At 34.4% G+C, this 282,673-nt stretch overlaps 22 protein-coding genes, 3 long non-coding RNA genes and 2 other non-coding genes across 71 annotated transcripts; 11 read left to right on the top strand and 16 right to left on the bottom strand.

Moving 5' to 3' along the window:
• Positions 1-14,953: 14,953 nt before the first annotated feature.
• LOC661749 (synaptoporin) lies at positions 14,954-40,906 on the top strand. 3 transcript variants are annotated; one of them, XM_008202540.3, is made up of 5 exons: positions 38,969-39,100; positions 39,156-39,224; positions 39,660-39,944; positions 39,991-40,164; positions 40,214-40,906. In XM_008202540.3, the coding sequence occupies exons 2-5, from the start codon at positions 39,165-39,167 to the stop codon at positions 40,319-40,321; spliced, it is 627 nt and encodes a 208-aa protein (XP_008200762.1). In that variant the 5' UTR covers positions 38,969-39,100; positions 39,156-39,164; the 3' UTR covers positions 40,322-40,906. The 3 variants fall into 3 exon arrangements, with proteins under 3 accessions (XP_064215338.1, XP_008200762.1, XP_972985.1); XM_064359268.1 differs by lacking the exons at positions 38,969-39,100; positions 39,156-39,224 and adding an exon at positions 14,954-14,974; XM_967892.5 differs by having other exon boundaries at positions 39,083-39,224.
• EndoA (Endophilin A) lies at positions 15,059-23,521 on the bottom strand. 6 transcript variants are annotated; one of them, XM_008202541.3, is made up of 10 exons: positions 23,383-23,521; positions 18,829-18,959; positions 18,425-18,775; positions 18,308-18,374; positions 17,917-18,020; positions 17,766-17,869; positions 17,496-17,719; positions 16,980-17,054; positions 16,758-16,873; positions 15,059-16,652 (listed from the first exon to the last, which is right to left on the bottom strand). In XM_008202541.3, exons 2-10 carry the CDS (start codon positions 18,940-18,942, stop codon positions 16,533-16,535), a joined length of 1,275 nt encoding a protein of 424 aa, XP_008200763.1. In that variant the 5' UTR covers positions 18,943-18,959; positions 23,383-23,521; the 3' UTR covers positions 15,059-16,532. The 6 variants fall into 6 exon arrangements, with proteins under 6 accessions (XP_008200763.1, XP_064215335.1, XP_008200765.1 ...); XM_064359265.1 differs by having other exon boundaries at positions 17,628-17,719; XM_008202543.3 differs by having other exon boundaries at positions 17,917-18,002.
• Positions 23,532-24,266, top strand: LOC661868 (uncharacterized protein). The gene is made up of 4 exons (XM_968000.4): positions 23,532-23,666; positions 23,712-23,930; positions 23,984-24,050; positions 24,097-24,266. Exons 1-4 carry the CDS (start codon positions 23,663-23,665, stop codon positions 24,212-24,214), a joined length of 408 nt encoding a protein of 135 aa, XP_973093.1. The 5' UTR covers positions 23,532-23,662; the 3' UTR covers positions 24,215-24,266.
• Klp31E (Kinesin-like protein at 31E) lies at positions 24,256-30,135 on the bottom strand. Its single transcript, XM_967960.5, has 8 exons — positions 29,997-30,135; positions 29,892-29,945; positions 27,633-27,824; positions 27,324-27,585; positions 25,034-27,271; positions 24,844-24,989; positions 24,621-24,791; positions 24,256-24,518 (listed from the first exon to the last, which is right to left on the bottom strand). Exons 2-8 carry the CDS (start codon positions 29,927-29,929, stop codon positions 24,506-24,508), a joined length of 3,060 nt encoding a protein of 1,019 aa, XP_973053.2. The 5' UTR covers positions 29,930-29,945; positions 29,997-30,135; the 3' UTR covers positions 24,256-24,505.
• Positions 30,624-36,459, top strand: cd (cardinal). 5 transcript variants are annotated; one of them, XM_008202547.3, is made up of 6 exons: positions 30,624-30,766; positions 31,579-31,724; positions 31,773-33,052; positions 33,098-33,402; positions 33,448-33,662; positions 36,047-36,459. In XM_008202547.3, exons 2-6 carry the CDS (start codon positions 31,591-31,593, stop codon positions 36,429-36,431), a joined length of 2,319 nt encoding a protein of 772 aa, XP_008200769.1. In that variant the 5' UTR covers positions 30,624-30,766; positions 31,579-31,590; the 3' UTR covers positions 36,432-36,459. The 5 variants fall into 5 exon arrangements, with proteins under 5 accessions (XP_008200769.1, XP_015840811.1, XP_015840810.1 ...); XM_015985324.2 differs by lacking the exon at positions 30,624-30,766 and adding an exon at positions 30,783-30,906; XM_015985317.2 differs by lacking the exon at positions 30,624-30,766 and adding an exon at positions 30,974-31,526.
• On the bottom strand, positions 36,985-38,810 carry LOC661242 (uncharacterized protein). 2 transcript variants are annotated; one of them, XM_015985373.2, is made up of 3 exons: positions 38,656-38,810; positions 37,627-38,598; positions 36,985-37,572 (listed from the first exon to the last, which is right to left on the bottom strand). In XM_015985373.2, exons 2-3 carry the CDS (start codon positions 38,437-38,439, stop codon positions 37,339-37,341), a joined length of 1,047 nt encoding a protein of 348 aa, XP_015840859.1. In that variant the 5' UTR covers positions 38,440-38,598; positions 38,656-38,810; the 3' UTR covers positions 36,985-37,338. The 2 variants fall into 2 exon arrangements, with proteins under 2 accessions (XP_015840859.1, XP_008200761.1); XM_008202539.3 differs by having other exon boundaries at positions 37,627-38,786.
• Positions 40,907-40,934: 28 nt separating the features above from the next.
• LOC661706 (KICSTOR complex protein SZT2) lies at positions 40,935-79,712 on the bottom strand. Of its 5 annotated transcripts, none has more exons than XM_008202532.3 (31): positions 79,596-79,712; positions 79,003-79,083; positions 78,482-78,663; positions 78,190-78,432; positions 77,913-78,143; positions 73,840-73,993; positions 73,571-73,791; positions 73,407-73,525; positions 73,236-73,359; positions 72,795-73,189; positions 72,582-72,747; positions 65,529-66,413; positions 65,283-65,479; positions 61,314-62,253; positions 60,836-61,268; positions 60,579-60,789; positions 57,443-57,509; positions 56,956-57,397; positions 56,517-56,897; positions 51,789-52,213; positions 51,471-51,740; positions 51,298-51,420; positions 48,209-48,440; positions 47,261-48,162; positions 47,046-47,210; positions 46,446-46,993; positions 46,224-46,398; positions 44,085-44,304; positions 43,745-44,039; positions 43,015-43,699; positions 40,935-41,386 (listed from the first exon to the last, which is right to left on the bottom strand). In XM_008202532.3, exons 2-31 carry the CDS (start codon positions 79,058-79,060, stop codon positions 41,258-41,260), a joined length of 9,618 nt encoding a protein of 3,205 aa, XP_008200754.1. In that variant the 5' UTR covers positions 79,061-79,083; positions 79,596-79,712; the 3' UTR covers positions 40,935-41,257. The 5 variants fall into 5 exon arrangements, with proteins under 5 accessions (XP_008200754.1, XP_008200753.1, XP_008200752.1 ...); XM_008202531.3 differs by having other exon boundaries at positions 79,003-79,100; positions 79,596-79,685; XM_008202530.3 differs by lacking the exon at positions 79,596-79,712 and having other exon boundaries at positions 79,003-79,498.
• On the top strand, positions 78,652-79,178 carry LOC135267216 (uncharacterized). The gene is made up of 2 exons (XR_010335579.1): positions 78,652-78,760; positions 78,817-79,178. It is a non-coding gene; the product is annotated as an uncharacterized LOC135267216 (long non-coding RNA).
• A 2,824-nt stretch (positions 79,713-82,536) lies between the features above and the next one.
• Art4 (Arginine methyltransferase 4) lies at positions 82,537-88,905 on the top strand. Of its 5 annotated transcripts, XR_511794.3 has the most exons (12): positions 82,537-82,718; positions 82,897-83,025; positions 83,075-83,277; positions 83,323-83,439; positions 83,488-83,756; positions 83,805-83,977; positions 84,028-84,250; positions 84,298-84,485; positions 87,104-87,214; positions 87,268-87,434; positions 87,647-87,721; positions 87,776-88,905. XR_511794.3 is itself a non-coding variant. In XM_008202536.3 (11 exons), exons 1-11 carry the CDS (start codon positions 82,586-82,588, stop codon positions 87,878-87,880), a joined length of 1,797 nt encoding a protein of 598 aa, XP_008200758.1. In that variant the 5' UTR covers positions 82,537-82,585; the 3' UTR covers positions 87,881-88,905. The 5 variants fall into 5 exon arrangements, 4 of the variants coding, with proteins under 4 accessions (XP_008200758.1, XP_008200759.1, XP_008200760.1 ...); XM_008202536.3 differs by lacking the exon at positions 87,647-87,721 and having other exon boundaries at positions 87,289-87,434; XM_008202537.3 differs by lacking the exons at positions 87,647-87,721; positions 87,776-88,905 and adding an exon at positions 87,508-87,640.
• Positions 88,906-89,586: 681 nt separating this feature from the next.
• Positions 89,587-90,199, bottom strand: LOC103315000 (uncharacterized). Its single transcript, XR_010335577.1, has 3 exons — positions 90,058-90,199; positions 89,899-90,007; positions 89,587-89,634 (listed from the first exon to the last, which is right to left on the bottom strand). It is a non-coding gene; the product is annotated as an uncharacterized LOC103315000 (transcript).
• Positions 90,200-93,036: 2,837 nt separating this feature from the next.
• On the bottom strand, positions 93,037-116,859 carry LOC661531 (uncharacterized protein). Its single transcript, XM_008202525.3, has 25 exons — positions 116,394-116,859; positions 106,084-106,304; positions 105,724-105,803; positions 105,549-105,671; positions 105,331-105,494; positions 104,699-104,847; positions 104,569-104,651; positions 104,404-104,516; positions 104,199-104,355; positions 103,228-103,864; positions 102,845-103,057; positions 102,593-102,793; positions 102,373-102,542; positions 101,894-102,320; positions 101,077-101,591; positions 100,511-101,029; positions 100,293-100,463; positions 100,050-100,235; positions 99,803-100,001; positions 99,527-99,754; positions 99,270-99,472; positions 99,112-99,216; positions 97,604-99,060; positions 93,864-97,557; positions 93,037-93,529 (listed from the first exon to the last, which is right to left on the bottom strand). The coding sequence occupies exons 2-23, from the start codon at positions 106,187-106,189 to the stop codon at positions 98,971-98,973; spliced, it is 4,839 nt and encodes a 1,612-aa protein (XP_008200747.1). The 5' UTR covers positions 106,190-106,304; positions 116,394-116,859; the 3' UTR covers positions 93,037-93,529; positions 93,864-97,557; positions 97,604-98,970.
• LOC100141965 (keratin, type I cytoskeletal 10) lies at positions 93,072-93,924 on the bottom strand. The gene is made up of 2 exons (XM_001815033.4): positions 93,864-93,924; positions 93,072-93,529 (listed from the first exon to the last, which is right to left on the bottom strand). The coding sequence occupies exons 1-2, from the start codon at positions 93,922-93,924 to the stop codon at positions 93,072-93,074; spliced, it is 519 nt and encodes a 172-aa protein (XP_001815085.1).
• Positions 116,860-121,812: 4,953 nt separating the features above from the next.
• On the top strand, positions 121,813-121,894 carry Mir3887 (microRNA mir-3887). Its single transcript, NR_038744.1, has one exon. It is a non-coding gene; the product is annotated as a microRNA mir-3887 (primary transcript).
• Positions 121,895-124,713: 2,819 nt separating this feature from the next.
• Positions 124,714-128,045, top strand: LOC661489 (uncharacterized protein). Its single transcript, XM_967644.5, has 7 exons — positions 124,714-124,934; positions 124,986-125,163; positions 125,210-125,319; positions 125,367-125,603; positions 125,653-125,718; positions 127,414-127,775; positions 127,818-128,045. The coding sequence occupies exons 1-7, from the start codon at positions 124,885-124,887 to the stop codon at positions 127,967-127,969; spliced, it is 1,155 nt and encodes a 384-aa protein (XP_972737.1). The 5' UTR covers positions 124,714-124,884; the 3' UTR covers positions 127,970-128,045.
• Positions 128,046-128,072: 27 nt separating this feature from the next.
• PRL-1 (PRL-1 phosphatase) lies at positions 128,073-135,665 on the bottom strand. Of its 4 annotated transcripts, none has more exons than XM_008202522.3 (5): positions 135,505-135,665; positions 129,469-129,646; positions 129,001-129,411; positions 128,655-128,953; positions 128,073-128,602 (listed from the first exon to the last, which is right to left on the bottom strand). In XM_008202522.3, the coding sequence occupies exons 3-5, from the start codon at positions 129,121-129,123 to the stop codon at positions 128,491-128,493; spliced, it is 534 nt and encodes a 177-aa protein (XP_008200744.1). In that variant the 5' UTR covers positions 129,124-129,411; positions 129,469-129,646; positions 135,505-135,665; the 3' UTR covers positions 128,073-128,490. The 4 variants fall into 4 exon arrangements, with proteins under 4 accessions (XP_008200744.1, XP_008200745.1, XP_008200746.1 ...); XM_008202523.2 differs by having other exon boundaries at positions 129,465-129,646; positions 135,505-135,664; XM_008202524.3 differs by lacking the exon at positions 135,505-135,665 and adding an exon at positions 130,911-131,041.
• Positions 135,666-139,935: 4,270 nt separating this feature from the next.
• On the bottom strand, positions 139,936-161,718 carry Oatp30B (Organic anion transporting polypeptide 30B). 2 transcript variants are annotated; one of them, XM_967605.4, is made up of 11 exons: positions 161,508-161,718; positions 153,138-153,399; positions 152,969-153,089; positions 152,347-152,920; positions 147,445-147,549; positions 147,155-147,394; positions 146,940-147,104; positions 146,523-146,891; positions 142,405-142,621; positions 142,014-142,351; positions 139,936-140,970 (listed from the first exon to the last, which is right to left on the bottom strand). In XM_967605.4, the coding sequence occupies exons 2-11, from the start codon at positions 153,359-153,361 to the stop codon at positions 140,777-140,779; spliced, it is 2,547 nt and encodes an 848-aa protein (XP_972698.1). In that variant the 5' UTR covers positions 153,362-153,399; positions 161,508-161,718; the 3' UTR covers positions 139,936-140,776. The 2 variants fall into 2 exon arrangements, with proteins under 2 accessions (XP_972698.1, XP_064215535.1); XM_064359465.1 differs by lacking the exon at positions 161,508-161,718 and adding an exon at positions 156,853-156,979.
• Positions 161,719-161,818: 100 nt separating this feature from the next.
• dop (drop out) lies at positions 161,819-172,602 on the bottom strand. 4 transcript variants are annotated; one of them, XM_008202519.3, is made up of 12 exons: positions 172,410-172,602; positions 171,711-171,852; positions 171,120-171,199; positions 170,898-171,073; positions 170,747-170,855; positions 170,516-170,700; positions 170,176-170,464; positions 169,082-170,117; positions 168,809-169,036; positions 168,472-168,761; positions 167,569-168,420; positions 161,819-163,806 (listed from the first exon to the last, which is right to left on the bottom strand). In XM_008202519.3, the coding sequence occupies exons 1-12, from the start codon at positions 172,440-172,442 to the stop codon at positions 162,775-162,777; spliced, it is 4,452 nt and encodes a 1,483-aa protein (XP_008200741.2). In that variant the 5' UTR covers positions 172,443-172,602; the 3' UTR covers positions 161,819-162,774. The 4 variants fall into 4 exon arrangements, with proteins under 4 accessions (XP_008200741.2, XP_008200740.2, XP_972656.3 ...); XM_008202518.3 differs by having other exon boundaries at positions 170,176-170,467; positions 172,410-172,601; XM_967563.5 differs by having other exon boundaries at positions 170,176-170,467; positions 170,747-170,843; positions 172,410-172,601.
• A 3,630-nt stretch (positions 172,603-176,232) lies between these two features.
• On the bottom strand, positions 176,233-194,021 carry Treh (Trehalase). Of its 6 annotated transcripts, XM_008202514.3 has the most exons (7): positions 193,517-194,021; positions 193,371-193,459; positions 180,347-180,537; positions 179,282-180,198; positions 178,685-179,235; positions 177,643-177,896; positions 176,233-176,949 (listed from the first exon to the last, which is right to left on the bottom strand). In XM_008202514.3, exons 3-7 carry the CDS (start codon positions 180,430-180,432, stop codon positions 176,829-176,831), a joined length of 1,929 nt encoding a protein of 642 aa, XP_008200736.1. In that variant the 5' UTR covers positions 180,433-180,537; positions 193,371-193,459; positions 193,517-194,021; the 3' UTR covers positions 176,233-176,828. The 6 variants fall into 6 exon arrangements, with proteins under 6 accessions (XP_008200736.1, XP_064215537.1, XP_008200738.1 ...); XM_064359467.1 differs by having other exon boundaries at positions 193,371-194,021; XM_008202516.3 differs by lacking the exons at positions 193,371-193,459; positions 193,517-194,021 and adding an exon at positions 192,583-192,721.
• On the top strand, positions 192,876-194,386 carry LOC135267267 (uncharacterized). Its single transcript, XR_010335667.1, has 2 exons — positions 192,876-193,143; positions 193,195-194,386. It is a non-coding gene; the product is annotated as an uncharacterized LOC135267267 (long non-coding RNA).
• A 2,243-nt stretch (positions 194,387-196,629) lies between these two features.
• Positions 196,630-200,020, bottom strand: LOC660692 (uncharacterized protein). Of its 2 annotated transcripts, none has more exons than XM_962126.5 (4): positions 199,734-200,020; positions 198,574-198,909; positions 197,467-198,502; positions 196,630-197,096 (listed from the first exon to the last, which is right to left on the bottom strand). In XM_962126.5, exons 1-4 carry the CDS (start codon positions 199,856-199,858, stop codon positions 196,692-196,694), a joined length of 1,902 nt encoding a protein of 633 aa, XP_967219.2. In that variant the 5' UTR covers positions 199,859-200,020; the 3' UTR covers positions 196,630-196,691. The 2 variants fall into 2 exon arrangements, with proteins under 2 accessions (XP_967219.2, XP_008200734.1); XM_008202512.3 differs by lacking the exon at positions 199,734-200,020 and adding an exon at positions 199,390-199,604.
• A 3,243-nt stretch (positions 200,021-203,263) lies between these two features.
• RhoGAPp190 (Rho GTPase activating protein p190) lies at positions 203,264-215,777 on the top strand. 10 transcript variants are annotated; one of them, XM_015977864.2, is made up of 27 exons: positions 203,264-203,392; positions 203,572-203,781; positions 204,031-204,262; positions 204,369-204,516; positions 204,566-205,328; positions 205,381-205,593; positions 205,703-205,714; positions 205,770-205,956; positions 206,002-206,270; positions 206,318-206,432; positions 206,478-206,803; positions 207,045-207,200; positions 207,248-207,499; positions 207,549-207,727; positions 207,776-207,968; positions 208,016-208,152; positions 208,263-208,391; positions 208,445-208,489; positions 208,559-208,692; positions 208,742-209,012; positions 209,056-209,283; positions 213,140-213,411; positions 213,464-213,697; positions 213,749-213,887; positions 213,933-214,064; positions 214,113-214,269; positions 214,324-215,777. In XM_015977864.2, exons 3-27 carry the CDS (start codon positions 204,092-204,094, stop codon positions 214,520-214,522), a joined length of 5,061 nt encoding a protein of 1,686 aa, XP_015833350.1. In that variant the 5' UTR covers positions 203,264-203,392; positions 203,572-203,781; positions 204,031-204,091; the 3' UTR covers positions 214,523-215,777. The 10 variants fall into 10 exon arrangements, with proteins under 10 accessions (XP_015833350.1, XP_015833352.1, XP_064215534.1 ...); XM_015977866.2 differs by lacking the exon at positions 203,264-203,392 and having other exon boundaries at positions 203,524-203,693; XM_064359464.1 differs by lacking the exons at positions 203,264-203,392; positions 203,572-203,781 and having other exon boundaries at positions 204,092-204,262; positions 208,742-208,804; positions 208,895-209,012; positions 209,077-209,283.
• A 2,664-nt stretch (positions 215,778-218,441) lies between these two features.
• On the top strand, positions 218,442-226,544 carry LOC661244 (major facilitator superfamily domain-containing protein 12). 3 transcript variants are annotated; one of them, XM_064359469.1, is made up of 7 exons: positions 218,442-218,588; positions 218,715-218,932; positions 218,974-219,284; positions 222,289-222,857; positions 222,904-223,054; positions 226,189-226,304; positions 226,365-226,544. In XM_064359469.1, exons 2-7 carry the CDS (start codon positions 218,726-218,728, stop codon positions 226,451-226,453), a joined length of 1,443 nt encoding a protein of 480 aa, XP_064215539.1. In that variant the 5' UTR covers positions 218,442-218,588; positions 218,715-218,725; the 3' UTR covers positions 226,454-226,544. The 3 variants fall into 3 exon arrangements, with proteins under 3 accessions (XP_064215539.1, XP_064215538.1, XP_064215540.1); XM_064359468.1 differs by having other exon boundaries at positions 226,356-226,544; XM_064359470.1 differs by having other exon boundaries at positions 226,346-226,544.
• A 127-nt stretch (positions 226,545-226,671) lies between these two features.
• On the top strand, positions 226,672-248,689 carry LOC661190 (KN motif and ankyrin repeat domain-containing protein 2). The gene is made up of 10 exons (XM_967366.5): positions 226,672-226,865; positions 227,574-227,644; positions 231,690-231,901; positions 231,958-232,117; positions 234,393-234,613; positions 239,606-240,780; positions 244,180-244,389; positions 244,437-244,884; positions 248,027-248,227; positions 248,275-248,689. The coding sequence occupies exons 2-10, from the start codon at positions 227,602-227,604 to the stop codon at positions 248,470-248,472; spliced, it is 2,868 nt and encodes a 955-aa protein (XP_972459.1). The 5' UTR covers positions 226,672-226,865; positions 227,574-227,601; the 3' UTR covers positions 248,473-248,689.
• Positions 248,690-248,711: 22 nt separating this feature from the next.
• Plekhm1 (Pleckstrin homology and RUN domain containing M1) lies at positions 248,712-257,898 on the bottom strand. Its single transcript, XM_967315.5, has 5 exons — positions 257,581-257,898; positions 252,135-253,286; positions 249,129-249,311; positions 248,907-249,077; positions 248,712-248,860 (listed from the first exon to the last, which is right to left on the bottom strand). The coding sequence occupies exons 1-5, from the start codon at positions 257,896-257,898 to the stop codon at positions 248,741-248,743; spliced, it is 1,944 nt and encodes a 647-aa protein (XP_972408.1). The 3' UTR covers positions 248,712-248,740.
• Tcs1 (Threonyl-carbamoyl synthesis 1) lies at positions 257,891-258,592 on the bottom strand. Its single transcript, XM_001811684.4, has one exon. It carries the CDS (start codon positions 258,590-258,592, stop codon positions 257,891-257,893), a length of 702 nt encoding a protein of 233 aa, XP_001811736.3.
• Positions 258,447-259,058, bottom strand: Polr3K (RNA polymerase III subunit K). The gene is made up of 2 exons (XM_967218.4): positions 258,833-259,058; positions 258,447-258,781 (listed from the first exon to the last, which is right to left on the bottom strand). Exons 1-2 carry the CDS (start codon positions 258,971-258,973, stop codon positions 258,596-258,598), a joined length of 327 nt encoding a protein of 108 aa, XP_972311.1. The 5' UTR covers positions 258,974-259,058; the 3' UTR covers positions 258,447-258,595.
• Positions 259,059-260,726: 1,668 nt separating this feature from the next.
• Positions 260,727-262,641, bottom strand: LOC103314999 (uncharacterized). Its single transcript, XR_511793.3, has 3 exons — positions 262,025-262,641; positions 261,711-261,949; positions 260,727-261,353 (listed from the first exon to the last, which is right to left on the bottom strand). It is a non-coding gene; the product is annotated as an uncharacterized LOC103314999 (long non-coding RNA).
• Positions 262,642-282,673: the final 20,032 nt, after the last annotated feature.

Here is a 282,673-nt window from a genome sequence, read left to right as displayed (position 1 = left end):
AGACGCTTCGATGCCAAATAAAAATATCTTTTCATATTTTATTTAAAAAAATCTATATTATATTCTGACAAATGTGCTTCAGATCATTTACCACGCCTTAGCCCTACTTAATTTTTTTAAAAGAAGTTGTTTACTTTATTTTTTGTGAAATGTTTATTTGCAGACTCAAAATTGCACAAACATAGTATTAACTGCATCGCTCTCGTGTTATTAGATATTCTAGTAAACTTTTAATTGCAATTAAGTCGTTTGTGGTGTAGCAAAATGTTGATGCACATGTTAACAAAAATGGTGGAGGCGCCGGTTCTACAAATTTCAACATTTTTCTGTTCCAAGCAAAAACATTTAAAACTCGCTTCAATTTTTACTGAAAAAGTTGTTTCTATTTGACTGTGTTTCAGTATTTAATTAGCCCTCAATGATTCAGAAAAAAACGAAGTAAGTGGTTTCCACCGACTGTTTTTTGACCCAGAATTAGCCCGCTTATTACTATCATTTTTACGTCTTCAAATAATCATTTATTTGTTGTTGTACAAGATGAAAGTGCTAAAACTTTTTTCCCTCTATCTCAGAAACTAATAACACAGAAATCAGCGTTTAAAAAATTCTGGAGTAGGTTAATTTTAGTTTTATAAATGCTACATTTTGACGCCGTAACAACGTTTATTACGTAATTGTTTTATTGTTTTGTACACGATTATTTTTAATATTTCACGCCTTACTTTTCTGATAATAATAAAAAAATAATATAAAAGAACAAACATAAAATAAAATAAAAATGTAAAGACACAAAAGTCTCTATCTTTTTGTTTCTGTCTTGTTTTATAAAAAGCGATTGTTTTCTATATTTTTTTTTTTTAAATAATTGGCATGAAAACACGTTCTTAAAATAAAACTTAACACACAAAATTAATAAAACAAACAATTATCTCCTATAAAATAAAATCATAAGCAAAGAATAAAGCTTTTTGTGTACGTTTTAATTTTCTTATTTATTTCATTTTATAAAGGTTTTATTTATAATAAAAAGAAATACTGTTAAAAACAGTAGACTATATTCTTAGATTACTTGTTTTGTTTGATTAGATCACCGATATATAAACTGAATCTAGCATACGCTACATTGCATCACTTAGTAACCGTCACATAACCTTTACTATATACGCTAGACATAACCATGGTTAGATAACTGATATATACACTGAATATAACATGGGACACATTGCATAAGAAACATAACGGTGGTTATATACGCTAAACATATTCATGGTTAGATAACCGTTATATAAGCTGAATCAAAGATAACCAATAGTTAGATTTGTGTATTGCGGTTATAACAAGTGTTTATTAAAAAAAAACTCTAGAGTGCTTTGAAATTAAAAAACAATTGGTTTGTATGTCTATGATTAATTTGTTCTCTCATAACCTTTCTTTTTGGCAATTAAAACGATAACAGATTTTCATAAAAATATTTATTTATTATTTATAAGAACTGGTAAAAATGTCTTCCTTGTTGTTCAACACACAAAACACATCGCCTTTAAACATTATTTATCAATCTTAGGTTATGAATTATAATGAGCTGGTTTAGTAAGCAACCAACAATACAATGATAAAAATTGTGCTACGACATCCGTAAAAATGTCAGGGCATGCTGCGAGTTTGTTTAATAATGAACACCTGATATAACCGAAAGATAACTCAGTAAAATTGTGCTACTGTCATTTTCAAAAAAATTAAACCAAACACCAAAATTTTGAAATAAGAACGTAGTATTTATTAATAAATGTGCTATTACCAGTTTTAGAAAATTTCTCAGTTGACCCATTTAAACCTAATACAGTTCTTTAAAAAATGGTTCTAACAACACCTGTTTCATCATTTCTTGTACAAAGATCAAAAAAATACCAGTACGTTGGAATTTGGCATGAAATATTATATTTTTTGTAATGGGGCTCTGAGTATTAGAGTCTTTTTACAAAGTCACCTTTTATCTCAAAAATAAAAAATGGAAAGTAACTTTAATCAATTTTTTAATTCTATAGCTTCCTTGTCACTAAACAATCTATTAATTCTATATTTGAACAGAATAAAAAAAAATAAAAAAAAACTATGGGTTCATAAAATCTGACTTTTTCTGGTTGTATCTACAGTTAAATTTTAATAAACTCATTTATTATTTAGTTATTGTCGGGTAATTTTTTAAGCGGTTTGGGTATCAAATAGTTAAATAACTGGGTCAGGTCGTGTGCGGGTGGGCAAATCTATTTGTGTTAAAAATGGTTTTGTTGGGGCACAAATCGTCCACAGAGTAAAAAAGAGGCGATAAAATGAGCCCGTATCCATCTCGGAAGCCAGAAATAAATCCCAGTAAATGACGTATGTAACAATAACGATGACAAACGACTAACATAAACATTTGTGCGATAATTCATTCGTGAGCTAAGTCTCGGTTAAGGAGATTTGGTGTTAATAATGAAAGCGATTGTTTTTGGGACGTATTGTATCGTATTTTGTAAAAAATTGGCTTTACTGGTGGTATAGATGGCATTAAGTGTATTTGCAGCGAAATCGCTTCGGAACACGGTCGATGAACATGTTTTCAATCACTGTAAATACTATTAGGTAAGCCAGTGTGTATTCATGTGGGATAATACAGGAGCGGTTCAATAATTGCTATTATTGTGTTACCCCGAGTCGTGAAGAAGATTATCCTGGATTTTAACATGTAGTAGAAGAAATTCCCAAATGTATGTAACGTCTATAGAGTGAAGCATTCAACTCTTTGAGTCCGTACATAATCAAAGGGAGGAGCGAGCGAAAAACGATGAATGATGAAAAATAAAACTTAGACTAAGGTGAAATCCTGTTAAACCGCACCTTGTGCGAATGGCGAAACACCGAAATTGCACTCCCGAGGCCCAAATAATACGTGTTCAGAAAACGAGTTAACGCCGTTGCGATTTTATAACCCCATTAAAAACGATCATTCCTCAAAAGCGATATTTATCAAAGGCGATTTTTAACTAATTTCATCAAGAGGGGAAGAAATCATCCCGGGGCGAGTCGGCGAGACGATTTTATGGCGTGTATTGCCTGACTTGGTGCAGATTTGAGATATAATTGAATGTTGAATGAATAATGCATGTGTCCTCGACGACCGCAGCCACAGCTTCGTCTCCAGGGACGGAGTTAGCACTCTCCTGTATCCCCTATACTCGAATTGACCATGGACCGGAATGGACCGTCAAACTCTGCACGCCCAGCTGAGCGTGTTTGTTAAATGAACACCGAATGCCAACCGAGCTTTATTTCCAATTACCAACAACGTTTCTTTAACAATTTCATGCATAATAACACCAATTGACAACCATACTCTCGCAAGCTCACTTGCACCACTCAAAATCGATCGAAAAAGGAAGCTTTCTTGGTCCTAGCACCAACAGAAAAAAAAGAAAAAAGAAAAACTTCTGCTCTGATTAAAGATTTTGACCAAGATCGCCATCCACCCTAAACTCACTAGAACTGAATTATTCCCTATTGTATAATGACTTTTTTACCCCAATATCTCAAGCGGAAATTATTAAGTCAATTTTTTTTACAAAGATGTTAATACGTTTTCATTTAAAAATAATAACCCGCCTTTATTTGAATTGTAAATACAACTCGGGAGGCAAAGTCTAGCAATTTCTATTCGAACTTAACTCCCTTAACAACTAAAAAGATAATACACAGAACAAATAACAGACAATAAAGCAAGAAGAAATTAACAAAAGAAGGAATTCTAAATATACAGACAAAAACTTGATGACCACGCTTTCATAAACAAAATATTAATAATAATAATAATAATAAGCCTTTATCAAAAAAGCAGTAACAAACATTCTTTAGATAAACACTGACAAAAATAATTATACTGGCTGACCCAGGGGTGCATAATCGGTCTATAACTTTTTTATTATTTAAAATATTGAAATTCTATTTTCATTATCCCATAGAGCGACTTAAAGTCCACAAACTGAAAATGTTTTTATTATACACAGGGTGTTGTATACAGGATGGTGAACCAAAGTTACATTTTTCTAAATGGAACACTCTATATATTTTTGCATGATTAGATTCTACGCAAAAAAGTAATGTAACTTTATATAAACTAATATGGGTCTATCTTTTTTTGTTTCGGAATTATTCAACTTTTCGTTATCAAAAAGACCAATTTTTGAAAAATCGCTGCAAAGTCGCCTATGATTATTTTTCGGTAAATTTGCAACAGAAAAATTTAGAATATCCTGTAGTTTTAGGAAATAGTCGACTTTTACTTAAAACACGGAAATAATGTACAGGGTGTGCCAAAACGCAAAAAGTTGAATAACTCATTTTTTTTTGTGGAACACCATGTATTTCTTTATATGTGTCGATTGCATTTTTCATAAGCTTTCTATTAATATGCGGTTTTTATAGCAAATTTACAATATTTCTTAAAGTGTTCAAAAAAATAAAAAATATATTTTTTATTTATTTTATTAACAATTCTTGATGAGTGAAATTCATTTATGTATCAGGTAATAATTAGATTACTTGTGTAATTAGTCACATTAGTACATATCAAAAAAGTAATTACCAGTTGACTATCAGATTCTAGGCTAACATATTGTCTTGTATTAAAATATATTTTTTTGAAAAATCTCAAAAAATATTTTAAATTTGCTATGCAAGCCCTATACCGTTAGAAAGCTTATCAAAAATGCTATCAATACATTTAATAAAATACAGGGTGTTACATTTGAAAAAAATGAGTTATTAAACTTTTTGCGTTTTGGCACAGCCTGTATATTATCTGCGTGCTCTAACTAAAAGTCGTCCATTTCCTAAAACTAAAAGGTATTCTAAATTTTTCTGTTGCAAATTTATGGGAAAATATTCATAAGCGACTTTGCAGTGATTTTTCAAAAATTGGTCTTTTTTATAACGAAAAGTTGAATAATTCCGAAACGAAAAAAGATAGATCCATAATAGTTTATATCTAGTTACATTATTTTTTACGTAGAAATAAATTATGCAAAAATATATAGGTGTTCCATTTATAAAAATATAACTTTGGTTCACCAGCCTGTATACAAAAACCTGCGTATAATACAAATGTTTTTAGTTTGTGAACTTTCAGTGGATCTATCGGATAATAAAAACAGAATAGTAATATTTCAAATAGTAAAAAAGTTATAGACTGATTACACACTGCTGGGTCAGCCTGTATATTTGGTTTACGGGCAACCAACCAAGTTCTTTTTTTTGCGGTACATTGATAAATTTTCTTAACTTATAACTTTTATAAATAAGACGAGAACACAGATTTTGTATGAATAATAGATAATGAGACCATAGTTAAGGTTGAAAAGCACCAATGATTCGCAGAGTTTTTTTCGAAGTATAAAGTTCAAAAAAATTTAATTATATAATCACAAACATAATTTAAGGTAATAACGATATACTAACGTGTTTCATTTATTATAACTGATTTTTAATTTAGTCTCACGTTCAAAAGATAAACTCTAGGTGTACATTGTTACCTTTGAGTATAGAGGTTAAATTGAAAAAATGCGAATAGTTTCGGGTAGGTATTTGTAGGTAATTTAACAACTTGAAAAAGTTTTTATGTCAGTTTTTATTTTGCAAAATTATGCCAATGCTTTATTTGATTTGTCTCTCTATTAAGCTCGTTTTTTAGCAAAAATGAACTAAAAAACTATAAATTTTGGTTGAAAATTGCGCTGATTTAATATTTTTCAAGCAAGTAAACATGTGTTTAAAGTTATCTTCTCAGTTTCTTGTGAAAAGCAGAGCGAAAAATTACTAAACTTAGTCAAATACTAGTTATTTATTATAAAAGACAATAACATTTTATTTTATCCCTGAGTACGTTTTCTCAAACGCTTGAGAAAATAATGGTAAATTTTGTCGTCGTGTAACAAACCAAATTTTACTCCACTCTTCATTATTTCGATTAAATTACTGAGTTATTTTGATTGAATCATAAACTTCAAAAAACTTCAAAAAAATTCAACAAGAAAAAACGTCAAAAACAGAAAACCAACAATGGTTGTGAAGAATATTTCTCTAAAAAACAGAAATTGGCGAACCCCTAGTATAGCTATAAGAAAATAACATTTGATAAGATATTTATTTTCATTGTTGCACATTTTGAACTTAATGAATACGAATTTTAAAAAACTGGTGATTTAATATTCTTTATTTTTTTAATATATTTTTTTTATTTTTAAATTACTAACAGTGCCGTAGATATTATGTGAGAAATGTTTTTAAACATGTTAAATAATTTAGCACCATAGTCAATTCATTCGTAGGAATTTTAGAGTAAAGGAAGTGAGGTCAAGTGTTTGATTTATTTCGAAAAAATGTCATTATAAGCAAAAAAATGCTATATAAAAATCTAGATACGAAAACACAGAAATAGATACAAACTCCATATCGATAACAGCTTTTGATGTAAATGTGGAAACGAAAAGTGCTTTCATAACACTACAATTTCCAATTTTTAACAAAAATGCAAAATAATGATGTGAGACAGAAAAGTTATTAAATGAAGGTGGTTGATTACATTGCATTTTACGAAGGAATAGAAAAAATGTCAATTTTATTTTTAAACTAAAGCTGAAGAAGAGTTTAGAACTTGCTTTAACTTTAAGTCCATTTCAGATCAAATAAATCACAAAATCCATAAAAACCTAAATTTCGATGAATCTTCAGAATAAACACATAACTAAGATATCCTTAGAGACAAAACAATAAACAAACACAATCTGTCGCCCACGAAGACGATGAGCTGCTGCAGTTTTTTTCTGTTTATTTAAATTTATTGGATTGTATTTTTTTACGTTAGCGATTTAAAGTTCCTCCATTAGAATACTTTTTAGGCGAACTTCCTTAATACACAACGCAAAAAATAAGTTTATCCTTGAAATAAAACCACATGTAAAAATTTTGAAAAAAGAAACCAAAATTAGAACGAAAATTGTGTGGATTCAGTGAATTCAAATGCGTTTTTTTAATTGTTATACAAGTTCTTAAGAGTTCTAGATGAATTTCGTTATAATTTGTTGAAAGATACTTTATTTCAACCAATTTTCAGAAATTTTTACAAAAATCAATTTTGGTTAAAAGTAATGTAATTTCAGCCTTTCTTGAGCAACTGAGCAGGTTTTGAAGCCAAAATATTAGTTTTACCCGAGATCTCGCTAAAAGGGACCGAATAATCAGCAATTTAAATTAAAAATTATCTTCTTCTTGCCCTTTGAGCACGTTTTTTAGTCAGAAGCGAAATTATTATACCAGACTAAGACAACATGTATATTATTTTTGCTATTTTTTGAATGTTTAGAACGTTCTTCAGACAGTAAAATAACAAAAAAGACCAAAAGAAATAGATGTTTTTTTGCTTTTTTCGAATCCCCAAAACCTAAGTTTTGTTTTTCAAATAATTTATATAAAATTGGTCAAAAAATCACGAAATTTTACCAGAATTAATACTGATTTTATTACTCAGTTTAATTCGGCTTTAATCCTAAAACTTCTTTATTTTGTAAAGTTTTGTAAAAATACGTCTCAAATTCATAAAATAAAATAAAACATACTTATGTTACTTTTGCTGTTTCACTCGATTTCGTTTGTTTTTGAGCTTCTCTTTATCAGTGATTCCTGCTTTTTTCAAGCTTTTAAACACGTTTTTAAATTCCTGACCTAAATAAACATAGCCGAAAAATCAGGTAATTTGAGCCAAAGCTCAAAAATAACATTTTTCAGTTTTTATGTTTTATTAGCACGAGAAACGTAATTATTTCTCGAAAAGCATTTCGAATTTACTTGTCTCAAAATTAGTTTACAATCTCTGACGCTGGTTGCGATATCGAGTAACTTATCTATTTTCAGCTTTTTAAGTTTAAGCCAGATTTTTATAATGTTCTTAATTTTTGCGCCTCTTTTTGGGATAGTTTGCAGCCATAAATAATCTGAGCAACTCTGGAGCATGCGACATATTTGGCATTAATGCTAAAGTTATAAAATTAAGCAAAGACACTTTAACACCTATACTTACTTCACTGATTAATAACTGTTTCTCAACTGGCATTTTTCCTGAAATTTTTAAACGTACTAAAGTTACACCTATTTTTAAAAAAGGCAATACTGATAACCCACATAACTATCGACCAATCTCCATTGTTTCCATTTTTGGTAAGAAAATTGAAATTGTCTTTAAGAACAAATTAGTGAATTACTTTGACTCGTTAATTGGATTCAGAAAAGGCTGCTCCACCATCCAAGCAGTCAGCAACGTTGTTAATGAGATAATTCAGGGTATTGACGAAGGTAAACTCATGGCTGCAACATTGTTAGACCTTAGTAAGGCTTTTGATAGTGTGAATCACGACCTGCTTATCCAAAAACTAGAGATTTACGGAATTAGAGGCAAACCAAACGATTTTATTAAATCATATCTAAGTAACAGAAAACAGATGGTTACAATAGGTGGCAATAAATCAGACGTCTATAAACCCTCACGGCGTACCTCAGGGTTCCGTACTTGGGCCTGTTTTATTTATAATATATTTAAATGACTTTTGTAATTATTTATTTCTTTTTAAAAGTGTTCTTTATGCTGATGACACAACCTTTATAGTATCAGGTAAAGATAAAACTTCTCTTCAACTAAGCAGGCAAACTTTGACAGACAAAGCAACGTTGTGGTTCGCATCAAACTTCTTGGTGGTAAATTCAGATAAGACACAGCATATTGACTTTTCTTCTAACAATAATAATATAACTGGCCACCATGTTAAACTTCTGGGTGTAGTTGTGGATGAAGCTCTAAAGTGGATTTCTCACATTGAAAGCCTATGCCAAAAACTATCTGGTCAAGTTTATCTTATCAGACAATTAAAGAAAGTTTTGAGTTTAGAATGCTTATTAACTGCATAACATTCAATTTTTCACTCACATTTAACCTATGGAGTGACTTTTTGGGATAATGCCTCTCATGGTAATAAAATCTTTAAAATCCAGAAAAGAGCATTTAGGGTCATAGCTAACATTAGCCGCAATGATTCTTGTAGACCGTGGTTCTTAAAATTTAACATAATGACACTTGCTTCAACATATATTTATTTCTCTTTGCTTGAAATCCACCAATCATCTCATAATTTCAATAAACATGCTGACTTTCATAATCATTACACACGATCAGAACAACTACTTCTGCCACCCCGTTTCAAGAGTAGCAGTGCCGTTAGAAATACATTAAACCTCAATCTTTATAATAAGCTTAGTCCAATCACAAAGTCTCTTAAATTAAATGCTTTTAAAACCGTTATTAAAAGGTACCTTAAAAATGAATGTTATTATAGTATAAATGAATTTTTATCTAGTTCCCTCGCGATCTAGCTGTCTCTCTATTCGTAATTTATACCATTTTTTATGTAATTTTTCTTCTTTTTGTTACCTGTTTAACTTGCTATGTTTATATTTATATTTATTATTTTTAATTATATTATAATATCATAATTAGTATCCATACGTGACGTGTTTAAGATCTGTGTATTCAGATAAGACGAACGAATAAATTATTATTATTATAAACATTGTAATAAACAGTCAATTTGTTAATTGTGTGGATGGGGAATGATTTTGTGGACTTTGTTTATGGTTGGCCATATGTGCGCAAAATATCGATTTGATTCGGGTCGGGTTGTCGGTAATTATTTTAAAGTGACGACAATGAGCCTAACGAGGGCGTCATAACAGAAGGGGCTTAATCTCCTGTTTAGCACATGTTTTCTATCAGGTCCTGTTGTTTGTCCTCCCTCGCCATCATCCCGATTTTAAAACGCTTATAGCAATTATTAATCTGAAACCGATCTCTGTAATTTGTTTCGAGACTCAAGATTACATCTGTTTTTTCCAGGTATGGCCGGCACATTTAAAGAAAAATAAGGGCCTATCAAATCGGTAAGTAGAGCAATAAATCGAGCGTAATGCTCGCACGTGGTAGTTAGACAAAGTGGTTATTATCCGTTGTGGCGCGTGGCGGACCTTGTTACGGCATTCAATTGGGCATTGTAGCCGTTGTCCACAACGCAGCTGTTCCTGCCTCTTTAGTAACCCGGCGATGAGCCCTGGCTTTGTTTTATCACCGACGTACAAATAACCATTCTGTTTGCAGCCGAGAAAAGTGAGCGCGAATTTTGAAAAACACCGATCCGGGAAACGCCGGCTCGGGGATGAGTGAGGGCGGCTGCGGGTGGTTTTTTCAATTATAAACTCTATTTGGCTTAGCACAGATTGTTGTGTAATCAGTTTAGCTCGTTACGGGCCGCGAGCACTCGACAGTGAACCACAGCGAGGAACAATCTAACTAAAGCAAACCTAAACCTTAACTGGAGTAGAATGATTGCATTTTCGAACCGCTCCGCTTTATTCTTACATCGTTATTCACAAATATTACTTCCGATGCGAATTATCTCTTACTTAAAATTCCATCTTTATTTAAATTCGCTCATTACGCCGAGGGTTTTAATTACGTGACGTCTCGAAATCGGTTTCAGCCAACTAAAGTAGTTTTTCAGCCGTGGACCTCCATTATGCTCGCTTTAAATTAAATGGAAATGTAATCTTTTAGGTACAGCTGTTTATTTTCCCCCGACGCATATTTAATACTTAATCTTTTTTAAAAAGAGCTCCTACAAAAATGAATAAAGGCATTTAGAATCGAACTCCTCATTAAATTTTATAATTTTTATTTACAAGCAAAAGCTTCTCGACAAACTGCACTTTTGTGTTTTTATTCATTCGTCATAAGTACCTCTCAAGAATTATTTCTCTCTAGATTATTCAAAAACGACAACCACATCGAAATTATATTTAATACCAATTTATTTCTACTCAACGTAAAATAATATACGTTTAATCTTTTACAAAAAGGACTCTTGCAAAAATAAGTAAAGCTATTCAGACGAACTCATTAAATTTTACCATTTTTATTACCCTCCTGCGTAAACTAGAAATATTTATTTTGATCACAAGTAAAGCCTAATGACGGTATTGATCACAATTTAGATAAGGCGCCCAAAACACAGAGCTCTCTGAACACGAGAGACCAAACTCATGGCATATTTTTACAGGTTTCTGTTACTGAAAGCTCTGAAAAGCTCTGGAAAAAAGATTTTTAGAGAATATTCCAAATATTTTAATAAATTTATAAATTTTTTGTTTCATACATAATTTAGAATTATTCTAAAAAATAGAAAATAATTCCTAAAAAAAATTTGAGAAGAATCTTTAAAAAAAATCGCACATCATTCTTTACCAAAGCCCCGTTTTTTCAAGGTACCTTTGCTAAAAATTAAAATTCCCCTTTTTGCCCTGTGTTTCTATTGGGCCACTTCAGCATAGAACCAAAACGATCTTAAAAAAATCGATAGATTTTTCTCTGTAAAATTGATGTTAAACTGTATTCTCTTTTGAAGTTTGTACGACTGTTTAGCACAACAATTTAAATTTAAGCATTTTACCTATTTTTGAAAGATAAATTTATTCAAAAGATATATATGTCGATGGCTAATTGTAAAATCTGGTGTATTATAAATTATAAAACCTAACGAGTTTTTGTCCTATCCTTATACATTGTCTACTACCATTGAAATTGATACTTTGAACACTAAATTTATATTGTAGAGTATCATTTAAATGCTAAAAGAACAGAAAGCATTGCCTCATCAATGTAAAGGATTGTATTATCACAAACTATTTTTTACGGAGATAGATAGAAAGAGTAGAAAGAAAAACTTAATCTCGTAATAGTAGAACTTAAAAGAAGTGAAATTAACTCAATTTGCTTTATTAGAATATTCAAAGTCATTGAGATATGAAGGTTTTGTCGACAAAAAATTTAAATTTAGGGTGCAAGTTTTACTTACATTTTTTTAACAGAACTACTGCAACAGTAAGTGTTATTTTATAAAATGTCTGTTTGCATTTTTCAGTCTTTTACAAAACGACTGAACATAACTTGCCATTTTCTAAATGGACAATAGGTATTAGAAACCATTTTACAATAATACGAAAACTTGTAAGGCGTTTTATAATAATACGCCTGATTTTACGTACCTACAGGGTGACCCAGCAGTGTGTAATCGAGTCTATATTTTTTTACTATTTGAAATATTACCATTCTGTTTTTATTATCCGATAGATCGACTGAAAGTCCACAAACTAAAAACATTTTTATTATACACAAGGTGTTGTATACAGGGTGGTGAACCAAAGTTATATTTTTATAAATGGAACACCCTATATATTTTTGCATAATTCAATTCTACGCAAAAAATAAGGTAACTTTATATAAACTATTATGGGTCTATCTCTTTTATTTAACTTTTCGTTATAAAAAAGACCAATTTTTGAAAAATCATTGCAAAGTCGCTTATGAATATTTTCCGATAAATTTGCAACAAAAAACTTAGAATACCTTGTAGTTTTAGGAAATAGACGACTTTTAGTTAAAGCACGCAGATAATATACAGGGTGTGCCAAAACGCAAAAAGTTCAATAACTCATTTTTTTCAGATGGAATGTATTTTATTAAATGTATCGATAGCATTTTTGATAAGCTTTCTAACGGTATAGGGCTTGCATAGCAAATTTAAAATATTTTTTGAGATTTTTCAAAAAAATATATTTTATTACAAGACAATATGTTAGCCTAGAATCTGATAGTCAACTGGTAATTAATTTTTTGATATGTACTAATGTGACTAATTACACAAGTAATCTAATTATTACCTGATACATAAATAAATTTCACTCATCAAGAATTATTAATAAAATAAATAAAAAATTTATTTTTTATTTTTTGAACACATTAAGAAATATTATAAATTTGCTACAAAAACCGCATATCAATAGAAAGCTTATGAAAAATGCAATCGACACATGTAGAGAAATACATGGTGTTCTATTAAAAAAAAATGAGTTATTCAACTTTTTGCGTTTTGGCAAACCCTGTACATTAATTATTTCCGTGTTTCAAGTAAAAGTCGACCATTCCCTAAAACTACAGGATATTCTAAATTTTTCTGTTGCAAATTTACCGGAAAATATTCATAGGCGACTTTGCAGCGATTTTTCAAAAATTGGTCTTTTTGATAACGAAAAGTTGAATAATTCCGAAACAAAAAAAGATAGACCCATATTAGTTTATATAAAGTTACATTACTTTTTTGCGTAGAATCTAATCATGCAAAAATATATAGGGTGTTCCATTTAGAAAAATGTAACTTTGGTTCACCACCCTGTATACAACACCCTGTGTATAATAAAAACATTTTCAGTTTGTGGACTTTAAGTCGCTCTATCGGATAATAAAAACAGAATCGCAATATTTTAAATAATAAAAATGTTATAGACCGATTATGCACCCCTGGGTTATGCACCAGGATATAAAATTAAAAATCAAATATTTCAAGCGTTGTCAAAATCTACTGAAGCTGTAATGAGAATGAATATCTAAAAAGTAATAATGCAAATAACTAAATCTTTAATATAATTATATCTTTATTTAATAATGTGAGGAGATTTTTTTTAAAGCCAGAATTTCCTTGCTCAAAAGTTAAAACAGTTTTAAAACCCTGACGGTATTGTACTCGCCAAGACATTTTCTTCTTCCTGTGCCTCTAATAGCTATAACTACATAGCTTATATTTGGTGTGCTTCGCTGTGTCTGGTCGGCTCTTCGTTTGCTCATCAATATTAGTGTTTTTTCTTGCGAACATTAGTGTGGTTTGCGCTGTATGGTGGCATTTTTTGTGTGCTTTAGTTTGATATATTTGGTTGTATTAATAATTTGGTTTCAACGTGGGTAAGTTAATTTATTCTGGTACTCGGGGACATTAAATAGTCCAGATTGATATTGCATTTCTAGTGTTTTAGTTGGCTTGTCATTGGGCCGCCTGTTAGCCAACTTAATTCAATAATAATAATAATAATAACTTTTGCCACATATGCACTGAAGGACATAATCTTATTCATTAATAAATACAGTTTTTACATCAGTTTCATAGACAGGGTATTTTACCTCGTCTTTTAAAATCGATATTTACATAACATTGTATAGCATGTCTTTCACTACTGATCAATTATATTAACTTATTTAAAGCTTCTACCTTCAAAAACAGGACAAATTAAAGTCTTTAAAAAAGTTAATTTCTAAAATATACAAAAAACAGGGTAAAAAGGCGAATTTTAAGTGTTTCCAAAAGTGAATTTTTTGGATGAAATCGTATTCATATATGTGATGAAGTGACCTAATAAGAAAACTTATTAAAAATGGAGTAGATCTGATAAAAAGATGATGTGTGCTCAAAGAGCCTTCTTAGTAGTAAATCTATACCGCAGAAGAATTTTAAAAGACGCATAGTGAAATCTAAAAGCGTATTTGGAGAATAGAGAAAAAGTGTGTAAATATAATAGAATTTTGAATAAATTTAAAGAAAAACCTAGTGAAGAATTTGTCCCGCTTTGATAATGAAATATATAAAGTGCTTCTAAATTATGTTTCAGTACCCAAAACATTCAAAATAAAGTTTTAATATTTTGAAGAACAGACAAAATTGAGACGGTTCGAAAATTTTAAGCGACTTTTAAAAAGTGTCGGTAAATTAATCGTTGTTTGAGTGACGGAAACCACAAAAATTTAGATACGACACGCAAAAAATGTAATGTGAAATAAAAAGGCGATAACTCGATTAGGTAAGCACATGGATCGCACAGTCGTGTCGCAAAACGCACCGACCGCGGCCGGTGTGAGAGAACGTTTCCACGTCGGGTTTTCGTGTGTTATTTGTGGTAAATAATACTTTGAAAATCTCGGTAAATGATTGTGATGTACTGATGTCTGATTTTTATGAAGGTAGGAACCTGTTCTTGATTATTTTGCGGTTGTTTTTTTATTATGCGGATTCGTCTGGACCGGGGAGGGGTGTAATGAAAGTCGTTGTTTAATATGACACCTTTTTTTATTAATGCACAAATACGGTAACATTTAAATTGTATACATGTGTATTAACAATATCTCATTATTTGGTAACATGCTATACTTTAAAAAATATATGGCCAATAATGAATTCAAGTTTGAGTAACAGTGCAGTCAAAAAAACTTCAAAAATATGACATTTATTTTTAGAAAATAGATAACAATTCGTTTTGTTTTAAAGAACAAAGCGAATAATGACGTAAAATTTAGTAAAACCGTTTACCTGTGTTATGTAAGTAAAGAAGAGATCAATTGGAGTGATGACTGAGGACAATTAGACTAACAAGATTGAAAGGGTAAAAAATAACGGTTTGATCTAATAACAATATTCTTAATTGGTTATACTTATATTAACTTTTATATCTAATGTATTGTCATGAACCAGATAAGTAAGTACTTTTAAAACTATCCGTTATGCTCCATATTGACCATCTGAGTATTCCAAAGCGGACAACGTTCCAAGTTTGAGTAGAGGCGTTTTCGATAATTAATAGAAAAGTGACAGCGAAGACAGAGCACAACACACAGCCGAACAATATCTGGTATTAATTTTCACACAAATATAAGGAATACATCTATAGCATGTCAAATGACAACGTTAAACAATTGTAGTGATTCGGCCAAAACTTTATCAGTACTCTGCGGAAAACAAAACGATAATTAGTGCATTTTCTAAAAAGCGGCACCCAAATACTCGGTGGTTGCATATAAATCCTTGTTGGTATTATAATTAATAAAGTTTCAGCAGAAATCTATCAATCTACATCAAAAATGTTCTTATTTTAAGACATTGAGTTTCAATTTCATGCAATTAACATTTGGCAAGTTGTGATAGGTAGAGGCGATAAATCAACGCATTTTAGGTTTCAACTCAAAGCATATAGTTTTCTCTCAAAAATCTCAACTGTACCATAATTACATCTCTTATTTTATAAAATTTTTAGCCTCTTGTAACTGCATAACATTATAAGCTTTCACGATATAAACAATTATATAAACTAACTAGATTATTATTAAAATAACTAAGCTAAAAGCACTAAATATGTACAACTAAACTTAACCTTGTACGCAACTTCTCGTGAACTAATTACAATTAAACGACTTCAACTGCACGCTCCAATCACACGCTACCTAAATCGTTAAAATATCATAAATAAAAATTTACAGTACGTTATATACAATGGAAATAAATCATTTGAGTAAAGGAAGATTTAATAAGTTGTCAGCTTCGCTCTAAGGTAAATGCCGCACGTTTGACTACTTAATATGGCATCTCACTTTTACCAGAGTGCAGTTGAATACACGTCAACAAATAAATACTTCAATTTATACAAAACAAAGGCAAGTAACGCAGTAATGGCATGCAATATTTATTACTAAACAAAGATACCAGGGGTTGTTGTTCAATTGAAGTATAATTTAATTAACCCGTAACTCATGGTAATGGCACATCAACTTTCACATAATTTACTGGGAAGTAACCCGTGCGCCCGTGGAGACTCCCCTCGAACCAGTTCTCGTCGATTTTATTTAACAGAGTGATCACATCGTTTTCCTGCACAAAATTCAAATTAGTCCAAAAACCGGCGTGGTAAAGAAAACAGGTGATATAAAAAATGAGATTTAACAGTGTTAGCTTCGGCGTGGAACTAGTCGTTACCTTAAAGCCCAATTCGCCGGGATTTTCGGGATCGAAATCGTACAGCGCTGTACAACAAGGCTGTCGGTTCATTGGCGTTCTTGCTGGTGATTTCATTGGGGACGGCAGTGGAGACGCTATCAAAAAACACACTCGGGTTAGAAAGAGTTTGACGTATTGTTTACCGAAACATGTGTGACCCAACAAACACTCTAGACAGAAAGCAATAGATAGAGAAGTTACCATTAGCAGACTGTTGTCCTGGATGCAACTCAAGTTGATGTGGCTTGTGTTGTGGAGAAGACACTTGCGAAGAGCCTAACAACACATCTTTGTCAGAACAACAGCTCAAGCATTTCCGAAACATCGGTATTCGAGCAAAAAGGGACATATCCGTTCGAGCACATCAAGTTTGACTCAATCAAAGTAACCACAAAAAATAAACGCATTTATGTGTCAGATCGGTATTTTCGGAGACGCCTATGCAGTCACTGGCACTGGGCCAATCATTACGTTTCTACGCTTCAATTTTGCGAGAGAACACACCAAAGCACAACAAACAAGACAAACGGGCCGAAACACAACTTGCATTAATGAATTCATGACTATCCCAACGAGCTCGAGTTCGGATAACCGGCATGAGCGTGTAGTGTGGGGAGAGGACGGGAGAAACCAAATCAGAAAACCAAAATTCGAAACAAAACGCAATTGGGTCACAACCAAATCTTAAATTAAGGCAACTCAACAAACAAAAAATACCTGGGGGAAAGCTCCAGGGGTCGAACGGGTCGGATTGTTTGATGGGAATGGTTTTGGGGGCGGGGCGTTTAAACTGGTGGCCACTATTTGTAAAATTGTGATGGTTTGTGTTGATATTGTTGTGATGAATACCATTAACTCCGTCTGAAACACCCTCTATGTGTAAGTCCGCGAGGGTTTTCGGCACGAATTCGACTTTCGGACGATTTGCGGCCTCTTCTTTCCTAAAATTTGCACAATTAATCGAAGTTCGCCAACTGCCTTACGCACTTTTCCAGTAGGATTTCGTTCAAGTGCTTGAGGATCTCCGTGCACTGCACGTGGTACTCCAGCAGTCCTTCAGCGAATGTGGCTAATTGTGAAATTTGTTCTACCTGAAATCGCACGTCTCAGAGCGCGTCTCGCACAGAGTGCCACTTACGTCATTTTCTAATAAATTGAACATTCCCATTTGAGCAAGATGCAGAGACTCTGCAAACTTATCTTCCGCAGTCTTAATCTCGTCATCTGAAATATTTTTTGCACCTGTCATTGGTAATACAGGCAAGGTGCGACAATTAATACCATGCGGATACTGTCAAAAATAATGATAAAAATTAAAACGAAGCGCTACAAATACCCAAAACCACGACTGTTCTAAATAAATCAAAAACCTAGCAAGCGGTGGCAATTTCGGGGGAACATACCGCAGTGTCCCTGCGTTTTCACAGGGCTGGAGTACGGGCTAAGGCCCAGCCCCCCCTTAGTTGCTATAAACCATGCTTCTGATTATTACATGCCCCCTTATCACGTAAAAACAGCGGTGTGTTTACCTTTAGCTTGCCGTCTTCGCTTACAGTCGAAGTCCAACCGGCGCCCTTGCAGTTTTTTCCTGTGGTGCTGCAAACGGAATTAATTCGGCACAACACGCCAATTAATTAATTAGTTACCATAACTTCCTTAAGGTCCTTAGTTTGTAAATGGTGGAGTGGTTCAAGGAAGTTTTGCTTAATATTATCGTCGAGCGAGTATTTAACATCGGCCATTTGTTTAAGTGATTCCCCCATTTCGACTAGAGCGTTCCCGAACATGCTGTCATCCCCCAGTTTGCGTCCGTAGGTCAGCATGCAGTCTCCTAAGACACCCTCCGGCTGGGGGTAGGTGTTTGATTTCGCCTGGCCGCTTAGTTTGCTGATCCCCTTAACAGCGGCCATCTTCGCGCGCGCTGTCGGATTCGGTTGCAGAAATTCTTTCGTTTTTATTTGTAATTCTTCGACTAATTCATACGTGACGTCCGTTTTCTATTCAATCAAAAGCAATCAGTGATCGAACACGTCGCTCCTCTGCCACTTACCCTCTCCATGTCCATGAAGTCCAAATCCAGTTTAGTGCCTTCGGCACCTCCCATCTTCTCCGTAACATACTGGTTACACTTATTTATCTGTTTCTTTAATCCAGCAAACGCCATTTTCACTTAGTCGTTACCTGCGTCAAAATTCAATTACAACTTAAGCGGTTGCGACTGTGTAGGTGGTTGACCGTCGCTACTCCTAATTTATTTAATTACTTAACGCAATAATAAACCCCTTTACTCGGAATAAACGCGCCTGGTTATCACAATTTAACACACAATATTAAATAACACTATTCCGACTGATAACAGAATTTGTTGTGCATCACAACGATTTTTACTCTCGTTATACATCACTATCGAATTTGCTTATTTTCGCACACAAGGTGAACATTATACTCGGGATAAATCCTTCGTACAAACAGTCAAAACAATTAAAGTTATGAAATCAGAACGCCAATTTTTTTAACCGGCAATTGCCACCTAGTGCAAGTGGCAACAGTAGGCTGTAACTGCAAACGCCAGATATTAAGTGGCAATTTATTAACTTAAAACTGACAGTGAATACCTACCTGGCAATTGCGACGTAGTATTTGGCTATTTTGCAATTGCCAGTTAGTATCTGACACTTAGAAAGTAGGAATTTACTACAGTGGAACTCGGTTATAACGAACACCCAATTGGTTTCAGCATTTGTTCGTTATAACCGATTGTCGTCTCACGAAGTAATTTTCAAGCTAAATGAGTTTTAAATTTTGAAATATATACCTTAAAGAAAGTATTAATCTATTTTATTAAGAAAGATAAGATAGTTACATATTATCATACATACGGAGTCGGGTCGTAACGAACCCGCTTATAACGAACTTATGGATATAACGAATAAGATTTGACATAAAATGTGATGCAATTTTCCGTTTATAACAAACTTTTCACCGAATTTTGAAAAATATGCGAACTTTTACTACTTTTATTACTCCACTTTAGCGTTTAAAAATTCGTCAAAAATCGCAAAATCAACAAGGTTTGCGCCTTTTGAGCACTTTTTTCCGAAGTTTACATGACCAACAGACGGTGATTTGAGGAAATGAAATTTGGTGGTATCTTTCCCAAAAAATCCATACACAATTTTTACACTTTTTGATTTTTTTATGGACTTGTTCTCCTGTGGCTGTTTTTGCTAATTTTAACTCAATGTGATAGAACTTAAAGAACTAAGCTTAGAGATCACATTTGTTTAAAATTTCTTGGTGCCAAATTTATTCGCCGACCAAAACTCTCTATATATCCGAAGCTGTAAATATTCGGATAAAGCAAGTTCAGTTATTTTTCACTATTTTTACTTATGAGTTCTTCTGTTACCTCTTAGGAATATTTGCACAACTGTATAATTCACACAGTATAGTATTTTTTACAATAGATACTTTTTTATTTCATACGTAAAGTAAAAATAACTGCTAAAGTCAAACAAAACTCGGATATAACGAACTTTATTTAACATCTTAGCTGTTTTCGAGTATATGTATGTATAATTTTTGGAATCTTTCTGCGATATTTGAAATATTTATTGTTTCTTACGCAATAAAAAAAGCACGTGCGTATGTAAAAACGAAACCGTAGAACACTTTTTTGTCTAAAAATTGGCATGTGAATTTATCATGATCAGACGAGTTAAAAACGACGAGTGTGTAGTTTCTTCAGAAATTTCTATTAACCCACCTGTTGAGAGCCACTGTGTAGCTTATGGTAGTTTATTAGCAGTTAATTTTTTCATTAAAAAGTGCAGATGGTGGCGCATGGGCGTTTTGAGAATTTTTCAAAATTGTGGCTAACACGTTTATTTGTGTGGAAGGTTCGAACTCCAGTCATGTCAAATTTTTTTTTGTATTTCCTTAAAATTCAATGACGAAACACAAATTGAAATAGAAGAATAACGTAATGGACCAAGAAGTTAATTTACCTCTGCTGTTTTGTCAATATTATTAAAATTTATGAGAATTTTTATAATTCCAGTTCAGCGGTTCTCAAAATTTGGGACGATTTTTTGGTAAAACTATGCATTTTTGATTTACAAAAATCGTTGTAACCGGTTTCCACTGTATCTGGGAATTGCTAGTTAGCGAAACTCGCTATTTATTATCAGCTAATCAGCTACTAATAATTGAGAACTACCACTCAGGCAATTCGGTTGAAACAAACCGTGGGTTTCGTATTAAATTTGCGCAATAGTTCGCCTGTTGTTGGTCTTGTTGTCGTTATTTCCGAATTTGTTTATTTTCGCACACGGTAAACATTATAAAATCGGTAGTTGGCGCAAAACCTGTTCAAATAGCCCGGTTTTTCATAATCCTTTGAAGCTTTATTTAAAATCGCCATGGCAACTCGATCGCCGACAAATAGCATTATTATTATTCACACGTGGGGAAAAATTGAAATTAGCGGATTTGATCGGGATCGGAACGAAAAAGAAAAGAGGGGTTTCAAATTAACATCGACTTGCTCGAACTAGGTCGCTGATACGTTTTCAATGATTTAGTAAGGAATGGCACATTAAATTTGAGCTGAACGCACGAAGAAAGACGCTATAAATATATAAATTGCCCCATTATTCCCGTCCTTTACTTCTTCATGAAAAAAGGGGATATTATTACCGAGGCGAAATTAAACAACTTAATCAATGTACAAATTTGACTTGTTACATAATTTTTGTGATGGGGTAACCACGTGATGCGAAAATTTCCACACAGAGGGTGAAAAACTGAATCAAGGGGCGACATTTTTTGCATTCCCTTCGTTCGTTTGACCCAATTTTCGCCACCTTGACACATATTCAAAGAAGCTTGTGTAAGTAAACCCCGGACTAATATAATAAATTGTAAAAAAAGTAAATATGTATGTATTGTTGGAAAAATATTGGCATTTGTATGAAATTGTGAGATTTTGGGGTAATTCAAATAAATGAGTCTTTGTGTGTAATTGTATTTTATTGAGTCGTGAGGGAAAAAGAAAACAATGCAGTAATGACAGGTCGTTGGTGTAAGGGTTGTTTGGGGTGCAATGACGGCTTATACATACCGGCGAAATAATAAAATATTGTCAGTCCGGTACAAAGCACAATCGGCCGAAATCACGGAATAATTTCACTGATTTGAAATGAAATTCATCCGCCAAGTCCGGACTAATACAAAGTATCGACTTCGGGCATTGAATAGATGGCGCGCACCTATTCTGCGCACATATCGATAATACATACGGTATAAGACAACACCGACGCATTGGGGTAAAAGAAAAGGTTGGAAAAGCGCGAAAAACGAACTTTTGTCACTTGAGCGTAAAAAGTCGGCTTGATGGTGACGATGCGTGGGCTGCCGGTGTGATACTCCCACAAAAGATCGGTTTGGTGCAACGATCGACAAAACGGCAAAGGCCACAGCACTGATATGGAAACACTGGAAATCGCCTACGGACGCCCACGCTCTCGTGCGAATGAATTTCCCGGATTTGAGGAGAAAAAGCCGAGTTTTGATCAATTGTTTACGCCGTTCGAGAAGCAATCAGCCGAGGCTATAGTTAGACGAAACGAATTTATTCAACCAAATTTGGCTTCGCAGCTCTTGTGTACTAAGGCTTCCGCAATTTATTAAATTATTTGACGTGTCAACCCAACTGAAAGCTTTTTCGAGGCAATAATGCAACAAGTAGATATTAATTAATAGACAATTGGCTGGAGACGCAGAGCAGGGACGGAAGAAGCGGAATTTTTAATTAAATCGGAGAGCAGGTCGGGAAGTTAATTTAAAAACGGAAGTACATTAAACACATTTACGGCAAAAATACGAAACCTTCAGATACCAGTGTTGGCCCAATTCCACCTCACAAACATTGAACTTGAGAAGCATTATAAATGTCAGAGAAAATAGAAGCACGGGTAAACATTAGCGAATTTTATCAAATTACAAATAAAACAACCCGCTGAAGGGAAAACGAAATGACGCATTTGACTGAAGTAACCCCCAACTCAATTTGTCAACGGGGGTTGATGCGGTAATTCACCCACTTCCTGACAATCGCCGCCAAGGGCGGAAACGTATCAATTGTCAATCGGCAATTTCAAATCGCGCATTTTTGGAGGGAAATTACCTGGAGAATCGCGTACTCCACCGGCGATAACGCCTTAATGACCAATGAAAGTGACAGCAAGGAAGAAAATGAACCACTTTCTAGCCATAATTAATAATTCAAAACAATTGCATAAGTGAGGCAATCTTTGTTGTCTGTGTAATTGGACTTAAAGTTGTGTTAAGCAAACAAACATTTCCCTGGCATTTATTTATTGTAATTATGCCATACATCAAGGTGAAATAAATAAATCAAGACCGTACTAGTTGGTGCAGCTTAAAGACCAAAACTGTCACCATACAATCACGGTTTGATTCAATAATGACATATCATTTTTGAAATTAATCCTGCTGACTGTTTAAACAAAAGGACGTTAAAAACATGTGCCCCGACCCACACGAAGGCGGTCAAAAAACCATAACACGGAAGCGCACTTACCCCAATTAATTTTTTCGTGCCGATTTTCACGTTTTCGCTGTTGGTAAATAAACGGATATTTGGCAACGACCAAAAAACACCTGCAAACTGACTAACGATTGCAATTTTACTGAATGAATGAATGAACCGAACTCAGCTGTCACATCATCGCCAAATTAGCGGAATCTACCGCTACTTCTCCTCATTGCGCAGAGATGGCACACCACAATTGTCCACCACGTTGACAGTTTTATAACCAAAAAGTTCCGAGGTGTTGTTTGTTAATCAACCGGTCGCAGCAATGAGTAAGTTTTCCGATAGAATTGTTTTTTGGTGACGTGAACTTTCAGCTGTCACGACCGGGATTTCCTTCGTCTTAGCTTCAATTAGTTCGGTGCTAGTCTTTTCCGGAATGCAGATGTATAAGCCTTGGCTTAGCTCGTCTCAGGTTCACACGCTTCTAGGGGGCTATCTGGGCTCGATTTTCTTCGTCTTGTCGCTCACAGCTGTGGGGAATTTAGAGACTTGCGTTTTCGGGCGCTCTTTCCAGGTTAAGGTGTTCCCCGAAGGTAAACACTTGTTTGGTAGACGAAAACTAGGCGTTTATTGGCGTTATTTTTAGTCCTGTTTTGTCTATTTCTGGCCTTGTTTACTTCCGCTACAGTACACAGAGTGTCTGCGACCTCATGGTACCTGACTTCTGGTTGATTCCAACGATTAATTCGTTTTTTTTAGTTTATTAATCTCGCTCTGTGCCCTGTTTTACATGAACAAGCACTCACAGAAAGTGCACGCCATGCCGGCCCCCTCGATCCCTGTCCAGACAGGCAAAAAGAAGAAGAACGCGTCGTAAAATCAATCGTTTTGTATTATTATTTTTCAATAAAACGCTAATTAAAAAACAAGGTTGTAATTCAATTAGTGGACACAACCATATAAAAACTCCATGTAAATCGCTTAAAATAAATAATTAATCATAAAAATAGTAACAACATCAGGAGGATTATTAAAAACATTATAAGTACAGTCAGTAATGTTGCAATGTTATTTGTAAAAAAACGATGATTTATACAACGCCAGGTGATGACTTCGGTCCCGATCGGGCTGCTCCCCTCGCTTCGTGTGATACGCACTCGGTGTTTTATCATAAATTCAACCTGTAATTAAAACATCTTATCAAATTACATCAAACCGGAAAACTTTACAGTTATGTTTCCTGACGCACGACTCAATAAAACGAACGGAACATTTATACTAACTTAGGACTCCCGGGGTCACTCGGGACGCGCTCCATTGAAACGGAAACTTGCAAGTTGTAGGGCCCCATTGACGAGCTGCTTGCGCCGTAGAGCAATTCGCTGGGCAAAGCCGTCCGTCGTCTGATTTTCGCGACGCAACTTTGCGAGGAAGATTCAGGCACCAGTAGCGACCTAAATAATCCAACTTGAGTTAAAACGTTTTATTTTGATGAATTGTACGTACGGTGAGGCCGACCTTGAAGACGCATTCGAGCTCGTGTCATTCGCATTGCTTGAGACGCTTGTTGTCAGCTCCTTCGAAAATATGGGGAATTCGCTGTGCACCATGTGGTCCAGCAACTGGCCTCTGAGCTGGTTCTCTTGCTTCAACTGTAATCCAATTAGATTGTGTCAATTAAATAAGTGTTAATTACCTCGGTGAGAGTCGTCTCGTTTTCTTTCAATTTAGCGTCGCGTTGGACGACGGCGTGGCTTTGACTCAGCGTCATGTTGAACAACTTCTGGATCAAATATTTGGCTTCTTCAATATCACAAACGGAATCGATGATAGTTTGGAAGTGGGCACATTCGTTGGTGTCTTGCGACTCCTCGATTTCCATCACATTGTGTTGGGTCTCACTGATCGTTTCCTGGACGTAGTTGATGTTTTCCTTGATGTCTTCAATGTAGCTGTCCAAGTGCGTCAGGTCTTGGTTTTTCTGCACGGCCTGCTCGCGCCGTTCCTCCAAAGCCTCGAGTTCCTTCCCCAACGCTTCCCTCTTTTCGAGAAAATGCTCCATTCGGACTTCCTGTTCCACGAGACCTCGCCGACTCAGCGCGATGTTATTAATAGACTTCTCCATCCTCAGCCATTTCTGCTTGGCTGCTCGTTCCGAGAAAGCCTCCCGCAGCCGTCCCGCCGCCTTTGTGCTCAAATAAACCTTCTGATTCTTCCGCAAAACGGAGACTTCCTCTTGTTTGCGCTTCAAAACCTTGTCTTTGAGCTGTCGCTCGGCTTCCATGGTTTTAATCATATTGGCTTTTTTGCGCGACTCTTTCCTCAATTGTGCGATCTCCCGCATTCGGCGCAGCTCGGACTCCTTGTGCTTTTGCGACTCCTCCTTCATCTTGTTGATGAGTTTCACTTTGGCGCGCTTCATTTCAAGGAGTTCGTTTTTGTACGATTTGAGCTGGTTCTCGTGCTGGCTTTGGCTGCGCAGGAGGCGGGCGTGCTCCTTCTGGGCGGCTTGGAGCTTCTTCAGCTCCTTCTGCATGTCGGAGAGTTTCTTGGTGTACTCATCTTTGATTTTCTTGATTTTGTCGGACGGTTCCCGCGCGCTGTACGAATGCAAGATCTTGTCGCGTTCCTCTTGCGTGTTCTTGATCCTGGTTTGGAGCTGCATGAGCTTGTCTTCGTAGTGCTGGCGCATGGTTTGCATGCGTCGGTGGGACAGCTCCAGCTCGTCGATGAGTTTCTGCTTCATGTCGATGTCGTTTGTGAGAGTGATCAGCTCGTCGTTGAGCTGCGTATGGTCGTCCTTTTCGCTCCCGCTGTCGTATTCGTTGTCGCTGTCGGGCTCGCTGTCGAGCTGCTTCTCCAGGAGGTACTTTTCGCGTTGGAGCTCCTTCTTGGCTTCCTCGATCAGCGCCATGTTCTCGTCGAGTTGGGCGAGGGTGGCGTTGTGCTGGGGGGAGGTTTGCAAGCGGTTGATTTGCTTGCGGAGTTGTTCGCAGGTGTTGGTGGATTCCATTAGTTTCGCCCTGAGTTCTTCGATTTCTTTGAGGTAGGCTTGGACCATGCATGCGACGTCGTTGTCGCTGCTGCCGCCGATCCAGGCCCCGGTGGCCTTCTCGGCCAGGAGGTTTGTGTTTTTGAGGGTGAGGGAGTCGATGGTGTCTTGCATGGCTTTGACGCGCGTGCGGAGATTGTTGACTTCGCCTTGGAGCATGTTGTTCTCGTAGAACATGTCGTTGACCATTTCGGTGCCGTCTTGGCCCACCAGGCGCTTGCCCTGTTTGTACTCGACTAGTTCCAACTGGAGCTGGGCGATTTGTTGCTTGAGTTGCGATATTGTTTTCGAAGTCTTGTCTTGATTCACGAAGACTTTGTTTTTGATGTTGCGGGCTCTGTTGGCGTATTTTAGCGTATTTAAGGTTTCCATGAAGTCCCGATCACTGGGGCTTACACAGGCTATCATCACAGTCTGACTATTGCCTCCAAGACTATCTTGTAAGAGGCGAGTTAGTTTTGAGTCTCGGTAAGGGATATGTGTTGCCTTTTTCGACTTATCCCCTAATGCCGATATGACATTACCTAAAGCTAATAGACCACAGTTTATTGATATCCCTTCTTTCGCCCTTTCACCCGTAGCACCGGTTCTTTTCAAACGCTCGGAACCGGCGAGATCTACAAAGTGAAACTTGGACGTAAGCGTTTCAAATTCGTTTGTATCACTATTAGTTAAAGGCACGATTCGTTGTTGCTTCACATGTAACGTAAAAATTGCATGCGATCGAGACGACTGGGTATTCATTTGGGTGCTAGCTGTAGTCCGCGAAAGGGCACCTAATCGCAAGCATTGCAACGTTTCCTCGGCTGACGTTACCGTCTTTTGCGTAATTCCCTTGATTTGAATACCACCACCGCCTTCGTGAATTTTATAAACCGTATCCTGTAAATAATTTTTAAATACTCAAGTACCGTCCGTCAACCCAATGACTTACTTTCCCACTCGAAGGGTTAAACAGATCAATCACTTCCTCGTTGTACAACTCCATAAATTGAGTCGTTACTTTAAATTCGGGGGGAATTTCGCCGCTTTCGTGTGCCCGGTTGATACGATTTTGGATGCCATCGAAAAGATGATGTATAGCTCGAGGTATAATCCCGACTTGTTCTGGCAATAACTCAACATCAAACCCTGATCCCATGGTGTAAGTTTTGCCAGAACCCGTCTGACCATAAGCCAGCACCGTTGCATTGTACCTGGGATTAACAATTAGTAAAACCAAAAAGCTGATTTATCAACCAACCCTTCTAAGGAGGAATCAACCAAAGCGGCAACGCACGTCTCGTAAACGCTCTCTTGACTAGTATCGGTATCAAAGACATAATTATACGAAAAAGTTTTGTCATTCCCTAAAGTAACTTGTGGCTCTCCTGGCTGGACAAACGTGCAAATCTGGCACATATCTATGATCTCTCTCGGCGTTTGCGGACGAATCCTACAAATATTGTGGCAATGAGATGACCTCACCCGAACAAACAGGTAAAGGTCGCGAGTGTTGATTTAAAAATTGAAGGTGTTACAAGCGCAAATATTACAACATTTGCTGTATCCTCCTTGTTTTGGAGGATCGATAATCCCACATTATAACAAAAATATTGATTCAACTAGTTCAAGGTCCCCAATGCAGAAAATACGGTGGCCTTCGTGGTGTTCAATGCATAAATATCGCCGAAGGTCCAGCTCTTTGTGTAAGGTAATTAATAATTAGGTAACGTAACAAGACATCGTCTAAACATAGCGCATTTATTTTTAAATGTTATTAGACGGTGGGCAGCGGCGACTCGTGGCGAAGACCAAAAAGCGTTCAAATAAAAATTAAGCCGATCAATAAATGCAAATTAATATGCGGGATTATTGCTCGGTTCTCGGCGTAATTCAAACTGCGTGCCACCTGGCCTTGTAAGCTGCTGTTACGACATTTTCCGACTTGAATGAAGAGAAATTTGATCGTTCAAGTGTGCTTTTTGTGTGGATAATCAAATTAGGGTTTAATTGGATTAGGCGGTGCGAGCAAACATCAATATTATTTGAAAAAACATTACGTAATCGACTGGTTTTAAATATTTGCCGAATTATTGAGGTGCGATAAACATTGGTCTTTGGTCGCGGATTTTTGAATCCACCGGTGGAGGGTTCAACGACTGCGACTAGACAATTATAGCCAGTTCAATATTTCCGTATTTATGAGGAATGATTTTTTAATGAAGCGTCAGGTCTATCTTTACCTATGACGAGAAGGCATCAGTTTAATATGACAAATAATGGTAAATACCACGTGACGTATTTGGAATCCGGTCCGAAGTATAATTGTCACATTGTCATAAACTGCGTTGGTTGGATTTTACGTGACTTTGTGCCACTCCGAGTGGAAAGAATAAGATACCGTCAAGGGTCGCTCCACTGGCTCGTTATGCACATGTGCATTTATTTTTTAATATCATTAAAACTCAATCAGAGGCGTTCCATTTTACAAAACCCACACTTTTACGTAAAAACGAGTTACGCCTTCACGAATTTTGTCAATTTTGAGCCGAGACAGTGTCGTCGTCGTCGTCGTCGCCTGATGCAATTATCGATCAGACAGTGCATGTGCACCCTCCGGCTCTCGCCTTTTAAGCCGAAGCAATTATTGGCTGCCCCCCGTAATTATTTTCAAGGTGGAAAGAATTAACACCATCTGTTATTAGCAATAATATGAGATAACTCCGATCGATGTGTTTGCTTTAATTTAACGCAACGGAAGGGCGAATAAAGGGGAATATCCGTTTCCGTTTTCCGAATTGTTTGCGGCCAATATTTGACAATTATGGAGATCAAACGCGCGCACGACCGCAAGTGACTTAAGTAAACTCAAATTAATATAGGTTTAAGTAGTCTGTTTATGCTAATTTCTGACATTTCGTAAACCGTTCCGGTGTGTTATTTTGGGCCGTTGCCCTTTCATGACGACTGAAGTGAGTTTTTATATCGCTGAACGCAAGTTATAAAATAATTCATTGATCAGTTTTCCCCAAGACCGATTGAGTAAATCAAACCCAGCCCCCTTTCCTATCGTCTATTATGTAAAAAGGTTGGTCAAGGTTAGTGGGGTTGTTTAAAATAAACAATTGAACCGGAATTACACGTGTTTCGTGAAGTCATCTTCGGTCACTTGTTATATAATAAGAAAAGTCTCGGTAAATTTATCCGTCTGTCGGCATTAAAAATCAGCCAGGTGGTCTTTAAAGCTTTCTAAATAGGTGCACATTGAATGATTGTGTTGACTTATTGCAATAGCCCACGGTGTGTAATTTATGTTTTATGCAAAATAGCTATTTATTGTTAAAGTCACGCAAAGCCCAAACACCCCCGAAGCTAATTAGTGACTTTTGCCTCAGTGAGAGATAAATAGCAGGAAATAAGGTACTAATTTCACAGACGTAAAGCTAAATTTGTCGATCTAAAGATAGTGTAGGCGAAAAAAAATGAAGAGGATAAAAACAAAGAACTGAAACTCTTTTACCTGATAGCGACTCGTACTGTGATATCGTCATCATCCATGGTCGGTAAAAATTAACTAAAAATCGCAATTTCTATTCAAGTGTCCCACACCTGCCTCAACACCTACCTCCGTTTAAAACTTAACACTCATTTGCATTTCACAAGTAATAAAATGTAAGGATTTGGCAAAACTGTCACATAAACCCAACATCGATTTAAATCATTTGCGAGGACACATTTAAATCGGGTTGTTATTCACAAAAATCACATGTGGATCGGAAAGTGAAAGTTACTTCCGAGCCCACAACAACGTTCTACGGGACACAAGAGTGGTATGGATTAGAATAGAAGAGAAGAATAATATCGTGTCGCTCCTTTCCATCTCCACCAAGGTAAATCGCATGCTGCCGACGCAGGACAACTGCTGGACGAGTATCACCTGAGGCGGTCGGAAAACACCACTTTACAGCACTGCCTCGGCACCCAATTTTTGAGTCGGACCTGTCCCTAATTCTGCCACTGCCACGCAAGTGACTTTCGGGCAGCGACAGTCAGGTGTATATTCACCTAAAATGTTAAAACTTTGTCGTTTTTAGTTTTTTTTCAATACTTAGGGACAGGTAGGTACCAAAAAATCCTAGTTAAATCATTATCTGACTTGATAAATTTTGAAATTTTAAGCTATTATCTCAAATATGGCACGACACTTATCCGCTTATCGCGATATCGCATCATCCAGTTTATTTAAACTAAAACAACTAAAATCCAATCGATATACCCAGTGGTTTAGCCGTAGTGGAAACAACTGGAACTTCCAGTTCGTTCAGTATCGTCGATTTTCGGCGGCAAAAACAGGTGCTCAAAGAGACTATTCTATATGGACAGAGCGGAAAGCAGGTATACAATTGGATCTCAATCAGAAACATACCTCTATTGTTTTCTGTGATGTAATTGATAAGAAACAGCGAGTCAAGGTTCACTGTACAAGTGGAAAAACAGTAATAATAAGTCCACAAATTACCGTGTTTTTTATTTAAGTGAGTAGAAATTTCCCAAACTCGTAATTGAGTCATAAAAAAGCGCTAATTAACTAAATAAATATCAGCGAGTATGCGCCTTCCACACCGGCGTGTATATTGTGTTGCATACGTCGCGCGCTGGAAATTTTTTGATTTTTTTCAAAAGTCGGATTAATTGTGTTGCGTTTGTTTTATTATTGGAGTAATGTTATTTATTTTTAAATGCACGTTTTCTTTAAATTTATACGGCGCGCTGAGGTCACGTGCACAACTGAATGAAAACTGGGTTAAGGACTTTTCAATAAAAATATAAAGTTTTCTTGAAAATAACAATTCGTTGAATTATCTATGTCAGGGAAATGTAACATCGGGAGATTTCGAGAGGAGCAACTTAATTTCACCCAAGCTAGGAAATAATTGGATGTTTGCGGCGTCTGCTAAATTTCGTAACTGGGTGTTTAATCGGATTACTACAATAAATAGTTTTTTCGTGAAAACTAGTTTATGTAGAGTCACGCATTATTCAAGATAAGAAAGATCGTAATGTTGGCATAAATGAGATACAATTCCTGAGCCTATAGGGTTTCATCCACGTTTCATTGGCTTCGGTATCAAGTATCTGATTTTCTATTCCAATAGTTAGTGTGTTTACAACTGCGTCAGTGTTGGTCGGTCAAAAATTCTTTTCAGGATTTTGGGAACATGTCTCTCGCGACTGAAACGACAAGATTACTTTCGGACCAAACGCAACCGCAATATGCGTTTGATACCAGCCTCGTACGGGAGCGTAAAAAACGAATTAAACAATTCCAATGTTGCTTATGCGTGATTTTTGTGTAAGTTTTGGCCGTAGTTTAGGTCTCACTTCTGGTGGACTCTTTCAGTTGTTGTCTCGTGGTGGCATTTTTGATTGCCGCTGTTTGGGGCATAAACAGGGCGGAAAACAGCTTCACAAACGTGACTAATACTAGTTCCCCCTCGGACACACTCACGACTCTACTTGCAATTTCGTGGCCCCGTCCCGACAAACCCATGAATACGTCCTATTGTAACAACCAGAGTGAATGGTCACAGGCCCTTGCCGCGGGCCTAAAGGCCCTAAACACCAAACACCAAATCGAGAAAAATGTCACAGAAATGACCACCGACAGCCCCAGCTACAAACACCAGAAGGTGTTCCTAGACTCGAATAAAACTCAAGCTTTGGCCAACTTGGGCTACTTGCGAGAATCAGCAAGGCGGTTTTTCCCCAACAACGGGAGCACAATTTGCAATAAGGCTGAACCGTGTCCTGTGCCCCAAAAATGCACCGAATTTGCGAAATTTCGCACGTTTGATGGCACTTGTAACAATCTGGAGCGCCCCAATTTGGGGGCTGCGTTCCAGCCTTTTCGCCGCGCGCTCCCGCCGGACTACGCCGACGGGGTTAGCAGCCCCCGGGGGGCCAAAACCGGGGCGCTTCCATCGGCTCGCACCGTCAGCTTGGAGGTCCATCGGCCGTTTTACAAAAACGACGATAAGTTTAGCGTAATGTTGGCCGTTTGGGGGCAGTTTCTGGATCACGATATGACGGCGACAGCCCCCAGTCGGGGCCCCAACGGCTCCACGATCGCCTGTTGTGGCCAAAAAGTCACACATCCGGAGTGCTTTCCCGTCAAGTTGGACCGCTTTGACCCTTTATCCGAATTTAATGTCACTTGTATGGAATTTGTGCGGTCGGCAAATGCCGCCACTTGTTGTCTGGGGCCCAGGGAACAGATGAACCAAGTGACGGCGTTTATAGACGGGTCGGTTATTTACGGGGTGGAGGAAAAGACAGTTGGGGCGCTCCGGACGATGTCAGGGGGTGAACTCGAAATGTTTGTAACTTCGGATAATCGGACGTTGTTACCGGTTTCGAAAGACTTAACCGATGGTTGTAACCGGTTGGAGGAGAGTCGGAAAGGGAGGTATTGTTTCCTAACAGGTGATGGAAGGGCCAACGAAAATTTGCACTTGACTAGTATGCACTTAATTTGGGCAAGACAACACAACTCAATCGCCAAACAATTGGCAAAATTGAACCCTGATTGGGCTGACGAGCGCTTGTTTCAAGAAAGTCGCAAGATAATCGGGGCGCAGATGCAGCACATTTGCTACAGAGAGTTCCTCCCGATTCTTTTAGGTAGTGTCGGCTGTGGGGTTGTTTTTTAGTTGGGTGTTATTTCAGGCCGGGGTTTGATGGAAAAATCGGGCTTGTACCCACGAACTTCCGGTTATTTCACTGAATACAACTCAGCCGTCGACCCATCTATAGCCAACAATTTTGCAACAGCAGCATTCCGCTTCGCCCACTCCATAATCCCGGGTTTAATGAAATTTTTGGCAAAGGACTCGTCTAGTCCCGAGTTCGTTCAATTGCATAAAATGCTGTTCGATCCGTTCAGGTTGTACCAGGCCGGGGGGCTCGACCGGGCCTTGAGGGGCGCCATGGACACCCCCATCCAAGCCAACGACCCCTACTTCAGCAGCGAAGTAAACGACCTTTTGCGAAATTCTCAAACTCAACTAGGGTTTTAGCTGAAAGACAAGCTCTTTGAGGACGCTGCGAACGAGACAATTCGCGCGTATGGTTTAGATTTGGTCTCTTTGAATATACAACGAGGCCGCGACCATGGATTAGTTGGCTATAACAGCTGGCGAGAGCATTGCGGATTAAGGAGAGTCTCTACGTTTCAGCAACTTCAGGGGGACTTTGACGATGATTCACTCAGAAACATTCAGGCTATCTATAGGTAATAATATATCAATTAAAACAACAGCCGACCGATTTGGATGCCGTAGGCGTGACCCGCCTTATAGAATTTTTAAATAGAAACACTTATCGCCGCTCAATGCAGCTCTTATCAGTAGCAAAGTACGAAAATATCGCATTTTTTGTACCGTGATTCGGGTCAAACCTGGCAGATTTTTGGCGATAGTTCAGTGAAAATTGTCTCGCACTTTCTCATAACGCGCAGATTTTTAGGACACCCGAACCGAAAAAATAGATTTCTTTCGATACTTTAATAAAAACTTTGGAATAGGGGACGTAGGAGAGTCCCAGCTGACACTGGTTTACTCTTTTTGATATAATTCGCTTATTTACTCTTTTTTTTGGAACAGCTAATAAAAACCGATAGACTAAATATTTTTCTATTGACATATCATTCAACTGCTTTCAGTTCAGTTGTTTATTGAGAGTTTTTTATTTGAACAAGTCCATGACGAAATACCGTCACAAGTCATATTGTTATATTTTTTAGAGTGTGTGGAACCACATCTATAGTTTAATAGTTTAAATATTAATTAATTGCCTGGACAGGAATATGTGAATAAAACAGTGACGAATTTAGAATCTCCTATAGATATATAAAATATAAAAATAAAAGCAGATTACTGGAAACACTTTGAAACCCAAAAAATTAGTTTGTGTTACGAGCTTTTTGTTTCATTATTCGCTAAATAAATGAGCTATGTGACATGTGCATAATAAATAAATAACAGGCCAACATATGATAAATTATTGGTCGTTGTTTTTAATTTGACAGAGATAAAGTCAGTTATTCGTTAAAAGTTTAATAAAATAATTTGTTAATAAAAGCAATTAATATTAATTGATACTGTTTATTAAAGCACGAACGAGCGATTAATGCCAATTCAACTTTGAGAGCTGGCACTAAAATTTACTGTGAAATTAATGTAAAAAAAAGATGGATATTCGGTTAAGCGGTTTTTAAGTCAGAAGCCCCTCAAAGCAGGAATTAACTTTTTTATTTAAACATTTTTAAGGAAAATATCAATTAAAATGATTGTTTGCCGATTGCTGTGAGTGATATCGTTTACGTTTTTCCATAAAATTACGCCTGGAAGTGGTGTCTGCAATATCACGTAACATATGCCGACAAAATTGTTATTGTTTAGAATGTTGTTGACATTCTTCGCTAATTTGAATTCTAATTAATTGTGTGGACAGGAAAATATGTGATTAAAACGGTGGCGAAATTAGAATATCTTATTGATATTAAAAATATAAAAATAAAAACAGATTACTGGAAACACTTTGAGGGCCAAAACGGGTGAGTGAATAATCAAAAAATAATTAAAACACTCAAAATTAGTGTTGTTTACGAACTAAGTCGTGTGAATTATGTAAATAATCTTAATTATGCAATTTAGACTAATTCGGCGACCTTTTGACTTCTTTCAGTGAAATTTCCTGAAACCAGAAAGTTTTTGTTTCAGTTGAATAAATTAGGTATGTGCATAATAAATAAATAAATAAGACAAACCGACGAATGAAAATTTCCTGGTTGTTGTTTTGCATTCTGTCAGAGATAAAGTCAATAATTCGTTAATAGTTTAATAAACTAATTTGTTAATGAAGGCTATTAATAATAATAATCGATACGAACTAGCGATTGAAATTCGGTAATATGAGTGTTGAAATGAATATATAAACCGTTTTTTAAGACTCAGAAGCCCCACAAAGCAGGAATTAAATGTTTAAGCATATTTATTCAAACATTTACAAGAAAAATATCAATTATAACTATTGCTTTACAATTACTGTGAGTAATATGTTTTACGTTTTTTCATAAAATTACGCCTGGTAGTGATGTTTTAAGAATTATTGCGTCTACAATATCACGTAACATCCGACAAAATTGTTATTGTTTAAATGTTGTTGACATTCTTTACTAATTTGCTGTACTGATTAGTGGTTACGAACCTACCATTCATTTTATCGCATCGCATCAAATTTTCAAGAATGGTGGTAATCTAGCTTTAAAAATAAATCAAACGATTATGTTTTGGCGCTTTTATATTTCTTGCGAGAGGGATCAGGTCTTTAGTTATAAGATGTAAAACCTGTGATACAATAAAATGCTTGGTAGATTCCTCGTTATCAGCGCTATATCGTTACGAATAATGCTAACATAAGAATATGTTGATATTAATTTTCTTTTTTTTTCTGCTTTTTAAAAACTTTTCGTCTTATTTTCACGGTCGCTCGATTTAAATGAAGGCAGGATTTGCTGACATAATTAATTCAGACCTAGTTGGCGATTTCTGAGGCCATAGAAAAAATTCGATTTTTGTGCAGCTGGCCAGTGTATTGACTTGTATGTTTGGGCAGAGACGTGGACGACGTGGACTTGTACACGGGGGCTCTGAGCGAGAAGCCCCTCAACGGGAGCATTCTGGGCCCGACTCTGACGTGTTTGATCCACGACCAGTTCGTGCGAGTGAAATATGGGGACCGTTTTTGGTACGAGAACCCCCATTGGTTCACTCTTGACCAACTTGCCGAAATTCGAAAAACGAGTCTTGCCCGGATTATTTGTGACAATTCGGATGAAGTTGACGAAGTGCAGCCTCTAGTGATGGAGAAAATCCGAAGCGATAATAAAGTCGTCCCTTGTAGCGCCCTTCCCGCTCCTCAGTGGGGCCCCTGGAAGGAAGCCCTCCACCGCGTCCGCACGTCCGCTGATACACTTTCAGTGGAATCAATCACGAATTAGTTTGCACAATAAATGCACCAACTTTTGGCGATTGTGTTTTTTGTTTGGGTGTAAGTGTGAGGTCAGGGTGACGCTATAGCGTCTATTTAAGGAATGTTGTGTGCGGCAAACGTCACCACTCGCATGTAATAATATTATTTCCCATAAGTAAACAAGTACGTAAAAGAGAAAGTAAGATTGGTGGGCTTCGATCCACAACGGGTGTCAACTTCGAACGTCCTCTGCTAGTTGTTCACCAGGCCTCGGAATCTCTCCTAAAATAGAGCGCCAAGAAAGATATCTGACGTCATACGCAGGTGTACGCCAACGCGTTTCGCTACTTGCCACCAATGACACCAAATGCAATTTAATATATATTTGAGGAAAAAACTCGGCATGTCTTTGACCCATTTCGCAGTTTTCGTGTGCAAGATTCTAAATCGGTTGCAATGGGTATTTTTACTTCTCTAGTTGTTTACAAGGTTCGGATGGAACGGCCTTGCGGCTTTTTCGCTAAATATGGTACTAGTCGCGCGATCCTTGACGCAAAAAAGGAAGCAAGCAAAGAGGCGCGTTTAAATAAACTTCTTTATTACTCTCAAGTTACAAAATTAATTAGTCATCATTTTAGCGCGTCGTTACTAGGAACAACAATAACAACAAATTAAAATCTTTAAAAAAATAAATAATTTCTGCAGGCGAGTTCATGCACTTCCATCGGCTTTCATTATATATACAATACTTTTTCGACGATTATGTACAATTAGATCTTGAGCGGTGCAAGTCAGACTTAAAAATACATATCCGACCCGCGGTTGCGTTATAATACATTTTAATAAGCATTATTTACATTCAATTACAAAAATACCTCATTCACTCGCTTGTACTAAAACGTACAATACACTTATGCTCCTTTCACAGAATTCACTTAGTTCGGAAGAGTATCGTATAGTATATCTTTAGCCGACTGCGTGAGAGCCTCGGGAAACCTGATATCGAAGTTAACTATCAAGTCGCCCCTGCGGGAGGGTTCCTTCGGTAGGGGCAGCCCATAGCCCTGGATGCGCCTCACCGTATTTGGTTTAATAATCTCCGAGGTGTAATGCAGAGGTATCTTCGTGGAAGACATCGTAGGAACCTCAATAGTGCAACCACACAAAGCCTGTAACCATGACACGTGCAGTCCGCAATCAAAATTCGATAACAATTCAAATACCTGTTTGAGTGAGATTTTCGCCGTGTATCTGATATCGCTCCCTTCGCGCTTGAACAAAGGATGCGGCTTGTCCCTGATAATAAAAACAATATCAGCCGGGATCTTATTCCTCCCCTGATCCCCCTCCCGCTGGAATGTAATTTTCGTCCCCGCCTTCCACCCCGGCTTCACATTTATCGTCAAGACCTTGTCCTCCTTCTTGGCCGTCCCGTCCGCCTGCAGCACCCTCCGACTGATCTTCATCTTCTTGGTGCAGCCCTTCGTGATGTCCTCCAACGAGACGTAGAGGTCGTGCTCGATGGGCGGGTCCTGCACCTTATCCTTGCTCCGATTGGGGGTGCCGTGGAAATTGAACGAGTGGCTCCGGAAGGCGCCGCCAGGCCCCGCCCGCGTCGGGCCCACGTTGAGCGACGCGAAGGGGTCGTCCACGTCCATGTCGTCGTCCGGGAACCCGAACATGCTGTGATTTCCGCTGAAGAACGCCGCGAAGGGACTCGCGTTCCCGAAGAACTGCGCGAAGGTGGCGCGCGGGTCCCCATGGTAGGTGTAGCTGAAGCTGGAGTTGCCGAAGCCGGAGTTGCCCGGAACTCCGCCCTTCAGGCCCTCCTCGCCGTAGCTGTCGTAGATGTCGCGCTTCTTCTTGTCCGAGAGCACCTCGTACGCCTCGGCCACCTCCTTGAAGCGCTCCTCCGCCCCCGGGGCCTTGTTCTTGTCGGGGTGGTACTTCAGGGCCAGCTTTCGGTAGGCCTTTTTGATGTCGTCGTCACTGGCACCTTTGCTAAGTCCGAGGATTTTGTAGTAATCTTTGCCCATTTTCAAGCACTGAGGGTTGGGAAACACGCACGTACCACCCGATTATTGTCAAACGAACGGACGAGTGACACGCACAACGACCGACAGCCAAATGAACTGCGATTTCGTGCTCGAGCTGCTTATATTTAAAGGTTATAAATTTCTAAATTCGCGACTCCTCTGGAATATTCCGGAAGCATTTATTACATTGCCGTCACCGACAACTCCAACACTTACCGACCTATTTTTGTACCCTTATCCACCACATTATTCAACAAACTTAGCTATAATAATAATCCACACACTTTGGCGCCCCCAATTAAAACAAACACTCGCACTGACAGTGCCTTTTTACCCGTTTAAAAAAAACGGGCAAAATAACCTGACTACGCCACTGGCTAGTACCGTCACACCGCGCCAATTTAAAAAACTTACCAGACTCCAATTTAATCATTTCAAAACCATACTGTCTGAAGAAAAACTCTCTAAATGTGTTGCAATTTAATTAAGTGAATTGTTTTGGGCGATTTTTGCCCCACAACAATTAATTTTATCAAAGGCAAAACCCCGCTAGGGTTTTTGTGGGCGCGGTTGGTAGTAAAAAATCAACAAGCGGTTGTATGTCAGCGCAGTTGACAGGGAGCGGCATCGACTGATTTATTTATAAAAAATTCTGATTTTTGTAAGTAAATTATAAGTGCGGTTAATTAAGTTTAATTAATTGGTGAAATTTAAAGTATTACACCATGGATATCAATTTGTCGGCCTTTCGCGAACCCAGGGGGGTGATGCGAGTTATACATTTTGTAAGTATAATAACTGAGTCATAAGTATTGTTTTCCTACGATTTCAAATTGTCTAATACGTAGTTTCGCCCAATTTGTGTCTTATTTTGCGCAAATACGGCATAATGAGTTAACGACTCGTCCCTGTTTAATATATTCCATCTCGCACTGTTTGTTAGACAAAATTTAAATTTTCCAATTTTGAAAAAAGTAGCGATACAGAGTGTTATAGTGCTGGAAACAAAGCCTATTGAAGTCTCATTTTCCAAATTGACTGTCTGTGAAAAAAAAAATCATACTATAGTGTAAACGAGTATCTAAACAATGATGCTTAGTGATATTGCAGAAATGTGTTTAGACCTATTTATACATTCAGTATATTTCAATTGGCAAGTCTGTAACTTGTGTGCATTCCTATTATTATAGGAAATCAATAAGTGGAGACATTTTTTTCAGATATTCTCGATCTGCGCCTTCGCCACCATAACAGGATACACAGGTTACACACAGATCGCCTGCAAAGACGACTCGGTGAAGAAGGAGTTCGAGTACCCGTTCGATGTGTACTACCCCAGCATAAACGTCTCCAACTGTGTGACGTCCCTGACGTTCGGGTACTCCTCGGACGCCAGGTACTTTGTGGCGACTGGCGTCCTGGCAATGCTGTACTCGCTGGCAATATCAATTGTGTATATAAAATTCGACGAAATGTACAAGAGCAATAACCAACTTCCTATGATTGTAAGTAGCTGTCAGAGCCCAGTCGCGAGCTAAGTGGCCGTTTTAGGACTTTGTCGTGACCGTTATTTTTGGCGTTTTGTGGATATCAAGCAGCGCCGCGTGGGCCACGGGTCTCTCAGGTCTCAAAAGTATGGCGGAACCGACTCTCGTAAGTTCCGCTTGCTCAGCAGCGAATTGCAAAGTTTCTACGAGTAATTTCTCAACGTTGAACATATCTGTGGTAAGTGGACGGCGGGGGCCCAAAGCTTGGCTCAATTGACTGGTTCCAGATTTTCGGATTTTTGAATTTCTTCCTGTGGGCGGCGGACTTGTGGTTTTTGTATAAGGAAACAGCCTGGTTTCCGGGAAACCAGCCTCAGACTACTAGCGGGGTTTAAGGCGATTCTTGAACTGGTTTTTTTCAACTAGTCACTTATTTATGCACAATTGTTTGAGTTTTAGGAGGTTAGATAGGGATGTTAGCACAAGGAGTTGTCGAACCGTGCTTGGAGTTTCCAAGCGTGGGTGCATGTTCCCCATTGGATTTGTCCCTCCGTTATTTGATATTACTTAAGTTTGTTTCCATCCATTTTTTAGACTGATTGGTGTAGTTTCGGATTTTTGTTTCGTAGCGTAAAGTAGCTCGTTCAAATCGCCATAAGTGTGAATTCCCTTAGCCAACTCAATACAATGTGGTAGGGATTAGTTTTGTTCCAGTAACGCTAGTATTCAAAGCATATTATTACTTCTCCCTTGTTTAACTAACCGTTATAAATGTTTAATATGTTAATAAATATGTGCACAGTGTGCATGACATTTTTAATTATTTTTTTCTTAAACATACCTTGCGACTGCAATTTATTGTTCATATCCACTGCCATATCTGTCAATGTATTATTAAACGCAATCAGAGGTGTACATAATTAAGTTGAATTATGTCATGTTTTTGTTTGATAAGTTCGTAAATATATTTTTTTACCTTAGAGGAGAGTTTGATTGAAACGCCCCGACTTACGAATATACTTTATTTTTTACCAAATATTACAAACATGGCACATGTGTATGAATACATTTTACTTGAAATTGACAGTATACGTGAACGCGAAACAAAACAATGGCAAGACTTAAGAGACACCAATTCGTCGAAATTGAGGCACTGCTTAAATGAACTTGTACAATTATTATCACAGTATACTGAGCGGTTAAAACTAATTTAAAGTAACAGTACAAAATTAAACAATGAAAACATTAACAAAAACTTAGCCAACATATAAAAATAATTTCATTAAAATATCACAAATAAAAGTATGGAAATTGTACAAAATACCCGTCAACTATATCATTCCATTCCACAAATAGAAGCAAATGTAATTAACGAACCCGTCGAGCAGGTTCTTCCTGTAGGCCAAGCAAAGCTCGGCGTCCTCCTGCTTGTGGGGCTCCCGGTACACGGCGTACAAATCCTGAAAACACCACCGACAAGACAAGGTGTTAAAAAAACAATCATGAAAGTACTAAATAAACTAAAATAAACAAAAAAGTCTAAACAAATAATAAATGTCCGTGAAGTATGTAATAACTATTAAGGTAAAAAATTATAATAAAAACATTTTATGGCCCGTTATTTGGCTTAAATAAACTTACTTAAAATAAAGTATCGCTTAGCTTAGCTTCAGATGCGTTGCACCAGCGAAAGTTTAGTTAAGCCGCAAGTAAGCTGTGCTTTTGATATGAAAATACATAATTTAAAATCTTTGAATAGAATTTAAAATCATACAAAGACTTTTATTTATCACCTATTTGAATTGTGCAGTTGCCCGGAGTCACTCAAATAACTTTTTACAATGGAAAAAGGACATAAAACAGTACAGACTGCGAATTTTGCGCCAGAAAAGAAAATTTTGTGAGCTTGGCAAGTGTTGCCAAAATGTTTGGTTTGCCGAAATAAAGGAAATCTTTTTCGAAAATTTTACTCATCCAGTGTACAATAATATATTATTATACGAGTTTTATAAGACGGTTTTGGAGCACGACGAAGGAGTACCATAATACTAAATTACAGTGATGACTGATGAAGTGATGACACTCAGCCCAGCACTGCCAATACAACTCCTTCAAATTTACTAAAATTTAAAAAATTATTGAATAAACTCCATTATCATAATGTCTATCAGCATTTTGGTTAAACAGCTCTTCAAAGTTTTCCATTTGTTATTAGTATGCATCTTAAAGCTTTTTTACCATCAATACTACAACCAATAATATGATTTGTAAACCTCCCAAGAACGATGTAATGAATGTAAGTTTGAAAAGTATACAAAGCGCATGCCCAAAGCATTTAAGTGTAGCACCAGTTGAAGTACCGCTTAAATTTTGTTGCTTTAAACTAAGATTAAATTTGCTAAACCAGCTCGTGCAATCGGCTAACTGCTTAAACCCAATTTAAAATTTAAAGAAGAACTGAAGCTGAACATTCACAGCTGACTAAAAATACACACACTGTACCAGTATTTTCTCACCACAAGCATAAATAAACTATTTTTTTTTCTAAAAAATTATTTAAGATAACCATTCCTACGGCAATGCTGCCAACACCTAAACATATTCCTGGATCGTTGCGACATTTTTACGGATGCTATTTTTACGTTGAATTATTTAAATTATTCTACATTGAACCGTTTTAGTTTGGATTAGAATAGTTTGGATGTTTTTTTTTGTATGCATCCTGAAGGTCTTTTGTTTATCATTTGAATTCAACTTTAGATAAATCAAGTCATTCAAAATCTTTTTTTATTAATAAAAGTTTTATAAATGTTTCAAACTTTCCAATCATTGTCAGTAAATAAGAACAAATAACGGCGTCATTATAAACGGTGTAAATTATTGTTTTTATTTGATTATGTGAGAGAATTGAATTTTCATTCAACTAATTTTTTATTCATTTACAATTTTAACTTTTTAAGAACAATTACAAATTTTTGTTTATTTTTTTTAATTGCAAAACTTTTTATGCGACGTCCAACTGTGGGCTGTTTTGTCACTAAATTTTTTCTTGCGGGCTAAGTTGTACCACCCTCACGCCCCCACTTACCCCTCGTGAGGTCTGCAAGTCGATGGAAAGCAGCATAAACGCCCCGAAATACCTCGGATGCAGAATCACGTAATGTTGTATATTGCCATCCAGCGAGGCAAACGTCCGATTCTGCTCGTTGTACTTCGCCAAAAGCAGCTTCGCCAAGCCCTGATACCAGCTCAGAGGCTGGTTGAGCAGCGGCCCCAAGTTGGGGTGCACGTCACACAAGTGCTCCAATTTGGCCAAACTCTTCAACTCCATGAATTCGTCGTAGGTTAGGGAATTGGCGTCTTGCGGGGCCACCAGCTTGTTCCAGAGGAGGTGCGTTCGACAGTGGACCATGCCTTTGGCCACCATCTCCTTGATGTGTTTCTGCGTGGTGTTGGCTTTGTCCAGGATCATCTGCTGCATGAGCTGCTCATGCGAGGAGTAGTAGCCGAGATAATTGACCGACTCGGGGGATATTTCCACTTGCGGGGTGCTGGGCTGGTGGATGGGCTGGTCGTCGGATTTGTCGCTCTCTGAGTTGAAAATAATGTGCTCGTCGGAGCTCGACAACTCGTAATTGTCGTCCTCGTGCTTCGAAGTGCTCGTTTCCAAATCACTCAGGTTTTTCTCAAGCGCGGAAAGGCTCCGTGCCGTGGAGGAGACGGTCCGGAACTTGCCGAGCTTTGGCTCCACTTCCGACTTCGGGTAAATTTCTCTGCACGAATTAGTTAATTACAGAAAACACTAAAAGAGGGTTTACCGTTTGGAGGTCAGAATGAGGTAGTATTTGAGGTGGAGGACGTTGTCGGTGGGGCTGTAAGGCGCGCATAAATTATAAACAACCAAAGTAATCTCAAACTCGTCGGTGTGTTCCCGATCGTGGGAATCTTTGTAAGACACTTGCGGATTGCTAGTTACTTGGACCAAAATGTATTCGATTTCTCCGTCCCCTTTATCCATGTCCAGGACCTTAAAGTTGTATTGATTGACGTTCGTTAGGAGATAATCGTAGAGTTGTTTGCCTTCGGTCACTAAATTTGTTATTGTGATTGTGTCTATAACCAAGAATTAGTAAGAAGTTATTGAATCATGTAACTTACCAGCGTGTATTAAATTACGAGCAAAATTAGGTGCTTTGGTGTAGTATTTCATAAAATCATCGAAAAATTTCGTAGCATTGTATCTATCGCAGACTTTGTTAACACCTGAATTGTTTGATATGTAATTATAAATACACCTGAGGTGGTAGTCGTAAGTGAAGGAATGTAAATGCATCAATATTTTAACCCGGTCACACTCGTCCAAAAAACACAACGTAAACTGTAATCAAGTCGTTACAAAACTAGATAAATTACTGTGTGTCCCAGCGAGGTGGTAAAGTACATTATGGACCTTTAACTATAAAACCATAGCAAAAATGTACAAAATTTAAATTATGGTATTTTAGAAGTACATAAACTACAAGAGAAATTGATTTTAATATTAAATAATTTTGGCGCTCAAAGCCCTAACTTTTTATTCGGGGTGACTGCTTAAATTATACTTTACTCAAAAACTAACAGTTGCACCGAATTCAGCGTTCGCTATTAAATACATAATAAGTTTCTCTGAATATGTGAATTTTTTCAGAATTTTTCTGCCCTTCCTTCTAATTAAAATTAATGTATTAAGAATTTTAATATTAAAATTAAAAACATGAAAATATTAATTATCCAAAATTGTATGATTTTTATCCTTTAAGTACCGATTTGGTGGTCTGGTCGGTACTTTTTTTTTGACTTTTTTTTGCCTTTTTTTGACTTTTTTTTTGCCTTTGACGTAATGCTTTTTTTATTTTTTCTTCATAATGAGTTAAACAAGTTGTTCTAACACTACAAGGGAAACGTTACGTGATACTTAAACTAAATAACAAGAAAAAATATATAAAAAACAAAGCCTGCAGGTAGTTAGTAAGAAGAAATTTTGAGAGAATTGTTAGAAGAAGAGATTGATTGTAATGGCTTCTAATCCTTACATTCTTGAAAGAGACTACAACAAAAATTCTGACTAATTCTGAGCTATCTCAAATAAAGCAGTCATTAGAAAAGCAAAAAAAAACAGCACCATTACTCGATAGAAAAACTATTTATTTTGTTATTGTATATTTATTTACTTGCTTTTATTTATTTTTTATTTACTATGTTTGTTTTGTGCCCTGAAAGTTACTCAACTATTAATTTGTTTTTTTTTAATTTTTGGGAGATCGCACACAAGCCTACATTTTTTGGTTAGTAAGTGCATGTACTGTAATTATTGTCATTATAATTAACAACAGTATCATATATTTTATTTTGTCAGTAACAAATTAACAAACATTAACCTGTTATAAAATAACGGTAACTACAAGGAAAAAAAACGCACTCATTTGCTATCGCTCGTTCGTGCTTTAAACAGATTCGTTTATTAATCACCTTTATTAAATAACTGTTATTATAAACAATTGTAAAAAAAATCAGAAAAAAAATTCAGGCATAAAGGAAAATAGAGCACCTATTTAATAGAAAACGCTAAATTTTGTGCAATTGTTAATTTTAGAGATATCGTAAAAAATACCTTTAGTAGATTCATCCTGCATATTTCACTAAAACTTTTTTAGATTTTATATATCATTCGCTGTTTTTCTCTTTTTATTAATTGTGGTAATGCTAATGTTGGGCATCACAATGATTGTAAAATTGTCCATAATAAACGCCTATTGTTTATTTATAGTAATGAGTAATAATCACATATTAATATATACATAATTTAAAAACACTGACTGTTGACCACTGAGGTCATAAAGCACTCCATTTTTGATGCTCATTATTGCTATAGCGCGTTTAATTTAAGACTAGATAGTATAGGTCTACGGTAGTCTTTTAATCTTTTAAATGCTCAAAACGACGATTTTCAACAAAAGATTCGAAAACATATTTGTCTGCATCAATATTTTTCAGCAATTGATTTGAAGTAATTCGCCTTCCAAGTTGTGATCACGATCTTTTTTTAATTTCCCCCGTGGCCAAAACTGGCAAGGAACTCACAAATCCGAATTCTTCATTAATCTCTAAATAAAATAATGACCGTGAATTTATTTTGCCCCAACCAATACATTGTTTCATTGAAATTTTTGCGCCCCAAGTTTAGACTTCTGCTATAATACGCCACTGAACATGGTCCATAATGGACTTAGCCAAGTCCTTCCAACACCAAAAAATTACCCGATTAATTGAAGCTCGTGACGTAATCGTCTGCAGCCTATTACACTCAATCGCATGCAGTCTTGTCGTAAAAAACGGCTCATTAAACTCGACCGTGAAGATCAAAATCCCGCCCATTATAGTTTTCTGAATGTAAAAAACAAAATTATAGGACGAATTATCCCTTGCCCAAATCCTGTAACAACTGCATTAAAACCTATTCGTTACATTCACCCAACTAACCCTTGTTTCTTATCAGAATTATCAATTTGCAAGGGCATGAAACCCAGAGTTTGTAAATAGCGTCGATACTCGCAGAAAAACCCGTAACACAGTTCGGTGTGCCACGAATCCCTCTCCAGCGCATTTTTCTGCGTCCTGTGAGTGGGCGAACACAAGGAATGGTCTCGGGTCGCCGCCGACTTGAGCCTCCACTCGGGCAGAAACAACAAGGGGGTGTGACAGTAATGGATAATCCGCGAGTTTTGCATCAGGAGGAAAATCTGCGGGACTGTGGTCGTGCTGGTCCTTGACTGGTACATCGAGTGGAGGATTTTCATCTCGTCGCGGGATTTCTTCTCCGCGTGTTTCATCTCTTGCATTTCCATTGAGAACACACCGACTGGGTCATTGGCGTTGTATTTTAGCGTGTGGAAGGAGTCCCTGAACGCGTCCAAAACGTGCGACAAGTTCGGAGTGTTGGTCAGGCTCTTGCGGTTGTCGTCACGCGGGAACTCGACCATTGACGGCGTCGAGCCGATCATGCAAGTGTACGGGTTGTTAGAAGTCGACTGGAAGAAACAACCAATCAAAGGGGCCCTTTTCTCGGGTTATTTCACCTACAAAACCCTTCTGGACCAGGGCTTGGTTGTGGAAGAGGCCCAGCTTTTGGGCCGAAACCGAGTTCAGGAAGCAGGAACGCATGCTCAACCACTGGCCCAGTTTCGAGCAATTTGAGACCAACTTTTCGATATTGTCCCGCGCCCAATTGTAGGTATATATCAGAATCTGGAACCCAACAATCAATCAATTATCAACGGTTTTTGAGACGAAATTACCGAATCGCACTGGATCAGGATCCATAAAATTTTCTGCCTCGGCACGAATTTATTGTTGATGACTGCTGGCACGAACTTTTGTGTGTGCTTGAGGGCGTGGGGCCCCATGAAGTCGGGGTAGTCCAGCGTGCCTCTGAAGGCAGTCGACGCCTTCCAGTTGTCGAAATTCCGCGAGATAATCACGCACTTATCGAGGAAGGTTTTAGGGTCGTGGGGGACAAAAACCTCGTCGTGTCCCTCACACAGAGGGTGCGAGGGAATCACCCGGAAGGCTTTCGGCACGTCTTGGACGAAATTAAGCAACTCTTTGATCGTGGTCCCGGGGAGGTGCGCATTCGTGAGGTTAATTTTCTGTTTGCGGACGGACGGGGCCATGAGACTGGCCCCGAACTCGAGCCAGCCGGGCAGGAACTTCGAGTAGTTCTTGCACAAGGCGCCCTCGTCGCCCGTTTCGAACGCGTTGAGCTTGGTTAGGGGTTTAACGGGCATTTTCGCGAGGTACATTTCCTTGTCGCGCTCGTAGTCGTCGAAAGTTATGGAACGGGTGGCTTTGCTGGTCGGGGGGTTCACGCGGCGGACGCGCTTCCGGTGCGAGAACACCGTTTCGAGTTTTCGCCGACTGGCGACTTTGATGTTTTGGCGGTTGCCGACGTCGAGTAGGCAGTTGAATTCGATTTCTTTGCTTAGGTTTAGATTGCTTGAGTTGATATGGATTGGGGGTAAGTGGGGGGTTATTTGCGTTTTGGCGTCTTCGCAAAGGGGGGCTGTGAGGATGAGGTACTCCATCACCAGGTCCCACGTTGCTTGACTGATTGCTTCGCGGAGTTTTATTGCCAAGTTGTCGATGTTTACGCGGCCCTGCTTCCAGAGGCGGAACTCTAGGTGCACTGGGGGCAGCTCAGCTGAAAAATTCAGTTTGAATTTGGTGGAAATCAGTCGGTTTAGTACCGTCATCGCCGATTATTTTTGATGAAACCATGGTCTGGAATGATTTACTGTCGAAGATTTCCTCAAATTTTTCCTGGGTTATGTCAGACGGTTTGATTTCAGAATTGTAGACAACACCTAACGCTATGCAAGCTATACCTCTGTTGCCACACGAGGGGTTTTGGCTTTGGTTGTATATGAAAATACTATCGTCGTTATTACGGTTAACGGCTTGATCGGCCTCCGAGTAATCCTAAAAAATCGATTTATAGAAAAAAAAAGCAATTAAGCTGCCCCTCGAAGAACAAGAGCAAGTAATTCAATGTTAAGAATTTCACAAAAAAATTACATACAGTTATTTACTTGAATCATTAATAAATATCATTATATTTGATAGATCATTATTATTTACATTATATCATATTATTTAAAAAATGGAATGAATTGAAAAAATGTAGATATACAGGATGACCCATGGGTGTGTAATCGGTCTATAACTTTTTTGCTACTTGAAATATTACCATTATGCTTTTATTATCCGATAGATCGACTTAAGTCCACAAACTAAAAATATTTTTATTATGCACAGGGTGTTGTATACAGAGTGGTGAAGCAAAGTTAAATTTTTTAAATTTTTTGCATAATTGGAATCTACGCCAAAAAATACTGTAAGTTTATATAAACTATTATGGGTCTATCTCTTTTCGTTACGGAATTATTCAACTTTTCGTTATAAAAAAAACCGATTTTTTAAAAATTACTGTAAAGTCGCTTATGACTATTATCCAATAAATTTGCAACAGAAAAATTCAGAATATCTTGTAGTTTTAGTAAATAGACAACTTTTAGTTAAAGCACGCAGATAATATACAGGTGTGCCAAAACGCAAAAAGTTGAATTCATTTTTTTCAAATGGAACAGTCTGTATTTTATTAAATGTGTCGATAGCATTTTTGATAAGCTTTCTAACGGTATAGGGCTTGCATAAGAAATTTAAAATATTTTTTGAGATTTTTCAAAAAAATATATTTTATTACAAGACAATATGTAAGCCTAGAATCTGATAGTCAATAATTTTTTGATATGTATTAATGTGACTAATTACACATGTAATCTAATTATTACCTGATACATAAATGAATTTCACTCATCAAGAATTATTAATAAAATAAATAAAAAATATATTTTTTATTTTTTTGAACACTTTTAGAAATATTGTAAATTTGCTATAAAAACTGTGTATCAATACAAAGCTTATGAAAAATGCTATCGATACGTGTAAAGAAATACATGGTGTTCTATTTAAAAAAATGAGTTATTCAACATTTTGCGTTTTGGTACACCCTGTACATTATTTCCGTGTTTCAAGTAAAAGTCGAATATTTCCAAAAACGACAAGGTATTCTGAATTTTTCTGTTGCAAATTTGCCGAAAAATATTTATAGGCGACTTTGCAGTGATTTTTCAAAAGTTGGACTTTTTTATAACGAAAAGTTGAATAATTCCGAAACGAAAAGAGACAGACCCTTAATAGTTTATATAAAGTTACATTATTTTTTTGCGTAGAATCTAATCATGCAAAGATATATAGAGTGTTCCATTTAAAAAAATATAACTTTAATTCACCACCCTGTATACAACACCCAGTGTACAATATAAACATTTTGAGTTTGTGGACTTTAAATCGCTCTATCGGATAATGAAAACAAAATCGCCACATTTTAAATAATAAAAAAGTTATAGACCGATTATGCACCCCTGGGTCACCCTGTACAACTTCTAAAAATTAGATTTACAATTTGCAAATGGGTTACCGGATATAATTTTACTAAAAAAATCTTGTCTGTAACACTGTGACCGAAGAAGCTTCACTTCCCCTACCAATTTAAATTACTATTTTTTTTATTTCATTTTTAATTTCATCATAATGTAAAAATTTTATACTAAGCATGAAAATAGCTGTTCTCGAAACATGTGCAAGAAGACATAATTTATTCCCCCTCTCTTTTCAAAAAAGAACTTGCACTTCAAACTAATAATAAATTTCTTATATATGAAAAAAAAGCTGATATGGAAGGGTGGCTTACTTTTCTATACTGTTGCTGTTTGTCATATTTCTTATAATAGTACTACCAATGTTTTTTTATTTTGTAATATTTCATTTAAAAATAAATTTATTTTTATTAAACTAAGTAAAACTATAGAATATATAAAAATACAAACAAGAAGTCAGGTAATAAGATGTCTTTACTATGATATATACGAGTACTATATCATTTATAATATTATATCAGAAATTATACTATAATAAGAATGTAAGTTATTGTTGTTATTATTCCAATTATTTTGGTGTACGCGGCTAAAAAAAAAAAAGGCCCAAGTACAGAGCCTTGAGAAGCCCCGTACTCGATCATTTTGAAACCAGATTTTTTCTTAATATTATCAGTGAAAATAAGACAGTTGGACAAAAATTATTGTATTAATGACCTAACTTTTGCTAACTTTTGAATTAGAATACTGTGCGTTACACAAATTTTCAAATGCATTTAAAATGATTTCTGACAATTTATTCAATGCCATAATTGTGTTTTTATTGCTCCTGTAACCATACTGAGCTTCTGAACACAAATAATTTATCTCATAATAATGGTTAATTCGCTTTTTAGTATTTTTTCAAATAGATTAATTTTCAAAAGATTAATTAGCGTTCTAAAAATGTTTAATTAATAACATAAGGATCTCTACTCTGACTAGTTCCCAATGTCGCTATAGTTTTTCTCACTTCTATAAACATAATTAATTTTAAATTTTCACGGATATTTCTGAGCTTTACAGTAAACAAGTTTATTTTATTGTTTGTATATATTTTGTATTTATTTTTTAACATCGTTCTGGAAACATTTATAAATCTTTGAAACAAACACATTTGTCAGCACTTGAAATTTTTCTTCACAATCTAATTCATTACTGTTTAAAAAATTGCAACTTATGTTTTCAAATTCAAAGTCGTTACTGGTCTGTAAATAATGAGTAATGACATACTTTGATGACTCTAAATCTTGTAGTAAGAATGTAAAAGTTATTCAAAACTTGTGTATTTTGTTACTTACTTTAAAGTGATAGTGTGACCTGTTGTCAGTATATTTGGGCATGTTTAAAAACTGCAACAGATTCTGCTTCAAATAGTGTATGAACGAGTCCATCCACTGCAACACAAAGTCTTGCATACTTAGCTAAAATTGATCAATTAAATTAAATTCGGTTAATAGACCCGGTTTGTTACTTTTATCACAACTTCGGGTAATCTGAACGGTTTCTGAATAAATTGCACGTCTTCTGGCGTGAGCGGACACATGGAATTTCGTGCCAGCATAACGGACAGAAATTCCAAAACCGCATCATCTAACCGATTTTGTAAAACCTGAACCAGCTCACACTGTACGTCATTCCCGGCCTCTGTAATTCCGTGTACTTTCAAAATAAGCGTATCTTCATTCGGCCCGTCCTTGCTCTCCTTCTCGCCAAAAGAGCGAACTCTGGGCCTTATATCATCCTGAAATTTTTTTTAACAAATTGGAGTAACACAAAACGGGTAAAATACCGATAAAACCGAGGTCAGACTTTGCTCGTACTGTAGCTGGCTTTTGGTTTGTCCTAAAGGCAGCGATGCGATCGAGGGACTCCTTGAAACAATCGCGTTTTCGTATTCTAGTGGCCTGAGAGGTGCGTTTTTCGCGCTGGAATTTTGCACATTCTCGTGGAGACGCAAGTAGAAAACGTTGTTTCGATCGTCACGATAGACGAACATGTTGGTGCGGTTCGATACTGAAAATTTTTCAAGGATGTTCTTCAAGGCTAGGATACCACGCGAAAGGCCCGATTTTCCAGGACCGGTCTTCAGGCGTGGGTGGAGGACGAAATGCGTCTTCCACACCACCGGACACTTGAAATAGCCCGGCTTGAAGTTCAGAGAGGCCTCAGAGAGCGTTACTGAGGACGTCATGATCTCGGACTCGTCGCTAGTCTCTGAAAAGGATCATTTAACATTTTTTCCGCCATAGAATTATAAAATAAACTATAAAACTATAAAAAAACTCGAAAACTTATGTAGTGTAATGTAGGCAATAAACTTCAAAAGCTAGTAACTCGCTTACAACAATGAGGCTAGAACTTTTTTCTAAAAAGTTTTATCAACTTTAATTTTGGTAAAAAATGTTTGAGACAAAGACGATAATGCAGCATCTAAAGACAACTCTGAAGACTTCAGCGACTTCCATGTCTCCTCCTTTCTCCTCTAATAAAGTGTTGAACCCAATTAATTTAGTTTAATTTCAGTTTTTCAAACATTTGATTTTAAAGCAATTTTTTTTAAAGATTATTTATATCCAACCCTATAACTCGCTTATGGTTAGTCGTACAAGAAAAATGCAAATAACTATTTTGTAGAAAATTTTATCAGCTTTAATTTTGGTAAAAAGATAAAAAAAAGTTTTCGAGATATAAGCAAAAAACCAAAAAAAAACTGTAACCTTAATTTAATCTTCAAATATAATTTTATCAATAACCTTTATTTTTATTTACCAACCTCTCTCAATCGGTTTAATTTTATTAATTTAAACATTATTAATTAGATTAATTAATTAAACATAATTAATTAAATAATTTTGATTTTTATATATTCTACCCAAATTATTGTTGAGATTTTTAGGCAATTTCTTGCTTTAAAACTAAAAAATAACTACCGACAATATCTGTTCAAAGATGAACCTTTGCTTATAATTAAAAAAACACTCATAAAATACATAAAAAGCTATTGTAGCTTAAAAAAATCATGCGCTTGCTTATAAGCAAAATTAATACTATCAGTGTTATTACTATTATTGTTATTGTTATTAATATGATTATTACCCCAGTCAAATTAGACAAATCGGTCGAAAAATTTTATAGAGTTGGAGTTTTTTTTTTAAACATTCCTTTACACTTGGGAAGACGTATATCAAAAGTTTCCGAGGTTGGAGGGCGAACTCGAGGAGGGGGAAGAGATTAAATCAGTTTTTTATGGTTTTTTGCTTGTATCTCGAAAACTGTTACTCCTATCAATTTTTGTCTTTTCACCAAAATTAAAGCTCATAAAATTTTCTACAAAATAGTTATTCGCATTTTTTAAAAAACTGACAATACACTAAATTTATTGGGTCCAACACTTTATTAGAGGAGAAAGGAGGAGACATAGAAGTCACTGAAGTCTTCAGAGTCGTCTTTAGATGCTGCAAGTCCTACGCCAAACGGTTTGTTCCAGAATACAAGAACATTAACACACTGCGGTAAATATCCGGAAATGTACGAATTTTAGATTAAGATTTACATTTTAACACTCACAAGGTGTCTGTGCCAAAATTTTTCTTTTTTCTGTATTAAATATTTATTTTGGGCCGGCCAAAAACTTGGGACACCCCGTATGTTTATTTCTTTTAATTCATTTCCACCTATTACATATGTTTAGTTTTTGTGAAGATGCGTTACTGAATATTATCAAATCAGCAATCAAATATTCTAAAACATTGTTTATCTGGAATCGGAGCACAAAAATACTTAAACCCAAGGAATATAAAGGCTGTATAATTCCAAAAACCATAAATGCAACTTATTACACATAAACAAATAATTGAAAAAAATTGATGCTTATAAGTATTAAAAAGTTGTTTTGTTTTAATTGTGACCTTTTAGAACTTTGTCTGAATTTATTTGCTCAAGAAATAAGTTTCAGGGATTAAACCTTAAAAATGTATCTCCCTATATAGGTAGTTGTGAAAGAAGTTCGACATTTCGTTTTTCATCCTTTGAAATGATTGAGGATTTTTTAGAAATAAAACAATTATTTTTAAATTCGGTGCTACGTGTCAACACTTTGAGATTAGGTCAAAAAAATAAATAAATATATTGTTAGTTTTAATTAATTATCAATTTGTCGTACAATAAACAAACACAGCACAAGGCAAATTCTTATCTCATTTTTTTTTTCTCAATTTTTACGTAATTGGGTGATTTTTCAGCTCGGTTTATTTAAGTACCGACCATTATTCCCAACAAAATTTATTCGCTCAAAAACTAACAAGATCAAGTGAAACAAGCAAAGTAACATAAGTTTAATTTTATTCTTGTGTTTTGACAAGATGTTACAAAAACGAATTTCAAGTTGAAAAACGAACAAAATTGGCTTCTTATCTCAAATGCGTGTTTATAAAAGAAAAACCAAATCACTTGTTTCTTCCATTTAGACAAAAAATTAATACAAATTACACCAAAATACTTTTATTGCATGAAATATTGACAGTCTAGTTCCTCGAAACCGTCTTGAAATCAGCCTAAATGATCGACCAATACAATCGCTTTAAATTTTTTTGTCTTAGCATTATCTTTGCGTTTTTATTGGTTGAGCGCATTGAAAGGGCATGACTCAGATTGGCTTTCAGGCTGGCTCCACCCAATTAAATTCAAGTAATTTAAGTAAAACAAAAATATTTGGTAATTTTATTTTTGAGTCGTAGTCTTAAAAGCCTCCATCAGACGATAGTTTTATTTCACTGATTATGATCGTTTCTATTATAATAAGAATACCTAGTAATCAAAACAAAAAAGAAAGAAATTTAATGAAATTCATTCTGAAAATAATTAACTTTCTGTCTTATCAATCATCATCAACGTGCTAAAAAGTTAGGAAAAAATATTATTTTTGGTCTAATGTTTCTTATCGGTTTAACAAAAAGGTTAAATAAATATTTTTTTAAGTTTTTTTGCAAATTTTATTAAGTAATAATAATAATGTATAGTTTAATCAATTGAGGCAAAATATTATGAGACTAAACCTTGCCGTATAAACACAGCAAAACATTTGATTTTATTCAGGATTCCATTCGGAATTAATGAACAAAATTAAATTCTTCTACCACTGTTTAACCTTGTTCTTGACAATTTTTACGAAATAATGTTTTTGCATCAAAAAAAATCAAGAATTGATTGAAAAATGATTTTTTCCTGAATTTCAGTTTGTTTTTTCGGTTCGTTTTTTTGGTAATAAATTAAAAAATGTGTTCAAAAACTTTAAAAAAGTAAGAATAACTCTTTTCTACCGAATTTTTTTAATTTTTCAGCCTATTCTTGACCAGAAACAAACGACTGCTTAGAGTGAAAGTAAGGTCAGTATCACTTTATTTTTGTGATTTTGAGGTTCTGAGGCCACCAATTTTGACTTATTTTGTCGATTTTAGACTTAAAAATGTACTGTACCTCAAAAAAACGTAAGTGACGAAGTCATAACAAAAATCAACAAATTAGACAAACCTTTTGCAAATTAGTTATATCACAGATCATGATTTTTGCTGATGTTCTTTCTTACACAATTATTGTTGTGCCGTTTAATTTTATTCAGTCTGTTACTTGCGTTTATAAAATAAACTCGGGATTATGCGGTTTAAAAGCTTAACATTCATTGGCTAGTGTTTGTTGATTGCGGTTATTTTATTAGTGTGTGCAAGTGGAAGGGATCTCCAGGGAAAAAAGAAGAAAAATCCGGATGAAAAGGTTAGTTTGCAATATATTTTTTTTAATCTGTAGTATTTTCAACTAAGATGTTGAATATGTGATGTTTTTGTTTGTCTATTCTATTTTCTATGCCTTCCTACAAACTGTATCAAAAGAAGATGCCATAAAGCTATGTGCATTTTTTTTTCATCTCCAATGGTATGTTGAATATGTCGTATTATTATTTTAATGTAATTTCTTCTCACCGTGACATTCGTATTTCTAGTTTCTCCAATATAAATACACTCTTCATATATAAATAACTCAAATTAAATTGATTTGTTTTTTTTTTCGAATTTTTTGAGTACTTACTTTCTTATATACTTTATTAGGTTAGATCTGCTAATACATGTTGATAGTGTTATTATCATTTATTATTATTATTATTAAATAAGAAAAATAAACAAATTCTAACGGAAGTACTCGTAGGTGCCATAAAAATAAGTACAGTTTATTTTATTGTTCATCTCCAAGTAACAATATATTATTATTATACCATATTTTTTCAAATGTATTTTTAATGTCTTGTTACAAGTTGTAACCAAAGTAGATGCAATTAAAATAAATGCTTTCAATGTATTCATGTTTCTGGATTTGTTTTTGGTTATTTAAAGACTCCAAAATGAGGAACATTCTATGGATATTTCACAATTCTCCTGCGGTAAAAGAAAAGTAGAACGTTTTGAAGCAAAAACTTAATATTTTGGTAATTTGTTTTTGACTTAAGTACGAGTAAAATTTTGTATACCATCCATGCTCCTTAGCCGGTGATAGGACGAATTGCGCGAAATCGGCGACGAACAAATGCTTGCAGGCCAGTCCTTGGGGTTGTCGTCAGGTTCGAGCAACGAATCGCAAATCCGGGTCTCGTACAAAGACTGTAAAAGCAACGATTGGTTGACTTTTTTGCACAACTCGCGAATCTCATCGCTGAGCATTCGCTGGACTTCCAAATAATTCAGAACTTGAGTCGCGGCTAACTCGAGAAATCTGCAATGGAAGTAAATCGTGACTGTCTCTTGTTCGACTTTTGTGACAAGCCAAAAATTGGGCAAGTTGGTTCGCTTCATGTTCAAATGGTGGAGCCACTCGTAATCGTCATCGTCGTTGCTCACGTCTTCGTCATACCCTAGATTAATTAATTAATTAATTCAATTAATTCAGTTGTGAATAGTTACGGGTTTTACCTGTGCCATCGGTCCCTAAGACACTGCCACTAACACTGGACATGTCACTGGGTTGGGACGCAATCTCGTCGAAGTCTTTCGAGTAAATTACATCACCTACGTCAATTATGGTCTCAGTGTACCTCATCTGAGGGCGGGTTAAGTCAAACCCATCGCCATTCTGTTTCACGGGTTCAAAATTCGTATCTTTGGCCAGATAATAAAGCTCGCCTTCCTGCACTAATTTATAATTCGGGATTTTCATCCTGGCAAACTCTTCCACAAACTTGCTATGGCTTTGGTTTGAACCAAAGACGAAATTTAGACTTATGACATCCATAATGCACGAAGACCGCGATTTACTATCAGCTACATGTCTCATGACATATTCCAAAGTCCCGAGGGACACTGAATCGACATCGAGAAGTGCAGTCGCAATTTCGTCCTTTAAAAGCCACTTAATCTGTAACATTATAATCAAATAACGAAAAGAGGGACTAAACCGTACTTCATCTCGGAGGACCACAATCGAGTTTCTTTGGTTTTCCGGAAGGCTCATCAACGGTTCAGGAATTCTGGAAAATTTTGGTTTAAAACAAATAACGTCTCGACTACGAAATGCGTCCAGAGGTTCTTTGATTACTTAATTTTTATTATGTAAAAATTATTAATAATTATATATTATTATTATTATTATTAAAGACTGTTCATCTGTTTTGCTTGAACGACTTCTTCTTATATTTATAAAAGTAGTCTTAATTCTGAAATTAGAAATTACGGACCTATTTCAGTCTTTAGCCGTTTTACCCAACAATTTCCAAACAAATTTCAGAACATCAGCATGAGTTTATAACTAATTTCATCAATGTAACTCATTTTATATCAGCAGAATTGAATCAAAATAAACAAGTCGATGTATGTATACGGACTTTGCTAAAGAATTTAATAAAATAATTCATAAGATATTGCTAGATGAATTATAAACTCTTGGTTTCTCAGATTCTATGATCAAATTTTTTAAGTCTTACTTAAATAATAGGCACCAGTTATCTGTTTTCACCTTTTGTGCAGTACACAGGTGTGCCCCAAGGATCCATTTTGGGTTCCTTACTTTTTTTAGTATACATCAATGATATCACCAGTGTAATCAAAAATTCATTCAATATACTGTCTGCTGTGGTGATATATCTTACACAAAAAAGGGAAAAATTAATTTTATGAAAACTACATTAATAATGAAATTGATGAAAAAACATTATAATAGATTTGGGAATATTATTTAATACAAAACTTGCATTCAATTACCACATAAATGCTAATTAATTTATTCGAATTACAAAACTTAGGCTTTTTATTAAGAAATATTAAATCTTTTAATAACATCAATGCCATTAAATGTTTATACTTTTCACTTGTACGTGTTAAACTCGAATACTGCTCGTTAATTTGATCAGTTGATCACCGATTTACATTGTTGGTTTGATGGCGCTAGAAAAAGTACAAAAGCTTTTTTAAAAATTACTTCTTATGAAATAAAATAAAGTCATTATCCACCACGCAAGTTCGACTATAATTAGCATAATTATAACATTTCGACCATAATTAGCGTAAATTCCTTACATCTGAGAAGATCTATTGCGTCTGTAATATTTATGTATGTTTAATAATTAATGCATTGATTGAGAACTTATCGTTCTAACACTACTTTTATTTCACTCACTTCTGTGATGTCGAAAAACTACAATTGTTTTGGGGATGAAGACAAATGACTTAAGTTAGTTAATAGTGCTAAAATACAATTTGGCAATCGTATTTAGTTTTAGTATAAATTTATTCTTTATACTTCTGTAAATCGATATGTTTTTATGATTTTCTAAAAATAACTTTCTTTTTTCTAAATATTATTTTTATTTCTTATTTGAGTTTTTATTATTGTTTTCTAAAATGTTTTAGTTTAGGCTTTACAACTGTATTATTTGGTTTATTTTCTTTTATATCTGTATAGTTAATTACATATAACAATTATGTAAATACTGTCCAGTAATTGAAGAAATCTGTTGGGCAATAAACGGTATTATTATTAATTTATTGCAATTATAACTCCCAAAAAATTATTATTCGCATGCCTATTAATATTTCTTTGACGTTTATGTTTACTTTAAAAACACTTAAAGTAATCCAAAGTTATGACAGACTGCATTTTACATTGTTTTAAAACCAATGGTACATAGCTTGCTCACTTGACCTGGCTTGGCGTGTACTGACCTAACAAGGCTCTATCTTGCGGACGCTAAAACTTTAATTAATTGTTGTATCAAACGCAATTTTGAAAATAAAAAATAAGCAATATTTGCACTAACTTTTTTGGCAAGTTTGCAGTTTGTGGTATTCAGTAATAAAAAAATCTGTAAGGAAGTCAGATTGGACGAAACAAGTCAAAACTTATTTTCCATAAATTGAGCAATTTTTTTTATTAAAGGTAGTAGTTCTCCTAAAAAATCAGATAAAGCGAAGGAACAATCGAAAAATACAAACTTGGAACTTATTTAATGATTTCTATATCGACAAAGAGTCTGAAACAAGATAATTTTTTCCAAGAAATCTGGCAATAATTCAATAGAAAAAAACAATTCTTAAAAACGGCAATCCACAGTGGAACAAAATATGGCAAAAAATTAAAATTAAAAACATTAATTAAACGAAAATGTTGAGTTTTTTAATAAAAATTAACCAATTAACCAAACCAATTAAGAAAAATTTAACAACCCGAAAGAACCAATCATATTTGTTCAATTTGGTCACGTGATCAGTTAATCATCCATTTAATAGCGAATTAAACTAATGGCGCTTCTATAAACCGGACCTAAGTTTTCTATTAGTTTTGTAATTGTCATTAAAATTGAACCAAATTATTTAATTAATTTAACCAGAAAAAAAGCAAAATTATTTGAATTTTTTTAAATTCTGTTACAGAATAATTTTTTGATAATTGTAATACTTCTAAAGTAAATGAAAATGTTTAGTTTTTTAAATAGTAAACAATTTAACAAAAACCTTTTCTTAAAGAAAATTATGCATGATGAAATTGTCAAAGAATATAATAAAAAAAAAACTAATTTTTTTGCTAAACTGTTTTCCAAAATTAAATTAAGTGACATAATTTTTTTACGAAATAGATTTTCTTTATTTCAAACTTGATTTAATGTAAGACAATGATATTTTAAATGATTTGTAAAATAAATAACTAACTCATTTTTATTTCCTGTAATTTTTTAAAAGCAATTATTCAAAACTAATTGTTATTAAATAGTTCCAACTGTAGCAACAACTCAAACGTTTTTTTTTAGGTTTGACGTCGAAACAAATTAGATTTGAATTAGTTTATGTTAGATTTTTTAAATTACTATGTGGAAATTATAATTTTTAAACACTGATGAATGAAAATAAACAAAAAAAGCTTTTATCCACTTTCAACAGTTGTTTAATTTTTCGTTATTAAAAACGGCAATCCACAGTGGAACAAATATGGCAAAAAATAAAACTTAGGAAATTATTCTGCATCGAATAATGTGATAGCGAAACAATTCTTTTAAAAAGCGACACCTCTGGCAACATTTCGTAGTCAAACCAACCCGGCAACTCACTCCCCGACTACACTAGTCTCGGAAGTCGAGCTTGCAATGCTCGGCTGGAAACCATCAGACGAGAAAGACGTAGTGCGAAGCCCTTGGGCCGAATACTCAGTTATGACATTTTGGACTTCGGTTGGTAAAGTCAGACAGAAGATGTCTAACGTGACTTGGACTTTCTTCTTATCAATGACATTGGCCGCGTCAATATTTTCAGTCAACTCACCTTTAACAGAAACTTGCAGAATAGACCAAACTCAAATAATACTTACCGAGACACGTTGGTAAAACCCTCAGTGGGGTATTGGACACGTGTCCATTGTACCTCAACGTACACACGATATGTAAGAACAGGGGACATATATCACTGGTGATCACGTCCCCAATCCCGTTCTCGAGCCTCACGATGTTGAAACCGTCAGAATAGACACTGAAATCGCGCTCCGACGGCGGGTTTGAAATTTCCTCATCACTGATGTTGTTATTGTTGATGATTTTGTTATCGGGCTTGGTCGACGTGTAATAGCGGCAGAAGTAGTACTCGGGGTTCGTTGGTATGGGAATGAACGCCACATTGACCATTTTGAAAAACTTCTCTTTGATCAGACTATGGAGCGATTTGAGTTCGTTACAAGCCGTGGCTTGGCGCAGCTCCTGCACTTGGATGTTGTCATCGCTTGTTTGCTTAATGTGGCCACAAATTGTCTAAATTTTTGGATTAAAAAAACAACAAGACACGGGAACACTTACTAGAATATAATCCGTGATGTCAATCTCAGTTATACATTCCTCACACTGGTCCACGGCCGATTGTACGTCGGTACAGTGGACGTAAATATCGCGATGTAAGGCCATAAAAAGCGAGTTGGTGAAACATTTTGTGTGGACCAAAACAAGCGTCTTGCAATGATGCCGCAAACTACTCCGGTCTTTATCATCCGGAATGTCGTAATTGTCATCCGATTTATTCTCACATTCGTCCGTTTTCAACTTCAAATACTCGTCCTGGATAAAGTCGGTGCTTTTGAAACGGTGGTCTTCATACACGTCCCTCGGACCTTTGGTCTCTTCCGGGTTTTGCACGTACGCGTTGACCAGCAACGCAAGGGGACAATCGTAAACGTAGATAGGCAGAGTCAATGAGTTTGTAACGTTGATTGGAACATCGCTAAAATTACTACCGCGTGAGGACGTCCTGTCCACACTCTCCCTGCTCTCGCTCAAGCTTGGAATGTTCGTTGAATCACTGTGTACTAAAGCCTTAAGATCCGACAAGTTCGAGGGGATAAAAGTGAGGATAACGTGCGTTATGGAAATTCCCTTAATAAAGCAGCGCCACTGCGAGGCGGGGAACTCGTCCAGGTTGCCGACACCCCGGTACTCAGATATGGGGCAATGGTACGGGTAGAGGTTTTTATGGCGTGTTACTATTTGTCGCGTGAATTTGTCCGAATCCTCGCGAGTTAGGAAAATTTCCTGGTCGTGGAGCGAAGTCAAATGTTCCTGGATGTTGTCCAGGAGGAGCTTGTTCGACTTGTCGGACTCGTATCCTCGCAAACTCTTGTCCTTACGTTCGATAAACATCGAAAACAGTAACTCGGTTTGGTGGCAAAGGGGCAAAATGTTAATCGGGTCGAATTTAAACGGAATGTGTTCGATGCGCGGGCTTGTAATCGGGTACCAAGTCGACCTAAAACGCGCGGTCAAGCACGGAAATTGTATCACAGCCAGGGGATAAATAAATAATTGGTTTAATTGGTTTTTAGCCACGAAAAATACTCCAGTTTGCTAATGGCCTCACTATTTGTTGTTTACTAACTACGCAAACAATATCCATTATTATAAGTATAAATTGAATTTCTATATAATTTTAATCAAATTTTATTATTATTAAATTAACGCGGGTAAAAAATTATTGATCAACAACAAGTGGTAACGTCATTAAAACGTTCATAGTTTACATTTTTGCATGACTTAATGCTTCTGAATAGAGATCCTCTAATAAAAATGATGCACCTATCACGTAACTTTTTGATGGTAATGCATTTTTTATATCAATCTTTTATTTTTTAAATTTTAATGAAAAATGTAATGATGCGAATTTATTTACAACACAAGTTATAATTCATTACAAAACACTAAGAATCATTAAAACAATCAACTTACGTGTACTTAATACTATTTTGAATTATGTTTATGTTTCTTTTCATATTTTCCATTGAAGTTTCGGTGCGAATCTATCAACAAAAATCTGGCAGATTGCTTTTGATTTATTCCGTTGTACCGTCTCTCTTCATAAATGCTAATTAATTTATTCGGATTAATATAAATATATCTTGCTAAAACTTTTCTTTGTCTTTATTAGATGTGTTAAGTTTTTTGGGAAAGAAAAATCAAAGTGAGAGTTCAAAAAATATCCCATATTTTAGAGCTTTATAAGAAGAAAGAAGTTCTCGTATAATTTTCTGGTAGTTTTAAGCATTTTTAACATTAATTAAATGAAAATGTTGAGTTTTTTAATAAAAATTAACCAATTAGCCAAACCAATTAAGAAACAAATTAAGAAAAATTTAACAACGCGAAAGAACCAATCATATTTGTTCAATTTGGTCACGTGATCAGTTAATCATCCATTTAATAGCGAATTAAACTAGTGGCGCTTCTATAAACCGGACTTAAGTTTTCTATTAGTTTTGCAATTGTCATTATAATTGAATCAAATTATTTAATTAATTTAATCAGAAAAAAAACAATGATTTCTTAAAGAAAATTATGCAGGATTAAATTGTAGTATTTTTTTGCTAAACTGTTTTTCAAAATTAAATTAAGTAACATAATTTTTTTACGAAATAGATTTTCTTTATTTCAAACTTGATTTTATGTAAAACAATGATATTTTAAATGATTTGTAAAATAAATAACTAACCTATTTTTATTTCCTGTAATTTTTAAAAAGCAATTATTCAGAACTTATTGTTATTAAATAGTTCCGACTTATTTACGCTTATGTAGCAACAACCCAAACGTTTTTTTTTAGGTTTGACGTCGAAACAAATTAGATTTTAATCAGTTTATGGTAGATTTGAAAAATTACTATGTAGAAATTATAATTTTCAAACACTGATGAATGAAAATAAACATAAAAAAGCTTTTACCCACTTCCAACAGTTGTTTAATTTTTCGTTAAAAAAATACATTTTATTTAACTTGGCGTCAAAAAAAAATAAATGGCAACTTAATTGGAATTAGATTAATTCTGAATTGAATTTTAATTCCTCTTTCTGTAAACTGGCTCCTAAAGAACCACATCTAGTTTGCAATCAGATAATTTACGACAAAGCGTCATTTTTACTTTGTTCGACTGTACGTCACAGCAAAAAACTGAAAACAGATCTACACATTAACACGTTTAAATTGTTTGTACCCTGAGATCAAGGATTACACGCAAAAGATCATTCGGTGGAAAAAGGTCCCTGCTTTACTGAAATTCTAGATTATTTTTAATTTACTGCAAGATTATAAAGTAAACCAAAAATAAAAAGAAAAAGTAAAATTAAGCGCTTCTTTTTTTAAAGGAAAAATTTACTTCTAGGATTTATGAAGTACCGATAAACTGAAAGTTCTGATCTTAGATTATAGGAATAAACGACTAAAAATTTCAAACCCTTAAATTTAATATTCTTGATGATTAACTTAACATGTTATGAGACAATAGAGTTTTATTATATTGTATATAAATGTGCATAATGTATGTTTTTCTCTGTTTTTATTAAACTAAAACAAAAAAAATCACCAAATTTAGTTGAAAATGCCAAAAAAAATTATTGAGCAATTTTTTTAAAAAGCAACCTAATAAATCACAGAATTATGTCAAAGATGACATTATTTTTGTAAAGTTCTGAAGATTTAAACACGTTTTTAAACCAAAAATCAAGTTTTTCTTCCTGTTTTTATTAAACTCGAACAAAGAAATCACCAAATTTGGTCGAAAATGTGCAAAAATTTACCCTTTCTAAGTGTTTATTCAGCAAAAACTCAATTATTGCGCAAAATTTCTTAAAAAGTAAGCCAATAAATCACAGAATTATGTCAAAGCTCACATTATTTTTGCAAGTTTTGAAAATTTGAACATGTTTTAGACCTAAAATCAAGTTTTTTATTTTAATTATTATAATATAATATTTTTTTATTATATGTTATATATATATAATATTATAATATACAACATTTATTATTATAAAGAACATTATTTATGTTCTATATGACAACACTAACTTGAATGTTAAGTTATTTTTTGTTGCCATCGATAAAAAACAAAGACGGTACGGTGCAAATAAAAGAAACTTCACTTTACTTTACTTTACTTTGGACAAAAATTAAGTTGCTGAACAAAAACATTATTATTTGTTATGGTATTTTAAAACAAACAATACTTAAATGCTGTTTTGTAAAAAAACTATGTAAAATAAATAAATAAATACATAAATGGTAACTAAATTCAATTGGACACCAATAATTAATTACCAATTAGACTGTGAGAGATAAGTAGTTTTTTGCCCGCGTGAGAATTTTATAAATCCGCTTAAAAAATCAATTATTTTTATATAAACAACAATTAGTAAAGTCATTTGCAAAAAATCAAAAGACCACAGTCTGGAAGCGAATAAAAAACTGTTACGATCGATTTATTTAACCCCTAGCTGTCCGTTCAAGTCTTACTCGTCCGCAAAATTGGGCGACTCGATGAGATTACATTTACTATTCTTCCGCAGGATATTTTTAATCGTTGTACTATTTTGCCGACTGAAGGTAATATTCGTGTCAACACTAAACGATCGGTTTTTCTCTTGACACATCAGACTTAAATGTTCCATAGTCAGCAATGAATTGATACATTGCAAATCAATTTGACTTATCTACAACCGCTTTTTAACCCCAGTCTCTCCTTCCCCACCCTCGACTTACCACATCAGCTAACTCGTAATAATATTTATTATTCATATAACTAATTCTCGAATTATTGCTTGTTTGTACTCGTCCATGTTGCGGCTCGATCCAAACCTCAGTAACCATCTGAAGCTCGGATTCGTATTCAGTCTCAAAATCCTCTTCTTCGGACCCACTATACACCTCCTCCCCCCACCAGGCGCGATGTGGCGGGAAGAGCACATATTGCACCACGCAACTCGCGCTCGGTTCCATCCACAGCTCCAACACCATCGTGATAATCCCAGATGAGGAGTGCGCGAAACTGAACCCCTCTTTGATCCTCATTCGGGTCAAAGTGGTCAAAATCCGCGAAATAGCGTTGTCTAAAAGCCTCGGATTCGAACTATGGGACGCACTCCAAATCCACCTTTTGTGGTAGAGATACCGCGACAGTGTCGTGAAGAGAGACCCCGTGAGGGGGCCGGGCACCGCCATGGTGGTGTTGGGCGGCTGCGTCCCGTCAGGGAATATCACGGTGCTGAAATCATTGGGAAGACGCTCGTATCGGATCAAGATTTTTTCCAAAGGTTTTTGCAACAGAACGCAGCAAACGTTCTCTTTTGATTTTGCGGGGCTTGGCATGTAGGAGAGAGCCGCGAGTTCTTTCTTTAAGGCCTCGCACGTGTTGTGGCGGATGTGTCCGGGAGTGCTTGTCACGAATCCGATGTTGAGAACGGCGCAAGGAAGTTTTGAACTGATCCGGACTATGCAGAACCACGATGGAGGCTTGTTGGCTTCCGGGGGTTTCGTCTCGTCTTTGTACAAGTGTTTTAAATACGTGTGATTGTCGATTAAGACGAAGGAAGCCCACTCGGAGAGCTTGCCGTAGAGCGCTGTGGCCGCCTGACGACATTGGACCACCTGACGAATAATTAAAATTTCGGTCGGAAAGTTTCAATTCATAGTCCAGGCAAATGCGCCTTCAAATATATGAATTTTTGAATAAAAAGTACTGTAAAGTATTCAAAAATGTTGAATCAAAGATATTTATTCCAGCCCATAAGAAGAGATTTACGAAATAATTTTTTTTTTCAAGATTATTCAAAGTAGAAAAATAACACAAAATTTTCTGCTGTATTTAGGGTTGCTATAATTCGTGTCTAGTCAAGTGATACGGGATATACCGGGAATAGAGGTGAAGGTGTACAAAATGTTTTTTTTAACCATATTAAGCTCATAAATATTTTAATACCCAAAAAATATAATGCAGGAAAAAATTAATATTTCAAGCCCCTCTTCCTGCAAATTTAGGATAGAATTCCATATTTCAGTCCATTTAGAAGATTGATTTAAACTGATTCTGTCAAAATCATCTAATTTTTTGAGCAATTGTGACAATTTTTTTTAAATATTCTACAGTGGTTGTAAGAAAATTTGCAACTTCTTTCTCAAAAATTTCTCCTTTGTTTCCAGTTTTTGGAGAATCTTTTTGGAGACTATTTTTGATTTGTCTTATTAAAATGCCTATAAATTTTGATTATCTTCTTTCTGTAATATTTTTTCTACATCTGCTAACAAATTACTAATTACTTCGTGGTGTTCGATTTCTAAACCTTTTTAATAACCGGTAAATTTATATTAATGTTTAATTTGTTTTGATTCTGTGAGCATTTTTTGTATTAATAATTTCTTTTAAAAATACTATCCCTTGATAGCACTGAAATTCGGGACCAAAATTGGGCGCAACAGAATTAGCTCATGAATATTTTAATACTCAAAAAATACATATAAAACAAAATGTAATGCAAGAAAAAATTAATATTTCAAGCCCCTCTTCCTGCAAATTTAGGATAGAATTCCATATTTCAGTCCATTTAGGGGACTGATTTAAACTGATTCTGTCAAAATCATCTAATTTTTTGAGCAATTGTGACCATTTTGTTTAAATATTCTACAGTGGTTGTAAGAAAATTTGCAACTTCTTTCTCAAAAATTTCTCCTTTGTTTCCAGTTTTTGGAGAATCTTTTTGGAGACTATTTTTGATTTGTCTTATTAAAATGCCTATAAATGTTGATTATCTTCTATCTGCAATATTTTTTCTACATCTGCTAACAAATTACTAATTACTTCGTGGTGTTCGATTTCTAAACCATTTTAATAACCGGTAAATTTACGTTGATGCTTAATTTGTTTTGATTCTGTGAGCATTTTTTGTATTAATAATTTCTTTTAAAAATACTATCCCTTGATAGCACTGAAATTCGGGAGCAAAATTAGGCGCAACAGAATTAGCTCATGAATATTTTAATACCCAAAAAATACAAATAAAACAAAATGTAATGCAGGAAAAAAATAATATTTCAAGCCCCTCTTTCTGCAAATTTAGGATAGAATTCCATATTTCAGTCCATTTAGGGGACTGATTTAAACTGATTCTGTCAAAATCATCTAATTTTTTGAGCAATTGTGACCATTTTGTTTAAATATTCTACAGTGGTTGTAAGAAAATTTGCAACTTCTTTCTCAAAAATTTCTCCTTTGTTTCCAGTTTTTGGAGAATCTTTTTAGAGACTATTTTTGATTTGTCTTTTTAAAATGCCTATAAATTTTGATTATCTTCTTTCTGTAATATTTTTTCTACATCTGCTAACAAATTACTAATTACTTCGTGGTGTTCGATTTCTAAACCTTTTTAATAACCGGTAAATTTATATTGATGTTTAATTTGTTTTGATTCTGTGAGCATTTTTTGTATTAATAATTTCTTTTAAAAATACTATCCCTTGATAGCACTGAAATTCGGGACCAAAATTGGGCGCAACAGAATTAGCTCATGAATATTTTAATACCCAAAAAATACAAATAAAACAAAATGTAATGCAGGAAAAAATTAATATTTCAAGCCCCTCTTCCTGCAAATTTAGGATAGAATTCCATATTTCAGTCCATTTAGGAGACTGATTTAAACTGATTCTGTCAAAATCATCTAATTTTTTGAGCAATTGTGACCATTTTTTTTTAAATATTTTACAGTGGTTGTAAGAAAATTTGCAACTTCTTTCTCAAAAATTTCTCCTTTGTTTCCAGTTTTTGGAGAATCTTTTTGGAGACTATTTTTGATTTGTCTTATTAAAATGCCTATAAATTTTGATTATCTTTTTTCTGCAATATTTTTTCTACATCTGCTAACAAATTACTAATTACTTCGTGGTGTTCGATTTCTAAACCTTTTTAATAACCGGTAAATTTATATTAATGTTTAATTTGTTTTGATTCTGTGAGCATTTTTTGTATTAATAATTTCTTTTAAAAATACTATCCCTTGATAGCACTGAAATTCGGGACCAAAATTGGGCGCAACAGAATTAGCTCATGAATATTTTAATACCCAAAAAATACATATAAAACAAAAGGTAATGTAGGAAAAAATTAATATTTCAAGCCCCTCTTCCTGCAAATTTAGAATAGAATTCCATATTTCAGTCCATTTAGGGGACTGATTTAAACTGATTCTGTTAAAATCATCTAATTTTCTGAGCAATTGTGACCATTTTGTTTAAATATTCTACAGTGGTTGTAAGAAAATTTGCAACTTATTTCTCAAAAATTTCTCCTTTGTTTCCAGTTTTTGGAGAATTTTTTTGGAGACTATTTTTGATTTGTCTTATTAAAATGCCTATAAATGTTGATTATCTTCTATCTGCAATATTTTTTCTACATCTGCTAACAAATTACTAATTACTTCGTGGTGTTCGATTTCTAAACCATTTTAATAACCGGTAAATTTACGTTGATGCTTAATTTGTTTTGATTCTGTGAGCATTTTTTGTATTAATAATTTCTTTTAAAAATACTATCCCTTGATAGCACTGAAATTCGAGACCAAAATTGGACGCAACAGAATTAGCTCATGAATATTTTAATACCCAAAAAATACAAATAAAACAAAATGTAATGCAGGAAAAAATTAATATTTCAAGCCCTTCTTCCTGCAAATTTAGGATAGAATTCCATATTTCAGTCCATTTAGGAGACTGATTTAAACTGATTCTGTCAAAATCATCTAATTTTTTGAGCAATTGTGACCATTTTTTTAAATATTCTACAGTGGTTGTAAGAAAATTTGCAACTTCTTTCTCAAAAATTTCTCCTTTGTTTCCAGTTTTTGGAGAATCTTTTTGGAGACTATTTTTAATACCTCTTATTAAAATGCCTATAAATTTTGATTATCTTCTTTCTGCAATATTTTTTCTACATCTGCTAACAAATTACTAATTACTTCGTGGTGTTCGATTTCTAAAACTTTTTAATAACCGGTAAATTTACATTGATGTTTAATTTGTTTTGATTCTGTGAGCATTTTTTGTATTAATAATTTCTTTTAAAAATACTATCCCTTGATAGCACTGAAATTCAGGACCAAAACTGAACGCAACAAAATTAGGCATGGAATCTTTAATTAAGGTGACAGTGCCGTATATACGGGACTTATGGCAACCCTAGCTGTACTAGAAAAGAAAGGTCGTTTTCTGATTTAAAACTGCCTTAAAAAGACGTTTAGAAAAATAAAATTCGCCAAAATTTGCGTGTACATCCTCATAGCAAACTGAAAAATTGCAATTTTCTAGTGTCATATTTGTGTTAAGAGAGTTTCGAGATGTGATTTTTTTATTTTAAAATGTAGATCCTTACATAATCGGAATATAAGTTCAATAGTTCAAACAAGTTTTTGGTGCATGAATTATTTCGATATCTCGTCGTCCGACTTATCTGAGTTTGTAGTTCATTTTTTCTATTACAAACATTTAGAGGTCCTAAAATGGTAATAATCAATAAATCCATTTAAGTCACGTCAAATAATAGCTTCCCTACGATCTATATCGTTTGAAATTTGTTAAAAAAGCAAAATTTATTCCTAATTCGTTACTTTCTAGCTTTTTAATTACTGCAACTAACCATTTTAAAGACGTCATGCACGTCTTTCTTTCTCTGACTGCATCCATCCCCAATAAATCAAATGATGATAATTGTAAAAATTATTTAAAAATATTTAGTTTCGTATACACAAATATTTTAACAATTTCATGGTTAGACACACAATGTTTTTAAACATAGATAAACAATTTTGGTAAACTACTGTTGTTTAAATGTTGTTAATTTTTTAGCTGTCGTTACATATTTGCTTATCAGAAGAATAAAATTAATAATATTTTTTATTATAATTAATTAATTTTCTCGATGTTTACTGAGTTCTTTGAATTAGCTGCTCAATTATGTTGAATAGAAATAAACAATCAATATCTTTACTATTTAAACCCATGAAAATATTATTCATCGTACTTGAAAAAGAAATCTTTATTGCTCATTAATCGAAAAACACTTTTCAAGTATTTTTGAATAATTTATTACTTTTATTAGCCTTAGCCTAATTAAAAAATAATAATGAAATTAATACAACCACGGAAAATCAAAACAGGCGTTTATATTACCTGTCTCTCAACTAAACAAATCATAATTTACTAATAATAATAGCTTATTTCCCATGATAATTTACATTATGTAGGAATTTTCACTATAAATAAATACACACACATATAAACATGTCAAAATTATAATACGAAAAGTTGTTCCAACGAATAGAAGCACTGGGCAAGTATCTTTTAATACAGTTTAACATGTTAGGCAATTTTTTAAAAACTCTTAAACCTAGATAATTTGGTGAACTATGTACAACATTAATTCTACCACATGGTACACAAGAATTATTCTTTTGTTTTAATCACTTATTTAAATAAATTACACACGTCACAGGAAGTATTTTTAATTCTTTAAAATATCTACAACTATGACGCATAGAAATTTTTGTTTTATTTTTAATTTTTGTGCTATCAATACACTATAATCCAAAGTGGAAACTCCCCGAAAGTCCAAAAAACAAAGTCAACTTTTGCATAATATATTTTGGTTAGTTGAGAATGATTTAAAACATAGAAAGGTACTTGAACGAACGTAATTTAGAAATCACGTTCAAGCAATCGCTTTTCCAATTAATATTAAGATGTTCGTCCATATGTAACCCAAGACAATAAACTATACCTTCTTGAGTAGTGGTCACACTTGCATTATTGTTCTAGTTTTTTTTGATAACTAGTATTACTTAGTATTTTATTTAGTTTTTTGATTATTAAAATGAAAGTCTCTTTCATTAAAAAAAAACTGATACTTTACTCAATATGTCAGACGACTTTTTTAACCAAGGATGGAGTACTTTGTCTTTAAAAACCAAAGATAAAACGTTAGCGTACAAAAAATAATGACAGTCTAATTTACATTGATCTATTTTTTTATATATGAAATAAATAACATGGGTCCCAAAATTGACCCTTGAGGTACTCCCGTTCTTACATCGAGATTTATAGATGTAACTTCGTGGATAACATTTCTATGTTTAGATTTTAACAATACAAACTGTTTACGTCCCTCTAAAAATGATTTTATCCAACTTATTTGCTTCCAACGCTACAATAATATTTTCGTATAAAAAAGGCTGTTGTAGTGGATTTACTTTCAGGAAATCCATGCTGCTCTTTTGATAATATATTATGCTTCTTTAAAAGTGTTTGAAGTCTGTATAGAAAGGCATACCCAAAAACTTTCGAGTATGAGAAGGAAACAGCCACAGATCGATATTTTTTTAATAAATTTTTTTAATACTATACCTCTTTTCCATTTGATTTACAAGTTTGAGAAATAAAAATGTCTAGAAATAAGTTCTCCAATTAGCGGAAAGTAAATAAATTTAAAATAATTTCGTTATAAATAGGAGGCTGAAAATTTTCGAGAACCGATAACTGCGATTAGTTAGAAAATGACTTATTTAAAAAAATTTGGATAAAAAAAAGCGTTTAGTGCTAGTGGCGGTGGCAACACCACAAACAAACACCACTGTATTTTCTTTTTTTCAGAAAATCTCGAGCAATGAAAAAAATTTTCTTTGATTCAACGTTATTGAATACTTCACGGTAACTTAAATCATCAAATATATCATCCAAAATGTTGATTTGAAGGCGTATTTAATGGCTAATTACTTGGTATCGCTGGGAAGAGTTGGGCAAGTGCAGGTGTTTGGGCAGCGGATTGTCATGTTTCAAAATAAGCGAGACTTTATGCGTATGGAACCACTTCCTCCAATTGCTCGCCTCCATTTGGCAAATACCTTGCCACGAGTTCACGAACTTCGGACACGTGGTACTGCTAAAAAAGGCTTCGCATTTAAATAAACACAATTGGAGTCGTCATACCTCGGCGACAAAAGTAGACTATTGGAATCAGGGCAAGGTGAATTTAAATTAAAAACAGGAATTCCACTCCGCACGCTTTCGGGTAACGTGTACCACACATTCGAATTTTGAAAATTGGTTAACTGTTGAGCAAAATTTAAATCGGCCGACGACAATTGCGACAAACGCATCCAGAAGCGCTCAATTATCGCTTGGCGGTACAGCGACTTCGAGTCTTTTTTTATGAGGCAAGTGATATCGTGCAGGAATTCGTAAGGCGCTAAAATGAATATTTCCAAATGGGTGTTGTTTTTAACCACCGGCCATTGCGACGACAGTTTGTATATTATGTAAATCAGCGATTTCCATTGCAAACCTAACTGGACTTCAATCATGCCATTAAGGTAGTTAATATTCTGGAAAAAAATAGTAGATTAAATTCTTACGCCACGTTTTTTTTACTTCAACAGCGAAACCTTCGCGCATTCGGCGCGACAGTAACAGTAAAATGGAAGCACTAGTAGTATCATCAGTCTGTCGCTTTGAAAGCAAATTTGGAGTTTTGTGACTATAAAAATTATCATTTCTGCAACAAAATTAACAGTAGGAGCACCACCAACTCGGGCAACATACGGAGACCTCCACTTTGCCAAATCGTGACCTTTGCGGTAGTCACATCTGACGGCGCTGTGGAACGACCACAGTAGAAACAGCTCGTGGTAAATGTTCATAGGCATGGACGGCTCGTGCTTCTAACAAAACAATTAAACTCAGCCCCCGGTTGACTGCACACTTACAATATCGGGGGACGTCTCCAAACAGGTACCCATAGTACTGTGCGAAAAAAAATTAAGCAAGTCGGTGTAAGAGATATACCCGGCGCTAGAATGCGGGTGAAATGACGACCCGACTTTAATGAACGAGACAGCGATGCTGTCGTAATGCAACTGAAAGAGAAGAGTTTCCATTATGTTGGAGTCGGGCATTGCGACAACTCCATCAGTTATGACTAGAATATCTGCAAAATCACAATTACGAGGCGAAAAATCACCACGAAAGCACCTACGACTTATGCTATTTTCAGGAAGGAGAGATACAGCCAACATCGAATATCGTAGCATGTTTACAAAATTGGCATCGGGGGAGACCATCGGTACTTTAGTGTTTTTTTCGTTTTCCGGGAGATCAAATAAGCTACCGACGATTCGTTCGTTCTGGGTCTGAAAGCAAAACTTGACCACTTGGCACTCGCAAGGCCAAAGGGGCAAAAGTTGAACCAACTGAATTGAATTAAATTTAGTTTCAGAACAAGCGCCAACGGAAAAATCGTAAAAAAATTTCATTCAAATTTTAACCAGGGTTCAGGTATTAGTAAAAGTGGACTTTTGATATTTTGTAGACTTTATTTATACTCTACGACGCAGTTCACCTTTTTAATGGCATGCTATTATATTTTTGTGCTCATTAGGTTATTCTTTAAGCTTCTTACCGTCCCAAAAATTCTTTTCAAATCCGTTCAGGAAAAAATAAGAACGAAAAAAAGCGGTTTTATCGGTTTATTTTTAAAAATTAATTAAAAATGCAAACAGTGCTTCTTTCATAACATTATGACTAGCTACGTGTTGAACAAGATCTAGCAAATTTATTAATTAAATTTAATTTATCTGAATTACCACAAGTTCTTTGCAATTTACTTCCAAACTTTTTAAATTTAGGAGCTTTTCATAAAAATTGGTTATTTTAAATGAGAACCCCTGTTTATTTTTACATCATCCGATGCACAATTAAAAAAAAATTATAACCATTTCATTGCAAATCTAAACACAGCCGGAGTTATTTAATAGTTATAAAATAATAATATATAATAATATTAATAATATAATAAATAATCTTTGTTAGTCTTTATTATAAGCGAAGTTTAGCCGAAGCTTTTCCAACTTAACCCAATACAAAGGAATATATAAAAAGAATAAAATAATTATAATCATGCATAAATAGGAAAATGAAAAAAGAAAAAACAAAAAAAAAGAAAATGTGAATGAAAAGAAAAAAGTACATAATAGCAAAAAAGAAAAATAATACATTTTTTATTGATGTGTATTTATGATTTCACAGTGTACCAATAAAGAAAAATACGTAAAGTTATTTGGATAACTGGTCTTCAAAACACTTGCTCTATTTCGAGCACTTATACTTTAATATACTATTTTACTTCTTTGCGAAAACTGTTTAAATGAAGCGATTTGAAGTATGTATTGTAAACAGAAACTGCACTACAAGTAAATAAATGTTTAAACATAGCTGATGAATAAACATACCTAATATAAGAAAAAAACAGGATTGAAACTATTTTCGACTTTTGTCGTTTTCTAATTCCACATTGAATGATGTAAAAATAAACAAAAAACAGAAGCTCCCATTTGACATAAACATAATAAAAAGATAAAGCAAGTAAATAGTGAACACCCTTTAGTAATTCACATCAATCAAACTTAACATGCACCTAGGAATAATATTATCAAGAAAGCATTGTTTGTATTTTTTATTAATTTTTAAAACTAAAGGTGTAAAACAAATTATTTTGGTTTTTATTTTTTAATAGTAATCCCAGAACCGATTTAAAAAATTAGGGATATGTAAGACGCTAAAAAGATATCCAAATGAGCACAAAAAATAATAGCATGCTATTAAAAAATTATTATTCAGCCATTCTATTTTAACGGATGGGACACTTTGCACAAATTTTTTGATCTTATTTTCAGCTTTTATAAACAGCATCAGCAGAAGTAATTTTTTTTTCTCTGTAGAAACTTAGTACCAGTCAAACAGTTTGCAACCTTCAACTGGAGCCACATTTGAAAATTTTGAAATATGAGCAGGAAAAACGAAATACAAATTGGTGACGGACGAAACACAAAAATACCTCACACTGCTAATCTGCTAATTTAAAAGGCACTATTCCACAAATATTTTTGAAGTAAAAGATGAATCTTGAAACTTTTAAACCATGAAACCGAAAAACAAAGCAATGTGTAACGACTTCTGATTAATTTACTTTTTATTTATGGACGGGACATAACGGATGGAACAAAAAATCTTGTGTATGAACATAACTGTAAAAAATTTATTCAGGCACGTTTTAATTATTAAGGACTTTAAAAATATATCAAAATTATAGACAGTGGAAATTAAAAATTCTTGGTCTTGTTTAGCAACGTGAGAAATAAGGGCAACATTTAAACGGACAGGACAGCAAAATTTACGAAAATAAAAAACTAACATTTTCTAAACTACCAGAAACTAGAAAAACACCCTTCAAAAATTATTCAACAGTTGTAGAAACAGTTGTAGGACTTCAGCAGTCAACAGTATTTTAATAATAATAATAATAATAATTTCTATCAATTTATACAGATGTAGTAACAAAACTGATACGAAAAACGTCAGTATTATACACAGAAATAACAATAACATAAAAATAATTTTAAGACATAAGTCAAAAAACCTGTCTATTATAGAATTCATTCAAAGTATATGGTTCGAGATCCAAAATGTAGTCAAATATTTTCTTTTTAAATAAATTTAAATTACAAGGTGTGCGTAGATGCACAGGTAAACTATTGTATAGTTTTATTCCTGCATAATGAGAATTTTTTCCGTCAGCGTGAGTTTGTGTCTTGGATACTCTAAGTCTACTTTGCGAGTGTTGTACCTATAGTCGTTAGTGACATTAAATAGTAGATTCTGTTTAAAGAAAAATAAAAGTAATCTATATATGTATAAACCAGTTACTGTCAAAAAGTTATTGATTTTAAAGATGTCCATACAAGTTTCATTATATTTTAAGTTAAACATAGTTCTCATGACTTGTTTTTGAGCAACAAATACTTTTGATATCTTTCCACTTTGCCCCCAAAATATTATACCGTAGCTTAGTAATGATTGAAAATTTGCGAAGTATATTATTCTTAGTTGTTCAATGTTAATGTATTTTTTTAAAACACGTATTATTAGTCCAGCTTAACTTATGGTCAATGCATATTCCCAGAAAATTAGTTTTCTCTATTAATTCAATTTCTTTAGATGATATTACAATTTTATTCGGTTTCTCTGTATTCTTGTGAACACATATTGCAAAATGAATGCCGTAGGTTTTTTCAAAATTTAACACTAATTTATTTTCTTTAGTCCAGTTTATTACCTTATTCATGCATATCTTTGCTTCTTTCATTGTATGTCATATTTTCACCCCAAATTAATATGTTTGTGTCATCAGCAAAGTTAACTGCACTATTGTCTGAAAATGTTAAAATGTTTAATAGGTCGTTTATATAAATTATGAAAAATAAAGGCCCTAGTATACTACCTTGAGGTACACCTTGTTAAATTAGAAGTTTATTTGATGTATATAAAGTACTGTTTTTGTTATTGTGACCTGCTGATACCTATTATTAAGATAAGATGTGATCAACTTTAACATAATTCCTCTTATGCCGTATTTCTTTAATTTACTTATTAGGATGTTATGATCTAGGCAATCGAAGGCTTTAGAGAAATCTAAGAAAATTCCAAGAACCACCTTTTTTCTTCTAATTTATCTAACAGAGCATTAGTGAAGCTAAATATAGCTGAGTCAACAGATTTCCCTTTAATGTACCCGTGTTGGGATGAATTCAGTAGCTGAAATTTCATTAAAAAGTTAGTAATTCTGGAAGATATAACAGTTTCAAAAATTTTAGAAAACGATGACAGCAGACTAATTGGCCTATAATTTGATATTAATGTCACCTTTTTTGTATATAGGAAGAACTTTATTTTATGTTCTCGCCTACCTCTCCCATTTTAAATCCACAACAAAAAACTCTTTTCTTACAAAACACTTAAATATAAACCGAACCGTGTATTTTAAAAGAAACATAACATACAAAAATTATTTTGAAAATTTCGGTGTCAGGTCGCATTATTTCTGAAATTCCTATATAATGGAATCATACTATTTTGGGACACTCTGTATAATAAAAAATAATTTCCTGAAATGCGTCCTAGAGTATAAATAACATCTACAAAATTTCAAAAGTCCAAACTTAATAACTGATCAAGGTATGGTAACTTGTCCCCTTTGGCCAAACATGTCCATACTTTTTGTCGTTCGTTCTGGTCGTGAACCATTGCCGTAACATCGGCGATTTTCCCTTCAAGCACGTGAAACTGGCTTTGAACGAACGCGACAATTTCGTGCAGATTAGTTGAAGTTATTTGGACGCCTTTGACTAGAACTTGTTGCGCTGGACTCATAAAAAACGGGGTGTTCACCATAACGGTGAGATAGAGACTTGGCTGGAAAACAAGGGAATTGCCAGGAATTGTGAACTGAAAGGCATCAGTCAGCGAGAATATTATTTCCACCTTCCACAACCTGTCTAGTTAAACCTTCCACACTAGTTTTGAACGAATTAAGTATCTCGTCGAAGAGAATCTCGCCCTTCTGGATATCGACAATGCACTGCGAGGGACTCATGTCCAGGCAATACACAAATCGGTAGCTGTGGGCGAGAAAAATCACCTCCGTTCGACAAGTTACTAAATAGCGATTGCATTTTGATATTTGCTGTTCTCGGGCTATTGCTGATACGATTTCAATATCATTCGATGAGACGTTCTGAAAGATTTGTTCACCTCAACTAAATTAAGATCACGGTTTGGTTTACCCATTTTTGGAGCACGGGCACGGTTATAACCGTGTTTAAGTGATCTAAAAGCCACTGCAATCTCGAGGCTCTCGAAACGGGAACATCTTTTGGCAACAATAAATACACAGCTTTGGCCTCTAGTACCGTCGATTCCGTTTCTTCCGAGTAAAGAAAATCACCAGGGTAAAGGTCTTCATGCTCTAATGAGAAAAACAATCGCAAAGAATTTCAAAAATGTTAATAAAACCGCTCGAACAAGTTTCAATAATTAGAACGCAGTTTGGTTTTTTCATGCGGGTATGGCACTGACCGGTAATCAGTTCTCAAATGAAAAACACGACTATTTTTTATAGCCTAGGTGACACAGATTTCGATCGAGAGATATTAAATGGGACATGTAATGACCCTGTTAAAACGAGTTGGACGTGTCTTAAATAATAAAAAGTTGGCAAAAATTACAAATGCCAAGCGTTAATTGGACAATTATTATTGTGATAAGTGACTGATAAAAGAAGCAGTGACCCTTCAAGCTGACTTACCCTTGACTGATAGTTCAACTCCTTCATCAGAATCCAGACTTTGGGAATCAAGTTCCATACTTTTTCGAAAAACTCACATCACTGGAACACAACGACTACTGAAGGACAACAAACAAACACACGTGTTATGCAGAATCCACCAGAGGAAAACAATAAATGATTACAGTATTAATTTATCCAGTCATTGAAAACATAAACAGATGCAATTAGATACATGCCAGGGGACGTCGTTACATAAATTACATTTGTTTATTATTAACAACAACTACTCCGCGACTTTAATATCAATAAACAAATATTTGCGTAAAAAACACTCAAAAAGATTACATCACGAGACAATCAACATAACCTCCAATAATAGTGTTTGTTTTGAAAACCACTTTCAGGTGATTGATCTCATTTTTATTATAACTAAAGCTGGAGTTTTATTGCGGAAATAAAGCACTACCACAAGTTATAAATAGCGAAACAGTTAAATTTCAACTATATATTAATACGCGTAAAAGTGACGTCTCATTTAAAAACTACTGCAAATGTACAGCACTCGACGCGCAATTCAAAAATTATTTTAAAACACTATTTGAACTACTTACTCAAAATCAAAACAATTAATGTTTCCTTTAAACAAAACAATTTTTGAAGTTAACCAACATATTGCAAGAAAACTGTTAGGGCGCGCCACTGACTTTTATTGTTTTATCGAAATCCGGATGTCGTGGAAGACAGCACCAAAAATGGTGCAGGCGTCATGAACATTACAGTCGACCAGACAATCGAAGCTACACCATTTCCCCACCATTCTCGTTTTCTGCAGCCAAGTTCACACCAGGAAACTTATCAAAAATAATCGTAAATCATTATAAAAACATCAATAATGTGTTTCTATTACAAATTAAAACTTAACTGTATTTAATTTCTGCATTTTTTATTCTGATATTCAAGCAATGCAACGTGATTTTTTTTCACCCTGCAATTTTCTTTATTTTTGCAGGAGATTAAGTTCTTCGATAGGGTTTTCGACTGTAAAAAAATCATGTTCGGACAAACACCCCTTGGGACCTTAACGAGTTTTTTTAATTTTTATAAAGTTTCTCTATTTTGCAAACTTTATTTTTTTGCGCCCACTTTATATCCCGCAATTTTCTTTATTTTTGCAGCAGATCAAGCCCTCCGATAGGGCTATCGACTGTAAAAAAAATCATGTTCGGACAAACACCCCTTGGTACCTTAATGAATTTTTAAAAATTCTTTAAAATTTCCCGAATTCGCAAACTTTATGTTTAAAAATTTATTACAGTATTCAGAATGGCTCCCGAAGGGCAAATCAGTTATTACAGGAAAGGAGGAAAATAGTAAAAATAATGAATACCAAAAAAATTCATAACTCAAAAACTAAAAGTCGTAGAGCAATGCGGTTTATTCCATTGAATTCAGCGGCTCATTTTGCGTATAAAACCATATTTTAAAGAGATGTAAACTTTTAAAGTTTTTTACTAAAAATTAAGATAGTAATATCTATAGTGAAAAATTTTATTTACCAAAAAAATTCATAACTCAAAAACTAAAAGTCGTAGAGCAATGCGGTTTGTTCCATTGAATTCAGCGGCTTATTTTGCGTATAAAACCATCTTTTAACAAGATGTAAACTTTTAAATTTTTTTGCTAAAAATTAAGATAGCAATATCTATAGTGAAAAATTTTATTTACTAAAAAAAAATTCATAACTCGAAAACTAAAAGTCGTAGAGCAATGCGGTTTGTTCCATTGAATTTAGCGGCTCATTTTGCGTATAAAACCATGTTTTAACGAAATGTAAACTTTTAAAGTTTTTTGCTAAAAATTAAGATAAGCAATATCTATAGTAGAAAATTTTATTCAAAAAAAATTCATAACTCGAAAAATAAAAGTCGTAGAGCAATGCGGTTTATTCTAGTGAATTCAGCGGCTTATTTTGCATATAAAACCATCTTTTAACAAGATGTCAACTTTTAAAGTTTCTTGCTAAAAATTAAGATAAGCAATATCTATAGTAGAAAATTTTATTCACCAAAAAAAATTTATAACTCAAAAACTAAAAGTCGTAGAGCAATGCGGTTTGTTCCGTTAAACTCAGCGGCTCATTTTGCGTATAAAACCATCTTTTAACAAGATGTAAACTTTTAAAGTTTTTTGCTAAAAATTAAGATAGTGGAAAATCTACAGAAGAAAATTTTATTTACCAAACAAAATTCATAACTCAAAAACTAAAACTCGTAGAGCAATGCGGTTTGTTCAGTTGAATTCAGCGGCTCATTTTGCGTATAAAACCATCTTTTAACAAGATGTAAACTTTTAAAGTTTTTTGCTAAAAATTAAGATAGGCAATATCTAGTGAAAAATTTTATTTACCAAAAAAAATTCATAACTCAAAAACTAAAAGTCATAGAGCAATGAGGTTTGTTCCATTGAATGACCGATTGTTTAACAAACCACGTAAAAATTTATAATTCTGTTACCAGGGTTCGATGGGCTAGCAGGTGAGGATTCACTTAGTCTAAGAACTTTGTAGTTAAATTACCAGTTAGTGCCCAAAAACTCACAAAACTGCAACGACTTTATTTATTAACAAAAAAATTTAATAAAAATCGAGAATGGTCCTTACCAATGTACAGGTGGTGTGTAAAATTTCAGGATTTTCATTACATTAGAAGTCGCGATTTTCTTGGGTGCGCGATAAGGTTGCGACACCTGGTATGTAAGCATTACATTACTCACACATCAGTGAGTTGGTGCGCCGGCTTTTGAGCACCCGGTATAGGTAATTATGTATACAGCGTCTCCCAGATCTCGCTCCCCACCGGAAAGATGCATATAGTTTAGACAATTCTGAAGCTAAAATTCTTTTAGAAAAAATTTCTAACTCTGCGTTTGTGAGATAGTTACCATTTAAAAGTAGCCAATCACAAAAGGTTTATTTGCGGAAGAGTGCAAAAACAAAACACGTTACCATACCAAAAGAGAGTGACAATAAGTAGAAAGTTAATTGACCTAACTTTTCGAAAATATTTTGTCAGGCAATTTTCAAGAGAACCGTAAAATTTGAATGAAAATTGATACTGACAACACAATTGAGAAAGTTCTGAATAATAATTTTCCAATTTATTCTAACTCTTGTGTGATATTCGTAAAACTAATTTTTGATGTTTCGTTCGAAATTTTTTTAAATTTATCGTGCCTAGAATGTCCGTTTTTTTTCGATCTTGGTGGTTTTGTTCCACAGACATCAAATTAAAATAAAACTTTTACTCAAAAAAAACCATCATACTTAACGGCAAAAAATACTGGTATATGTTAAGTAAAAAATTACCAGTATAATATTGATTTAATTGGTAAGTATATACTATATGAAGAGACAGATATTTAGTTGGTTGTTTATTCACAATATGTAATGTTCACAAATGTGTGGACGACTAATCACGGCCTTTATTTTTTGGCATGAAGTGCGGTTTAAATTCGAATTAGTCGGTATTGCAGTTTGTCGCCATACCGGCGGAAGCTACCGTTGTTGTTACAAATGCGAGTGCGGTAGTGTGACTGGCGAAAAATGGCGCTTAGGACCTGGGAAGTTGAAGTTTTTAATGTGACAGAAGACATTGTTTGCACTCCAAAATATAACAAAAAAGTGAAACTTAGAGCCGATTATGATCCACAAGGAATTAGCATTAAATTACTCGACGGTATGTATAAAAAAAGTGATATTTTTATGTAGCATCATGCAGGTATCACTACTGTCTTTTTTTATTTATCATTGTCAATATTATGATATTTTTCGTAAATTGGTGGCACCACTCCCAATTCCCGTGATTTTGTTTCACCCAGAGAATCTCGTTGCGAGCCAGTTTTGTAAAATTTCAGGTGACGACTCTCACGTTTTATCAGAATTTCCCATTAGTTCGTCTTCGGAGTGCTGCCGCGTGGGGCCTAAATCCTACATATTTTCCTTTGATAACGAAGCCCTGTTGTTCAAGTTCGGCTCCATTGAAGGTAATTAGAGGGAAACCCGAGAAATCGCCTAACTGTGTTTAATTTCAAGACGCGAGGAGCTTTACTATTGCTATAACAAAGGTCAAGTCTGGGAAAGGTGCTTCGGTTTTTTCGGTTAGGACCGAAGACTCGTCCGCTACTCAGTATTTCCAGTTTTATGGCTACTTGTCACAGCAACAAAACATGTTACAAGACTTTGTTAGGACGTATACGTATCAAAGAGCAATATTATGTAACTTAGACGATTTTAAGGTAATTAGTCCATTGGTAATTGCCGGGTTTACATCTCAGTTTTAGGATAAAGTCATTTTGGATGTTGGTGCCGGTTCTGGCATTCTATCATTTTTTGCTGCACAAGCTGGCGCTAAGAGGATTTACGCCGTCGAAGCGTCCACAATGGCACACTTTGCGCAGGTAATTTTATAGATTTTTGCCCCAAAACGTACTAACAAGTGACTCTAGAAATTGGTGGATGCTAACAATTTGTCAGACTCAATTAAAGTAATTCCGGGTAAAATAGAAGAAATTGAACTTCCAGAAAAAGTAGATGTAATTATTTCCGAACCAATGGGTTACATGCTTTACAACGAGAGAATGTTGGAGACTTACTTGCACGCGAAAAAGTGGCTGTTGCCAGGCGGGAAAATGTACCCCTCCCGGGGGGACCTGCACATAGCGCCGTTCACCGACGATTCCCTCTACATGGAACAGTACAGCAAAGCGAATTTTTGGTAATTATCGTTAACATAGCAAAACGGAGTTAGCACTTTTGTTTGCAGGTTTCAAACGTGTTTCCATGGGGTTAACTTGTCCGCGATTCAAAACTGCGCCGTGAAGGAGTACTTTAGACAACCAATTGTTGATACTTTCGATATTAGAATTTGCATGAGCAAGTCGATTAGACACGTTGTAGATTTTTCGGAAGCTCATGAAACCGATCTTCACACTATAGGTTTGTCTCGTCTCTTGGTTGTTTCTCTACGTGCTTACTTTCTTTTCCAGATATTCCCTTGGAGTTCCATATTTTAGAATCGGGGACTTGTCACGGCTTGGCATTTTGGTTTGATGTAGCTTTTGCCGGTTCGCAACAAACCATATGGCTTAGTACCGGTCCAACCGAGCCTTTAACGCACTGGTACCAGGTTAGGTGCTTACTAGAACAGCCGCTTTTACTTAAACAAGGCCAGGTTTTAACCGGTCGAGTACTACTCGTAGCTAATAAAAGGTAAAATAGGTGGAATTTTTTCAATTTAATTTCGGATTTTTTTCCAGACAAAGTTACGACGTTACTATAGACTTAGCAGTTGAAGGAACAAACCAAAGTTCGAAAAATACCCTAGATTTGAAAAATCCATACTTTAGATATACCGGAGCGCCAGTACAACCCCCTCCCGGAATTTCAAACGTGTCACCAAGTGAGAACTACTGGAGTCAATTGGATGCTCAAGGTGTTAGGAATGGTGGGTTTTCGGCGAAGAATGCTTTTTTAACACTGAAAATAGCTCAACACGTATTTTCGTGTGGAAATTTCGTAAATAGAAAAAATAATAAAAATTGAACGAGTGACTCAAACGCAATACATAATAAATGAATGAATTAAGTAAGAATATTGAAAAATTGTCATTGAAAGAAATACTAATTTAGTTGACTAACTGCTGCAAAGGTGCAAAATAAAAAACATTGAATTGGACAGTAGCATTGTCTCGGAAAAAAACCGTCAGAAATATGCTTATATAACTTAAAATTATCTAAGGATTCCAAATTTCTCTCCGTTTTTGTTGTACGATTTTTAGTTTTAGTGATACTAGACGAAATATAATGTGACATAATTTTTGTTACGAAATATTACTAAACTAACCCAAATTTTGAATAACTTACAAACTGTGTAGGTTCAACACAAAACACAATATGTTAAAGAATTCAAGATCACGTTATTAGATTTCAGTACTTTCAAACTGCCATTATTTTGTTAAAACAAATTTCGCTAATTAATAATTAAATTGCAAGGACTCTTACCCTATAACCTTAGACTAGACTTCCAAAAAATGAACGGGTTGTTATTTTACAAATGGTAAAATGATTGAAAAGTTTGTTGTATTACCTTGTTGTCTTTAATTTTTAAATTTAGCTCACAGAATAATAAAAAAGAACTAAAAACAACTCAAGCATTGGAAGTAGTGCTGTTTAGAGAAAAAATTAAAATCTTTAATTAATATATTTTACTTTTATTTATAAATGTAATTGAATAGTATCCAGAATTGAATAGAAATTTTATCAATTGTAAATTTTAAATTATGATTTCAAAGAGATTGCCACAAACTAGCACTTTTATGTGAGTTATTATTGTTTATTTTACTTTTCAAATAATTTATTTAAAAATCGTCGAAAAGTTAGTAAACACCCATTCCATTTTAACGGAAGGGACATTACACAAATTTTTAGATTTTATTTTCAGTTTTTATGAACAGTATCAATAAAAGTGTTTTTTTTATAGGAACGTTCTTTTGTAGGTACCAGTCAAACTGATTGTAACCTACAATTTATTAGAGCCACATTTGTAAAATTTGCAATACGAGCAGGCAAAAGAAATACCAATTGATGACAGATGGGACACAGAAAAGACTTTTTTTCTGTTAATTTAAAAGGCATTAACTCCAACAATTATTTTTGAAATAAAAAGGTGGAACATGTTAAAACTTTCGAAACTACGGAACCGAAGAATAAGGCAATGTGTAACGACTTCTGATTAATTTACTTTTTTGCTTACACATGACGGATGGGACAAAAAAATTTGTGTATGAAAATAACTCTAAAAAATTTATTCAGACAGGTTTTAATTATTAAATATCAAAATCTTGGTCTTGTTTAACGTCATAAGGAATAAGAGCAACATTTATGTGTTTGCAATAACAATCAATTTACTTACCGATTTCCATTCTTTAAACTAGCAGAAATTCGAAAAACACTTCAAAAATTATTCAACAGTTGTAGTACGTCAGCTTTCAACATTATTTTATGTTATCGCCTACAAGGCAATGTATGTACAAAACCCAATGAATTACTTTAATTTAAATTGTATATTCTCTACCATTTTAAATCCGCAACAAAAAAAACTCTTGACGCAAATTACATTTAACATAAATCGAACGTGTATTTTGAAAAAACTACATACTAAAATTATTTTGGGAAAATTTTGGTGTCAGGTTGTATTTACAATTCGGCTGTTAACTGAGTTAAAAAAAAAACTTTTTTTTTTGACTGTTGTGTAAGCAGAAACGCGATTATTTTGAAGAATTTCGTCCAAAATAAATTGAAAAGTTTAAATGCAAACTTGTTCAAAATTGGAGCAGTTCTTGCATCTTTCCAGCGTTTAAGCACATTATTGACACAAAAAATGCAGGTTTTGAGAGATTTTGCTAAACTCGTCTGAAAATCAATAAACTGGGTTAAAATGAAACGATTTTCACCATTTTTGCGTTATATTAGCACGTTTTTCGTCCCAAAATGCAATTATTCATCAAAATATTGTCGTAATTATAATTAGAATTAAGTCGTCGTAAACTGTTATTTTACCTTTTTCCAAAAATTCAGCTTTCTATAGAATATTTCGGCATCATATTGGCTGTGTTGAAAATTGTGTTAGTTTTGCTTTTTACGAGCGATCACACACATCATAAAATCGTTAAATTGGATTGAAAATCCCGTAATTTTTGCCTTCGTCGAGCGTTTAAACAATTTGGAACAAAAATTAAGTTTTTTGTTAAACTACACAGAGATAATCATTAATCAGTAAAGTCGGTCACAAATATAATTGAAATAACATTTTCTCAGTTTTTGTAGCTCTTTTTCGAATCAGTAAGGCACTAAAACTCAAATCGAGGTTTAAGGGCTGTTATTTACTTTAGGATTCTTCACAACCTTACTAAACATCTTAAAAACATACAAAAGTAAACTTTCACCCAACTGGAATAAACTAATAAAAGAATGATTATTTGAAAAATTCAAAAAAATTCCGCAAGAAAATAGTTGAGCGCGTGATTTTCCGTTATTTGATTGCAATAATGATTTCTTTTCAAAGCTGTGAATATGGTGAACGGGATGTCGGTGAACGGCTTGGGCGAAGTGTCAATGGATACCACGCAGACCATCATTAACAGCAACATGATGGCCAACAATCTCATAGCTTTAGGTTTGTCTTTTTCGCTTGTATTTTCCTGATTCGTTGATTTTTTGTGTATTTAGTGGATCCTTCTCATTTATCAGAACCGACTCAGCCCAATATCCATCCAGGTTGTATTTCCAGTACCGGCAGAGGGCGCGTTGCTGCTAGTCCAACGTCAACTCACACAGCTCAGTTAATTGGTGGAGCGATTTCGCCGTCGTTATTCACCTCACCTAATCCACAACAGGTATTTTAATTCGTGAGAATTATTTTTTGTTTTTATTAACATTAGTTGGTAATTTGAGTGAAAAATTTTTTAGGGAAAAATAAGGTGCAGGGTATTTCGGAAATTACGAAATACGAACTGAAATACTATTTTGGATTTTTTACTTTTAAGTTTATCATTTATAACGTAGATGCGATTTAATTTATTTTCATGGTGTAACACAATTATTTTAGTTGTCAAATAAAGATGAGTGAATAAGCGGAAAGGGGATGGTTTTAGTTAATGGTGTCGGGTGGGGTTTGATGCATGTAGGTTTGCCTCGTCTCGCTGGTATTTAATTAGCTGAAATGAATTGTTTTCAGCAACAACCTCTAGTGATGACAAATTACCCGGTTAGTGCTAATTTAATGATCGGAGACTATGTTACCCCCGGAAATGGAGTAGCAATGCCTGCATATCGCCAGTAGTGTGTAAATCGGCACTGTCATGCTCAAAAACTGTTAAAAAATTCGATAATGGTCGCAGACAATTAATTTACATGTATATGTTTGATTTAACTACTTTATTGTTTCGAATCGTGTTTGATTTTTGTGTATTTTTATTATTGCTTTATCATGTGATTTGTATAAACAAGTGCGGAGATGTTTTTCGAGATACGCATTTTTTGTTTGCGAAAAAACATCTTTCTGGGATTTAGTCCCATGCCTTAGCTTATCATGAATGCGGCAGGGAGCAACTTTGTATTAAACAATCGCGATTTTTAGTATTTATTATGTCATTTAGTTGAAATTGTGCATCACTTAAGCAATAAATTTTATGCCTTTTTAAAATGTTTTCTGATTCGTTTCGTGTTCTTGCATCACTCTTGTATTACAATGTGACAATAGTAATTTAATTGTATACACTTATCTCTATATAGCAACATTGCATATCTTTCTTTGACGTCCTCTGTCGTTCGACTTAGTTTATTTATGTTTAGTAGTGTAGTGCGTTTGTATGATCTGTAAATTTTTCAAATTTAGTTTAAGAAACAGGTATTTTTGGATATATTTTAATGTCATATCAACAAGGCATGATGTATGACATAATTGGCAACTGTTTTACGAAGTGAAACTTATTTTATTGTGGATGTTGCTATTTTGTCTGTGATATTTTGGTTAAACACGTTTCCTGAATTAATTTTATTGTAGATGTAGGAAATACAGGATAGTTTGTTCGCCTACCGTGTTTGTATATTTATTCTTTAATGTAATCTCTTCATTTTAAAACGAATCCCTTGTGTTGCGTTTATCAAGTGCATCTGATATTATATGCAATGAAGCAGTCATTGTTTACGTTAATAGGCAATGGAGCATATTCTGCCTTACAATACCACGTGCAATGGCAGTGTAATGAAAGCCTAGTTACATATAATAATGCTTCATGTATACCATAGGATAAATTGATCTGTACATTGGATTCATTAAGAACAATATATTGTACCACTTTTGAATTCCATTACTTTTTTCTATCCCCAAAAACACCACATGCGGTTTAAATTTGCCGCCATAGCAGTGCATCAACCAATCACACCACTTTTGAATTTTATCATTTTCTCCAATTACCCGTTAAAAAATTAAACAGCAAACAGTTCTGATTAATTTATTTATAAAAAACGACACGTTGGGTCCTTAACATCGCAATGGTTTGAATTTCCCGCCCGTGATTATTCCCATCATCCAGAGCGCACGACACGCCACTTACTCCACACTATTGAATTTGAACACTTTTATCCCCGATTACCCATCAAAAGACAAAAACCAAAGATCGGTTCTAATCAATTTATTTGTACTATAAAACTATACGGTGCGTCCACACCGGAAATAAGCGTGCAAACCTAAAATATGCTACTGCGCAGGTTTGTATTGCCGCCATGACAGTCGCACCACTTTTGAATTTTATCACTTTTTCCCCAATTATCTTTCAAAAACTACAATAAAGGATTGTTCTAATTGATTTATTTATACTAAAACTTCACGTTTAGTCCGCAACTGAAATTCACACCGCCCAGGTTTGAATTTCCCGCCATGACCAGTTCCTTCTTCCAGCGCGCACCGCACGCCACTTACTCCTCACTATTGACTTTGAGCACTTTTTTAACCCCGAATACCCAATAAAAAATAAAACAAAAAGCTAGTTTTAATTAATTTATTTATACTAAAACTATACGGTGCGTCCACACCTGAAACAAGCAATTCAAATCAAAACGTGTCACTGCGCAGGTTTGAATTTGCCGCCATGACAGTGCATCAACCAATGCCATCTTCCGCGCGCACTACGATTGGTAAGCTTGGCTGTCTCACATAGTGGAAAGACGCCACTTTGCAGATGAAAATTTCAAGAGAAAACCGAAAATATAGCAGAAAAGTGATCAAGAAAACCGTTAAGCAACTCAGGTAACGTATTTTCGCGCGTGGTTGATGCAGAACAACGCCAAAAGACATACCTGCTACACTCGTACTCGTAAATTGGCTCTGTACTCGTAGTTCCTTGGTTCATAGTTGCTGTAATAGTAAGCACCCCCATAGGACCTGGCCGCAGCTCCCGTCAAGGCTCTAGACGTGATATTTAGATTTTTGACTGTTTCAGTTGTTTTGCTACAAACCCTGCTGCAAATCCGGCTTTAGCTCCGAGTCCTGCCCCCACAAGTCCTGCTCCTGCAAGCCCGACCACTCCTGCACCGACAAGTCCTGCTCCTACGAGTCCTGCGGCCCCCAGAGCTGTGAGTATAAACGGTGATCTTCTCTGTCTTATCACAATTCGGGTGTTTAACTCGTCTTCACTGAGCGGTACGGTGGCCGCATTGATAACAAACACCAAGTAACACAAAGCTATAAGTACAAGGAGTTTCATGTTGGCGAGCACTGAGCTTGCTGGGGACTGCTGGCTGTCTTCAGCGAGGTGCTTATATAACTGGTCCTGAAAATGTCTAGTATTGTCCGCCAAATCCAGTTTATTCACTGAATTTTTACAATCGAGATGTTTACTTAAATACAACACTTCAGACACGTGAAGTGTGTTAAGGGCAAGTCTTGTTGGTTTACAATTTTAATTTTTTTTGGGTAATCCCACATTTTTCGTTTTTCATTTTTTCAAAACTCGTTTCTTTGGGAAATTTTGCCGTAACACGTTTTGGCTGTGGCATTGACCACCAGGAGTTTCAATTTAAATAATCTAAGGTCACATAACTAATTGTGTGGTCTAGCTATTTTCTTTGTCTTCATTTTTTTAATTCGAGCAAAAATGAACCGAATGTTTTAAACAAAAGTAGCGTAATTATTTTTAACTGCTTTTGTATTGTAATTACTTTTTTATACTCTGATACAGTAGCAGGAAATATTAGAGTTACGGAAATCTAAGACGGAAGAGCAAGCGCAAGGTTGATGTATGCGTATTTTTACACCAATTTATGTCTTTAAAATTTACCAGTATTGTCAAGAAATTTGAATTTTTCCACCTCGACTTGAATTTGAATAGGTTTTTTTTAACTTTGCTCGTTTGCTAATTGACTGATGTATCATCCAGACCGTGAAACACCCTGTGACAATAATGGCGTGGTCTGTAATTTATGACAAAGGACAAGGGTTCTCGATTTATGCGCTACGTAAGCAAGTATTAAAATTAACAATTTTTATGTCTTGCTAAGAGTTTCAACTTGTTGTCACACCGACATTATTCAATTATAATTCCATTGTTTGCGATTATTGATCATCTGTTATAATTAATTTTTTCGACACGAATATACCTACAACTTAAACCAAACAGACAGGTACAAAATTTACAATGAACTTCACCAACAGTGATTACGTATTGTTAAATTGTTTGTATTTATGAATGCAATTTACACACAGTTTCATAGATGTTTAATTGTTTTATTTTGACACCTACCCATTATCCTTTCCGATAATTTATTACGCAAATATCTAAGACAAGATTTTTATTATTCAACAGATATTAATAATAACAAGTAAGGTACGAACAAGAACATCTGCTACCAAGTAGAATATTCAGCAAACTTTAATGAACATTGAAATATAGTTATGTAAATGGAGCATGTGTAATTACAACACTGGGGTTCAACTGTTAACTCGCACAGTTAATTAGTGTTTTTATTCTCCGGCAATATAAATTTTAATCCGAAAAATTAACGTCGTAACAAAGCTCACAGAATGTAATTAAATCTGTTTTCCAATTTACTCTCTGGGAAGCTATAAATTTACAATTCCTCTACATATTTATCATAATTTGCACACATTACCCGAATCATTACCCTCCCTCATCGCTCATTTTCTCATTAAAATTGGAAGGGTAGGTACACCGCTATTAACGCATGTGTATAATTGGTTGCATAACACGCACCCTAATCACCAGTGGCGTACCTGCGTAACCGAGTTCAAAATTAGGCAAAGTGCAAGTTTTACTCTACTAATTATTAATTATCCAGTATTACCGAACATTTTAAAAACAGTAATGAGTAATGACTAATGAAAGTCAACGAAAAGAAACGGTTTGCAACGGAAAATAAAACAAAAAGCAGCAGAAAATTATTATTTACTATCAAATAAATAGGAAAATGATGTGGATGGGAAGAATATTTACGATAAAGACGAATTGAGCAACATAGATCTGGTGACCACCACGAATTTTGATTCATGAAGGAGAAAGCGGTTTAATTTGTAGAAAATTTGTCAAAAATGAAATTTCCACAAGTTGCTTGTGGAAGATGTTATATAAAATAAATTGAATTGTTCACTCAATGGTAGATTAACTTCTTAGGCTTTGCTTCTTATCTACGTCAAATCTCAGAACTCTAATGTCAGAGTAATTATTTTTTTCCTTATGTGTTTGCAATTATCCTTCGTTTCCCTACTACCTTCCATTCATAAGGAATGAATTAAATTTTAGTTTGACTTACATAGGTTTTTACAAATATTTTGTTGAAAATAAAAGCAATAAACCTTTCATAATTGTAATGTTACTATAAACTGTAAACTAAGAAAGAATAAAATAATGTTTAAAATTTAAAATTAATTTATCTACAGACGTAGGAAAAGTATAGTCTGTAACACGTTTGGAATAACATATATTCGTCCTCGGCTCGGGTATCACCTTTCTACTTGTGGAGAATATGCCTCATTTTAAAATTCACATGTAAAAAGAAAAAATTTATTTAATAGAAATATTAATTTATGTATGTTTATTAGTTTTTGTGATCTGTAAAAATAATACCTTTGGGAGACCCATCGTGAATGTAAGCAAAAAAAGCCAAATTTGTTTAAAATAAGTCAAAAAAATCGAATATTATGTTATTATAAGTTGAATCCTTAAATATTATATTTTTGTGGAATTATGTCAAAAATAACCAAAATAGTTCAAAATTAACCTTCTTTTGGCTTGTTTAGAATGATTTTTAGCTCGCTTTAATGACGAGAAATACAGAAATATGAAATAAAAAATTAGCTATTTTTAAAAAATTTATTCGAATTTATTTACTTTAGGCGAAGTGGCACTTAATGACACTGTCTTTAATGACAATGATTACATTCGTGACGCAGATTTTTTTTGCTCAATTAAAACACGTCCAAATTTTCCACAGTTTATTACAAGACAAAAAGTACATTACGAGTGCGATTTACTGTCGCTTTGAGCGGCTGCTTGGGCCTTGGAGGCTGAGGCGCCCCCCAGACCCCCCAGGCCCCCTAGGTGGCTGTGTCCTAAACCTCCATAGCCTGAGGAGCTATGACTGGAGGCACTGGCCGAAGAGGCCGACCCTGAGAACCCATTTCCTGTGAAAGTCTGCGATTGTGCATTGGCAGTCGAGTCGGAATTTCCGGAACCGAAAGCTCCGGCTTTGGCTCCGGCGTCTGAATTCGAGCCGCCTCCGAAGCCTTTGCCGCCGAAGAACGGCCCGAATGGCCCAAACGAGCCGCTTTGGGTCTGGCTGGTGGCGGAGGCGTCGGACTGCGCCCCGGAGCCTCCGGGGGAGCCGTAGCCCCCGTAACGGCGCGGGTCGGCCGAGCGGACGCTGCGAGATTGTGCAATGGGGACTTCCCCCCAGAGTTCAATCACTGGAATTACTGGAAAGAAAGGATTCAATATTGATTTTGTAAATTAGTGATTTTTTAGTAGACGTTGTAATGATTTTTAATGGGTTCGGCCTTGGACGCTTTCAGTGTGTTTGTTTTTTAAGAAGTCGAGGTCTTGTGATTCACTCGCTCTAAACTAAATAAAAGATTCGGTGATTTTGCGGAATTAACTTTAATAAATACAAGTTTCGGAATGAATCTCCCAGTTAAGTCGGAATTTTTCATGTTTATTAAGGAAGCGAGAGTTCTTTTGTTTGGTCTCTTTTGATATGAATGAGGCTAGTTCAAAAAAGCTCGTCTGGCTTGTATATTCAGGAGTACTTACACTGATAACTAGCGGCTTGAATAGCGACTATAATTGATAAAACAACTATTAAGCACTTCATCTTGCTGATGATGTATTTGTAATAACTCCAAGTAATGGCTACGAAGAGGATATTTATATGTGAGTTAGGATAAATGACTGTCCCCACCAAAAATCTGCCTTATTGACTTTAGGCAAACTACGGGAACCACCATTAAATTTTTAAGAAAAACAAATTTCATACTTGTTCAAACACGTTTTTTTTAAATATTGTTGCCTTATTTATTTAAATTTCACGGATAAAGAGCCATTTGTTTGCCGACTTCGTTAAAAGCGACACTTACGTAATAAATTCAACGTAAAAACCAAATTTCATTCGGGATTTACATATTTATTCAGTTAATTAAAACCATCGTTACAAGACATTCTCTAGGGCCCATAAACATGGCGAGTTTAGTTATTAAATTAATCCAATGTGCAAAATTTAGAAAAAGGGTGATTATTGTGGGTGTTCCGGAACTTGCAGTGTTTTGAAATTGACGCAATCCATCACTGGATTGACGGGAGTGAATCGTTGAAATAATTTGTTGTGAAATTAGTCTGTGAACTTAGTTTAATATTCATTAAAGACAACTGATAAAAGTTAACAATGGCTGAAGGGGGAGTTTAGCCCTGTTTTTGGGCGGCTGTAATAAACCTTTAAGCCGATTTCGCTTTAATACCAACTCGTTTTCTCGAGCTTTTGCTTTGTACCGAAGATATTATGAGGTATGGTAGGAAAATTTAAGAGCCACTTGCTGAAACACGTTGTATTAAATACAAAGAGTGATAAATATTGGGATTCTGGATTTATCCGTCGCATAGAGATCGAACTGAATGATGCGATTTATTACATCGACTTTGGAATGTATTTTTGTTGAACGATTTTCATGCACAAGCGAACATGTTAAGGTTAATTGATAGATTGCCGTTGGAAGACTTGGAAGTAAACTTCAAAGTTACAGATTGTCGCATGAAGCGAACAGACACCGAAAATAAGCGAACGCTGAATCAACAAAGGCCCTAATTAATTTTGACATAATCCTGACTTAGTTATGGGCGATTCTAATCCTCCAGATTTCTTATTTAGACGATTTTATTAGAGCACAGTGAGTCACTCGGGGAAAATGCGTTTATTTTGAGTATACATAAATATGCAAATTGCGTTCGAAGTTTTTTGGCTTTTTTAGAGTTTCATTTGTAGCTCATATATTATTTTTTCTAACCAGATTTACGACTTGGTTTTCGTTAAAAGAACAGAGAGAAAATTTAATCGCAGATTAAAACTTTCATTGTATCATTTCGGATTAACTGCCTGTAGTTTCTTTTAATCGGTTTTCGAAAGCGTAAACTTTAAATCTGCAGTATTTTTTAAAATAAATCGTTTGTCGCTTAGGATAACAAGCTGACCTTTCGTTTCTCTCATTGGAAGTATGTATAAATGACGTTTACAAAAAATAATTAAAACTGTTCGACAAAGCTTTGATGCTGAAACACTCCTTTATTAAGTTATTTTATCAAAATTTCATTTCGTTAAAAACATGAAAATTTATAATGCGATTTCACAACGTTCGGCTTTGTACAGTATAACGTACTAGAAGCAAAATATTTTATGTGGATCGATACCGGGAAGCATATTGTTTTTTGTAGGCTTGTATGTGTGTTTAGAAAATGTTTTGCGAAAATATGAAATATTAAGGATAAATCAAAAACGACTTTAGGGGACTAAAGCGATAATGTTGTGTTCGCCCACGGCAAACAGTTCAATGAAGAATTAAAACTGTGGACACAGAGAGGGTGTGGCGGAAGTGGTTTTACTCCCTCAAATAAATATTTTGCTCCCCTAAATGTTCACAAAGGAGCGAAAAGTTTCGTTCAGTGATCACATGTTCGTCAATGTTTAGATTTAACTTCGAACAGTTGTCGAAACGTGTGAAAACAATGTTATGATTTTCGAGGAAGAAAAGCTGCTTTTCCAGCTGTTACTCCTGTGTATTTACAAAGTTACCTATTCGAGTGTTTTACAAGACATGACGTGATCGAATAATCAAGTAAGAACACCCTGAATGTCGCGCATAATTAGATTGGCGTACAACCTGGATCGCGACTTAAAATCTGACAGAGATCGGAGAGGAGATGTGATTGTGCAAATATTATTTACGTTCAAGTTATTGTATTGTCAAAGTTGACGGAAAGTCAATAAACGGAAACGATGTGATGTTTGAGGAATTTGCCTAATCGTCGAATTTTTCAACATTGGGCAAACATAGTTGGAGATAATACGAGGATTTGCATATATTCCACTCATCTGACACTTGACAGATTATTGCATTTGTTCCTAATTTTACCTCGAAAGCCCTTAAAACGATACAGTGATAAATTATTCTGAGATAATTGCATCAAGTGAGTTCCATCAAAGGGTCGACCATAAATAGAAACACTCATTAACTAACACCACAACCCCAAAGAATAGTTCTTTAATTTTAACAAACTCAAAGTAAATAACCTTATTACCGTTTTGTATGTAATTAATTAACGCAGAGTGCGTGGATTCATTTCGAACAGAGCTCGATCGTATAAAACAAGATGTGGAAGCAATTAGGGCCGACTTGCTCATTTACGTTATTTTACCAGTTGTTAACTTTAAATCTCTGACAGGATAATGATAATAACGTTGTTAACACTTTCCCTGTTTGTATCCTGTGGCCATTAATTTCAGTAAAAATAGAACTAGCGGCCTTAGCAATAAATCATTTCAAAATAGAAATTCTTTCGATGAAATTGATTTATTAAAAAGAAAAACACCAAGTTGACAATAAACTCTCCTGGAGCGTATATTGTATTACCACTTTTTGGATCATCTCAACTTTTCGAGTTTATTGCTTCCAGCAGTTTCCTCTCTGTTTGGGTTACAGTTTTCATTAACATCAGCAGAAATTGATGGAAAACCAGATCGCTATTATTTTGATTAGTGCTTCAGTTCTACGTGCGCAAAAAGCATTATTGATCGCCTTTTAACCGCTGATTATCATCATTCTAATTACATTTTCTCCGGATCTGATTATTCCTAACGTCATTATACCACATACAAGCTGTTTAGGAATGCTCCATATCACGTCCCTGTTGTGGAAATCGATTTTATTACCCTCCTATGCTCCAAATCATAAAATTCGAATTTCTCAGATCAAAGATAAAACACTCGAATCATATCCTTTATTTAAAATTTATGAGTCGGAAAAATTGATCGACGTATCACTTTGTTCATATTTCATAAGCTATTTTATGTGTATTAATACCAATCCGAATCCCACAAAAGAAATTGCTAGTCTTTGATTTTTAAATCTGAAGTTAATATTGATTGGTCTTGATGCCGTCCAGCCCTCTCAAATAATTAATAAAGCCCGGAACAGTGGAAACCCATCAGCAAACGCGATATTATCATCGGGATTGAGTCTCTTTCCATCTTAATTTGAAACGAAACAAAAAATTCCTTCAGGTATCTGATTGATGCCGACGTGGATCAAATAATTAAAAGCAAATTATTTTATCAAATTACTCAAAGAAGTACCTGTTGCTTTTGGCTCGTGTTTCCCGTTCGACTAATTCACATTCTTTTGTTGATCGATTTTAACGCACCCATTAAGCCTAGCCCAGCAAAAAGAGACAATTTAACGAACTAAATTGATAGATTAGCTCGGGAATGATCACATTGGGATACTTACCTCGTCTTGAAATTTTTTTGGTGGCTCTCAGACGCTTGCAATCTAATTTTATTCAGAGGACGCATTTGTTTGTAATGCGGTATAAAACAAGTGGTAATCGCCTTGAAACGTATGGTGCATGTGCTCGTAACAGGTGACTGGGGGAAATTGTTTTGACTTACCGTCAAGTCTTCGTGATGTGGAAAGTTTGGAGTTCCCAACGATTCGTATTATATTTGATGGATTAGGGTTTCAGGGTGAATTTACGCACTAATAACGTTTCTCAAAGTTTTATTTTCGACTCATTTTTCTAATTCATTACACATATTAACATAGCATTTTATATATTTGTGATTTGTATTTTTCTAAACGGTGGTTTTTTAATAAGTTACATTATTGCTTAGGTAGCGAGATTTAGAATTGCTTTAGGTAACAATGACTAACATTGAAATAAGTACGACAAACAAACGTAACAATTTATCGTTTATACGTAAGGTCACATAATGCAGTAAACAGCAATAGAGAGTAATCGGAATATAGACGAATACATTTAAAATATGAACACTGAAGAGTGAAGCGTGTCGGAAGAAACATCAAAGTCAAGCGCGATAGAAACGACATTTTTGACGTTTTTATGGCGTCTGACTTTCAAATTATACACCTGTACGCTAAAATGTGAACTATTTTATTTATTGAGCGTCGTTACGTGTTAAGCCAGAGTTTTTACTTTAATCGGGTTATGATAACTGAGTTATTTTATAAAAATACAAATTTATAATAAAAAATCTATATATTATTTAAATAAAATTTTTGGTCCTGAGAATTCTTTTCCGCTATAACAGATGGACTAAAATAATCGCCAAAAGGAGAGTTGGAATTTCCATTGTCGAAATAGAGTATTGGTTAATTTGAGAACTTTAGTTAAAATAATGGTGCGTCATTTGCGAATATGGATTAATTTCGTATACCTACCGATCAATTCTATTACAATTTTCGTTGTTTCTTCGAGTAAAGTTCTCAAATTTAAAATAACAAACGTTAACATGTCAACAAACATTTTTGCAATGTGTGGAATGATTGCTTTCAATAGTCAGTAACAAGAAACAATAATAAGGTACAGTTGATAATATGAAATTTTTTCTTATTACTAGAGTAAATAGCAATTATATAAAATAATATTTTAGAAAGTCTAAAAATTTGAAACAGTCATAAGGAAAGCACTTATGTCATATAGATTATCATTTGCATTTTACTTTTATTCTATATAGTATAATATAGGTTTAACATTTCGTGGAAGTACTACATTTACAACATCCATTTGCGGGAAGGTTTGACCAAATACGACATCGATTTTTTTTGAGTTTTTCAAGTGATTTTCTAAAAACAAATTACGTGGCATATTTACCGTCTTCGAGATGTCCATCTTCGTCCGACGAATCGAGATGCGATTCGGCCAAAGATGATTGTTTGGATAGGGACTAGAAAAAGAGAATTATACCGAGCGTTATCTAAATCCGGGTAGTAATCACCTGATGAAGTCTCCGTCGCGGTGGCGAACGTTTATTCCACAAAGCTTCCAATTGATCAAAATGCTGAGATTGCGCTAGAGAAGCTTGTTTCGCTCCCAAGCCACCCTTCAACACAATTTCAATCAGATTTGAACCGAAACTAAGAAGAAATATCGAACCTGCGAGTCTTTAATTTGTGGGATTTTCGAGATTTCTTCCATACTCGCGGATACCGAAAATCGGCGCTTGAACCGCTCATCGACAGCCGGAATTACCAAATTCGAAGTGAGATGAGCGTATTTCTTTTGCCAAGTGTACGTATCTAAAGAAACTTCCTTCTTTAATAATCTCTTCATTTGCCGTTTCGGGGCCGGTTTGGGATCTAAGCGGGTCGATTTTTGTTATTTTGTATAAATCCCTATAATAAGAAGCTTACTTTCTATTATATCCTTGTCGGGTGCGCAATAAGTTGGGAGTTTGACGTACTTTGCCGGAGTGTTGTGCAAGCAAATAATTGGCATGAAGTTAGTGTCTTTCAATAAGACCGAAATTCGGGAAAAGTCTGATGTGGGTTCGATGCTTATGATCGGGTAATGTAATTGGAGCGAAGTTAGTTGTAAGCCTCTTTTTGTGTCCCAAATGATTATGCTTTTGTCGTCGGATCCTAAAATCGACAGTTCGGGGAAAAATCGAACAGTGAGTTAGGTGTGACCTGATATCGCTATTGTTCCATCCCCTGATAATTTAACGCAAGTAACGTAACTTAAATGCGCGGAAAGTGTGTATAAATCGGCACCGGTGTTTATATCCCAGACTATAAGGTTATTATCGCACGCTCCCGAAATCACTTGACTTTTATCCGAAACTGAAACTGCCACGCAAGTTACCGAGTCCGTGTGGCCGATCAAGACCTAGAAAAGTGTGAAAAAATGCGAACAATATGGAATTTCGGCTCGCACTTGAGAGAGTTTCCCTCCGACGACTTGCCAAACTTTCAATGACATATCCCTTGACCCTGTGATAATGTGTTGAGAGTCTATTGTTAGAACAAAGCAAGTTATTTTTTCGGAATGGTTGACATTATACTTCTCGTCGTCTTTAACTAAAGACCAAATTTTCAACGAGACGTCTCCATTTGTTGCTATCTGTGAAACGTTAAGTGACACTTTTCACCGTTGAATACCGTAACCGACGTCACTTACTGCGTACTTCATATTATTTGTAACTCTAACACATTTGCTAGGACCGGGATATGTTTGTAAAAGGTTTCCGTTATCTGCCAGCCAAATGCATAGAGTGTCATTTCGGTCGCTCGAGATTATCCGAGTCGAATCCATCATAACAAATACTGTCGAAACGGCAGCTTGGTGACCCTTTATGAAAAATGATTCGGGTTTCTTTCGAATGACAACTAACTTACCGTAAACGTCGAGACTAATGTACCAAGAGTTAGACCCCAAACTTTGACTGTTTTATCTTCGGAACCAGACGCCACAAATAATCCATTTGCAGCGAAACTAACCGCCGTAATGGGACCCGAATGTCCCTTCAGAGTCAATACTAACTCTTGACTATTAAGCTGCCAGACATTCACAATATGGTCCAGTGCACCTGTCACTGATAATTGCCCGTCTCGTGAAATGTCCAGACACGTTAAGAAGCCGCCATGGGCTTGTAAATGATGCTGCGACTTCTTCTTCATCTTTGAAAAACTCTTAATGTGATCGTCGCTTCGAAACGGATAAAATATAACACGATTTCCACCGGCGGTTAAAAGAAAATCGTCTTTTTCAGTCACCCGAACGGCGCTAACTTCACCGTTCTGTCCCGTCAAGCATTTAATTAATTTGGCACTATGAATATCGTAAATGTAAACTTTTCCGTCTGCACCCCCAATGACAGCTCTACAGCTGTCTTGAGTAAGACAAATTGACCTGACCTAAAAAGAGCTGTGACTTTGGATTTAAACTCCCGAAATATAGTAACCTTTGTCTTATGCTCGACTAAACTGTGTAGTTCGGTTCCCGTCGCCAATGTGCGTAAATAGAGATTGTTGTCCCTACAACAAGCTAATAGAAAGACCGAATCGGCCGAAACTTCGATCATTTGTATCGGCGATTGTAGCGTAATCGTATTAAGCAAACTGTAAGTTTCCAAAGACCACAAACAGACTCTTCCATCATGACTTCCCGAAACTAAGATGTCACCCGTCGAAGTGACTTTGACGGAAGTTACGGGGCCTCGATGGTGGTCTATTTTCATAACGACGTGTCCATCTGCCAGAGAAGTTATAATGATGCTACTGTCCTCTCCTCCACTGATAATGACCGAGTTATTGAGAGCGCCGGTAATGCACAAAACCGGTGCGATGTGTTCATGAATTCGTAATTTAATACCGAATGATTTCAAGTCCCAAACGATTATACTTAAATCATCCGAACCGGTAAACAAGAACTGGGAATGTTTGGTCACAGCCATACAAATTATTTTCCCCGTATGACCTGTAATCACAAATGAAAAACCGATCGATGTGAGGAAGACTCTGTGCCGAAACTAGGTTTTAGAAGGCTACGTTTTGTTTCAGTTATGTACTATTGCTTTCCCGATGGCAAATTCAGTTCAATACTTGAACCTGGCAAATGCTTTTGTGCCCTTAAGATTTAATTTAGAAAATATCTTTCGGAAGATGCACTGGTTACTACTGGTAAAGTACGTTTTCTTACACAACAGGTTCTAAAGAATATATGTTCTGCAATCAATAATACCTAGCTTCGGCAGTGGTGAAAGTTAGGGGTTATTGTACCTTTAAAGGTGTGCACTAATTGGTTGCTCATTATGTGCCAAAGCTGCGGCTCGGAATCGACAACACAAACAACATGTTGTCCGGAAGGAGTGGGTTCGATAAGTCGCACATTCGGTGTGTTAATGACGCGGGATTGTTGTGGAAGAGGTGGTTGAAGCCAGTCTGTTAATGGAACCACAAGAGGTAAAGTGAAACCATCGCACCAAGCCATGGCAGAAGTGACCATAGAGCTCATCAAACCACCACCACGTTCTATGACCGGCCTCAACCAAGAGATAAGCTGAGTGCCTAATTGATAAGTATCCCGAGTTAATACATCCGTGGACTTCCTAATAGAGTAGTAAACCAATTCGATCTCTCTATCAAGAAGATAACATCGGACATGCTCCAGCAAGCATCGCAAGTAGCTAACCGAAAACGTTTGCAACTGTAACGAAAGCAATTGGAAGGGTGCTCAACTTCCCCCGAGTTGCACTCACAGCGGCAAGAAGGAAGTCGTAATTGCACATACACAAGCTTTTCAGTTTAATTGTATCACCAGCGAGCAAAAGATGGATCCAAGCTTCCTCGATATGTCTTTGACTGTACGTAACGTCTTTATAAACCGTCGACTGAAATGGAGTTTCCCTAATTTCGGATAAAAGCGGTGCTAAAACTCGCGTTTTCGTCAATCTTTCACAATTCGAGCCTGATTCTCACCTGGCTCCCCTTCTTCGTCCTCTTCGTCGCAGCTTTCATCGCTGCAAAACTCGTAGAAAAATAAGTTAGCTAATTCCGAATGTGTGCTCCTTAAAGTTTCCTGATTGTGGAGATAACGCTTCCGCACAATCTCTTTAATCGTCACGTGACTCCATTCGATCAGTAATTTCCCGCTCATTATTTTCTCCCTAAGGAGAGGTTCTGGAATTGTTTTGTTAATCGACAATGTTTTCCGAATGGGGATTTAATTACCCAACTTTCGCCGGATGGAGCACAGGGAAGAAAAATTAAAATTACCGTCTTCGACATGAATTACTGCCTCGCTATTACTCGTCGGCATTAAAATTTCCAAAAGTTCAGTCTCAGTCAGACCGTACTCCGAACAACTTATCAACGAGGATATCTTTGCCACCGCGTTTTTCGTAAAAAACTCCTCCAAACTGTCAAATTTCTTATTCACGTAGTCTGGAGATGAAACCCGTTAGTTTTCCCGAAACACGCACCTAATGACATTAAAATTGCAACACCTGCAACCTAAAGTTTCCAACTTTTTTGACTTGTTAGATAATATTTAAAACTGATTACAATAAGATGAATTTTTGTGAGTGTTGCAATTTTAATGTGCCCTAACCTACCGTCGAATGGATCAACTGCGGGTAATTCGAGGTAGGAGTCTGGGTTTTTGAACCTTTCTTTTTGCACTGGCGTCATTCTGAGTTTGTCCAGTTCTGTGGAAGTTGTGCATATCATGTGGACCCTTTTGGGTAGAGTTATTGGTATCCAGCTGAGGGCATTAACGGCGTCGGCGTCTAACGGATTGAGTAAATGTAAATCGTCGATGAATATAACAAGGATTTGATTCATATCCTCGAAATTTCTGAGTAAACTTTGAAACCAGTTGTTAATATACAAAGGATCGAAGGAAGCGTCTTTTGGCAAGAAACCTTCTGGAAGCTTTAATGCTATGCAAATTTGTTGGCATATGACTCTTAACAGCTCTAAAATATATGAGGATCGAGGGGTCGTTGAAGTAAACCTTATTATTCTAAGAGTTCTGCATGTAAACCACTTTTCGAAGTTTCTGTATATTGTTTGTATAAGCGAGGTTTTTCCCGAACCAGGGTTGCCGTATATCAAAATTGGATTATGTCTAACATTTGTAGTGTTTTGTACTATCTGTTTAACTCGCTCCAAGATTTCCGAATTGGAAAAATCTACTTTGATATCGTCATAACAAAGAGTTAAGTGAGTTATATTTTCTTGAAAGTTCTCCTAAAAGAGACAACTCAATTCAGAAAATGTGTTTATTCAGTTCAATTAAAATGAAGATGGAACGACAGGACGCAATGTTTAAATTCGATATTGAATCGAATCAAATTCCGTCAAACTAAATGGATTGATCGTTCCATTAAAAGGATAATGAGGTGCTAGTTGGCGACTGTATCGATTGCCCCGAATAACTGCAATAAAATTCGACTAATGCACTGTCCTTCGGGGAAATAAACAAATTTTCTTTTGAGAAAATTGCCGACGAGGAAATCCCGATGATTGATGAGACTTTTCATTCACTATGAAATGGTCTCTTGACCGGTGACAAATTACCTACCTCGACGATCTTCTTTTTAGATTTCAATTCCGGTTCATCGTCCAAACTTTGTCTAATTAAATCTTTTAATTTATTTAAAACACGACTTTTAAATTCGTTTAGATATGCTTCGTGTTCTGCATGTATCGTATTTATTCCCCCAGGTTTCCAAGGCACTCTAAAATATCGTCTTTTTTCATTACCTCAAAAAAACATCACGTCTTACTTGAAATTAAGATTATTTTCTTCTGGAATAAGTAATTTTATATTCGAATGAAACAACTTTATTTGTTCACGACAATAGTTTTCTATAGTTTTATTAACATGGCTAGAATTTTCCTACAAGTTTAAATCGTTAGTAAGTTAGAGTTTTTGTGTGTGATTGAATCACCTGATGAAATTTTTCAGTCTCTTCAGGTACGTCCCATTCTCTAAAAATGTTTAACACGTGATGAGCAGTGCCGGGTGCCAACCCTACAATTTCTGATTTGCGTAAAAGTTGAAAGAAATTGTGTGTTTACCTAAAGCAAAATTAAACTGTTGTTCGACAACTGATTTTAAATACGAGCTAAATTTTTTCTTTGTTGTTGCAGGCATGTTTTGCAAACATTCGTGAATTATAGTGATTAATTCTTCTGATATAGCTCTCCATTCTTCTAAAGTTGAGAATCTGAATGAAAGTTGGACTTGAGTTAACCGAGTTAGAAACATTCAACAGTCATCGTAATAATGAACTAAAGTCAAGTATCTTTTATTTGGTTAAGTTATCAAAAAAGAACGATGGAATATACAATTGCACAGTTCAGACAGTAATTCGTTTAAGTAGTCGCGAATTGAATTTAATTTTGAACTGTGGAAGAGTTCCAATTTTCCGCTAGTTTCACTGAAGCTTTTTCTAAATGAGACTTTGTGAAATTTATTAATTCGAGCAAAGGTATTAAAGCTTTATTCATGATTTAGGTGAATAAATAAAGAGGGATCGTTGTTTAGAATGAGAGACAAGGGGGAAAAGTAGGCCGATACACGATATTAAAGTTGAAATAGGGTAAACCATTAAACCCGACCTTTGAACTCTTATTGGCTTGTAAAACGATTTAATAATTGTCTCGGTGATAATGCCCGTGAAAGATTAAAGAATCGAATCGATATTAACCTGCAGTCTTTTAATATATATTCGTTTCCTTCCTTGAAGTACCAGTTTTCTAATATATCACAATTGAGCCCCAATTCTCCTACTTTGTCGACTAAGGCTTCAAAATTTTCCGATTTTAAACGAGGAGGAACTATAAGAGGTTCGTATTTATTCCCAACTAAACTCTGAAAATGCCAATGGGATTATCATAATCGTTTCTCGCATTAGGGAACAATAACCAAAAAGAAACATCCCCGTGATAACTTATGGCACATTCTTATTTCGTTTAAATGATCCTCGAATAATTTCGCGTCGAAGGTATCCTTTTCAGACGCTCCGAAAAACATATCGACTAGTTCGACCTTTAAGATAGATTTGGTGTAATTTATCAGTTTGAGTTTTGAACCGATTTACCTCAATCTTTTGTTCATCGAATACCGTTTGAAGTTCTGGACCAACATATTCAAGCAAAAGACGTCGCTCTTCAACAAAATCTGCAAATAATTTATCTAATTACAAAAAGGGCCGCTTGAACTAAAGGGCCAACAAAGGCGAGCTTTATTATCTATCAATTTCAGTTTCCAGGGGTGACATCACCGACATCTTTAGACAACAGAACTATAGGACAAAGGAGCGATTATGTGGCTTTTATTAGCGGGTCGCTAGTTGGTTTGATAATTTGCAAAACTGTGTTAAACATCACGAATTAATTTCAAACGTCGCTCCTGAAAACTCACTCTCACCGATTGATTTTTATTCTAATAATCGACTCACCTGCTTTAGTGCTGGCAATGAAAATTTTAACGAGTTTCGCAGCCGGCCATTTAGAAGTTTTGTGTCCTTGAAGAATTTCGAGAATTGTCTCATCGTTATTCTTCATGATTTTAACGACTAAGCACACTTATTATTTCAACAATAAACTATTAGATACATTAATCGATTGTCAGTGGTAAATTCCTATTATCTAAATCATCTCATTTTGATGCCATCGCAATCTGGAACAAACCATTTTGAGATTTTTCCCGATTTCAATCCAGCAACCCGAAGTTTTCCACCTCTCAAAGTAAACATTCAAAATTGTAATTAGCTAGTCTGGTTGCATCAGTAAATAGGAGAAACTTCAATTAAAATCTCACACAACCAAAGTCCTTACAATAAACGAAGTTAGCCAAAGTCTCCGACTTAAATCCTTAATTAAAAGACGAGAAAAAGCGCATTTTTAAAACCAATCGATAAGTTTCTTTTATCCCGTCCTGCGAAATGACACACAGGTTAACTGGTTAAAGCTGAGCTTTATTAAAATGCAGGGTTTGGTTTTGCAATTAAATTTAGCGTCCCGCTATTTTAAAAAATTCGAAAGCGTGTCGCATATCCAAGTCAAGTTTAAATTAATGCGGTTACTGCATTCGTCTTTATTGAAATTGGATTCGACGAAGATCTTGTTGCTTTATTTGCTAATATTGTTTGCTCTATTTGAGTGCATGCTTTTACCAGCGCGTTATAATATTTATTTTAGCGTTCTTTCGGCAAATAGTGCGGCTACGAGATGACGATTGTATTGTTTGAGCGTTTCGGATGCCACACATTTTTGCGTTGATATTAACGTGGTATAAAAAGTGTGAGGAACCAGAAATTCCGCAGGTTAAAATAGAGCGATTCAACCCAAGTTAATCCTTCAAATTTTGTAAATTTTCTTAACGTCTGCAGGACTACAAGTCTTTTCGTTACACGCTGTATTTTTATTGCCTCGCCATCACCTGCGTTATTTTCGGTTCGGATCTTCCCTTGATTAAATTTCTGTAACATAATGGAGCTGTTTGGACTATAATTTAATTTTTGAACGGCGTGATTCATTACAGCGCTGTTGATTTGATATTAAAAACATGAAAAATGGAATTGAACATTGTGACGTTTCGTTTGATTGTGGAGCGTCTCTCCAATCAGTCATAAAACAAAAACTGTCCAAAGTATTGATGGGTAACCGTTTAAATTGGATTTATGTTCATCAAAATTGAGCGACAATAATGAAATCAAAATTGACTCCTTTGCTCGATTTTAGTTGAAGACTGAATTTGTCAAGCCACTAATTAGTCGATAAAAGTTGTTTCTGATAAAAAACGTTCAAAATCAATAGTGGTGTGGCTTGTAATTAGTGGCGGAGAATTATAGCTCGGTTTACACGATATATTTTAGCTGAAAGTAGGTGGACAAGTGAGGTTGGTTCTAGTGGGCGAAACTTTAGCAGTCCATCACGACGATGGTTAAGGGACACGGTGATAATGTGGCGAACTTTCAGCGCGTTTATCATAAAATCTGCAAACAAACTGCATAAAAAATGACTCGCGCGAACTTTGCTTTGTTGTAATTGAAATATGGAAGAAACCGTCCGACCTTTAGTGTCATTTTTGCTTGTGTGGACGTTTTCAAAGAAAATTTACATATATTTGCGAGCGTTTTAGGGACTTGCATACTGGGAATATCCATATGGTAATCCCAACACCGTTAAAATAGCTCTCCGATCTCCAAATGAAACTTCACAACGAATCTCATTATATTTTTAAATTCGCGTGTGCCAAATAATCCTAAATAAAAATTTTTACGACCATCCGCACTCCAAACAAATCCATCATCCCTCTGCTGTTCGTCTTGCTTTAAAATCAATAGAGGTATAAGAGCAATGTCGCATTTTGTTTCATTTGTACTTCTACTTACTTCTATTTTTCCTGCCGCAACCGATTTAACACGGCGAAATTATTTACAACTAACACCAAAATGCACTTGTCACTTCTCAATTACAGGAACATGCACCCCAACCCCAGAAATGAAACTCCTCTGGGGCAAGCACTAAAAAATCACGCCTCACTTATCTCTGTTTTCGGGGCGATTTTGTTTTGAAAAATTGCGAAAGGGCCTGAAGATCAAGGTCTGGAACATGAAAATTCATGCAATATCTGCTTCGCGTCAATAATTGATTGAGGTCTCAATGCTTTTAACGACAGAAAACAAATAATGCCACCCGCTGTGTACAATTACGACACTCTGATTGGAAGGTTTGCAAATAAAACTAGAACTCACAATAAGTTTGCTTTGTATCACACAAACGATAATTACTCTCGTCTCATTCCGGCCGAATCTTCATTTTTGCAATTTGAGGATTAGAATAGCAAATTTCAGTAATAATTTTCGTGTTGCGTGAAAAATTAGAGGTAATGCCGCAAGATTTAAATATCTCGACCGCCTTTCGAAATTTGCATGAAATTTGAAATATTTTCCCGAGCAATTAATTTTCGGAATTGATTAAATTACTTTCATTATCTACCTTTACGTGTAAATTGGTGTAAAGCGATAATAATTTTCATGAAGGAAAAATCACATACATATTTATTACGCCGGTAGTCGGTCCCTTCTGTTCATTATTATTCATTGAAGTATCGGCAGAGAAAAAAACTCGTAGGTATGGCGCACTGTTCTACTCAAAATAATAATTTCGCCGCGATTTGTTAAAAATGACTGTCCTTCTGGGGTGAGATAATACACGAATTGTCGTCGGGTCAAGAACGTCGCAAAGTGAGTTTCGTGAACTTTGCCTTGGTTAGGGATGCTTGAATCTACCCGTATCAAGAGATGTGATAAGAAGGGTCAGAAAAAACAGCAATGGCACAATGGAAGACGGCCATGTTGATCGAAAGTCTCACGTTTCTTGCATTTTAACCAATCAAAGCGAGACAATGGCAATGAAACAAACGATAGACTAAACCAGGGCCCATAACGCGAACCGAACTCAAGGAAATCCTGCCGGAGGTATGAGAGAACGTGCCTCAGGAACACATTGATAACGTAATAAAGTGTATTCCGGAGAGGTGAGGGCTATACTGGAAAACGGGATAATTTACCCGATTGTGCCACTTTCCATTAATTTGCTTTACTGTAATAAACCCCATTATTTACGTGCAATTAAGTTAGGATTTTTCAAAAACGTTCGAATCACCACTGATTCCAAGGCTTCTAACTCAATCAAATGGAAAATCTCGAAACTTATTAAGAAACTTCGTTATTACTTCGGCGAGTTACATTTCTGAATTCTTAATTTCCCTCAGAGGTTGCTATGAATGCAAATATTCCGCATAGTCACAGCCAAATCCGAATTCAACTTTCATTTTAGATTTTACCAGACCTAACAGCTAAATGTTAGGACAAGTATAACAAGATAGGAATTTAAATCTTAGTAGCATTTTTTGTGAATATAGAAATATTTTTACATAAAAGCCTTCATATATTTGTTGCAAAAATGTAGAAATTTGTAGAAATTCAAGGAAGATTCTGTTGAGAAAATTATTCGCTATCAGACAAATTTATAATAGCGTTTGTCATAAGAAACTTATTAAATTTAACCTATTTTGCCAAAAGGTAGTCCAACATGGCTAAAATATGCAAATTCTATCTATTTACAAACATTTTTTTTTCAGAGTTTTTCGGGGATCTCAGTTGTTATAAGAGATATGAAGTCGGTTAAATTAAAGCAAAGTTGTGCATTTTTATGCTTAACAATTATCTGAAAGAAAATTTTATGTACCATTTTCAGTTTTTGAGTTATTGAGAAAAATAAAAATTTTGTAATTTTTGTTTTTTTCAAGCGAAAACCAGAAGAACTAGACGATTTTGGGTAGGATATTCTCGAGGCACTTTTTTACAAGAAATATAAATAAGTCATTGCCTTTTCCAAGGCGTTCTTGGTTACAGAGTTACAACACTCAACTTTGGTTTTTCTTATGGACGCCATATTTAGTACTTGCATTTTTACAAAGTCTTTTTGTTCCTGATTGCAACGATGTATAACATGATATGATCGAGTCTTACAATTTGATTAATATTAAGAAAAAAGCGTTTTTGCCAAGTGTGCTTTGGAAAAAAACGCCAAAAATTTTGTTTAACAAACAAAAATTTGACAGTACTTTTGAATATGCGAGCAGAATTTTTATAACTTTGTCTTGTCTTGTTTTGCGAAAAATAAACCTCTAGTTTATCAACTTAGTTTTTAAATAAGTAAGCTTGGCGAAAGTGTGAACCTTCCAGATCCAAATTCAATGAAACCTCTAAAATTTAGTTTGTTTGGCGTTTCTTCTAGAGCACTCTTCGCAAAAATGCTTTTTTCTCCATTTTGATCAGCATCGATTCGATCATATCATCGTTGTAATCAGGAATAAAAACACTTTTCAAAAATACAAGGAGCAAATATGGCTTCTATAAGAAAAACCAAAGTTGAGTGTTGTAGCTCTGACATCAAGAACGCCTTGGAAAATACGATGACAGATTTAGATTCCTTGTAAAAAAAGCCTTAAGAACGTTCAAGTTAAAAACATCTAGTTCTTTTGGTTTTCGCTTGAAAAAATTAAATCGAAGATAAATTTCCGTTTTTTTTTTCCTAAAATTCAAAAACTAAATCAAATTTTCTTGTAAATAATATTGTTCAGTATAAAAATGCGCAAATTTGCTCTAATTTAACCGACCTCGTATCTTTTACAATAACTGAGATCCCCATGGTGGAGCTCGAAAAACAAACACTCTGTAGGAAATGTACAAAATTGTACAATTAAGGCGGAAATACATTACCTGTGCTTATATTTCGTTTCTTGACCCAAAATTCATTAAGTTCGCATGATTATGTTGAAACAGTGAAATATTCTCTTTTTTCTATAGTGAAACTTATTAAATTCCACCGATTTTGCCAAAATGTTATAGAAAATTCCTAAATTGTAGTCTGAAATGTATGGCTTCTTATCTATTTATCCATTATTTCAATTACAATCATAAAAAAAATAAAAATGTGACTAAAACAAATTGGAAAAGACACAGTGAATTTTTCAGTCTAAACTCACAAAATTAGGAGAAAATTCCAAAAGTAAATTAATTCAGTGCGATTCTTTTAATCGATTTAGCATTTTTCGACGCAAATTTACTACTAATTTATTAAGGATTCAAAATAAACAAGTAAAATAACTCATTTTTAAGTTGTGAACAAAAACAAATCCCCTAACAAAGGCGCTTTAGGAAGTAAGAGCCGGTTTACAGAACATTGTAATTGTAATGAAATTTTAATTCGAGATAACTTGACATTTGTCAGTGCTTTTTAAATGTCAACTTAATTGAAATTAGTTTAATTCTGAATTAAATCTTAATTTCACTTTCTGTAAACCGACTCTAAGAGCCGGTTTACAGAACATTTTAATTGCAATTAAATTTTAATCGCGATTAACTTGACATTTGTCAATGCATTTTAAATGGCAACTTAATTCGAATTAGTTTTTGAATTAAATCTGAATTTCGCTTCTGTAAACCGGCCCTAAATCTTCTTTTGTATTTTTATTAATTTCACGACGTGGTGTAATTTTTTAAATAATCTTTTGGGACTCAGTGCCTCAAAATAAGAAATCATAATTTTCAACTACGGTATACAGCTCCGTGGAATTAATTGTTATTTTGCAACAAATTAAGTGACTTCTCGTACTAATGTACTTAATTCCGCTTCAAATGAACGCACTTCATTTAACGAAGTCTGGTTTTAGTAATTGCAATGTGTTATTAAGAAAAAAATGCGTAGAGAAAGACTTTAAACCGTATCCGTTTAAGAAATGAAAAAACTTGCTACTCGTGCAAGCAGTGAATGAAGCGGTTCCAAAAAGCGTTAATTAGTTGTTGATTCTTATCGGATTTGGGCAGTGGTGGCACTTGCGAGATTGGAATCAAAACAAAACGTTTTAGTTCGTGGCAAGTTCGTATCAGATAAGTCCGAGATTAGGCTAAAAGCGTGAAGTGGTGAGTGAAGTAGAGCAGCTTATGTCACGTAATCGGTTTTCTTGTTATAGGTAGTAAAGCGTTAGTTGTCGTTTGAAATTGGAAGATATCACAAATGTCGATAAGATATGGCATAGCGCGATCTACTGTAAAAATTTACCATGCCGATACGTGTTTGGATATCGTGAACTACCTTATTCAATGCTTGTCAGCAGTCGTGCATAGCAGTTCCGATAATGATCCCATATTTCTGTCGAATGTTATCGCAGGTGGTGAGAGGTCCTTTCTTCGCAAACGAACCGAAAATCGGGAACAAATCACCGCATCCAAGCAAAAAGCGGCAAGAAAAAGTCATATTTTTCACAGCTCGTTACGAGCAATTTAATGAAACTTTTGGTGGATGCGCTGGGATAGTTGATCTCATCTCAGACGAAGTGAAATATTTTGGCGGAGATAAGTGTACGTGAAGTGCATTCCGCAGAAATAATCTAAATATATTGGCGCCGACTTCTCCGTATGAAAATAAAATTTTCGGGTCGGAGTCAAAGAAAATATTTACTTGAGAATGCGCTTGATGCGAAATTTAATCAAGAATCGTGAGGGCGGTAGAAAGAAAATTCCCCGCAAATTCGGATCACAATGCCCAACGCCACAATCGTCCCTAGACAAAAGGGGCACTTCATATTTTTAACTAGAATACACACATTCCCTATCGTACCGTAAATTTACATTTACTGAAATTCTGCATAAAGTAAAGAATAACCTTACCGTTTTTTTCAAAATTTTATTTAAATTATTGTGGAAAGAAGTTGCGTAATTTATGGGAATTGAAATTTATCGGTGTGTTGCGAAAGTTTGCAAAATAATGCATTCGGAATCTTATAAATGGGGAGCTTTGTCTTTGCTGTCAGTTTATGACTGTCAATAAATCTAATTTAATTGATATTTTTGGGACGTGATAGGAGGCCGGTGTAATAAGCGAGTTTGCGGATCGATGGTGTGCTATTTGGGTTATCAGGAGGGAAAATAAAAAGGGGTTTGTGATGCCGGGACAAGTTTTCAGGTTCAAAGTTAAAACAATACGAATGTTATCGTAGTGCTGAAATACGAAGCAGACAGGCGTATTTTTGAGTGGGAGCTTTTAAAACGGTGTCAGCTTTTGAAATGTTTAAGTCCACTCAGCCAGTCAAAGGGGTTGATATTGTCCCGACAATTTTAGCTGTAATTAGCAAATAAGAGACTATTCAGGGTTATGCCAATCTGAGACCCTATGTAGATTTAATTATTATGTGTTCAATTATAAGCTACTTGTTGAATGGAGATTTTCATCACGCTATGCGTGCTTGCGTGGACGTTTTTTCGGCCAAATTGATCGATAACATGTTGAATATGTTAATTTGTCTGTAACGCACCTAATTAATTAGACTGACAAAGAAAACGCAATTCGCAGCCATTTTTAAAACCGCCATTTGCATACTTGCCTGGAACCGGTCAGGCATGCGGAATTTCAAAACGGAAGTCTAGTGTACTGACTATTGTGGGCATAATTAATCCCCCAAGTACAAAAGAAAGTCTTATAAGCCCCCCAGACGGATTAGTTCTGCTATGCGTAATATAGGTCAAATTAATCGGCTTTCCCCGGATCGATTTTTCCGAAATCGTGTCCAACATAGTGCAGCACACAATTGACTATTAAACTAAACCAAATTTAAATACCCCCAGGTAACATTCTCGTCCTGAAATTGAGCTAATAGCTGCATAAACCAGGAGGTGTCATACGCTAAATGTGCCATAAGGCAATTAAATTGAATCCTCGCGAGATACCAAACTAAATACGATTCGGAAAAACTTTCAGCAATTAAAGTAAACTTCCGGCTGTTTGTTTCTCCTCATACAAAAACAAATAAAACAAGTAACCCCTCCGAACTAAAAGTAATAAATATGCTAATGCTGAAATAACCGCGAATTACTCAGCGAAATGAACTGTTCCGAAACAACAACAGAAATGCGACAATTTGGAAAAATACCGGGTGGCTATAGAATTGGTTTTTATTTGGAAAAATTAAGATTTAAACAGATTCGTTTTTTCTAGCCACTTATCGAGGCTTGTAACTGTTCGAATTTCATTCATATTTCTGGAATGATAATCGAGAGGAAACAAGCACCTCTTCGAGTGGCTGCTAGAAATGAGTTCAGGAAATGGAATGTTTGGAAATAAATAGAAATACTCGATAAGTGCTTGTCAAGAGGGATATATAGCAAAGTAATAACATTGAGGAGCAATCCTTTACGACTATTATTAGCAGAATTGAGACAGTTGCGGAGCAAATTGCTCGGAAAACTCACCTTTTTGGCAGAGGCGCGAGCGAAATTTTTCCATCAACAAAAGCGAAGTTAAAGCCAGTTTACAAGTTTCCTCATAATTAAAATTAATTTTACAGTTTGGTGGCTCGGTTTTGATTGCGGATGAAAGTTTCGGAACAGGTCGATTATAACAAAATCAAGTTTTTTGGCACATGTGGTTAATTCGAGTAAAATTGCTCGAAGGGTTGTCATTTTTGAGGGCGTATGCAACCGGAGTAATCAGTTTAGGCGTGCTCTTTTAGCGAGCTTGTACCTACATTGTTTTAAGTGGTTTATGCCTTGGTAATTCGGTCGTGAAATGTATAACTCTGCTTGAATAGTGTTACACTCGAGTTATGTCTTAATAGCGCAAGCGAAACTTTTACAATAATGAGTTTAATCCGCGACCGTTTAGATGGAATAAAATAAATTGAAAGATAAATTCGTATTGAGAGCCGGAGCGTCGAGTGAAAACTTTCGAAATGAGTAACGCGTTTTGGTGGATGCGCCGGACATTGTTTGAATATTAAGCGTCCATTTAAATCGGGATAACGGCAAAACCTCGGAAATCTTGTCCTATATCAACACTTCTCATTTTCGGGCTTTGACAGCGAACGCATCACGCGTTACTTCAACGACAAATTAAACTTGTGTGGAGGTTGTATAGGACAGGTGTTCGAGGATTATTGCATCGCTTAGAAACCCACTTCAACCGAATTCTCATTCCCTGATCTAATAATTGGATGCTGAAACCTAAATCACGATTCTTGGCCTTAAACAATGCGATCGGATCAACGCCGTTAAAATTTTATAGTTTCTCAGATAAACAACACGCTAATTAAACTGGTTTCTTACACGAAAAACGCATCAACGCCTAATTCTGCATTCATAAATCAATTACACACCGGCGGTCCAACTCGCATCAATCTCACTTTACCTATCATTTCCACTTTTGATCGAATCATTTTCACTTTATCGGAAACAGTTATTCTTGGCGAGAAAAGCGGACGTTCAAACTGAATCGAAAAGAAAGAAAAACTACTTTACAAATTCGCAGCAGAAGTTATCTATTACAATAAATCTACTTCGGACCTAACTTTTCTTTTTGACGTTCCATAACGTATACTTGTGGTTTATATTATTTTATCTTCTTTGTTTGGATTTAGCCTGGGATTATTATTACATTTTCTGGAGTGTAAAAATTCGGAAACAATCTCGCGCGTTTAACTCAATTTTAAAGTGTACAGGCTTTTTCAATTTATGAAATTCTTGCGAAATTGTTCGCAAATAATAAGAGAAACGATTATCATGTTTCGAGCTAAATGTTTTGGTTGTGTTTTTGAAATAATTTAAATCGCTCAATTTCCTCTTTGATAAATCTCGCGGAAAATTGTAATTATTAACCGAAAAGTTGCACAAGTCATCTCAAGTTCCTTTATAAAGTACTTTTAGTATAATAAAAAAGGGTCCATTAATCAATAAGATTGTCTCCAGATCGTTGGTTTGTGTGTTAATTTAATTACATTATTGTTTAAAATAATCCCGAGGCAACACGCAGTAATTTGTTTCCTCACTAAACACACACTAAGAGCGACAATTCGGAGCAAAACACCAATAAAACATTTGTTTTGCTAATTACGATCGATTTAGTTGGTGCGAAAAAATTTCGAAAATATTTATGCGTTCTATTTTCGCCACATGTATATTTTTATTTGTAAATGTTATTTTAATCGAAGGATTAAGAAGCGAAGTTGAAACATTGTTTGTGGAAGTTTGAAAAAATTCGTGTCGAAGCGACCGGTTGATTTCGTCAAAGTTCCGGAGGAAAGTTATCAAACAAAAAACCTCTCAAAAGTAATTGAATAAGCGCGATATTTTCCTCGAAGGAAATGAAATTTTTCCCGAGCGAAAACGAAATAAGTCTGCGAAAAAACTTCAAGTCATCTTACCTGAAATGCACAACGACCTGGGGCTAGAGAGGCGAACGATGACGCTTCACGACGCTGCTTTTCGATACTGGCGGCAGCGTCGGTTCCGCTGATGACGCCGTCCGGGTGTTGAAGATACCGGACGGCGCACATTGATTTACGCAAGCGCCACAGGTCGTCTCACCTATCGATACACCTCATGCCGTGAAAACGAAACACCAAAATCTTACAAAGTCCCAAGAAAAAACTAAAAAATTCTACCAAAACTACCAAAACAACCCACCGAACTTCAGGGCTCGAAAATGCCAAATTACGAGCTTCTGGACTTGATACACTTGTTGCCATAAGTTTGCAAAACCCTCATGTTTGCGAAAGCCGGCCTTTCGCGGCTTAAAAACGACATCTTTGAATGTTTTATGCTGCCACAAATTAGCTTAAACTATGTTTTATTCAGACTCGCCTGACTTGAAGCAACCATCCATACACCGCGTGTATTATGCATCAAACTGTACGCTTAATTTTTATTGTCCATCGATTTTATTTTACTTACGATGCAGTTAAGTTTTATGATGAAAACCGTAATCACCACACCCAAGACTACGGCTGAGAGCATAATTATTTATTATCAGGTACAGTTGGTTATCACCGATTTTGATTGTTTAAACGGAGCCAATAAACTCAGATAAGTTTATGTATACATGCGGCGATAATTAAATAAAGTGCTTGCCGACTTCGAATTAACAAACAATGCAATAGAATTTTCAAATCAACGAATTTAAAAGAAATCAATCAAAACAATGCCTTTAGAGGTGAAGTTTATACAGCGTTACAATTTTCAAATAAAATTTTCAATTGTGATTGATCGGTTTTTTCTCTTTGACTGCAAGAGATTTCGAGGGCATTTACACTAACAAAATTTAACAAACCCCAACCCATTTTCAGTTTTCTTCAAAAATTCCTAACTTAAAAACTAAATGTCCGAGAACATAACAAAATTGTGCCTAAAATTATAGTAAACCGTTTCCAAAGTTTAAAGATAAATAAGTACATTTTGATTTAACCTTAAAATTTGCCTCATCTTGCATGAGCTAATCCATCTGAGAAGTTTCCACTTAATTTCTTAATTAGAAAATCCGATTAAAAGTCAATCAAAACATTGGCTTTATACCTAGATGAAGTTTACACAGCGCTGCAATTTTCAAATCTAATTTACATCTATGAATGATCGCTTTTCTCACATGATTGCAAAAGATTCCAGAGTCAAGTTCAGCCCCGCCTCGGTCTCCAATTCATTTTCTATAAATATTTTTATTGAGATAAGTGTAAAAGTAAAATCGGGACGATACGTGCTTTTTGAAATATATTTTGTGTGCGATCAATCACGCAAACATGTTCATTTAATTCCGAATGAACTCGTTTTTAATTTTTATTAAGCAGTTTATCAACAATACTCCATTAAAGTCAATAAAAGTAAAATAAAATGGGATTGTTTTGGTTTTATTCGATTGATTAAAGGATTGTTTTAGAAAAAAATATTTCTCGCAAATCGCATAAAACTGCACAAATATTTTGCGCCAACACGAGCCGATTTTTGTAAATTTGTGCAGGAAAATATATAGTTTGGGCCGCGCTGTAGCTGAAACGACTTCGTCAATCGCGCCATAATCCGCTAATTTCCACTGTTAGTGTGCATTTCTCTCGTTATTTCCCTATTCCCGCTCTCTCCAGTGCCATTTACATAACGAATGCTTTCGTTAGGAATTCTTAGTTTTTTAATGAGGGTATTTAGCTCATACCCGCTTATACATCATTTATTAGTTGTACGGCTAAACCTTGTAAGCTCCTACACGCTGATGATTGTATAAAAGCTCTTTCCTATTCCTCAAGGGATAATAAAGCCACACCAGATCTCTCATGTCAAAATCATCCGGTAACGGGCTGTCTGGATTGGATTCTCTCTAGTTCGCTTTCACACTGATTTCGCAAATACCGAATTCTTTAATTTTCTGTTTATTCTCAAGCTTTTCCTCTAATTTGTCTTGCTTTCGGCTGAAATCTCCCTAAAATGCACAAAAAACCAATCGATATTCATGCGATTTGATTTGCGAATTTCTCCTGCACTCTTTCACTCTATTATAAATTATTTACATGGGACGCTCCGTGCTTGTGTGTGTGTGTACAGTGAGGCATCAAATATTTATCGAATATTTCCTTTTTAATATTTCAGAGACACAAATTTATACGAAATGTTATCGAGGGTCCTTCAATTTTAATGTCTATCAACGATTCTAACATCCATTTAGTTCTCGAATAGTGAAGGACGACACCATTTTATTATTTATCTTCTCTGTAATAAATCTCCTCGGTGATCCCAACCGGATAACGGGTGGGCTATTTTTTGTGTCGTTGAGAATTATCTGTTAAAATTATTTTAATGTTGCTCACCGACAAAATAGACAACGTATAATTTTTATAGACGGCGTTTTAGTTTTTATTAAAAAATAACCTCGTTAGCTTGACTAAAGGGTAAATAACAATCAGGTGGATCATGAAAGTTTGGAGGAAATTTTAATAGAGTTTAAAACTGCGTGCATGTTATTCAGTGTGGAGGTCTTTGATGTGCTCAAAAAAGACAATAATAATTTTAGATTTTTCGTTTTATTTTAAACTTAAAATTTAAAACTTAAAATCTAACTCAAAAACAATAAATTTTATGGTTGCAATTTAGTGATTTTTAGGTGTGTATTGACAAGTTTTTTCAAATAAGGTAGTTCCAACGTAGAAAAGATGAGATAATCTCAATTTCGATCTATATACTGGGTGTGTCAGAAATACGTGTGATAATTTTAACACGTAATAACACTCATCAAGTACAACAACTTTTCTATATAACATTTTGCAAAATTCTTCTTTACAATGTTCACTGTTTTCCTTCTTTTTTTTGTGCAAACGAGCCAGTCAGTGTTTAATAATTAGTTTGTAATCATAGCAACAATTTTCATTGTTGTTTTAAATTGTTTAAGTTGTCCGGTAAACGTTTCAGTAGGTTATCTTTTTCCAAATATTAAGTAAATTTGCGAATTTTTTATTGAAAAATTACATATAGAAAAGATGTTTTATTTGTTGAGTTCTGTTATCTGTTAAAATTAAGATACGTAATTTCTGATACATTCTGTATACTGAAAAAAATGGCAGTAAATTTATACAACAATTACAACTTAGATCCAGTCAATTTTTCGAAAATTTACGAGCTAATACTTATATTCTAACTTTCGCAGTAATTCATATGAAAATTTACATATTGTCACAAAACTAATGTAAAAACATTTACAATTTTACAACACAATTGTTGTAAAATCACGCATTTATTTTAAATTTATACTTTACACTCTAAACTTATTAGAAGATTTTGTAAAATCACAAGCGTTATGTAAATTAACATTATACTTATGAATGAGTACCAACGAAAGGTTTTGTAAAGATCATGTGTGTTTGTATTTTTTGTGATTAGAAGTCAACTCGCAACGTGCTTTCAGATAACTAAGGTAATGTCCAAAAATTCAAAACTTAACGTTGATGTGTTAGTAATACAAGACTACAAATTTTGGTTAAGATTTTGGGTAAGTTTTTGCAAAATAAAATAACCTGTTTATGTTTTAGCAATTTAAGTATCTTGCATCTGTCAGAAAAAAATCCTGTCAATACACAAATATAATACTTATTTACTCATCGAAATACAGTTGCATCTACATATACAGTGTATGTACATTTAAATGCACATTTTGGTTAAAACTTGAATTAACTCGTATTGTTTCATTTATTCTTCAAATTTTCTATTGGTTGCAGACTACCTTGTTAAATGATATGATAATAAGAGAAGCAATAGAACTAATGCCCCATGCATTCTACATCTTTGTATATTTACAGTTTTTATGGTAAAATCACTTTCAAATTCGTAAAATTACAACGTGTAGCATGTAATTTTACGTCACTGTTCTTGGTCACAAAAAGCATTACCTATATTGTAATTTTACAGTGAACTTTTTCGGTGTATATTCAGTGATTTTTTGGAGAAAAAAATTGTTTTTGCTTCAACAAAACTCAAATAAGGCTATTTTAAGAACTATTTTAATACAGACAGTGATTCAAAAGTGATGGACAAACTCTCGCATGGTGATAAAAGACGTTCAGTTAAGCATAAAAATGAAGTCCGATTTTTTTTCGAGAAACTTTTTTATATAGTTTTTAATTTGTTTTCCTTAACAACGGCATCGATTGTTGCTCTTTTGTCGAATATAGTTTATTGTCGAATTTAGTTTAAGTTTTTTTGGTGGTTTTGTACATCTAAACACATTAATTGTTGATATTTTTCTACAGGGATTTGTTTAATATTGCAAGTTGTCGTTTCCGCTAACTAAAGTAAAAAAAACATGATCTGAAGCACACTAAAAATTTAACATTAAAGAGCTATATCTCATGAATTTTTTTTTATCATAGAAACTTTTAATTCAGTTTGATATCCTTTATCACCACCCGAGAGATTGTACGGTATTTTGAATCACCCTGTATAATTCTGACATTTTTCGGTCTTTTTTTAACGAAATTTTGCGTAATAATTGTATTTCTTAGGAAAAACATAAATAATGTAATTTTGGTTGTAGATTCTTAATTTTTTGGGTATTTTCTTGCAAAACGTGCTTAAATGCCCCAGAAAGGCAGAAATATTTTTTTTAATATTTATCATAATGTACAGTTTTTATAGCTAAATAACACCAATTTAAATCAAATTTCGTGACTTGCTCCCAAAAAGTCTTTTTCATTTTGTACCGTACTGAATATTAAGGGCTTTTGAAATAAATTTGATTTTTTCTGGGTTTGAAACCACGTAACCGAGGCCCTGATTTCATCGATTCAGTGAAGCAAACAGCAAAATTATAATTACTACCCGATCATTATAAAGTTGATGGTCCGGCGATCCCAGAAGGATTTCGCATCGAATATTTGGCGTGAAAACTGATTACTTTCGAGGATTTTACCTCAATTATCGAAAGGCTGAGGGAAGCCGCCGAAAACAAGGGTCAAATTAAAATATCTGTCAGAACTCACAACAATCGCGATTTAAAAGCTACATTTATTTGATAGAAGCGAAAGAAATGTGAAACTGGGAGTAAAGAGAAGGGTAAATAATACATTATAATAAATGTGGCGCGTTTGCGAAATTCAGCGCCATTCCTGGAAGAAACTCGAATCGATTTATTTTCTAGTGTGTGCGGAAAGGATGTATTTTCACTGTTAAGTCAAGATAATTGCGTTCCACCACAAAGAAAGCAATTACATTATTTGATTATTTTTTATTAAAGGAAAGCGTGTGTTTTTGCCGTATTCGTCTTGTTTTATTATATAAGACACTGCACGCTTTCGAATTATTGAAATTGCTCCTGAGATGGGGTTGTCATAAAAACGCACCCCTTATTTAACAACGAATATAACCTTGTGGCGCCTTTTTATTCCAACTCCTAATGTCATTATTCTGCCTTCCGATCATCTCCCATTTTTCACAACTTACGATCCACAAATTGTTATGTCCCAACTTTGTCAATACTCCACCAAATTTGGTAATTTTTGGCGTGTCTCTCGCCGGAAATGCACTTAACGATACTCGCGCATTGTAAACACAGACAGATATTAATAATACCGCCGCACGTTCCATTGTTCCTCAAATATAATTAATGCATTACCAGATTATTGTACAAAGATGCACTAATCGCTAACTGGGGGAACGCACGGAAAGGAGAATTCTGATAATTAAAAATGGGTCCATCAACTGTGGGACCTAATTAATTCAAAATAAACCTCGCAAACTAACGAATTCGAAGAACTCCGCTATTGTTTACATACATTTCCCGTAGTCGCTTTATAGTTAATGAGAATGTGTAAGCAGGGTGGCACTTCAGTTCTTTGAGTGCAGTTTTTAGCATTATGATTCCATGTTGTTCCGGCGAATGTAGATGGATTAACTTTTATGGAACTTTCAACAATTTATGACCCGAATAATGTACAAAGCACTTCTCATTAATTAAAAACTTTGAGGTGAAAAGTTCGTTTTCCACAGCTTTTAAACGAAAATAATTTCATATTCAATTGATGATTAAAACATCGTCGGTGACATAATTGGATCAGTTATAATTCTTTTGCGAAAATCCCCCTATTACTTACACGGACCCTACTTTAGTCCGCTGAGATTCACCCCAAGTTTAAAGCCAACGTAATAAATTGACCGGAGACCTTTCGCACACATCAAAACCCCAATTTTGAAAACGCACAATTACAGTAAATGTTGACGAACAAAAGAAAGCGTAATCTTGAGTTTATAACCGGGGGCTGGCAAATACTCCCAACAGGAAAGCTTTTCATTATTTAATTGATATAAAACTCATTTACTAAAAGTGATATAGGCAATTTGGGCGCGCCGCCGCGTGACTGGTTGCCTACCCTTATACAGTGTCCCAGCGTGTTTTAGGTAAAGTCCATTATCCACGTTTAAATGTTAGAAAAGTAATATTTTTTCCCTGAACCGTAGATTACCGTACATTATCTACCTCACCTACACTTATTCTCGAAATTACATAGGTGTTTCCAAAATTAGCTACAATACAAACATATGTTTTTTTTATGGAACACTATATTTTTTCTTTTTTTTTTGGATGTAGCTTTTAAAACTAATGATTTTTATATAAACATCTGTTAATCGATTAATTCGTTAAAATTAAGAGTTTTGGTAAAACTTGAATAACTTAAAAATTTTAATGGAACACCTACTTTTTATTTTTACATCTAAAAGACCTTTAAATTATCTTTCTAAATTTCTAAAAACAATAACAATTAAGAGTTTCATGCTGGTTTGTCAAAACCACTAAACAACCACTAAAAATTATTAACTACTGTTTCAGTAGTCAAAATGTGAAATTTTTAGCTAATAATAACTTTAGTGAGTGTTACAGTGAAATAATTAAAATTTTAATATTTAGATAGACAATTTAATAATCTTTGAAAAGCAAAAACAAAAAGTAGGGTGTTTTCCCTTTAACTTTTTCAATTATTCAACTTTTAACAAACTTCGTAAATTTTCTACATTCATAATTGTAATGCGTTAAGCTGTTCACACCTGTTTAAAAAAACTCAAAAAATTGGATGTCATTTTTACTTTTTGAATTATTGAAAAAAAAAACGGAAATTTCTAATTATCGGTTTTATTTTTTCAAGCGAAAACCAAAAGAACTAGACATTTTTAGCGAGGACGTTCTTCAGGCACTTTTTTACAAGGAATCTAAATCTGTCACCGTATTTTATAAGGCGTTCTTGATGTTAGAGTTACAATACTCAACTTTGTTTTTTCCTATGGAAGCCATTCTTTCTTTTTGTATTTCTGTAAAGTGTTTTTATTCCTGATTACAACGATGTATCACATGATATGATTGCATCTTACATGCTGATCAAAATGGAGCAAAAGGCATCTTTGCGAACAACACCTTTGTTTCTAAACAAACTAGATTTTGGAGGTTTAATTGAATTTGGATCTGGAAGTTTTACTTTTCCACCAAGCTTGCTTATTTATACTAAATGATATGAAAAGCTAAAAGTTTATTCTTCGCAAACAAAACAAGACAAAGTTATAAAAATTCTGGTCGCATATTCAATAAACCTGTCAAAATCTCGTTTGTTAAACGAAATTTTTAATGTTTTTTCCAAAGCACTCTTTGCAAAAGCGCTTTTTTCTTAATTTTAATCAGTATGTAAGTTTTGCTCATATCATGTAATCACTGTAATCTACAAAGACTTTTCAAAAATACAAGAGTCAATAAGATCAGTGTTATAACTCTGACATCAACAACGCCTTGAAAAAGATGATGACAGATTTAGATTTTATATAAAAATGTGCCTGAAGAACGTCCTACTTAAAAACGTCTAGTTCTTTTGGTTTTTGCTTAAAAAAATAAAAACAAAAATTACGACTTTTTGATTTTTCTTAATAATTCAAAAACTAAAAGTGACACATCAAATATTTTCCAGATAATAGTTTAGCAGAAAAATGCGCAACTTTGCTCTAATTTAACCGACCTCGTATTTCATATACGGACGGCCTGTATAAATTGTTTCATTAAAAAAACATAAAATTGTATTGTTTATTGTATCTAATTTCGAAAACACCTTGTATATTTGAAAATAAATTTAGGAGTGACAGGCGTTTAGCGTCTACGGCTTTGGAAAAAAAATATTTCTTTCTTTAACATCTACCTCCTTGCTGGAACACTCTGTATAATTGTCAATATTTGAATAGCGCGCCGTGTTACGTAACAGGAATTTTTTGTCCGTGACGTTGGTAGTGTTTTATGTTTACGATCGGTGGACGAACTTCTCATAAAATTTGCTCTTCCGTCCCAGATTTAAATTAAACAATTTGGAAAAGTAAAAGTGGCACGTTTAGAAAAAGCTATTCGATCAAATTGTTACAATGAGTAATTTACGAAAAGCAGTTTTAGGACGTAATGCGAAACGCATTGGGTATGTAGTTATTTGTGCAAATTTGTGTGTATTGTGGTTATTTCCGTACAGTTTAGCCCCCAACCAACAAGACTTCGCCCCCCTTAAGTGGGATCAGTATTTTGACAGTGAAGATGATGTTACGACTGATAGTGGAACTTTCCATGTTTATAAAAAGGGTGACTCGGGCCCGGCGGTGGTCTGCCTCCATGGGGGCGGCTACTCGGGGCTCACATGGGCGCTATTTGCTGTAACTGGCCTCAAAGTTGTGGGCAAACATTAATAATGATTTTCAGGTTGAAATTACCACGAATATTGAGTGCCAGGTCATAGCGATTGATCTAAGGGGGCACGGGAACACCCGGTCCGGCGACGATAGTGACTTATCGTTAGAAACCCTGTCTCAGTAGGTTTTTCTTATTTAAAACGACAAAATTAGAAAAAATTTTTTAGAGATGTTGTTATGGTACTTAGCACAATATTTTCGGAGGAGGAACCTCCTGTGGTATTTGTTGGTCATAGCATGGGGGGCGCTGTTGCTGTTCAGTGCGCACACATGGTTAAAACGTTGGGGCTTTGTGTAATTGACGTGGTTGAGGGGACCGCCCTTGATGCCCTATCCTCCATGCAAAGCATCCTAAGGGGGCGCCCCACAACCTTCAAAAGTGTTCAGCACGCAATCCAGTGGTGGTAATCAAATTAACACAAAAAATTCCACAAAGTTTAGCCTAATTTTCAGCTACAAAGGGGGCCAAACTCACAACATTGAGGCAGCCAAGGTCTCAATGCCGGGCCAAATAATTAGGTAAGTAATTGCAATTCTCCCATCATGAGCGGTCGAGCCGGAGTCGAGTGTCGTAATTTTCGACACTATATATTTGATTTACATCCACAGTGGTAATTTAGCATCATAGGAATGCAACATGATCACATTGCCACGAGCCGACAATTTGGAATTGAATTGCAATTTTTTTTGTCGGGTCGTAGAAAAAACGGGGTATGCAGCTCGCATTTTGGGCTTTCCTAAAGATAATGAGACATTCCAAACTCGTGTATGAAAGAATTATTAACGTGTTAGAAAAATAAAATGGTATAGCAGCTTAAAAATGATTGACAAGGCCATAAAATTACCATTCTGATCATAATGCTTTGTCTGGGATGTGAAATACAAGATTTACAGAAATTGAGTTCTGAAAACAGTACAGTGAAAACAGTAACGTCATCGCTTATAAACGACGGATCGTTTATAACGACCAATCGTCATATTTATATATTCTTTGTTATTTCACGTTGCAACTTATTGAATGTCTTCTTAGTGCATAGCAATAGTTATCTGGTTATATGTATCGTTCTTTCAGTTATTTGATATGGTTTAGATTTGACGTCCAAAAAAACCTAGTAGGTTGCTATTTATATTATATCTATTATATCTCTGTTGATAAGTGCCGGTATCAAAAGTTCATAATAAATTAATAAAAATTAGAGTTTAGGTAACATATTTCTCTCCCAAAATTCTAAATTTTTGTAATTTTTTTTTTGGTATATCATATCTTTTGAAGTCCACACCACACAAACGAACGATTATTTTGGGCCGCTAAATAGTCATCTTCTTTTTCATCAACTAATTTTGCAAATTTTATATTTGTTCGGATAGCTTTTTGAGGAGATAAGTTTCTAGCATTAAAAGGACATTTGATTTCTATAATTCCATCACATCCCAAAAGGCCATCCGGACTTGCCGCTAAAAATGGGTATTTCTCAGAGACGGATAGGTCGACCAGAAGACTTTGTTTATTAAATTTGATTTGGAAAGATTTTAGTGCATTCTCTTCATTCTGGCTAGGCCCAGGTTTGTTTAAGTTGTGTATACTATGAGTATAGTGTAGAGGAGTCACTATACTACGTTACAAAACCACTATAAAATCACACCCGAGAAGTTGAAATAACTTGCCTTCGGCATTTGGTAGTTGATAAATTGGGAATATATGATTCATTTTGCTCTTTCCTGTTCTAACAATGCAAAATCACTGTGTTGGTCAGTGTCTGTAATCCACTAAGTAGATACACAGCGGTATTATCACAATTTTTTCAGTATGAAATTTCCGGCGAATTGTTTCGTTGTTATCTACGTTAATATTTTAGTTTATACTTGTGAATGATAACCTTACGCCCAGCGTTCCACAATTTCGAAAAGTTCCTTACCGTTTATTTATTAATTATATTTTTTACATATTCAAATCCAAAAGTGGAATAAAAAATTAATTTATAATTCTTTTCAACATCTTGTCAACACGAGATAATGCTTTATCGTGTGGTGAAAACCGCATTGAGTTACATTGTATGAGTCGGAAACTTTAACATTGTTTTTTTCCCTATATCCGAAAACGGCATCGACACCCTTAATGGCTAAGGCACTCGCACTCGTTACGACACGAGCCGTAAGCGAGTGTCGCAGTTTTTCGCAGTATACTAACACGTGCATTTAATTTGATGTTTTCAGTATTCAAAGTGGTAATTTAGCAGCTAACGAATGTGATACAATTGAGTTGAAGCCGGCGGAGGAGTTGTCGGCGCCTGTGAGAAAGCAGACGCCGGCGACTCCCACGATTGAGGAGGATGACGAGAGCAATTGTTCCGATTGCGGGAAGCCGCCGCTGCCTAAATCGGCAAAGACCGAGCCTGGGAGCGGCGAGGACGGCCCTAAGTACACCTGGAGGATTGATTTAAGTAAAACTGAGCGGTTTTGGACTGGTTGGTTTAAAGGGTTGTCGCAAAAATTTCTCGATTTACGCATTCCGAAATTACTTTTGCTTGCTAATATCCATGGCCTTGATACCGCCCTAACTGTGGGACAAATGCAAGGTAAACGCGTGACCTTGTTTCGGTTTTTAATTTCTGTTTTAGGCAAGTTTCAGTTGCAAGTGCTGTCAAAGTCGGGACATGCTATTCACGAGGACCAGCCCCACCAAGTGGCCGAAATCATTGGCGGTTATTTAGTCAAACAAAAAATTGCCAATGCTAAAGTGGATCTAGTCTGTCCAATGCCTGGTTGTTAATTCGTTTCGTTTATTTATTTTGTTTTTTCGTTCGTGTTCTTGTATTGAAAGTTCAATAAAAATGTATTCTTCCTAAGGACGGGTTTTGAAATGAGACGCTGTGTACCCATAATAATAAAATATATTTTTCCAGAAAGTCTACTTAAAAATGTGAAATCTAAGTGATCAACATGGTTGCAATGTAATTACAGACGAAAAATAATGCAGGACAATCAAAAGAAAATCGTCGTTAAAAAGCTGTCAATAAAATCAAACCTACTTTAAAATAAATAACGCTTGAAAATGGTTACAAAGAACTAGCATGTACTCGTCAATGGTAAAATTTGGAAAACACAGTCACTTAAATAAATAACCATATATACACAGTTATGTTAAAAGTTGAATTGCCTACTGCGCGATCGGCCAAACGAATGTTTACACAAAATAAGCATATTTTTGTATTTCACACAATTAGAGATAATAGGTATGATGAGTTAAGTGATCTGTTGCAATTTTATTGAACACATATATGTAATGACAGTTTACTGCACGCAGCATGAGTTTTTGTGTCCGTTCTTCAATTTCAGCCGAGATTTAGGACGGTATTTCTCAAGGAAACCTAATTGCTTGGCATTAATTGCACCTCGCCTTTTTCTGTAACAAAAACCAAATAAACGTGACAAAAAAAAAAAAAATGACGACATACTCTCGAATCAGCTCGACTGCTTCTTCATATTTGAGACCTAATTCTATGAGAGCTAAAGCGACCATTACCGGAGCCCTTCCTAAGCCAGCTATACAGTGAACGGCTACACAAGCATTAGGATTGTCATGAAAGTGCTTCTTCAAAATCTTGAACCACGCATCGACGATTTCGTTGGGTGGAAAGGTTCCGTCAGGATAGGAGAGATCGTAAACTTCGATGCCTTCGTTCTCGAGTTCGTCGACTTTATAGGAAGGTTGGCATACCCTGACTACCGCTGTAACTCTGTGCTTTTTCAGTTCCTGCGTAAGTAAAAAGTGATTTTTGGTTAAATTTGGTGCGAGCTGACCTGGATGTAAACATGAATTGTTTGGTCGGAAGGTCTGTCCGTGATAAGAAACTTGAATCCTTTGTGCTCGATCTCAGCTGCGGCAGGTCTTATGTCTTTCTGACGCATGGCTGTACTGTTCATTCCACAACAAGACACTTTCAAGTAACACTAAATGTGTTTAGAATATCAGAGTATCACTCTTGGAGATCAAATAAGCTATCTCCTCTATTATGGGCCAAAAGTGTATAGTTATAAAAAGAATTTCCACAAAATTATACTTTAAACTATATATCGGGAGTTTAAAGCAATATTTCAGTCTTTCAAATAAATTAACATAGGATTAATTTGCCTAGAACTTTTGAGTTATGTACACTATTTTTATACTTGATGATATGCTTATGCAAATATAGTAGATTGTAGGGAAGATAACTAAAATAAATAAATCGTTATTTTTAACTGAACTTTAATTCATCGCAAATTACCAACTCTTATTTGGCTCTTGTTGAGGTAATTCCAACAATGCTATGGCGATGATGCAAATGACTAAATTCAATGTTTATATAATCTTTTTTAATTTCCTGTTAATTTATTTGTGTTGAGCCTGGCAATATTCTGCGCTATCCAAATGGAACTCCATGTATGCGAGCACTGTCTCACCAAGGTACTGCAACAAAAACAATCTCAATTAGCAAGAATTCAGGACGGAAATAGAGATTACAAGCCAATCCATACACCCCATCCATCTGACCTTCGCTAATTATCATACATACAACGCTAACGAGTCTATAAATTAGTGGCGTCTTCATTGAAAACCTCGAAAAAGAACTTGTCACACAACAAATAATAATCACGCTTTCCAAAAAACATTTGAATTGGTGCCAAAGCGTTCCTTTTAATATAAACACATACTCGTGACAACAACGGAATCAATGTCACCTTCAATAAGCATAATTAGTATTTTTGCGTCAACAATAAGCAATCAAAAATCGGATATTCGTCCGATTTTTTATTGTTTTTTGAATTCCACTCCACGCCGTCCACAAAACACAACTGACGTGGGACATGGGGTTAACGGTTAACGTTCCTCGCGCCCAAAAACCATGAATTCGTAAAGAAAATCCAATCATTTTCACGCAAAAATCATACCATAGGTCCGCTGATTTAACCGTTTGTTTTGCTTTTTTGCTAATTGTCGCAGAACTTCACTCAGCTTCGCACTAGTGCTAGTGGGAGTCTGATCTAGGTTAGGGAGTTAAAATAGTACTCGGCACTCCTCCTCCATCCGCGTCATTTCGTATTTATTTCGATGTGAAGGGAGTACCCGAGTTCGAAATTCGCGCAATTTTCCGACTTACACTGGCTGGGGAAAATCACAACTGAGCCGAGTGAGATCATTTCACTTGAGCCAATTTGCACAATTAGGCTACGGAGAGGGGAATTAATTTGGAAACTGGCTCAAGTCGGTTCGGCGATTTTGAAAAATTTCGGTATGGATTTTGTGCACGCAGCATTTCCATGGGCTATATCTTATCTCGGCGATACAGCGAATTTTAATACCGAATTACATAATTATGGAGTTTACGTACCTGTCGCAAACATGGCATTTAGTCAAATTTATTGATCGGGAACGGTCGCGGCGGTCGTCTTAGCTAAATCAATTTGACATTTGATCTTTGCGGTCTAAATTCGATTCGTTTGTTCTATTTCAGTCGAATCGATGCAGTTATTAATTGCGGTAACGCGATCCACTGTGCCCCTGTTTTTATCAAGTATCGTATTCCTGTTATCATAATAACTCTGTCTAAATAATAACAACTCGGACTCGATTTCCCGACTTCTAAGCCGGCGATCCCGACAATTCCAGTTTCATCAAGTCACACCTCATAAATCGATGCGAAACATATTTAATGTTCAATTAGTTAACTCACCGTTTTTCGGTTTTACTGCGGAAGCTCACAGACAATGTCGTTTTATCTCGACTGACATTAAACAAATCTTCTGTTCAAGTTCACAAGAAGATATCGCCGGATTGAAAAATACATCTTCTTATCGTTAGCAAATACCAGAATTCCAATCCCTGTTTATTCCAATTCGCTTCAAAGTTAAAAATAGGCGCAGGCTGGGTCTTAATTAATTAGCAACTATTCAATATGTTATTATTTTTATGGGCTCGTATTAAAAATGCGTCAGCGTCGCGACGCTTTACAAAAATAGAAGCTCTTTTCGGGCTGAGAATACGTACAATTAGAGTAAGCTCAGTTTTCAGATTTTGTGCCCTTTAACGTCCAGATTTGGTGGCGACTGACGTCCACATGACGCAAATTCTTTGTTCGAATTCAAATGTCGATGATTCAGAACCTAATCTTTACATATACCATACATGTCACTCAAATTTGTATTGCTCTGATTCGGTTGTGTATTTATCTCCCAATAAATCAAATTTCATTGCGGCCATAATTACCGGCGATTTATGACTGGAGTTTTCCTTTTGACAAAATGATGTAACGGAAAACTGACTTTTCTAACGCAAGATTACGGCGAAATAATACACTAATGACAGTCGATTTCGCCTAGATTGTATCAAATATCAAAAATAATGATCTTGTTTATATTGTAACAATAATCCGATCAAAAAAATCAATACAGTTGCATGCTAGTTTAATGTGACGGTGACAACACAGCATGGAGAAAAATCAAACGTAAATTTTGTTTTTCTACTATTTTCCTCGTTTGTAGTGGATTTCGTTAAAATATTGCCTTTCAAATCGTACAGTTTTCCTTGTCTTGTAACAATGCCTCGATTCGATTTTAACATTAAAATTAAATTAACAAACCCATTTTTATCTGCTCGCATTGTGTGACGTTTTTCAATTTAAACGATAACAATCAATGATATTCTCAAATATTTTCAATGCTACGTGCGAAACACTTTCGCAGCTCCAAAACCAATTTTGGACACAAAAAACCCCGATTTTTTATTTTTGTTCAAAAAATTAATTCTAAAATCCAATACGCCAATGAATAAACATTGTCACGAAATGAGCCAAAAAGCAAACAAAAACACATTTACAGCTTAATTTCGCCATTTTTTCATATAAATGTTTTCAAGTATAAGTAATTCAAATGCAAAAATTAAGGGCATGATTTTGTTCTAATTCACATAATATTTCAAGCGGAATTATATTTTTTGCGTGTTAAGCTTTCAAATCGTGAATATTTGAGATACAGTGAATAAATACTTTTAGTAGACTCGCCTTGTATGAAATCGTATTTATTGCGTTTAGAAAATCTGCGTTGTTTTGAAAAAATTGTTAGAATTGACACATGTTATTTTTATTTAATTTGCCTGTTTAAAAGATTTTAAGGAAAAATTCGCAAAATTAGACTGTCGATATATTATTTCTGCTTTTTTGTTCAATTTTATTAATTTAAACACTACTACTTTTTTGTCTCTGCTTCTGGTAATTTGAAATGATGCTGAACATATCAAAATGTGGCATTGAAACGTGTTGTTTTCTCATTATTTTGTTTTTATTGAAAAATTCGCGAAATTAGGCTGTAGATATATGATTTCTGCTTTTTTGTTCGGTTTTATTATTTTAAACATGTCAGTTCAGTTGTATACCAACTTTTCTTTACCTCTGTCTCTGGAAAAATAACTGATTTAAAAATATCAAAATCTGGAATTAATGCTTTTTCATTATTTTATTATTTAATGTTGGTGTATGTATTGCAGTTGCTTTCCCACACGTTTTTTTTTTCAGTTTTTTCAGGTCAGTCTTGTTACATCTTTTTTGCAACTCAAAAACTTTAAACTAAATAATCATGAAGTCCTGCCTTTGCTATTAAATTTTTAATTTTTTTCTCCAAGAGTTTTTCGACTATTTCTCATAATTAAAATTAATTACCTAATATTCAGTCGCTGCCAAAGTTATCAATCGACACCTAAATGTTTTGTGCAAAACATGCGGTAAAAATATCGCGAGCTATAAATTTAAATACAGTGGAACTCTGTTATAATGAACCCGGCTTTTAACGAACGCTCCTATATTGTAGTAACACATTGGATCGGTTTTAACGAATAAACGAACCTCGCTTACAATGAACGCTCGCTTTTAACGTCCAATATTTACACAAAAAATGCGGTGTACACTTTTGTTACGTTCGAGGAAACAATAAACATTCATGATGTTGCAGCAAGATTCCAAAAATGATACATACCTCGAAAACAGCTAAACGTTAAGTGTAAACAAAAATATCTATGTACTTATGTACCTTTCTTAATTTATTTCGTGTATCTATTTTAAAGTTTAGAATTCATATAACTTGAAAATTACTCCATAATGAAAGGCAACGTTCAGTTAGAACGAACAACAAATTCGAATGTTCGTTATAACCGAGTTCCACAGCAAATGTAATTTTGGTATTTTTTGCTCAAACCATAATTTAGACATCGTTTGTGACTTTGTCATAAAATGACTCCAAAAAACATAAAATTTCGGTTGTGAATATTTTTAATTATCAATGGAACTCGGTTATAACCTGGCTTTTAACGGTCGCTCGGATGTAACGAAAAAATCGAAACTCCCGTTTTAAATACCGATATTTTAGTAACAAATTAGTTCTGTTTTAACGAACAAACGAACCTCGTACGCACGTACGCTTTTGTTATTACTTTTATTAGTAAACAACTAACATTTCCAATATTGCAGCAACATTACGACAGGCATATGCCTGTCAAAGTAAACAAAATTCTTTAAATTTGGCTGCACAATTAAAAATTACTAAATTGTTGGAAATATAATAATAATAAACATACGCAGCGTAAATGTGTCTTAATTTATTTAGTGTATCTGTTTCAAGTTTTAGAATTCGTTATCTTGAAAATTACTTCTTATAGACTGTGTTCAGTTAGAACGAACGATCGGTTATAAAGTCTCTCGGGTGTTCGTTATAACCGAGTTCCACTGTAATTAATTTTTATTATAAGGAACTGTAGGAAAATTCTAAAAAATTACATATGCAAAGAGAAAAGTCAAGAATTTAATAGAAAACGTTGATTTCTGGGTGATTAATTAGTTTTTGAGATAAAGTAAAAAATAAATTCTTTTTAGTGGTACTTCACATATTAATAAGTTGTGTTGTAATGCTAATAATTCGCGTGAAAAAATTCTACAATAAGCAATTTAAACCGCGAAAAATCCAAGTAAAAATAAAAAATGACACGTGTAATGCCCGATTTAGCTATTTTGAGCATCACTTCAATTTAATAAACAGACTTTCACTGAAAAACAACAGATCCGAAAAAGCGGCATTGTAAATAACATGTTCATCACACAAACGCAGAAATAACACGCTCACGGCCTAATTTTTCGATTCGTGCATCCATGAGCATTCGGGGCGTCAATTTTTTACCCAAACTTATTCCCAGCCAAACTTTTGGTTTCCGGCAGTTTGATGCAAGGTGAACAATTAGCGCATTTGATTTGTAGCGAGAATTCATTTGCATAAATTAATGCATAGGAAACGTGCATAGCACCAAGGCCGTCGTCCAACATGGCAAATAGTAAACAATTTTCTCATTGTTAATAATTAAACTTGGGTTTTATTTAGCACATGCCGCACCGAAACTGGAAGTTTGCCCAACTTTTGCCTTTTAATAACTGCAAGGGGGGCTGAAGGTTTGTTTATATTGATGTTTGGCAAATTTTGGCAATAGTTTTTGTTACCGGCGCAAACTCGGCGTCGAGGGTGCGCGTGCAAGTTCGTTGAACCCTCGGAGAAAATCGACCAGCAAATACATAATGTTTCTATTTTAACTTGTGCCCTCATTTTGCAATGTTAGGTCATGATGCGCGAATGCTCAAAAAGGAAGAAAATGCGATTTGCAATTGCAGAGCGGCGGCCACTCGCACAATTGGGCCCGTTTACGGCAGTGGGGACAATAGCAGGGGCACAGGAATTTTACCTGGACCGTCGACAGTCCCTGCATTTTGTAGAATTGCTATCTGCAGTGTCAAACGTTGAAGGTTTAGAAAGCGGGTCATTACCAAAATTTGTGCAATTATTGGCCGCTTCCGTTACAAAGTGGGGCACAGAGCTGGAATTCGGGGCCAGACGAGGGTTGGGGTCGGGCTTTTGAACCTAAGGGCATTACCTCCGTCTGGCACGCAGACGAAATAAGTTGACAGGTGTTCAAAATTGAATTGATTTAGCCGGAATTCGACTTTCACTTAATTGGACTGGAAGTTAATTACACAAAAAATGACGCCAGGTAACCACGTGGTCACAATAAAACCACACTTAAGTCATTTGGTCCAAGTAAATATGATTAGCATGACGCGAGCAGGGGCCCCCTAATCCCGCGCGATAAAATCGCCGTTTTAACGCATTTTAAGCGAATCCGAGTACGCTAGACCTTCGGCCGTGAATTTAGCAAATTCAAAATTGGCCAAAACTGGCACAAAATTCGACTTGTTGGTTATGCCACATAGCCGCGGCCTGGGGCCGTTTTTCACTTACCACAATAGCCATACACATTGAAAATAGGGTTGACTTGTTAATTTTTTGAAATCCACGAAATGTGGATAGAACGATAATCACGGCACAAAAGCGGTTTGCACAAAACTAGTTAGAAACCTTTTAATAGGCTGGGCAAGATGGTGCTCGGGCAATTTCGACTGACGTCAGAATTGCCCCCACTCCCGGCGGTATGACGACAAAGTCCGAATGACGTCACTGGTTCTGCTCTCTGTCGCACGCACAAGAGGCCGTAAGTCCCTCCTTGTCGAAATTTGGGGGCTACGTCGGTACATTCTCCGAAACAAGTAACGACTATCGACCGCCCGCGCTTCTGGGAAAAGCCCACGGATTCTCGCCGAGAGTTAGGCAACACGTCATGCGCTTATATAACGTTTTCCAAAATTGTGTAATCTTGCATCGTGGAATGACGGTTTTTAAGTTAAATCATTAATTAGTTTATTGTTACGAGTTTTGTCACGAACTTTTTATGTCGTTAAAAATTTTAAAAGTGAATACAAAGTGAAATGGCTCGCATTATTTTGAGCAAGAATGATACTTGCGAATTGTTTTGTTTTCGAATATTGAACAGTGTTCATACCTTTTTTTTAATCGGGTCAATCTTTACTAGACCTACCTTTGATAGTATTTATTTTTTGACGGGTCCCTGTATATCTAAGTAACAAAAAGTTACTTCTACGAAACATGTTACACGTAGTGGTTATTAGCGAATGTTTGGATTTATCGAATTAACTGTTTTTCAGGAAAATCAAATAAACAAATGTATGACGTGTTTTTCATTTATTCCGTTTTATGATTTATGGACGAGTAGTCGAGTAAACATGAAGTTTTTTGTCTTCTGTAAAAAATATTTGCCAGTTTTTAGTTATTTTTGGCTTTACACTCTATATTTTTTTAAGTACAGCGGAACTCGTAGTCCAATCAAATAAGCCTTTAAATCGAAATGTGGAAAAACTAGCATTTTTTATATAAGTTACGGTAGAGTATTTAAAAATGGTTAGTCAAAGAATTTTCACCCCGAGAAGGAGTGAAAAAGACGTTTTAGCGTAAATTTACAAAAATTGGACAAATTTTTCCTTTGCGTCTGTGTTCCACAATTAATACAGAGTTTTACGTGGTTATAAAAAGGTTGAGTTTTGATAAAGGAAAATAAAAAAATCATTTTCTTGTAACGTTGCATAGTTCTGTAGTTAAATTTTTGCTATGCGAGAAAGTTTTTATTTTAAAAGGTAAATCGAGATGAAATGAAGCTAATGCTTCAAATACGTGTTTGATGCAAGAATCATTTTGATATCTGTAACACTAAGTTATTTCCCTCTGTAGCGTAACAAATAGTTAAAACTTATCAGCTAATATCATTTCTTTACTTTAAACCACCCTAAATCGCCGTTAATTAAAAATAAGATCAAAAAAAGTCCAAATAACCGTTTTTATCTCCTGTACTTATTTACAAAGCCTAAAAGTGACACAATAGAACAAAATGACGAGATTTTAATTCATTTTAAACTACTTTTTGGCGTGATATTAATTAATTTTGTAATTAACGTCTTTCAGTTCGAATTCACCAGAAAATTAATCACCCTCTATTAATTTGAATAATCAAAAAACTCAACATTTTTATGTAAAATTTAATGCTTTACAAATTTGATTTAAAACTTTTTTCTAGCTCCTACCGATTTTGAATAATCTTTAAAGAATACATTATTTTCGTTTTTTCTAACTTTTACTCGGGGGTTCAAACAAAAAATTCTTTGACTAAACGTTTTTAAATACTCCATAGTAACTTATGTAAAAATGCAACCTTTTCTACAACATTTCCATTTAAAGTCTTGTTTGACTGGACTATCGATTTAGTTATAATTTATAACTTATAACGAACCCCGAACCCACAAATTTTTAGATTTATTTTCAGTTTTCATGAAGAGTATAAGTAAGTGTGAATTTTTTTTTGGTTTTTTCTTTATAGGAACCTATTATCACCCAACAAATGGAGCCACATTTGTAAAATTTGAAATACAAGCAGGAAATGACGGACAGGACATATTTTTAACGTTGAACAATCGCTATAAAATTCTGTTAATTTAAAAGGCATAAATTCCAACAATTATTTTTGAAGTAAATGGTGGAATTTATAAACTTTTGAAACCACGAAACCGAAGCACAAGGTAATGTGTAACGACTTCTAATTAATTTATTTTTGTTTATACATGACGGACGGGACAAAAAAATCTTGTGTGTGAAAACAATTCTAAAACATTTATTCAGACAGGTTTTAATTATTAAACACTTTAAAATACTAAATATTTGATAATAATCACGTAAGAAATAAGAACAAGACTTTATATGTTTGCAATAACGGACGGGACAAAAAAATTTACGAAGATAAAAAGGTAATATTACTAATCAATTTACTTACCGGTTTCCATTTTCTAAACTTCCATCAGAAACTAGAAAAGCACTCTTCAAAAATTATTCAACAGTTGCAGTACATCAACAGTATTTATAACCCGACGACTTACGTTAATGCAAGTGTCGCAAAATACATTAAATATAAACCAAATCATGTATTTCGAAAGAAATCTTACATTATGAAATTATTTTGAAAATTTCGGTGTCACGTTGCATTATTCCTGGAATATATTCCTGGTTTAGGTAATATATATTCCAGGAATATATTATTATTAACGCATTGGTTCGGTTCTAACGAACAAACGAAATTTGCTTACGAGGAACATGCACTTTTGCAAAGTCACTTTACAAAGACATTAAAAAGTTACCCTTTGGAACAATTTATGCTTAAATGTATCAGCAGGTGTTAATCTTAATTGTAGTTTTGTAGATTTACCGAAATATTTCATGATTTTTTTCAGTGGAAATTCACACACTTCACTAATTTATTGGTTTCTTGAGATCAATATGTGTTCGCTGTGATCCATCACTTATAGTTTTTACTTACACAACTGTTTACAATCAAAATTTAAATCGTTTTTACTTTTTAGCCACTTTCAAATTCCAATAATAAACACTTTATAGTAGCAAGAAAAACCGCAGAACCAAAGTCATATTTACCACCACATACTACTTTTAAAGTGATTCTCTCTAATAAGTAACACTATACACGTAAAATTGTTAGACAATTTATTAAATGTCAATTAAATGTGGAAGTACGAAAATTTTGTTACTGTTTTTGACATTTTTAAAAATCATCACCAGAGGGCGTCTAGTTATTTTTATTTCCAAATTTTAAACAGTTTAAACATTAGTCTTTTCATACGTAGAGCAGATTAGAGGTATTTCAATAAAGCCAGTATTTCATTTAATAAAAGTGAAGTTACCAACTTGAATTTTAAATTTTGACCAAGAAAAGAATTCGGCACATAACATATGTAATAAAGCTGTCGTGTATGATTCATTTCATACCCTTATCATTAGACTTAGGAATTTCAAATATCTTATCAATATCACCCCCATCCCCAATACAATACACTCTCATTTTCATTATTATTATTATTATTCATAACATTATTGTCACAACGTCTCACTACCATTCTCCTGTCCACAACAATATTTTGGTGACAGCGGTGCACAGCAAAGCCGTGTAATTTCTCAACGTCCACTCAGTCCTAGTGTAAATTTCAAAAGTTTGGTGGTAAGTCGCTTTTTAAACGGACAACGGACTTACTATAGGAAGCGGACGCAAAAAAATGAAACTGCTGTATGTACAAATAATTAATTGTTGCGACAGTAAACCAATAAAAATTAGTTTAAAAAAAACAGGAAAATTTTGTTTTTATTGAACTCACAACGAATGTAGATACATAACCAATTAGATAAGATGTTTTGTTAGTTATTGAATTTTTATTATGTTTATGTGTATGTAAGACTAATATAGTTTAATAAATACATTTTCTTCGACATTACATACTGTTTTTACTATTCATACATGTTTAGCAGCAGTTTATACAATTGTTTAAAATCTGGCAACAAATTCTTATGTCGCTTGGGTGTTCATTCTAACTGATTTCTACTGTACTTAAGTTGAATAGCATTAGCTAGACTTCGTTTCCTCAGTTTTCTTTATATAGACTATTGTTATCATTAAATTATCAAATATTTGTTCGAATTATAGCTCGATGGATTCGCTCTTCGGATTAAAGGAGATTTAATATATACATAAGTTTCAAAACTATAAAATCAACTGTCACTTTCACTGGAGTCCAATTTAACACAGAATCACACGGAAATAGAAAGTTTTAATTTGTGACCTATTTGGCCATTTTTCCTACGGTTTTGAAAGAGAAAGTACCTGTAATTAAATTTAAAACTGGATATTTGTTTAATCTGAAACAGATATATGTCCGAATCTTTGGGATATTGTGCCGCTGGAAGGAGATCGCAGTTGAAACTCAAACGCAACTGTCAACAACGTTTAATAAAATTCCTTACAAATCTTGGGTAACAATCTGAATCTCAGCGGTACTTCGTGTGATCACAAGAGTACAATCGTGATCACACGAGACTAAAAGCAAGACTGAAACGTAACTCTAACTTTGATATAGATATGTTTGATTGTCGGTAATTAATATAGCCATGTGCTGAGAACTGTTAGGAGCATGCGCATGACCTACACAAGCTGATGTGAGATGTACAATCAGTAATGAAAATGAGACTAAATAAAACAAAAGAACCTTTTAAAAATTGTATTAAAAATGGATACAGCGTGACAAAATAGAATTTTTGAAGCGACAAAACCTTACAATCATACGGAAAAAAATTCGAAATCTTGAGCATTGTAGACTTTGTTCTTGTTCAATTACATAACAAAGTATCAAAAAACCACAGATGTGCTTTAATTCATTTAAGATATATATATTGCACTATTCATATAACATAGGCCTCTATGATTCAATTGAATTTAAACAAATTCTACAAGTGTGTATCACCGTAAGGGCAATTGATTATTACTTCATTTAATACATAGAATTTGAATAATGTGGCACTGTTTTATTGCAATATTTAAATATAGATAAAATTAAACTAAGTGTAATAAGTACACAGCTAGTCGGTAGCAACTTATTAAATGGAATGTGGGTCATCGAAATAAAAACATTATTTACATTTAAATTGACCGAGAGATCACATTTCTCCTAAACTAATATTAAGTAATTAATAAATAAAAAAGTAAAAAATAAAGTGCCTACGTTAGCTACGTTTTTAAGGCAGGAATCACTAAAGATGTAAGTGCATAAGTTACTTAAGATAAGTCGGTTTGTGGCCTGCTTTGCTCCAACTCTTCGCCCGCTTCCTGGGTCGGATTCGCATCCGTCCCTGTAAGTAACTCATTTTTCGTTTCATTCTCCTCTTTCGGCGAAGTCGGGCAATCGTAAGTCGAGACCGAGCTCAAGTTTCTGCGATGTCCCGCCTCAAAGTGCGGCTTCTCCTCAAACACTGAAACATTCCTCATGGCAAACAAAACCCAAGCAATTCCACAACAAAACGATCACTTGCAACATTACGAAATGACTATAATAATAACACCCAAGACGTCTTTTCTTTCAATCTTTATAAGAAATTACGAAAAATAAAAAAAAATTTTTTAGAAAAATGATGCACTAAATTGGAAAAAATTATAATTTTCTGAGAGGAGAATATTTTTGCCTAAAAATTAAGATTTTAAACTTCATAAAAGCTTTGAAAACAGTTTTCAATTTAAAGAAGTAAATCTGTAATACTACATTGTTATGATTTATGTCCTATGACCGTCCCCAAAGCAAACCAAAAATATTCTCTTATGATAGAGAAACATTATTTTTTTCTTTTTAGTGCATCTTTTAAATAAAAGCTTTTTTCTAAAAAAAACATTTCTTAATTTTTTTTATTTATTGCTTTTTAGTCTTTACTTATTCTAAACGTCTTTTTCCCTGAAATTTAGTTTCGCCGTATTATTTTGCTGATTTGTGCAAACTTGCTTAGTGGTATGTGATAGAAAAAAAACAGTTGTTAGCATTGAAAGCACATCCTAACTTCTGTTCTGTGTTTACTCTATCGTCCAAAATAAATGAATTAAAAAAAATAGCGACATTTGTTTGTAAAGAAAAGTAAAGAGAATGATTAGCTATTAATACTTTTCCTAATGACCAACATACCGTTAATGTTGGAATAAGCTACTGATGTACACATCGAAAGCCTATTTGTAAACATAACCTAAAACTTCGAAACCCCATTTAGGGGGTATTTAATCACATAGGATTGCATTGTCACGCAGATTAAGTAAGTATGCAAGATTTCAATTCATTGGGACAACGGAAACCCTTTCAAATTTGGCTCCAAAAATATGAAACAGACAGACAGACAACAAAGCAAGTTAAATGAAAGCTTTTAAAAATGACAGTTATTTGGTCAAATGCCAACTCAAAATTTTTATTGAAGGTAAAGTAACTTGAAAGCGATCGTTTGGTGTGGAATTACCCATCAGTCAGACGTTGGCTTACATTTGTCTAGGCTTATAATCGAGCCGACGATTTCATTGGTGGTGATCCCACCAGCTTCGTCGAGGTGTTTCCTCCGACGTACTAGCCACCAATCAACCAGGAAAATCCCCAAGGCAAGAATTTTAATCCCAGCGCAAAGCCCCACATACCTATACCGGAATTGCTCGATATCGTACAAGAGACAGCGGCCACCTTTCGAGCCACACGTGCTCTTCCAAAGAAGACAAGTCGAATCGATCAAATTACCGAAAAGAATTGGGGCTGGGATGTAGCCAAACAAGCGAAATATCACAAACTGCATTCCTAAGGCAAATGAGCGCTCTTCCTCGCTTACGGATCTTAAAAATCACATTGTGACTTGACTTAACTTGACCTGATTCATGTTACTTACCTTAAAACTATCATAAGTAGCGGCATTTGTGTTATGGCCACTATGAATGTCATAAAGAAGAGGAGTATCAAAAATGGATAAATTGTATGACAGGATGAGTTGCAAGGACCGGCTGTCGCAACAGGAACAACAGTGACTTCAGCGTATTCACTGTTTGTCCGTGCTGCGAGATTTACGGACGAAGTTGTTCCACTCAGGCTCATGTTTCCGTGAATACCTGAAACCGCCACATTGGCAAATGTGCACTCTTTTTGAAATTTTCAAGTTTAAACATTTAAATCCTGTTTATAGCGCTTTACAATTCAGCACATCTCTTTCAAGTCAGTAAGTGTATGTAAATGCACTCTAAAGGTCCAGTGAGGTCCATTGGCCCAGAGAATAAAAAAGTTAGATCTCAGTCGTTGTATTTTACCCCTTTTGAACTTTTCTTGCTTTTATTCTTTAAAGATTATTTTTGCACTTGTAAATGAATATGGTCACTAATAAAACAGTGCAGAGAAAGTTTTTCAAATAACTTTAAATTTTCTATTACATATTTGGAAAAATTTAATGTAGATTCTTTGAATTCTCGGAGAAAAAATGTCTTATTTTGTTGATAAAGTGTAGCGAACTGTTTTCTTTCAGTGCCACGTAAATAACATTGTTTTTTCTTAATTCTTACTGCAAGAATTAAAATTCATTTCCGTTTGCTAATCTACAGTGTTCCAGCCCAGTACCCGTCTTTTGTAGAACTCAGTTATTATTAAATTTGAAGTTTTAATATTTTGTAGACGTTGTTTATACTCTACTACGTATTTCATAAAAATATTTTTGATTATATAATGTTCCAAAAAAAATGAAGTCAATAATATTTTTTTTCATCATACTATTATTATTTTTTTTATTCTCATTAGAATGCCCTTTTAGCCACTTAAAAAATAAAAACAGTGATTCCTTGATAACATTATTACTAGATACGTTAGAGTTGTGCTAACAAAAAATGTTAGTTTTTTGGTATCACATCGAATGACATAAAAGTAAACAGGGATGTCCATTTAAAATAAGCAAATAAAAACTACAACATTTTAAAAAGATTGTAAATAAATACGAATACTCTGTAGTAACTCAGATCAGTTAAATTTAATTAATAAGTCTGGTAGACGTTGTTTCACACCTACTTAGTAATAATGTTACCAAGAGAGCACTGGTGTATTTTTTATTAATTTTTATAACTAAAGGTGTAAGAAAGTAATCCCTAAATTGACTTGAATTTTTTAAGGACATGTAACAAGATAAAACGTATCCAAATGAATACAAAAAATAATAGCATGACTTTAAAAAAATAGTGTGGAAAGTGAGTGATATCGTACGAGAATCTTGACGCACGAGGCACTAGCCGAGTGCGGACAGCTCACAAGCAAACGACATACACTTTCCATAGAGTTTTGTACACTATTTTTCCCACGACACCAGTGACGCAAAATCATCAATTTCTATCAAACCGTTTATTTTTAAATGAACGTCAGTTTAATCTATACATGTAAGTACCTACTTTGCTACCTACAATAAATATATAAATATTTTTTATAACAAACATGTTTGTTAGAGAAATAATGGAATTTGTTCAAAATTGTCATAGTTCGTGCCTACTTAAGGTTAAAGGAGAAGACGTTTTAGTGTGTTTGTAAGCCGTCAGATGGCGCGGAATTTATTTTTCAATTTCTTTTTAGCCATTCACTTTTTTCGTAAACGAAAAAGTTTCATCATAGAATCTTATTTAAACTTGCGCTAACGAAACACTTTAATGTTTTGACTTATTTTTGAAGAAAAAAAATTAAATAAATATTTTGAAAAACCAGGGCGGAGCGACGAATCTGCATTTCCTGCTGATCACAAATGTATTTTTGTTTTCAAAATTCAACAACGCGAAAGTTATCAAAACGCGAATTTGCTAAAATCTTTTGTCTTGTCTCAATCATATTGTTTGGCAGTGGAAGCAGCTCTGTACATATTAGCCATCAGCAATATATTTTCAGTGATATAGAAAAAAATTTGTCTACCCGATTTTAACGTATTCATTTATTCGATTTTGAGCAATGAAAACGGAACACATAAAAATTACTAACAAAAGTAACAAATAAACATTACATCAAAAATAAAAAGAACACTACTGACGCTTGATGTATTAGTAATTTCATTTCAAAGAATGACCGCGATAATTCTGTTTATGAATAGCAGTAGATACTGAAACGTCATCTTTCACATCTTCCAGTCTTAGTTGATCGAGGTTTATTTTGCCCTCTTTTCCTCTTACCCCGCACTCGAGTATGGGTGATCCTCGGCGGCAAGTATTGTCAAAGTAAAATAAAAATTCGCCTTTTGTTCAAAACCAATAATAATTTTTCTAGTTCCTTATTCGCATTCTACTCGTACCATCACAGTTGTTTAAAATTTTAATAAAAAAATGTCAATTTTTTTCAAAAAAGTATTACGTTGGCGCAAATTCTAATTGCTTAAAAAACTCACTTTCATTTTTCGTTTTAAAATTAGATTACAAATATCGCTAAAAACAGAAAAATAGTTTTCATTACACTTGTCTTTGTCGTCCCCTTTCGCCTTATCAGGTGGATATAGACACTTTCGTAGACGTATTAGCTGTTTCGAAATTATAGAAGTGCCAACGTCGCATTTTTTCTCAAAATTAGTTGTTATAAATTATTCATGCACTTCAAAAACTTAATAGCTAATGTAATTTGTAGTTTCAGCGAGAGGCCTAATCATTAACTATATTTTAAATTGTTATCAACCTTATTTAAAAACATACATATAATATCAAAAGTCCAACTTTACTAGTGACTGAGCTACAGAAGATGGGATGGCTGGACCAGCCTGTATAATGTGTAGTTTTTTAATCGTTTGGTTAATCCTTGTAATGTTTTCTTCGTGCCATTTTTCGAATTCAAACAGTTTGTAGTCTTTGTTGTTAATGCATAACTAAAAATCTTGTCTTCCACATGTCACAATAGAGATCGTTGTTACTTTAATGGTACTTTTTACATTTTTTAATGTTATTATTTAGAAACATTTCTTCCTGCTTAAAAATTCTTTTCTTTGATTTCAATTAAGTAATATACTGGTTGATTCTAGCTGATTTTCTTTTGTAGTAGACTTTGTAATTGATCTGTGGGATCTACTTTTACCCGTTATTATCATTAGTATTATTCACTAGCCTCAGATTTTGTTGCTGTTGTCAAATGCAAACAAATTGTTTATCAGCTCTAGTTTTTTACACATAGATAACTCAAGTTAGCATTTTTTTAAAAAAAGGACACAACTTTTAGTCATTTACTTATCTGTTGCTTCAGATTTTTTTAGTGTTATTACGTAACTGTTCAAAATTGCCAAAAGATTTTTCCCACCAGCTCTAGTTTTTGAGCCCTTTGCAGAAGCTATAAAATAGAAATTCAAGCTGTAGCCAAATTTGGACGTCAGGTTTAAAATCTACACTCCAAAAGTATATAGAACCAAATGTTAAATTTGCAACAACCGACTAAAGTGAATTTGTAAACCAGTGTTATTTATTCATCAACCGGTGGACCGTTTAGGGGGCAATTTATGTAAACTTGCGTCATTAAAGAGGCTGATGATGAACTGTAAAGCGTTTTTCAAAATTCAGAAGCCCCACAAAGCAGGAGTTAAATTTTTAAATATCAAAATCACTAAAAAGTCACGATTTTTAGACAAAATCATTCATTCACTAGTTAACGGGAGAAAAAATATAAATACCGACATATCATTCAGTGATTATCCCCTCGAAGTGTAGTGATCGTCAAAAACATTCCGCTCTAAATTTCAGTTTTCCTTTCCAAATATTTTATTTTGTTTCGAAGAGTCAAAACATTTAGGATTAGCCGTCACTAACAATCAACTAAGATTATTTGTATTTATCGGAGGAGAATTGTAAAAATTTCTTAAATTGTTCATCTTCAAATAACCAAAAACCAAAAATACATAAAAAAAAAACAACGCGATTTGAATTTAAATTTGTCAGGAGTAAAAAAACATATTTTAGTAACTTTCATATTTTTTCGATATTTAAAAAAACTATCACTGGGCTCAAAAACGGAGAAAATACTCACAGGCACAATTGGTATAATCCGATCGGAGTGTTGAGGTGCATCCAGCGTGACAGGGGCTGAAATAAGTCAAGCCGTTGTTGCCACAAACCGGCTCCACATCGTTCATGCTGCACTCGCATCCAAAATTGCAGGACGACGTCAAATTCACTTGGAAAGGTTCGGCATGAGTGCTGTTAAAATAAGGAATAGTTGTCCCAGCCATTTTTAAATTATCACAACCCAGGAAAAATAACAGCACGTAACAAATTAAACAAATCATGTTCGAGATTAGGACGAACTGAACGGCGCCCTTGGGTCGTAATTCCATTCGTTTTAAAATGCAGCCTCCCATAAAAATTCCAATACATGCACCAGGAATCGCGATTGATCCTTGAATAAATACGTAATAAAATTGCTGGAAAATTTCACACCCCATACCTGTGAAAACACTCGCTTGGCTTTTGCCTAAACTAAACTGCGTCTCGAGATACTTTGGTAAAAAGACAACGAACCCTGATACAATTATTAGCTCCATACATGCTCCTAAACATGTAACTATATAAATCGGATTACAAGCAAGACGCCACATCGAACGAGGAATATCTGCGAGAGAGAAACATTAATGGCAATTCCCTCCGAGACCAGCAACAAACCTTTAATGTCTTTGCCATACCCTGAATCATTTTTCGTCATTGGCGCTGCGTGTTGTTGGTTTGCCGCCGTAGCATTACTGCTACCAGCAGCTGCAGCTTTTTCCGTCAACCGAATTTTCTCCTTTTCGTGTGTCAGAACCTTAGGAAAGGAGAAAAACGGGACTGACACGAAAATTAGTAAAAGTCCTCCTAAGAGAAAACCACCCCACCACATACCCACCCATTTGCTGTCACCAGCATCTAAAAACAATCATAAATATACTTAACACTTCGAAATTTTTAGCATTTACCAATCGAAATTATTTTCGAAAAGGAATCCATATGGAACGAGAGCAAATACGCCCCCAGTAAGAAGCCCAAGACTGGACCAAACGCGGCCATGCTGTACATACAGCCTACAAATGATAACGTTAACGCTTTGTCTCCTTACATACAGGGTGACCCAGGGGTGCATAATCGGTCTATAACTTTTTTATTATTTAAAATATTGCGATTCTGTTTTAATTATGCGATAGAGCGACTTAAAGTCCACAAACAAAAAATGTTTTTATTATACACAGGGTGTTGTATACAGGGTGGTGAACCAAAGTTACATTTTTTTAAATGGAACACCTATATATTTTTGCATGATTAGATTCTACGCAAATAATAATAAAACTTTATATAAACTATTATGGGTCTATCTCTTTTCGTTTCGGAATTATTCAACTTTTCGTTATCAAAAAGACCAATTTTTGAAAAATCGCTGCAAAGTCGCCTATGAATATTTTCCGGTAAATTTGCAACAGAAAAATTCAGAATATCCTGTAGTTTTAGGAAATAGTCGACTTTTACTTGAAACACGGAAATTATGTACAGGGTGTGCCAAAACGCAAAAAGTTGAATAACTCATGGAACACCATGTATTTCTTTACACGTGTCGATTGCATTTTTCATAGACTTTCTATTGATATGCGGTTTTTATAGCAAATTTACAATATTTCTTAAAGTGTTCAAAAAAATAAAAAATATATTTTTTATTTATTTTATTAATAATTCTTGATGAGTGAAATTCATTTATGTATCAGGTAATAATTAGATTACTTGTGTAATTAGTCACATTAGTACATATCAAAAAATTAATTACCAGTTGACTATCAGATTCTAGGCTAACATATTGTCTTGTAATAAAATATATTTTTTTGAAAAATCTCTAAAAAATATTTTAAATTTGCTATGCAAGCCCTACACCGTTAGAAAGCTTATCAAAAATGCTATCGACTCATTTAATAAAATACAGGGTGTCCCATTTGAAAAAATGAGTTATTGAACTTTTTGCGTTTTGGTACATCCTGTAGATTATCTGCGTGCTTTAACTAAAAGTCGTCTATTTCCTCAAACTACAAGGTATTCTAAGTTTTTCTATTGCAAATTTATCGGAAAATATTCATAAGCGACTTTGCAGTGATTTTTCAAAAATTGGTCTTTTTTATAACGAAAAGTTGAATAATTCCGAAACGAAAAGAGATAGACCCATAATAGTTTATACAAAGTTACATTATTTTTTGCGTAGAATTGAATTATGCAAAAATATATAGGGTGTTCCATTTAAAAAAAATTAACTTTGGTTCACCACCCTGTATACACAACACCCTGTGTATAATAAAAATATTTTTAGTTTGTGGACTTTCAGTCGATCTATCGGATAATAAAAACAGAATGGTAATATTTCAAATAGTAAATAAGTTATAGACCGATTACACACTGCTGGGTCACCCTGTATGATGAAAATGAAAATTTCGGGTGTTTTAGTATTTTTATAGACAAAACGCGATTATTTAGCGAAAGAAGCTCCAAATTACAAAAAAGCGCATTTTCAAACAGAAATTCAATTGCTACCAAAATTTTACTAGAGCTGAAAAGTAACCTTTATTTTGCAACTTTCGTTAAAAACTACTCAAAAACTGGATCAACACCCCAAAATTTTAACCATGGACAATGTAATTTAATTTGAAAATTTCTCGTCTGTAAATCATTTATACAGTGATAGTCAAAGGAATAGAACCACACGTTATTTGTTCAAACTATACAGGCCGATTCTTTTATGGCCTACATTAAAAACTTTTTAACTTTTAATGTAGCTACAGCTTTAAAATTTTCTGAGTTCAACCAATTATATATAAAATGGCTGAGCTTCCAGAACTACAAAAAATTGACGCCAAGTTTGAAATTTTAAATAGTAACCAAACATTTTTATTGCATATTTGAATTCACCTTCTCAAGCTGAGTAAAATTTACCCAAGTTGTTGGCACTTATGTGTCATAGTTTTTGACACGTAATTTTTTTGTTAAAATTTTCATTTGCAAGGGTTTATCTAAGGTATCACCCTTTGCGATAAGTGAATAATTTTTCTTGCATACGATAACCGAAAGTTTGAAGAGTTTGAATTGTCCACTGTCAAAATTCATGGCTAGTATAATTTTTTCAAAATGATTCTCAAAAAACTGCTATAATTCAGTTTTTTCAAATAGAGCGGATAAGACATGTCTTTTAATTAACAGTACAATTTTTTCCGAAAGTGTACTTGGTTACAAGTGAGCCAAAATTTTGTTTTTTTCCGATTATTTGAAAAACTGTAACAGATAGATATAAAAGATGTAAATAAAAGTCTGCATAAAAATTGATGTTCTTTTGAATGTCATTGAAAAAAGTGTTCTATAATCAATTTTTAATCATCATTTTAAGAAAATCTTTGACTATCAAATACCAAAAGAGTTATTCACTTATTGTAAATGGTTCACGAGCTGTGATACTTTAAATGAACCCCTGCAAATGAAAATTTGTATAAAAAATTGACATACGCCAAAAACTATGACAGATAAGTACTAACAACTAGGGTACATTTTATTCTGTTTCAAGAAGCAAATTCAAAAATAGGTGGTGGTTACTATTTAAAATTTCAAAGTAGGCGCTTATGTCTCATAGTTACGACAATTCAGCCATTTTGAAAATAATTTAGATAAACTCAAAATGGTCGATTGTATACAAAATCTTAAAGCTCTAGCTATATTAAAAGGTAAAAAGTTTCTAATATAGGCCCTAAAAGAATCAGCCTGAATACTTTACGAAAAAACTATAATTTGTACATTCTAAAGTATGTAAAAAAATGTGATCGTTTTCCATGAATATTTTTTTTCTAAATTCCTTTCATTTTCGAGTTAATGAAAAAAAAATATTTTTAATGGCACTAAAATGATTTTTTTTTTTGGTAAAAGATTATGCCCTAAAAATGACTTTTCATTTAATTACATTGTTTTTGAACCAGTGTTTTTTTAAATAAATTACTAAAATTGCGTTTCGAGCTCATTACGAAGATTTTTCGAACTTGGCCGAAGTGGTTGTATCCATGAATGTTTTTATTTGCAAAAAATTTGACGAATCAAAGTATTCAAATAAAAATATCCATGGACACAACCACTTCGCCAAGTTCGAAAAATCTTTATAATAAGCTCGAAACCCAACTTATATTATTTATAAAAAAACACTGGTTTAAAAACAATATTACGTGATGTCTAAAAATTGCAATTGTTTGGAGGATGAATGTGATATTTTTGCAGTCGAAATAGTTAATAGCGGTTTGGTATAAATTTATTATTTATATTTTTGAAAGTCGGTATGAGTTTCTAATTTTATAAAAACATTTTTTCCTTTTTCTAAATATTATTTTTATTTATTATTTTAGTTTTTATTATTGTATCTTTAACTATTATAGTTTAGACTTTACAACGATATTATTTGTTTCATTTTCTTTCTTTTATACTTGTATATTTACTTATAATAATTATGTAAACAATGTCATGTAATTGGAGACATTGTTTATCATAATAATAATGATTAGTTACAAGTCTGTTTAGATCGTAATATTTTACAAAAAAAATCGCCATATTGGGGTGCCATTTAAAAGAATTTAAAATTTCGAAAAAAAAAAAAACTCTGTAGCTAAACGAAATAATAGAACTGATCACGGAAAGGTGATGATTTTACAGCCCAGTTTGGTAAAATTTTGTGAAAAACGAGAGTTTTTGCTGCTTAAACACATGGAAAATGCAAAAATTGTAAAATTTCGAAAGCAATGTGGTGATTTTTGGTTTATTTTAATTTAATTTTCCACTTGATTCTATCGGTCCGATTTAACGAAAACTCACATAAAATCTCACTTTCAAGCTTGTAAAAACGTGTTTAAACTATGAAAAAAGAGTAAAATGCACCATTTTTTCTGGTTCCAGTAAGTCAAAACCTGGCTTAAGTTCAAATAATATTTTCGCCAGTTTCGCCATAACTGAATGTGTCGCAAATGGGACACAAACATAAAAATAATAGCACAATTTTTGGCATAATTTGGCAAAATAATCACGTTTTGTAAGGGAAAGTCTGGTATTAAAACGTGTTAAGTGATTTCCAACCCATTTTAGAAAAATTGTTAACACAAACTGTTTTTTATTTCAAAACGAAAAAAAAACGAAAATCGTTACATTTTGGAGGTTTTTGGTATTTTTTTTACTTTTCACCTAATTTCGCTAAACAATTGCGTTTTCGTTGGAAAAATGCAAAATATAATGAAAAATTCCACCCAATTTTATCGTCCAGTTTAGCAAAATCTCGCATAACGCTGAGACTCAATGAAAATGTGTAAAATTAATCTACTGTGTAACCGAAGTCGTCATTATTTATTGTTATTACTTGATGTTACTCACCTTACTGACCCACCTCAAGAAATTGATAGTTTTGCATTATTTAAGGTGAAGAAGAAATCTTTAAGTACGAGTGCAGTGTTTTGAAAAAACAACACAATTTTTAGAACAAAATGTATTCATGGGAAGAAACTTGTTTTAAATTAGAAGACATGTGAAATAAATTAGAAACAAAAGCCATCATTACCCAAAATAGCATTATGACATTTTAAGCGTCAAAAAACTGATTTAGTTCGCTTATATCGTTCAAAAAAGTGCATGCAATGAGTGGGAGATCGAAGATGAGGTTGGGCGAAAAAGTGGTAAAAGCTTCCGTCGAAATGTGAAAATGAATGGCAAGGTCATTAGGGTGTATGCAGGTGAATCAATAAAAGTTTCATTAAGTTGGTTGATCAATATTAGTGAACGTGTAGCGTGATTATAATTTATGAAGGAACTTTGGCATTAAAAACGCAACTTACCTATATAAATAGAAGAACTTTCGGGTCTGACATGATCATCGACATAAGTTGTTCCCAAAGTAAATAATGGCGAACCTCCACAGCCTAATAACAATTGTGCAAGTACAAATAACAATACTGGTCCAGTCGTTGACGGAGAACCCTGAATGCAATTATCCCCCCGCAGATTATTCGGGGCTAAAGGTGGCGAAGACAGGCCGGAGGAGAGCCTCCCTAAGCCCATGTCTTCCTCATGGACCGAAATAACTCGACACATATTCTCGTCTGTATTGTTTATGACCACTTCACCGACGTTCTCGTCGCCGATAAAATGCGGTACCATGAAGATCAACGAGCCCACCCCCATTATAACAGCCCCCACCCCGATCCACACCGGGATATGTCGCCGACTCCCCAAATAACTAACAAATATTACAGTTATCACATTGCCCATTTCGTACGATGATGCAATTAATCCTGAAAGACTCGATGGAATCTCAAAACGCTTTTCAATGGTTGTTATCACAGAATTGATATAGCCGGAGCTTAACGCTTGTTGCAACGTAACGAGGAATGATAAAAGAAAAACAAAACACTGCAAAAACACAATCACAATCGAGTAACACCACAAAACCAGACCCACCTTAATTCCTGCATATTTTTGAATAAAGGAGGGTCGGCACTTAAGGATTCCGCATTCTTTTGTATCCCTTAATATCACAGGTGGTGGGTCAGAGTATGTAGTGGCATGTGCGGTTTTGTCTCTGCAATCCAATATTGGAAAAAACACAAACAAATTACCTAAAGCAAACCTATCAAAACCGGCCGAAGGGTTACGACTGTGACACTTTATGACAGTGTCATGACAAAACGTCGTCGAACATTTTGTGTCAGCTGTGCCATTGTCTTCAGGGACGCTTTCGGAGTAAAGTCCTGTCATGGCATACATGGACTCCTGCCGGCGATGGCCCTTGCAGTGGCTGGTGGAGGCGTCGCCCCCACCCGTGGAGGTGGCACCCGTGCTTGCACCCGTCATCTCGCATCAACTCAATTCACCCATTGCGGCATCTGAAACTAAACGTAATCCTCATGAGCAGTTCTTTGCAGGTACGGCCGGGTGATTTGAAAATGTCATGCCAATAAACCCCAGCACTTGGGATCGGTAGGTACTCTAACCGCAACCATCGGTGGCAATAAACTATATTTAGTAGTAAACTTCAGGACACGAAATAATTTTAGTTTTCAACTTGAATACAATCACTTAAAATAAGATTTCATTTGATGTTTTTAGTAAATTTCAAAGTCATAATAATAAAGCTGATTCCAATTACAATTGTCATTTAATTCGTATTGAGAATAAAATTAATCAAAAATGGAAATTTTAATATTTGTTGATTCCAACAGTTGACTCGAATACAGTTGCTTAAAAGATCTGATGTTTCTAGTAAATTTAACCGTCGAAACCCTTGGCCGATGAAATCAATTTCAATAAAGATGTTGTTTAATTCGCGTTGCTAAATAAATTTGTTCTCCCTATGATATTCAGCGAAAACTAATTCCATCCCTTTTTGTAATAAAAATCCAAACACGATTACTAAAGTGACAAACTGTAAACAAATTTCTGATAAACATTTGCAAATAAAAAAACATAGTTTTGATTTTAACTGGAGCCATCTTTTCTTTTAAAATATTCTATTCCTTGTTGAAGAAATAATAATAATCATTGAACAAGTATTAAAATAGGTAGAATTCTTAAAACGCACAATTCACAAATAGGCCTTTAGAGGCAATCAGATTTTTGTTAATTCATTAATTAATTTTTTTAAATTTGAAATCAATTTTATTTCACATTGAGAATTAAACAACACCTTCATTAGAATCGGAAAAGGGAATAGAATTATTGGATTAACGAGTTTATTAACATAGTGATTTTTAAAATTACTGAGAACATCATAAAATTAAATCTTATCTTAAGCAGTTGGATTCAAATTGAAAAGTAAAATTATTTCCTGTACCCAAGTTTAGTTTATTGCCACAGATGTTTGCGGTCCGAGTACCTACCGATCCCAAACCGGAGTTTATTTTGACATTTTCAAATCACTCTACTGTACTGTACAATACACTGTCCGGCACATTCTCATGACACTCACGTCGTTCGTGTCATTTCGCAGCCCCTCTTTAGTATCTACCACATTTTCATGGGTCGCAGCCCCCCTTAAATTCTATTTTGACACAAAATGCACCTTTTTAACTGTTAAAAAAATTAAGTTTTTATTTAAAAATGTACTAAAAAAGGAAAAATAATGCTTTTCTATAAAAGGAGAATATTTTCGCTTACAAGTTACGATTCTAAAATTTATGAAAGCTTTGGGACTGGTAACCTAAACAAAGTAATTCTGAAATGCCGTATTAATCAATAGTAGTAGTTAATAAATTAACGACATTTTTTTGTAACAAAACGTAATAAAAATGAATCATATATTTCTACAAGTGAGCGAACAATGCGCTTTTTACACAAATACCGTGACGTCATAATGTCCAACATAGCGTGTATGTTGGTATTAGGTGCGGTATGTACAAATCGAACATCCCTTTTTAACTCAACCTAAAACCTACCCCTTTAGGGTGTAATTAACTACATAGAATTTGCATTGTCACGCAGATTACGTAAGTATGCAAAATTTCAATTCATGCGGACAACAGGAACCCTCTCAAATTTGGCCCGAAAAAAACGAAACAGACAACAAAGCAAGTTAAATAAAAACTTTTAAAAAGCGTTAGCTACAATACAGAGTTGTTTTTTTAGGGCCTACATTAAAAACTTTTTAATTTCTAATATAGCTAAAGCTTTAAGATTTTGAATACATCGATCATTCTGTGTTCAACTAAATTATTTTCAAAATGGCTATGAGAAATTGGCGCCAAGTTTGAAATTTTAAATAGAAACCACCTATTTTTATTACATTTTTGAATTCGTCTCTTGAAACTGAATAAAAGTTGTTAGTACGTATCTGTCATTTTTTTGACGTATGTCAATTTTTTTACAAATTTTTATTCATTCAAAATAAATTTAAAAATATCATTTAAAATATCACACCTCGTGAATCCTTTACAAGAAGTGAATAATTCTTTTTGCATTTGATAGCCAAAGGTTCGAATGGTTTTCTCAAATTTTCAGGATTGTCAACTGTCAAATTGCAAGGCTACTATGATTTTTTGAAAATGATGATTAAAAAATGGTTATAATTACAAAACAGTTTTTTGAAATAGAATGACCCTGTTTTTTCAATGGCAATCAAAAGAACATCAATTTTTATGCAGACTTTTATTAACATCTTCTATATTTATCTCTTATAGTTTTTTAAATAATCGCAAAAAACTGAATGTTAGCTCATTATTAATTAATCATTTTTAATCAAGTAAACTATCGAAAAATGCGATAAAATTGTGCTATTAATTAAAAGAAATGTCCTATTTGTTTACTACTTTCAATGAAGAAGTTCAAAATTCGATGGCAGACTGACTGAGTTACTTTGCATAATTCAGATATAACAAACTGTAATTAAATATTATTGTTTTACAGCTTATTCAATAACAAACCAGCTTAAAACTAAATAAAATATTGAAATTTGACAAATTGTTCACCATTTTGCAAGGTCTACTTGATTAACTATGAAAATTACGAAGTAAAACCCGTTTTTTGTGATTTTTTTCAAAAACTGTAGTTAGGTATAGGACGTATTGATAAAAGTCACCATAAATATCGATATTCTTTCGATAGCCGTTAAAACAATGTGGTCGTTCTATTTGAAAAAACTGAGTTATAGCAGTTTTTTGAGAACTATTTTGAAAAAATCATACTAGCCATGAATTTTGACAGTTGACAATTTTGAAAATTCTAGACGACTTTTCAAACCTTCGGTTATCGGATGCAAAAAATTATTCACTTATAACAAAAAGTTCAAGGACTGTGATTTCTTAGATAAACCCACCCTTACAAATAAAAATTTTAACAAAAAATTGACATATGTCAAAAACTATGACAGATAAGTACCAACAACTTGGGTAAATTTTACTCAGCTTGAGAAGGTAAATTCAAATATGCAATAAAAATGTGTGGTTACTATTTAAGCAATTTTTTGTAGTTCCGGAAGCTCAGCCATTTTGATAATAATTTAGTTGAACTCAGAATAGTCGATCTGGATCGTATACAAAATTTTAAAGCTCTAGTTATATTAGAAGTTAAAAAAAATTTAATGTAGGCCCTAAAAGATTCACCCTGTATTTTTTGTAATGAATAACCCGAAAAATCAAAATTTTTTTTTATAATTTGTTTTTTTTTGCTGATTGGTTGGTAAATTAATAATTTAATTATAAAAAAAAATATAAAGAAAATATTGAACGTTGTCAATTTTTTATGTCTGTGCCAGTATAAGGGCTCGCCAACATAAATTATTTAACATAAAAGTTCAGTTGTACGCGATAATTTGTATCAGTTTCCAATATTACAAGAAAATTAAAAAATACCTGTCTATTGTTTCATATCAGTGGCACTATGAAGGGTTGCTAACATAAATAATTGCACAATTCGGCCCTCGATTGAAAAAAATTGTATAAAAACCAACCTCTCATTGCAACTACGCGTACCACAATGAGGGTGTTTGTATGATTTGTTTTTTAAATACCATTGTACAGTTAATGGCAAAACTATTCGCAAAAATGGCAATACATTTCCTCCGATAACATTTACTTTTGATTACTGCTTAATCAGAAATTAACTATTTGAAACACTCATTTCACGGATTCTTAGTCATAAAAATGTTCTGATAAATTATGTTGAACGTATGGGGCCAACCCGTTTAAAATTAGCCGGGCCAAGTTGGCTGTGAAACAACGACAGGTGTTTTTGATTTTTGGCGCGCGCCCGTTCTATTATTAAATGCGACAAACATGTCTCGAAGCTTTTAAAAAATTATCACGTGCTTTTAAAAAAATCGAATTATGTCGTATAAAAGGAGGCCACATTTTCCATACGGGGAAAGAATGTGTGACAAGTTGGCTGGGGAGTATGAGTTGTCAAAAAGCATGGCACACTGAATCCTTGTTGTAATAATCTCAAACAAAGTGAAAGTTCGATACGACATGCAATATTATTTAAATTAATTAAATTGGCAATACTGTTTTTCCTTTCATAAAATAAATTGGACGACCTTGCACTAATAAAGCGTTATTATTGCACGTACGCAATAACGAAAAATGCAATAAAATCAGAAAAACTTTCTTTGTCTTGAACCAAAAACGCACTTTCACGATTCAATTCGGTAATAAAGTGGCATAATAGTACAAGTGCTCGCTCCAATGAATAAACGATAATTATGGAAATGTGAGAGAAAAACTATAAATATTTAAAATTTGATAAGTTTGATTGAGTAAGTCGACTTTCTCTGGCCGTTTCTTTGCGTCAAAGAGATAAGGCTTGATAATCCCATGACGAGGCGTCCACTATTTCGATTGCTTTTGCGGCTATTTGCGAAACTCAGGCATTACCCTTTCGTTACAATTAATTCGGAACGGTTGTATTTTTTCCGATTAGTGGTTTATTACGAGTGGTTTCTCAACCCAAACAATGCTATTCTTTGAAATAATCACTCTAGTGGGACGATTTGTTCAGTTATGTTAATAACCTTTGTTTCAATCTTAATCAGCTTTGTCCCGCTATTGCCCTATTTAACCGCGAAGTGAGGTTTGCAAAATTCATCACGGTCATCTGCGACAAAATGAACTGAATTCCGGACTCGAAAATCGATAGAAAAAGTCACGCAAGCAAACTTTTCACATTTCAAGACACAATTTTCCCCGTCACCTGGCTCGGACATGAAAAAATTCTAAAGGGTTTTGCAAGTTTTAATTAATTATTGATTTTAGCTCCAGGTGGACGCTTGAATACAACCGCCTTAGATATTTATTAGCAATTAAAACAACACGGAAGGTTATTAACGTGGTCAACGTGCTCACGTTCGAGTGATTCATGTCATTATTTAAACCCAATTTCCAGTGTCAACTCTAATTCGTCCTATTTGAAATATCTCAAACGTGAGCTACAGTTCAAACAACAGTTAGAAAGAAGAAGGTCATAACGATAAGTTCGCCTAACCGGATCATTTTTTCAAATATGGGAAAAAACAACAATGTATAAAACACTCAAATGTTAAAAGTCAACTCTTTTACCGCAACTTTCAAATTTACACCCACGTAAGCGCTCATTGCAGTAAACACTTTTGTTGAAACAATTAGCGAAAATGTGGACGCGACCGCTTCCTCCAATTACAATTTTTCGTTTTAACCCTGACCAGTTCGAGACATTTAAGAAAGGTCACGTTTCATCAGCCAGCTTGACTCCAGATCATTCGAAAAATGACTCAATTAAGGGTCATCAATCTCCAACAATGGGATAATGAACCGATTTCTGGCACTCTTGCTAAAATCAAAAACGCCAGCGGCGGCTCGTGACCCCGACACGTCTTTCACACAAAAATTTACACATTTTCAAACTTTTAAATAAACAACGTTCGTTTGCTATGTTTAAAGTAACTTTAAAAAAAAATCACCTAATTACGTCTAAAATTTCTTTCTAGCGAAATTTTGCCAAAAAAGTTAATCTAGATTGACGTTTAGAGTGCAAACATTCCGCAAAATTATACTGGGTGTCTCAAAACTAGCGAATTCCGAGTTCAGAGCACTGTAGAAAATCGCTTCAGTAGTCCAAATATGGTTTGAAGGTCCACTTTGAATAGCGTTTTCTTCAAATGCAGGCTAAAAATTTCAGTGATTATTGTTATTTATGGTGTAGGTGATCGTGCAAATTAATAATGTAAAACAACTTCACGGAAAATTAGCTTTATTTTGGAAAAAAAATCTTAAATCTTTATATTTTTTTTTCAAAATTGAAACGACAAATTACAAAAATTTAAGATTTTTTACTCCAAAATAAAGCTATTTTTTGAGAAATCGTTTAAGATTATAATTCTCCACAATCATCTACGCCATAAATAACAATAAACACTGAAATTTTTAACCAGCATTTGAAGAAAACGGAATTCAAAGACTAATCTTCAAACTAATCTATCTTTGTAGGGAAGCAACGATCTTTTTTACTTTTTCTTTATTTGGACAACTAAAGTGATTTTCGGAATTTTTAGACACCCTGTATGTATAATTATTAATTACGTCAAAAATTAGGTGCCTTTGAACTAAAAGCTCCCTTATTCTGCATAATTTCGCCAAAAATGACTAAGTTAGGTCAAAATTAACGTTCTGTTTGTGCATGATTCCATGCAGACATGTCACAAAATGATGTGATTATGTCGAAAATTATGTGATTTTGAGCTAAAACTTCACTTATTTTTATAATAATTAATGGATTTTTTGGCCTGTATTTTGCAAAATTCCTTTAGAACTGTCCGAAAAGCCCAACTACATTTAAATTTACGTTATTTCGAACTAAAACTCATAAATTTTGCGGAATATCCTTCTAATAGAGCGAAAAATTTCCAATTGGGATATAAAATAATGTTATTTTGATCTTTGGCGAAATTGTAAAACGCCGAACAAACTTATAATTAATTCAAAGTATTTATTATTTTTGACTTCTCAAATGCTTAAGCACATTTTTCAAAAAAAACTCACCTTTTCACGAAATGGTACTCAAATAGGTACACCAAAAAATTACTAATGAAACTCAAAAATTAAAAATTACGTTACTTTTGTCTTTCTCAAGCGTTTTTTCGAAAACTTACTTGTTTCAAATAATTTCGCAAAAATGGACCAATACACAAATGAAAGTCGAAAATTTTATGTTTTAGAAGAGAAACTCACTTATTTGTAAAAAACAACCAAACTCGATAAAAACTCACCTTTCTCGCGTAATTTTCCGCAAACAAACCGGGAAATGATCAATAGAGATAAAAATACGCTATACTTATGCCTTCTTTTGAGAGTTACAATTAGTCGTTTAGCCAAAGCCAAAAATATATTTATCATAAAATTTGTCAAATTAATTAAACGAGATCGAAATGAGCGTTGTGTATGGAGGGATTTCGTTAAAATACGCCAAAATTCCGTCAAAAGCTAGAAACTCACTTATTTTGCAAAAATTCATAAAAACACACAGTGAATTAGTTAGGAACTCATCAAAAAATTGGATTGAAACGAAGATAATATTTTTTCTTGGCATTAAACACATGTGTAAGGGTTTCTTAAGCTTTTTGCTGCTAAACACAGTCTATGATTTGGAATTATTGGCGAGCCGCCACTGAAAACGCGTTTATCCAAATCCTAACACAAACTTCATTAATAATGGATCAAGCTTTGTAGAAAGTTTGTCGTGAAAGTATTACGTAACTCAATCAATATCAAAGGACACAAGGCAAAATTTTGATGAATTAGAGTTTTTCGAGCCCGAGCAAAAACTTGATTACAACGGAACCGTTTATGCATTTTAAACTATACAAACCACATTACATGACTGGGCCAGGGCTGATTTTCGACGTGTTTCTAAACAAACATATCAATATAAAGTTTCTGGAACGCTATTGATCCGGAGATATTTAACGTATGGATTTGTTTTTCCAACTACCGTAATTACATCAGAGAAAAAACAAGGTTGAATTGGTCTTTTTATCACACAAATTTGACCCAGATTGCGCCGAACACAAAAACAAACCAACGACAACACGGGGCCGAAAACAGAGCCCTGAGTGAAAGTGTGGCTTAACTTTACAGAAGCCGTAAGGGTGCGAGTTATTGCACCCCTTTAGCAAACGAGGGATCCGAGATTCAATGATTATCTTTGTTTGTACAATCAATAAAAGCTAACAAAATTTAATTAAAAAGACGGAATTTCAAGCTCCAAGTCGGTGTGCAGGTGCGAACTTGTCAATATTTGCCTCTGTGTGGGAGTTGTATAATTAGAAAATTGATGAAACACCCAACCCTCCAACCCAGCTCTCTCCTACTGATTTTTTATAATTAGACCCAAAACAGCTGAATTCGTTCGTCTAAACACCAGATGGAAAGTTATCTTGGGAAAAAGATTGTGCAACAAGAGCGAAATTCGCTTTTCGTTTAGTGAATTAACGTGAGCACAATTAGCGATAAAAGCAACAATAATAAAAAAATCTTACTTGTGGGAGGTCAATGCATCCTTAAATCTCTCTCGATAATCCAGGCCCGTATCAAAAATATTTTTATTCGGTTTATCACACTGAACACACAACCACAGTTTTTAATTGATACATCTTGTCGATTTTTTTCGAGTATTTATTTATATACAAGTTATTTGCCGCACAACACGGAGGTACAGTTGAGACAACACAGCTGGTCGTGCACTTGTGCACAGTCTGCAGACGGAACGGAACACCGATTGTGCTGCCACTGGCGCGAATTCGCCAGGTTTTGAAATCAGGGCTCGCCATTGGTCGAAATGAAACACTAATTAAAATGAACGTAAAAGGCGCCGTTTAATTTCAGATTAAAAAATCAATATACAATATATTACTTCTATATAACATCCTAACAACTTATTTCAACTTTGTAGTATAACGCATGAAAACTTTCAGTAATAAATATTCTTTTCGATTTAAGTACAACAGAATATATGCAAATTCGTTTGGTTTGCTAATTACCAGGTATCCTAGACTAATTTGTGGGCGAAATTCGACCCAGCCACGCACAACGCCTCTTCAGTTGCCAACTTACGTCAATTGGGATTTTCAAACTTCCCGCTTGAACAGAAATACTAATCAAAAATATTTGATTTGAACTACTGGTCGCAGCATAACGAATAAAAAACTATTTGGCGTTTGAAAAATACAGTAATGTAATTAATATACTTGGAGAAATTTACACAAAGTTGCGTTGAGTGTGGCTAAAGAAAATTTGGCCAATTTGTAGAACAAAATATGGCTAACACATTGCAAAAGTAATTGAGATCCCAATTAAAACTAACATCTAGCATGTTAATTATTCTAAGAATATATATTGTATAGCCAGTGCATACACTTATTAAACACGTAGTTAAAAAAATTCAATTGACACATACTGCGGTAAAATGGCTGACATTTCCGAATTTTGAATGTATTAAACGAAGCAAATTAAAACCTTCACCAGTCGTAGATGTCTCTTGAAAGTATACCCAAGCAAATAATCCACTCATGAATGAAGTTACACAACTGTTACACAAATATACAAGATTTAATCGAAATGAGTTACATGCACACGAAACAAAATCACACCTGGTCTCACCCTAACATATGAGTATATTTTTAAGACACATACTACCTATGTGTTGTCTTTTTTAGTATGAAAGCAACTAAACGAGATTTCTGAGCGATTTAAAATAAGCAAATATAATACAAAATGTTTGGCAAGTTGCGTAATACTAAGCTAGAATTATTGAACGGATTTATCTTTTGCTTTAACGCCACTCGTGCTCGACTGCGCCTTATCACTTTTTTTCATTTCCGGCTTACTCCCCCCTTTATCACATTTCCTCTCTCTCTTTTCGTCACTCGTTTTGTTATTGCAACCTTCTTTATCACATTTCTTGCTTGTTTTATCACACTTTTTCTCCTCTTGGCCGTTATTGGTCGGCGAGTCTTTCTCCTCGGCTATCCTCGGCAGTAATTCGCCTGGTCCCGACAAATTCAAAGACAACCGACTATCATCAGTTTGGGCATTCGCAACCTCAGTTTCCGCCTCCTTGTCTTTCTCTGGTTGCGGATTCGGTCGCCAAACTGTACTTCCCCGCGTTTGCGCTTTAACCGGCGGGGAATTACCCGATGAGCAAAGCGGCGAAATCGAGCATTTGCTTTCGGCGCTTCTCGGGTGTAACCGATCCGGAGACAGAGCTCTCCGAAGTAGAGGCGATCCAGGCTCGGCTCCCTTAGGCCGAACAAACCCTTTTTTCGACTGATTGCACCCAATGGGTGCCGTCCCAGCGCTGGGGCTGTACGACTGGGTCGTGTTGGAGCTCCCCGGCTGGTGCCCCACGGGGAAGGCCAGGGGGCTGGGGGAGCGCGTTGGGGAGGCCGGGAGGGGCGAAGGGGACGGGGTGCGGGCTAAGGGGGACAAGGGTATGTGTCCGACTGATTTGCGCCGGTTGGGGACTGCAGTGGTGCAAGAAGGACTAGCTGCGTGAAGGGCCTTAGGGCACGCGCTTGAGTGGAGTTTGTGTTTCAAGCCGTGAAGGGTTGAAGGGCGCTGGTAGTGTTGCTTAGTTCGAGGGGTGGCAGGAGTCGCGCTCGGTGAGCTTGTAGAGGGCGTTTGCGACGATGAGCTAGAGTCAGAGAGAGTCAAGTTTGAACGGTTGACGGTTGGGGGCGTTCGGATGGGGCCCGAAGAAAACGAACTGTCTTGGCTTCGCGGAAACGACTGGAAGCTGCGGCTCGGAGTCACGCTTATCGGGGACTGGATGGCTGCAATCTGAAATAAATACATATTGTCATAAAAAAAGTACTACAAAAAACAATAAAACAAAAAAATGGTATTTAGGATTTAGGAAGGGAGGAACCAGGCCCGTTGCGGATAATCGAAATTTCGGTTAAAACAAGAATCGTATGAAGAATGTTTTAAACGGAAAAAATGTAATATGTATCTCAGCCATTCCAGGAAAAATGCAACCTGATACAGAAATTTCAAAATGTTTTTTGTAACGTTAAGTTTCTTTCCAAATACACGATTCGGTTTATGTTTTTGCGACAAAAAGTTTTTGAGAGAGGATTTATCATTTAAATTGAAGTAGTTCATTAGATTGTAAAATTTACGTACTATGCCTATGCCAATAACATAAAATACTGACGTACTACCACTGTTAAATATTTTTTGAAGAGTATTTTTCTAGTTTCTGGCAGGTTAGAAAATGAAAATCGGTAAGTAAATTTATTAGTAATATTAATTTTTTATCTTCATAACTTTTGCTGTCCCGTTCGTTATCGCAAACATTTTTGTTATTCTTATTTCTTACGTAGTTAAACAAAAGCAAGAATTTTTAGTTTCCACTTTTTAAGTTTAATATCGTTAAAGTCTTTAATAATTCAAACTTGTCTGAATAAAGTTTTTAGAACTATTTTCACACACATGATTTTTTTGTCCCGTCCGTCGATTGAATGTAAAATACCTATAGTTCATTCACAATACGACTGAAACGAACCTACATTATTTATGCGTATTATAATGCGCAAAACTCTACCATTGAAATTGAGACTTTGAACATTAAATTTGTATTATAAATTATCGCTTGAAAATGTTATAAGACACTGAAAGCAATGTCTTCATCAATAAAGGGTTGTATTATCGAGAATTACAACAATTTTACAGTATTAAGTAGAAGGAAAACTTAACCTCAAGATATTACAAAAATAATTCGATATTTATACAAACATTACAAAGGATGATAGTATTGATAGCAGAACAAACAAAAAGTGAAAATAACTCAACTTGTCTCATCCGAATGTTTACAGTTACTTAAATATAATAGGGTTTTGATTGACAAATAATTTAATTTTAGTGTGTTTTTTCATTAAACTACCTAACTGCTAGAAAATGGTATTTTTGAAAATGTCTGATTGTACCTTTTAATCTTTTATAAAACAAACCTCTGAAGGTAACAATCTGTCATTTTCTAAATAGACAATACAAAAAACCATTTTACAATAATAAGACAATGACATTTTCAGTCGCATTATCAAAATTTTGCATTTATTCACTCATTTACAATTTCCCTAGTCGTTTACAATGTGATTAGGCGTTTTATAATACGCCTCATTTTACTATTAGCCAACCACATCTACATTTTGAATAAACGAGTCTAAGGTTGGTTGTTTAGTTTTACAATAGAAATGTTCCTAAGAGCAACTACGCCATCACCTGACCTGACGCCTTCTGCATGTTAGTCAAAACATGAAAATTTAAATTAACCAAAACTGTTTACAAATAGTGTGCGTCAAATGTGCAACCATAAAACCTCGTAGCGGATAATCGGTAAAGCGGGCTTACAATTTTTCAACTTTTGTTCGGATAAAACAGTTTCGGATAATCGGGAGTCTACTGTATTCTAAAAACGACTAAAAATCAAGATTATTCCATTTATTCCCGCCGGAGTTTCTTGAAAGAAGGTGTTAAGTGAGACTAGTGAGTCTGTAAAAATAACTGGCGAAACAAGATTAAACTGATAAATTGTTGCCATTGAATATAATATAGTAATATAATAAAACATAATATAAGTGCACCCCATCGGAGGTACAAAAAGTGTCAGAGAACACAAACTGTTGCATATGCATGTCAATTCGTCGTAGTGTTATACTGCTTGCGATACCAACCTCTGCTATGGCTGGGCAAGACAACACATTAATCGCATAAATATCGATTAATCACCAACCGATTAATCGATAAATCTTTCTATATCTATATATCGTGAGTACTTTTATGTTAAAAACACAAATACTCATAGTACTACCTACATCGCATATTTTAGTTGCCAGTTTGAATCAGGTCGTGTTTAAAAGTAGGTAAACATTTTACAAATAATTGTTTTTTCAACTGTCAATGAAACGATTACGGCATAAATTAATCGATTAATAAAGATTCAATGATTAATCGATTAATCATTTAAACGATTGATCAATAATTAATTACTCAAAATCATAATCGCCCAGCCCTACCACTAACTAAAAACTGCGTTTCAAAATAAGCGTCTTTGAAAAACGCAAGTGAAATGCCTAAACCATTGGGTTTTGGTAATTTAGGGCAAAAAATCATCCGAACTCATGTGTTTTCTTCTAAATTGGTGCTCAAATTGTTGTTTTCTTCGATAGAATAAAGCGATTTTAGGTTGCCGACAACGAGTTTCGATATTTTTGAGGCAGGAATGATCTCAAATTAAATAATTTCAACAAAATTGATGATTCAATTGTTTTTTTCAGACATCCTAAAACAATTTTATCTTTTAATTGCGATTTTAGGTTTGCGATAGCAAATTTTAACATTTTTGAGTAAGCAGTCGTCTAAAATCAACTCCTTTTAACAAAACTATTTCTCTTTCTAATACAATCTGAGACAATTTTAGTTTTTGACAGCGAGTATTGTAGGTTTTTTAGCAAGGAATGGTCCAAATTCAAGTGTTTTTTCAACGAAGTTGGTCCTCAAATAATAGCTTTTGGAGTCTGAATAGACTTTAGAACCTCAGCAGGGGATTTCTAATGCGAGCTTGGCCATTTAAGGCAAGAAATCGTCTGAAATTATGTGTAATTATCCAGATTTTTTAAAAATGTTCCGTCAAGTTAAGACAACGCATATGACGACGTTAAAAAAGTCAAAATTGAGGCAAATTACCAAACAGAAGGCGAATAATAAATGAAGCTGTTTAAAGAACAAACGAGCGATAACGAGTGAGTACTTTTAATAGTTGAGTTTATTAATAGCCCATTAACAAACGAGTTTATTACAATATTTTTTCGTTGACCGTAAACTATTTTTATTTTGTGACAAAATCAGAAATCAATTACAAATCAAAAACAATTTCATCTTTCATCCTTTGTTTGTTCTCGAAGTAGACAATTTTTAAATTTTTCAACACTTTCCATTCACTTTTCCACATGACTATCAGAAGAGAATAATTACCATTGAAAAATATGACATGCGAATTATGAAATGTATGATGTTAGTCGTCATTGTTTTTTATTTGTATGAGTATAACTGGTTGTTAATATCAAAATATCATGAAAACAGACATCAAAATCACAAAAACAGTTACTTAATGAAAAAGAGTGTATTAATGATGTCTATTAATACATCCTTTTTTTAATCAAATAATTCATTCATATCGATTTTGATGAACCGCTTTTAAAATTTTATCTGCAATTTGCACTGAAATGGTAACTGAATTAACTGTATATTCTTCGCGACAGCAGTAGATTTGTATCCACTGCGGCATCCATCTGATAGCCAAGGACCGTCGAAAACAGTGTTCTGTGTATTGTAGTTCTGGATTTTAAGGTTTAAAAAAACGGCTGTTTGATTCAGGAAGCTACAAAATTTGTTACGTTTGTTCACACCTAACAATTGTCTTGCTTCTGAGCTCTCCTTTCAGAAAAACAAAACAGCAACATACTTGATAAAAACAACCGTTTTGCATCAACGACAGGGTGTTCAATAATTTACAGTCACCCTGAATGGTAAACCACCAACCTGCTGCATCTCAACGCTGGCTCTTTTGTTGCTGATCTTGCGAAACAGTGACGTTTTTCGCCTTTTATCACTATCCCTCTTTTGTTTTCTTTGCCGGTGGAGGCTCCTCTTGGCCAGTTTGCTTTGTCCAGGTTCCCTTTTGCGGCCGCCTGTCTTGATTGATGTTTGCTCCAACGGTGTAGCCCTCAAACTGACATGTTCAGACCCGTTCAAAAGTAACTGTAACACTTGAGTGTGATACAGTCCTTGTACAGTTTCGCCATTAATGTGAGTAATTAAGTCGGCTGGTCTTAAACCGGCTTCGAAGGCCGGACTTCCCTCATCAACTGCCATAACTAAGTGATGCATAGTATAGACATCCGTATCGCCGTAATAAACACGTATCGTATGAACCGTAAATCCGAATCCTTTCGGACCTCGTCGGATTATAATCGGAGGTTTCAAGCTCGTGACGAGAGGAGATAGCTCGCGACAAGGTGAAGCATCACGCGAACTGGCGGTACTAGAACCACCGCCACCACTTGGTGAATGTATATTATGAGTCGGGGCTTGAAATTCGTCCGATGGTATCATAAGTGATAACCCTGAAGTCGACGCACTTTTAACAACAGAGCGACTTTTATGCTTGTTGGATAACTGGACGCGCCCCAGAGGAGACAATTCGCGATTTTCCGACGACGAAGTCCCTGTCTCTAAACTGCTGTGCTCATCTTCGACTGATATTGAGAATTTTGGTAGAATATCACGCGAATGGCCGGTTTTGCGCCGTCGCTGGATTTGAGGCGAAACATCATCGCTGTCGGTCTGAGACGACTCAGGAGTGCTGATTGTTTTCCCAAAATCAAGAGAAATCTGAAATTCGGGTTTAAAGCAGTGTTTTTGTCATAGAATAAATTATGTCACCTTGCGGTGTTCAATTGGAGCAATTTCCTGGCGTTCGCGCTCCGGTGTTTGGAGACTGATCGGAGCCCTTGGTCGCAATTTGAAGTCGGGCACGTCCGGAGTATCCGGCGTTGTCACAGTCGTGTTTATTTTAATCCCGTCAGAGGAGTTATCAGGATCCGAACTTGATAACTTCGATACGTTTGCTTTGCGATATTGAGGGGAACAAGAGGAGAATAGGCCGAATACAGGCGAGTCGTCTGTATCATCGGTATCGTCCTCAAGTTCGTGGTTGTATCTATCAATGCGGCCTGGAATGTTTCATTATTAAAGAATAGTGCAGTTGGGAAACACCCACTGTCAAAGTAGCTGGTGTCCTCGTCGTGTTCCAGCTGCGGAACGAATTCGGCTTTTTGCCTCAGCAACGAGTTCCAGTCTAGACCACTGAAATAGACGTGTTCTTTGACTTCGTGAGCGCCCCCAGTCCCTAACCTATCACGAGGGGAATGTTGCAACAGCGCTGTAATGAGATCTTTTGCTTCTTCCTGAACCGGCCAATCCTCACTATCCGGCCACTCAATATCATCTAAATCTGACAATTACCCAAAAAACTACCAAACACCGTACATACCTTGAACAGTATGAGCGAAAAGTTCTTCAGGCGTGTCGCCAAAAAAGGGGACACAACCTACCAAGAACTCGTAGAGGATGATACCCATCGACCACCAATCGACCGGTTTACCATACCCTTGTCTCAGTATCACTTCAGGTGCGATGTATTCAGGAGTACCAAAAACCTGCTTGTCGGAGAATTGCCGAGCCTCAGTATCGACATACCCTTCGTATAAATTCGTAGCCAAGGACATCAGTCCCATTTTACTTAACCCGAAATCGGTCAATTTAATGTGTCCGAGCGCGGTGATTAACAAATTGTCCGGTTTCAAATCCCTGTGTACGATGCCATAACTGTGTAAGTATTCAACAGCGAGGACAGTTTCCGCGAAGTAAAACCTCGCCATATCCGACGGCAGTGGTCCGATGTTTTTAAGTAAACTAGCGCAATCGCCACCCTCCACATACTCCATAACCAAACACAGATGCTTCCGTGTCTCAAAGCTACAGTACATACTGACAACGAACGGATTATCCGCAAAACTGAGTATATCACGTTCGGCGAACACCTGCTCGACTTGGTTCCGCAGTATTAAGTTATTTTTGTTAATTTTCTTCATAGCGAACCTTTGACGCGTCTGCTTGTGTTTGACCAAGTAAACAGCGCCGTACGCACCGTTTGAGATTAATTTAACGACTTCGAAATCCTGTTCGTTGGGATTAGAGAGGGACTTTTTTGTACTTGGGGTTGAAGTCAGGCAAACGGACGAACGCGAGGATTGGTTCGACGACCAATTGCAATCGCGAAGTTCTTCCTGGAGCTCGGCAATAGGGTCTCGGTTTAGGCCGAGCTTTTGGATAATGTACTGAGGTATGTCGGCTTTGATGCCTTGCACCACCTTAACTTGGCCTTCCGCGGCCTCCAAAAAGTGGTAGAACTCCTCGGGATCGAACTCTAAACATTCTAATAGACGGGCCGGACGCGATATTATCAGCAGCAACTTTTTTATAAAACCGGTGACTAGATTAGCAGCTTCTTCAGACTTATCTTTAGTCTAGAAAAGAAAAAACAACGGATGAGTTACGTTACGGGAGTCAACAATTGGTGCTTACTTCAGTTAATAGTCTTTCTAAATTTTCCGACATTTCGTAGAAATACCGACTTGTGATCAATTTGGACTGTGATTTGTGTAAACAATCGCGAGCCATTTCCAAGACTTGATGGTGAACAAATCGCACTATAGGGAGATAGTCGCAATCTTCGCCGAAGTCAAACGTTTTATTTTCTTCGATGTAGTGGTTCAGACGCTCCTCCATTTGTTGCGTGGCTTTCGGGAACCGCTCTTTGTACAAAACGTTCATCATACAAATTTCGTTGTCCATGACAGGAGATCTGCTAGGGCTACTACAATATGTGAATGAAGAGAGGGCTCAAGTGTGTCAATTGCCAAACCTGAGACTTCTCGATCTTGGTCGGTGTAAAGGCGACCGATGACTTATAGGATTCTCCTCATAATTCCCCGTTGGTAACGAAGGATTACTTTCGTTACTCGAGAAATGATGAGTCAAAATCCTCATATCATCGGACGTAGGTACATGTGGTAGTTGATGCAGTCTTTCCTGGCTCGAACACTTCGACTAAAACAATTGCGTAAACCACGATTTTGTCCAAAAACCTACTTACCGACATGTTGGAACTACCAGGCGTAGTTCCGTACCCCGAGGATGGTAACGACGCAACTGACCACCGCCTCCCATCCCCCCGACACCCAGCAACGATTCTGAAAGAAGCGCTACACAAAAATCTAACTTAGACTATCCCAATGAACCCAAACCTCTTAATCGGCGCGAAGGGAAAATTGATGAAACTATTATGCGTGCGGGGACTATCAATCGGACTGCCACATATCGGTGACTGAGATCGCGGTAGAACAGGAGACGTATTTGCTACAAAGCTCAAGCGGTGAACTGCAGCAGGACGGCTGTTTCGGCGCCCCACATTCACATCCTTCTGAAACAAACGCTTAACAAAAACAACAAACACCAACGAAACTAACCATATTCACCGACAGCGACGGAGCCGATTTGCCCAGAGCTGAACTTATTCGGACCAAATTCGAAGGTGTCGACTGATGATCTGGATTAGAAGAGGAGTTCAATATGGTAAAAACAAGATTCACGGTGGAGTTGATTGGGGTCACGTGTTGAGAAATTGCATTTTATTCTCGAAAGGACAATACATGAGTTATTATTACACACGTATTTTTGACCAGCCTGTGTCGCACCACGCTTTAGCAATAGCTGACCTGGGGTCAACTTTCAGCATTTTTTCTGTGTTATTGCTCATGTTTACAAACAATCATTCGAATGACTTTTATTGACTATTGTTCCTATCACTCGAGCGATAAGTGCAGTGGCGGCTCGTGGCCCCAAACCCAAAACACAGGACTGATTTTTAGCATTTTGGTCATTTTCGTCCAACTTATCTTGTTTCCGAGCTTGTCCAAAAATGACCAAAAGCGCACGCTAACAACAAAAAATTAAACAGGGTTGAGACGGAAGCATCCTGTTGCAAAAATAGTTTTAGGGGCTTGTTTTGATTGGAACAGCGATAGGAATGCGGTAAACAAGTCGGGGCGCTGGTTAACCTGGCTGTGCATGCTTGGGGGGCGGCCCGGGGGCTATCGGCGGGGGCTTGGTCCTGTCGTGGGGCAGTCCGACGTCGTCGAAGAGCAGAACCCTGGCGGAGTTTGAACGTGCCCGCGATTTAGCTCCATTGTTGTCCTCCATCTATCACAACCGGATCCAAAAATGAATATCATGAACTTGGATCAAACATTGGTTCACACATGGCCACAACGCGGTCTTTCTACAACGGCACGAGTCGGGGAATTTCTACCAATACGGGCCATCGTCTTGTTTTTACGAATTTTTGGCCCATTCGTATGACATAAATAAAAATATTTCGTGGATACGTAATCTGACAAAAGACTACAAACAGCTGCAGCGGGTGCGCGCGCAACGCTAAACTTGCTTTCATTGATGGCTTGCTAAATCCAACCCTGACATCATTTTTTGTTTGGCCAAATACGACAGAAGCTGCGAATTGATGCGATTTTTATTCGTTTCGAATTGACCAAAAATAGCAACGTATTGCGAGCTTACAGCAAAATTTCGTTTTTTTCTTACCAAAGAAACACTACCCGTGCTAAAATCAAAATACGGTCAAAAAATTTCAACAATAATTAGTTAATTACCTCTAGATCATGTTTTCGTTTGATTTGGTTTTTTAATTGGCCATCAGTAAATCAGGATTATGACATAAGCAAAAACAATAAATCACTTACCTTACAGATAAGCAAACTGATTATTGGTTTCATTCAAAAAAAAACTAAGATTTGTCTGCGATTGGCATTTTATTTTGAAATTCACCACCATCGTCGTCCAAACCGAATTGGAATCATTTAAATTTGAATTTGCCAAAAGCGCCATTCCTTAATATTGCATGTCACTACTCCACTTATTTAAAATAATGATCCCAAAAGCATTATTGCGTGTTTGTGTGGTTATTTATATCTCCTTACTTACCTTATTTGCTTATTATTTTTTACTGTTAATTTGTGATAAACCCGGTGTCTGTAATGTTGGTTGCCTACCCATCGGAACAAAAATTACCAAGTTCAAACATTAAATTCATTCTTTTTAACGTTATACAGGATGTATCAGAAATACGTGTTTTAATTTTAACAGATAAAAGAGCTCAATAAATAAAACATCTTTTCTATTCGTATTTTTTCAATATAAAATTTGCAAATTTACTTAAAATTTACAAAAATAAAAAAGCTGAACTATTTTCGTTGTGATAGAAACGGACAATTTAAACAATTTAAAATAACCATGAAAATTGTTGCTATGATTACAAACTAATTATTAAAACACTAACCGGCTCGTTTGCACAAAAGAAAGGGGAAAAACAGTGATAATTATAAATAAAAATTTTGCAAAACTTTATATAAAAAAGTTGTTTTATTTGATAGTTTTATTACGAGGTTGTATTCCCCTGATTTGTGATCGTATATAAATAAAGATTCGCTAAATCGTACCAAAAAATTTACAATATATCCATTTTTGTGAGATTTCCAAAATTTTTGCTAAACCGAGTTGAAAATTTGCTAATATAAGTTATGTTGTAAATTTCGTCAAAAATAGACAATGAGTCAACCAAAGGGGCAAATGAAAAGCCAAAGCAGACAGTTCCCTTTCTACAGTGAACCCTGTAACATCGTTTTTTTATATGCACCTCCTGTGTATTCATACATATTTTAAATGCACTTAAAAAATGTGCATTCAACATGTGCACTGTTTTAGGCTTTTCAAATCCAATTAGTTTTTTCAATTTGTTTTAACCGTTCAGGAGTTATTTAATTTTCATCACCGTGCTGTAACGCATTCATTTTGGTAAACTTTGAAGGTCCATAACTACATTTTATTAAATAGTACCCCCTGTATTTTACAACTAAGTAATACTCAACGCTTCATTTTACATCTTTTTTACCTCTTAAGTTTGTTCCTAGAAGTTGATAGTTTAGAAAATAATTCGGTGTTTCTGAAAAATGCACACAAAATAATTTAAAAATTAAAGTAGCGTGCCAGAAAAAACTATAACATCTGACATACCAACCTCAAACTGGCATTTAGTTATACGCCACGTTTTGATTTCCTTTATTTAATTTTGACAAGAAATTATTAGATCATTACACAAAAAAAAAAGAAAAAAAACCAAGTCACTACCAGAAAAAATATGCAGGAAAGTATTAAAGAGGTTTTCCATAGAACATTAGACGCAGTGAATAATTAGTAATTACTTAATTAGTCAATTTCCGAATGTACCTATTGCTCAAGTAGGTGTCATTCTGAACAGTTTTTTAATTCCAATTTTCAATTTTATTTAATAATTTCTTGGCAAAACTAAAAGTTAGTATCTCGATAAAATCTGTATGCATTTTACACGGGAAATTTATTTTGACAAGAAGATCAAAACGTGATGTACTAAAAAATGCCACTTTGACATTGTCAAGTAATTTTTGTGCATTTTTGAGGAAAACCGAATTATCTCCCAAACTATAACCTTTGAAAAAAAAAAAGAAAAAAAGATGTAAAATGAGACGCTGAATAGAATAACACTTGATCATAAAATACAAGAGGTTCTATTTACCAAAATACATGGATCACAGAATAGTGATGCTAAGGTGCAAATGCAAAATGCAAATACAATGCAAAAAATATACCTCAGACAGAAGTGCAAAAACCAAAAAATGCAAATTTAAATATGTATAAATACAGGGTGTATCAGAAATACGTGTGTTAATTTTACTATGTAATAAAACTCATCAAATACAACAATTTTTCTATATAACATTTTGCGAAATTCTTATTTAAAATCTTCACTGTTTTCCTCCTTTCTTTTGTGCAAATGAGCCGGTTAGTGTTTAATAATTAGTTTATGTTCATCACAACAATTTTCATTGTTGTTTTAATTTGTTTAAATAATTAAATTGTCCATTTTTATCAGTTCGGCTCTTTTATTTTTGTACCCATAGGCGGGTACACGTTTCCAATACGTTATCTTTTGCAAATCTTAGTATATTTCCGACTTTTTTATTAAAAAATTACCAATAGAAAAAAATGTTTTATTTGTTGAGCTCTGTTACTTGTTAAAATTAACAACGTATTTCTAATACACCCTATAAAACTATATTACAGACTGTACTGTAAAAATGGAACAACCTGTATAAGACATAATACTTTTGGAATCTGCACTTTGGCCTCCCATATGCAGTGCCGTTTGACTCACTGCGACGTCACTAACAGTGTAGGTGTAATCGAGCTTAACCATATTAATGACTCACCCTGTATAGGCCAATGAAAAGCCGAACTGGGTTATTTTAATCTGTTGCACTAGATTTAGCTCGCTTCTGGGTGAGAAAGAGTTTAAATCCCAAAAACGTTGGCTTTTCGCGAATGGCCCGGAATTCCGGATCCGGAGAAGCTCCTGCTTATGTCCGTGTTGCCAATTCAAATGTCATGGGAGTGGTAAACCTGGGTAATTTCCATTCAACAATCTGCTTGTTTGAAATTGAGGAAATGGGTGTAATTATAGTTTATCAGTCCAAAAATGTTTTAATGAAATATTTTTAAGGAGTGTATAATGAGCAACGAAAACTAAATCCTCATTAGGACTAGCAACGAGTTACGAATTTTGATTGCTCGTTTCGATCCAAATTACAACCATGCGTCATGCACGTGCTAATTTTCAGCATTAAAAAATAAAATCCTCGTATGTGCACGTGCACGGTTGTAATGCGATTTTATAAAAAAAAATAGTGCGGCGTCTTTTGTTTATCACACCCGCAATAAAGCCAATTGAATAATGGTCGTATTTTCACTTCTATTTATAACAGAAGAAGCTGCATAATTGATTTGGGACTAAAATAGTTTGTTTGTCCCGAAGGATTTCAATCAATTTCCCACAATCTTACAAAAGATGAATTGGCCTTGGGTGTAAACCCGTAATTATATACCTATTAAGATAAGTCGTAACATTCCGGAGTTTTTTTAAGACCGAATTAAGGACGGTTTAGTCACGACGAACGATTCGATTTTTTCACTGATTGAGGAAATTATAACGACTTTCTCAAAAACGGTGCGTTCAATTGAACAATTAATTTCTTTAAGATTGTATCGTGTTAATGGAGCCTATCAGCCTTGCACACGAGGTCTTATATTTAGCAAAATCTCCAATTGCGCCTCTATTTTCTTTATTATATTAGGGTTAATATAATCGCATTAACATTTTAAAAATAGATCGCATGGATATTAGGCTAAATAAATAAATTTAAGGTCAATCTATTGTCACTTCCTCATATGTTACGATGATTTATTATTTTTAGGGGATCATGCTTAATAAAGCGTCCTTCAGTTGAGAATGGTAATTTCTGTTTGTTCCATCGTCACTTACCTGCGATTTGCAATCTTCGGTCACTCACCTTCCCTTAAATCGGATTTTTCGTGCGAAAATGTCACGGCATAATAATTTCCGGTTATGATTGATTGAAAATATGCCTTCACTTGTCGCACAAATGTCAATGTCCACGGCAATAAAACGCCACATTTTTCCAAATCTTTTATTTCACACAGTTATTTATCAAATATATTTTAGCTCGACTTAATCACAGCAAATGCTTTTAATACATGTAGCACACCTATGTACACATATCAATACATTATGCGTTGCAGAATTTGGAGTTTCCTTAAGACACAAATTGGCATTGGATGATTTTGTCTACTGAGGTAAGTCTAGAAATGTACGTCATGAGTTTCGCTATTCAACTAAATAAATAAAACTATACATGGTTTGATCACTGGAGGCGAACCCTAAACCTGCTTTGATCTTTAAAAGTGTGGATCTGGGCATGTTGCATTATCACAAAAGTTTGAACAAATAAATAAATGAATCACTCGAGTCTTTGCACCCAGTGCCCAAATCCGCGCCGTCGCTCTTAAAGATATGACTTAGATATCACATAGGAAGATACAAGAATGGAGAAGTCGCCACTATTCTAGACACCGATTAACAAAATTCAATTAACTAAAATTAATTACTTGTACTACTTAGTGTCAACGTAGGCACTTAATACTAGTTTCCTCCGGAAGCATGTGCGACGATTTGGTGACTTAATTACAACGCAACTGTCATTCACTCACGTTTATCTCGTGCTCTTCGCACGCCGAGGGATGCTCCGCAGTTCCGTGTAGCGTGCCCTTGAAGGCCTAGGCGCTTTCCTCGAGTCGGTCTGCTGCTGGTTCCGGCGTTTGTAGATACACACTCTAAAAAATCGGTAAATTATGGCTCGGACTTGACAAACTCGGTGATGCATGTGATTTTTGTAATTCGAGACCAGTAATTACGTTATTAAGTTGTTAACGGACAGACAGGGTGGGTTGATTGTGGGAGGAAAACAATTAGCGAAAAATTTGGCGCGTGATGTCGCTGACATCGGCATGTCTATCTCAAGGCCGTAATTAATTTAACTGTTAGTTAGCTTCATGCAAGACTACGTCTGTTATGTAATTTTATTTGTAACACACAGACACACGCAAAAAAGTGTTGTTACTGGACAAAGGAAAGGGACGGGATTGTTTTATTGTGTATTAATAATAAAATCGCTTTTATTAAATATTACAACTACATCAGTCTACTTCATGCGCAGCTTCTCGACAGTCAGTTAATTAAAATAACAAACAAAAATTGCACAAGTTACATGACGTTCTCTATATTTGGTCTGTCCTACCCTACTAAGTAAATTTCATTATATAACGAGGAACTCTGCTTAATACTTTGCAATATCAAAACTAGAATAAATAAAATCTAGACTTTGTACCCTGAGTCTCTTAACCACTGGTACGAGTACAAACAACAATCACAATAACATCACGAGATTTCACGAAAACCAAATAATCCTGCAACAGAAGACGAAATTAGGCCTGGCTCCCCCCACGGCTTCAACGACCCTACCTCACCCTATGAATCCTGCCGTTAGCGATATCATTAACGCTATCAAGACGGCCGAAATTTGGCTAAAACTCGACGCAGATTGCACGTCTTGCGACGCCTCAAAGACCGGTTTTGGTGACGGTGGTGGCGGGTCCTCCACAGTCAGGTTCCCCGAGTATCGGTACAACAAATCCATGATGATCCCGTTCGTCCAACCGAACCCTAGCTGCGTCTCGTACTCGCCGCCCCCGCCGTGGCCCCCAGGCACCGTCGCGTCGTACTACAACCACAAATTAACTGCTCAAACGAATTTTAATTTTATTTTTTACTGGAAAAATATAAGGTTAGTCGCACTGACGAATGTCACTGTCATTGCCAAAACGATTGAAACGTTAACTGCGATGCAAAACGACTGAAAATTTGTGACAATTGCGCGAAAGAGGCTAAAAATCTCACAATTTGAAGTCAGCATAAGTGAGTTATCAACCTTTAAAATCACAATTCAGACTTTCAGCTCGAAGAGATAGAAGACATAGTCAGACAATATGGCTAGAATCTTTGGACTTTTTAGGTTATTGAAATACTCGAAGAGTTTGAAAAATCCTCCACTGGAAGTGATCGTGGGAGTTACAGGGAGTATATAAATACTTAGATAACTGAGCTTTTCAGTTCTGACAGTTATATCAGAAAATAATGGGGAGGTAGTTGTTTTATGACTTTTTGTGTCAATAAGTTGTTTTCGCGCAAAGTAGTTTTTTTACAATTGGATGTTGTTCCAAAGTAAAAAATATAAGGAAACGAACTAAAAAGAAAATAGAGAGCAAACAATAGTGATGACTGACTGAAGAAATACAATACAGTAGAAATGGACTACCTATCTTAGGCGAAGTGTCAGAGTATGGATACTTCAAAAAATACCTAATGAAGTAATCAGAACTCAATTGGACTTGAGAGACGGGTTATAGAAAGGATTGGATGTGCTTGTTATGAGGACGACTGATAGATGGGCAAATATATGGACGTTGTTCCCTGATGAAGATTCAATAGCTGTATTTTTTGGTAACAAACCTTTTCAAACATGGCGTCGGTCTCTTTGAACGCTTTGTAGTTGGAGCGCACCCACTTTTCGGCGATTTCAAAGGCTAGTCTTTGTGCAACAACATCTCCCGTGTTGTTCAGGCCCACAATCATGATGTGTTGCAAGGGAGGCCAGGCATTGGGGTAGTCCCATTGTTCGCCGGTGTGTTCCACCGTGGTGGGGATACCACCAGGGTAGAGAATGTTTTTATTTTGCAAATACTTCAAGACCAGACGCACGATTTTCCCTTTGTCCGTTTGGTTGTAACACCCGGTCCACAGTGGCGCAATATTAGTCGGGTAAAAATAATCGCGTTTCACTGAATTTGACAAGTCATAGTCTAGCCAGGCACCGACTTCTTCGTGCCATAAAACAGCAGTCACGGCCTCCATCCACTCTTTCGCAATGTTGTTGTAATACTGGACTTTGGCCAAATTGCCGAGGAGGGTATTAAATTCAGATAAGAGAACCGCGTTCCAGTAGATCATTGCGTTCAAGTCAACTGGGACTATAGACCGGATTTTGGTATTGGTCAAATTACCTGGAAACAAAGTTGCAAAACCAACGCTAAATCGAAGCGGACGCACCTTTATTAGTCGCGTTTTTAATAAACCAACGGCTTGAAAAATCCCAACCGGATTCGGCCGCTGCTTTCAATTCGGCGTAAAAACTCTCCTTCTTGTCGTTGTCGTCGAAAATGGCAGCGCCTTCGACGTCTTCGGAGTAGGACTCGGGGCGAGGCCCTTTCGAGCGGTCGCCGTACGTCGCGAGGGTGTAGTTCTTGCCGTCGAGGGTCACAGTTTTGTTGTGTTTGGTGATCCAGTACTCGAACTCTTTCTCCATTGTTGCGATGTTGTCCCTAACGAAGTGAGTGTCGTTCGTGAAGTCAACATACAGCTTGATCATTGGCACCATTAGCGGAGGCTGAGATCTTTGCATGTAGTAGATGCGTCCCCCGTTGGGGATATGTCCGTATTTGTCGACGATGTAGAGGAAATTTTCGAGCATTCCTTTGACCGTCCCGTACATTTCCGACAAGAGGAGTCCTTGCACGATCCAGTAGGAGTCCCAGTAGTAGAACTCGCGGAAGCGCCCTCCGGGTACTATCACGGGGTGCGGGACCCAAATAATACTGTAGAGTGATTGGTTCAGTTCGACTTCCTTCTTCATTTTCCGGCCCAAGTCCTTCCAGACCAGATTCAGCGAAAGCGCCCATTGCTTGAACTCGTCGTCTTGAATCCCGTCAATGTATTTCGGATGTTTGACCCAATCTTCGGGATCCCACTCTTCGAACTCTTGTCCCGCCGGCTCGAAGTTCTCGTTGACGAAAGCTCGCGTCGCGTTTTTGGACGGCTTATTGTTGTTTATCACCATGAACTCATTGAATTTGATCAGAGTGATGTTTGGTTCGAAGCGCATCTTCATGTCGACGAAGGTTTTGGAGTCCTCGTAGATGCGTTCCATTTGAATTGTGTGAAGTAAAGGGCCGTAGCAGTAGATATCGCTGCAAAATTGCAATTTTGAAAAACCACTCCGGTTTTGACTTGCATTGTGCCCAATTTCGTTCTACTATGCAAGATTGTAAGGGAAATGACAAGGTCTACGTTCAAGGAGAGATCAGTGCGGAAGGGCAGTTGCAAGGTGAGACTTACCTGTTGCAAGGTGGGGATAGAGTATCATCACAGATGCAACTAAGGGCCAGGCTGAGCACAAACGCACAACACACTAATTTGTTCATGTCTGTTATTTCAAGTTTCAATTTCACACAAATCACTCTTACTTTCTTGAATATCTTGACGGTAATTTATTCTTCAATGCAGCTGTTGGCTCTTCGGGATCATTCCTGCGAATAGAAAATATGTCTTTGCCAACCACCAATTTTACGACATCTCGCGATGACTTAAACATACAACCGCAACATGCGTGAACAACCGACGAACTCACTCAAATGTTCGACTGCTCAGCAGGTGATGCTTATACAAGCATGACGTGCATGTACGTCAGCGACGTGCCCCCACATTCTTGGCGCTGATTCGTCCAAAAACACACACCTACCGGAATCACGTGCTCGGACAATCACCAAATTTGCAATAATTCATCTGATCAAATTGACTTAAGTCACTTGAAATTTGGAACTTTGGCGAAAATGCAAGTCAGGTTGCAACCGAGATACAGGTACATAATCCAAGGACGCGTGACGTCCAAAAGTTACGTCACAAATACAAGAAATACGTCATTCTTAGAAAATTCGATGCCGGAGATGCGCCGCTAAAAATACAAATTACTCAACCGCCTTCTCAGAGCCATGATTTTGCACTTCTGCATCCACTACACTCATTGCAAGGAAAAGCGCACACCCGAAAACACAAAGTATGGATTTTGAATGTAATTCCTGTTATTAGTTCACAAAAATAATCAATGTGTAAACACAACACTCAACCTTTGAGTACACCGACATTTAACGACTCGAATTCTTTAAAAATAATAAATAAACAACGTTTTCTCAAATGTTTGTTTTTTACTTTTGGTTAATTGTAGTTTTACGTACTAATTAAATTTGTTTTTGATACTAAAACACTTATTTTTGTCAGGGTGGAAGTTGTGAAAAAAGTCGTTGAATTGGACTAACATTGCTTCTTTCGTGCGCTTAAACTAACTTTTAAAATAAAATTGTAAAAGGACAGAAAATTTGGGCACACATATGACACTGCTTTCTCAGCTTTTTAGCACGTTGTCAATTCAAAAGATTCAATTTCTTTCTTTTTATTAATAATTATTCTTCATGACTTTTTCCCTTCTAGGTACTTTATTTTGAGTAAAAATTACACGCTAGGTAAATATTATAGACGCTGTAAAACGGAAGTATGTACTAATAAAGATTAATGATATTTAAGGAAAAAATATATTAATACAAATCCCTTTCTCTAATAATAAATACTTATTAATTAATAAATAAGCGATCAGTAATAAATTCGATTTTGATCAGAAAAAAATAATAAATGATCAGTATTTAATTCATTTTTGCACAGTAAAAAATTTAAACCAGGCACGGTATTTTATTAAAATTTGCCCAGTAAAAAATCGTATATGCACAGTAGAATTCTACACTCTCTAGTTTTGAGATGTTATTATTTACTGTGCATTTATTATTTTTACTTTGCATCTATCATTTTTACTGTGCATTTATTATTTTTACTTTGCATCTATCATTTTTACTGTGCATTTATTATTTTTACTGTGCATTTATTGTTTTTACTGTGCATTTATTATTTTTACTTTACATTTATTATTTTTTCTGTGCATTTATTATTCTCACTGATCAAAAATACTTGTCGTTTGAATAAAATACTCTGCATTTAATTTGTACCCTTTAAAAATTGTTTTTGGTCCATGTATAGCATATCAAATATTTAGCTTAGCAAGTCGGTGTTAAATAGGTATAGTATTTTATAAGTAGTATAATAATCTTTCGTTAGCAAATCTTATTTAAAACTACCACTTAGCATTTAGATTATTTTACCTAGCATTTTATTAGTGTCCTTTTTATATACATACAACAAACATGTTTTAAAAATGATTTGCACCCTTCCAAGAGCACAAAACTATAAAAATTATGCACAGTGCGTGCGGGTTTGGGGGTCCCGCTGAGAATTTGAATAAATTCACAGAATCGTTTGAAAACAATTCGTCGTCGCCTTGAGGCTTTGATAAAGTGCAGCTACAAAGGCGCTGATAGGAATCTGAAGGTAAGTGCGTGAGGAGGTGCAGAATCGAAAAAGTTTCGGAATATCCCAAGGTTTGTATTTCTTCCTCTAATTAATAAAATATCAGCTAGTGGAACGCCTTGACTGAAAGGGGGTCAAAATAGAGTTCCCCCAAAAATGTGTAAGTTTGCAAAATGTAACGTGTCACTAAACTCGCTTCACATTTTCAAGGATTCGATGTATTGTAAAGAGAAGGTCAACAATAATGTTTATATGAACTAATCAGAACAAACAGAAAAAGTTGTGTGAAAAAAACAATATTTGAAGTTATTTAGCTTGACAAATATAGTTATTGTTAGGTAAAAATTCATGGAGAGTGCACGTGATTGGAAACAATGTCTTTTCGAGCGTTTAATTAAATAAATTATAACGTTGACGAAAAAATCAGGTCGGCTCAAATTTTTGCGTGAGCGAAATTAGTGTAATTAATCGAACTTGGAACAATTTCGAAAAATTAAGGCACTCTGCAACCAGTTTGATGCGGTTTGTGAACTGGTTCGAGTGACATTTAACCGACATTTCTGTTGGAAAAGCGAAATTCCTTCCTGATGCAACAACACTTTTCCGAAACAAATTAAAACCATCCGCAAAATAAACCATAAAAATGCCAAACTTACGTTTTATCACAATCACTAATAACTACAAAGTAATAAGTTGAAACAATAGCAAGGTCTCACTATAAAAGACATATCGTACAAATTGTAAATTAGCGATAAAGTGAAAATTTTATTTTTCGCGAAACCGAAGGTAATCGATAGATAAGCAAAAGTCCGCTCCGTTCAAAATAATATAAGTTCAAGTGCGCGAAAACACTCAATTATGGAAAATTACAATAATTACTTAATTCCTTCAATAACCTCCAACGCCCTTCACAGAGTCTTTCACTCCGGAAAATTCGGGACGCCACTTAGGTATGCACTTGGCGTGCTAGGGGGTCAAGTCTGGTGAACTTGGAGGTCACCCCATCGTCCCGAATCAGTCAAACTTCCTGTATGCAAAAGCAGCGACCACGTGCCACCAACTTTTCAATGAACATTGTACGAAATTGGATTGGCGCGATATTTCGGGAGTTATTTCCGACATCTACGTAAATACCAATTTAATTTCGTAAAAAATTGACACAAATGCCCACCTGTCCCAAATTTGGCACCGACTCGGGCCCCAATTAATTCAAATTCACGTGGCACGTGTCGTGTTTTTGCAAAAATAATTAAACTGCACGTGCGTCATGTAACTCTTTTTTGCCGCATTTTAGCCAGTCACTCCAATGCGGATATATTTTCGAAAATCCGGGTGAATCAGCTAATTTTGCAAAATAAAAATTTATTGCCGTAATTAATTTGATTGCTTCGTAGTAATTATGACTGTGATTGATTTTGAAAAGTTTGCATCTGTCAGTGTGTGAGATTGTTCTTGACCTTATGCTTGTTTATTTACACTAATAATAGGCTGAAACCTGAGCTTCCGGTCGAAAAAATTGAAATCTTCCTTATTTATTTATACTGTGTTTACTTGTAATTGTCAACCGCAAATCATTGGGGACATTATTGAAAAAAGCTGACTCACAATGCCGGGAATAAAACATTTGAAGTAATTATTCGCCGACGACCGCAGAAATTTTGCGCAATCCTATGATTACGACAAAAATTGGGCCAAAAACTCTGTTTGTTATTAAACGAAATTTAAACACCTGCTATCTGGAATTACTAATTAGCATAAAATTACAACTTGTGATAAACTAATCAAGGGTTGTCGATCAGTGGACTTTGCCCAATCTCGGTAATTCCACAATACAAAGGTATCAGACAAGCCAAGGTCTGCGACATTTGGGACAGAATTAATTAATGTGATTAAAAAATGGACCAGGTAAAAACGTGGCGGAAATCATCACGTCACCCAAAATGAAAACAACAGCCCATAAAAATAATTTCATAAATTTGTTAGTTGTAAATTTAATTCGCTTAATTTCCTGTTCCACCCGGCTTAGTTCACTTTCGAATCAGATACTCATTTATTGTACAAGATTCGGTGAACAAACGTCGAAAAATACACAAAAATTGGCATTTTAATCGCTTTAGTTTATTTTTGCATGGAAAATAAATCAAAATAAAAAATCGAAAATCATTTAATTTTTGCATAATCTTTGTTTTTTTGAGTGTTTAGCAGTTTTAACACATTTTCCAGTCAGAAAATAAACAAACCAAACTAAAGCATTAACAAAATTAACAAAAGGCCGAAATAAATATTGTCATTTTTGCAATTACCAAATTGTTAGAAACTGATATTAATGTTATCCTATTTCAGTTAATTTTGTAATCTTATGAAAACACGCTTCATAATCACAAAAATTTAATACCACTGATGATACTTTAACTGTTTCAGTCAAAATAGACAAGAATATAGTGGTAACTTTGCAATAATTCGCACAGAGCTGAAAATTGGTACGGGTCCTAGCTAGGTACACTATTAGAAATAAAATTTCAAAAATTCTCACCGATCCAACGTGTGCTAAAAATATTTAATGTGAAAGGTAAGAAGTATCATTTTTTGCATTTTTCTCGTAAACGGCAAGTCTTATCACGAAAATGGCCAAACAAAAATTGTAGATCATACAATTATCTATAAAAAAACCATCGAAAATACAAATGAAGGGCTTAGTGTAAGAAAATGATATGCCACACAATCTAGTAAAATATTAGATCAATGGTCAAAATGAGTTATCTACAGTTTCAGAATGAACAATACTGTAAGAAGCCACAACAAAAGTAATGTACTAAGTAAGTGAAGTTAATGTACTTAATTAATTAATTAAGTTCAATTTTAGTGATCTTGAGAAAACTATAGAAACGTATGCTACAAAATCCTTTCTTTCAAATGCAAAAGATTGGTTTATTTAAATGTTATGAAATAACACTGCACATTTATTCAGTGCAATAGTAGGATAAGTCCACCAATCGGTTTTTCCCTACAAGTCTACAAATTAATATTAAACGTAAAATAATATAAAAATTGATAAATTAAATCTGGCATTTCATTTTCCATACAATAATTTTATATTGTGATGATTCATATTAAACAAAATTATTAAAATAGTGCTTCGTTCCGACTCTTGGACTTAAGGCCGTTTCTATTTAAAAACAACAAGTAAAAAAAAATATACAATCTTTACGTCACTTTTAAAAGACTATTGTAAAAATTTCATTAATCTATGATCACTTCCTGATGGAGGAAGTAAGTATAAAACAATTAAAGATTTTTAAGGGTTGCTACCCCTAATCTCTCGTTCACTAGAACGCTGGCTTTAGTAGCTTTAATTGTATGTATATTTATTTACATCATTAAAAATAATCTATTTTTAAATTTATAACTTAGAGAGAATCTTTACAATTTTTATCACGAGCTCCCGGACTTATAAGTTATGCGGAAGTAAAGTTTTAGATAAAAAAAGAGGATAAAAGACAGTATTAACATTGGATAGACAAAACTTTAATGGGTTAAAAATTAAAGAACTTCTAATTACAAAAAAAACTTACGTCCAAACAAAATCAAAGAAATAAATCCTGTTTCACATCCCTTTTGCGTTTTATACTAACTTTTATCTATTTATTATTCAAACAAAATATTACAATGTTCTAACGATGCTGTTATACTTTAGTCTTTTAGTTATTACCAAAAAACCATGTCACTCCAACATAAAACAGATTTGCAAATTGTCGTCAAACTATTTTCAAAGTATTTTTAAAATAGTTCAACTTTCGGAACTATGAGAAACTGTCAACCTTTAAATTTTAAACAGTAACCACCCAAATTTATTGCGTTTTTAAATTCGCTTTTTGAAATTGAATAAAATATACCATAGTTGTTAGTAATTATCCGTTATAGTTTTTGACGTATGTCAATTTTATTGCAGCTATTTTATAATAAGTGAATAATTCTCTTAACCAAAGATTCGAAGGGTCTTTTAAAATTTTCAACTGTCAACTATCAAACTAGAAAGCTACTATGATTTTTTGAAAATGATGATTAAAAAATACTTTTAACACAGTTTTTTCAAATAGAATAACCCTGATTTCTTCAATGGCATCAAAATGACATCAATTTTTATCAAGACTTTTATCAACATTTTCTACATCTATCTTACAGTTTTAGAAATAATCGCAAAAAACTTAATTTTAACTCAATATTTTCATTTTTAACCAAGTAAACTTCGAAAAATACGATAAGTTGTGCCATTAATTAAAAGAAATGTTTAATTTGTCCACCATTTTCATTTAAAAAGTTCAAGATTCAATGGCTGACTGACTAAGGTACTTTACATAATTCACTAAGTTAAATAAACTATAATTAAATATTATTGTTTTACTGCTCATTCGATAATGAACCAGTTAAAAACTAAATAAAACATGAAGTTTGACAATTGTTGACCATTTTGCAAGGCCTACATGATTAACGATAAAAATTACAAAGTGAAATCCGTTTTTTGTGATTATTACAAAAACTGTAAGAGATAGGACGTGTTGATCGATATTCTTTCGATTGCCGTTAAGAAAATAGAATCGCTCCATTTGAAAAAACTGAGTTATAGCCGTTTTTTGATAACCATTTTGAAAAGATCATACCAGCCTTGAATTTTGACAGATGACAATTTTGAAAATTCCAAAAAGCTCTTCAAACCTTCGACTATCGAATCGAAAAAAAATTATTCACTTATTGTAAAAGGTTCAAGGGCTGTGATATTTTAAATAAACCCCTGTAAATATACAATTTTAAAAAAGTAATTAACATAATGTCAAAGACTATGACAGGTAAGTACCAACAACTTGAGTAAATTTTACTCAGTTAGAGAAGATGATTTCAAAAACACAATAAAAATGTGTGGTTACCATTTAAAATTTTAAAGTTGAAAATACTTTAGTTAAACTCAGAATACTCGATTTGAGTTATGTACAAAATTTCAAAGCCGTAGCTAAATTGAAAGTTAAAAATTTCTAATGTTGGCCCTAAAAGAATCACCCTGTATGCATCATCGAAAGATAAGCAAAAATGTGGGTTTAGGTATCTTATACTATTTATTGTGATTTAGTTTCATTATACAGAGTGATTTTTTTAAAACGATCCACGCAGGATACCTCAGGAAATAAACAAAAAAATATACAATCCCGATACAGGTCAATATTTATTTACAGGGGGGCACCTGTAAATAAAATATCAACCCCTTTAGTAATATAGAGACAATTCCTTCAAACTTACAAATGGCATTACTCCTTTTGTGGATAACTGATAACTTAAATGAAACGTTTTTTGACCAGAAATTTGTGTGAAAAACCACGTTAAAAACAATTTTTATGTACAATGTATGATCTACAATATTTGTGTACCTATTTTCATGATGTGATAACACTTAGCGTTTTCGAGAAAAATGCAAAAAACCGATACTTTTGCCTTGGCATTGAATAAATTTATTAACATACGTACTACACGTAGGATCGGTGTTTTTTTTAATATTTCAATTATAATAACAATCATAATACAAAATTTAGTGGTGCAATAAAATAGATAGTTTTTACACAAGTCACTAAAATTACATGCTAAAAAATCACCAAACTTGTAGAAACATTTTTTATTTTAATTTTTTTTAAAATAGTTCATTTTTAAAGATGTCCAGAGGTAGGTCTCGGAAATCATTAAACAGAACATTGTAAAAAGCAATAGTAAAAAATCTATAATAATAGTGTACCTACTTAAGATCTGTACCAATTTTCAGCTTCATGCAAATTACTTTTAAATTGGGACTATTGTTTGGTCGAAAAGGAGTTATTCCTACTTTTTTGAAATACAGGAATGTATAATAATTATTTCGCAATATCGTGAAAAAGAAGCCAAAAATTGTGAAAGAATTTAACAAATGTTCGATGTTATTCGTCAAAATAGTATTCTAAACAAAATGCTGTTTGTTTATTATACGGCAAATTTAACATCATAAATGTGCAATAAGTTGTAGTTTTATGTGGACAAAGAAAGTTCCAACGTCTTGAAAACGGTTTATTTACACGTGAAGTTTGGACTTTTAAACAAAAGGAGATTAATCCTTGTCAAACAGTGCAATGATAACAGGATTTACTACTTTTGAAAATCGTATGACGTTGTTTTGTACACCTTACGAAAACATAGATAAGAGAAAATGTAGCAAAACCAATCATCGATTTAAATAAGTGATAAATATTTGCAAAGTCGAAGAATTTCATCGACTTGTTAAATAAAATTCAAACAGTCATTTGCATAGTTTTGTTACACCAGGTGTGAACAATTCGAAAAATTCCAATCCTGCAAATAATTCGCATGAGATGTGTGCAAAATGACGCAATTGCCCCGGATAATAGAAAAATGAGAGCATTTCCCGTGTTGGTAAAAATTTCGTCGAAATTATCCTGTAAACAAGGTCATTTGCACTTTAGTTACTTCCTCAAGGACTGCGATTTGCACCAATGAACGATATTCCAGTTATTTAACAAAATTGCGTAATTACATCGATTTGTTGTGGTCAGTTTGTTGGATGTTTTAATGAAAAAAGCCAAAAAAACTAATTAAAGAGTACAGTCTGATGCAAAACAAAGGACGCGACCTCAAATCTCAGACGGGCCAGAATCGGTGCGAATTGTGACACTTCCCCCACACAAACTCACTCTCCTTCGTATAAGTAAATAAAATATTAGAAAATCATGTTGCACCAACCACAAAATTATTTGCGGTGTCAATACGAGGCAAAAATAGCCCGCAATAAAAACGAGCATTTTATGTCGCTAGTTATTACATTTGGACCCGAAAAGACATTCAAAATGTAATAAACAAAAGTCAGATCTTCCCCTGACATTTCTTGGAAATGCTTCTAACAAATTTTATTTTATTATTACTTATTAATTTAAAACTTCTGTACAGAATATCCGTTTTCCGAGGTCGGTTAAATTAGAGCAAAGTTGCGCATTTTTATTCTGAAAAATAATCTGAAAGAAAATTTTGTGTCAGTTTTAGTTTCTGAATTATTGAAAAAAAAAACGGAAAACAGTTCCTTTATTTATTTTTTCAAGCAGTAACCAAAGAACTAAACGTTTTTAACTACGACGTTCTTCGGGTACTTTTTTACAAAAAATCTAAATCTGTCATCGTATTTTCCAAGGCATTCTTGGTACCAAAGTTACAATACACTCAACTTTATTTTTTCTTATGAGAACCATATTCGCTTTTTATATTTTTAAAAAGTGTTTATGTTCCTGATTCTAACGATATATCACATGATATGATCGAATCTTACATACTGACCAAAATAGGGATAAAAACATTTTTGCGAAGAGTGCTTTGGAAAAAACGCCAGCAATTTTCTTTTAGACTAACTAGATTTTGGAAGTTTAATTGAATTTGGATCTAGAACGTTTACATTTCCGCTCAGCTTACTTAATTAAAAACTAACGACATGATAAGCTAGAAGTTTATTTTTCGCAAAACAAAATAAGACAAGTCTAGATTATAAAAATTGCTCGCATATTTCATTGAATTGTCAAAGTTGAATTTGTTAAACAAAAATTTTTACGTTTTTTTCCAAAGCACTCCTTAAAAATGCTTTTTTCTTATTTTAATCAGCATATAAGATTCGATCATATTAGGTGATACATCGTTGTAATCAGAAACAAAAAGCCTTTTCAAAAGTACAAATATCGAATATGGCGTTCATAAGAAAAACCAAAGTTCAGTGTTGTGACTCTGACATAAAGAACGCCCTGGAAAAGGCGATAACATATTTGGATTGATTTTAAAAAAGTGCTTGAAGAAAATCCTACTTAAAAATGTCTAGTTCTTTTGGTTTTCGTTTAAAAAATAATAACAAAAATACAAATTTTCGATTTTCCTCAATAATTCAAGAACTAAAAATGACACATCAAATTTTCTTTCAGATAATTGTTCAGCATAAAAATGCACAGATTGAAAACTGTGATCCCCATGGTGGAGCTCGAAAAACAAACACCCTGTATAAGTATTTTAAAATCACAAAAATGCGACTGTATAATGAAATTTCGTCAAAAATAACACAATTTTGAGAAAACAAAACAAAAATTCACTAAGGCCTTAACTAGCAATTGTCGGTTCACCATTTTTTAAAACATCTCACAAGCTCGCTTTCAAAGAAGTCAAATAAATCGCTATACAAAATAACAAATAACATTTGCTGTCAAGGTATAACAATAATACTTTGAGATAATAACGCAAAGTTTTCGATAAACGAAGCTATAGCTAAAAGTCAACTAAACAAAACAATTTCAGTGCAAAAATTGGTCAAAATCAAGGGCGAATCCAATATTAATTTTAATTTTAATTTTTTAATAATATAAAAGCCTAATTAACAAATGTTTTTTTTAATAATCAAATTTTTTTAATGCACATTTATAAATAAATTAATGAGGAAAGTAAAGTATAAGGAAAGTATAAGAATTATCACCAAAAAAAAATACAATTTTCTGGCAACGTTTCGATTCTAATTGAATATTCTTCAACCCGATCATAAAAAACAATTGCCGGCCTGAAGAAGATTAAATTAAAATCAAAACGTTGCCAGAAGATTGTATTCTTTTGAGTGATAATCCAAAAAACACGAAATACCTTTCCTTATAATGAAAATAAATTATTGTCCCCTAATACAATATTACAGGAAGATACTCCAAAACTAAAATAAGAAAGTTCTTTTTACGTCCACAAATTTTTATTACTTAACTGTATGTAAATTAATATTGCCTGTTATATTTTATGTAGTAGTTTTTTTAATTATTAAAAAGACGTGTTTTTGTCAATGAGAACTAATTATTACCATAAACAACTACGTATATCAAAAAATGCACAAAATATAGGGTGTTTTATACAAAAAAAAAATATAAATTTGGATTGTACAAAAATTAAAAAAAAATTTTTACATACCAACATTAAAAGTTTCATTCAATAGTGTCACTATTATAAGAATTTTTAGAAAGCCCCCCCCCAAAATTAATTTCTGAATCCGCCCCTGGTCAAAATCAAACCGAAAAATTTCGAAACTGAGTCGGAAATTGAATTTTATTATTCGAGCGTTTAGAAAATTTTTTCTGAATCGCCAAATTGTTTACCGGCTATATTCAAGCGCTGAAACATGTTTTTGAGCTAAAAACTAATTAAATAACTGAACCAAAATAAATGTGACACGGCAAAAGCAATAAAAAAAAGTTAGCCGCTTGTGATTAGTGGTTTTTGAATTAATTATTTGTTTTATTCGCCCATTATATAATTAAAGTGGGAAAACCCCAGCCAAAGCCGCTTTGAAGTCGAATAAGGTGAGATAAAATTTAAAATCAAAAACAAGTCGTTCATTAGCTAACGAGTGAACGTTGTTAGGGTTTCCACGCCATGAACTAAATTATATTCCCAGAAAATTTTCTGTTATTAACGTGACGTCAATAATTCGATTTAATTTACGACATCAGAGATTTGCAACTCTCCAAACCAAACCAAAATCGTGACGTTTTTTTGTTTACAACCACAAATTGCACCCATGATTTATTTATAATAATAACCGCTCCTTTCTGGCAAACGTCCAACTTTCACAAATCACAAATTAATGAAATATAACTAAATTACGGGACCCTGGCCCTGACAAAGCTTCAATTCCATTTTTATGGTCAATGTCAATGATTATCAAAAGTTTAATTGTTGCGCCATCTCTTTACGCTAGCGTGGAACTAAAGTTATGCAACACATTATATATTTGCGCCAAGGTGCAAATTTACAATAAATTGCATCATCTGGGGGTCTGGGGTAATGACCGAATTGACAGTTACAACTACCACCCTTACAGAACGAAAACCCACAGCAACTTGATTGACCAGACGAGTGGGCGTGTTGGGGTCATTCGCACAAATTTATCATAAAATAATCATTACTTTACTTGAGGTAATGACATGATTGCGAAAAATAATTGTTTTTTCCTCGGTCCTGAAGCTTAAACGAGATAATTGACGCATCCGTGGCTCGCAGGGGTGCATGTGCGTCATCACGTACGGTTCTGAGCGCAATATTGCGCCGGATTTTGTAATGCAGCAATTTCCTACCTTGTCGCTAAATTTGCGGGTCCACACTCACCAACACGATTTTTTTCAGTGGAACGGCTTACGCAAAGTGGTCCATTATATGGCATTTTGTTTACTTCCAACAGCCATTCTTACACGTGCTGACCACACACCTTTACCTTTAAACCTGCACGTCTTGCTTTACTTTTATAAACAACGCGTGTTTGGATTAGTTGGTGGAGGGCGAAATATTCCATTCAAAAATATTTTTCAACTGGGAGCCTTCATTTTTACTGATTTTGTGCAATATTGTCGTTGTCTTTGTTACAAAAATTACATTTTGCTGGTATTTTTACAGTGACAGGTGCCGAACGCCCTGCCTTGGGAGAGGTAATTTACCTCCAAATCACAGTTTATATTGAAAATGTCACAAGGAGATGAATTACGAAACAAAACCTAAATTCGTCTCCTCTTGCCGTTGCCAAATAATTCCGAAGCTGACACATGCGGCAAAGCAGCGATTAAAATAATAAATTTGGGGAAGCTGAACGAATTTCCCTTTGATAATGAATAAGTATTAAGTCAAGTGCATGGTTAACGAGTGTAATAAATCAAGGCTAGTCCAGTAATTGAATTAGTAATCTCCACTTTCAGATTTTTGCCTTCGAACAAAGAGATGCAAACTGAGTGACGTTGGCGCACGTGTGCGCTAATTTTTTCCCGAATTTTGATTTATGGGGGTTATGTAAACGGAGTCAGGTGACGGAAAAATTGCACATGTTGTAGACTAGCCCAGCTAGGGTGTAGTAAGTAAATAGAAAATGACTTACCAGTACGCGCCTCGCTTCAATTTTTCCAAAAATTTCGTTTTTGATCTCGTTATGTGCCCACGGACATGGTGGAATCTGTAGTGCGTGCACTGATTTTTTATAAATAGCCACATGAGGGGCGACGTTTAATACAGCAAATTACAGACCTGTCGGCTGTGTCAGTGATAAAACAATGAATTTTGGAGGGTACACTTGCACGAACACTTTTTCCAGCAGTGAGAGTTGGGTATGTTAAATTTAGCCGCGTTGCACACACAGGTCGGCCAACATGACGAACCGAATGCCAAATCTACTCCAGAAATTCGATTCATTTGGCAAAAAGTGGCCGATTTTCATTAATTACAGCGGTTTTTGCTTGCATCTTCTGCGGGAATTGTTCTGAGGCGGTTGGCAACACTGTTTCTAGAACTCTGCAATGCCTTAGGCGAATTCTAGAGCCCAGTTGGGGAAAACTGATCAAAATCGCGTGAGGTTGAATTAAAAACGAGTCGTGTGACACAACGTCACATCCACTACACTGAACCAGCGAAAATTTCGCTAAATTCCGCACTGATCGCTTTTTTGACTCGATTTGATCATTTTGGGGCGACTTAACCTCAAACTTTGCGACATGTGACATGTCACCTATCAGTGCTACAACCCTGGCGAAAGGGCAGAGGGTAAAGTGACCAACTCAGGCACGTTTCATTAAAAAAAATGAGTTATTCGGACGGAAAGTCCGTATTTGCTAAGACTACAAAGTATTCTAAGTTTTTCGGTTGCAACTTTGTCGTAAAATACGACTTGGAAACTGATTTTTTAAAACTTGGTCTTTTTATTTTTAATAACGAAGAGTTTAATAATTCCGAAATGGAAAAAGATAATCCTATAATAGTTTATACAATGTTCCCTTACTTTGTCACGTAGAATCTAATTAGTAATTATGCAAAATATATAGGTGTTCCATTTAAAAATGTATAAGTTTGGTTTACCACTCTGTATACAACAGCCTGTATATAATAAAACTATTTTGAGTTTGTGGAGTTTAAATGGATCCATCGTACTGTAAAAACAGTATGACAATATTTCAAATAGCAAAAAAGTTATAGACCAATTAGTCCGATTACACATTCCTAGATCACTCTGTAGGAACACTATTTATTTGTATTTTAACAAATTTGAAACAATAAAGATAAAATTAAAAACAAAACAAAGTGACGCTTCGTTTAAAAGGTAACTTGGTAACAAAAATAGAAAAACAAATTAATAAAAAATAGTCAAAATTGAAAATAACATAAAAAAATCAGAATTAGACAAGTAGGCGTTTTTTTGTAATTGATAAACTAATGCAAACTGAGGTAAAAAAATGTACTCTAATTAAATATTACTGTTCGAAACTTTATTATGTGATTCTTCAGCTTGATCAATTATGATAATCAGCGTTTTCCTATAAGTTCAAAAACCAATAAATGCTACTCTAATTATAAAATCAAATAATCACATGGTATAAAGTCTTGAGCGTAAAAAAGTTATTTTGTAAGAGCAAGCTTTGGCAAGAACGTAAAAGTGGTTTCTGTTCCTCTTTTAAAAAAAATTGCTAATTCTAAAGAGGACATATTAAAATATAATTCAGCATAAAGCATTTTGTTTCTTTTATCTGATTATAGTTGTGACAATTGGGATTTTTTTAAATCTCGGTTTATGTTAAAACTTTTATTATCGTCAAAATTTGTAATTTAGGCGGTATTTTTTGCTTCAACAATTTTGTCATACGTGATTTAAGTACTGTTTGTTTCTTAATTTAAACAAGTAAAATGTTTATTTTTAATAATTTATTAAACAAAACATAAGAAAATGTTTTTAAAGAAAGCTTTTATTTAAAATATCCACTAAAATGTAAAAAATAATGTTTTTCTCTCAGAGTCTCAGAGAAGAATATTTTTGCTTATAGGATTCTCATATTTAAAAAAGCTTTGACAGCAATGGTCAATTCAACAAAGTAAATCTGTTACGACCACTCCCAAAGCTTTTATAAATTTTAGAATCCTAAGCTGTACCTAAACAAAAATGTTCTCCTCTGATAGAGAAACATTATTTTTTACTTTTGTGTGTATACTTTCCTAAATAAAAGCTTTCTTTATAAACAATTTTTTTGTTTTTTTACTTTTGTTTTTTGTTTATTTTTTGTCGGATTTGTTCTTTACGTTCATTGCAATATGACACATACTAAAGAAGCAAACTGCGCTCGCTTATCTTGTTCACATCTCTCTTTCGTTTTTTGGAATCGTTGTTTTCTTTGAGTAGTAGTTTCATTACGTTTCAACTTTAACACCCCATTTAACCTCTTTAGGGGGTAATTAACTAGTGTATAGAATTCCATTGTCATGGACATTACGTTTGTATACCAAATTCCAGCTCTTTCGGATAACAGGAACTCTCTCAAATTTGTCTCGGAAAATCTGAAACGGACAAAGCAAGTTAGTTAAATACAAGCTTTTAATTATGAATTAGAAGTTATTTTTAAAGCAAAATCTTTTCCAAAAAAAAACGCCGTAGTAGTAGGGTTACTTATTTTTTTTAATAACTCGACAACTAAACGAAATTGCGAACCAATTTATTCTTAACAAATGTTCACATTTTGAAAATACATGGTGATGTACTAATTAATCTTTCATAAAGAAAATAGTTTAGACACAAAACGTTTTGTTCTTTACCTTTGCTCAACTCGGTATACACAGGGTGTTTAACATCACTTTACGAGGCCTGCGCCTAATGTACGCACTCAAATATACAAGTCACAAAACACTAAATAGAAAAAAAATCACATTTTTGAAAACCCATGATAGTAGTAGTCAAACTGTTGTATTAATAGTCGTGAGTTACTATTTTATCAGAACAGTTATAATGTGTTCTATCAAGAGACGGAATGAAAATGATTTTAATCTACCTATATTAATCACACTAACTACCAAAAAAACGTTGTAATTTTTTGAAACGGTGAAGAAACTAGAGAAGACTATCCAATTTCTCAAAATTTGTAATCGAGTTCGTACTGGAATGTGTATTCTTGGTGGCATTTTACAGGCGCAGGCCTCATAAAATTATGTGAAATGCCCTGCCGTATTATTTTATCATTGTTAACTAAAAGTTTTTTATTGTTTCCATTGTTTTGGTTTTCTTTCACCTTAGCAGAAGACCAACCTACATTTTGCGTTTGGTTGATTGAAATAAAAAAAAAGTCTTGGGTGGTTAATGGAAAAGGGTCAAAAATCCCAGTCGGTAACTTAGAATTTTTTTATTAAAATGGAATGTTACACCGCTCCATTAGTAAACATGATAAAATTACAACTTCATTGCTTCTTGCACGTAATTGACAATGTGTTTGCTGTTGAGGCCGTAGTAGTCCAAAAGGGCGGTGGGGCTCCCGGAGCGGGGCACTTTGGGCACTGCCACGTGTTTCACGGCGATGTTGCGCTCCTGAGCGACCGCCGAAAGGACAGCCTCGCCAATGCCCCCCTCGTAGTAGTGGTCTTCAACGACGAGAATACGCCCACCGCATTCTTTCGCGTTTTTGATTATTCCCTCCTTGTCAATTGGCTTGATGGTGAACAGATCCAAAACACGGACACCAACACCGGCTTTAGCCAATTCGTTGGCGGCCCCGATGGCCTCCTGCAGGGTCACTCCGCCACCAATAACCAGGACTTGGTCGTTGTTCGACTTCTTCACCACGTGCGACTTGCCCACCTAGACAAAAAACGAAAATATAACCCGCCAAACATCAAGGGATGACGTCAAGTCTTCAAATTTGATTGGGTACGTTAGCGATATCAGTCGACTTTACCCGACCAAGCGCAAAGTTGATTTGACAGTTGACAACGCTGTCAAATTTGCTAGTAGATTCTTGTGACCAAAATGTTGTAACGTAGTTAGTGAATTAGTGAAGCTTGACTAAAGTAATATATCATAGAATAATGCAGTTGGGGACTGGAAATAGTTTCCTCGGATAAGGTCTAATTTACATTTTACTGCAGACTGATCATCTTCTATCCTAAGCTTCATTGTTGCATATGATACATTACTTAGTCAGTCTTTACTGTTTTGGTTGACGTAATACCTGGAATACGTGATTGTTGGGGTAGATGACAGCAGTGGCCGGTCTGTTGGTTCTGATGAAAGTGACTCCTTTGGTGTTCGCGGCCAGTTCGACGGCACGTTCAGTGGAGACCGCATCAGCGGGGTAGAAGACAGTGCTTCCGGGGATGGTCCGGAACATAGCGATGTCTTCCAGCCCCATCTGGCTTGGTCCGTCTTCGCCTATACTGACACCACAATGAGAGCCGCAGAAATTGACATTTGTCTGAGAAATAGCCCCCATACGAATCTGGTCATAAGCACGGGTTAAGAAAGTAGCAAAGGTGGAAACGAAGGCAACTGTGCGGTCGCGACAAGTAGCACCAATGGCAACCCCGACAAGGTTCTGTTCGGCGATGAAACATTCGATGTATCTCGTGGGGTCAAATTTTTTAAGGGCTTCCGAATATGTTGAATTTTTCATATCGCCGTCAAGGGCAATGACTCGGGGGTTGCTTTGGCCGAGCTTGACCAAAGCAGTGCCGTAGGCCACTCTCGTAGCAATACTATCGCCGATTTTGTAAGATGGAGGCGAGGATAGTTTAATATTGCTGATGTCAACAATGGGAGCATCGTCGGTGAGGGGCTTCTGGGGGTGGAGTTGCAAAGGCCCCGTGTTTTTAACAAGAGATTTGAGGTGTTGGAGGACACGATCGGCCTGATCTCCTAGTGGTTTCCCGTGCCAGTTTTCCAAATCTTCAATTTTGGGGAAGTTCTTCCCTTTGAAAGTTTTCGCAATGATTGCGGTAGGCTTCCCTTTGGTGTTGCACGACACGTGGAAGGCTTTCACCAGCTCTTCGACGTCGTGTCCATCGACGGCAACTACATTGAAACCGAACGCTTCCAACCGTTTCCTGTAAGTGTCGATATCATGACCCAGAGAAGTGGGCTCAGATTGCCCGAGACGGTTCACATCAAAGATAACGCAGAGATTATCGAGCTTGTAGTAAGTCGCAAAATGGAGCGATTCCCAGATTGAACCCTCGGCGCTCTCCCCATCCCCGACCAGGCAGTACACCCTGCAACCCCCAAATCACCAACTGTTCGACCTTGTGGGAAGGATAACAGGAAAGGGAATAATTTTCTATACCTATAACTGGCCTTGTCGAAGTTTTTGCCCACGTAGGCCATGCCGCACGCAATGGCCAGCCCTTGGCCCAGCGAGCCTGTCCCTACATCAATGAAATTCAAGCGAGGAGTTGGATGACCCTCGAGGTCCGACCCCAATTTCCTCAAGTTTTGTAAATCAGCAACGGGGAAAAGACCCGCCTCGGCCCATACTGCGTACAGCGCCGGAGCGGCGTGACCTTTAGAAAGGACAAAGCGGTCACTTGAGGGGTCTTTCGGTGCTGATATTTTGTATCGCATTGTGTTGAAAAAAAGGACCGATAAAATTTCGGCGATTGACGAGCATGATGTTGGATGCCTGCGAAAATAACCCAATTATTTGACTGACAAAACCGAGTTACTTTGGGATAGGGTTACATACGATAAGCTTATCTACGATTGTGTGTAAACCTATGTAAATCATTTAACCGCCAAAGCGACAAAAAACGATTGTAATGCAGCGATGAAAATATCCGATTTCCTCCTGCTAGATAAGCCTTGTAAATACATGAAAAAACGTAAATAACAATAAATGGAGAAAACATGGACAATAAAGCGTTGCCTAATCGGAGTTTATTTACTATTTTAATTATGTAATGGAGAGATTGTGAGGGTCGGAGGATCACCGATAAAAAATGTGAGGATTGTGGAAATTGTTTTGAATCAATTAAATCTATTCTGGGTAAAGTAATAACTAATAAGTTAAACAGAAGGTCAATATTATTAATCGCGCTAACTAACACAGTACTATTTGCCTACGTAGATTAAATTAGAAAAAGTTCTACGTCCTCTGACTTACCCTGAGTTGCAAGCCGCCGTGGAGGTGACACTGTGAATTCTGATTCTATTGGCAATGTCTTGCAAGACTTTGATATCAGCTTGAGTGATTTGAGCCGGCATTTTAGTAGTAGTAATAGAAACGAGAACTCAAGGGAAACTAAATAAGAAGTTGAAAAGTAGTAGCTTTAAATAAGTACAATTATCAGTTTGAGCGTTTATCTCCCTCTACGCAAAAACAAGGAAAAACTGTGTGGTCATTGGAAGAGAATTTGAATCTTCGCCATCTACGTTCGCGCCTCGGAACAACCAATCCGCGCAATCGTGGGTAATGATAATTCAATGATTTTTCCAGACTTGACTTACCCCGACTTTGCCGTTTGCGTGGAGCTGACCGAATGGATCCGGATTTTGTTGGCGATGTCCTTCAGCTCTTGGACAGCCTTGGCTTCGAGTTTGTGGTATTGATTTGCCATTATATCAGCGGACATCGAGGGAAAGACCGGTCAGGAGCTAGAGCTAACCCGTTCACTTGGCACCAGCATGTAATCAACAAGTGGTTAAATGGCAGGCGTGCACACACCTTGAGGGACAGCCAATGCGGACCTCGCTAACATCAAGCTATGTTACGTACATTGACGCTATTGGAAGCTGGGTCAGATAACAATTACGTAACGCTAAGACATTTCTAAATAAAATACACCAATTTTTCGACTCGGGACTTTCTCTGAGACATTTTTTAGGTGCCCGGAGTCAAGGCAATCGCGTTTCACCTGGAAGCATGCGCACACAATTTTCCAATAGTCAAAAACACATATTTTTCAATCAAACTGAAATGACCGCAAGACATGGGCCAGTTTTGGCGCCAAAAATTGAATCAAATGACTCGAATCAGCCGTAACAGCAGTTGTGTGACCATCAAATCACACATTTTCCACATGATTTTATTTTCCATAACGATCAATATTATCAACGCTTAAGTTATCGAGTAACCCCAGCAGAGAATTTATAAATAAAAATCGAAAAAAACGCAAGCTGAGATATAATAACGCCAAATCATCCCAAATTTCCCAAACTATCGACAACTGTGCTATCAAGTAACCCCGGCACCCCTGCAGAGAGTTTATAAATAATCAAAAATGATATAATCGGGTCAAAATTTTGACTTTGTATTTTTCTCGAATGAATTTTATTTATTTACAAACACGGTGCATCTTGCATTGTTTAATGCGCAGGATGACACGAGGGACAATAATAGAAGTGCAATTACTGCAATGAGAGCCTATCCTTGAAAAATGAGGTTCCGTATTGCTGACTCACGATATTTAAAGGGTCCCTACCCATAGCAACGCTATAAAATTATTTACATCTGTGCAAAACTTTATTGCCGGCAATTAAGAATGGCGCATTTTGCGATTGATGTTTTGCATTAATTAAAGAAAATAAGTTTCCAGTTATGTAACAATAATAACTCTTCATTATCATTTGCAAGGCCATTGCAAAATACATGTTGTGTGTAATTATTCATGAGTCGAATCTGTTTTTACTAGGAAAACATGCTACAAATAGCTCACCAGTGTCTATTTCTCCAGGAAGTTGTGGCGACTTAAATTTCCAGGGTTTCCACCAACCCCTGGATCATAGGCAGCCAGTTATACACATATTTATTTAAAAACTATGCGCACCAAAAACTGGTACGATGAGGTGTCTATTTGAAAAGGCTTAATCAGGGTAATTAAAATGACAAACACGTCGGTCGCTTCAAAATTGACCTTTTAATAGGTATTCAAAGCTCAAACCATGGAAAAATAATCTAGCATTCAAAATTCAAACTAAAATCCGTGAGTAATCATAGCTTAATTAAGATTATTCACTAGTGAATAATTCAAACACATTTTGGTTGAGTGGATGAACCCGACGCGAGGAAATTCCTAATTTTATTACCATCCAAGCATACGTGAAATTAAGGGATATTATTCAAGAGTTGACGAAATCCACAAACTTTTTCATAACTAGTAAACTTTTACTTTAGCGATATTTCAAATCTGAATTATTGACGATAAGTCGATAAGTTGATACTTGAATGATTGAAACAGTAAATACAGAAAGTGACTGTGTATTTATAGATTAGGTGCTCCTTTATTTGTATATCCTAAAGTCATTTTTTTATTATTATTACAACACTCAATAAATAATTTGTAAAATTTGATAAGTAAAAAGTGGGCATATTTATTTCATACTACAAAAACACAAAAAAATTAAACACAAAAAACACAAAATAAAGAAAAAACAATGACAGTGAAAGAGCGATGCTAGTGGTAATCTGAAAATAATTATAAATACGCACTGATTATATAAAATATGCGACTATTTATTTTATATTATACAGGCTATTTCGACGATCTGAAAAATTCTATTACTTGCTTATTATTAGAGATATTGACTTTTTCTTTTTTTGAGAATATTGCTGCGTATTTGCTGCATATTTTTAAATATTGTGATATATACAGTGTGTCCCAATGCTAAAACAAATAAGTTGTTTTTCCAATGGATTTTTTTGACGAAAACACGCTTTTTTAGAAATGTATTACACAAAAACTAAAAATCATGGAAAAGTGGAAATTACACCATTTTAAATGGAAAAGTTCAAACTTAAATCTGGACCAATTGTTTAGCGCATTACAATTAAGAATGTAGAAAAATTAGGAAGTTTGTTAAAAGTTGAATAATTTGAAAAAATTAAATGGAACACCTTATTTTTTGTTTTTGCTTCTCGAATATTATTACATTGTCCGTCTAAAAACACTAAGTTTTAATGCCTAAATTTAAATACTAAAAAGATATTTGACCTTAAAAGTTAATTTCGACAACAATGCACGTTATTCATGAGCATTGTCGTTATCATAGTACATAACTATTGTAACTCCACCACAGATCATTTGTTGGAGTTTATCGGGGATTTAAAAATTTACTATAAATATTATAATTTTAGTTATGTCACTGGAATAATGACGTAACATTATTGTTGTTATTAGCTAAAAAAAATACTTTTATATTACTGAAACTATAGTTAATATTTTTTTTTTGATGTTTAAAGTTAAATATCTTCTGAATAAACACTAATCAGCAAGAGACATTCAACTGATAATGCTTTTAGAGAGATAATATAAAGATTTTTTACCAGTTCTATTTAAAATTTTTAAGTTATTCAACTATCAAACCTTTTAATTTTTTTTACTTGATTGTAGTGAACTAAAAAAATATATCCTTAAAATTTGATCATTTTTTTAAAGTCCTACTTTTCCTAAATTCTTAATTTTTATATAATAATATTCTCAAAAAGCGTGTTTTTGTTAAAAGAAACCAAATTATTTCAAAAACTAAGCAAAATCAACAAATCTCAATATACCTAAAAACAAAAAGTTTAAAAAATGTATAGGCCATTTGAAAAAAACAACTATAGTATTTTTTAATATTGGAACACCTGTATATCTACAGAATTATTTTTAAAATATGCAGCAGAAACGCAGCAATATTATTAAAAAAAAAGTTCAGGAGCTTTTTCGGATCGTTGAAATAAAATACTGAAAAAGTGGATTTTGGGAGAATTAAATCAATAGTTCTTTTAGAAAGTAGTTTTATTGTTCGGTGGAAGAAAAATATACTTACCAAAATAGAACGGTTTTTGTTTATTTCCCACGAAACTTATTGTTTTCAAGATTTCTAAAATTTCGTTGGGCAAGAGCGTAACCGATCCAGTGGGAAATAAATAATTTAATCTTGAATTCTCGATAACAAGTGATAGGAAGTGTAAGCATAAGTTAAATCCGTTATTATAAAACAAATCAGATTCAGTTAAGATTAAATCGAAATTTGAATTTTTTGGCGGCCCCATGCGCACCCTGAAACAATTAATGTTTTTTTTTATTCAGTCCTTTGGAGTGGATTTACCAAAATCGGTGCGTTTTTTGCGCAAAGGCCTGAAACGCGTGTCTTAATCGGGATTTCCACGTAATTAAGATAAGGTAAAATAGAGCCGTTTGAGCACATGGAACCCAGGAATGCCCGCCATAATCCCAGTAGCTTGCTATCACTATTGAGCGTTCTCTCTCCTCCCATTCCCCCCAATACTGTAATGGCGTCTTGCTAAGGCGGTGGGTGGTCGGCTGTTATGTGAATTTGACAGTGTTATATTTTGTTATAGATATCACGATCTGATGTGTTATCACCACGAAAAGAAATTTTTTGGAAAAAGTCCACAGTCTCGAGCCCCTGCCCCGAACTGAGCGAATCTCGATGCAATTAAGTTGTGACAGGTCAATTATGGTATGGCATATCTTGTTTTTCACATGTTACGAATAAAATGAGCTTTAAAACACCACGGAAATCAATCTTGTTCATCTCGGATCTTAAGGTGGGTTTGTTTCTCGCATGTCTGTCTAGGCCTGCTTTGTCATTTGCTTGTGACACCTCGAAAATCGCCCCATTAACTACTTGAACCGACATTGTCATCATCACCATCCCAATTCGAGACCAATTTCACACAAATCAAGCCCACAGCTACGTGGAAAACTTCGCTCTTTTGCTTATTTACTCCGAAATTAACTGCCCCGTAACCTAACGTAAATAAAGCATTAAAATTACTACCAAATACCACTTTTAGATTATTCAAATGACTATTTATCGTCAACGTTATGACACATAGGAGTTGATAAGAGACTAACATGGCCCGAAAAGCAGACACTGTACGCACGATTAACGTGGCCGTTGTGGGGCTGTCTGGCATGGAGAAGGACAAGGGGCACGCAGGAGTCGGCAAGTCCTGCCTCTGTAACCGCTTCATGCGCTCGCACGCCGACGACTACAACGTCGACCACATCTCAGTCCTGAGCCAGGTAACACCCCTTGAACCCCAATTAATTGACACTTGGCATGTTAAACGTTCCGATGATATCCTATTTATATGCTATTTATTCATTTGTTTATCTGCCGGCTTTTTAGACGGACTTCAGCGGCCGTGTCGTTAATAACGACCATTTTTTGTACTGGGGCGAGGTAATTAAAACATCAGAGGAAGGAATCGACTATCAGTTCAGTGTGATTGAGCAAACTGAGTTCATAGACGATGCGTCTTTCCAGCCTTTTAAAGGTACGTACTTCCGTTATCACGTAAATTGAGTTTATAGTATGATTTTTAGGCGGCAAGATGGAGCCTTATATAAAACGGTGTGCGGCTACGAAAATCCAGTCGGCGGAGAAACTGATGTACATTTGCAAAAATCAGTTAGGTATTGAGAAAGAATACGAGCAGAAAGTCCTACCGGACGGGAAACTAAACATAGACGGTTTTATATGTGTTTTCGATGTCAGTATTGTGCCAAGCAGATCTTTAGAAAAGCAAGTAGAAATAGTCGCTGCGATTTTGAATAACTTAGTTAAGACTAAAAAGCCGGTTGTGTTTGTGACGACAAAAAACGACGACGCTAACGAGCTGTTTGTCCGAGAGGCGGATAAGCTGATCCAGCGGAAAGACTACAAGGGGGCTGTTCCGTTGGTTGAGACCTCCGCGCACGATAACGTTAACGTCGACTTGGCGTTTATGTTGTTGGCACAAATCATCGACAGGAGTAAAGTCAGGTCTAAGATCACTCCATACGTGGAGGCCGCCCGAGCCCGCAAGGAATTGATGGATGTAGCCAGCGAGGCCTTCATGAGACTCATAAGGCTCCACGTGACGGACTGTCGGGCTCTTTGGTCGCACACCGTCAAAAAATTAAACTCGCATAAGGAGTGGATTTATTTCGTTCAATTATTCGGTTTAGACGGAACGCAGAGGTTGTTTAGGCGACACATCAAAAAGCTAAAAGACGAGCAACTCGCCAAGCGGATCGCGCACTATATGGAGATGTTGCCTGACGTTTTGCACGAACTAGTCCCTGATATCAATACTCTAACTGATAGGTAATAGGAATTAAGTTGGCCATAGTTATGTGAATGGCGTTTTCTTTTCAAGTGATTGGCCATCTGTCCAGCAGTACCTGAAGTCGCACCCGGATTTCACCCAGTATTTTTACGAGTGTCCCGAAGACATGCCATGGACTGAGTGCGAGCTTGAGTCGGATAACGAGGAGACGCGCATTCCGTTCGACGTTTTGGAAATAAGTGATGCTGAAACTGTCTTCAAAAACCACATCAATGTGCTGCAACAGGAGCAGAAGCGATTAGAGTATGACATGTTTATGTTTGTGGGCTTGGTGTTTAACATTGCTAATTTTTTTCATATTTATTAACACATTCACTAATCGCTGTTTCTTTTGTTTCGCTCATTAATAAAGGATGCCAAAGAGGTGAGCGGTGTCACGTTGGGTGATTTCTTTATCGCAACGTTTCATTTTTTTTTAGATGGAAGAAACAGTTTAAGCAGCTACTTGAAGACACCGGTTATGTGACACCTGGGAAGCATTTGTCGGAAGTTAGGGTCTTGTTTATGGGGAGGGAGTGTTTTGAAGCCTTGTCGGAGCACGACTGCCAACAAATCTACGATGCGCATCAAAGAGAACTAATTGAAAACGCCAAACATAATTTTCAGGTGAGTAGATCAAGGGGCGTGGCTTAACTTACAGTGTTAATTCAGGAACTTCTTCTGGAACACGCCGATTTATTCTATCATTTTAAAAGTATCGCACCAACTGGAACAATAACACAAGATGATATTAAAGAGATTATAGATGTATTACAAGATGATTTTAGATATAAGATGTTGGATCGTTTGGATCAAGATAGAAAAGTAATGCTTTTTCAACACTTAGGTTTTATTCATTGTCCAATTAGGGAGCATTGTCCTGCATTTCCTAATTGTATGGACGCTCTAATAGAACGAATCTTAGCAACAAAAGCTCATAGGTATTTGTGATTTTTAACGGACGTAAAACCAATCAAATCAATTTTAGACCCTCTTCTTGGAACCACAGTAACCAGTGGTTAATAAGTTCAGACAATAATCAGCTTCATCTACTCATTCTTGGGGCAGACAACTTGGCTGAGAACTTGGCAGCTAAAATTCGAGTACGTCTCACTTTTTCGTTTCATTTGTTTTAGTTAGAATTTCAGGCCCAATGTGAGGACGATGAGTACGAAATAGACTGTCAGTTTTACAGTTTGGATTATAGAATTATAAACGGAGATGTTAGTTTGCCGCATAACTCATTTCGTACCGCCGATTTTGTACCGCATGGAAGCTTCTGTGTATATTCAAATGCTGAATCTTTCGAATATATTCGGGAGAGTTTAGAAAAAACATTGTTATCGAACTTGGAACAGGAGGATAAGCTTCCATTTCAAGGATTACCAATTGTGTTGATGTTTTTACAAGACTCATATATTGAAGAAAAAGATGTGATAAAATTAAGAGAAGAAGGCCAAAGCTTAGCTGATAGGTATGCAACTATTTCGCGAAATGTCCCACCGGAAAATCGCGAATTAATAACTGTTTTTGTTATCTTGCAACAAAAACAATATAATATATAATACAAAAACTAGTGGTGTATCTACCGGTCTTCCACACTTTTTCAGTCTATTACAAAAACTAGATAGGCAATTAGAATTTCGATTTGTTTTTAATTCCTGGTTTCCCGGAGTGCAGTCATCTGTAGGCGCACTGTTTAATGTCTTAAATAGTTTACAGTGTCCTTTTATGGATGTTTGTCTCGACCAGATTAGTGAGGAACAGCTAGTTTCCGATGCATTACACCAACTTGTTCAAAGTATTCACCATAGGGCAGGTTTTTTAAATATTTACCAATCCGTTATTGAATGTGTCGAACCTGACATTAGGTACAAACCGCCGGAAACGTGTTCTCTAACTAATGGTTATTTTTCAGAATTATAATGTGTACGTTTTGCGGCGATTCTTATTCAATAGAAAACGTTTTAGCGCCGCTTTTATCACACCAGTGTTGCTTTTTATCGGCAGAAAGAAGTATTATCTTAGAGACGTTTTTGGGCGATTCAAAACGAAAAGTAGAAGTTATTGTTTCATCATTCCATGGAGCCAATGCATTCCGCGATGAACTCGTCCACGGATTCATTTTAGTCTATTCCACAAAAAGAAAAGCATCTTTAGCCACTTTAAAGTAGTGTTCCAGCACTTGCAAGCGCAATAACTAAATCTGATGATTCCAGTGCATTTTCGATGAATATTCCAAACTTGCCAATTCAAATTTTGGCGGTTACCGATTCCGGAGGAGCAAACGCGTTTTTTAATAATGACTTGAGTCATCTTTTAATTACCGAAGGTAACGCCACTGCTGATCGACTCCACGCACATTTTATGACCACATCTTCGTCGAGCCAGCAAAAAAGTCGGTATTTTCCTGAAACCCAAAACACACTACAGCGAAAAGTTGCAGCTGCCTTTTTTACACCATTTTTCAAAGAGGTTTGGGAGAAGAAACCCGAAATTGAGCAGGCCTTCCATATGGAAGAACCCTCAGGTCTGGACGATAGTGGCGAGGGCACTTTAGAACACCCACGGTCGCAGCGACACGGCCACCCACTACCGCCACCTAGGCATGAGAGCTACCAGCTGAAACTAAACGACGGGTTTGCATCTCGACTAGCGCCAACAATTAACTCATTCTTTGTTTCAGTAGCGGGAGTGAAAACTACGAACTGAACGGACCCGACGAAAGGCTCAGTTCCAGTGATCATAGCGATAAGTATTCCCACATCTACATGTACGGCAACGAAAACGGCGATATCACGAAAAAGCGTTCGCTGCATCAAGGTTCGTGCACGCGCTGCCCTAGCATTTTTTCTAACCTAAAGTTCATTCTTTTTATTTGTAATTCTAACTTAACTTTTAATCTGATTTTGAAAAAATTTTTGTTGGGGCAGGCTTCCAGGTGTACCCGCCACCCACCACCCCGCCGGAACCGGCCCCGCCTGACCACCCCCTGATCTCGCGCATTCCGAAAAGAGGTCCAATGCTATCGGCGTCGCAAACAAGCCTAGACGAGATTACGTGTAAGTGTCGCGATAATTTTTTTTATTAAATAAACACTGATCACTTCATGCAGCTGACATTAGTGGATCAAGAGAATCACTAGCAACGCATGATTCAGGTGATTTTGATTGTGCAAATGTGACTATTTGTGTGATTGGGGATAATGATTGCGGTTTTTGTTTGATAGATGGCGAAGGCGACCAACCAGTGTCCATCTCTGGGAGCGCTTGGAATAATTACGGCCAACATGCGTTCACGACTGGACGAAGACACGTCAGTGTGTCGGAATCCAGGCCTAAAGGAATCTCTCAAACTTTAAAAGTAAGGAAGGAGTTAAGTGTTGCGATGTCGTCAACTGGATATGTTTTAGCAACCGGGAAAGCTCAATTTGAAAAATTATTCGGTAGTGACGGAAGCCATAGCTCGGATGAACGTAAGTGGCAAAGATATACGCAATACTAATTTTGGAAATGCTCCATTGGCCACACCAGAGGTAGTTGATTTAGGATGTGAATATGCGCAGGTCAAAGATATGGTGCACAACATGTATCCTCCTGATGCTGAATACATGTACACTTTGGTACAGGACGCAGTCAGCGGGAAATCAAAATTGAGACAACGTAGGGAGAAAGGCCAGCCATGTGAGTCTTGACGGTCGAAATAACCGTAAAAAATGAAAAAAAGTTTCAGCTTATTCTGATACAGATAGCGAATGGAGCAGCCTCGAGCGGAGGCAACGAGCAAGCGAGGTTTATTCCAAAGTGAACCGAAAATCGGGGACTCACAAAAGACAGCGCAAAAAGCGCACCGCCATCCCGGTGCAGCCTCCGAGAGTGCCCCAACTTGGGGGATTCACGCTGCCGTCAGTCCACTCTACGCCGCACGTCGATCTAGATCCCGACAAGACAAATGGTAAGAGATTTTTTTATTTAGAAAAATATTTTTCTAGGATTTTTTAACTTTAAAATAACTTTAAAAATCAAATTAAAATAAAAATAAAAAACGTCTTTTCCTAAAAACTACAACGAAATAATGTCAAAGTGTAGTATGTATTTATAAAAACAAAATTGATCTTGGGGCAATTTTTGACTCTTCGTTACGTAACGAATTCGCAACAGATTATTCGCGGACGACACATCGAGTTATTACTTTTACAATAAATTGCTATTTTTTGTGAATTAATAGTGGTTATAATAAAGGCATATAAAATTCATTCGATTTAATCGTGAAAAACGAATCTTAAAAATGTTTCTTTTAACAAAACTTTTGTCTACGTATTTAATGAACCTTTTGAACCTTTGGTGAAGGCGAATCTGTAAGCTTATCTGTAAGTGAAGCGTTCAACTTGAATAAATAGACACACACCAAAAATAAACGAAAATTATTTGTTACATTTTTATAGAAAGCTCCATTAAATTTTAGTACGTTGTTAAAAGTTGACAACGCGAGTGAACCAACGAAATTGGTTCAAATTGGTCACGTGATACGCATTTAATTGTGGATTAAATTAATGACGTTTAAACCGATCCTTAATTTGTGTTTGTTTAGATTTTACATTATTGGAAGGTGAGAGGTAAAAAAAAAGATTGGGTTGGATCTCTTGAGGGTTGCTCTACAGAAAAAAAAACATACAACTATTAAAATATTGTTATTACATATGTTGAAGCTGCATAATTTAATATCTCTTATCTAAGTCTAAACTGATAAAATTTCTTCTTCACATAAAACTTTTTCCTATTTTATTTTACGTTGATTGCTGCTAATTCTGAATTTATTTCTAGATGTCTTCTCACATCTACTTTCAGTTTACTTTCATAAAAACCATTGTGGTGGAATTGACTAACCTATTACCATGACTACTCATATAAAAGTTAATGCCAAGAGTACCCAATTTCCACCATAATGGTTTTTATGAAAGTGAACCGAATGTACAACACAACACCGTTTAATTTTTTTTATATCTAATTCGTAAAACTTCAGTAATTTTTCTTACTATTCTGCCTCTTTCATGCTGCTATAAGATTCCATTAATTTTTTTCCATTCTCTCTTTGTAGATTTTGGGTAAATAAAGGTCCAAACATGCTTATAAGTGTTGGCATTTCTTGAGATTTTTGTTATTATTTTAAACACTGATTTGGATTTATTTGACAAATAACGCGATGTTGTCAAATCTAGCATTCGTTATTTAATGAAGGAGTTTTTAGATGTCATCCTTACAAGTCATTTGTTAAATAGCGAATACGCTATAACAACGAAGGATGTCAAAGCTTGATCTCCTGTTCTTTTCTTGTATTTTGTATTCGTAGCGTCTTGAAAAATATGGGACGACGTGCAAATTTTTTTGTATTCCCTGTTAAAATTTTAATCTGTATTTTTCCAAGCAATTTGGAGAACTCATTGAATTTACATTCATTTCGAAGCGCCCTTTTGCTCTGCCGTACTATACAGGCTGATTCTTCAATAGACCGAGACAATTTCATCACAGCTTTCCACGTAGAGACGATCTGCAGCACATTTACGCGTTTATTTCGTATGGGTAGAAATCCCCTTAATCCGAGCCACTTACGGCGCTCATGAGTTTAAATTAGTTGTATTCTTGTATTAGAACAAAATGTGCTCGTTTTCATCATGAATATCGGTAATACACAGTGATCATTGCTGCATTGATCAAGTACATTGTCATCAAATGAATATCATGTTTTCTACTAACTATGCTAATACTACTTAGGAGCATATCAGTGGCGTACGCTTGATCTCCAACATAAGTTTAAATATTTTTATTTCGAAAATGGTGATTCTAAGAGTTTTTTACTATTTTTCCCAGCATTTACTCATTTGATACTACCATGGGTAGAAGTTTGTCGGTCTATGTAAGAATCACGCTGTATTTTTTGGGTACAGAAAACCGAGCTATTTGCGTCCACCAGTCTACACACAGCTCAAAAACTGGCTCACAAACTCAATGGTATGCTGTTGAGAAACATGTGCCGATTACGGAAAAAAACTTGAAATAATTCCAAAGTCAGATTTTAAAAAATCTGAAGCTCCAAACTTATTTTCTTTAGTTTTCATTATTACCAAAAAATCATTTCCTAAAACAATGATGAATAATTATTTTTATTTTTGGACACGTCAAAATTTACGGTTTTACTCCTGTGTAAGGAAGTTTTAACAACTGTTTGACATCTTTCAATACGAAACGTCAGATTGTTTTAACCGATTTAAAGCAATTTTAAGCCTTGTTGAATCTAATTTGAAGAATAAAATGTTGTATGTAACTCGTTTTCGTGTAAATCGGTTCATTTATTTAACCTCGTGGATCACTCCCACTCATAATATAAAACGTCCGATTTACACTTAAACTCGTTCAATAAATAACTATTAAATTTAATATCAGTAAAAGTCGGGAATTTTTTTTAATAAAAAATATCTAAAAATCCAAATTCGTAGATGTGCCAACACTTAGTAGTATTTCCGAAGAAACTGTTTAAACAATTTATTTTTATTGTTGATCAAAATCTATTGCGAACACAATTGTTAGACAACGTTGCCACGTATTTATAATTTTTTATTTATCAGATTAGGAACTGTAATACATCGATTTTTTCTACTATTTGTACCTTTCTTGTTATTTGAAATATTGCTAGGCCCTTTTCATAATCGATAGGTCAACTTAGAGTCCACAAAAAACAAATATTTTTATTATACCCAAGGGTGTTGTATACAGAATGGTGAACCAAAGTTATATTTTTTTAAAAGGAACACTCTATATATTTTTGCATAATTAGATTCTACGTGAAAAATATAATGGAAATAATGGTATAAACACACCATGGTTTTGTTTACACGTATCGATAGCATTTTTCATAAGCTTTCCAGTGATATGCGGTTCGTACAATAAATTTGAAATATTTCTTAAGGTTTTCAAAAAAATATTTTTTTTTATTTATTTTATTTTATTAATTTTTGATGAGTGAAATTTATTTATATATCAAGTAGTAATTAAATTACTAATGTTACGTAGGCACATTGATACATATCAAAGATTAAATTACCACTTGACTTACCAGATTCCTGGTTAACAAGATTTCTTATAATAGAATAATTTTTTTTAGAAAATCTCGAAAAAAAATTCAAATTTTCTAACAAACCTCATACCACTAAAAAGTTGATCAAAAAAGCAAATTAAAACAAATACATGGTGATGGTGTTCTATTTAAAAAAAAAAAAAAAAACAGGAAAGAAAAAAGTTGAGTTATTTAACTTTTTGCGTTTTCACTCAGCCTGTACATTACCTGCGTGCTTTAACTAAAAGCCGACTATATGATAAAACTACAATGTATTCTACCCTTTTTTGTTACAAATTTGTTGGAAAATATTCATAGGCGACTTCGCAATGATTTTTTAAAAGTTGGTCTATTTTATAACGAAAAGTTGAATTATCCCCAAACGGTTATAATGGTAAAATCTAATTATGCAAAAATATATAGAGTGTAGTATTAAAAAAACTTTGGTTACTGGGTCACCCTGTGTGTAAGCATTTCTACACCATACACCACTGAGTTGGTACGCCGGTTTCTGAGCACCTGGTATAGTTTTTCATACACACTTCGTCAGAATTAATGACGCAAACTCGGCTCTCGGGTGAGCTCGTTACGTGAGTCGGCAGTTGTCGGTTTGTGACATTATTAATGCAGTAGACTGTACCAAATCTAGCACTGAAACAGAAAATTCTTTCCCTTGAAAATCCCTTAAATGCTGTTTTAGTGGGGAGTGAGTCCAACTCGGACTCGTCCGAGGGCAGCGACGCCGAGCAAGCTAGGACTGGAACCGCCGATAGTCGCAATCGATTCTCGCAAAAGCGATCTTTTAGTTTAAAGAAACGCGTGCCTGTGTCAGAATTGCATAACACTCACAACTTAAATATCCAATTGCATTCTCCAGATTTATTTTCGATTAAACCAAATTCTTATGGCATTATACACGATGATGAGTCTAGTTTGGATGTTTCATCGCCACGCGACAATAATTCACCGATGGTAAGACACAATTTATTACAATTGCGCCCAAATTGTTCATTTTTTCGCCTAGTTTGGGGTACTGCCAAAAATGAAGGAATCCGATAGGGAGAAGTTGTTAAGAAAACGCGAAAAACAGAAAGCCAAAGACGATTCGAAGCTGGAGAAGCAACGCCGGTTGAAGGAGGAAAAGTTGAGGAAAGTGGCCGATAAGGAGAAGGAACGGGACAAGAAGAAGCAACAGAAAATCAAACAAAAGGCATTGTCGCTTTCGGCAGCGCCTTCGAAATTGTCCGATTTCATTCAGGTGAGTGTTTACAACAGCCACACCTCACACATTGCGAAATAATCATTTTAGAACGAAAACAATTACATACCGATTTTTTTGGAGAAGTGTGTTAAGTTTATCGAGAGTGAGGGGTTGGAGTCTGAGGGTATTTACCGAGTGCCGGGTAACAGGGCCCACGTGGACCTGCTTTTCCAGAAATTTGACGAAGGTGGGGGTTTTAGCTCGCGATTGTCTTTCTGAATGTTTTTTCCAGACCCGAATGTTGATATTCACGAGCTCGATATTCCCGTGAATGCTGTCGCTACGGCTTTGAAAGACTTCGTTTCCAAGAGATTGCCGCCGCTGTTTGAAGAGGACGTGATGTCTGAATTGGAGGAGATTGCAGGTAGTGTTCTAGTTTGTGGTAATTTACGGTTTCAAATCGTTGTTAAAGTTCCAGGAACGCGTATTAAACCAATGGCGACGACTACCGGAAACGTCGAAGTTAAAACCGACCGGAGTTGCCGTTTGCTTGCGTTGCGCAGTATGTTGGAGAAGTTACCGAAAGTGAATTTCCAGGTGTTAAAGTTTGTGTTCCAACACTTTGTGAAGTAAGTTTGTCAGGGTTGTGTTTGGTGTGTTTGAGGGTGGTTTTGTGCTTTTAGGGTTGCGGAAAATTCGAAATTGAATAATATGGATAGCAAGAATTTGGCGATTTGTTGGTGGCCGACGTTGTTACCGATTGAGTTTAGCGATATGGGGAGGTTTGAGCAGATGAGGCCCTATTTGGAGGATATTGTACAAACGATGATAAATCAATACCCATTCCTGTTTTGTGGCAAAGAGGCTTTCGTAATGGTTTAGTAATATAATAACATGCCAAAAACGCACAATTTGCTACAGTAATCTGATTTCTGGCATTCCATCATTTGTTGTTATATTTGGAGAGGCCTTGATTTTGTAATTAATGTATTCGCAGTAGAGATGTGTCAAAAAATTATTTTAAGATGTTACTAGTACTAGAATTTACAATTTTGATCCAAAGATGTTAATAATTACTGTGTGATACCTTATTAATAATTTTTGTGACACCAGTGGTGATTTGTATTTTTACAATTACTGTAGGATGTTTCATTGATAAAACTAGTAGTATGAAAATTTTATAAAATTAGTATGTGAGGAATTGAGAAGATGCTTGTGTGTACGCCTTCATTTAACGATCTGTGTTTAATGTAAATTCCCCACGTTCAGTTATTAATGTCTTTTCTAGAATAGTAAGTGTGACATCCGTTCAAAAATTTGTTGCCCTCCTAAATATCAACGAGATTGTGGCAATGGCTGCTGTGTCCATTACTCAGATAATATTAATGTTCCTATTATCATTGTATTATTTTTATGATAGTATTGAACTTGTATTATACAGTAACTTGGGTATTGAAAAGTTAAAAAAACAGCTTTATTAACATGACTATAATTGGATTAGTACAATATAAAATAAATATTGTCCAGAATGAGTGTGGAACTGAGTCTCAATTTGTGTGATGCGGCGCTGCATGACAAATATTGGGGTGTGCCAAGCTAATTTCTAGTCTGGATGTTGATGGCCTACGCCACCCTGCACATTTTTGTAATTCAATTTATTTAGCTAATCTCATCAAAGTGATATTTTATGTTGTAACTTATAAAGTATTTTATTTGATATTTTTAATTGTATTATCTATGCAATATGAAGTATTGTGCAATTCAAGAAAAACCTTCGTAACAATAGGAATTGAAGAACAGATCAGCTCTGGCTCCAGATTTTTGGTCAGACTGAACCTAGTTTTAAGCTTTCATTTGCTTAACGGCTTGTGGGTCTTGGTGTTGTATATATCATTCACCATTTACTTTCTTTTGCATTTACTAAGACCCATGAATTGTGAAAAGTATGTTTCTTAGGCTCTAATAATTTCAATGTACCATATGTGGATATATCGTAGATTACGTTTCTGGGCTGTCTCATGCAGTAATGGCCCCGTTAAGGGTTAAAACTCTGTTTTTGTAACGAAGATTTGTATCAATATTTATCAACTGCCTAATAATAATTGTATGCTAGAATAAATGTTTTTTATTATCGTAACTAGCATTTCAATTCCCGCGTAACCTCTATCCTTGAATAATACAAAAAATCGCACCAAACACAAACACTTTCATGTGTCAAAATAACGCTACTGTTTTTCAAGCATTGAAAATCTTTCCAAAAGCTCAATATATTTTTTTACCGGTTATACCGAACCCGAACTTTCGGATATAACGAACTAGATTTGACTTAGTGTGATGCAATTTTACCAAATTTTGGTAAATATGTCGGGGTTGATAAGAACAAAGTAGCAAGAGAATTGTTAACTGATAAACAGATTATTGAGTTACTAACTGGAAACATTTAAACCCGTGAAACCTTGTGTATCTAATCCTAATTTACCTACAATGTGAATTTGATAGTTGTGCAAATATTTTACGATAAACAAAAATAAGTCAGCTTGCTTTATCCGAACTTGTATTACTTTTCGAGATGTAAAAGTTGCAACCTCCACTTAAGCGTCTAAAATTTCGACAAAAACCGCAATAACAACTGGGTTTGTACTTTCTTCCAATGTTTACATGACTAACAGACGGTGATTTGGGGAAAATAAAATTCGATGGTAGGTACCTTCGCCAAAAAATCGATGCATAACTTTTACATTTTTATTATTTTTGTGGTTGTTTTTGTTAATTTTAATTTAAAGCAATAGATTTTGAAGATCAGATTTGTTTAAAAAAATGTTTTTCTATAAGTATTCGAATAAAGCAACTAGTGTTATTTTTCACTATTTTTACTTTTGAGCTGTACTATCAACTATACGGTGATTTTAAAACAACGCATAAGATTCGTAAAAAAATGCAAAAACATATAACTTAACATTTTAGTTGAGCTCAAATTTGACCAAACTGGATCAGTCATGGCGGCCAATATGGCGGCGCCATGACGTCATCATAGAATTTTTTAAATGAAACGTTAACTTTTTTTTGAATAATTAGAAGCTCTACTAATAGGCCTTTACAACTGTGCTACTTATTTTGAATGTGGGTGAATCGAACGGGGAAAAATGAAATTTTTATAATAAAATTCATATTTTTGTTATTTTTATAAAATAAAATAAAAATGCATAAACAGGTCACTGAGTTTGTTAAGGGAGCTCAATTCTGACTTAACTGGATCAGAGTCATAGCGCCTATTCATATTAATTTTATACCTTACTTTATTTTAATGAAAATTTTATTTTTTTCCGTGTCCGCTTCGTCCACATTCAAAATAAGTGGCACAGTTGTATAGGCCTGTTAGTAAAGCTCCTATTTATAAAAGAAAAATCATATCGTACTATTTAAAAAATTCTGTTATGACGTCGTGGCTCGGCCATCTGGCTACCATGACTAATACAGTTACGTCAAATTTGAGCCTAATAATTATTTGTCACTTTATAATAATAATTTCAAAAAAAAATTACGTGTTTGGTTCATCCATTGTAATCAGTTGTAAAGACCTATTAGTAAAGCTTCTAATAAAACAAGAAAAATGATATTGTTCCGTTAAAAAATTCTGTGATGTCGTCATGGCACCGCCATATTGGCCAATAAGGTTAAATTTAAGCTCAATTAAAATGCTGAATTACGAATTTTATGTCTTACTTTAAAGTGCTTTAAAGTCACTTTGTACCTACATACATACATACTGTACATTGCTAAGGACCATTCTCGATTTTTGTTAATTTTTTTTGTTAATAAATAAAATCGTAGCAGTTTTGTGAGATTTTGGGCACTAACTGTTAATTTAACTACAGTTTTTAGACTTAGTGAATCTTCACCTGCTCGCCCATCGAACCCTGATATCAGAATTATAAATTTTTACTTGGTTGATTAAATGATGGATCTTTTTCACTTAGACGCAAACCAGACCCGTGATTTATTAAAAGATGGTATAAATTGCCAACAAAGGGATCAGTTACCAATAGCCGACCTTTTTGAAGCCCCTTATTTACAGTTTTGCAATAAAACTGATGTCTGCAATCAAATATCTCAACAAAATCTTTTACAATCTTACCCCAATTACAGTTCACATTGTCACCTAAATGTACAACGCCACAAATAGCAACTCATAAATAAAAATAATGTTTAAAGTTAAAATGAAAAATTGCGTTTAATTCAAAATCTGATTGGTATTTTTCTTCGCTAATTTCGTAAACAATTATCTGAAGTGAATACGCTTGGTTTAGTATAAAATTCAAAATTTAACTTCTTGGTCAAAAATTACTTTTTTTTAATTATTATTTTTATCTGTAAGTGAAAAATTACCAAATAATTAGGGGAGATACCTTTCGAACGTACAGTCAGGCGTGTAAAATGCAATATTTTTTTACTGAAAGTAAATTAAAAATAACTGCCAAAAAGACACTTTTTTTTAATTTACCGTTTATAGGCGAACCTCGGATATAACGAACTCATTTTAATACTCTTTTTGGATTCGTTATAACTTATAAGTTATAACCGGGCATCACTGTACGTCAATTTCCCAGCTGTTTTCGATAAATAAACAGGTCTAGAAAAACTTACACCAACACCGCCCCAATTTTAAACTAATTGTTAATGTTCTGGTACATATTGGTCTAAATTTTGTTTAGCAATTACGTTCTAATATTTAAAGAAATTTTCAAGTAGAATTATTAGAAAAAGAGACGGTGGACCCGCGCATTTTCAAACCCGTTTAGTGCTTTTTGCGTCCCCTGATTGGTGGCGCGCCTTTTTGACAGTATTCGTAATGACTTGTCATTCGATTGTAAATATTATTATTTTTTAATAGTTTTTTGCTTAATCTAAGATGTTTGGGGAAGGTTAGGGGTCCACTTGCTCTACAAATGTAAGTCGTAGTGAAACATTGCTCGAAATCGGCCAAAAGTAATTGCCCTAGTTATGTTTATTTTTGTTTATACTAAACTGATAACGCGGTTTTAATGTGATTCAGAGCGTTTATTTCTAATTTTAGTAGTTGTAACAATGGAAGTTAGCAGTCAACACTTGCTAAGTAACGAATACACGGAAGTTTACCGCCGCCTGCCCTTAAAACTGCAACTTGCCTACGGTGTGGGGCACGTTTTGAACGATGTGTGCGCGTCGATGTGGTTCACCTATTTACTCGTGTTTTTCCACCTGGTTTTGCAGTTTAATAACTGGCAGGCGGGTTTTATGCTCCTCGTTGGCCAGGTAATTGAATTTTGTGCCCCCTTTAATTACAGATTAATTAGGTCGCAGACGCTGTCTCCACCCCCTTTGTGGGGTTCCACTCCGACCAGTCCGACAATTTCTGGCTGTGCCGATACGGAAGACGGAAAACGTGGCATTTGATCGGCACTGTGTGCGTCTTAGTCACCTTTCCCTTCATTTTTTCGCCCTGTATAGGCTGCTCTGGGAGCCACCAATGGGCCCAAATTTTTTACTACTGCGTTTTCATCTCGATTTTTCAGTTCGGGTGGGCCTCCGTGCAAATTTCGCATCTCTCGCTCATACCCGAACTAACGCCAAATGAGCACGATCGCACCAAACTCACCGCGATTAGGTAACCGGCAGCCGGGGAAAGTCACTACGAAAAAACTGCACACCTATTTATAAATCCATTGTTTGGCAGTAATTACTAATTGTTGGTTTTTACATACAAATATTTTGATGTAGTCTCTGAATTTACCCAAAAAATTCAAAAATAACAATAGTCAAGTTGGCGCTTTTTAACTTAAGGGTTCGTGTCACTTCGTGACATTTCGTAACACTTAGTTGGATCTGTTCTCAATGGAATAATTGATTCCTAATCACTACTAATCAGTTATTATATTAATTTATTCAATAATTAATAATTATTTATCAATTAATTTACCACAAAAAATGAAAACTAAGTGCCTTGGTTCATAAATAATTGTATGTACACCTGGACCATACAGGTTTGCACCGCCTAAAATCTTCGATTTCGTTCAAGATTGGAGAAAATGCTGCAACAGGTCAATTTTAGTTTAACGGCGAACCAAATTTTATCTTAGTTTTAATAGTATATTATTATACGAGTTTTATAAGGCGTTCTATTGTGACACGAATGGTTTTTGAGCACGACGAAGGAGTGCTCCAATAGAATGAGTGCCACAATTAAGTCTTATAAAACAAGTGTAATATACTATTTTTTCTACTTTCTATTTTTGTTGTTTAGTTTAACTTATTAAAATCTGTTCTGACTCTTTCTCTTTGTGAAACTAGTTTCAGTTTCACAATGAACAATTTGTGAAACCAAAATAGAAAAAGTTATTTCTGCATCCGTCTTGACGTCAGAGCTACCCCTTCAAAAATTTAAATGGTAAGAGGGGTCGAGTGATACATCATTTTAAAGCTGCTTTCGTTATCTTCGCGACCAAAAAGAAAATGACGCGTCCATTAACGAACGCTTACCGCCCCTGAAATCGTTAACTAGTTCAGATTTATGTTCTACATTTTGTTTATCGTGGTTTGAAATGTTGGTTGGTATGAACAAAAATGAAATAATTTAAGTAAAACAATTTCAAGTTTGTCGCGAAAAAGGTCACAAAATAAAGTTAGTTTCTTTGCAAATTTAATTTAAAATAAATTTTAATATGCGACTAAAATTTGCAGAATAACAAACATGGTAATCACGGATTCTTATTTTACTTAGGTTAAATTATCATTGCGAATTATCTAAAAAATTGGAGAATTGGAGATTAATATATGCTGAGAGTGCTGTTTAATACGTTTTCGTAAAGTAAAAGGTTTAGTTCCAAAATAAAATAACGTGACAATTAAAAAACAGTTTTATTTAATTAACTTTTGCCGCAATTTTTTTCCGGTTACAAAACTATCAATTCTTATGGTTGTCGGTGTAGTATTTTCATTATCATTGCAGACTGAGACCCGGAAATGATCGCTTTGCTAACGGTTGCCCAAAAAGTGTTTTAAATAAAAATAATTAATATTTTTAAAATGTTATTGCCACAAATTGTAATAAAAAATTTAATCGTCTTTATACGTAGTTTATTTCAAATTTCCAATTATATTTCAAGTAAGTCGTCTATACTTTTAATCGTTTTACTTATCAATCGCAAAATATATTTTATTAACATTTTTGTTTATTAAATGTTTCAAAAAATTAGTATGTCCAGAATAAAATTATCAATAACCGTAGGAGTAATTTATTTATGGAAGTACCCTAAAATGATGATAATGACTGCAAATGAGGTTCATTGAAAGTGTTTCTAAAAAAATTTCCAATTTTTCTTCAAATTGATAAACATTTATTAACTTTCTTAAAAGACAAATGAAAAATAAAAAAATTGTTGGTTTGTTTGCAAATTATTAATTTATTACTTAATTTATGCAAAATAAGTTTAAGAGTCGGTTTAGAGAACATTTTAATTGCAATCAAATTTTTAATTCGAGATTAACTTGTCAGTTGTCAATGCATTTTAAATGTTGAATTAGTTTAATTCGGAATTAAGTTTTAAGTTCGCTTTCTGTAAAGTACACCGGCCCTTAAAGTCCTATTATATCAAACATACAGCAATTCTTATTTCATTTTATTTAGAATACAATTTCCAATTAAAAATTCTTTAAGTAGTTACATTGTCTCTGTATTTTGTATCTGTCTAATTTTTGTAAGTTGTTGAATTCCAAAAAATCGAACTCACGAAAAATAAAACAAAATTTTTCCTCCTTGTCAATTACCACAACTTTTTTGGAAATAAAAAAATATAACGTTAAGCCACTTATTTGCTTTGTGATTCTTATTTCCGGAAATAATCACTTTTCGTCACTTTAATGAATTTTTTATTTTGTTCACGAATTCGCAACGTGATAATTTAAACTAAATGGAAAAGAATCCGCGTTTTGCGGTCTTTGTTATTCGCCACATTTTAGTCGTATAATTTTTTTTCTTAAAATGGTTCATAGTATAGAACAAAGAATTCATTTATCAGAGAGGCGTTTGATAACAGCAGAAATATTGCAAAATTATTGGACAGACTTTTGAAAATCGACTGTATGGAAGTTGCACGTGGACATTTTGAGCAATAAATACATTCGTTAAATTGAGTTATTGTTTCATAACAACACTCAGCAATCTAAAAGGAATCGTTTAAAATTGAAAAAAAAAATCATAAAATGATTTTCCATTCGACCCCTCTTGCTATTTTTTTGGCTTTGTTACTTTAAAAAGTAGACTCAGTAAAAATTGACTCAGTCAATTTATTCCAAAAAAACGAGAGGGTTCCAGATTGACAATTTTCAAAATATCAATGATCATAATACAATTTCGTGATTCTCGACAATAAATCGGTCGAAATTAAAAAAAGTACATAGTGCATAAATAATGAAAACAACTTCTGTTTAAATTTTTAAAGAGGTAGCTCTGGGCGCCAAAGGGATGGAGAAATAACTTTGAAATCAACATAAAATTTAGTCCCCCTTATAAACTAAAATTGACCTGTTTTAGCAAATTTTGTTGAGACACTTTGTATAGTGACTTTCCCCTTGGTGTCAACTGACCGGTCGTATTTACCGCTTCGTTTCAGATATTGCTTTACCGTCGTTTCGAATCTTTTAGTATATGTGATAACGTGGGGCATTTTGCACATAAGTAGCGGCGAGGAGTCGAAAATCGGGCCTGGGGATGCCCCCAAGTTCCAGCACGTGGTGTGGACGGGCCTCAGTCTGGGTATTTTGTGTTCGGTGATATTTCATGTTTTTGTGAAAGAGGAGGGCGCCCTTGGAAGCAGTGATGTCCGAGGGACGTCGCTACGAACCCCAATTGCGGATATTTTACGCTCAGTTGAAGTGTATCAAGTCGCAGTTGTGTACATGTCAACTCGACTTTTCGTCAATTTGAGCCAAGTTTTTATCCCTTTGTACCTCCACGAGACGCTGGATATGGCAGCGAGCGCTTTGGCTCTAATCCCCTTAATTATGTTTATCGGAAGTTTCGTAACTTCGATGACAATTGAGAAATTGAATCGCTGTTTTGGTCGGAGGTTGTCGTACATTTTGGGGGTTTTGATGGGGCTTGCGGCTTGTATTTGGATCAAGTGGGGTTCTGGTGATCAATTTAAGTCGTCTCAGATTCACATAATCGCTGTTTTGATTGGTAAAGTCCGAATTTTTGGTTTGGAAAATGCTGAGTCAGGTTTTAGGGGCCGGTGGTTCCATAACTCTAGTTACTAGTCTAGGCATAACCGCGGATCTTATTGGTGATAAGACAAGTAGTGGTGCTTTCGTATACGGAATCATGAGCTTCACTGATAAGCTCGCCAACGGGATCGCCGTCGTGATCATCCAAGATTTGTAAGTGTGAACATTAAATCAAAATTTCGAGGATAAACTTGAATTTTCGAAATATTTAACCAATTTCAAGCGGTTTAGGTCGTAAATACACAATTATTTGACACGATATTTATGATTTTATGATACGTTACAAGAAAGCTGCAATTTTTTCACTTTTCTTTTATCAAAACGAAAGCATATGTATACAGGGTATACATAATGATATCGAAATGAGTCAAAGGGCGCTGCACACAGGAGGCCTATGTGCAGATTCTAAAATTATTTTGCCCTATACAGGCTGTTCCATTGTTACAGTGCAGCCTATAACGTAATTTTTTAAATGACACCCTTTGTATATTTGTAGGTTTACCTATTTTTAGACACCTAATTCAAACTGACAACAAAAACAAAAGATACGATCCAGGTAGATAACATACAGATACAGAGTGACCCAGGGCTGTGTAATAACCTAATAACTAGATCTGTTTAAATAACACCCCTTCTATTTTATGACTAAGTTATCAAGTTTTATTTATCGTCTTATTGTACATCTCATCCCTCTTAAATTTTTTGCTAGAAGTTAATAGTCTGGGACATAATTCGGTTTTTCTGAAAAATACTTAAATATAAGCGTACCGTGCCATGAAAAATAATAACTTCGGACATACCAACCTTAGAGTGGCATTTGTTGTATTATATATAGCTTATAGCAACGTTTTCTTGGTACATCATTAAATTTTATTATGATTACCCCAAACCGCAAGAACCCTTCAAGCTAATCACTCAGGCAAGCTTATTGTGATTTATTGCAGACAAGCTGTAGTCTTTCAGACCAACCGATCGGTATTGTAAATATTTTCGGGTCAGCCTTGTCAAAACATATTAGGTTACCCGTAAACTTTTGGTTATTGTAAATTGATTATCTGTTGTAAAACTTTATGGTGTACAAAGAAAACGTTGCTACAATACGTCACATTTTGATATTCTTGACAAAATGAATTTTTCGTGTAAAAATCCATGCAGGTCTATCGCGATATAAACTTTAATTTTAACAAGAAATTATTGAACAATAATGATAGAAACAAAGTCACTACCAGAAAAAATATACAAATGAATTAGAGCGACTTTCCGTAGAATTGATTATGCTACGTTAGAAGCGGTGAATAATTAGTCAGTTTACAAAAGAACTTTTGAATGTATTGCTTAAGAAGGAGTCATTTTAAACAGTTTTTCAATTGCAAGTAAAATGTTATCGTTATTGATGTAAGATGTAAGATGTAAAATGAGGTACTACTGCTTAATACTTAGTTATAAAATACAGGTCGTGCTTTAAAAAAAAACAAGTTATGGTTCTTGAAAGTTTACCAAACTGAATCACAGCATGGTGATGCTACAATGCAAATGGATGGTCTTGTCACCGAAAGATTTAATAATGTGCCTGCAGACACACTAAATTGTAGAAAAAATTAAATAACTCCTGAACAGGAATTAATCACTAATCGATTACAGTTCTAAAAATATTCGATTACCGATTCATCGATTAATCAATTGATATATATATATATATATATATATATATATATATATATATATATATATATATATGTATATATCAATTGTATATATATAAGTATAACTTTTTAATTATTTAAAATATTGCGATTCTGTTTTTATTATCCGATAGAGCGACTTAGAGTCCACAAACTGAAAATGCTTTTATTATACACAGGGTGGTGAACCAAAGTTACAATTTTTTAAAAGGAACACCCTATATATTTTTGCATGATTAGATTCTACGCAAAAAAAATAATATAACTTTATATAAACTATTATGGGTCTATCTCTTTTCGTTTCGGAATTATTCAACTTTTCGTTATCAAAAAAACCAATTTTTGAAAAATCGCTGCAAAGTCGCCTATGAATATTTTTCGGTAGATTTGTACCAGAAAAACTCAGAATATCCTGTAGTTTTAGGAAATAGTCGACTTTTACTTGAAACACGGAAATAATGTGCCAAAACACAAAAAGTTGAATAACTCATTTTTTTTTAATGGAACACCATGTATTTCTTCACATGTGTCGATTGCATTTTTCATAAGCTTTCTATTGATATGCGGTTTTTTTAGCAAATTTACAATATTTCTTAGTGTTCAAAAAAATAAAAAATATATTTTTTATTTATTTTATTAATAATTCTTGATAAGTGAAATTCATTTATGTATCAGGTAATAATTAGATTACTTGTGTAATTAGTCACATTAGTACATATCAAAAAATTAATTACCAGTTGACTATCAGATTCTAGGCTAACATATTGTCTTGTAATGAAATATATTTTTTTGAAAAATCTCAAAAAATATTTTAAATTTGCTATGCAAGCCCTATACCATTAGAAAGCTTATCAAAAATGCTATCGACACATTTAATAAAATACAGGATGTTCCATTTGAAAAAAATGAGTTATTGAACTTTTTGCGTTTTGGCACTCCCTGTATATTATCTGCGTGCTTTAACTAAAAGTCGTCTATTTTCTCAAACTACAAGGTATTCTAAGTTTTTCTGTTGCAAATTTATCGGAAAATATTCATAAGCGACTTTGCAGTGATTTTTCAAAAATTGGTCTTTTTTATAACGAAAAGTTGAATAATTCCGAAACGAAAAGAGATAGACCCATAATAGTTTATATAAAGTTATATTATTTTTTTCGTAGAATTGAATTATGAAAAAATAAATATATATTAATTATTATATAAATATAATATAATAATAATATAAATGTTATTATTTATTATATATAAACGCATATATCTGTATGTTATCTATATCTATGTGTTATATCTATTTATATCACATCAAATAAACTACGTTATAGGCTGCACTATAAAAATGGAACAGCCCATATAGGGCAAAATAATTTTTGCCTTTTTTGCTCATTTCGATAGAGTAGGTGTAGTCCGGCTTACCGATATCAATGGCTCACCCTGTATATGCTAGAATCACATTAATTGAGGAATCTTTTGCAAAGATAAATTCTCTAAATTCATCGAGAAGGAAGATGCTGTGATTTTTTAAAGTTTTTAATTATTAGTTCAAGTGCCTCCTCCAAATTTTGAGTTGGCGGGTGTTCGAGTGGGCTATTAGTTGTTGATTTTCAGGCACAAGGATCCGTCAAATACTGGATATTACCGAGACGTGCTGACATACGTGTGTGGAGGGTCGGCGCTTCTTGGAGCTTTGGCTGTGATATCTTTCCTTAAGAAAGTGAGAGGAGGTTGGTATTTGGGCTTCAGTTACTGCCAAAGGTTACTTTAGCACTTTCCAGACCCTTTAGGATATGAAAACGTCCCTAATTACAACAGTATTAACTCGGACGTACTCCCGGTCGCCACGGAAGATATACAACCGTCTCTTATTTCATAGTGCAATTTTTATTTATTAACAGAGTGGATATATTTTTATAAAACTGTATCGTATTACTAGTTGTTATTAATTAATAAAAAATATGAAGTTATTTGGTGTCTCTCCCTTTAGAAAATTCAAATACGGCCGAGATAAAAATCACCTGTTGCAAGATGCTGCACGCAAGCGCAATGGTGAGCACCTCGAACTAGAATGCGTTGGTCATTGTGAAGTTATCTTTCTTAGAAGAAGTGTGGAATAGTGTGTATGTTGACAATTTCGGAAAGCAACAAGCAAAAGATGTGATTTCGTGTAAATTCTAAATGAAAAGTGCGTGGAAACGCGACGATGTATTTAAATTTTTTCAAGTGAAAGTTGAGCGGCTTGAATTGGCGGTTTTTTGTGTCGTTTTTGAAAAGTTCTTTGGAATTTGGTAGGCGTTTGTTGATTTCCTGGTATTACAATACGCACATCTGGCGATATTTAAACTCGACAATACATTTTAATCGAATTCCGTTTTGCATAAATTATTTAGCGAATACCTGTTTGGAAAACGCTATTTTTAGCGATGATTTTCTTACTTTTACGCCTATTTATTGGTTTATAATCGCTTAACTGTTATTTGCAAATAAACAAATGCGTCAAAGCACCTGTTGTAACAATATTTGCGCTAATATTCGGTACAATGGGATTAGTTTTATTAGCGGACCGCAAGGCTAAATTAAGTCAACAAACTTAATTATTACAAAGGCAAAATTTCTCCACTTTCTTTAAAGTGTGTTGTTTTATTCACCCACCTTTTCTGGGTCAAGTGTCATTTTTATGCACCACGTGGGTGGGAAATTCGTTTTCCGTGGGGTTAAATCGGGTCAGATTGAGGTTTATGAATTTTTGAACGGCAATTGATTTACTCGATGGTGACCTTTTAGACGCGCTCCTATTCTCGTATCAAATAAAAATCAAAAGTGTAACCTTTCGGCGCGTTGAAAATAAATGAAAAAATCCCATTTTAAATATTTGACTCGAAATAGCGTAGGTAAATGACTTCCATATGCGAGAATTTGTTCGCGCTTAATAACAATCTTATCTGATAAAACAACAGATCCCTGATTAAGTGATTGTTACTATCGATTTGTTGTAGTTGTGCAAATTCTGGAAGATAACTGACAATGTCATCATACTCGCAAAGCTATAGGACTGCAAACGACAATGGTAAGTAATCGAAAGCGGCGCAACTTTCTCCAAAATCCTCAAATCGTGTGCTTTAATTTTTAATCAGACCAATTCGGGTCTCACTCGCTTGTAAAGCTATTTATGTTGATTTGGTCAATATTTGGATAAGGGTGTGCAGGTGTGAAGAGTACTTTCTAGCAGTGCGCCCACTTGGCCTTGTTTTTATTACACAAGGGTCAATTAAGGCGCGTTTATTTTAAAATCAAATGAATTATTCCCAGAAATTATAAATAACCGCGGGATGAGCTCGCATGAAACCGGGATAACTTTCCGAAACTAGAAAACTTATTCAACACCCACCTGTCAATACCGTGCTATTATTTTCCAAACTTTCCTAACTTAGAGTTGGTAATTTAAGTTCAACGACTTGTCTAATTTTACACGAGATAATCACAAGATGACACTCGCGTTTACCCGACTTAACTCTTTCAACTTCATTAATCAAACTAACGTCAAACTTAATTAATTAGTTTACTGTGTACAAGTCAATGTCGGAGTTTTCTCACCTGGAGCCCCAACCCAACAAACATTTATAATTTTTTGTTAGCATAAACCCCAACCATTCGCTCAACCGCATATTAATTTCACACTAGACGAATAGGGCTTAATGACGTTTAAACTCCATGGGAAGACAGATGCTACCATAATAAATATCGAACGTGAAACGTTTTTATAGCGTGTCTGTCAGTAGCACGTTTATCGTAAACAAATTATGAATATTTGACATTTTAATGAGCTCAAAGCGCCCAAAAACACGATCATCAGATGGTACTCGCCCGAGGTATGTTTCTCTGTGACCAGATTTTTTCAAATAATTTGCCCAAAATTAGGACCACAGTTATCGAGAAAAAAATTGGCAAAAAGTGGACATTTGGTCTTAATTTACAAAAATTTTAACTTTGTTGCAAACAAAACATTTGCAATATTGACTTTTGGAAATACCGGCATTTCAACTCATTTATTTAAATAATTTCGAAAGTTGAAAGTGCAGACGTTCGTGCGGAGACTAGACAAAAACGGCACAATTTACAACAAAAAAAAACATTTCCTAAGATAGGGTGTACCGTCATAAAAATGATTAGAAGATAAACGCAAACCAGAGTTTTTACATTGATTATCGGTTTTTCAAAACCTTAAGACCATTCTCTGTGTCTTCTCCTCATGGCAATTTCAGTGTAAAATTTGAAATGAAATAAATGAAAGAATATCTTTCAATGAAAAATTCACTTTTCTCACGAAATTTTTCAGCAAAAAATTATAAACATGGTCAAAAATATTGTTACTTTTGACATAATTGGGCTAGAATAGAGTAGAAAAATAACTGTTTTGGTGTGAAACAAGCAACTCACTTATTCTTTTAAAATTTCTTCAAAAAATGACCAAATTACTTAGAAACTGACGTTTTTTGGCATTTTTCGAAAGACTTATCATCTTAATTTTGAGAGAGAAACTCATTTATTTTTCCATATTAAATCTGCTAAATTAGAGCCAACTGATGTTCTCTTGGGCTGTTTCTAGTGAGTTCGTTAAAACATACCAAAAAATTATTAATTACATCGAAAATTTCGTTATTTTCCGGGACGATGAAAACTTAGCGCCAAATTTGAAATTTTAAATGGAAACCATCTAGTTTTAGTGCATTTTTGAATTTCTATTTGAAATTGAGTAAAATGTACTCAGTACTTATTTGTCATAGTTTTTGACATATGCAAATTGACATATGCTTGAACCCTTTACAATAAGTGAATAATTCTTTTTGGATTTGATAACTAAAGGTTCAAAGGGTCTTCTAAAATCTTCAGGACTGTCAGTTGTCAAATGTCAAGGCTACTACGATTTTTTGAATGTATGATCAAAAAATCATAACAGTTTTTTCAATGACAATCAAAAGAACATCGAATTTTAGGGAGACTCTTATTAACATCTCCTATATCTGTTCCTTAAAGTTTTTGAAATAATCGCAAAAACGGAATTTTAGCTTATTATTTTAATTTTTAATCGAATGAACTTACGAAAAATACGATAAAGATATGCTATTAATGATACTAATTAAAAGAAATCTTCTATTTGTCTACCATTTTCATTGAAGAAATTCAAAATTCGATGGCAGACTGACTATGTTACTTTACATAATTAATTCACTAAGTTATAACAAACCATAATTAAATATTATTCGATAATGAACAAGCTAAAAAATAAATAAAATCGTGACCCGACAAAAGAACCCGCGGCAAAATGGCCCACCGACAAAATAGCCCATTAATAAAATAGCTTATTTCAACCACAGTTGGACGTTCATCGCATAAAAAATTATACGATCACTAAACCGACTAAAAAAATTGTTCTAAATTCTAAATGGTGGAAACAAATAAATTAAAAATAAACAAAGACAAAAATTTGTAGTTGTTCTTATTAGCTGTTTGCAAACTATGTAAACGCCAACGTCGCAGTTTCTCTCAAAATTAGTTATAAATTATTTAGGCACTTCAAAAAATTAATAGCTAATTACCTAATTTATAGTGTTAATGAGTTTTAATAATCATTACTAACTATTTTACATTTTTATTAATCTTGTTTAAAAAAATAATTTGATAAAATGCGACGTTGGCGTTTACATAGTTTTGAAACAGCAAAAAGTAAGTCAAAATTTCAAACAGATAAAAAAATTAGTTGAATAAGCACTTTTTTTGTATTTTATACATATTTGACAATATTCACAGCCGGCTGTGAATGTTGACTTAAATGTTTTTGTGAACATACCAAGAAATACTACCAGGCCTAATCGTTTGTCTAAATACTTTGCAAACATTTAGACTTATTTTTTTATTTTAGTCCATACTATTACCTTTTTAAATATTAGCAGTGGGCTGTTTTGTTGCCAGGCTATTTAGTCGGGGGCTTTTTTGTCGGTGGGCTGTTTTGTCGGTGCGCCAAATAAAATGTTGAAGTTTAATAACTGTTGACCATTTTGCAAATTAAAATCCGTTTTTGTGATTATTTAAAATATTGTAAGAGATAAGTATAGGACGTGTTGATAAAAGTCAAGATAAATATCGATGTTCTTTCGATTGCCGTTAAAAATCAGGGTCGTTCCATTAAAAAAAGGTATAGCCATTTTTTGACAATCATTTTGAAAAACTCATTCTAGCCTTGACACGTGACTATTTTGAAATTTCTAGAAGACTCCTCAAAAAAAATTATTACCTTGCCGCAAAGGGTTCAAAGGCTATGATATTTTAAATAAACCCCTGAAAATCAAAATTTTAACAAGAAAAATGGCATATATCAACAATTATGACAGATAAGTACTAACAACTTGGGTAAATTATATTCAGTTTGAGAAGTTGAATTTAAAAATACAGTAAACATGTGTAGTTACTATTTAAAATTTAAAATATTCGCGTCAGTTTCTCGTCATTTTGAAAATAATTTAGTTAAACTTGGAATGGTCGATTTCGATCGTGCACAAAATTTTAAAGCTGTAGCTGTATTATAGGCCCTAAAAGAATCACCCTGTATATAGACCGCAAAGTTAGCAGTTTTTCGTTAGGTTTATTTCTGAGAAAAAAGATCACTTATTTTGCAAAATCTCGTCAAAAAACACTGAATTAAATCAAAGTTTACGTTCTTTTGGCCCGTTAAGGATGATTTCTAGTTCGCCGATTTTTTTAATTAAATCGAAAATTGCTTAATTTTCAGCTGAAAAATGACCTATTTTGCGGATAGTTTTGCTAACGGGCGTGTACTTGGTCAAAATAAAAATTGAGGAGATAAGATTAGACCTAAACTGTGATATTTATTGCCACTATTCATTTCCGTGGGGATCCGGCAATAAACAGGTCTTGAAAATGTCAAAGGCGTGTCTTTAGGCTGCGTCCGAGATTTATAGTTATTTGGATGATTTTCCGGTAAATGATGAAACTTAAATTTAGAGTCGGAGTTTAAATGACTTCATTTCCTCTGATTGATGCCGCAATTAAATTTGGAAGCGCCAATTAGGGATGCACTATTTGAATTTTTCTAGGGTACATCTGGGACGGCAGTATGTGTAATTGCTGCCCTTATGGCTACCACATCGATTTGGACTTCGTCCGCTACTGCGAAACAATCAGCCAAGAGGCTGACAGAACGGGATCGATCAAACGACGAAAAGATCGACGACGACAACGACAATCGATGGAAGTTTTGTTGGGAATTACGCCCCCGGTTCTGGCCGCTTTAGAGCAAAGTTATAAAGTACTGAGACAGGGTTATAACGAGTTGGGATACAAGAGTTTTTTTCTGTTTTTTAGACGATTCAAGAACAGGAAACTCCGAAAATAAGCCAGACTAGCAGCCAGATTCCCGTAAGTCAAGATGCGTTTGATGATGCCATCTCGGATTTTGAAAGGACTTTGCAACGTTCCAAAAACAAATTGTACAATAATTTACCAGATGTTACAGCCGTTTCAGGTCAGTGAACTTCGCACCCACAACAACAACAAACACGGAAAATTCAATAGCAAATTGCCCTATCATAAACCGACACAGCGACTTAACTTTTTTCCAATAGTCGTGCAAAAATTTAAAACTTAAAACACTGGCCACATTTCAATTTTTCTTCGTATTTCGATCTTAAAGGCAAAAAACTGCGAATTGAAAACAAACTGGAAACTTGTTATTAAAAGTTTTTATTTAACTTGCTTTGTTGTCTGTCTGTCTGTTTCATATTTTTGGAGCCAAATTTGAAAGGGTTCCCGTTGTCCCAATGAATTGAAATTTTGCATATTTACTTAATCTGCGTGACAATGCAATACTATGTGGTTAAATACCCCCTAAAGGCGTTAAATGGGGTGTACATACCGTAACATATACCAACATTAACGGTATGTTGGTCATTGGGAAATACATTAATACCTAATCATTTTCATTACGTTTCGTTACAAACAAATGTCGCTATTTTTTTTAAATTCATTTATCTTGGACGATAGAGTATAGACACAGAACAGAGGTTAGGATGTGCTTTCAACAGCTGTTTTCTATCACATGCCACTAAACATGTTTGCACAAATCAGCAAAATAATGGTATTACAATAATAGGGCGAATGTAAATCTCAGAGAAAAAACGTTTAGAATAAGTAAAAACTAAAAAGCAATAAATAATAAATAAAAAAATTAAAAAAATGTTTTTTTAGAAAAAAGCTTTTATTTAAAAGGTGCACTACAAAGTAAAAAATAATGTTTTTCTATCAAAGGAATATTTTTGCTTATAAATTAGTCATAAGTCATAATAATACGACATTACAGAATTACTTTCTTAAATTGAACACTGTTTCCAAAGCTTTTATAAATTTTAAAATCCTAATTTATAAGCAAAAATCTTCTTCTTGATATATATACAGGTGCTCAAAAACTGGCGCACCAACTCAGTGGTACGTTATTGAGAAGCAAGTGCAGATTACGGGAAAAATGTTGAAAAAATTCCTAATGTCATATTTTGAAAAATCTGGAGCTACAAACTTATTGTGTTAACTTCTTTAGTTTTCATTATTTTTTTATGTTTTTATGTTTCATACCAGGTAATCGTTCCGTAACAAAACGATGAATAATTATTTTTAAATTTACTATCAGATTTTAGCAGTTTTTTTAATTTAAAAAAATTAAAAAAATTAAATACATCCAAAAAATCACAATGTGTAGATGTGCCAACACTGGGAATTATTTCCTAGGAAACCGTTTCAAAAATAATTTATTTTTATTGTTGCTCAAATTCTATTGCGATCATGACTGTTAGACAACGTTGCCACATATCATTTATCCAAAATCCGTTATTTATCAATAACTTTAATAAAAAGAATTTTTTTACTATTTCTACCTTTATATGTAACCAGTTGAGTTGGTGCGCCAGTTTTTGAGCACGCTGTATGAACAAACAAATACGTAAAACTGTTCAAAATTTGTGTGGCTACAGTAGAACCTGACTAACTTTAAATCGGTGAAAAAAGCTGAGCTATGTTTTCCATATTTTCGTTCGGAAAACCGCGATTGGTTTTGGTTCCACAGGTCAACAGTGCGCCTTATCTGATGCTCATATTGTAATTCTGGTGCCGTTTTCTGATAAATAACACAATGAAGCATTTGCATTGATTCTAGCCCCACCTTTGTGTGCTGTTGGATGGTTTAATTCGAGTGTAGCGGCAGTGTTAATAAAATGTGCTAGGGTTGTGACATTGAGAGTATTTAGTTTGTCAATATTGGTGTACGAGTAGTTTCCCAACAAACCGGATCCTGAAAAAGTATGCGTGAAATTCAAAAGGGGAAAGGTCCGCCCCTTCAGGCCCGCATGCATCTAATTAACCACCTGATGCTCGGTGTTCTCGCACTCTAACTGTTCTCAATTCCGATGGAAAAAAATCCAAGAAGAAAGCCTGGGATCACTCGTTCCACACTATGATCCCTCGCAAGATAACTGAGTAATTTGCGTGTGCGCACGCGCTTGTTATACCTCGCTAACTTTACAACTTTCCTGTTTCGTTAAATAATTTTTAACAATGAAGCAAACTATACATTTCGAAAATGGAACGCTTCGACCTGTACCGCGTGTGTTCTAGTGTTTTAATATTTTGTTACGTTGCGATTCGGACACTGATTATTTACATAGATAGGACAATTTACATCGATCCGAACTTATCTGAGAATTTTTATTGTGTTTGGGTGCGATGTTTTAACCGAACTTTGCTATGTCCAGAAACCATCAAAAGGGTGCCATCGAATTCTTCGATGTCCTCGGTCTCCGGTTCGAGTATGACTGTGCTGCCAGAAACAACAAATCGCGATTTCGATACGGTCAGTATAGAGTCATGCGGCTTGAGCCCTTTGGCCCTACAAAGCATAAGGGAACAGATGGCCATCAGCTTAGAAAGAACCAAACAGCTTGAAGACCAAGTCAAACTTATACCACAACTCAAGGTAGGTTCGCCGCTACAAATCAATATTGCACTTCCGGTTTTACGCTAGATTAAGCTCATTTTTACCGCAGATCGAAATTTTATTATTGATTGTTGGAAAGCTTTTGTCAGTCTTTTCACATATTTTTCGTATTAAAATCGATATGTTTTTAATAGAAAACATTTGTTGTGATTTGCTCTGTTAACTTATCGAGAATGTTTGCGAAACTTTCTATCATTAAATAATAGCATTCCGATTTACCTAAAGCTGTATTATACAAATTTTATAATGTGTTGGAATGTCTTTGCTGCCGGCAAGGGTTTCGCATAATAGAGGTTGAGATTTTAAAACTCGAAAACGGTTTGCATAATGAATAATATAATCGAAAATTTAGTAGTACCAATTTTTTCCACTTCGTTTCAAGAACGTTTTATGCACTTTTCCAACTCTCTAAAGTCCATAAAAGCGCAAGAGAACGTCAACGGATTAATTATTTCATTATTATCTTTTTTGTCCTGCCACTAATAGTTTTTGAGAAAATTGTCAATAAATAAAAAAAATTTAAAAACTATTCGGAATATTGCGGTTTTCTTGATTCCGGATAATTTTACATACAGGGGGTCTCAGCGAGTTGAAAAAGTTTGTCTATCTTCAAAAACCTTAGATACTAATCTCCTAAATAATTTTCAAATTTACAGGATTACAGGGTGTTTCACACGCTTTACACTCAAGAACTAAAAATTCTAGAAAAGTAGGACTTTCACCACTTTAAAGGGAAAAGTTTAAACTTAAATCTTTATCAACGAAAAAAATTAAGAAGTTTATTAAAAGTTGAATAACTTGAAAAAGTTAAATGGTCACCCTATTTTTTGTTTTTGCTTCTCAAAGATTCCAAATAAGTCGTTACCATACCATACCATACCATAACCATTGAAACTCCATAACGAATCATTTGTTGTTTATACGGGGATTTAAAAATTCGCCATGAATATTAAAATTTATTTATTTCAGTTTGTTACGTTCTAGAAAACAATAAATATTTCCCATCATATAGAAAGATTTCTAGGAGCACATGAACACAAAGTAATCAAATTTTTAAATTCAGCCATAAAATTAAAAATTTATTTATTGTATTGTCGGCTAATTATCAAACATAAATGTATTTTTCTTAAGAAATTAGATTAATATTTTATTTCGTGTATCTATTCCAAGCTTTAGAATTTATTTAACGGGAAAATTACACCATAAGGACGACGTTCGGTTACAACGAACAGTTTCTCAAGTCCCTTGAGCGTGTTCGTTATAACCGAGTTCCACTGTAATTTTTGTTTCAAAAACTAAGCAAAATCGACCAATAATAATTTAGATTAGAAACATCAGTGTTATAAGCTACATCCAAAAAGCAACAAATATAGGCTATTCTATTAAAAAAAACATTAGTGTGTATTGTAGCTAATTTTGGAAATATAATCGAAAATTTACTAGTACCAATTTTTTCCACTTCGTTTCAAGAACGTTTTATGCACTTTTCCAACTCTCTAAAGTCCGTAAAAGCGCAAGAAAACGTCAACGGATTAATTATTTAATTATTATCTTTTTTGTCCTGCGACTAATAATTTTTGAGAAAATTGCCAACAAATAAAAAAATTTAAAAAACTATTCGGAATATTGCGGTTTTCTTGATTCCGGATGATTTTACATACAGGGGTTCTCAGCGAGTTGAAAAAGTCTGTCTATCTACAAAAACCGTAGATACTAATCTCCTAAATAATTTTCAAATATACAGGATTACAGGGTGTTTCAGAGATCATCTGCAATACAAATTTATGTTTTTTAATTGAACACCCGAAATTTTATTGCATTTTTGGACGAACTTTTAATGCTGATTTTGATCTGAATATGTATTAGTTGATTTTGCATAGTTTTTTAAATAATTTAATTTTTTCACAAAAACACGCTTTACACTCAAGAACTGAAAATTCTAGAAAAGTAGGACTTTCACCACTTTAAAGGGAAAAGTTCAAACTTAAATCTTTATCAATTGTTCTGCGCATGCGATTAGGAACGAAAAAAAATAAGAAGTTTATTAAAAGTTGAATAACTTGAAAAAGTTAAATGGTCACCCTATTTTTTGTTTTTGCTTCTCAAAAGATCTCAAAGATTCCAAATGAGTCGTTACTATAGTAAACCATACCATAACCATAGAAACTCCATAACGAATCATTTGTTGTTTATACGGGGATTTAAAAAATCGCCATAAATATTAAAATTTTAGTTATTTCAGTTTGTTACGTTCTAGGAAACAATAAATATTTTCCATCATATAGCAAGATTCCTAGGAGCACATGAACACAAAGTAATCAGAAATTTTTAAATTTAGCCATAAAATTAAAAATTTATTTATTGAATTGTTGGCAAATTATCAAACATAAATGTATTTTTCTTAATTAATTAGATTAATATTTTATTTCGTGTATCTATTCCAAGCTTTAGAATTTATTTAAGTTGAAAATTACACCATAAGGTCGACGTTCGGTTACAACGAACATTTTCTCAAGTCCCTGGAGCGTGTTCGTTATAACCGAGTTCCACTGTAATTTTTGTTTCAAAAACTAAGCAAAATCGACCAATAATAATTTAGATTAGAAACATCAGTGTTATAAGCTACATCCAAAAAGCAACAAATATAGGCTATTCTATTAAAAAAAACATAAGTGTGTATTGTAGCTAATTTTGGAAACACTCTGTATGTACCGGGTGCTCAAAAACCTGGTCACCAACTCAATGGTATGTGGTAGAGTAATGCTTACACATAAAGGTAAAAATAGTAAAAAAATCTTTTGTATTATTGTTATTGATAAATAACGAATTTTAAATAAATTATGTGGCAACGTTGTCTAACGATTTGATCAATTTTCAACAATAAAAATAAATTGTTTTTGAAACGATTTCCCTGAAAATAATTCCCAGTGTTGACACGGCACGTCTATAAATTGTCATTTTTTGATAAATTTAGTGTTTTTTTTTAATTAAAAAAACTGCTAAACTCTAATAGTAAATTTAAAAATAATTATTCATAATTGTGTTAGGAAATGATTACTTTGTGTGAAACATAGAAACATTAAAAATAATGAAAATTGAAGAATTTAACAAAAAAAGTTTTAACTTCAGATTTTTTAAAATATGACTAGGAATTTCTTCCGTATCTATACATGCTTCTCAACAACGTACCACTGAGTTAGTGCGCCGGTTTTTGAACACCTTGTTTGTAGTATACAATAATTGACAAAATAATAATAAAAAGACAAAATTCCACCGGACATCACTGCAGCGGAGTGTTCAGAACACTTACAAAATTAAAAGTTTTATGATCAATAAAGTTATTTTAATTCAATTAGTAAGTATAGGTCTAAGTTAAGAAAAAAATTTTTTATAAACAGTGAAATCTCTTTTAACGGACACCTCCTAAGAGGACCCCTCTGACAAATGGACATTTTTGTTAGCCCTGTATTTTAAATGGAATAGATTCTATTTTAAACGGACTTTCCAATAACAGGACGCGGACAGTGCAATTCGTTGAAACCAAAATCTCTCCTTCAAGCGGACATTCCGTCAGGCGCGCGTGTGTTATTATTACGACAAATCGGAAAATTCAGGGAATCATATAAGGGGGTACATATTTTGTTTCGATGTTAAATTGATTCGGATTCAATCAATAACCTCAGAAGAGGTTAAACTTATATATGTTATTATTGCACTAGTTCCTATTTGCACTAGGTCTTAGGGTGTCTATATGCATTCGTTAGTACATGATTGCATTCTTCATGCAGCGTTATCATGGTAAATACATAAAAATAAATAAAAACACATAAAAAAGCGTTTGTTGTAAGAAAAAAAAATATTTTCTGGGGCAAAACAAACCAGGTCTAGGAAATTTACAAAAAAATGAGCAAGTAAAGGAGACTTTAAAAAAATATTTTTTAAGGGTAGCTAGGAAAATTTAAATTATATTAAGTTAAATTAAATTATATTATTAATAATTATCAAGAAATACATGATAACTATTGTTATTGTGCCAAATAGTATCATGCTACTAACTCTTTAATAAATTAATTTAGTCTGTGTCTCCATTAACCGGACAAAAAATGTATCGATGTCCGCTCATTGGAGATTTCACTGTATATGTATAAAAATCAGAGTTTATTAGCTTGAACCTGAAGACGGATAGTTGCAAATCAAGATTGAAAAACCTTTTTTCAATAACAGTTCAGAACAGACTTAAACTTTGTACCCAACAATCAATAAACATTTTGAATGAAATATTGCACTAGTTCCTATTTGCACTAGGTCTTAGGGTGTCTATATGCATTCGTTAGTACATGATTGCATTCTTCATGCAGCGTTATCATGGTAAATACATAAAAATAAATAAAAACACATAAAAAAGCGTTTGTTGTAAGAAAAAAATATATTTTCTGGGGCAAAACAAACCAGATGCAGGAAATTTGCAAAAAAAATGAGCAAGTAAAGGAGACTTTAAAAAAATATTTTTTAAGGGTAGCTAGGAAAGTTTAAATTATATAATTTATAATTATCAAGAAATACATGATAACTGTTGTTATTGTGCCAAATAGTATCATGCTACTAACTCTTTAATAAATTAATTTAGTCTGTGTCTCCATTAACCGGACAAAAAATGTATCGATGTCCGCTCATTGGAGATTTCACTGTATATGTATAAAAATCAGAGTTTATTAGCTTGAACCTGAAGACGGATAGTTGCAAATCAAGATTGAAAAACCTTTTTTCAATAACAATTCAGAACAGACTTAAACTTTGTACCCAACAATCAATAAACATTTTGAATGAAATAAATTCCCACAAGCATTAATTAAATTAATCTTAAAACGATCATCAATTGAAGAAGCCTTAAAAGCGGCCATTCGGTGGTGAAATCCATTAACTGCGTCGCGATGGAAGCTTGTAATTGTCTTATTAATTCTGCTTTCGCAGGAGCAATTATCCTCGTTAAGGGAGGAAAACCGCCGTCTGCACCTCCAACTAAAATCCGATGAAACGCAAAAATACAACACAATAAACGCAAATTATCTCCGGCAATCCCCCCAGAACAATCGATTGAAATCGCAATCGTTTACCAACATTGACACCCTCGACTCAAAGGAGGCGCCTCCACCCCCGCCCCGAAAAGACTTCGGGGTGAATTGTGGCGTCCTGACCCGAAATATCGGCGTCGGCCACCAAAACCCCAACACTAAAAACGTCTCGACGGCAACTCTGGACGACCTCACAGTGGATAAATGGTTCAACGAGAAAATCAAATTCATGAACAGTCAAAATTTATCCAAAAACATCTCGCGATCGTCCCAAACTCTTCTCAAAGAAATCCGAGGTGTCGCTAGTCAAACAACCGAAAAACCAACCATCGAGACACACACACAAACCCCCGAAACCAAGAAGTATTACTCGCACGCTAGCGTGTCGGCAGTCCCGAAAAATCGCGATTTTAGCGTGCAAAAAACCGTGGAAGTTTACAACATCGGGACGTCTGACGACACGATCAGTGATATAATTTGCGAAAAATGCAGCGTTTGTAAATGCAGTGTGGGGGTGGGGCCGGACAGCAGCGAAGACAAGCACACGAGCCCCGTCTCGCTGGCGTCCCTAATGGGGCCCAGGAGCAAGTCGTTCAATTTGGGCGAAGCCCCGCTGAATTTCAGCTCGAGGAATCGGACAGTGGCGTGCCAGTACGAAAGCTTCGGGGTCTCTAAAGCCTCACAGTACGAAGCTACGGGGGTTGGGAAGGCCTGCCAGTGCGAAGTGAAAACGCACTCAAAAGCGTGCCAACACGAAGCCAAACAACTCCACAAGAACACGCAGTATGAAAGCAATTCCGTCTCGAAAGACACCGATACCAAAGATCTGATCGCTGCTTGCGAAGCCAAAGAACGCAAGAAATTGGCCGACAAAGGGTCCAACACTTGCGATGATAAAACAGTATGTGCGAAGTGTACAAATAGGGAGAAGGACGAAGTCGGTAAGAAGGATACGAGTTTTATGTCGAAAATTCCAAGGCCCCAGATACCGACCACTCCGGTGGAAAATAGGAAGTTTAGAAGACAGGACACTTACACGAAGATTTATTCATCGCCAGGGTCACCGACTCAAGGGTGGGTTTTTATTTCATCGCTTGCATGACCTTATTATTGATTCAATGTTATATTATTTTATTACGTGGGATTGGAGGTCGTTGACCATCAAAAACATTACAGGACAATAGCCTAACGATTTGTCTGTGTTAGGAAAAACACTTAAGCGCAATTATTTCAAACGCGGAACCGTAAGGAAAATCGCTGTTAAGTAGGTGTACGAAATATTTTAAATATCGTTAAATTGTTTACGTAATTTTAATTGCTAATTGCAAATGACTTTTTTATAACACATTTGTTTATCTTTCTGGTAAATATAAAAAATAAATGAAATTGAATAAAATAATAATAAATAACACTGGTCCGCAAGGAAATATTTTAAATTAGTATGAATATGAAGATGTCTGCTTTCATCACGTATAGATTCTTTTAATGATTTATTTTTAATTTAATTTAAAATTAATTAATTTTCTTTTTGTGTTTTGTTATTATTATTACATTTAATCTATTTAAATCGTATCTGTAGGCACATACCGGGTGCTCAAAAACCGGTGCACCAACTTAATGGAGTGTGGTAAAGAATTGCTTACATATAAAGGTAAAAATAGTAAAAAAATCTTTGTATTAAAGTTATTGATAAATAACGAATTTTAAATAAATGATATGTGGCAACGTTGTCTAACAGTCGCGATCGTAATAGAATTTGATCAACAATAAAAATAAATTATTTTTGAAACGGTTTCCTAGCAAATAATTCCCAGCGTTGGCGTATCTACAAAATGTGATTTTTTTGATAAATTTTAATTTTTTTAAATTAAAAAAACTGCTAAAGTTTGATGGGAAATTTAAAAATAGTTATTCATCGTTGTGTTAGGGAACGATTACCTAGTGTGAAACATAAAAACTTAAAAAAATAATGAAAACTGAAGAAGTTAACAAAATAAGTTTGTAGCTCCAGATTTTTTAAAATATGACTTTAGGAATTTTTTTCAAGATTTTTCCCGTGATCTACACATGCTTCTCAACAACGTACCACTGAGTTGGTGCGCCAGTTTTTGAGCACCCTGTATACAGACTCTTCTTGATGGTAAGATAAAGAAGTTAAGAACCTCCAGGAAATCATTTGAGATTTTTTTTCTTATAAAGGTCGTAAATATAGACGGTGATTCAAAAGTCTCGGATAACGGACATCAAACTAAGTTAAAAACTCCAATGGCAAAAATTGTTTGAACTTTTATTCACGAGATAAGGCTCTTCAAAGTTAGATTTCTTTGAGTTTTTGGCACTTTAGAAAAAAATTTTGAGCTTTTTTTAGCGGAAGCGACAAATCTAATTACACTAAACAGATATCTGTTACAAAAATATCAGTAAGCATCTTATTGTGTTGCAAATTAAACAATAAATTAAACTTGACATCATTGAAAACAATTAAAACGATTGCTAAGGAAAAAATAGAAAAATAAATATTAAAAATTTAAAACCAAAATACTTCGAAAAAAATATGACTATTTTTAAGCTTTACTGAATGTCACCATAGGAGAGTTGGTCCGATTGTATGTGACATGTCCTTTTAAAAATTTATTTTTTTGACTCTCACTCAGATTCCTTTACCGAAAATATGAAGGACGTCAATTATGACCTTTCCAGCAATTTTCATCCAAATTGGAAAAATTTGAAAAATCGACAAAACAATACATTTTCAAAAAAGTTTTCACAAAAATCTGAATTCATCCAAGCTTCTGATTTAATTTTTTTAGTTAAAATTTTTTGGGGGCTTCCTCAGGGGTCCACGAAACAATAATTACCAGTTTCATAAAGAGCAGCTCCAATTATGTACATTTCTAAAATGTCAGTGCTCTTACTTAATTTGTTAAAATTTTATTAAAAGTAAGATTTAATTAAAAATAATTTTATCTAAACGCATCTTGATGAAAAAATAGACATTTTTCTGTCAAAAAATTTCTTATTGCCTTGAAAATTGTTGACTATTTTCAAGGTCTACTTGATTAACTATAAAAATTACGAAATCCGTTTTTTGTAATTTTTTTCAAAAACTGTAAGAGATAAAAATCACCATAAATATTATTGTTCTTTTCCTTACCATTAAAAAAATAGGGTCGATCCAATAAAAAAAACTGAGTTATAGCCGATTTTTGATAACCATTTTGAAAAAATCGCACTAGCCTTGAATTTTGGCAGTTGACAATTTTGAAAATTCTAGAAGGTTCTTCGAAAAGTCGGTTATCGAATGCAAGGAAAAATATTTACTTATCGCAAACGGTTCAAGGGCTGTGATATTTTAAATAAACCCTTGCAAATGCAAATTTTAACAAAAAAATTGTCATATGTCAAATAATATGATATATAAGTACCAACAACTTGGGTAAATTTTACATAGTTTGAGAAGGTCAATTCAAAAATGCAATAAAAATGTTTGGTTACTATTTAAAATTTCAAAGTTGGCGCACATTTGTCGTAGTTCGGGAAGCTCAGCCATTTTGTAAATAATTTAGTTGAACTCGGAATGGCCGATTTGGATCGTATACAAAATTTTAAAGCTCTAGTTTTTTTAGAAGTTAAAAAGTTTCTAATGCAGGCCCTAAAAGAATCACCTTTTGTAGGCCAATAATTCCCAAATAAAACGTTTAAAATATGGGTCAGTTTACTTGTAATGCTTTAATCTATGATTAAAATATGTGCACTACCTCGCGAAACACTCTGTATAGTTACATTTTTAATATTTTTTAGAGTTTTGGAAGGAATCATAACATTTGTCATAATTATTGTCCCAATAATTAAATCTACAGTTATATGTAGTTTTAAGCAAAATCAACAATTTATTTAAAATATCTATTACAAAAAAGTTTATGTATGGTAATAATTTTTGTTTATATTTTGATTCACATGCATTTTTATAATAATCACGCATAGATAATAATAAGAACGGAAAAAGCTATTTTTGCAGACCACTATAATTAATTCTTACTATTCTTACCTTATTTTGTAAGGGGTAATTGGTTTTCATTATATATTATATATAAGGTATATGGCCATGCTTACTATAAAAAACTCATAATTCATTAATTCAGACCTAAATAATTATCATCAGATCATTAGATTCCAAATTTAAATTTTAAAAGACAAACTTTAAATTTTTTATCAAAAAGGGATGTTCGCCACCATCCCCAATCGTCGCACATTGCGCTTGCGCCAGGTCTGAAAGCTATTGATGAACCAAAACAAAATCATCCCTTATCGTAGTTTTATCGTAATTTTTCGCCATAAAGCTATGTTTTGAACCCGAATGTTAAGCCCGAAAGAGTGCTCACAAAATGCTCACTGCTCTTACATGCATCAACATATCCTTTTGACGAGGTAAATTCGACTATTACGTAACGGAGCTGTCATTTCCCCTTGCAGATTATCAGGACTCGACTTGTCCGGAAAATCCCCATCGAACGAACTCTCAAATCCCATTGATAAACTCACCCACAATTTCAAATTAGGGGAAAAATCTCATGCTCAAAATGGCGTTGCCGCCCCCACAAAAGTGCAAATCCAAGAATCAACACTGCCACTACCCGAAACGGCGCTATTCAACCCTGCTAGTGCTCAACAACACAGGAAAAAGTAAGAAAATAAGTAATGATAGTTGATTGTCCTAACGATTTTTCCAGAGCGGTGCCAAGCAAAGGAATGCAAGGTGCGATGAAGGTCCTGAACGACTCCCTCCAAAAAAGTCAAACGAAAAATCCCAAAAACCACAACGCGGTTAATATCGTCCAGAAAGAGTGGTTCCAGATATCAAGCTTGTATACGGCGAATCCCCTAGATGTCGAGGACTATTTAGACGCTTTTGAAGAAGTCTCTTCGGTTTTGCTCCAATATATTGTTAATATGACTGATGAAAGTGGCAACACTGCGATGCATTACGCAGTATCGCACGGGAATTTCGACGTTGTGTCCATTCTACTTGACTCAAAAGTTTGTGATATTAATAAACCCAACAAGGCTGGCTACACGAGCGTCATGCTGGTATCACTGGCCGAGGTCAGGTCACAGACGCACGCCAACGTCGTACGAAGGCTATTCCAGCTCGCTGACGTCAACATACGCGCAAAACAGGTTGGCCAACACAAATTGAGGATCAAAGGCACAAACGACAAATTGAGAAAAATTCAGTTTTAATACAAAATTGCTTTGGGTCTTTGTGTCTAGTCTCTGTCTCTATCATGACTGTATAATAACAAAATTATTTATTGAATAATTGGGAAAAAGTCCGGTTGCTTCGTTCGAGCTTAAGTTTACGCTAAGCGTAAGTGCTCGCTCACTTAAGAAATATCAACAAGTCTACGCTTAACATTCGTTTGACTAAGTGGTCGGTGTTGGCCGCTTGAGCCATGGCTTATCGCTAAATACTTTATCTGTACTCACCTGATAATAATTGTGAACATCAAGCCTTACTGTTCGAACCGAAAATCCACTTAAACCACAAGTATGTACTAATACACAAACTACAAACGATCATAAACACAAAACAAATCTTAATGTTCCACACAGTTTTTTGATTTAAATTTAACAGGACCACATAACATGACAGGTGAAAATTTGGCGGAGGATTACAAGCGCGCGAACATTACCAACCTAACAGATTTTAATGTTGTGAAATCAATTTAATAATAATACTTTATTTCCCTTGAAAATTTACATTTACATGTAGGAATTGTCACTATAAAAGTATAAGAACACACAGAGAAAAACATTACATATAAATATGTTAAAATCGAAGCGCTGTGCAAGTAAAAAATATTTTTTTGGAATTTGCTGTTATTTTGATGCGTTAATAGGCACGCAACATCATCAAGTACGATCTCATAGTAGTCATTAATCATTATTTGACGGAACATTTTACGAAAATTTTTAGGTTGGCAAGAAGCAAATTCGGGACCATATTTTTGTAATTTCACAAATTTCAGGGGGCGTTCATGCAACATTACCTTCATTATCATCTATACTTTTTTACAAAATTTGGATATAACAAAAATTCAAACCAATTTTTCACTTTTAAAATTGAGATATTACCAACCGTCACAAAAATCCCTAAATCGACGACTAAAAAAACTACTTTTGTTTAAAATCTGCAAAAAGGGGTAAATAATAAAAAAATGTATAAAAAATTCGTTTCATAAGACTTTGAAGCAATCAATCTAAAAAACTTGTGGCTAACGCCACTTGTTTTTGAAACTGAATTCGTGCTGCAAGACTGGTCTTATGAAACTTGTTTTTAATATACTATTAAATCACATTCAAATCTGTGGAATATTTTAATACATTTTTAACCTACTAAGCAATTGATTAAAAAGTCTTATGGCCGGTTGTACCAATTCTTAAATTTTAAGCTAGGTTTAAGCAGTTTGGCTCATTGCACGGACCGGTTTAGCAAATTTAAGCTTAATATACTTTATATACTATTTAAAATTTTCATCCCCTACATCACATTATTCGTTCTAATATTGATGTTGAAAGAAAGTTTTAGAGTGCATACTAATTAAAAATGAAAAACTTTGAAGAGCTGTTTACCCAAAATACTGATATTGAAGCCATTATAATGGAGCTTATTCACCAGTTCGAAACAACTTGTCTTTTCATCTACGGCATGCCTGCGTGGAAGTTTTTCCTGATTTTCAAAATATTTTTTTCAGCAGTCCTGTAAATTCCTACAGGATTCTGAACGTTAAACTCTTTGCCAAGCTCTCTCTTTTTCTCTTCACGTGGTGCCACGTGGTTTTTTGCATTCAATAATATTTTTATAATTATTAATAATAACCAAACACAATTTTTTTTTCTGGCGTAAAATACCTCGTCTGATCTTTTTTCATGAAAAAAGTTATTTGAGTCACTTGGCGGAACTACACAATTCAAATAGGTGATGAACAGTAGTGTTTATATGATTTTAAACTCTATTCAAAGATTTAAACCATGTATTTACAATCTCACAATTTTAGAGATTTTTCATATACCAACATAAGTTTGTTCAAAAGCCCAGCTTACCAGTGGCTTAGCTAAACTTTCGCTTGAGCAATGCATGTGTAACTTAAGCGACATTTTATTTAAGTAGAATTTAATTAAGCCAAATTCTAAGGGAACCGGTCCAACCGGCCATTAAACGATAATTTGGTTAATTATGTACAACATTAATTCTAGCACATGGTATATAGAAATTTTTTTGGCGGGTAGTATATTTTAGTTTTACTGATAAAAACAGGAACATATTTCCATTTTCCAAAAATAAATACACACGTCAAAGGAAGAATTTCAAATTCATTAAAATGTGGTGTACTACTTTGGCACATAGAGAAATTTTACCCATACATCGAATGATACTTTTTTATACTGTCAGTACACTATTATTCAAAGTGGGGATTCCCCAACTTTTGCATTATGTATTTTTATTGTTGAGAATTATCTAAAATTATTAGTTTTAGTTTTTTGATTATTAAAATGTCTCTTTCATTAAAAAAAAAATATATTTTACTCAATATACCAGCAGATCTTTTAACTAAGGATGGTGTATTTTTGTAATACAGTAATAATCAAAGATAAATCGTCGGCATACAGAGAATAATGACAGTCTAATTTACATTGATCTATTTAATTTATATAATATAAAATAAATAAAATGGTCCCCAAAATTGACCCTTGAGGTACTCCTGTTATTACATTATTTTACATATTTTTTTGTCTTGAGTTTCACGAGATAAACTGATAGTGATAATATATATCTCTTGATAATATATTATGTTTATTTAAAAATGTTTGAAGTCTGTCTAGTAAGGCATATTCAAAAACTTTCAAGAATAAGAAGGGAACAATGACGGGTCGATAATTTTTCCAGTTTTTATTAAATTAATAATATGTTTTAATGGTTTTATAATAAGATTTAAACCGGAATTTCATCGGGACCCGCTGATCTTTTATTTTTTAGTTTATTATTAATTAAAATTAGCAATTCTTCTACAAAATGAATTAGGAACATAGAGCTTGGATTAGATTTAATATTGTTTTTAAAAGATTGTTTTGTTATATCGTTGACTAAATTGGATGGAGCATTAATAAAAACTTGATTCAATTCTGACGCTACTACATATTTCCAATCTCACTTTATTATATTATCTGACTTAAAATTTTTTTGAATTTCGAATTAACCCTCAACTTTACGCTATTTTTCCCTTGACTTCCAGGATTCTCAGTTGATTATTTTTTTTAGCACGGGCAGACGGCCTTAATGTTGGCGGTGAGTCATGGCCGGCTCGATATGGTGAAAATGTTGCTCGAAGCAGGCGCTGATATTAACATCCAAGACGAGGATGGCAGCACTGCTCTGATGTGCGCAGCCGAGCACGGCCATGTTGAAATAGTGAAACACTTTTTGAACCAATCAGATTGCGACTCCAGTATTACCGATATCGTAAGTTTGGGTGTTGGCACCACTCGTTTGTTAATTTTTTCCTTCAGGATGGTAGCACTGCGCTCAAAATTGCAATGGAGGCTGGACACAGACATATCGGAGTTTTGCTCTACGCTCATCAGAGAAACCTCCAAATGATACACGGGAAAAAGAAATCGAAACCGGCAAGCCCCAAAACCCCGTCTTCGCCCTTGCCTATACGGAGCAGTCATCGTGCCTTAACCGATACTAAAACTACTAAGTAGTGTAACTTGTTATTAAATGTTTTAATAGTTGTTAAAGGTGTGTCATAACTAGTTTTATCTGGTAGACGAATAATGTTTGTTGTAGTTGCGTAGGGACCAATTACCCGATCACTAATTTAATTAATTACATTCCAGTTTTTTAATTTAATTCTTTTGTATTATATTTGTATATTTGTAATTAATAGACTCACCTCTAATAAACATAACTGCGTTTTGAGTGGGGAGAAATGAGAATAGAGTGAAATTGAAAAAGTAAATTTATTGAAGATTATTCAACGGTAGCACCAAGAAGAGGAAGATCTTCCCGCTCCTTCCGCCTCTTACACTTCGGACAAGGTTTAGTGGAATTAAGGCAACCTTTATGATAAACTGCGTTGCAAACATCACACTAGAAAAACAATGAAACAAAAGAGAAACAAGCAATAAGAACTTACGCGATAAATATGTTCAACATCAAACGGAAACAACGCTTTTGGTTTGTTGCAAACTTCGCAAACGAAACCTTTCTGACTGCACAACCAACAACCAATCACATGTTCCTTCCCAAAATTAACAACCGACTGCAAATGTTGCGCCAAAACCCCGCTTGAGATTTCGGCCAAATCCTAAAACTCGGTTTAAAGAGAAAGCTAAATTCAGACTATTGCCATTATTACCGAAACTGAATATTGGTGCACGTGTTCATACATGTATTCACGCGGCCACATTTGCTTTTGCAACTGCTCGATAACCGGCTCTCGACACGTGTATAAGTAAGCTCTAAGGAAGTTCAGTTGGTTTCGCAGGATTTGGAGCTGGGCCATTTCTTCAACCACTCCGTAAATATAAGGATTCAAGGTCTAAAATTTTGTTAAAACAATACTTATTCTGCATATGCTAACTTAAGGGGGTAAACCGCAACCGGTGTGCAAAGGCTGACTTGTCAATATTTACGACACCTCTTTCCAAAACATAGGTTTTGTTACGGAATATCGGTATCAACTAACCCGCATAGCTCATATTCCATTATTTATGCTTTTTTGAAGAGCTATCCTATATAATACCGTGGAGGGAGAAACTTATGGAAAGAAGTATACCGCCAATGTTAGGGCCTTGGCGATCTACAAACACCTTTTATAGCCTATTCTAAATTTTCCGCCAAAGTGTGCAATCAATTTCTACAAATCAGCTGATACCATAGGCGTTTCGTGGAATCTATGCTGCCAGACTATTTTGATATTCTTTTTGCATTAACCTGTTTTTTCAATACTATATGTTAATAATAATAACAGGTTATATACAGAATATTCCGGCTAAACTAAACATTAGAAGTATTGAAATTTTTTCACAGCGCATCCCCTAAGGTTCTGTTCCATGGAAATATTGTCAAAATGCAGCACTGGTTTTACTGGAGGTCTGTATCAACTTTCTTATTCTAAATCGAAAGATATGTATGCGTTTTTGGATTACTTGAGTTAATTTAATTGGATTTTCATCAGCTTTCCCTATACCTAAATTTAGCCGTTTACAAAATATTTTGGGTATCTTGACAATTTTTGGTTTTTCGCTTTTCACTTCAAAAATCAGTAGCTCTGTCATTTTTAGAGTTTTCGAAATCGTATTTGGATAAAGTTCACAACTGAATAAAACTCAAACTACAAAACCTTAAGGTTAAGTTTGGACAACTTCTAATACCTATAAGTCAATTTTTTCAAATGCAATGTCCCAATTTTTATTTCACCAGTTTAATTGTTTTTTTTAGATTGCGGGAAAATCTTTACTAGCTACAGCTATTTTTGGAGAGTTTGACAAAGAAACATCTCTCATTGAATAAATGACAAGTTCTGTTAAAAATTTTACGTTACAACAAAATAAATTCATTGAATTTAGACTTAAAAAACTTTGATTTCTTATATTTTACAACCTATGCAGAAAAGCTATGGCTAATAAATTTATTAATGCCAACAAAATGTTTGTATAACTTAAAAACTATTACATAAGTGATAAGTAAACATAAATGTAGGGAATGTTCATACAGATCGATGCAGAATTAAATTCTCTTTCATTTAAGGCCGGTTTATAGAAAGCTTTGTTAAAATTTAATTCATTGTTAAAAGTTAACAACGCGAATGGACCAACCAAACTTATTCAATTTGGCCACGTGATCAGTTAATCACGCCTTTACTTGCAGATTAACTTAAATAAAATAAATAAATGAAATAAAAATTGGGGCATTTTATTTGAAAATTTTGAGTTATGGGTGCTTGAAGTTCTGCAAACTTAACATTAAAAATTTGGGATTTGGAGACTTTTTTAGAAATTTAAAAACATCAAAGAAAAGATCTAAACGTCTCTCTCAAACGAGCTAAAAACGAATTTCAAAATTATTAAAAATGACAGAGTTAGCGATTTTTGAAGTAAAAGGGGCAAATCGAAGTTGTCAAAAAATCCTAAGTACGAGTCAATTTAGGAATAGGGAAAGCTGATAAAAACTCTCTTTAAATGACTCGAGTAATCCAAAAATGGAGTAAAAACATATCTTTTTAATTAAAATAAGAACGTTGACAGCAACTTATGGTATAACCGGAAGTGCCGATATGGTTAAAGTACTTTCATTGATTATAGTCGCGCACAAAGTTTCAGATGACCATCGTTATAAGAACTTCCAATACTTCTAATGTGTGGTTTATACAGAACAGCCTGTATGTAATTGTTAGCATTAGCGGTTAGTGTTTAGAATGAAGTGTATTTTGACAATGAGCTGTAAACTTTGTAAGTGCCCCTAAAATTAAAATACAGTGAAATTTCTCTTTAAGGACAGCTCCTGTTTCTCGTTTAAGCGGACTCTCCAATAAACGGACACGGACAATGCATTTCGGAACCTTGGAAACAAGAACTCTCCTTTAAGCGGACATCATGTCACACGAGTGTGTTTTTTATTAATTAGTTATGCCAATTCGTCAGAAAATTCGCGGAATCACATAAGTGGATACATGGTTTTTTCAATGTTCTACTCATTCAAATTCAGACCTCAAAAGATCTTAAAGTTATGTGTATTGTTTATTGCACTATTTTGCGGTGTCTATATTGATCAATTAACTTAACCGCTTATTAAAAACTAAAGAGTTGGCGACATTAGAAAATCAAATTTTTAAGGCCTCTAAAGGGTAGCAAGAAAGTTTTGAATTTATAGCGATATAAGTTTTAAGTACATTTCTCACGAATCTGCGAGTACTCTGATACACAAAATAATAAATTTTGAAGATTTTTTTTTGCAAAAAATATTCGATAAGTGTTGTACCAATAGTTATAAGCATCTTGCTAGTTCTTTATTAAATTATTTCTAGTTTCATTCTATGTATAAATTATTGTTTCTCTTAAGAGGACACCTCCATTAACCAGACCACCGTTAGTACCCGCTTACAGGAGATTTGACTGTATATTGACTACACCACTGGTTTAAAATTCCTAGTGGGGAAGAAGTTAAAAGCAACCATGGTTTCTCGCTTGAGCTCCCTCCACATACAATTATGGCAAACTTCTCCGTGGTTTAATATTCACTACAAATTACAAAAATGCATATATTATGTTGATTACTTAGGAGAAATCGTAGTAAATGCTTAAACCCCGGGAAATCATTTGAAAAATTCGGGTTGCGGTTTACCCCTCATCACCCAACTAACTTTAAAGTCTATAGTCGGATGGTCCTTAATTTCGTTAATGTAGTTCAAAGCCTTCTGCGAGACGGGATACGTCTTGAAATCCCAGTTGTGTATGATCCTTGCTGGGATTGTGATTTCCTCGCCACTCATGCACGAATCGCAAAAATATTCGGCAGTGAAAGCGCAAACTTGTGGTTTGATTGTAACACTTAGGGCTTCTCTGCAGCCTGCACATTCATAATTTTGCCTATCTAGACCCTTCTCTTTGCTAATGCGTCCAATGAGCGCAGCTAGAGGCGTTTCGGTTTTGGCCAAAATGACAGTGGTTTGTCCCACGTTATTGTTATTAGGTGTGTCTGCTTCGCCGATTTTGTGGTCCTCAAATTTCTGCCAGACTTCCCTTAAATCGGGCGTTTTGATATACCCGCCACTCAACATGTTGTAGCTTTCAATCAAGGCGTTGAAACTGCCTTCCATCGATTTGGGTTCCGGGTTTATCACTGGAGGAGGTTCAGGTGGGTTGGCTGAAGCCTCCTCAATTTCTTGCGGTTGAGTTTCGTCAAACGACCAACCGGTCCTCCTGTTTAGCGAGTTTCCGACGGTGTACAAATTCTCGGAGTCTGTGCTTTCGGACAGCGACGACTTCAAATTCTCCTCACTCTTATTTACGTCGAGATTGTCCTTATGTTTGGCTAGAATTATTCTCAAAGCTTCGTCTTCGTTTAGTGCGACCATTTGTCGCAAACTGGAATTTTGCGATGTAATGGAAATTGCCGAGCTTAGAGAACACGTCTCGGAGTTGCTTTCGGGGGCAGTTCGGGTCTCTTCGACCATTTGCGCTACGTCGTCGCATGGGGCGACAGGACAAGCTTTCAAAGTTGGGGCCCAAATACCGGCAAGGAAAAGACTTGGCAATTGCCAGGTGTTTAAAAGGCTGGAATTGCACGGTAAGGTCACAGTTTTGAAGGCTTCAACGCCTTCGATTAATCGTTGGGCGACATCGACAAGGTCGCTGTCTCGCAAGTAGGCTGTGGGACGGTAGAAGGATTTTAAAGAGCTCGGATCACGTCGAATTGTCATTAAATAAGAGGACAAGAGACAGTCGTTCAAGGCCAGGCGGATCCATGCCCGGCATTGGCCCACCTCGCTTGTTATCTGCGACAAGTGGGTTATCTGAAAAAATCAAAAATAATATAATTGATTGTTAGTTATCCCACTGAAAAATTCAACAATTTACTATAAAAACAGTACCACACCCAAATGTTAGTTCTCCCATATGTTTTATGTTACAAAGCTTATAAACACTAGTTTACAGGATCCATATATTTTTGCTGAAAGTTATAAATTATAATTTTGAGGCGGTGACTTCACAAAAATATTTTTTTAAATCCACTACTTCAGGGTTGATAACAAGGTAGTTCCTAAACCACTAAACAAATTCAAAATAACTTTTACTTCCTTTTTTATATTTTTTGGAGTGTTTCCTTTATGAGAGTACTGCAGTAATCCCCGAACACATATATTTTATCTCAAGAATTTTCGAAAACCTTCAGATCTCTATAAGCGTTTTCGCCCTATTCGTAACACATCATATTGTAACATTTAGTATTCTTTATTTACGTAAGAAAAATTTTTTATAACAAAAACTGTGACGTGACTTGACATTTTTCATTTTAGATAAAAACAAAATTCCAAAGTATCGAATGAGACAAACAAAATATAAAATTCGTTTCATTTTTTATTATTATTATAAGATCTGGGAATAAATGAGTAGGTATGTTGTTAAACCTGTCGGACAATTTTAGTAAGATTAGAAAAAATCGTTTTTAACTGAAAAACTTCAAAACAGACTTGTTTTTACGAACATTTGCGACATAATTGCATTTCTGACAAAAAAATGTTTGAAAAAGACAAAAAATCATGTAATTACTGTCTTAACTTGGAAAACCAGAACCGAGAATTTAACTTATTTGATAATATTATTAAAAAAAAACTTGGTTTCAGCTACTACGCTAACGCAAATTTAACATCATTTTTCGCATAACTAATACGTTTTTAACGAACTTTAGCAAAATAATGTAATTTCCAACAGAATTCACTGATTTTTCAAAACGAAATCTGATAACGATTATTTTATTTATTTATTATATTATTATTATTATAATTTAACGATTATTTTTGTTTTTTTTTTGATTATTTGTTACACATTTTCGAGAAAAAATCTCGGTAAAATGAAAACGAAAGAGGCAAAAAGTCGATTTAGCCATAGTTTGGTAAATTTTGGATCGTACCCAAAAAAATAAAAATATTACCAAAAAACACTTTTTATTCCAAAAAACTATCAAAAGGACGATAGGACGACAGGAATAAAAAAGATGGTTTTCCAATATGAAGTTTAAAAAAGGTAAAAAAAACATAATTTTCCACCAAATTGAGAAAATTTCGAGCAACAACCCACTAAAATCGAGTAAAACAAGTCGAAAACTATCAATCCGATGTACTGCGTGATTTTTAAATAATAAAAAAAGCAAAAGTAAGTTCGACTAAAATTTGTATTTTTGCTTGTTTTTAAAAAAATTTTGAAACTAATTGCATTTCTGGCTGTAATACGTATAAAAACGCTTGAAAAAAATAAAAAAAATAATTAATTAATTAATTTAGTGATTTTTCAGTCAGTTTTAACATAATCTCACACAAAAATTTAGAATTTCGTTTGGAACCAAGATTTTTGACCAAGCATTTGCCATTTTTGACAAAATTTTTGTAATTTTTCTACGTGTTATAATTGGATCACCAATTCTTGACGGAACCAAACGAATGAAACCGTTTTACTTAAAAAACGTGCTTTAACACACCAAGAAAACATCATTTTTGGCTTAAGTTGATAGATTTTAAAATTCATATTTTTGTAATAGATCATATTTTTTTAAAAATCCTCGGACAGGTCGATTTTATTTTTGTAAATGCTGCAATTTGACATCATGGTAACATTTCAGACGTCATTGGATTTTGAATAATGACGCCATCTTTTAATTTTTAATTTTTGTTTCCTGTTTTTGATACTCTTTTGGCGTTCTTGTAAGCATAAAACAATTAAAAAAATTAAAAATTAAAACAAAAAATACGAAAACAAGTTAAGAAAAGTTCTAAAAGTTATTGATAATTACACATAAAGGCTTTATTTTTTTTTGTTATATTTTATAAAGGGCGATTGTTTTTCTGCTTTTTCGAAAAATTACAATAACAAAAATATGAATTTTACGTGTTACTTTATAATCACTCTGTATGAAGGTTACTTTTAACATTCAAAAACATTCAAATTAAAACATTATAACTTGATAAGCTCCTTTCGTGAAAAGTATGTTTTTATAAAAAAATTGGGTTTTTGTAGAAAATTTTCTTAAAGTTATATTAAATTAGGAAAAAACTTGCTAAATACCAAAAGTCCGTTTAATACAAAGTGAGTTTATACCTGCCAAAATATTTTTTTACTATATCTCAATATCGAATAGTATGTGTGTGAATTTTTTTTGGATTTTTCTCCCCACCATTAATTAATTAGAAATATTAATCCCAATTAAATTAAAAATACAAAAATATAAATTAATCGAAATTTTAGGATTTCTTATGTTATAAAAATTCTTTATAAAATTGTTGCTAGCACCGGAAAATTACGTTTACTTCAATTTTTAATTTTTACTTAAATATTTTTGGAGCAACTTTTTCGCGGAGTTTTGCACAAAACTACATTTAGGCATAAAAATACAAAAAAAATACAAGTGTCATTTATTAAAACGTTATTTTATGCTCTTATTAGGTCCAAACTTGAATATTGTGTTATTTGGAGTTCGAACTATCAATTCTTCAGAGATACAGGATGAATCATTGATATGGGTAAGCTCTATTACACCTACACTGTCAATGATATCGTAGTGAGTCAACAGACACTGTACATGAGAGGCCAAAGTGCGGATTTTAAAATTACTTTGCCCTATACAGTATGCAGGCTGTTGCATTTTTAGAGAGCAGCCTATAATATAAGTAGTTTTTTTAAATGGCACCTCCTATATGTATATCTCTACACAGAGATAGGCAAAAGTATAGAACCAGGCGATTTCTGCGCAAAACTATTATTACATCATCAACTACTTTAAAAATGTGATCATCTTTCAAAAAGAATCTTTGTTTTTTTTATTTTTCGAGTCCATATTTTTTTCTTTTAATTGACGCCCTAAAATAGATTTCTAATGCAATATTATTGTTTTAAAACCAGTGTTTGTTTTTAAATAAGTTATTAAAGTTGAGTTCCAAGCGTACTACAAAGATTTTTCAAACTTGACCGAAGTGGATTTTTTTACGCTTGGCCACTTCGGCCCACCTTCGTAATGAACTCAGAACACAATTTTAATATATTATTAGAAAAACAATATAATTAAATTAAAAGACATTTTTACCAAAAAAAATCTCCGTAGTAGGGTACCATATATTTAATTTTTTTTTGAATAATTCCAAAACTAAAAAGAATTTTGAAAAAAAAAATTTTCAAAAATGATCACATTTTAGAAGTGTTGGATGATGTACTAATTAGTTTTTTTTAAGGTACATAGTTTTGACACAAAACGCTTGGTTCCATACTTTTGCCTAATACTGTATGTAAATACAGGTTGTCTATGCAATCTGAAAAAGTCCATTATTGACCTTTAAATCTTTTTTTACGAAAGCGGTACATAATAACCCCCTGACTCTCTTAAAACTATTTTCAAATATACAGGGTGACTCCGAAATTAACTACAACACAAACTTATATTTTTTTAAATGGAACAACCTATATTTTTTGCATTTTTGAATGTAGGTTTTAACACTGATTGTTATTGGTCGATTTTGCTTTGTTTTTGAAATAATTTGATTTTTTTGACAAAAACATGCTTTTTAAAAAACTCAGGAGAGTAAAACTTTCACCACTTTAAAGAAGAACATTCAAACTTCAAGGATATACTGGATGACCCTGGGGTGTGTAATCGGTCTGTGCTATTTGAAATAATGTCAATATTTTCTTAGTCTATAGACTAAGAAGTCTGTTGGAAAATAAAATAATGAATTGATGACAATAAATAATAATTTTTGCAGCCACTTAATATTAATTTAATAAGTTTTATTTTTCAACACTGTCAAAATTTACGGTTTTTCTCTTGTGTAAGAAAGTTTTGACAACTGTTTGGCATTTCTCAATGCGAAACGTCAGATTATTTTTGACAAATTTAAAATAAAATAAAAATAAAATGTTGTATTCATCTCGTTTTTGTGTAAATCGGTGACCACTCGACGTTTAAAAATCCACTCAGCAACAGAGCGTCAGATTTACACTCAAACTCGGTAAATAACTATTAATTATGAGGAACTGTACCAAAATTCTGAATTATGTGCGTTAGTTTTTGAGAATTGGAAAAAATGCTAAATCCTTTGTTACCTGGTCTATGATTTGTCGATGTGATATGACAAGTAAGGGGGCCCAGAAGCTGGGCTCTGGCCGTTCGTCAACATCTGCAATGGCCCTTTTGAACCTTTTACTCAAGGAGTCCTTCAAACCGTGCAGAAAAATAGCTTCAATCGTCATACACAGCGTGTTCGAAGCTTCGGTAACATCCTCAGCTTTATTGAGTCCATTTTCTTCAACTCCGCAATACTGTATCGCTTTCACACTATTCGACAAGTGATCCGTGATCGACTTCTTAATTAAATTGTCTTTATTACTCGACGTGTGCACACTTTTAAACAACTTATTCATGTTTGTTAATTAACCCGAACTTGTGCAAAATCGCAACAGTTTTATCAACCGCAATACCGTGTCGCACGATTGTGAACAAACCGCATTCTGATAAGTCAATAACGGTGGACGCACGTCGTCTCGAATCGTCAAGTCCTAAATTACCACCGTCAAAAACTGCACCAACCTGAGCCCACAAGTCTTGAAATTCGTTGATTGTTAACGAACTTGGCTCGTTGCTTAAATTGGCACTTGTGAGGGCCAAAGGGCGTCCCAAACCGCGGGCCAAAGCCCGAATAAAGTGATAATCGGGGATTCGAATCCCCACTTTAGCGTTAAAACTGAGTGACTTATCAAGTGTGCTTGCACTAGTCAGAATGACAGTCACTGGGCCTGGGAGCAGACTTTCGAGCAAACCTTGGGGCAAGTGCCCGATTTTGGCCCAAGCCTTCACCTGGGGGACGTCCCCGAGACAGATCGCCACAGGTTTGGCTTCGTTGCGCCCCTTAATGCTATAGAGTTTGTTAATTGAGGTTATGTTCGTCGCGTCACAGGCAAGTCCGTAGACGGTGTCCGTAGGGAGGGCGATCACGCGGCCCGACTTTAACAAATCAACGGCTAAAGCCTCAGCATGTGGGTCCCTGATGGGGACGTGCAATGCCATAGAAGCCCGCTTCGGGGAGAGTTTTTTGAAAAGGGGGGCGAAAAAACGCATCGCCTACTCTCGCCAGTTGTGGGCGCATTCGGGGTTGCAGCAGCGGTAGAAGTTGGTCATGGGCTCGTCAGCAGAGCGGGTCTGGACCTGGAGGAAGTAGGCGTGGGGGTGGCTGCATTCTGGACACGTTTCCGCTGTTACGTCGCAGTTTTTCCAGGCGTCTTCGCCGCCGAGCACGTCATCAACGGACTGAAAGCGTGACGGAGTTGGAACAATGATAGTGGGTTATTTGGGTTTTACCTTCACTTGGAAGTACGTGCGATTCGAGATTTTTCCACGAATGGGGAATGACACGGGGCAGATGCGACACGCAAAACCTAATCGGCCGCAGGTCTGTTGAGCGAATAGCAAATTTCCACAGAAAGGACAAAACACAACCATGACCCGTGATTATTATGATGAAATTCAACTTGAATTCACATGTGTCAAAAATTGACAATGACAGCGCACGGTGGGTTGGCAGCGCTGGGGCGAGGGCACCAACACAAAATTCGTATTCTATTTTATTTAAATTATAAATTATAACAAATATTCAGCCACTTACGGCCTTAGTTATTTTGTCAACTAATTACTTCACTAATTTGCTCCGCTTTTTATATAGTCGAATTAAATAAGACATATTTTCAATTAAAATAAACAAGGACAATTTTACAATGATTAATTTAATTTAAAATAATATGGTTCAAACATTTTCCTATACCACATTACTTAACTAAGTAATAAAAAAATTATAAGAATTACAAAGAAAAATAATTAAAAACGTTGTGTTTTATGGGTTGCCTATACTAAACTCGGTGGTATTGAGCACTTGGTTCATTTTGTTAATTTCGTTTTAAAGGTTTTGATTTTTATCTCTCTCGCTAAATGAGAATTCAATATAATTTTTTCAATTTTCCTGACAAAAAAAATAAACACTATGGTAATTGGTTCAAAATCATTAGGATAATTTACAAGGGCCGTAGCCAGCGTAGGGCCCCACAGGGCGAAGCCCTTCCTAAACAAATTTCAGGTCATACGTTTTATAAAAATTTAAATAGAGAAGTTTATAATATTTTTTTTTCTTTCTTTGTTATTACTTAAGTAAATTTTGAAATAGACATCATTTTAGCTATTTCAAAAACACCATAAACATGGATGTTTTTTATTTTTTAAAGTTGAAGCGACAGAGGGTCATCAGATGGACATGCAACATCAAGTATGCATTTTTTTTTTAAGAAAAATATATCTAGTAATAATTATTACTCCACTTGGATTTTGACTTATTTTTAGCAAAATTTAATAACAAACGAGAAAGGAAATTAAGCTTTATGAATTATGTTAGGGGAAATACCTACAAAATAACATACATCGTTTGGCAAAAGTATGAAGCTAATTGTTATGTGCCTAAACTATGTACTTTAAGAAAAACTAATTATTACATTATCAACTACTTTAAAAATATTTTTTTAATTCCTTTTAGTTTTCGATTTTTTTTTCAAATAGCACCCTACTACGGCAATTTATTTTTATATTATATTTATATTTTTTATATTATTTATATTTTGTTTTTCTTCGTTTGTTATGTATTTTTGATCCTTTATAAACTTCATTAATAATAATTTACCAACATGAGTACATTTAAATTTTCTTTGCCCTTCTATTATTCTATTCTACGAGGGTGGGATGATTAAGTCGTGGCCTCACATAGAAAATAATAATTTGGCCAAACATTTTTTGCTTTACTTTTCACTATAACCTCCTTCTAGTTATGTGCACTTGGTCAATCGGTGTTCCGAAGTCTTTATCCCATCCTTATGGGTCGATTCCGGTAACTCTTCAAAAAAATTGCTCTCTATAAGAGACCACGAATTAATCCATCCTTGTATTGATAATTCAGGGAGAAATAAGCCTCATTTAAAAAAAATACAAAAACTAATTTTTGACACTACAGAAGCGATATGTAGAAGATTTCTTATTACAGTTGAAATACTCAATACAGTCGTTCCTTTTTGATGTTTGATCATTGATCAATGATCATATTCTAACTCACACAGTGCACATTTCCTACAGTGCCGTACTGAGCCTCGGATTCGTGGAACACGGGCCCGGGTCCCGATGGCCCTTTCCTTTGTCTAAATACAAATTAAAAAAAAAATAAAAGTTATAATATTTTTTATTAGCCGTTAAAATTAGATTAGAAAGACAAAAAATTGTTTTGTCTGCTTATGAGTACCAAGACTTTTCAATCTCCCCAGAAAAAATAATTAGAAACGGTGGATTTTCTTTATATTACAGTTACACAGGTATAATACCTACCCAATAAATTACAATTGCCTAAAAACATCAGGTGTACAAACTAACATCAACGACTTCAATGTTTATGAATAAATAACTTTGTTAAAATTGTCAACAATTAAAACAATAACAGTCAAAGTTATACAATTAAAAAAATTGATGAAGCTCAAGCTTTTAAAAAAACATTGGGAACGTTTGAATCGATATTTTTGATTGTACTATAAAAAGTAAAATATTACAAATTATAGGTAGATGTTGTATTTAATTTATTACTAAGAGAACAATGAATAAACTTCGCAAACAATTTATTGAATTAAAACGTTAGCTGAAAGTTTATACTAAGAAGGGCTTCTTGAGCAAAACTTTTTTGACGAATCTCGTAAGAAAAAGTTCCACATTTGAAGCTAGAAACGATCACCAAAGTTAGAGGCATTTCCTTAATTGTTTCTCCACTTTTGGGAACATTTGGCGAACGGTTTGGCAAATACTGCAAAGTAGAATTCTCGTAAATAAAAACCTCTTGACATTAAGCTTGTTTCAAAATGAGGTACAATGTCGAAATAGGGAACGGAAATAGCAACAGTTTGAAACACATCGATTTGAATAAATGTGTGATATAACAGTGAGAGACAAATGTGGAATTCTGTATCACTGGCTGGTAGTAACATATGAGTTGATATTAGAAATGACCTCAAAGAATTGCAAAAGCTTGTAAGAATTTGTCGTTGCGTACTCTTGGCAATAAAAAGGTGTGATGAAATTTGCAAAGAGCGAAATTGTGGATGGGCGGAAAAGGAAGTATGAAAGTGATCCAGAAGTGAAAAAGTCTAAAGTGGGTACATACCTGTTTGGATATGCAATGCATTTAGTGTGAATCCATAATTTATCCCTAAATATTTGGAGAGTTACGTAAGCTAATTAGGAATGAATAAAATCTTCCGAGCGCGCCATATATGACCATAAATAATTCTGAAGGTCAAGGATTCGAATCGAAATTTCACTTTTTCGTTAAAATCACGTAGACATGGTGACTGTATTGGCACCATTACCCGACTAAATTCATTCATAGTTGTAGTTGTAGACCTATAAGTGATACAATTTGAACTTGATGAACTGGTTGGGGCTTCTTAACCGGTAAATCGCTAAATATTTACTCACTCAATAAAATCACTAGTTTTTCCGGTTGGTAAATGACTTGTTACACTTGACAGATGTCTAGGGTCAGCAGCGGAGGCACAGGTGGTGTGGGATTTTTCAACGCGAAATTCAATTGTGTGAACGCGGCTTAAGATTCTTGAAAAAGAAATTCGAGTAATTGGCGTCCGTAATTACATTAAAAGAATCCACAATTGCAATAAGAAAGAATGGTTGCAAAAAGCGCGCAACATATAGCCATTTTTGTTCACTATGTACGCAATAAAATTTCATGATGGAATTCTTTGTAGTTATCCATCCAACTAAGTATAGCTGTTACAGTTGAGAACCAACTATATGTTGTAAGAATGTGTAGAGAGAGACTAGATCAACCGCTGATAACGAGGGGTCACCACGGGGTCACTTCGACACTTCCAGATTAAATCGCCCAAATAACTGGGTTAATTGCTAATTTCATTGCGCAGCTTTTCCGCCCATTCAGAAAAATGATTAGTGTCAAAAATCGGTGCTACCGGTTTGATTGATAAAAATAAGTCTGGTTGCGCTGCGTCTAAAAATAAGTGAAAATGACAGAGATGGGCGGACTGTAAACAGTCATACCCACATGTTTATCAAGTGGAGCGCCAGCCAATCATTATGGAAGTTGTATAATAATTGTGACTTCTCAAAAACTGATTTGTCTAGCGACTGCATCGACGAATTAATTTATTCTTAAGACATTTTCTCTTTTTCTCGATGTCTCTGTCAGGCTTTAATAAATGTTCTTGTTAAGTATTTGTTTTATTGTACGCTCTCTATGATTCATTGGACAGATTTCCATTAATTAATTTACGATTTTTTTCGCTTAAACTTATGTCCACTTATTTGATATGCGCATTGTAATTAACAAATGTAACGTTCTTGTTAACTACTAATTAGTTAATTTCAATTATAAATCGACTAGTTGCAACTACACGAATCGGTTTGATGAATCTCCAATTATGTTTATTTAGGTTCACTTCTGAATTTATTTCAATCAAAAACATTTCTCCGAATGAGTGCTTATGCATTGAAGAAGTGAACGGGAGCATTACAGGACCTCTATAATACCCATATAAAAAGCACCAACCACCCTTTGTTGATTCAACAAGGGTTCCATCTTCCAGGGAGGTCGATTATCATCACACCTTTTGATACTGTTATTTTTTACAACAATTGATTTATAGAGATACCGCCGGATTCTCCAGAGGGTGAATATTAACTCTTCTATACCTACAAGGATTTCCAAGGGCGCCTTATTCCCATTAATGAATAAAAATCCCAAAATTAAACCATTTCACCTCTCGCACTTCGACAAAAAACAAACTAACGAAATGCAAATTGCCCAAGGTTTCTTGTTCTTAAAAAACATCATTTAACACAATTTTTTTCATGGTATTGTGCATCAAATTGAACGTAATAGAAGGAAAATTGGAAAAACGAGTATTGGCATTATTAGTTTTTTTTTATAACTCGAAAACAAAAAGTCCTATAGTAAAACGACTTGTTCCAGCGAATTCTTCGATTTATTTTACGTATTATTTTTCATTTGAATGTTTGAAAAATTTTACCTTAAATTGTAGTGGTTACTTCAGTACCTTCAAAAAGGTAAATAAACTCGCTGTAGCGGTTTTATGCACTTTTCTACGTTTTTAGAATCCTCTTTAGTTGTTAAGAGTGCAAGAAACGTCGGTAGGTTTAATTTTTCAGATTGAGATTTTGGTCGATTTCCGGTACCCGGAGCAGTAACTCCGGAACTATTAGACGTAATCCCATTACGTTCAAAGCCTTGAACTCCAGCGTGAAAAGGTTTAACATAACTTATAGTATTTAAATGTTTATTAAAAAATAAAAATCACAAAAAAACAAAAAAAAATAAATTTAAACTCCACACTTATTTGACAAAAGGTAAGGTAAAGCTGTTTCATTTATATGGTTCTTCATATTAAAGCAACATTACATCAACACAATAAGATATAAAATGTTTTTCCGTTTTCAAGTATCTAATACAATTCGATCTCTTCCAAATCCGCGATAATTGTTTTCCTGACAATTCAAGTCAATTTTCGATGTAAAATGTTTCCTAAATATATTTAATAGTTCTATTCTAATACAAAAATAAAGTTCTTATAGTACAATTAATAGGTATAATTTAATTCTGTGTATTCTGTGATATTTTCGAAAATACAGTTCTCCTTCACTTTACCACTACCCTTAAAAAATAAAATATCTGTTGCTCAAAAACTTATGTGCAGTTATTGGATATTTCAGAGTGTAAAAAATGCAATTAAAAATATTTTTAAAAGTTTTTATTTAACTTGCTTTGTTGTCTGTATGTCTGTTTCATATTTTTGGAGCCAAATTTGAAAGGGTTCCAGTTGTCCCAATGATTTGAAATTTTGTATACTTACTTAATCTGCGTGACAATGCAATCTTATGTAGTTAAATATCCCCTAAAGAGGTTAAATGGGGGTTTGAAATTTTAGGTTATGTTTGCAAATAAGTTCTCGATTTGTAGATACCGTAACTTATACCGACATAAACAGTATGTTGGTCATTCGGACGTCACGGTAGATGCACAGTGTAATAAAAAAAAAAAATAAAAAATGGTTTTTTTTTTCGAAAAATCTTTTTATTTAAAAGATGCAATAAAAAATAAAAAACAAGATTTTTCTGTCAGAGAAGAATATTTTTGCTTACAAATTAAAATTCTAAAATTTATAAAAAATTTTGGGAACGGTCATAAGTCATTACAATACAGAATTAATTTCTTAAATTGAACAATATTCCCAAAGCTTTAATAAATTTTAAAATTTTAATTTGTAAACAAAAATATTCTCCTCTGATATAAAACATTATTTTTTACTTCTTAGTGTAACTTTTAAATCAAATTTCTAAATTTTTTTTATGTAATTTCGACTCTGACAGAAAATGTTTTTTTCAACCATAAGATATCTTGTAAAAGATTTATGTTAAGTGTCATTCCAAACATATTCTAGTGTCAAAATTAACACCACATGCCAAAATGTTTTTCTCCTTTAAATTTCTTTTACTTGCTCGTCGCCAGTAGATTCCCCGGATCATTTTACATAGGTTTAGATAGAAAAAAAAAATTAAAAAATTCCAGAGACAACAAAAGTGTTTCAAAATAGGATTTACATCTATCTCATCTGATAGATGATCTGATAGATTTTTAGTTCCGTTGTAATATGCGTTTGTAAACAAAATTTTTTGAATTTTTTTGCCTAAAATTATAGAGTGTTCACTTACTCATATACCTAAGTAAGGATAATAAATAATAAAACTAAAACTCAGGTAAAATCACAAAGTTTTTTACGAAACAATAATTGGTAACAGAAAAAAATCGTATAAAATTTTCAATTGGACAATGAAACCAGTGGGATTTTTCCGGCTCGGTTCAGACGTACCCCGAATTTTGTTGTAAAAAGGTGGCGATTACGGTTGTCTCGGGCCGTTTGGGTTTGGATTGTTGTGTTGATTGCGATGCGTGTGTCAGTCCGATAAAAATCCTAAAACCGTGAGCTTGAAGGAGCTTCCCTTCAACGGTATGCAAATAAGGGTGTCACCGGTCGCGAAACCGGTCACTAATAAAAAGCGAGCGCATCTTCAATACCCTTTAAAAATTCACTTGACCATTGCTTAACTCTTTCGCTGGTTATACGAAACGAAACTACCCCATTTATCAGTGCCGGACAAAGGACACTCGTGGGAACCCCTTAAAGTGACCCTTGCATTAGCCAAGTTGACCCATGAACCTGGATTTCTCTACCCTTAACGGACTGACCAGAACTGGACATACGAGTTTTACTAGTGACACATGTTGCACACTTTCGTGAGAACTGCGGATGTCCGGTGAAGAATCCGAGACCCGTTGGACGATGGATGACCACCAAATTTATACCCCGTTCTAGCCGTGGGACCTTCAACGGCACCGAGCTAGATACCATTGCGACAAGTGCACCAAAACACCGTTTCTCGCATTTTTTGCCATTGGAGGCAATCAGCAGTTGCAGCACGCGACTTTTGCTACTGCTGCAAAGTGCAAACAGAATTTTGTCGAGTCAAAAAAGGCATGATTGAAATTACTGCCAAAATTCTCAGACAGGGGTCTGCAAAAACAGTTGCCAATTATTTACTGGCTTAAGCGTACCGCGAGAATTGAAATCTCTCAAAATTGCTCTGAGCATTATCACTAGCCTTGACCATGAACTTTAATTGTAATTAATTGACTTTCAAATGGCGTTTTGAATATTAAAGACTTTCCGAATTTATTGAGAATTAACGTCGGGTGATACAATTCGAATGTTAGATATTAGTGGCCGCCATTTTACTTCGGAGTTAATTATCATAATCTGCGTCCATTTCACGCATCAGCGCCTAATTAAACCGAAGAAAATCTTCGGAGGGATAAATTCTGGTAGTTGTGACGTCATGTAATGGCGCAGGTAGGCGTTTCACCTTTAATAAATTCATTTCAATCGTAAGTGTGAATAAAATTTAATTATCCATAGAGCATGTACGTGTAATTATAATTAAATATCAGTGATGGTACTGCTACATAAATTACCCCGATAGTACCGTACATTTGTAGCATTTGCAACACATTTTCTCTATTTTATGACTTATTCAATGAGGCAAATGTCTATAATTTCTTAAAATGGGCCTTGTTTACAATGTATAATATTTCAGTCCGTTCCTTTTACTTGTTTTAACTGCAACTTTAATGATCCGCGTCATAAAAGATGACACCAGATTTATATAAAACTTAAACGCACAAAATCATATTTTGCCCTTCGAAGTAATCCGATATCAAGCGAAATGTCAACACCTTCCACGAACTTGAGACGATTTTCGGGTGGGACGACCTTTATGCAAAGATGATTGAAGAATACGGTTACAAATACCATTTAAATTCCACCATTTTGCCAAATTATTCTGCTAAACCCACACTTCCACGGTTTCTGTCAAGATTCAAATTAAATTATTATTAAATTATACACTTTTTTACATTCTTACACCTGTACCAGTACAGTGGCTTTTTTAGAAAGGGTCGCGCAAATGGCATTTTGGAGTTACAGGAGACTGGTTCTTATTCTGTATGCAAAAATCTGGTTTCACGTACAGGTGGATTTAGGCAAACACTCTGTATAAGTCGTCTTGTACCCTCAAATCAACAAAAAATTGTTTATTATTGATGTCAGGTTTTTGGGCATTATTTTGGTCTTTTGAGTAAGGAAATCAATTACTTTATAAATTTCCTAAAAACTAGATCGTAGCTGACTTGTTTACGAGCGGGAAACCCGGTAAATACCTACTCAAAAATTATGTGATGTTGAGTTAGAAACCCACTTATTTGAGGAAGTTCTCTCATAAAATTAGAGGCAGTTCGGTTTGAATTCTAAATACAGACAGTCATTATCATTACTAAAATAAAAATTAAGACGAAATAATAAAAAAACAATGAACAAAAATGGCTATATTTTTTCCTTTACTTAACTGTTTTAACATGTTAATTAGAAACTCATTATTTTGAGAAATTCGTCAAAAATAAGCCAAAAAATCAAAATGATATTTAGTTTCGCTTTTTTCAGGGGTTCTAACTCGTTTTTTGAGCAATTATTCTGCAAAATCTTTCCAGAATCAGCCAAAAAATTACTAAATTGAATCGAAAAATGCCTTATTTTTTATTTTAGCCCAATATTTTAGAAAATTTGAATTTTTGAAAGTATTTAGAATAAGGGTTATTAATAATTTTAAAATGAAAACCATTATTTAGAACAACAGGGATGTCAAAAAGCCGGAGGAATAATAAATGAAAAAATGCTAATTTATACGAGTGATGTGTAAAAGGTAAAAAGCTAATGACTGTTGTTGTTTTTGACTAACGGGAGATTTAAATTAAATTTTAGATTTTAGATTAAATTTTAAATTAAAAATGGTAACTGTTTATCTGACTCTAACCAGCAAGTAAATTTTATGTTGGGATGTAAGGCCTTAAAAACGGTTAAAAATTCATCACTACCTTCCCAGTGCCTTTAAAGAGAAAAACAATGTCACCAACGTAAGTGTACCAAAAGGCAATGTGTTTAAAAAATAGATTGGAATTGTAGAGTGCGTTTTTGAGTGAATTCATAAAATTTTCTCCTAAAAATGAGGATAAAGGACTAGCCACGGGTAGGCCTGTAGTTTGAAAGAAAATTTGATAATTAAAAACAAAAAATATGGTCAATGACTAACTGCGTTAGAAGGAATAAATTGCTTGCGTGTTGAAAAGAGAGGTTGGATAAAATAAACTAAGGATTTCAAAATTTTAATGCTATCCTTAGAAGGGATGGAAGTAAATAAATTAGAACCGTCAAGAGAAACTAAAAATTGATTGTCATTAACTTTTACATGTTTGGTTTTATTATCTAGAGGGTTTTTGAGAGATTTTTAAAAATGGTAAAATGGTAAAAAATGGTTTAAAAACTACAGGTCTAATCGGGACATCTTTTTTATGGATTTTGGAGAGGTCATATAGTTTAGGAATGCAAGGGTTCATGGGAACGAGGTTGAAAGATTTAACAGAAAAAATGAATGATTATCCAGACAATTATTGATAGTTAATTTAGTTGTGACAATAAAATTTATAAAGTGAAGCTGTTATTAATTGTAATTTAAAAAATCCTGTACTTTTTTGATGTAATAATTTTTGTCAAAAATTACTACAGTTCAGATTTTTAGCATTTTGCTAATTTGTTTTTTTAATAAGCAGCGTACATTTTTTGTCGACATCGGCAAATTAAGCTTTTCTGTTTCAAATAAAGCAATGTTTTTAGAGCCTATTTACTAATTTGACAGTTTTATGTTAAAAACGTTTTTTTGTGCTATTTCTGATAATTTTGAAGAGTTTTGGAAATTTTTTTAGCTTTACTATATCTTGTATTTCTCGACACTGTCACAATTTCAGGTTTTGCTCTTGCGTAAGGCAGTTTTGACAACTGTTTGGCATTTCTCTATTTAAGCAACTTTAAGCCTTGTTGAATCTAATCCGAAAAATAAAATGTTGTATTCAACTCGTTTTCGTGTAAATCGGTTCATAAAACGTCCTATTTACACCCAATCTCGTTGAATAAACAACTAGTAGTTTTGGGTCACGGTGGCGAAAAATTTGACGAATGAAATTCGATCAAGTTCCGGAAATCTTGGTAATGAGTTTGGAAGTTGGAACACAACTTTAACTGATTTAAAAGCAATATTTTTAAATTAGAAGTCATTTTTAGACCAAAAAAATTGCCGTAGTAAGGTGTGCCATTAAAAAAAAATTAATAGGTAACTAACTCGAAAAGTAAATAGAATTTCAAAAAAACATATTCTTGAATTTTTTTTTAATTACTTGATGATGGGTACAGTCACGATCAAAAATAATGACACTCCTAAAACTGCAGCCACAGATCTTTTCGATATGATAGAGCTAATGCGTACATTTAAAGACGTAAAGACTATAATTTAGATGTTTTATTTGGTCTTTAAACAGATAATACTCTTTGAATCGCGAGGGTGTCTTTACAAAAAGAGTGGAAAGAGGTAAATGCAAATCCTAGATTAAGAATATCTGACTTGGTAAACAAAAAGTTAGAAAGATTATAAACCCTTGGATGAAAATATTGCAACTAGTTTAAAAATGTGTAGCAAAACTTTAATTTTTTAGCGTTGATTATTAAGATAAAATCCGACGAGTTTTAAAAAAATATATTGCTAAGCTGGATAGAAGAATCAATAAATTAGATCAACAATTTTTGCGTTATGTTAGCACGTTTTTAACATAAAACTATTTAGTACAAGTACCCAAAAGATATCACCTCTTTTACACATAATACTTGTCGCGAAAGTTTGAAAAACTACAAAACTGTTCAGTGTTATTTTGCGCAATTATTTTCAAAAATCCTTTTGAAAAATAGTTTTGCTTTTAGCAAGCAATCATCTCATGTTTTGGTCAGACAATCGGTTATATATTTTACAACTTTACCGTTAATTGAAAGATGTTATTCAGTGTTAAAACATGTTAAAAAGTGTTTAAGAAATACCATGGGAGAAGACAGATTAACAAAACGAACAGGAAACTGCCGAATTTTTTAGACACTATTTTTGTAGACCTAGTTGTCTGAATTTTTCTTGTTAGTTATTTTTGTCCAATTTGGCTGAATGGTGCGCGTTTGGTGTCAAAAGTGGGCAACGCGTGGTGTGAGTGCTTGGGTTTGTTTTTTTAATTTGGAAAAAGTCGCGCTCTGAAAGTGTAATAGATATTCGTGATTTATGGTCGATTCGCGACGGCGAAGAAATGTGCTTGAATGGTCGTTAAGATCTGGCGATCGGTCTGTGTTATATATCGAAAGAACAATTCCATCGAATACATTTTAATCGCACATAGACATTACTTACAATCAGTCATAAAACAATAAATCGTATTGTCAGCCGGAGCGTATCCATTTGAAATATCTTTAGCGGAAATAGACCATGGTAAAAAAGCCAGTGGACATACGATGGCTGCTTCTATCCATATAAGCACCCAACGATACCGGCATACAAATGGGCCGTAATGAGCTCAGATATAAGTAAAAAGTAGGCGGGAACATGCCTGAACTCTGCAACAGCCACTTTGGCAACATCGCTACTTTTCGGCATTCCATTTTGCAATTTGATCGAATTCAGATTCTTATCCGAATATTTTCGATCGCCCCTTCTGGCTAATTATCTGATTTTATGTTGATGACGGTTTTATAGGCGCGATCCAGTTACATATAAACTAAATAACGCGATCACGTCTATCAATGCACAATAAATAACCCCAAAAATTAGAAACTCGTCGGAAAAATTTACGACACCACCTGGTGTCACTTTATTCGGCAGCATTCGTTGAGTAAACAACATTCATTAAATAAATTATTACAGAAATGCATCATATATCAATCAGCTCAACCGTGCATCATTATTTCTTCACCTAGAAAAATATGCTAAAAAATGGCGTTTGAAGACGCAGATAATTCAAAATAAAGATTGATTTGCCTGCTGGAAAAATGGAAAATTCGCTCATTATTTTCCTACTAAATATGTAAACAGAGCCGGTTTAACCGCCAGATTATTTCTAAAAAGATCACGTGGATTATCGTTTATTTTCACTTCTATTTTAAGTTTATTATTAGTCGCGATTTTTTCATTTTTAATGAACCTTACAGCCATATATAGAACATACCGCAGAAACTAACTTCGAAACTAGAAAAAATTATAAAAATATCACTTGCTAGAGTCGTTAAAACATGCTCTCAAAATACATAAATTTATTAATTTTTTATTACTCACTCCAACTCAGGGTTTAATTAATTCGGAATTAATTTACTGTTTTCGACAAATTAATTAACAATTAAGGTGTTAAAAATACCCCGCCACACCCAAAAACACACGCCAACATTATTGCGATAAAAATTGAAACATTGTTTATTTAGTGTTAGATTAAAAAACTGTTTAACATATTTTCAAACTTTAGTGTCAATATTTTATGTTACTTGATACGGTTTTGCCAGTTGTGTATATCTTTTTTACTACTTGGCTGACAGCAGGAATTATAAATAAGTATTACTTTTTAACAAACAACTATTTTTATGTGGAATTAACCGTCCGTTGCAAGCAGTAATTCAACGTACATCCAATTAATTAAACATAACGGGTATGGAAAATGGTCATTTTTCAGTTTTCTTGACGAAATTTTACTCAAAAACAACCTAAATCGAGACAAACATGTAAGTAACATCAGTTTTATTTTAGTTTTTGATTTTGAAACGTGTTTGTGTTTTAATAAAATCATACAAAATAAATAAATTTCAGGTTCAGAAACGAACTAAATGACTAGAATAAGATAAACTTAACATAAATTTCGATCAGATTTGTCGATTTCAGAGAAATTTTCAAGAGAAAAAAGTTATTGTGTTACCGTCTCAAAAAAATTTTTTCCATCTCTTCTGTGGAAAAATACTGAAATTTTAGCTCTAAGACGTGATTAATTGCTTAAAAAGTCCTTGTACAATTCTATGACTTGTTGAAACAAGCTAATGTTCACCTACTTACAGCAAAATTTTGCTAAAAAAAACTTAGTTCTTATCTCAAAATCGTGTTTAAAAATTCGATAGAATTCACTTTTTTCGAAGAATTTGTGAATATAAGTTCAAACACCGTGTTTACTTGCTTGAAAATATGAAAATATATATTTTTAAAACAAACGGTTTTTCATGACCTTGGAAAAAAAGTTCAAACGCACTAAAACGCGTGCGTAGATAAAAAATAACATTAATTTCGATCAACTTTCGTGATTTTCCAGCTAGTGTTAGCAAAATCAATTTAAAAAGTTTTATTTAATCTTTAAGAAAATGTTCTTCAAATCTCAAAAAAAAAACAAAATAATTCCAATTTCGGCATATTTTGGTGGTTTTGCGAGATTCTGGTTGGAAAAGTTGGAAAAACTGCTAAAACACTTGAAGAAGAGAAGAATTATGTAGTGCTGAAGTTAACTTGATGCTTTTGTGGTCTTCTCTGGCGAAATCTCCCGAAAAAATTTTCAATCATGTCAATCCACAGGGTGACATAAACGCGTCATTTTCATGTTTAGTGACTGTACCTAGCGTTCTCGAAATAGAAAATATAAAAAAGGGTAGTAATAAAGCGATCAGTAATAAACTCGATTTTGATCAGCAAAAAATAATAAATGATTAGTATTTAATTAAAAAAAATTTTTTTAATTAATTTTTGGACAGTAAAAACTAAAAGTGATCAGTAGGTAAAATATAATATATTTAGTAATCTAATTTTAATTTGCACAGTTTAAATAATAAACGCTCAGTAGCTAGCCTTCAGACTGGAGTTTCAGCCCAGTGAACTAACAGTAAAGATACCCTCTGAACGGTTTAACTCGAAAATGTAAAACTCAAAATGTGGGATTCTAGACTCTCTAGTTTTGAAATGCTACTATTTACTGCTCATTTATTATTTTTACTTTGCATCTATTATTTTTACTGTGCATTTATTATTTTTACTGTACATTTATTATTTTACTGTGCATTTAATTTGTACCAATAAAAAAACTAGAAAAAGTAAAAATTACGTATTATGAATGCACCTAGGAAATGGTCCTACCTGTCAAAGCTTTGAGCCTTTAATTGAATAAAAGTTAATTTAATTAAGGGTATGTAACATAACCTCAAAATTGCATTGCACCATAAAAAATTATTGTCAAATTTTATATTTTATTTGGGATTTAATGAATAAAAATATAATTTTAATTAAAAATAAATTATTTTTCCCACATTTGGATTACTGCTGTCAATTACATCTCACTACTGTGTCAAGTTCGGGGGTAGGTATATATATCAATTATGTTGATTGTCTTTTGTAGAGGTCAGGCGCCCCTGTTATCGGATGGGTTGTGGGTTGTCGTTCAAAATTTGCAGTGTGATACACTTTCAAAATTACCAACATTACACAAGCAGTGTAGCACTATAACACCAAAATTACAGTACACAAATAAAGTTTATTCATAACTAAATCACAAAATTGCAACATCTAATTCACATACGGCAGCCCGCGGTTTGAGTCTGGCCTTTACACCTTTTGACTTTTTTTCAAAAATACCGTTCCTGAGCCATAAACGACTGGCAAAAACTATGACTAAAAGCAAGAAATAATTAATAGTGTAATAAATATTTGTGATATGAGACAGTTAGTTTGCTGATTGTTTATCGAATAACTGGTTACCATAAAACAAATTATTGTTATTATTCACCTGTAATTTAACATTACACAATTTGCGTTGTACGAACGACATAACTCTTGCTATAGCATTTATAAAATGCGTTTTTTGCGAGTTTGGGCGTAGAAAGTAGAATGTGCAATAAAAATAAAATTTTGATATTTAGTGTTTGAAGCGTTATTTTGGAAGTAGGACTAGTACATTCAGGATGGCGTTGGTCATAATAACAGTAAAGTGGAAACGTTATGTTAAAATCATATTTATTATCATAATATTTTACGTGTACGACATGTTGTGTAAAAAACTGATAAATTATTTGAGGCAGTGTCGCTCAGAGCATTGGTCAATTGAATATCCGGAACAGAAGTCTTTGTGTACTGTGTATAATTTATATGATGTATGTTATTAACACACCAAGTAAGGAACGACTCTAAATGATAGTTTTAATAGTGTAAGCGAACTTTTATACAGGGCTATCACTAAATCAATGAAGTCGTTGTAAAAATGATTAATTTATGTACTGGTAGCATGAGATATATTAATGAATAGTCTGAAATCGTGAGAAATATAGATACACACGCACACACGCATCTCTCCATAAATCGAAAATGTGGGCGTTATTGCCTATTAAGCTGATAGATTCGATACTCGATTCTAGCAAACGCTACATTATTCCCACATCTAAAATTTGATTAAAATTTTTACACCCATCACCATTTATAATAATTATTTTAATGTCGCATGTTCATGTTACACTCGTGTAAATAACGATGTATAGTTTACACTATGTAACATCCACATCCGGTCATAAAGTAATAACCAATCAAAATCAGTATGTGGCAACTTCTGTACGTGCGTTATTAATTACCCTGAATTATTATAAGTAGCTCAGCTTCATTCAAACATTAAGACTTGAAAACAGAAATAACAAGTTTTGTTTCATATGCCAATATATTCGCTACGCCATTATATCCACTTGATATCTGTGTAATTCAAATTTATGATCGTATTTGCATTAAATTATTCAGGAGCGGCAGCCACAAAGACGCTGCCGAAACGGTAAAACTGCAAATCTCGACTTCAAAATACAAAGTGCAATAGTCACGCAAAACACGAAGCCAACGCTAAAATTTGCCAAAACAACACAAACTCTGATCCTGTCTTAAATATTAATAACAAGTGAAAGACAATCTCTCCTCTAAACTTTTTCTCTAACTAACAATGTTTGAAACTATTAAAGATAATACCAGAGAGTAGAGCTGAGCCACATTTTTTTAATTTTGCATTTATCTACTCCAAATAACATACCAATATTTAAAAAAAGAGTTAATTTTAGCAATTTTCTTTGTTTTTCTGTTGCAGTATACTTATGATTTAATATCATGCATATATGATTAGATGATTTAACTTTATTTTTTCAATTAAAACCATAATCAGAAGAAAAATATCACAACCGGTATTTATCGCTAAACAAAACCAAATATCTCCCTAAAAAATACCCTCTTTTATTTTAATTAGATTTTTTTTAACTTTTGTCTTTAAGATTTAAATTTAATGTTCATAATATAATTTAAAAAAATGGATGTATTTTATGTGTTTTTAAAAGCTCAGTTAACCAGTTAACCAGTCCTAGCTCTTTTATAATCTATAAAAGCAGCATATGTATTTCTTTTATTTTTTTTGCTTATTACTATATCTACAGGCTGGCCTAGCCTAGATCGTGTCTTCTGTAGCTCAGTTATTATTAAATTTGGATTTTAATTAGGACGCATTTCAGGAAAATATTTTTGATTATACAAAGTGTCCCAAAAGAATATGACGTCATAATAACATTTTTTATGGCATGTTATTAGTTTTTTGTCCTGATTAGGATACTCTTTTAGCTTCTTATATATCCCTAAAAAATTCAAATCGGTTGAAGGTTTACCGTTAAAAATAAAAACCAAAAAAGATTTAACGAGTTTTTAACAAATAACTCCGAATGTTTCAGGATTTTGTTTTCACAAAAATGTTTTGTTTTTTAATTCGGCATCGATTGATATAAAAATAAACAGGGTTGAAGCCACCTTCGACTTTTATCTATTAAAAAACTTAGTTGATAAAACAGATTTAAAAAAATAACTCTAAATGTATTAGGATTTACGTTAGGATCGTAATAAGAAAAAATTTTTGTTTTCTAATTCCTCAACGAATAATGTAAAAAATAAACAAAGGTTTCCATTTAAAATTACCAAAGTAAAAAGCTCCAAAGTTATAAAAGATTGGGAGTAAATTGTGACCGATCTGTAGTAATTCAGATCAGTTCAGTCAATTTAATTAATAATAAGTCTGTTAGACATTGTTTAACACTTACCTAGACATAATGTTGTCAAAAGAGATTTTTTGTATTTTTTATTAATTTTTAAAACTACAGATGTAAAACCGATTTTTTGTTTTTATTTTTTTAACAATAATACCTAAACCGATTTGATTTTTTTAATGCAAGAAGCTAAAAGAGAGCACAAAATAATAATGTGCTAATTAAAAATTATTATTATGACGCCATATTTTTGTTGGGACACTGTATTTTAAAAATTATTTTCCTAAAATGCGTTGTACATCTACAAAATATTAAAAATCCAATTTTACTAATAATATTAGTAATAACGGCTACAGAATCAGAGCTAGATCACTCTGTATAATAAGATCTCTTTAACAACCGAATCACCCGTTAATACAACATTTGTTTATTATTTTATAAATTGTCAAAGACAATACCTAAGTAACAATGTTAAATATTTAAATCTTTTGGTTTCAAGGAACTTTGGTTTTCAATAGAATTGTTAAAGTAAAGTGTTTCAATCAAAATTTTTAACTGTATCAGTTCCAGGAGCTTTCCAATTACGTAATTTATCATTTTAGATAAAATATCATTGATTATTTAAAAAATGGCTATTCATTTTTAGTTGTTAAAGTTAATTAATTATTATGTAGTATTTAAAAGCAAACTTAATTATGTGTGATTATGATTATTAGTTTTTGACATATACTTTTTTATAATGCAGTGATAACAGTAATAATTAGACGATTGGGAATTGGCTGCGCGTAAGAAATTGTTTAGCAAGTTGATGCAGAGTTATGAAATAGCGAATTTTGTTTTCCCTTTATTAATAAATATGTATGTGGAAGTAATTGCAGTTAAAGAAAATAACGAAGATAATTGTGGCTACCATTACATCCATTAGATGTTTTGTTGAGGCAAATAAACTGATCAGTTACGAATGAACAGCTGCTAATCTGTTGTTGAAAATATGAAATGCACTGGTGCTAAATAGAGTTGCACGAAAATATTTATGTAATGGATGTAATTCACATAATTCAGTAACGACGTTTATTAATGATTAAGACATCTTGAAACATTTCCAAGTGGTTGCGGTTAGAATATGGAGTTGTTATTAGTTTTGCAGTTTCACTGCAAAAAAGTGCGCAATAATTTAGACGATCGTTAAAGTTTGAAAATCCTTTATACGAAATTATTTATGATGGCTGTCGAGTAAAATTCCACGACACAGGTACGTATACAGTAAATTGTCATCGGATCCTGCCACCTAGCCTAAATCTTGATAATCTGGACATTGTTACAACCGAAGGAAAATATTAATCTTTGTCCGCTGTCAAAATAGAACAACTAATCATTTGCACGAATTATTATTGCTCATTACAACAAATTTAATAAAAAGACTCGCACCGCAGTAATATCTATATCATATTTATGGCATCTGAGTGTGCTATATATCATTGCCAATACTGATATATGGATCGAAAGATAGAGGAATGTGCAATAGTTTAATCACGCCACGACCATAATTAAATGATCTCGGACGATTTAAATTTAAATTGATCACCTTCGCATTTCGTTTAAATTTATCGCAGCTAGAGAAATTGATTGTTTTTCGACCGCATCCATCTGGGATTTTTCAATGCGGGTCTCTAATCTCTCTAATAGCTTCGTTAGCATGTCTTTACCATGTAATAACTCCGAATTTATACCAAGACAATAGCAAGAAATTACCAACCGAACCTCTATAAAACAAACTTTCATGTTATAGTTTCTAAAACTATAAAATATATTACAATGAACATATGGTAAACAAGACCGATTTACATTCATGCGTTGCGTGTTTAAACTGCATGATATTTTGTTGCAACTCCTCTATTTATTTCGTTTCAGTTCACTTTCCATGCTTATCTGCTCAAGTCTTCATAAATCAATCAAGCAAGAGGCGATTTTGGAAAATTCGGGGGCTGTCGGTGTGAACCGCTGCATGCGTCACATTGTTTCACAAGCTGTCATCAAAATAATACCATAAATAATAGTATAATTACAGTTTGCCTTATTTTCTCAGTACGCCGAGAGTGGAACTTGTTACACAAGGGTCAGAAGTGGCTATTTTAAACCATTTACACATTTCACGTAATTTGTGTTAGAGACATAAAGCTGATAAGATCTGATTCAGTTACATGTCGGTTTGAGGTCAACATAATATTCATAAATATCCGAGAAGCTTCTTCGTAAAATAAGCACGTGCATTTTGAAAAAAATCTCGACTTTTCTCAAGTAATTTAATCGATTTTATACTAATGAAAGCGGCCCATTACATTCATCTTTTTACGTTTTATTGACGAAAAAAAGTTGTTATACATCACTGGCCATTATTGACTGTAATGAGAAAATGATGAAATCGTTTATTACTTTTGCATGTAAATTACTTTATCGCAAGCATTTTTCAGATACTCTAACGTACAATTATTAAGCTCTTCTATTTACAAATTCAGCGGACAAAAAATTACGCCTCCGGGACAAATTTTAATTGAATTACAAAATGACCAATCAAAACACATTCGCCTCTTTGCAATTTTACATCAATTTTTTACTAATTTATTCCTCTTGTAAGAATTTGTTTATGACCAATACAAATAGCTCGAAAACAACGCTTTTTCTACTAATTTATTAGCCACAACCTTGAAACGCGTTTTATTACAATGTACATTAGCCTTAATTATATTACTTAACAAATTAAGCGGCGAGCATTCTATTAATTTGGTGCCCAGTTTTCGACTTTCACCATTTGTTATATTTTCAAGCATTTATTCACTTTTATGGAAGAGAAAAATCTGTCGCCTTGTGCAAATCTGCTTAACACAGACACAGTGGTTCACTTAATTACAGTGGACATTTTCATAATTTTTCATAAAATGTCAAATCCAGTAAAGCTTCACATTTTACTCTTTTCTGTATCCATTCCCGATCGAAATTATACAGGGTCTCTAAAAAGTCTGGATACAGCTAAATATTTTCAGAACGGTTTAATAGAGCACCTTGAAATTGGGAAACAGCTAAGTGTTTTTAAATTCGGTCATCGTTTATTTTGAAAATACAAGACTAACTTGATTTTTTTAATAACACGGAGGGTCTTTAATGATTTTAAAAAAGCGTTTTTTTTAATTCAGTGATACCTTTAATTTTATTAAAACGTAAAAAATAAAATTAAAAAATTTAATTCTGGAATTCTGGAAAAGTTGGCGGTCTATCACTTGTATATTAGCCAAAAATTAATCTTGTGTGCAATAATTAGTTTAACAATAGTACATTTAAGTAAAACTGAGCGTATAAAAGCCAAGATTATTTTTTGGTCAAAGTTCCGGTAAAGAAGTAAATAGGCAAAGATAAAGACAACATTTCCAGACCTAACACAATTTTAATTTTTTGATATTTTTTTAAGTTTCGATTAAACTAAGGTATGCATCTGTTACACCATAGAAAAAAATTCTCCTCTTGAAAATACAAAATTTAACCCTTCTTGCCATTTAAAAAAATCAAGTTCGCTTCGTATTCTCAAAACAAATAGAAACAGAAATTTGATAAACATTTGGAACGATGGAATTTATATACTCTTAAGCTTATACCAAATTTCAATAAGTTTTGATGAATAGTTTTTATAATATTTAACTGTATCCATACTTTTTAGCGCCCCTGTATAGCTTTTATTGACGTTTTAGTTCATATCCGATAAAAACAAATATTTCCTTGATTATAAGAGCAGTACCTAATTAAACTATCAGGTCAGGTCAGGTCAGTTAAATAATATTTCACAGTATCCATACTTTTTAGCGCCCCTATATAGCTTTTATTGACGTTTTAATTCATATTAGATGAAAACAAATATTTCCTTGATTATAAAAGCAGTACCTAATTAAACCATCAGGTCAGTCAGGTCAGTTAAATAATATTTCACTGTATCCATACTTTTTAGCGCGCCTATATTGCTTTTATTGACGTTTTAATTCATATTCGATGAAAACAAATATTTCCTTGATTATAAGAGCAGTACCTAATTAAACCATCAGAACAGGTCAGGTCAGGTCAAGTCAGTTAAATACTATTTAACTGTATCCATACTTTTAACCCCCCTGTATAGCTTTTATTGACGTTTTAGTTCATATCCAATAAAAACAAATATTTCTTTGATTATAAGAGCAGTACCTAATTAAACCATCAGGTCAGGTCAGGTCAGTTAAATAATATTTCACTGTATCCATACTTTTTAGCGCCCCTATATAGCTTTTATTGATGTTTTAGTTCATATCCAATAAAAACAAATATTTCCTTGATTATAAGAGCAGTACCTAATTAAACCATCAGGTCAGGTCAGGTCAGTTAATATTTCACTGTATCCATACTTTTTAGCGCGCCTATATAGCTTTTATTGACGTTTTAATTCATAGTCGATGAAAACAAATATTTCCTTGATTATAAGAGCAGTACCTAATTAAACCATCAGGTCAGGTCAGGTCAGTTAAATAATATTTCACTGTATCCATGCTTTTTATCGCCCTTATATAGCTTTTATTGATGTTTTACTTCATAGTCGATGAAAACAAATATTTCCTTGATTATAAGAGCAGTACCTAATTAAACCATCAGGTCAGGTCAGGTCAGTTAAATACTATTTAACTGTATCCATACTTTTTAGCGCCCCTGTATAGCTTTTATTGACGTTTTAGTTCATATCCAATAAAAACAAATATTTCTTTGATTATAAGAGCAGTACCTAATTAAACCATCAGGTCAGGTCAGGTCAGTTAATATTTCACTGTATCCATACTTTTTAGCGCGCCTATATAGCTTTTATTGACGTTTTAATTCATAGTCGATTAAAACAAATATTTCCTTGATTATAAGAGCAGTACCTAATTAAACCATCAGGTCAGATCAGGTCAGTTAAATAATATTTCACTGTATCCATGCTTTTTATCGCCCTTATATAGCTTTTATTGATGTTTTACTTCATAGTCGATGAAAACAAATATTTCTTTGATTATAAGAGCAGTACCTAATTAAACCATCAGGTCAGGTCAGGTCAGTTAAATAATATTTCACTGTATCCATACTTTTAAGCGCCCCTATATAGCTTTTATTAATGTTTTACTTCATAGTCGATGAAAACAAATATTTCCTTGATTATAAGAGCAGTACCTAATTAAACCATCAGGTCAGGTTAGGTCAGTTAAATAATATTTCACTGTATCCATACTTTTTAGCGCCCCTATATAGCTTTTATTGACGTTTTAATTCATATTCGATGAAAACAAATATTTCGTTGATAATAAGAGTGGTACCTAATTAAACCATCAGAACAGGTCAAGTCAGGTCAGGTCAATTAAATAATATTCAACTGTATTCATACATTTTAGCGCCCCTGTATATTTTTTATTGACGTTTTAATTCATAGTAAATAAAAACAAATATTTCCTTGATAATAAGAGTAGTACCTAATGAAACCATCAGAACAGGTCTGATTCTGTATTTATAGCCTTTTTTGCGTTTGTTTGAGTTTTTCGGCCAAAAATTTACCAGTAGTTTTCAGGCTTGAAAATTGTCAGGAGTTTCCATTTTTTGTGTAATTTTTTGTAAATGAGGAGGGCGTGTCTGGCCCATTTGTTGGTAATTTCCCAGCATTAGATAATGTCCCCGCTTGGATTTTTCGTTTGATAATGGGTATGTTGGTTTATTAGTAGGAAGTGTTTATTATCCTTAACTAGGGGCAGCCAGGCTTGTGTTAATTGCGCTGTTTATTGAAAAAAGCTTTGCAGCTTGCAAGGATAAACTTGATGTCCATCAAGTATCAAGTTAATAATTTGCAAGAAATTTTTTCGTGTTTGTTATGCGTGAAGAGTAATATTAACTTGTCATTATCTGTGATTATACTTAGAAGCGGTTTTCTATTCTTTTCTTTGTGGCAATTATTTTTTTCCAGGAGAATAGTTCGGGATAAAAGTTGAACCCTTCCCAGTGTTATGCGTGACCCTTGACCTCGGCTGGCCGGCCATCTGCCACGGCAAATCACTGCCCTGTATGCAGGCTCGAAATTTATTTGCAAATAGATAACAGTTTCGATCCGATAAGGGAAACTAGCATTTCGTTGCCGTTAAGTATCATCTCTACCGTTAAGTACACACACCATGACTTGGCCATTTTTCAGTCTCATTTGCGCTTACTTATTGCAGGATATGTTGTTACACATCCAACGCCTTGACCTTAACGCGGGCAATTCGTAACTATGTGCTTGGCCCGCCCTGTATATCGCGCAATTTTCCTATTCAAATTAGAAATTACAGTTTGTGACGTCGGTTTCAAATTTTATTGTATGCATATTTTATTACACAATGTATAGGATGTATAGATAGCACCACGATTATTACACAAGCTGGCCTCAATTTCTTTATCTCTTCATTTTTAGTGACCATGACTTTCAGCTAGCACATACCAACCTACCATTGTTTATTTATTTGACAGT

Source organism: Tribolium castaneum, chromosome 10 (assembly GCF_031307605.1).
Source record: "Tribolium castaneum strain GA2 chromosome 10, icTriCast1.1, whole genome shotgun sequence".
NCBI lineage: Eukaryota > Metazoa > Arthropoda > Insecta > Coleoptera > Tenebrionidae > Tribolium > Tribolium castaneum.
The sequence above is the reverse complement of the archived record's forward strand: the minus strand, read 5'-3'. Positions and strand labels throughout refer to the sequence as shown.

Coding starts and splice junctions, on each gene's coding strand:
- LOC661244 (XM_064359468.1), top strand. CDS start 218,726: ATGGAAGTTAGCAGTCAACACTTGCTAAGTAACGAATACACGGAAGTT. Junction 222,858..222,903: donor CATAATCGCTGTTTTGATTG/GTAAAGTCCGAA, acceptor GTCAGGTTTTAG/GGGCCGGTGGTTCCATAACT. Junction 223,055..226,188: donor GTCGTGATCATCCAAGATTT/GTAAGTGTGAAC, acceptor GTTGATTTTCAG/GCACAAGGATCCGTCAAATA.
- Art4 (XM_008202535.3), top strand. CDS start 82,586: ATGGCGCTTAGGACCTGGGAAGTTGAAGTTTTTAATGTGACAGAAGAC. Junction 83,757..83,804: donor TACAGCAAAGCGAATTTTTG/GTAATTATCGTT, acceptor TTTTGTTTGCAG/GTTTCAAACGTGTTTCCATG. Junction 87,215..87,267: donor CAACAATCTCATAGCTTTAG/GTTTGTCTTTTT, acceptor TTGTGTATTTAG/TGGATCCTTCTCATTTATCA.
- LOC661531 (XM_008202525.3), bottom strand. CDS start 106,189: ATGAAGAATAACGATGAGACAATTCTCGAAATTCTTCAAGGACACAAA. Junction 104,652..104,698: donor ACAGTTTAATTTTGCTTTAG/GTAAACACACAA, acceptor CAGAAATTGTAG/GGTTGGCACCCGGCACTGCT. Junction 99,061..99,111: donor CGCGACGGAGACTTCATCAG/GTGATTACTACC, acceptor CTCTTTTTCTAG/TCCCTATCCAAACAATCATC.
- PRL-1 (XM_008202522.3), bottom strand. CDS start 129,123: ATGAACAGTACAGCCATGCGTCAGAAAGACATAAGACCTGCCGCAGCT. Junction 128,954..129,000: donor CAATTCATGTTTACATCCAG/GTCAGCTCGCAC, acceptor TTACTTACGCAG/GAACTGAAAAAGCACAGAGT. Junction 128,603..128,654: donor GCAGTCGAGCTGATTCGAGA/GTATGTCGTCAT, acceptor TTTTTGTTACAG/AAAAAGGCGAGGTGCAATTA.
- LOC661489 (XM_967644.5), top strand. CDS start 124,885: ATGAGTAATTTACGAAAAGCAGTTTTAGGACGTAATGCGAAACGCATT. Junction 125,604..125,652: donor CAGCACGCAATCCAGTGGTG/GTAATCAAATTA, acceptor CCTAATTTTCAG/CTACAAAGGGGGCCAAACTC. Junction 125,719..127,413: donor ATGCCGGGCCAAATAATTAG/GTAAGTAATTGC, acceptor TGATGTTTTCAG/TATTCAAAGTGGTAATTTAG.
- LOC661749 (XM_008202540.3), top strand. CDS start 39,165: ATGGATATCAATTTGTCGGCCTTTCGCGAACCCAGGGGGGTGATGCGA. Junction 39,225..39,659: donor TGATGCGAGTTATACATTTT/GTAAGTATAATA, acceptor CATTTTTTTCAG/ATATTCTCGATCTGCGCCTT. Junction 39,945..39,990: donor ATAACCAACTTCCTATGATT/GTAAGTAGCTGT, acceptor TGGCCGTTTTAG/GACTTTGTCGTGACCGTTAT.
- RhoGAPp190 (XM_015977864.2), top strand. CDS start 204,092: ATGGCCCGAAAAGCAGACACTGTACGCACGATTAACGTGGCCGTTGTG. Junction 207,969..208,015: donor CAGCTGAAACTAAACGACGG/GTTTGCATCTCG, acceptor TCTTTGTTTCAG/TAGCGGGAGTGAAAACTACG. Junction 209,284..213,139: donor AGATCCCGACAAGACAAATG/GTAAGAGATTTT, acceptor ATGCTGTTTTAG/TGGGGAGTGAGTCCAACTCG.
- LOC661242 (XM_015985373.2), bottom strand. CDS start 38,439: ATGGGCAAAGATTACTACAAAATCCTCGGACTTAGCAAAGGTGCCAGT. Junction 37,573..37,626: donor CGAAAATCTCACTCAAACAG/GTATTTGAATTG, acceptor TCATGGTTACAG/GCTTTGTGTGGTTGCACTAT.
- LOC661190 (XM_967366.5), top strand. CDS start 227,602: ATGTCATCATACTCGCAAAGCTATAGGACTGCAAACGACAATG. Junction 234,614..239,605: donor AACTTATACCACAACTCAAG/GTAGGTTCGCCG, acceptor CTGCTTTCGCAG/GAGCAATTATCCTCGTTAAG. Junction 240,781..244,179: donor CCAGGGTCACCGACTCAAGG/GTGGGTTTTTAT, acceptor TTCCCCTTGCAG/ATTATCAGGACTCGACTTGT.
- EndoA (XM_008202541.3), bottom strand. CDS start 18,942: ATGGCGTTTGCTGGATTAAAGAAACAGATAAATAAGTGTAACCAGTAT. Junction 18,776..18,828: donor ACTTCATGGACATGGAGAGG/GTAAGTGGCAGA, acceptor TTGATTGAATAG/AAAACGGACGTCACGTATGA. Junction 17,720..17,765: donor AACGAAATCCTACTGGAAAA/GTGCGTAAGGCA, acceptor TGCAAATTTTAG/GAAAGAAGAGGCCGCAAATC.
- Plekhm1 (XM_967315.5), bottom strand. CDS start 257,898: ATGAATAAGTTGTTTAAAAGTGTGCACACGTCGAGTAATAAAGACAAT. Junction 253,287..257,580: donor ATCGACAAATCATAGACCAG/GTAACAAAGGAT, acceptor TGATTTTTTCAG/ATAACCCACTTGTCGCAGAT. Junction 248,861..248,906: donor ATGTTGAACATATTTATCGC/GTAAGTTCTTAT, acceptor TTGTTTTTCTAG/TGTGATGTTTGCAACGCAGT.
- LOC661706 (XM_008202532.3), bottom strand. CDS start 79,060: ATGGAACTTGATTCCCAAAGTCTGGATTCTGATGAAGGAGTTGAACTA. Junction 48,441..51,297: donor GGTCACACTATCACTTTAAA/GTAAGTAACAAA, acceptor TCGATTTTTTAG/GATTACTCGGAGGCCGATCA. Junction 44,305..46,223: donor CACGAGCTTCAATTAATCGG/GTAATTTTTTGG, acceptor ACTTGATTACAG/TTTACGTTGTGTTTTTTGGA.
- Klp31E (XM_967960.5), bottom strand. CDS start 29,929: ATGGATGATGACGATATCACAGTACGAGTCGCTATCAG. Junction 24,990..25,033: donor ACGAGACGACTCTCACCGAG/GTAATTAACACT, acceptor ATTGGATTACAG/TTGAAGCAAGAGAACCAGCT. Junction 24,792..24,843: donor TCTTCAAGGTCGGCCTCACC/GTACGTACAATT, acceptor TGGATTATTTAG/GTCGCTACTGGTGCCTGAAT.
- Oatp30B (XM_967605.4), bottom strand. CDS start 153,361: ATGACGGGTGCAAGCACGGGTGCCACCTCCACGGGTGGGGGCGACGCC. Junction 142,622..146,522: donor GGATTATACCAATTGTGCCT/GTGAGTATTTTC, acceptor TGGCGGTTTCAG/GTATTCACGGAAACATGAGC. Junction 142,352..142,404: donor CTACTTATGATAGTTTTAAG/GTAAGTAACATG, acceptor GTGATTTTTAAG/ATCCGTAAGCGAGGAAGAGC.
- cd (XM_008202547.3), top strand. CDS start 31,591: ATGTCTCTCGCGACTGAAACGACAAGATTACTTTCGGACCAAACGCAA. Junction 31,725..31,772: donor TGCTTATGCGTGATTTTTGT/GTAAGTTTTGGC, acceptor GGACTCTTTCAG/TTGTTGTCTCGTGGTGGCAT. Junction 33,663..36,046: donor AACATTCAGGCTATCTATAG/GTAATAATATAT, acceptor ATGTTTGGGCAG/AGACGTGGACGACGTGGACT.
- dop (XM_008202518.3), bottom strand. CDS start 172,442: ATGAAACCAATAATCAGTTTGCTTATCTGTAAG. Junction 170,856..170,897: donor CCCTTCGCGCCGATTAAGAG/GTTTGGGTTCAT, acceptor ATTTTTGTGTAG/CGCTTCTTTCAGAATCGTTG. Junction 168,421..168,471: donor CTCCAATTGAACACCGCAAG/GTGACATAATTT, acceptor CCCGAATTTCAG/ATTTCTCTTGATTTTGGGAA.
- Polr3K (XM_967218.4), bottom strand. CDS start 258,973: ATGGTTGTGTTTTGTCCTTTCTGTGGAAATTTGCTATTCGCTCAACAG. Junction 258,782..258,832: donor GCACGTACTTCCAAGTGAAG/GTAAAACCCAAA, acceptor TCACGCTTTCAG/TCCGTTGATGACGTGCTCGG.
- LOC100141965 (XM_001815033.4), bottom strand. CDS start 93,924: ATGAAGTGCTTAATAGTTGTTTTATCAATTATAGTCGCTATTCAAGCC. Junction 93,530..93,863: donor TCAAGCCGCTAGTTATCAGT/GTAAGTACTCCT, acceptor CTTTCTTTCCAG/TAATTCCAGTGATTGAACTC.
- Treh (XM_064359467.1), bottom strand. CDS start 180,432: ATGAACAAATTAGTGTGTTGTGCGTTTGTGCTCAGCCTGGCCCTTAGT. Junction 177,897..178,684: donor CCGACGCCATGTTTGAAAAG/GTTTGTTACCAA, acceptor TTGTGGTTGTAG/TACGACGCGACGGTGCCTGG. Junction 176,950..177,642: donor CTAACGGCAGGATTCATAGG/GTGAGGTAGGGT, acceptor CCGATTTTTTAG/AGTGTGTATCTACAAACGCC.
- LOC660692 (XM_962126.5), bottom strand. CDS start 199,858: ATGTCCGCTGATATAATGGCAAATCAATACCACAAACTCGAAGCCAAG. Junction 198,503..198,573: donor TTCGACAAGGCCAGTTATAG/GTATAGAAAATT, acceptor TGGGGGTTGCAG/GGTGTACTGCCTGGTCGGGG. Junction 197,097..197,466: donor CCAACAATCACGTATTCCAG/GTATTACGTCAA, acceptor TTTTTTGTCTAG/GTGGGCAAGTCGCACGTGGT.
- LOC661868 (XM_968000.4), top strand. Junction 23,931..23,983: donor GGTTAAGGTGTTCCCCGAAG/GTAAACACTTGT, acceptor CGTTATTTTTAG/TCCTGTTTTGTCTATTTCTG. Junction 24,051..24,096: donor AGAGTGTCTGCGACCTCATG/GTACCTGACTTC, acceptor CGTTTTTTTTAG/TTTATTAATCTCGCTCTGTG.
- Tcs1 (XM_001811684.4), bottom strand. CDS start 258,592: ATGCGTTTTTTCGCCCCCCTTTTCAAAAAACTCTCCCCGAAGCGGGCT.